Below are 241,246 nucleotides of genomic sequence, written 5' to 3' on the forward strand. Positions count from 1 at the left end.
CACCTATCTTCTTTACTCTCCATCTTCGGTCCGCCTCCCCCTCTCTCCCTATTTATTCCAGTTCCCTCTCCCCATCCCCCTCTCTGATGAAACGTCAGCTTTTGTGCTCCTGAGATGCTGCTTGGCCTGCTGTGTTCATCCAGCCTCACATTTTATTATCTTGACATTGGGCCTTGTTTGTTTTATATGTATGCTGCTGCCACCTGTCCTACATTATTTCACTGTTTACTAATGTTATACAGGAAAAAGGCATTCAACACTTTCATTGGACATGTCTCACAATGGGCAGTATTATCAACAAGAGGTGACTTTGTATTTTTGGTAGTATTAGTTAAGTGAAGAATGTTGGCCAGAGTAACAGCAGAACACCAAGCTCTTCTTCCAATGATGTCAATCATCATTAACCTTTATCTGAATGAACCAATAGGAGCTGAGATCCTGACAAGGAAGGATGTGGCCTTCTGTCTATGTTTTTTTCCCGCTGTGATGTCCTGAAATTAACTACATGACCTTCATGATACAATGGTTGCTAGGTACTTTCATACAGTATATATATAAAATTGTAGTAGGGTTTCCCAGACCCCATGGCTCCTGGCAATTTACTACAGCAAAGCCTTGGAGCAATTTATTTGCCCATCCCCTTGGACACAGGGATGTTTCTAAGTTGACTCTGAAATCACTCGTAATTCTGCCAATATTTCAATTACTATTATTATCACGTAAGGAACCAATACATTAAAATACTTACCAGCAAAATAATTTAGTAAGAAATTCTTGAAAACACAGATTTTTATTTTGTGAAAAGACTTGTATGAGATGTCTAGTATAGAAGCAGACCATTCATCATTGCTGGTCCTTGCTGCTATTTTCTTTCCTCTGGAGCTTCCTTTCACCTCTCCTCATCTATACAAAACTGCAGTACTTTATATTCCTTTCTGCCTCATAAGTTTATAGAGCATACTCTTTAACGTTTCTGCGCTATCTGCTTCAGTTATTTTTTGTGGGGTAGCAAGCTCCACATTTACTAGATAAAGGAATTTCTCCTGAATATCAATTTTATTTATGAGTGAGTATCTCATATCTATGATCTTTTGTTTTGTCCTCAGCCAAACACAGGTTCATGCCTTCTATATTACACACTTGAATGCTTTCACCTCAATTCTAGAGACTGGGGGTACAGGTAATAAATATAAATTTTCAATTCTCGTATAATCTATCTTTTTAAATATTTGTTCCATTGTCTGTTTATGCTTTATCAATACGAAGACAGGGAATGGAAACAGAGATGTTAGTTTTGTCAAAGTCAGATCTAATTTCTCTGTTTAATATTTCTCTCCATGGAGAAACTAACTTTCATGTTGCATTTTCTTTTTTGACCCTGTTAATCCTTCTAGTGATCTGTGTTTCTGTATCGCTAGATTCCTTAGTTCCTCAACTCTCTTTTGACTTGAGCATTGAGGAGTATAAGGACTCCTTATTCTTCCTAGTGAAATACATCACGTGACTTCTATCTAAATTGAGGTTCCTTTTGTCAATTTTACATCCATTCTTCAAATTTTGGCACAATAAGCACGAGTACCTTACTCATAATAATGGTTTGATATTTGAATTGTTTTCCCTTGAAGTTGTTCTTCTGGTTGTTACTTTTTTGCTGCTGCATATCTGACCTATAACAAGTCAATACGTAATATTTGAAATTACCTAACAAACATATCCATTTGTGGCCAGCCACAGGTGCTGCCACTCTTGATGACTGGAAGCAGTTACATTCACTGCTATGAGAGCCCTATTGTACTCTAAAGCACCTGAACTTTCACTCTCTGAGCTCCTTAGCTATAATATCCGAGCACTGCTACACAGAGTGCTGTGGTTTATGCAGGGTGTCCCACTTTTTTGGGCATCTTACTGTTCAGGTTATCACCGTGGTGACACAAACACATTCTCTCTGCGTTACCACATGCTTCCTTTATAGAGAGGGCAGCCATCTGAAAAGGAGCCTGGAGACAGCCTTGATTAATTTCACACTCTATCATCAGTACAATACTGCTGAGAAAAAAATTACAGTTCTGAATACACAAGCGGAAAACTTTCATCCTCTGTTATTTTTGACTGTGGAAAATGAAAACATAAAGGCGTACCACAGTTTAATTCTCATTCATTGACAGGACACGCAGTGAATCAGAGCTTCCTGGCACTGCCTTAGCTCTCAGCGGCTCTGTGGCTTTCATGTGCGGCCCATTTGAGTTCACTGGGTATTTTATTGAGGGCCTTGTTACAAGAAGTCATATAGGACAATTTATACGACCTGCAAATCAAATTGTATATTGTACAGCTAGTAATTTCATTAAATACTTGTAACTTTGCAAACCTCATCCTGTGTTATTTACAGAGAGTGGTTACATACACATGAAACAGAATGTCTGTCAGTTTAAACTGAATCAATATCAGAAGTTTATTAATTCCATGGCAAACTGGTAGTTAACAGTCATTATTTGCTTAGAATACACTCTGTCAACCTCCAGGCCAAAATCATCCAGTCGGCCTACTTTTGACTGCTTGGTTCCAGTTCCTATTTGTCACTACGAATCTGATGGTGTACATTGGTAAAACTGATTGATAGATTGGGCATTGGGATAGATTGCTCCAAATGTACTCAGAATACTAATGCATTCTGTGTCATAATAATAGTATGAAAGATGCATATTTGATTATTACAAAGTTTAAAGAATTGCTATTCAACCAATTCTTACGTAGATCTAGAAATATGATCATGCCCAAAATTAGGCCCTGAGGGGCCAGGTTACATGCTGCAAAGGGCTATTCACATGGTCACAGGCCGTGCGTTAAATTCACCCTGGAGCCTCATTAAAGTTATTCAGGCTTGCAGCCAGTGGTATCATTGGCCACAGGCCAGCTTTAGGGAGACTGAAAATCATAAAGAATATCTTAAAAGTGCCATACATTCTGGCTTCAGACAAAGGGGAAAACTTCTGAGAAAGAAATGCCTCCTCACTCTGGCTGAACTAGACAATCAGACAAGGGAAGGTGATGGCCTAGTAGTATTATCACTAGGCAATTAATCTAAGGATCTGGGTAGTGTTTCGGGGACCAGTGTTCAAATCCTACCATTACAGATGGTGCCATTCAATTTCAACTAAAATCTGGAATTAAGAGCCCAATGATGGACTCATTGATGACCCTGAATCCATTGTCAATTATTTGGAGAAAAGCCCATCTGGTGCGCTAATGTCCTTTAGGGACAGAAATTGCCATCTTTACCTGGTCTGGCCTACATGTGACTCCAGATCCACAGCAATGCGATTGACCCTTAACAGCTATCTGGGCATTGAGGAGTGGGCAATAAATGCTAGCCTTGTCCCATGAATGAATAAAAAAAACCTGCAAACTTGACATCTTACTTGTCCCTGAACTAAGCTTCCAATCTCATATTTTCTTAAACAAATGATTCTTTACTTTCCACTTCATAACATTAGTCATCTCAGCTGATGTTTTAGCCTATCTGGTGCCAAATTCCAAATAGGTGGCTTTTAAAAGAGCCACTATAATCACTACCAAAAGGGTAGGTTTATTAAAAAAATACCTACCTGAACTGGAAGACAGGAAGAGCATTCGCATTGGGCTGATAGCAATTACCACTGCACATCCTCTGATCTTGACCTCAACTCCTATTCTAATATTATCTCTACACTCCGACACAAACATCATTATCTTTTCTCCTGACCATTAATGCAATTCTCCCAATGGATATTCCACTCAGACTCCCTTTCCTAGCTGACAACTCACGACTGTCTCCTTCAAATGATCCAGATTTTGTGGCCTCTTTATCAGTTACTTAGGAACATAGGAATTAGGAGCAGGCATTGGCTATTCAGGCCTTCGAACCAGCTCCGCTATTTAACATGATCACAACTGATCTCATTCTGGTCTCAACTTTACTGCCTCTACCCCATAACTCTTTGTCCCACTTTCATCAAAAATATATCTATTTCTTTCTTGAATCAGTTGATCATTTCTGCTTCCACTGCACTCTGAGGCAGTGAGTTCCACAGATTCACAACCCTCTGAGAGAAGTAGTTTCTTCTCATTTCAGCTCCGAACCTACCTCCTCTCCCTCTATATGTATGATCTCTTCTTCGAGTCTATCCCACAAGGGGAGCATCTGCTCAAAGTCCACTTTATCAATCCCCATTAGCATTTTATATACCTCAATTAGATTCCCCCTCATTCTTCTTCCTGCCAGTGAGTACAAGTGCAAAACTATCTTGAAGCTCATTAGCTGCTTGGGGGCAAAAAGAAGGTATCTGCTCTCACTACCCTCATTTAATGAGGCTCAAAGTCCACTCAGGGTGTACCTACTTATTCAGGTACAGGGATTGTTAATGAGCTCAGTTGCCCTTTTCGTAAAAAACAGCAGGCAGACTTTCAGTTTGGTGCCTGCCCACATTCAGCTTTATTGGAAATGGGGTGGGGGTAGGCTAATCAAATATATTTCATGTGGCCTGCCTGCCAAAAATACATCCAGTGAGGGGCAGAGGGATGTTGTGGTGTAACTAGCCTTTGGAATGCTTGCTGTACTGCAAAAAGCACAGGAGAAAACTTTAGAAAGAATTTATAAGGGCAATGCAAACTCGGAGGGAACAGCTAGCTTGGCAGTTGAGTAGCTGGGTTCTTTTTGCTTGAAAAGAGAAGACAAAGAAGATACCTGATAAAGTTCTTTAAAATTTTGAAGGAGTTTGATGTGGTGGGCATGAATACAAGGGGGTAAACTGTTTCCACTTTTGAATGAGGCCAGAACAAAGGGCCAGAAACAATGTTCCCTCCAAATGCATGGCTGTGCAGCTGCGCAGCAAGCTGTAACTTGCCTTGCAGGGCACAAACAGGTCATCCACAGCCAATGTTCCCTTTAAGTTGCGTGCATGTGTGGCCTTGCAGCAATCCTACATGCAAAGAGCAAGCAAGCAAACAAACAAACAAACAAACAATCTATCAATACAGCAAGCAGACTGCCTACAGTAAAGAAAAATTAAAAGGATCATTGGTTGAAAAAAAGCATTTGGGCAGAATTTCTACACAGAGAGTATTGAGAATGTGGAGGTCATTTGTAGCTGAAACAAATGCCTTTGATGCATTTAAGAGGGGACTTAATGCATACATGAGAAGAAAGGTAACATAAGGATATCAAGGCAGGGAGTTTGTGCAGACCATATAAACCAGTATAAATCACTGGGGCATGATGGCCTGTTTATTTGGGTGTTGATTATTGAGAATACCTGATGAGGGCTGAGGAGGGATAGAAGAAACTGCATAATGATGTAATTAGAACTGGACTGAGTGAAAGACTAGAGCGATTTGGACGGGCAGAAGGAAGTAAGTGCTGAGTTAATGGGTAGTCTCAAAAATTCCTAAAGCTTCTCAAACTTGGTATTGAAACTGGTGATGGAGGGGTTGATGAGAGGACAAAGAAGCTACTTTCTGGCCAGAAGTATCTTAACACCCCCCAGCCCTATTTTTTTTTTGAGTGCATGGCCTGCGTGACCTGCCCAGAAACTGATCCACTTCAATCGTACTGGAGCTGTTGAATATTGAAAGGCCACTCAAGGGCCACCAGAATGATTGTTTATGGACTATATTGTTAGAACTAGTGCTATTTGACCTAAGGTTCCGTTCTGTCACAAGTAATGGGAACAAGGCAAGCACAAAGAAACTATGGAATGGTTACTGTGGAAGACAGAACTCAGTTTTCACAGTAGGAATGAACTTGCATTTCATTCTGAGAAGCTGCTAAATTCTTGAATTATTTATCAAAACAAACTAACTTGAAAAAAAAGACTGACTATTAATTTTCCCCACTGAGACAGCTTTGAGAAATTAGAATTCACTTGCATTATGTGACTTTTGAAAATTAAAACTTTATTTGAAAGAGTTTTCTTTCGTGAATTTTATGGTTTGCTTTAAAGTCTTTTCATTTAACTCCAATCAGAATGTTATCTTTCAAAGGTCTCATTCTTAAATTGTTCATTCCAGTCATTGTCACTGACTCCCCATGCACTAACACACTGAATTCAGAACCCTACCCCTCATTTCAGATGACAAGGTGTAGATCTGGACGAACACAGCAGGCCAGGCAGCATCAGAGGAGCAGGAAAGCTGATGTTTCAGGTCTGAATCCTTCTTCAGAAATGGGGGAGGGAAAGGGGACTCTGAAATAAATAGGGAGGGGGCAGGTGATGATGGATGATGGATAGAGGAGCAGATAAGTGGAGAGAAGACACACAGGTCAAGGAGGCTGGGATAGGGCTAATATGTAGGAAGTCGTGGTGGGGCTTGGTCAGTGAAGTGGGGTCAATGTGCACTTCACAAGCTCCAAAATCTCCCCACCCTCTATCTCATCCAAAGACCAGCCCAGCTCGTCCCCGCCTCCTTGACCTGTCTATCTTTTCTCCCACCTATCCATTCCTCCTAACTCACTGACCAAACTCCGCCCCCACTTCCTACCTACTAGCCTCAACCCTGCCTCCTTGACCTGTCCATTTTCCCTCCCACCTACCTGCCCCTCCCTCCCCACTGACTAACCCCATCCCAACTTCCTATCTACACTCGCCTTTACTGGCTTTAGCCCTGCCTCCTTGACCTGTGTGTCCCCTCCACCATTTTTGAAGAAGGGCCCAGACCCAAAATGTCAGCTTTCCTGTTCCTCTGATGCTGCCTGGCCTGCTGTGTTAATTTAGCTCTACATCTTGTTATCTCAGACTCTAGCGTTGGCAGTCCCTACTGTCTCCTCATTTCAAAATCTTTCAGTATCACCAATCCTACCTCCCCTAGCTCCGGGTTTTAGCCCACACCCTCCAGTTCTGTCCCTTTGGGTATCACCCCCTTCCTCTTTCCCACCACCAGTGGCAAGGTCTTTCACCATTTTACCCTTATGCTGTAGAAACACTTCCCTCAATGCCCCCTTTATGCTTCCTGTAATCCAAGATCGTCTTTACATTTAAAATATAACATTAGCTTATTGAATGGAAGGTTTAATTGAAACAAGAATGTTTCAATAGCTGGGCAAGGGGCCACTTGAAGCTTAGATGGATCATTCATGAATGTCATTAGCCAATATGATTTATACTTATATTTTCTGAAACTGGAGAAACTTACAAGTGTGTCAATGAGTTTGTAATTAATATCACACAATATGATTTCGTCTCAGCTTTGGAACAGAATGGTCTTGTTCATTATCAGTCTAACTATAGTGCACTCGGGTACAGCAGTATCTGAAACTTTTAATTGTCTCAATCAGGCAATTTACCCTAAACTATCAAATCAATTGCCAAGGCACTGAATATTTACGAGGCTACTCCTTTCAAAACCATTGGCTTTTTAAGGATTGCAAATTGCCCACATGCTTCTCCATATAGAAGAATCAATCATGGGTGAGTCACCTGATGATGCTTATATTTCCTGGCACAGAGTGGGCGCATTATGAACAGATGAACTGTATTCTTATTTGTTGCTCATATCTTTAAACACTAATGATAATTTGCAAATAAATCATTAACTTGGTTCTGTCAACAATTTTACCAACTTCCAAAACTATCAAGTGCAGTATTGGCATCAGGGAATTCCTTCAGCAAAGATTGCTCGTTATATGGAATGGACTTCCAGGCAGGCAGTGGAGGGAAAACTCTGGAACTACTTGAGAAATAGATTCTGTGACAGGAGAATCATTAGAAACTAGGAGCAGGAGTAGGTCATCCAGCCCCCCAGGCCTGCTCTGCCATTCAACAAGATCATGGTTAATCTTCTCTATCTCCATGCCATATCCCCACATCACTTGATGCCTTTAAAATCTAAATAAATCCTAACTCATCTCGGTCCAAATAGCCCAACCCATATCCTGTGATTGTGTCCCCTTGTCCCAAACTCCCAAACCAAAGAAAACATCCTCCCTCCATCTAGTCTGTCCAGCCAAGTAGAATTTCATTCACTTAATCAGATCCCCTCTCATTCTTCTAAAGTCTAGTGAATAGGGACACAGGCAAACCTTCCTCTCATCACAGGAAAATCCTGCCAGCCCAAATGTCAGCCTAGTGAACCTCTGCTGCAATCCTTCTTTGGGAACTGCGAATGCTTTCAGAGATTGGTTCTGTATCTTTTGCTCTGACTCTTCCTACTAGATGGGCTTTTATTGGTATTCCAGCCTTAGGAGCCTGTCCTCCGTGCCTAAGTGGATGCAGAGTGCTCACACTGACCGCTCAATGACTAGCTTAACAATGATTCATCTTAGATATCAAGTACTGACATGGGTTTGAGACCTGGAAATTCACTTGACATAGGGCCCCCTGTCAGCCCTTAGAACTGAGTAAGCTTTTACATTTGACACAATATTATATTACTGTAATGAAGGATGTTACTTGATGTTTGACACCATGATAGTTAGTCTGCTACTTAAACACCTTCAAATACATGTACTGTCAACATTTAGGATTCAAGAGAAGAACCATCGCTCTTTTTGCACTCTCTAGCTTTAGTTTTATTTATCATTAATAACCTGATAACTAATAAATTTACCTATCATTGTAAATGGCTTACAAGGTCCCTTTAAACTGCAAACAAATAGGTTGAAACTGATTCTTGTAGCTATCCCAAAACACATTAAGTGCTTCACACTCTGTAAAAGGCTACAGTGCATCAAAACACTCACATGGTTTGCTCAATGTTTTTCCACCTCCACATAAAAGTGATTGTGAGTCTTTAAAACTGCAGAAACAAGAATTGAATAAACAATATGGCATTGGCCCTAAGCTATGAGATAATTCCATCTGGTTCGCATGAGTGGTATGATTGTCACCTTAATATTTTCTACTTCATTTCTAATGTGAGAGTTTATAAATAAATTGCAAAATTGGCTGAGCTATAGGAAACAGGGAGTAATTGTCAATGGATAATGAGTCGGAAGAAGGTTTGAAGTGGAGATCTGCAGGGGTCAGTATTGAGTCCCTGATGTTTATTTAAGATCTAGATCTTGGAGTATAGGGGTTAGTTTCAAAGACTGAGAATGGTAGAAAAATTGGAGACATTGTAAACAGTGAGGAGGACAATGTAGAACTTCAAGAGGGCATAGAAAATTTAGCGAAGTGTGTGGATAAATGTCAGATGAAGTTCAATGCAGAGAAGTGTGAGGTGGTTTATTTTAGTAAGAGGAACATAGACTGACAACATAAAAAAGGGGTACAATGCTAAAGAGATGCAGGAGCAGAGAGACCTGTGTATACATATGTGCACAGACCATTGAAGGTGGCAGAGCAGGTGGAAAGAGCGACTAATATAGGATACAATACCCTAGGTTTTATCAATTGAATCTTGGAGTACAGAACAAAGTGGCCATGCTGCACTTGTAGTCTACAGATGGAGCTTTGTGTACGATTCGGAGTGTCGCACCAGAAGAATTATGAACACATTGGAGATAGTGAAGAAGAGGTTTCCACGCATAGCTGCAGGGATGGGAAACTCCAGTTATTAGGATAGAAATGCATATAAACAATGGGAACAGGAGTAGGCCATTCACCCCTTTGAGCCTGCACTGTCATTCATTATGATCATCGCTGTTCATCTATCTCAGTACCTTGTTCCCACTTTCTCCCCATACATTTTAAGCCCTTTAGCCCTAAGAAGTAGATATAACTCTTCCTTGAAAATATTCAATAATTTTGCCTTAACTGCTCTCAGAGACAGAGAATTCTGCAGGCGGACCATTCTCTGGGTAAAGAAATTCCTCATCTCAGACCTACCCTGGATTCTGGACTCCTGGTCCTCCTCATCTCAGACCCACCCTGGGTTTTAGACTCCTGTGTTTATTGTGTACATTTCTGTTTTGATTATGAAGGTTTCATTCTTCTAAACTCTAGTGAATATTATCTTAATAGATCAAGTTTCTCTTTTTAGACATCAGTTCTGCCATCCCAAGATTGGTGGAGAGGTTGGGGCTGTCCTTCTTGGAAGAAAAAAGGCTAAGAGGAAATCTGAAGTTTTCAAAGCCATGAGGGGTCAGGATAGAGTAGATGGGGAGAAACTGTTTCCACTGGCAGAATGATCAAGAAGAAAAGGACACAAATTTGAAATGAATTGTACATGTCATGTCAGCAACTCTTCTTCACAGAGTGGTTTAGGTCTAAAAATCAGTGCCTGAAAATGTGATGGGGCAGGTTCAACTAAGGCGTTCAAGAGGGCTTTGGATGATTGTTTCTATTTAAATAATGTGCAGGGTTATAAGGAAAAGGCAGGAGAATGGTACTAAATCATGATGACTGCTTGGAGAATTGGCGAAGACACAATGGGCCGAATGTCGTCCTTCTGCACCGGCAACAATTCTCTAATTTTGTGAAAACATAATGAATACAAATAAACATGGATTTTTTTAAAAATGTAAAGCTCTGGCAAAAAATTCTGTTTCTTTAATCATAGCTTTCCAGCATTTGCAATATTTTCAATTTGTGTTAAAGAAGCAAGTGAACATTTACGTAAATTTACTTGTGCAGTATTAATGGCAATTTTGTTAACACAGCATTGTGCACTATTGTTTCAATACACCTAATTCAAACAGATAAAAGCAGAGAGATCATAAGTGTGCAGGGAGTGGGACCTACCAATAAAAATACATCCCAGCATCCTGTACCTTCAGGAAAGCACAGACACAGAGGGGTGAAATAAAGTCATTTCTCTGCATTTTTGATCATAAAGTATGGAGATATATTAAAAGTAAATTATAAATAACAGAAGAATGCTTAATTGTGCAAATGTATTTGAGAACATTGCAACATATGTTACAAAAGGTCATTGAGCTCCATTTTGATCATTTGATGTGAATATGTTTTGTTGCTTTATTTGGTGATAATACATGCCACCAAATGAGCACCTATGTTGTGAAAAATAAGGAGATGATTCAGGCTATTTACAGATCCTAGTGGTTAGGACATAGAACATAGAACAGTGCAGCACAGCACAGGCCTGTCGTCCCACGATGTTGTGCCGAACTTTTACCCTAATCCTAAAGTCTATCTAACCTCCAGCCCTACCTTACACTATCGTCCATATGCCTATCTAATAGCCATTTATATGCTCCTAATGAGGCCAACTCCACTACCGTCTACGACAATGCATTCCACACCCCAACTACTCTCTGAGTAAGGAACTTACCTCTGACCTCTCCCCTACATCTACCTCCATTCACTTTAAAACTATGCCCCCTTGTAATAGCTACCTCCACCCTAGGAAAAAGTCTCTGTCTGTCTACTCTATTTGTACCTCTGATCAGACCAGTTAAAGTTTTGAGTGAGTCACTCACAACATGTTCTTGTGCCCAGCAAATACAGACAGTTTGGTAAAGTGCACTGAGTGAATGAAGAAGCCCTAAAACACAGCACAGAGGAGAAGAATAGTTCCAATCATGCGCCTGTGATTCAAACACAGAGATTTGGAGAAGAAGCAATTATGACCCATCACGGATTAAAAGAATACATGCAAATAAAAGGCTGCGTACATTGGTACGGAATATATTGGATAAATAAAAGAACAGACGCGCCACTGGATATTAAGTGACATTAAAGGTAATGCTTAATACTGCCTCTGAAGTGAAACAGAATTAAGATACCTTCTTCAAAGTAGATGAGGAATCTGCAATCTGTCAAAGCATTTACCTATAGCTGCTTTAACTTATATGAAACAATAAATTTCCATCAACTACATACAAGCTCAGTTATTAGGCAATGTAGGATTCACATTGTGGAATAGCAATAGCATTATTTTGGGTGCATTTCTTCTGAAAGTTTTTTTCACAAAGCCACCTGGTGAACTTCAGTTGGATTTAATCTCGCAAATCCTCAAAGCTTTATTCGGACAAACATTCAGCACTTTCATTGCTGTAGTTATGCACTGAATCAGGCTGATTGTTATTCAGGTGGGATGGCCTGGGCATGAACTGCACTAATCAAAAAACAAACTGCAATGAAACACTGTGTCACAGACATTTGCAGAGGCCTTCTTCTGACCTTTGTTAACTAGCAGGGTATAATGGCCCAGTTGCAGGTTCATCTTCTGGATTTCTGCACCTTCCACAGTTACCAGACATCTGTGTAAAACCCCCGTGTTGGACACAAGGGTCAACAGTGTGCATCAATTCAACGTGGGAAGTCCTGCTGAGGAAGTACCAAGCCATAAATTTCACCCAACAAGAGCAAGCTATCAAACAGAGGCAGCTCCCAAGTTATTAATCACAATGCTGAGTTCACATACTGTTCCTTAGAACTTCTAGCTTGCTGAGGGAGAAACCTACCCATCCTATATAATCAGGCTTTTTCCCATTTTCAAATAAATGTCCACAATTTAACAATTTACTTAAATATTACTGTGATGTATGAAACTTACAGAATAATTCAAATGGACTTGGCATAAATCAGTCGTGAATAATATGGAACGAAGAAGGCAAGAAAAGAAATTGAAGAAAAATCAATCAAGAAAATACAGAAAAAAAGCAACATACTAGACATATTTACATGTGAGCTGTTTATTTCCATGCATGCACAAGAAAATAATTGGTTTACTTTTCTCCAATAGGATGTAGGCATTGCTACCAAGGCCAGTATTTGCCACCTATCTCTCATAGCCCTTGACGTGAATGGCTTAGTGGGCCATTTCAGTTAGGAATCAACCACATCATTACATCACACGTAGGCCAGAAAACCTCCTTCTCTAAAGAATCATTGCCAAATCCAGCTTTATAATTGTAGATCCATTAATTATGTTTCAATCTCACCAACTGATATGGTCGAATTTGAACTCATGCCACCCAGCCAATTTGCCTGAGCTACTAGATTAGAGTTTTAGTGGCATTACCACCATGGTACAAGGAGCCATTTGATTGGGGGGTGGGGGGCAGGAATGGTTTGGTGGTAGAAAGGAACAGTATATTTTCTATAGTTAGGATAGAGAATCCTGAAGATGGTGTTGTCTGGGTTCGGGATAACTCATCTGGGCCGCAGAGGAACTCTTGGTGTGAGTGGGGAAAAATCCAGTTGTCATGGTTCACAGAGGTACAAACAATGTAGTTAGAAAGAGCAAAGAGGTTCTACAGAGGCAATAGGAACAGCAAAGAACTAAATGAAAAAGTAGGCTGAAAAATATATTAATCTCCAGATTAGTACATTAGCCATGACCAAATTGGCATAGGGTCAACAGAATTAAAAAAAGTAAATGCATGGCTCAAAGATTGGTGTGGGAGCAACAGGTTCGAATTCATTGGACATTGGCAACAGTACTGAAGAAGGAGGGAGCTGTTCCAAAGATATGGGCTATACCCGAACCACGTTGCGATCAGAGTCCTGGAAGATCGCACAACTAGGCCTGGAAAATAAATAGTGGAGACATGGATTCAGTTGCATGGAAAATTCTGGAAAAGGGGGAGGAGTGCTCAGGAAAGTTATTGAAGTTTCTAGAACAAGTAATAGGACAGAGAGTTTGGAAAAGATCAGGAATCAAACTTCAGGCTCAGCAAATAAGGGGTAACTATGAAAAGCGGGGGCAGGCAGTCAATGCAGGACCATAGGTTTTGCACTTAAATACACATGGCATTTGAAACAAGGCAAGTGAGCTTGTAGCACAGATTGGAATTGGCAGATACAATGCTGTGGATGCAAGCAGATCAGGGCTGGGAACTAAATAGCCAAAGATACCAGTCCTATCAAAAAGACAGGTGAATGGGCAGTGAGGGCGGTGTTGCCTTGCTAACAAGAAATGAAATTAAATCAATAGCAAGAAGTGATGTAAAGTCAGAAAGCATAGAAATTGTGGGTAGAGTTGAGGAACTGCAAAGGAAGAAAAAACCCTGATGAGAGTTGTGCACAGGGCTGTGAGTAGAAGTCAGGATGTAGGGAAGAAAATAAATCAGGAGATAGGAAAGATATGTAAGATTGACGCTATTACAAAAATCACAGGCGAACTGGTAAAAATCATAGAATCCCTACAGTGTAGAAACACGTCCTTTGGCCTAACAAGTTCACACTAACCCTCAGAGCATCCCACCCAGATCCATCCCCCTATAACCCACCTAATCGACACATTCCTGAACTCTATGGGCAATTTAGCATGACCAATCCATCTAGCCTTCACATCTTTGGACAGTGGGAAGAAACCAGAGGAAACACACACAGATTCATGGAGAATGCGCAAACTTCACACAGACAGTCACCTGCGGGTGGAATCTGGAATTAAGCCTCTTTGTAGTCATTCATCTTACTATGTACTGTTCCTTCATGGGGTAGAGGGAAGGAGTATTCCACACAACTCCAGCAACTTTGATTTCCATCAGAACACATGTAATAAAATGATGGGACTCTTATAGTTTGTAGTATTACTTTGCAGAAAACCCAGTGGAACTGGAAGCAACATTTACACATTTCAAAAGGCATTTGTTTGCAGAGTTGGACATTATAAGCATATTCCTTCTCACCCCAGAAACCACAATTTCAATCTGCCCTTATTTGTAAGGGCACAAGGAAATCTCAAATCAATATCCATTACCTGTATGCAATTAACTACAGTTAACATGCATTTCACAATTTGATGTTTTGAAGCCAGTAATGAGCAACTTAATTAGTAGAATCTTCAAAATGCTCAAATGTTTAGATGTGAATCATGCAGTTGGTGTTTAAGAATTGATGAATATGTAAATAAGAACATTATTAAGGTAATATAGATAATTGATGTTAATGTAAAATTAGCAAATTGACTCAGCCACACTTTACATACCTTTATAATTCATATATTCCTTGATGTCAATGTAGCACGGGTGACCCTCAGCCAGTTCTCAAAAGCACAATAATGGAACGTCTTGGCAGGCAGAGAAGGAACTGTGAATAAGTGATGCGCACAAATTCATCTGTCTTTGTACTAAAAGGATCTAACATTAGAAGAGTCTGGACTGGGTCAAAGATTTAAAATTTTTGGTGAACCTTTAAATATAGATAAACATACAGTAAAGGAAACAGATTAGAAAGATGGCTCCAGAAATAGGGTTGAGGCAGTGGACAGACATACTTTCAAAAAAGGACTGATTGGATAGAGGAAAAAGTAATGCAATTTGGGGTTAGTTCACTCAGTTGACTAGTTTGTGAATCAGGCTACCACCAATAACACAGGGCTCAGTGTTAGCACTGCCACAGTACCAGGGACCTGAGTTTGATCCCACCATTTGGTGACAGTCTGTGTGGAGTTTGCATATTCTCCCTGTGTCTGCTTGGATTTCCTCCAGGTGCTCCAATTTCCTCCCACAGCCCAAAGACATGCAGGTGAGATGGATCAACCATGCTAATTACCTGTAGTATCCAGGAATGTACAGGTTACCTATTATGAGTCATTTATTGTCACATTTATTTAGAAAGTTGCAATGAAAAATGCCTGATCACCACATCTGGCTCAATTTTGAGTTATGAAAAGAATAAAAAGAAATTAAATAAATAGAGTTCTTCTTCTGTATAACGGATCTCCAAAGACAGCTCCAGGACTTCTGCAAGGTGCGGCAGGCATTAAGGAATCCCTGTGCCTCAGACCCACCACAGCCAGGAGTCCTTACTCTGGACACTGACTCCATCACAGCGACCTGCTGCTGCTGCTGCCAAGTGTCCCTGCACCGAACATCGCCACCACCACAGCTGATGACTTGCCATGCGTCGTCAAGTCCATGCTTCAGGCCTACTACAGCCAGAAGATGTAGATTAGTCATGATAAATGTGGGGTTACAGGGATAGGGCCGGTGACTGGGTCTGGAATGGGATGCTCTTTGGAGGATAGAATGGCCTCTTTCCACACTGCAGGGATTCTATGACAACAGCACAGGTTCAATTCATGTATCAGCTCAGGCCCTGCCTCCTCTAACTCACCTGAGGTGATCTTTAGTCAGAACTCACCACTAGTCGCCTCTGACTAATGAGAGAGCAGTCTATGGCTCTCTGTGACAATGGTGACTTTCAGTTTCACACAGGAAGTGAAAATGAAGAATTGAAAAGTACATTTGTGACATAAAGCTGGAGGAGACAGAGGGACCTGAAGCCTTTGAGATGCATATCAATCAGGACAAGGGAACTAGGTGGTATTTTTTGGAGATGGTAGGAGTGTCACATTAGGACTGAAGACTGGTAAGAGCTTTGTATTGCCTCTTCCAGAAGAAGCCCAATGCAACAAGTTCCAATTACTAGCCAAGGGCAGACCTACCCTGTGATCAAGGAATGCGTGGTCAGGAATCCTGCTGCCAAGAATTGAATCAACACCGGTTGGTGATAATTTATGTTGGTACGATATCCATGGAGACCTAGGATTGTTGCTGAATCCCAGATCATGATGAAGGGAGGCAGATAGGACCAACCTTCTTCATAGTGCTAGTTCCTCAATCAAGCACTATGAATGTGAGATCTCCCCTGGTAAACTACCCCACATGTGTTTGCTTGCCATGTTCCCTACCTGTTTGATGGAATAATACCATTGGCAGAGGATGAGCCCATTAAGTGGATTTTAATTGTTTTAACTGGTGGTGCACTAAGAAGGTTGTTCAGGAGATTTAGTCTTATAGAATTTAACAGGGTGCTGTCAAGAAAGCTGTGGGACCTCCACCATCATCCTTCTGCCTACCTCAGTGCCCCCTAGTACTAAACCCTCCAAATTCTGTCCATTAATTCAGTGCTTTGTGAATGAAAGATCGGTAGAAAAACAACAATGGTTGAATGGAGCTTCATGAGAGACACCATGAAGCAGCTGGAGTTTTCAATGAGGTATATTTGGTATGAGCTAGGAACTGAATAACAGATAACAGAATAACCAACTGATTTGGTTTTACCAGTAGTCAGTGGGTGAAAGTTTTAGCATCTTCATGATTTTGTGCAAGATAGTGAGTGGTGGAGTTGAGATTTTGTTGTCAAATTGTGCACAAAAATTCCGTGAATATCATAATACAAAGAAATAGAAATGGTCAAGAATGGAACCTTGAGTATTCATACAATTATACAAGTGACCATAGAAGCCAGCACATAAAAAAAAGATACAATGATTGACCATTTTGAAACTAATTGGCATGGCGAGGCAACTTACAAGGTGTAAATGCAGAAGGTATAATTTGAAATGTTGTTATTACATCTCTGGGTGGGCCAAGAACAGGTTTAAAGTATTTGGAGAGAGTATTGGGAAAGGTGACTATGAAACTGCCTGATTATGTATGAGGACCACAGGTAAACTAAGTACAATTGAGCAATCTCATTAGTAGAGATTTTGAAAGAGGTGGCAAAGCAATGACATAGGATTGATTCCAAGCTAAACAGTGTAAACAACATGTAATAGACAGAACTGAGCCATCTCACAACCAATGGATCAGGGCTAAGTTCTGCAGTCCTGTAGCATCCAGGAGTGAATGGTGGTGAACAATCCAACAACACGTTGGTGAAGAAGGCTCCAGGAACATCCCTATTCTCAATTATGGTGGAGTTTAGATCATTAGTGCAAAAGATAAATCTGATGTAACTACAACATTCAGTCAGAAGTGCTGAGTGGCAAATACTCTCAGCCTTGTCCTGAGGTCACCATCATTATAAATGCCAGTATTCAGCCAATTTTACTTGCTCCATATCATACCAAAAAACAGCTGAAGGGATTGGATATCGCAAAGGCTGTGGGCCCTAACAATATTCAAGAAAATGTACAGAAGACTTGTGTCCCTGGTCAAGCAGTTCCAGTACAGCTACAACACTGACATAGATGGAATATATTATGGCTAATTGTAAAGTTATCCACTTTGGTAACAAAAACAGATTGGCAGATTATCATCTGAATGACAATAGATTGGGTAAGGGGCAAGTGCAATGGGAACTGAGTATCATCTCACTGAGAATCATAAGCAGGTTCAGCAACAAGTAAAGAAGGCATGTGGTATGTTGGTTTTCATAACAAGAGGATTCAAGTATAAGAGCAAGGATGTCTTCCTGCAATTGTACAGGGCCTTGGTGAGCCCACACCTGGAGTATTGTAAGCAGTTTTTGTCTCCTTATCCGAACAAGAACTTTCTGGCTATGGAGGCAGTGCAATGAAGATTTATAAAACTGATTCCTGGGATGATAGGACTGATGTATGAAGAGAAACTAGATTTGTCAGGGCTATTAGGACAACTTTCAGGCAAAGCTGCTAAGTGTTAAGTAATATTTGCATCATTCAAGTGCCAGGCAATGACCACGAGAGAATCCTACCATCACCACTTGACGTTCAATGGTGTGACCATTGCCTCAGTATCAACATCCTGGGGTTACCATTTCCCAGAAACTGAACTGATCCAGTCACTGATTGATAGTTTGAATGATGTATTGTCACGTGTACCCGGGAACAGTGAAAATCTTTGCTTACAAGCAGTACAGGAAGATCATAGTAGGGAAAGATGTACAGATCAGAGGTTGTAAAAGACTTAGACTGAGGCATACAGGTTACAGGGCATTTAAAATTTTGGACAAAGCTGTTTTTTTAAATGTACTCATTATTACTTAACCAATAATATTTTCTTAGCTTGTTATGTCCTCTCAGTTTGAAATAAATTGCTGCCTTGTCCTCCCTTGGTCTCTCTTGCCACACACAACAGCCTGGCTGAAAAGAATCCCCAGATCATGATGAAGGGAGGCAGATAGGACCAACGAAGGTAGGCAAAGAATCCCCTGTCAGTTATGAGGTAATGTCAGGAGTAAAAACAGAAATTGCTGGAAAAGCTCGGCAAGCCTGGCAGCATCAGTGAAGAAAAAGTCAGAGTTAACATTTCGGGTCCGGTGAGCCTTCCTCAAGACTGAGGAACCAGTTCTGGGCACCGGACCTGAAACATTAACTCTGATATTTTCTTCACAGATGCTGCATGAGCTGCTGAGCTTTACGGCAACTATTGTTTTGGTTCGTGAGTTACAGCATCCGCAGTTCTTTCGACTTTTATTGAGATAATGTCAGCCAGTGACAATATGTTGACATCCAGCATGTGCATGAATTGCCCTTGCTCCCTTTCTGGAACCTTCCCTGAGATAACTTTACTGATTGATGTTTTTGACAAAAGTGTCTGTTTTTTTTGTACAATGAAATGTCTACTGATTATTGAGTGACAGGTTGGTGATATAGTGAGTGAGAACTTTACTTCACACTTTTCTACCCATGGTGTCAATGTCTGGTCATATTTCATAGAATGGATAACCACAGATTTGATTCACTTCATCAGTCCCCTGCCCGACTGCTAACTGCAGCATCCTACCTGAGGGCACAAAGTGACACCTCATCCATCTTACACTTTAGCGCGGTATCTCCTGTTGGTTAAGCAGGAGGTGGGCAACAAGGAGAATACAAGCCTTGGTTATGGAAGAATTCCCACTGCCTGACACCCCACCTTCCTAACCTTTGTCTACTTCCCTGAGCTGTTATGGAAAAGGAGTCACACTAGGGACAGAAAGCATTTTTCTCTTTTGAAAGTTGGGCAGGAAAGAGCACTTTTAAGGCTAGGTGCCACTGTGTACGAGAAAACATGACTTACACAATATTGCATCAAACTAAACTCTTGGATGTGTATGGTGGAATTTAATACGATGGTGATTTCCTGTTTCTCCATGAATGGTGCTAGATTTTTGGTTAATGCAGCGTGGCTCTTCTCCCCATGGTTTTGTTTTTGTCAAACTGGCAGAAGCTGACACTTTTTCTTCGCTTAATTAAGTTGTGCAGAGCAGGGCTGGTTAAACAATTGCATCTACATGGGGAGTCTTAAACGGAGGAGAATAAAGTGGGTGTTGGCGACATAAAAAAGGGAGATTCTGCTATTGTCTGGGTGTAGACGGGTCATTTTTTTCAAAGTTAATGCTGCCTGAGTGACCACAGCTTGCTGCAAGTGCTGAAGGAAAGCTACTCACACTTGGAGACAGTGGGGTCAAAATCTTTGGGTAAGCATAATAGGACATGCCATTTTTTTTAGCTGATGAATGTTACGTTGCACTATGCTGATGTATGGTTGAAAACAGTACCATTAGTTTTAGAACAAAATATTGTATGCCATTGACAGAAGAATATAAGAATATAACTGAGACCAGGTAGCTGCAATGGTAATTTGCCAGTGTCTTATTTGCATGGCTTCAGTTGTGGTACGGCTACACAGATTCATAATGGGAATATCATGTAGTATGCAATTCCTTGAAATTGGAATATGCTGATTTTCAAATGTTAATATGCTAACCCTTCCTTGGTTGTTTTCTGATTTTTGCTTCAATGCAATTGCCTTAATGCAAGCATAGGAAATGAAACATGTCTTGAGCATCAATGCTATCCCATAATCTGGTACTCTCCTAAGTAAAGGACACTAAATTCCACACAGCTAGTTTAATAAAGTTTACATATTCACTACAGCACCTGCCTCAGATCCGCATTGTGATTTATCTCTTTACGGACATTAGTTTTATAAATTATTTCATGATAAGGTTCAGTGATGCAGCATAGCTAAAAAAGGCTGAATAATTAAACTGCACATACTAATCTGGAACAAGTTAACCACTTCCAAATACATTGAATACATGATTAAATATGTATGTTAAAAATGCAGTGTTATTTAAGTTGCTTTAAGTTGATGTTGTGCGAATAAGGAGAGTACTCATTAAATCAAGATAACCTTAACCTATACGGACAGTTTCACAAAGAATTACTGAATTGATAAGATGCAACCTTCTGAATTTTCTTTAAAGATTGTGATTTTAAATTCAGAAATCGTCAAGGATGAATTTGTTTTGACCAAAACATTTTTTAGCAAATCAACAAGTATTCAGAAATAGATTACAAATCACTACTAGAGTAGACAATATGTTATTCACAATGTTGTTGTAAGTAAGTTTCTGTCTATCCTGACAGATTCAAAATCTCACTTCTACAGTGACTGTTTTAAAAGGTTTGGAATGTTGGAGATATTATCAAATGTTTAAAAATAACTTACAAAAGATATAAATAAAGTTGATGGGTAAATATTTTACAGTTAGTGCAGATGGGCATGAGGTAGCACATTAGTGACTAATTTGTAATTATTATTTTCCTGAACTTACATGTGTTGAATGGCACTGCAAAAGGAGCAGCACGGACATTCCATCTGCAAATTCCAGATTAAATCTGTATGCTCTTACACATATATATATGTTGATACTAATACTCTCACAGCTTTGGTTTGTGATAAGAAAGCTTACATTCAGAATCAGAGTGCTTTTGTGGAGTCTGGACTAAAAATTATGGTGTCAGAGACCCGAATCCTGAACTCTTGAACCTTCACTGTGTGTCATTAGGGTGAACAACAGGCAGATTTCAGGAATGGTTGGACTATTTCTTTTCAGTGATGATACAGGAGGAAGTGTAATTAAATGACCCATCAACTTTCTCTAAACTGAGAAAGGCCAAGTACTTTTACTGGTCAGGCCAGGTTCAGAGTAATGGGTCATAGCTGAGCTTGGATTATCACTGAGCTGTTTCCTGCTCCAGATTTTATTATTCCAGTTTTAGTAACCTTTAGCAATGTTGATAGCTCACTTGTACCAGTAAGTGCCATATCAACATTGCAATTATTGATAAGTTTCCAATTCAAAATGTTTATGGAGCAATTAATGTAATTGATAATATCAATAAAAGAGTACGAATGCCACAATTATTTTAATAACTAATAATAGAGTTAAAATATTAACCAAAAATATTTATTTTCTTTGATTGTATTACCTAAGTTACATCATTTTATAGCCCATCAAAAATATTTGTAGCTCATTTGATTGGTGGTTAGTGAATTCAATTGTTCTTTTCCCTTTACCTTCTAAAAGAAGCAAAAATGATCAGCGTGTGATAAAATTGTGATCAGGTGTAGCAAATATACATTTCTCTATTTTATTAGAGATGTTTACCACTGTTCTTTAATGGGTGATCTTTATTTTTATATCACTTCGTAAAAACATTTAGATATTGGGAGGCATATTTTCTCTTGCATTGTTCTGCCATGGCAGATGGTAGAATTTGAATTCATTTAAAAAATAATGATGAGCATAAAACCATTGCTGATTGTGGGGAAAACCCATTTGGACCACTAATGTCCATTAGGGAAGTGTAGTAATTGTAATGAGGTCAACCAGTGGACCTCAAGGGGTATAAGTTTCCTGATTGGGGCAGTTTACCTGGTCCAATCAGGGAGCCCTGGTTGACAGATACAAACAGGGGTGTCAAAGGTCTGCTCACTCTGAAGAAACTGGACTAGTTTCAAGTACTAATCATGTGTAAACAAAGGGTAATTTGGAGATGAGATGTTGGCCTCTGGAGTAATTTCAGAAAGGAAGCTGCATCCTTAGCTAGTTTGGATTATATGTGACTCCAGACCCACGGCAACGTTGTTGAATGCTAACTGCCCTGTGGGTTGGCCAGTGATGGCCCCACCCCATGAGTAAATTTTTTTAAAAACACAAAATTATTGGAAAAGAATCATGTGCTATATTATCATTTGAAATTTGTTAACTAAACTTATTCATATTATTCATTTTTAAATAGAGTAGCACAGTGGCTCTGTGGTTAGCACTGCTGCCTCACAGCACCAGGGACCCAGGATCAGTTCCACCCTTGGGTGACTGTCTGTGCGGAGTTTGCACATACTCCCTCTGTCTGCGTGAGTTTGCTCCAGTTTCCTTCCACTGTCCAAAGATGTGCAGGCTAGGTGGATTGGCCATGCTAAATCACCCATAGTGTCCAGTGGTGTGCAGACTAGGTGGGTTATTAGGGGGATGGGGTTGAGTGGGACGCTCAGAGGGTCAGTGTGGTCTTGTTGGGCCAAAGGGCATGATTCCACACTGTAGAGATTCTTTTCTGTAATATTACCTAAGGATTTCATAGAATGCAGAGCTGGCAGATGGAGTTTAACCCTGAAAAGTGTGAGGTGATTCATTTTGGAAGGACAAACTTGAAAGCAGAATACAGGGTTAAAAGAAAGATTCTTGGCAGTGTGGAGGAGCAGACGGATCTTGGGGTTTCCACAGTTCCTGGAAAGCTGCCACTAGTGAGTAGAGTTGTTAAGAAGGTGTATAGTATGTTAGCTTTCATTAATAGAGGAATTGAGTTCAAGAGCTGTGAAATTACGCTCCAGCTATACAAAAGCCTGGCCCGGCCACATCTCGAGTATTGGGTCCCGTTCTGGTTGCCTCATTACTGGAAAGATGTGCAGTACTTTGTGTTGCTCTTATATCTTCAAATAAGGCTGTTAATCCTGCTAGCCCTCTCAGAAGAAACATGCCATAGTGCAATTTGAAGATGAGCAGTGGGGCTTCCCTGGTTACCTGACCAACATTATCCCTTAATCAAAAAAAATGTTAGCTTCAAAGCACTGCTGCTGCTGGAAATTTAAAACTAAAACAAAACAGAAAACACTGAAAGTGCTGAACAGGTTAAATAATATAAAATAATAATAAAATAAGTATACTTGTGAAAGGAGGATCAAGGATAAACATTTCAGGACATTAACCTTTCATCAAAATCTGTACAAAGAAAAACACGAAGATACTTCAAATAGAGGAAAATGAGTCACATTGTATCAAGGTAGTAATTGTATCAGCAGACAATTTGATCTCCTTGTTAAGTGTTTTGGTTTGTGATTAGAATTACTTATGCTGCAGCCTGACTAAAAACCAATACTTTATTTGTTTAAAATGTCAGAGTTTGAGCTAGAAGATGCTGATGAAAAGGATAACGTCACAGGATTCCGTGGTTTTGAACAAACCGAATATACTTTATTGTATAAAGTTAGCACAGGAAAACAATCTACTCTATGTATGTGTGTTCATAGTCCAAAGATGTGGAGGTGGATTGGCCATGTTGAATTGCCCATAGTGTCCAGGGATGTGCAGGCAAGGTGGGTTAGCCATGGGAAATGCAATGTTACAGGGATAGGGTCGGGGGAGTGGATTGCATGGGTCGCTCTTTGGACAGTCGGTGTTGACTCGATGGATTGAATGGCCTGCTTCCACACAGTAGGGAGTCTTTTCTCTCTCTCTCTCTTGCTTTCTCTAATAAACTACAATAAGATTTCTATTGAGAAGAAGAGCTTCATACCAACAGAAGGGCAGTTTTATTTGTATCAGTTCTGGCTGTTAGAGTTGGAAAATGCCTTCAGATTGTTTTAGTGGTTTAAATAGACAAGGGTTTTTTTAAAACATTCAGTTTGTAAAACTAGGTGAATTACCTGATGTCTATATATCTCAGGGTTAGAGAGAACCATATCTGGTGAATGTACAGAAAGTCACTGAAATGAAATGCTCGCAACCTCAACAGTTTTGATAATTGGCAGCCTCATGTGAATATTTTTAGTGACCAACCACTGCAATAACCAAAATACAAATATAAACCTTATGATTTATCAAGTCAGAATTCCCTCTGAGATCAGACTTTTCCATAACTGGCAGACAGTATGCATTCAAAACAGATCCCACCCAGATGCTCATGGCCCTGTGCATTACGAAATCTCATTGACGTTATGTTGTCTTTGCAAGAAATCCGAAATCTTCATTTTCAAAGATCTAGCTTCTGTCTTCCATAAAACACCACTTCAGCTAGAGCTACCTCCAAAGGTTGCCCACCTCCTGGTGGTTTGATTTCTTTTTCTTTGACTGCACTCCCCTGAGTTCAAAGGCTGTACTCCAGCACCTACTCACACACCAATTCCGGCCCTTTTGGCAGCTAGCCTCACTAAGCTGACACTACACCAGCTTTCTTTGAAATTTAGTCTTTTTCAGCTGTACCAATCAAACAATGTTTTTGGTCTTCCTTCATTGGTACTGCACAATTCTTGGAATTTCAATGATCCTTTGGTGTCTCAGAGCCAATCACAATAACTTTAGCTGCATGGATGCACCTATGAATTTTCCTTGCTGTCAAAGTAATCAGTTATTTTTCCTCTTAGCTTTCAAGGACTTCTCACAATCCCTGATTGCGTGGAACTGGCTAACTATAACATATCAATTGTCTAGAGACACATGTTTGATTCAGTACATTCTCAGCTTCAAACTGTAACAACACAATCTCTTCTGGAATATACATAGAAAAACAGAGGCCAGAAAAACTTAAAAGTCCACCTAACTTCATGAAAATGTAGCCTGTTCTGAATTAATATGTCCAGTCTTTCAGAATACATTGAATACATTTGAACTAATTTAGCTCTAACTCCCAAAATATATAGTCTTCTTTTCTGGTACTATTTAGCAAACATAAATAACCTCTCAACAAAAATTACATCAATCATTTAAATACACTAGACTTCCCATTTGCCAAGTTAAACTTTAATTCCCAAACCAAAATTTTATTTTCTAACTAGAATACATGAGCTAGATCACCAGGTTGGGTAGAGTGGGCCTGTACTTGTTGGAACGTACTTGATTGAGAGGCGACCTAATTGAAACATAACAAGATTCTCTAGGTACTTGACAAGATAGATGCAGAAAGGTTGTTTCCCCTTGTAGAAGAGTCTAAAATCAGAAATCATGATTTAGGATCGAGATAAGGTAGAATTTCTTCTCTTGTAAGATAGTAAATCTTTAGAATTCTTTATCATAGAGCGCTGTTAAGATCACATCATTAAGTGTATTCAAGGCTGAATTAGACAGATTTTTAATCTGCAAGGGAATCAGAGGGAAAAGACAGCAAAGTTGAGTTGGTTGTTAAATCAGCCATGATCTTATTGAAAGGCACAACAGACCTGATGGGCTAAATGGCCTAGTTGTGCTCCTATGTCTCATGTTTGTAACATAAGTAAATAGTGCATTCAGCATAATGCACAGAATAAATTAAATGTTTCAAGAAAAGCATAAATGCAAGAGTAATGTTAATACATTAGAGCAGCAAGTGTAGGTATACAGATGAATCAAAATAAGATGGAGAAATAAATTTGAGGAGATGGGCAGATTTTTAATAAGAATGTGTTATGGGGAATGGGCAGGAAAGTGGAGTTGATGCTGAGATGAGATCAGCCATGATTGTATTAAATGATGAAGCAGGCTCGAGAGGCTGAGTTGCGTACCCCTGCTCCTATGACACATGTTCTTTTGTTAATGTTGCCAACATTGCAGCAAATAAGGTAATATGCAAAGGAAGACATAGTTACCTGAGTTATATCCAAGACATTTTGGCAATAGGGAAACTGAAAAAGTATTTTCCATTGGCTAAATCAATGACATTCATCCATGCTACTTTATATTTCATGACAAAAATGGCATCTAACTCCAAGGCACAGTATGGAGCAAATGGTGAACTCAGTTAATGCAAATGGCATACCACATGGTAATAGTATAGATTTATTCATGAAATAAACTTTTCAAAATGTTAATCTCTTGGAAGTTGGATGGTTGTGTAGACTAACTGATTTGTAGCATTTTAGTCATAGCAGTCTGGGTTTGCCACATACTTAAACTCAAGAAAAGCATACATAAAGAATGTATACAAAAACACAGCAGTGCCAGTTAACAAAGTGTGGAGCTGGATGAACACAGCAGACCAAGCAGCATCTCAGGAGCACAAAAGCTGACGTTTCAGGCCTGGACCCACCTCTCTGATGAAGGGTCCAGGCCCAAAACGTCAGTTTTTGTGCTCCTAAGATGCTGCTTGGTCTGCTGTGTTCATCCAGCTCCACACTTTATTATCTTGGATTCTCCAGCATCTGTAGCTCCCATTATCGCAGTGCCAGTTATATCATGCAAGAACTGAAGGGAAACATATGTTTATGAGTTCATGTTTCCGCATCTGGATTGTTTAAAGGACAAGGAAGCAAGTTTGATCAAAATGTCCATCCAAAGACGACCACAACACTAATTATTATAACCATAAATGAAGCAGTAATCAGCACTCCTAAGCTGAGAAGTGATCTTACTGAAGATGACAAGGATGAATGTTCTGAATTCAATTTTGACATAAGTGCCTTCTTGAGCTCAATGATGTCAATCAAACAAATTAGGAGCAGAAGTAGACCATTTAGCACCTCGAGCCTTCACCACCATTCAATAAGAACATGATTGTAACCTTAAAACCACTTTCCCATCTACCTCTGATAACCTTTCAACCCATTACTTAACAAAAGTCTATTTCCCTCTGTCTTAAAATTATTCAAGCACTCTGCTTCCATCACTTTTTCAAGGAGAGTTCCAAACGTTCACAATCATCTGAAAGAAATTATCCTGCCTAATCTTTGTTTTAAATGGACGATGTAAATCTTTTCTGCTGCCTCTCCAATTTAATAATATCCTTGCTGTAGGAGTACGACCAGAACTGCAGACAGTGTCCTCAATGCGGCCTCACCAACATCCTGTATAACTGCAACACGACATCCCAACTCCTATCCTCAATGGTCTGAGCAATGAAGGCCAGTGTGCCAAATGCCTTCTTTACCACTCTGCCTATCTGTGACACCACTTCAATAAACTATGTACCCGAATCCCTAAGTCTCTCTATTCTACTTCCCATGGTCACCATTAATGGTATAAGTCCTGCCCTTGTTCATCTTACCAAAATGCAACACTTCACATTTATTCAAATTAAACTCCATCTGCCACTCCTCGGCTCATTGGCTCAGTTCATCAAGATCTCTTTGTAATCTTAGACAACCTTCCTCACTATCTACTATGCCACCAGTTTTGATGTCATCTGAAAACATACTAACCTTGCTATGTATATTCTCATCCAAATCATTTATGTAAATTACAGGCAATACAGAACATCGCTGGCCACAGGCTTCCAGTCTGAAAACTAAATGTCCACCATTACTTTCTGTCTCCTACAGTCAAGCTAATTTTGTATCCAATTGACGCACTCAACCTGAATCCCATGTGATTTAATTTTATTAATCAATCTACCATGCAAAACTTTGTCAAAAGCCTTATTAGAACCCAAAGTCTACCACTCAGCCTTCATCCAGCTTTTTGATCACATCCTCAAGAAGTCCAATCAAGTTTGTGAGACATTATTTCCCATGCACAAAGCCATTGCTGACTAATTCTAATCAGGCCTTACCTCTCCAAATGCATGTAAATCCTGTCTCTCAGAATCCCCTCCAACAAGTTATCTACCATTGACATCAGACTCAATGGTCAATAATTCTCAGGCTTCTTGCAGCTTTTCTTAAATAGTGGCACAGCATTAGCCACCCTCCAGACTTCCAGTACCTCAGCTGTGGCTGTAGATGATACAAGTGTTTTTGATAGGGGCCCTGCAATTTCTTCCATAGCTTCCTACAATGTCCCAGGATAAACTTGATCAGGCCCTGGAGATTTAGTTATCTTTATGCTTTTTAAGACCTCCATCAGCGATGCTGCTACATTGAAACTGTGCATGAGTAGAAGAGAATTTTTTCATTACTTTGTTAAGTATTGTAATAGTTAAAATTGTGCCAAATTCACTTTTAGTGTGTTTTAATTGTGGTGTAAGAGTAAAATGTGGTTTGCTTAAAGTCTAGTAGTGTGACAAATTGAATTACTGCTGGAACACATCACCTTACACTTGCCTTTAAATAAGATGAAGGTTAGGGTCTAGGTTATCTCCTTGATATGTTTTGCGTGGGTTTGGTCTGGTCCATAACATAAAATAGACAATTTCACATTTTCCTGCTTTATGCTCTATTTACCACAACTTTGGTCAAGCATTTAACCTAGCAATATCCTTTTGTAACCTCTTTGCGCTCTCTTCACAGCTTATTTTCCGATCCAGCTTTGTATCTGCTATTTAAGTAGCCCATGTATCCTTCTTTTGTAAGATTAATGTGCTGGTGAAAGGTCATTGAACTAAAGCATCAACTCTGTTTCTGTCTCTACGGATGCTGTTTGACCTGTTGAGTATTTCCAGTAAATTCTGTTTTTATTTCAGATTTTCTAGTCATTCATTACATTTCTATTTATCTGAGCTACAGCCAAATTGACTTCATTGTTTACTGAAATTAAAACAGTAATCACAACTGCATTTCAAGAACAGTGAACCACTTTGATACATCCTGAGGATTTGAAAGTTATTTATGTTTCAAAGTTGACAGTACTGTAAGGGCAGTATATAAAGGATGAACTATTATGTCCATAGACATTCAATATGAGCCATTCCGAACCCATTTGCAAATCACATTCACCATTTACCCTGGCATCTGAGCCCAGTAATTGAGTAGAAGATGACTGTTTACTGAAAACAACTAAAATCTCCACCATGGTCCACTTTTGAATTGAATCATTTGAATTGAATCATTTATTGTCACGTGTATTCAATGTAAAAATCCAGTGAAAAGTGTGTACCTTCAATGTACTTGTCTGTCTCTTATAATCATCTTCCTCTAATGAGACAGCAGTACTATCGGGGGCTGGCTAGCTCAGTTGGCTTGGACAGCTGATTTGTGATGAAGGACTCTCCTCCTCAACCTGTCCCCGTACCTGAGCCGTGGTGACTCTCAGGTTAAACCAAAACCAGGATGGCTCTCTGTCTAATGAGAAAGTAGTGTTACGGCCTAATGAGACTACAGCAATTTTACTTTTACACTTAAAATTAAATGCTGTATTATGGCATCCTGAAGAAAAGCCAGCTTATCTGTCACTCTGAAATGAGCCTGTGCCCTCTTGACATAAATATCTAGTCTTACCACATTGCTGATTGAAGGGATTTGCTTTGGTCATTTTGGTTGGCCCTCAAATTACACCACCAAATCAAAACTAGTGAACTGGAGCTGTAAAGATTTGATAGTATGAAAGACGTTATATAATTTTGCTTCCTTCTTTCATATCAACTCTTTATTTCCCTTTAATTCTGAGGTGATATTTTTCAAATATAGTGTACTTACATTCATCTTTATATCAGTGATTGCTGGCGAACTGTAAAAGTTAGGTGGAACTGATATTCAACAAAATGAACTGTTGTGTCCTTATCTAATACAAATACTTAGCAATTCACTTCTAATCTTTGTATGTGTCATCCTACAACCATATTGCATACTTATAAAGAATATAATTAAATATCCCACTGATTGAGCAGAATGTTCTATAACTAATTAAACAAATTTGCTGTTTACATGGAACTCAGTTCCAAAAATGAGCATTATTTTGTGCCAATGAAGGAGTTAAATCTTTCCCTTTGATGTGACTCTGACTTACTGGCCATTCAGACTGCTCAGAGACGGGCACCTGGAGTTGCTGGTATAACAGTGCAGGCCTCAGGGTTACATTGGGTGGCACTGGCTTAGCAGAAAGGGTTGCATGCCAAGCAGAGGCCCAGACAGTGTGAAGGATTCACAAGGGCTGGAAAAGAGCCATCTCACTTTGCTGGCACCTATAGCTCCACATGGTGCTCTGCGGCTCACCAGGACAAAGAGACTGCTTTTTTTTCTGGGAATTAACATTATGCTGACGAATGAATAATAAAACTGACGCACAGAACTTCAGCAGCATTTTAAACCGATAACATAGAGATACAGTTATAATCGGGGATGGTCACTTTCTGCAGGTGCTCATCAGTGTCCTGTATTTGCATATATTTGCATACTGTCAAACAGTTGGCTGACAGAATTTTCAGAAAAGGTCTGGACAGATCCCAAACCTGTCAGCAGCTTTCTCCTTGCCAGTCAAGGTTGGATTTAGTCACAGTGTTAAAAAAAAGTCCTTTAATGCTTTAGTACAGGAGCCAAAGAAAACTATCTGGTGTAAAATGTGAGGGACATCACAGTGTGATGGGAAATGCACAATAAATACTGTTTATTCGTTTACAATAAAGATACTGTTTGGATCCTGGGTTGCAAATGGCTGGGCCATCTGGCTAATATCTTCACAGTAAAACATTGTCTGTGACAAAATAAATTACCATGATTACATCTACAGAACCAATTAAACTGGCTTCTGTATAAAGCATCCTTCTCAAGTTATGAAATCATGGAACATAGATGCTACCCGCACAATTGAATCTGACCACCAAGAGCACTAAGAGACAAGATTATTTAAATCTGAATTAATAAGACATTTATGTCCTTTTCTTCAATCGAAAGTGAATCTATCAATTCTAACTGAAACACTGGACTCTTTATAATGAGTATTATTTTATTCCTCTGTAAATTTCTCCTTCACTTTTCCTGAAGCCACTAACTCAACTGGTTCGATTCCACAGGTTCAGGCCCCAGCCCAGTACCACCACCCAAATTCTCAACATACGAGACAAGAAGGGTGTCAATTCAACCCGATTATTTTGCCACTTTTGGAAGATGCCAACTGAAGATGTAAGAGGCAAAATAATCGGGTTGAATTGACACCCTTCTTGTCTCGTATGTTGAGAATTTGGGTGGTGGTACTGGGCTGGGGCCTGAACCTGTGGAATCGAACCAGTTGAGTTAGAGGCTTCAAAAGAGGATTGGTTGGTTGATTTACCCCTCCCAGCTGAGGAGTCCAACTGTAGCACCATGTCTAAGTCCTAAACTGAGACCAGCCAACAAAGCACAATGAGGGAATATAGTCTGAACTCTTTTCTCATTTTTACTATTTCTTTCACATAGTGCTGCTCACATCCCAAAGAGTTGTATCACGAAATCAAGATTGCTTTATTTCGTTTTGAATTGGAATGTGGGTATTGCTGGCAAGACAGAATTTGTCATTGATTCTAAATATTTTTTGGGAAACTTTTGAAGTGTAGTCACTCATATGATATACGATATACGATATGTGATGGACAATTTGTGGACAACAAACTCCGGAAACGTCAATGAATAATGACTAGATCCTCAATTTCTTTGATGATTTTTGAGGTCCTCATATATATTGGCCAGGACACTAGGCCAGCACCCTTAGTTTTCTTTGAAATAGTGGAAGCTTTTATGTTGATAACTTGATATTAATAATCCTCAAATATTTCCCTACTAGATTTTTCCCCTCTCCTTGATTCTCACGGGGATACAGCTGTCATTCACTATTTGGTAACTCTTCAAATTTACCATTACTCCTGATTAAACCTTAGTGGTCAATGTTATTAGACTATTCAATTACTTTCAACAGGGACCACTGACTATTAATTGAACACAAGGACGATGGTTCAGCTTTGCCACACCTAATCCAAAATTTGCAGGCACCTTGCCTATTGAGATAAACTAGGTCAGATCAGTTCAGGAATCAAATGTGGCTCTGGATGGTTTAGGTACTCACATTATAAACTAACAGATTTATTGGAACACCTCAGATAAATTATCCCTCAAGAAGAGAAAAATGTGTGATCCAAGAAGTAATCACTTCAACATTAAGATTGTTCTTCCCATGAATCATTTACAATCAGCTCTACTTTGGATATTATGTTGTCATTTAATTTCCTTCAGAAATAATTCATTTGTCTGTACCATGTCCTCAAAAGTAAATTAAGTAGAAAACTTACCTAAACTATTAACTATACCTAAATTATAACCTATCTTATTCACCCTGTAATCATGCAATCTAGAGTCTTAGTTCCGAAGGAGCATTTAATAATTTCTTTCTATGCTTACAACTGGGAACCTCTCTGCGATTCTTAGTTGCATTTGCAACTTGTACAAGAATTTGATATGGCTTTTGTCGTAACTGTGAGTTATTCAAAGCTGGTCAGAGTAGTTGATATGTTGACTGAGGTATCAGTAGTAATTGTAAGGAGGTCAGCTAGGTGGGCCTCGTGGAATATAAATTCCTTGATTGAGGCTGTTAATCTGGTCCAATCAGGGAGCCTTGGCTGACAGTATCAGAGATTCTGCTCACTGTGACAGCTGGCTCTGGTGGAGCTGGATCAGTGTCAAATACAATGCATATGTAAATGAATGGTGACTTGGTGATGGGATACTGGCCTTTGTGAAATTATTTCAGTATCATTTTATTTTCAGGTCTTACAGCATAAGGATATAATTTCCAGTGTAACACGCCAAATCTCTCTCTATAATTTTGACTTGATTAATCAAATTTTCTACCAAGTTTCCAGGAAGAAATTGATAAGAACACCAATACAAATTTAAACAAAGAATATCAGGGAAAATCTGCTGATTGACCTTATTTTGATTGACCTGAACTATAATTTTTTCTTCACGATTGGTGTATATTTTATAACATGTAGTGTTATTGTACAAACAAGTCAAAATTCGCTTGAAAGGTTGTTTTTATTTTAATCAGGCTATTACCTATGATAAAAATGTATACGGGAGAATGCAATATTGCAACTTCTGTACTTGACCTGTCAGAGTCTACTCACCAATAGATTAGAATTCTATTCTCATGTAGCTTAAATTAATGTTCCCTTTGAAATTTGTTATTCTTGCATCTGATCTGATGAATGCAAGATGAAAATCCCCAATGGCAAGCCTTTTGTTTCAACATTACAAAATAAGGTGTTAATATGAGAGCCATCTCATTTGGGAAATATGTTTGGCCCATACCCTCTCCAGGACATATTTGGCTACATCAAACATATTTATATGTTTCTATGTCCAACTTGTGTAAAATTATTACATAGTTCTGTTTAGAATTTGAAAAGATAGCCTCTTAAGTTGCAAAATTAACTCATACAAATATTGTAAAGTGTTTCATTTCAGTTTTTGAAGCTCTAGGATATGATTGGATGCAAAACCAAAGTCTGAGATTGAATATACTTCAAATTGTATGAAAACATTTCCAAACTTCAATTGTATTAATAATTAGCATGGGCAACTCAGAAAAAGAAACTGATTCTAATGAGTCCCACTGTATTGTAGTGTGAGTGGAGAATAGTCTCAGAATGTGCAAATTCTCTGCAGGTAATCCAGACACACATGTAGAACCACAAAATCAGTCCTTATTAGTTTGTTTCAGCTAAAGTCAAAACCTTTTAGCAGTAAATTTTTACAAGGATGCCTTTATCAATATCTGGTGCTTACAATAAGAGAGAAATACAGAGAACAAATGAGAGAAGAACAGAAACACAATGAAAATTTGGATTGACAGTCACCAGTGCAAGGTTCTGAGGAAAGGTCACTGGACCTAAAAAGTTAACTGATTTGTCACCGCAGATGCTGCCAGACCTGCAGAGGTTTTCCAGCAATTTCTGATTTTGTCACCAGTGTGAGACCGGGGCAAAGAAAGATAGACAAGAATTACTACCTGAATGGAAATGCTATCCAAGTATAGAGGAACACCTTCCACCCCAACCTCAAGTTCACCTGGGCCATCTCCAACACATCCCTCACCTTCCTGGGCCTCTCAGTCTCCATCTCAGGTAACCAGCTAGAAACTGATGTCCATTTCAAGCCCACTGACTCCCACAGTTACCTAGAATACACCTCCTCCCACCCACCCTCCTGCAAAAATTCCATCCCCTATTCCCAATTCCTCCACCTCCGCCGCATCTGCTCCCAGGATGAGGCATTCCACTCCCACACATCCCAGATGTCCACGTTCTTCAAGGACCGCAACTTTTCCCCCGCAGTGGTCGAGAACGCCCTTGACCGCGTCTCCCGCATTTCCCGCAACACATCCCTCACACCCCGCTCCCGCCACAATCGCCCCCAGAGGATCCCCCTCGTTCTCACACACCACCCCACCAACCTCCAGATACAACGTATCATCCTCCGACACTTCCACCATCTACAATCCGACCCCACCACCCAAGGCATTTTTCCATCCCCACCCTTGTCTGCTTTCCGGAGAGACCACTCTCTCCGCGGCTCCCTTGTTCGCTCCACACTCCCCTCCAACCCCACCACACCTGGCACCTTCCCCTGCAACCGCAGGAAGTGCTACACTTGCCCCCACACCTCCTCCCTCCCCCCCATCCCAGGCCCCAAGATGACCTTCCGCATTAAGCAGATGTTCACCTGCACATCTGCCAATGTGGTATACTGTATCCATTGTACCCGGTGTGGCTTCCTCTACATTGGGGAAACCAAGCGGAGGCTTGGGGACCGCTTTGCAAAACACCTCCACTCGGTTCACGATAAACAACTGCACCTCCCAGTCGCAAACCATTTCAACTCTCCCTCCCATTCCTCCGACGACATGTCCATCATGGGCCTCCTGCAGTGCCACAATGATGCCACCCGACATTGCAGGAACAGCAACTCATTTTCCGCTTGGGAACCCTACAGCCCAATGGCATCAATGTGGACTTCACAAGCTTCAAAATCTCCCCTTCCCCCACTGCATCCCAAAACCAGCCCAGTTCATCCCCTCCTCCCCCCACTGCATCACAAAACCAGCCCAGCCTGTCTCTGTTTCCCTAACCTGTTCTTCCTCTCACCCATCCCCTCCTCCCACCTCAAGCCACACCTCCATTTCCTACCTACTAACCTCATCCCGCCTCCTTGACCTGTCTGTCCTCCCTGGAAGAATCTATCCCCTCCCTAGCTCCCCACCCATACTCTCCTCTCCACCTATCTTCTTTACTCTCCATCTTCGGGCTGCCTTCCCCTCTCTTCCTATTTATTTCAGAACCCTCTCCCCATTCCCCTCTCTGATGAAGGGCCCAGGTCTGAAACATCAGCCTTTATGCTCCTGAGATGCTGCTTGGCCTGCAATGTTCATCCAGCTTCACACTTTGTTATCTTATAGAGAAATAGGACTTTGACAATCTGACTCCAGTGAATTTTCTCGTTTAAGCAATATTAATGTTATTTTGTGAGCTACTAGCAATACTTCTACCTCTGTCAGGCTGTGTTCAGAAACAGAAAACCAATTATTTTCTGAAGAAGGGTAAGACCCGAAACATCAGCCTTCCTGCTCTTCTGATGCTGCTTGGCCTGCTGTCTTCATCCAGCTCTACACCTTGTTATCTCAGAAAACCAATGACAGTCCTTTAATGGAGTTGCAAATAAATTTTTGCCTTTAGACAAGACAAACTCATAAGGACTCACTAATAGCTCAATTTAAGTGGGTTGGTTGCCACCCAGACAGACACAAGTGTGAATCCACTTTATTTTCCAATAAAATCTGATCATCTGAATCACTCTGATGACCCATTTGAATTGAAGCCACCTCTTAGCAAGGCTGGCATTACCAATATTCAGTGTTTGGAAAATTGTAGTAATGAGAAGTGTCACTTATTAATTGCCAATTTAATTGAAGACACTGTCTCTACTTTGGGAGCATATTTCTGGTTTTGATAGAACAATCAGCACAGGCGTAATAATGGATGAAGATAATAAAGTGTGAGGCTGGATGAACACAGCAGGCCCAGCAGCATCTCAGGAGCACAAAAGCTGACGTTTCGGGCCTAGACCCGAACACTGGTTGTTTCCCCTCATTTTTTGTCCCCACCCAGACATACAATTGAAAACTACCGTGCTGAAACAGTGTGTCATTCAGATATGTACAGATTGAATGAATGAGTGAAAAAGAAGGCGAGTGAGGGAGAAAGTAAGAGACTGGGTGAGAAAGAAAGTCCTACGATTAAAACAAAATTTGCATTTTATAGCACTTTTCACAACTTAAAGACATCCCACAACAATTCACAGCTAATTAAGTACTTTACAGGTGTGAATGAGTGACATAATGTACAAAACACAACAGCCAGATTGCACATAGCCACCTCCCACAAATAGCAATGTGATAATGATCAGATAATCTCTTATTGAATTGATTATGATGGTTAAGGCACCAGGGAGTAATCCCCGATTTTTTGTAACAGAGCCATAGGAACTGTTACTTTGAGCTGAAAGGGCAGACATGCCCCTGGTTTTATATGTCTCTTGAATGACAGCAGCTCCAAACATTCGGCATCTTATCAGGACTGCCTTGAAGTCCTAGATAATAAAATGTGAGGCTGGATGAACACAGCAGGCCAAGCAGCATCTCAGGAGCACAAAAGCTGACGTTTCGGGCCTAGACCCTGCTCCTGAGATGCCGCTTGGCCTGCTGTGTTCATCCAGCCTCACATTTTATTATCTTGGAATCTCCAGCATCTGCAGTTCCCATTATCTCTGCCTTGAAGTCCTAGCCTAGATTTCTTCTTGTCAAGAATCTGGAGTGAGACATGAGCCTACAACCTCTGACTCCTAGGAAAGAGCACTTCTCACCAGGCCACGTCTGTTTCAACAGAGGGTGAAAAACTTTGTGAGAAGGCTACAGCATACCAAGCATAATGAAGGAATCAGGGATACTCATGCACAGAGAAGAGAAGCTATATGAGGTAGATATATAAGATGAACAGAGAAAGTATGTGAGCTACATAAAAAAAGGATATAAAAGCAAGGAGGTTTATACAAAGAGTGAAGGAATTGTGAGACAAATATAATTTTAATCAATAATATATTTCAAAATGCCCATCTTCCCTCAGCCTGCCTAGCACTAAAGAAAATTTCCAGCTGGTTGTTTTAATGGAATCAGCAAGCACTTAGCACACTGGCACTGCTGACAATTAGAGCTTGGATTAATTGCTGGTAAACAGAACATATGCCAATTTTATGAGCAGCTATTGCGATAACTTGGTCTCTCCAACCTTGATTAGGATTGGTGCAAGCTCTGCACCCACTACACTATTCAAGAGACCTGCACACTTGGCAGGAATTGGCATAACTCAGCCTGGTCTCAATCCCCAGACAAACAGCGTAAACGTGATTTTCCCTTTTTTTTACCAAATTTACAGCAGACAATGAGGAAAACAGCCTCAGGCACCCCATAATTTTCTGCAAGCCTGAGTATAAGACAACAAAGTAATTTTTAAAACGGCCATTAGAATTTGTTATGTCATAAATTGGATCATAAAATGTTAGAACAAAGTCGTAATGATGATACCATATAAAAAAGGATCAAGAGCATAAGAGCATAAGAAACAGTAGTAGGAATTGGTAGTCCAGCCCCTCAAGCTTGCTTCATCAGGCCTTATAGGGCCATGGTTGATCTCATCTCAGCCTCAACTCCACTTCCGTGCCTGCCCTCCGAAATTCTTTAGCCTATTACTAATTAAAAATTTGACCATCTCCTTCCTTAAGCTGTTGTAAGTTTTCGGCAGTCGGTTTTGAGCGTCCTATTTAGAAATAATAACAAGGCTGCCGAAAGGGAGATATATTACTACAAATATGAGGAGAAACATGAGGAGAAAAATTTTCCATTAAGCCAAAGGATATTTAAGAAAGTCTTTTTAAAAAAAATTTTGCAAAGATTTGGTAGAATAATTGAGGAAAGACTATTACCTCTGATGACAGGACCAGAGGAAATAGGGACATGAGTAAGCCCCTCAAGCCTGCTTCACTATTTAATAGGACTATGGCCAGGATAGGATTAACATTCCTCACGTCCATTTTCCAGAATTTTCTTCCTAATTTTTGATTCTCCTACTGATTAAGAACCAAAAGAACCAACATTCCATTAGACTTCCTGATTCCCTTATCCACCTGTGTGCCAGCTCTCTGTGTTTTGTGTACAACTATCCACAAGTCCTTTTGTTTTGTCGCTTTCTGCAGGTTTTTTTTCCATTTAAATAATACTCTGTTCTTTTGTTCTCCCTTACAAAATGAACAACTTCACATTTTCCTTCTGGTTGGGGAATTTAGTGAGGAGTTTTCATCAATCGAAAATTGTTATGAAACTAAAATCTTAAGGAATACATTGTACAGAGGGTTGTTGATACCGAGAATGCTTTCCAGGGGCAATGGTTCACACAGAACTGAAGAAAATACAACATTCTGGTGAGAGAGCTAGTAGTGGAAGACGAGTCTGTTTTCTGCTGTGAACCCATATTGCCAGAGTAGCACATTGAATTGCTTCACCTTGACTTTAAGAGCACGGTGCAGAAATCATACAGTTCCAACACCCTGCTGTGTCTTATTAGTGACTGAACAATCTGATGCTTGGTGGCACTTTTGTGGTGCAGTTCTACCTCTGAGCTAAGAGTTCTGGGTTCAACACCCACTGGCTCCAGAGGCGTGTCATAATTTCTCTGAATTTGATAATGAGGAAAAAAATCTCCAAAGGTTTGTGAGTTCTGTTTCACAAAGAGCGATATCAACATGGAAGCTTGACCAACGCAAGCTTGTGGTAACCTTTCTGACAGCTCCTGTTTAAAACCCAATCATTCAGAAGCATTGTGAGATACAATTTTGTGATGTGTATCCACACCACAAGTCAAGATCAAGCAAACTTTGATCCTTCTGCTCCACAGGAAGCTTCTGTCTTCCTGAGCTCATCTTAGGTTACTTGTACTGTAGTTTCACAAATGTACTGCCCTAGTTAAATTTCTCACCTACCAGTGTCCTCAGATCGTTTCACACCCAGACACTTCTGACCAGAAGCAAAAGCTCCTCGGCGGCTTGCTTTCTTGTCTCGCTGGATTAAATGAGAGAGGAGTAAGGGGTGATAGTAGCAAGGTATTAATGTCAATGCCTTGGAAATGCAGAGGTTCAGGCAAATGCTTTGGGGACATGTGTTTAAATCACATTGTGGAACTTGTAGAATTTAAATTCAATTAATAAATCTGCTCTCAGTAATCATGACCATGGAACAGTCATTGATTGTTGTCTAATTCGCTAATGACTTTTAAGCATGGAAATCTGCCACGCTTACATGGTCCGGCCGACATGTTGCTCCATATCCTCTAAGTCTTTTTGACATCCTTTGCTTGCTGTGATCTTCCTGCACCGCTTGTAAACACTATCCTTTGGTACACATGACAATAAATCTATCAGTAAATCAATATCCAGAGAAATGTGATTGGCCCTTGACTGTTTTTTCCCTTCATTCATTCAAGGGATGGGAACATTGCTGGCTAGGCAGCATTTATTACCCATCCCTAATTGCCCAGAGGGAAGTTAGGAGCCAACCGTATTGCTGTGGGTCTGGAGTTACACGTAGGCCAGACCAGGTAAGGATGGCAGTTTCCTTCCCTAAAGATCATTAGGGGATCAGATAGACTTTTCCCTCCAACAATCAACAATGTATTCACAGTCATCATTAGATTCTTACTTCCAGATATTTTATTGAATTCAAATTCCACCATCTGCCATTGTGGGGTTCGAACCTGGGTCCCCAGAACATTATCTAGTCCTCTGGATTAACAAATCAGCAATAATACCATTAGGCCATCACTTCCTGTACTGGAATTAAATTTTGATGTAACACCATAATCTACTTGCTTAACAAGAACGTATCTATCTCTGTCTTCGATATACTTAATGACTTGGCCTCCACAGCCTTCTGCGGTAATGAGTTCTGCAAATTAACCAGCTTTGGCTGAAGAAGTTCCTCCTTGTCTTATTTCTAAAGGATCGTCCCTTCACTCTGAGGCTGTGCTCATGGTTTCTGGTCTCTCCTACTAGTGGAAACGTCTTCTCTATGTCCATTTTATCCAGATCTCTTAGTATCCCATAAGTCTGAGTGAGATCCCTGCTCATCCTTCTAAACTCTATCAAGTACAGACCCACAGTCCTCAACCACTCCTTATATGACAAGCCCTTCACAGAGTCATAGAATCATACAGCTCAGAAACAGATCCTTCAGTCCAAGAGATCATAGGAACTGCAGATGCTGGAGAATCTGAGATAACAAGATGTAGAGCTGGATGAACACAGTAGGCCATGCAGCATCAGAGGAGCAGGAAAGCTGATGTTTCGGGCCTAGATCCTTCAATCCAACTTGTCCATGCCAAACATAATTCTGAGGTAAACTGGTCCCATCTGCTAGTCCTGGCCCATATGCCTCCAGGCTTTTTCTATTCATGTACTTATCCAAATGCCTTTTTAAACATAGTAATTGTACCTGTATCCACCACTTCCTCTGGAAGTTTATTCCACATGCAAACCACTCTGTAGAATATTTGCTCCTCATGACTTTTTTGTATCTTTCTCCTCTCACCTTAAAAATGTGGCCCCTAATCTTGAAATCCCACATCTTAGGGAAAAGACAATAACCATTTACTCTATCTATACCCCATTTTATCTTACAAACTTCTATAAGGTCGCCTCTCAACCTCTTACGCTCCAGTGAAATAAGCCCAGCCTATCCAGCCTTCCTTTATAACTCAAATCTCTCATACCTGGCAACATCCTGTAAATGTTTTCTGAATCCTCTCCAGCTTAATAATATCCTTGATATAACCAGGCCACCAGAACTGGATAGAGTATTCACCAAAGTCCTGCAAACATGAACATAACTTCCCAACTCCAAGGACTGAGCAACAAAGACAAGTCTGCCAAATACCCTTTTAACCACTCTGTGATGCAAACTTCAAAGAATTATGTACCCGCACCCTAGACCTTTCTGTTCTACAGCACTACCCAAGGTCCTACCAATAATTGTATAATTCCTACCCTTGTTTGTTGTAAAAAAAAATGCAGTCCATCGCATTTATCCAAGTTGAACTCCATCTGCCATTTTTTCAGCCCATTGACCCATTTGATCAAGATCTCTTTGTAATCTTAGAAAACTTTCTTCACAATCTACTGTACCACCAATTTTGGTGCCATCCACAAATTTAAAACCATGCATTCTATATTCTCATCCAAATCATCTATACAAATGACAAATCACAGAGGACACAGAACCAATCCTTGTGGAATACTACTAGTCACAGGCCTCCAGTCTGAAAAGCAACCCTCCATCACTATTCTGTCTCCAGTCAGTAAGCCAAATATGTATCCATTTGGCAAGCTCACCCTGAATCCATGTGACCTGACTTTATTGGTCTACCATGCAGAGCCTTCTTAAAGTCTTCACTAACGTCCAAGTAAACAATGCCTACTGCTCTGCCCTCATCAATCTTTTTGAAGATTTTCTCAAAAAACTCAACCAAGTTTGTGAAGCATGATTTTCCTCCAATAAAACCATACTGAATATCCCGAATCAATTTTTGCCTCCCTAAATGTCCATAAGTTCTATCTTTTAAGATCACCTCCATCAATCTACTGATAACCTACAAACTGCCTTGGACCTCGCAAGTGGATGCAATGGTCAAGAATGATCAACAACACTTCTTCCTTCTTGGATGGCTCAGGAAATTTGGCATATCCACAAGGTCCCTCACCAACTTTTCCTAATGTACCATTGAAAGTATACTGTTCAGGTGCCTGGTATGGCAATTTCTCTGTCCAGCACCAAACAAAACTACAGAAGGTGGCGTGCACAGCCCAAACCATCACGGAAGCCAACCTTCCATCCGCGGACTTCATTTACATGGCTTGCTGCCGTGGAAAGGTTGCCAACATCATCAAAGGCTCATTGCACCCTGGTAAAGCTCTGCTACAAACTCTTCCATCAGGCAGGAGATACAGAAGCTCGAACACATGCAATAGCAGGTACAAGAACAGCATCTTCCCTGCTGTTATTGGACCAACGAATGGGCTCTCTAACTTCAAATAATGCTGATCTTGCTAATGTTAAGCTTGCCTAGTTCATGCTCTTTGTGATGTACTTGTATGCCTCTCTAGATTTTTTTTCTTTCACCCTATGATCTCTATGTCCTTGCTTACTATGATCTGCCTGTGCCGCTTGTAAACAAATAAATCATTCAAATCAAATCAAACAGCCGAAGTCTGACTCAGAGGTCTATCTTTCCCCGGTTTCTCCTTACAACATTTTTTAAACAAAATTACATTGTAAGCCACCTCCGCCCAGCCCCCCCCCCCGCCCCCAGTCATCAGGCACCCCACCTGCAGTTATAGACGCTACAAATATTTCTGCAAGGGATCTCGCAACTTCTTCCCTTACTTCCCACAATATTCTGGGATATATCAGATCAGGTCTCAGAGGTATATCCACCTTTATACTTTCTAAGACCTCCTGAACTTCCTCTTCTGTAATGTTAACTATTTTTAAAACATCAAAATGTATTTCTCTGCAATCTCTGGACTCCATTTCTTTCTCCACAGTAAAAACTAAAGCAAAATATTCATTTAGTATCTCCACTGTCTTGGGGGTTCAACACAAAATCAACCTCCTCGATCTTTAAGAGGCCTTACCCCCTCTCTGGTTATCTTCTTGCTCTTAATGTATTTGTAGAATCTCTTTGAATTATCCTTAACCTTATCTACTCATGCTAACTCACATTGTCTCTATGCCTTCCTGATTTCTTTCTTATGAATTCCCCTACTCTCTTTATACTGATTAAGAAATTCAATTGAACGAAGTTGTCTATATCTAAAATACGATTCTTTTTTATTCTTGACTAGAACTTCAATATCATTATTCATCCATTGTTCCTTAATCTTACCAGCCTTATCCTTCACTCTAACAGGAACACAATGCCCCTGAACTCTCGTCAAACACTCTTGAAAGCCTGCCATGTGTTAGTTATTCCTTTACCTGTCAACAGTCCATTCCAGTCAACTTTTGAAAGTTCTTCTCTCATACCATTAAAATTTGCCTTACTCCAATTAAAAACTTTAACCGTTATGGAAGGCTTATTGTTTTCATTACTATTTTGAAACGAGTAGAATTATGATCGCTAGAGCCAAGGTGTGCCCCTACTTTTATTTCAGTCACCTACCCTGCCCTATTGCCCAAAAGAAAGTCTGTTTTTTCTCCTTCTCTAATAGGAGCATCGATGTATTGAAAAAGAAAATTTTCTTGAACACATTTAACAAATTCTTCACCGTTCAAACTTTTAACACTGTGGTAGCCCAAGTCAATGTTTGGAAAATTAAAATCTCCCATTATTTCAACCTTACCACGCTTACATATATCTGAGAAATCCCTACATATCTGTTTCTCAGTTTCCCTCTTACTATGAGGGGGCTATAGCCCAATCGCATCAAGGTGATCTTTCCTTTCTAATTTCTAATTTCTACCCATATATTTTCTCTGGCTGATTTTTCAGGAATATCTTTTCTAGTTACAGCAGTAATGTATTCCTTAATCAAAAATGCCATCTCCCCCCACTTTCTTGCCTCTTTTTCTATCCTTCCTATAACATCTAAAACCTGGAACATTGAACTGCCACTCTTGCCTATCTCTCAGCCAAGTTTCTGTAACAGGCATGATGTCCCAATCCCATGTAGATCAGCCCCACATGTAAGACCTTTTGTATTGAAATAAATGTAGTTTAGTTCTTCAGTTTTTATATACTTTGACTCTGCCTTGTCTTTCTTTTCTAATTGACATGCTCTCTTCATATTTGGAATTTTCCCCACCAATTTTGCTATTTACACTGTTACTTAGAATTCCTCCACTCCCCCTCTTTAGCAATATAAACCTTAATGGAATGAGCAAATCTCCCTGCTGAGATATTGGCCCCTTTCCAGTGCAGGCTAGACCTATCTTATTTGAACAGGTCTTTTCTATCATAAAAGTAATTCCAATTGTCCAAAAACCTGAATCTTTGAACAATACACTAGCTCTTCAGCCATTGATTTGTCTCCTTTATCCTTTCGATCCTTCCCTTGTTTGAGTTTGACATTGGGTTATTACATTTAGGGCTCCATTTTTTAATCTTCTACCTAACCTCTTAAATTCACCCTGTACTGCATTAATCTGTTCCCTAAGAATGTAATTCCTACATTATATACAATACTATCCAACATCTCAATATCCAAAGGCTTAGAGACACCCTTAACTGTAGCACCAAGAAAGCAACAAACCATTCCAAATTTATACTTATTGCCACAAAATCTCCTGTTTTTACCCCAGACAGGGGAGTCCTCTGGGGCCATTCCTGTAAACCTCCTCTGTACCCTCCAAGGCTCGCACATCCTTCCTTACATATGGGTTCAAAGAATGCTCATTATATTCCAAATGCAGTCTGACAAGATCATTATGCAGCTTCAGAAATGCAACTCTGCTCTTATATTCTGATACTCTTGATTTGAATACTTCATTTGCATTTGCCTTCGTAAACTGTTAACATTAAGAGAATCTTGACTAGAACTTCCAAGTCCCTTTGTGCTTCACGTATCCGAAGCTTTTCCGCATTCAGATCATAGACAATGTCTCTGTTCTTCCTACAAAAGTATGTAACTTTACACTTTCCATCTCATTTTACTCCACCTGTTACTTCTTTGCCCACTATCTTAGCCTGTCCAAGTCCTTCTGCAGCCTCCCTGCTTAGTCAACATTAGTTATTCCTCTCTCCACATGTACATATATGATCTGGGGCAATGAACTGTGGTCATAATACAGTGTTTGAGGCAGTATGAAGGAATCAATGTTTTATTGTACAAGGTCTATGCTTTTGCTGCCCTCTGTTCTTCTTTCTTCTTTGCCAGATACCATTTTCGAATTTACTCCTCAACTAATGCAAAATTCTACGTTATGACCCTCCCAACCACTTGTTGGAAACATCCACCTTAAAAAGGAAGACATACAGATTAGGTGGCAATATATGTATGGAACCATCTTAACTGAGTGAGTGAAAGCTGGAGGGAGAAAAGGAGAATCAGATGAGGTTCCAGAGAATAGATCCCATTTATTTGAAAACACCACTGTCGGCAATGGGGTAAAGGGAAGGATATACATAAGACCAGAGGAGGAGCATAGCAATTACTCCCCCATGTTTCGTGTGCACCTTTTGACAGAAAACAAGCCAATGAATATCCACTGTACGCAAAATAGTTGAACCTAGAAATGTGGATGGATTCAGGTAGTTTCTGATATCCTGCTCCACATCATTCATAGTTGGATAAAGGCACAAATTAAAATTAACCTTAATTTGTTTCTTGAATATTGGTTATGTAAAGATGCTTTATCAAACTCAAAACTCTGATGGAAAATGAATGCTGAGTTTTCATTTTTCGATCATAAACCTACTTTGCTGTTGCAGTCTGCAAAATTAACAATAGCTCCCCCTTGTGATTTCATCTATCATAGATTTTAAAAACTTACAACCCCAAACGTCACCCTGCAAAATGCAGAAAAGTAGCTAATTACACCAACCACTCAAACTTGCTTGATTATTAAGAACTTAATGTGAAAACATTTTATTTCCTTTATTCTTTCAGTGAATGTGGGTATTGTTGACAATACCGGCATTTGGTCCTTGTTCTTCATTGCCTTTGAATTGAATGACTTTTAAACTTGTTTCAGAATGTAGTTAAAAGTCAAACATATTGCTGTGGGCATGCAATTACATGTTGCCAGACCAGGTAAGGATAGTGGATTTCCTTCCATAAAGTGTATTCATGGACCAGATGGGTTTTACAACGATCAATGGTAGCTTTGTGGTCAGAATTGCTGAGACCAGCTTTCAATTCAAACTCATCAGTTTAATTCAAATACCAACAGCTGCATGTTGCAGGATTTGAATCCATATCCTCACAGTTTTAGCCTGGACCTCTGAAATACTAATCTAGTGGCATTCTTACTAATCACCATCTCCTCAATCTGCCATAATCTTTTCTGTGGTTGTGTTGTAATAATGAGAAGTAGCCGTTTTCTGATTCATTTTCCATTTTCTTCTCTCCTCTGGTTTTGAATTTAGTTCATATGCAGATTTCTTCTCTTCCTTCTAATTAAGTTGGGCCACATAATCTTCCACAGCTAGCAGTATAAACTTTGAACAATGCAGACAGGAGTCTAAAGCAAGCATTAACTAGTGTGCTAATGGTAGCATTAAAAGTAGGGACATTGGATTGATCTACGCTACAGCGTTAAAGCAATAAAAAATAAATTACAGTGACTCTCCAATTTTTATTTTCACTGACTGCAGCCCTACCTCCCTCTCAAACAGACATTAAATATTTAATTGCATTATTTAAAAATGAGTAGAGCAGTCTGCCTCATGTCCTGGCCCCCAATCATCCTCTAAAACAGTGTCACCAAACAGATTACCTAATCTAAACCGAAAGAACTAAAGATGCTGTAAATAAGCATCTGTGAAGAAAATTCAGAGTTAAAAATGGTGGTTAGTGAGAATGCTACTGCATTAGTAATTCAGAGGTCCTGTCTAAAACTGTGGGATTAAGGGTTCAAACCCTACGATGTGCAGTTGTTGAAATCTGAATTAAGCTAATGAGTTTGAATTGATTACCTAATCATTTTATTTATCTCATTGCTAATTGTAGAAAAAGTGATTGCTACATTTGTCTCCATTGCAACTGTGTCAGTTCTTACAAAGTAATTCTCGAGCTGTTGAGTGCCTGAGGACAAGAAAGACATCCGAGATGGTGAAAGGCGCTACTACACACCAATGCAAACATGGTGGGTGTACCCCCTTGTGGTGCAGTGATAGTGCCTCTACTCTGGACCAGGAAGCCTGGGTTCAAGTCCCATCTGTTCCATCAGTGTGTAATAATGTCTCTAATCAGGTTAATTAGAAAAATAGATTAGTTTTAAAAAATCAGGACAAAACTTTCTTTCTGCAATTTTCAGATCTATTTGAATGGCTTTTCAGTTTGAACAGGATGGCTATTCCATTTGAGAAAGTAGAAAAATCACGAAAAAACATTTAAAATTATTTTAACTGCTCATCAGAATGCTGAAAAGTATTTCTTTATGTTAGTTTCAGTACAAAGCCATAATAATAATAATAATTATTATTATTAATAAAACACTTCCTGGGTCATTATTGCTTAAGTGTTTCGTGGCATAGACATAAATTCAACTGCTTCAGTGAAAGACTCCATCACTTTTCACTTAAATTTCACGTAACATTTTTAAGTTTGTTTGCTATAATGTTAAAATTCATTTGTGAGTTGTTGGGTCAAAAGTTTTTGTAACAAAAATCATTGAATTGTTTACTTTAAACAAAATAGAAATAGTGCAGAGAGGAATTTATTCACTATGGCTCATCAACATTATTTGACACTTTACTAAACAGTTATATGGAAACAATTCCTATGTACTTGACTGATGAGCACATCTTTTATATCAATCTCAAAACATGGCCTCCGTGTAATCATTCAGAAAGGAATCATTGTCCTGCAAGTACAGCTGAAATCAGAATGTGTCGTGTGCTGTAATGTGCTTAATTATCCAGAAATATCAATAACCAATGAATTTATCCATCGAATTAGCTTCAACAAATGTGATTAACTGTAAAGTTCTGTGAATGATCACACCCTAGACAGCCAAAGTAGTTGTATCACTCTGATTTCTAGTGTCAGTTCAAAAATGTAAATATCATAGAGAATTTATCAAAGATTAAACTTGTTCAGTGCCTGGAAAAGTAATAATGAAAATGGTCATTTAATCTCAATGCGAGGCTTCATTTAAGTCCTGGTGGTAGCTAATATTCCAATGCAATCAAGTGCCCACAGTTTTTCAGCACTTAACTATCTGGGACTATTCAGGCAGTTTTTTAAATGACAAGCAGGTTGTGAACATGTCATTGGTTATAAAGGAAAATTACTCTGCATTAAGCTATGAGGTGGAATATCTTAGTTGGGTTGTAAGTTGGGATATCTGAGGTAGCCTTGAGATTCATAACTTTGCTCCAAATCCATTATTTTATCTTTACTTTTCACACTGGCTGAATTCTCCAGATGGTCAAAGGTGGGATGTGCCCCCAAGATATGCGTTATGACCTGATGGAGATCCTGATATAATGGCTCCATGGGAATCATAATGGATCCAGGAAGTTTAAACTTCTGATGGGCAATTTCCCCACTCCCTAGGACCCTCTGATTTAGAGTTCATGACTTTGGAGACTTTCAACTTCCTCACCTTAATAGTTATGCCAGAAATATTAGGCAGGCTGGCCTGGCTTTAATACTTTCTGAAATCAGGGGACCATGTTTTAATGAAGGAAGAGTTGGAGTAATATAATTTACTGTACTCAACTGTAACTGTTTTCAGGAATAAAAGTGATGAACTTAGAGCATGGATCAGTACCTGGTGCTATGATGTTGTGGCCATAACAGAGACATGGGTTTCTCAGGGGCAGGAATGGTTGCTGGATGTTCCAGGGTTTAGAGCATTTAAAAAGAATAGGGAGGGGGGAAAAAGAGGAGGGAGTGTAGCACTACTAATCAGAGAGGGTATCTCAGCTACAGAAGCTTCCATTGTCGCGGAAGATCTGCCTACTGAGTCAGTGTGGGTGGAAATTAGGAACAGCAAGGGAGTAGTCACCTCGTTAGGGGTTTACTACAGGCCCCCCAATAGCAGCAGGGAGACTGAAGAAAGCATAGGTTGGCAGATTTTGGAAAAGTGCGGACGTAATAGGGTTATTGTAATGGGTGACTTTAACTTTCCTAATATTGATTGGAACCTCCTTCAAGCAGAAGATTTGAATGGAGCTGTTTTTGTAAGGTGTGTTCAGGAGGGTTTCCTAACTCAGCACGTTGACAGGCTGATGAGGGGAGAGGCCATTCTAGACTTGATGCTCGGAAACGAGCCGGGGCAGGTATCAGATCTCGTGGTGGGAGAGCATTTTGGTGATAGTGACCATAACTGCCTCACATTCTACATAGCTATGGAGAAGGAGAGGATTAGGCAAAATGGGAGGATATTTAATTGGGGAAGAGGAAACTATGATGCGATTAGACATGAGTTAGGAAGTATGGACTGGGAGCAATTGTTCCACGGTAAAGGCACTATAGACATGTGGAGACTGTTTAAGGAACAGTTGTTGCAAGTAATGAATAAATATGTCCCTCTGAGACAGGCAAAAAGGGGTAAGATAAAGGAACCTTGGATGATGAGAGCGGTGGAGCTTCTGTTCAAAAGGAAGAAGGTAGCTTACATAAGGTGGAGGAAGCTAGGGTCAAGCTCAGCTCTACAGGATTATAGGCAGGCAAGGAAGGAGCTCAAAAATGGTCTGAGGAGAGCCAGGAGGGGCCACGAGAAAGGCTTGGCAGAACGGATTAGCGAGAACACAAAAGCATTTTACACTTATGTGAGGAATAAGAGAATGGTCAAAGAAAGAGTAGGGCCGATCAGGGATAGTATAGGGAACTTGTGTGTGGAGTCTGAGGAGGTGGGGAAGCCCTAAATGAGTTTTTTGCTTCTGTCTTTACGAAAGAAACAAACTTTATTGTGAATGAAACCTTTGAAGAGCAGGTGTGCATGCTGGAATGGATAGAGATAGAGGAAGCTGATGTGCTGAAAATCTTGTCAAACATTAAGATTGACAAGTCGCCAGACCCGGACCAGATTTGTCCTCGGCTGCTTTGGGAAACGAGAAATGCAATTGCTTTGCCACTTGCGAAGATCTTTGCATCCTTGCTGTCCACTGGAGTCGTACCTGAGGACTGGAGAGAGGCAAATGTAATTCCTCTCTTCAAGAAAGGAAATAGGGAAATCCCCGGCAATTACAGACCAGTAAGTCTCACGTCTGTCATCTGCAAGGTGTTAGAAAGGATTCTGAGGGATAGGATTTATGACCATCTGGAAGAGCATGGCTTGATCAAATACAGTCAACACGACTTTGTGAGGGGTAGGTCATGCCTCACAAACCTTATCGAGTTCTTTGAGGATGTGACTAGAAAAGTTGATGAGGGTCGAGCTGTGGATGTGGTGTATATGGACTTCAGTAAGGCATTTGATAAGGTTCCCCATGGTAGGCTCATTCAGAAGGTCAGGAGGAATGGGATACAGGGGAACTTAGCTGCTTGGATACAGAATTGGCTGGCCAACAGAAGACAGCGAGTGGTAGTAGAAGGAAAATATTCTGCCTGGAAGTCAGTGGTGAGTGGGGTTCCACAGGGCTCTGTCCTTGGGCCTCTACTGTTTGTAATTTTTATTAATGACTTGGATGAGGGGATTGAAGGATGGGTCAGCAAGTTTGCAGACGACACAAAGGTCGGAGGTGTCGTTGACAGTGTAGAGGACTGTTGTAGGCTGCAGCGGGACATTGACAGGATGCAGAGATGGGCTGAGAGGTGGCAGATGGAGTTCAACCTGAATAAATGCGAGGTGATGCATTTTGGAAGGTCGAATTTGAAAGCTGAGTACAGGATTAAGGATAGGATTCTTGGCAGCGTGGAGGAACAGAGGGATCTTGGTGTGCAGATACATAGATCCCTTAAAATGGCCACCCAAGTGGACAGGGTTGTTAAGAAAGCATATGGTGTTTTGGCTTTCATTAACAGGGGGATTGAGTTTAAGAGTCGTGAGATCTTGTTGCAGCTCTATAAAACTTTGGTTAGACCGCACTTGGAATACTGCGTCCAGTTCTGGGCGCCCTATTATAGGAAAGATGTGGATGCTTTGGAGAGGGTTCAGAGGAGGTTTACCAGGATGCTGCCTGGACTGGAGGGCTTATCTTATGAAGAGAGGTTGACTGAGCTCGGTCTCTTTTCATTGGAGAAAAGGAGGAGGAGAGGGGACCTAATTGAGGTATACAAGATAATGAGAGGCATAGATAGAGTTGATAGCCAGAGACTATTTCCCAGGGCAGAAATGGCTAGCACGAGGGGTCATAGTTTTAAGCTGGTTGGAGGAAAGTATAGAGGGGATGTCAGAGGCAGGTTCTTTACACAGAGAGTTGTGAGAGCATGGAATGCGTTGCCAGCAGCAGTTGTGGAAGCAAGGTCATTGGGGACATTTAAGAGACTGCTGGACATGCATATGGTCACAGAAATTTGAGGGTGGATACATGAGGATCAATGGTCGGCGCAACATCGTGGGCTGAAGGGCCTGTTCTGTGCTGTACTGTTCTATGTTCTATGTTCTAATGTAAACAGAGTCAGAGGAAGATTCCTGAATACAAATCTTTACCCAATAACTTGATACTAAATATGTATGGAGTCTCATTAGATTATTTCTCATGGCTTGTAAAACATAAAATTTGAATAAAACTGTACAAATAAAATTCAGAAATACGACTTTAAATTCAAATACTGATATTGATCAAACACTTAAAAACACATTTATAAAAGTAACATAGATTGGATGAAGCAGAATGAAGTCGTTTGGTCCATTAAGTTTAAGTTAGCTCTTTCAACTAGGGACCAGCTAAGTTGCTCTTGCAGAGACACGATGGGCACAGCTAGCTTAGACACAATAGACTGAATGGCCTCCATCTGCACTGATTCTATATAATTGGATCCTGCAGGTCTCAGCCTGGTCTCTTGGCAGCTCATGGGGGGTCCCGACCTTGTCTCTCGGCGGTATGTCGGCTGATCTTATGGCAGCTCATGGTGGTGTCTCAGCTCGGTATGCTAATGGATCCTGCTCAAGCATGTTTCCGAGACATCAGGGGAGATTGGAAAGTAAGCAGTTTCAGCATCAGTGGTGGCTTTGAGAACAGACAGCAGAGCGAGATAAGGGAGGACTCATCAAAGACCATAAGACATAGGAGCAGAAATTAGGCCATTTAACCCAGCGAGTCTGCTCTGCCAAACAATCATGGCTGATAAGTTTCTCAATCCCATTTTCTCGCTTTCTCCCTGTAATCCTTGATCCCCTTGACAATCAAGAACCTATTTATCTCAGTCTTAAATATACTCAATGAACAGCCTCCACAGGCTTCTGTGGCAGTGAATTCCGTAGATTCAACACTCTCTGGCTGAAGAAGTTTCTCCTTATCTCTGTTCTAAAAAGGTCTTCCCTTTACTCTCTGCAGTGCCCTCAGGTCCTAGTCTCTCCTACCAATGGAAACATCTTCCCAACATCCACTCTGTCCAGGCCATTCAGTATTCTATAAGTTTCAAGTAGATCGCCCCTCATCCTTCTCAACTCCAATGAGTCCCAGAGTCCTCAAATACTCCTCATAGGTTAAGCTGTTCATTCCTGGGACCATTCTTGTGGACCTCCTCTGAACCCACTCCAGGACCACTACATCCTTCCTAAGATGTGGGGCTCAAAACTGTGCACAATACTCCAAATGTGGTCTGACTGGAGCCTTATAAAGCTTCAGGAGTACATTCCTGCTTTCATATTCAAGTCCTCTCAAAATAAATGCCAAAGTTTGCCTTCCTAACTGCTGACTCAACCTGTAAGTTTATCTGAAGAGAATCCTGGACTAGAACTCTCAAGTCTCTTTACACTTCAGGCTTCTGAATTTTCTCCCCATTTAAAGAATAGCCCACGCTTTTATTCTTATTACCAAAGGGCATGACCTCACACTTTCCGATGTTGTACTCCATCTGCCACTTCTTTGACCACTCTGCTAACCTTCCAAATCCTTCTGCAGCCTCCCCACCTCCTCAATACTGCCTGTCCCTCTACCCATCTTTGTATCAGCTGCAAAATTGTTCAGAATGCCCTCAGTTCTAGATCATTAATATGTAAAGTGAAAAGTTGTGGTCACTGTTGAACTCTTGATTTATTCCTTTATTTTCTTAGTTTAACCTATGAAAGGCTTCAGTGTAAACTATTAACTGTTTCTTTATTTTTCTGCTATTCTAAGAAGCAACATTTAACTTCTTAATTCTCGTTTCTCCTACTACTTTGTACCTAGTACCTTGTTACCTAAATGGTGCCATGTGTGGCAACATTATACACTTTTCACTGTACTCCCGTACTTCTGTACTTGAGTACACATGACAATAAAATCTAAAATCTTAATCTAAAAATCTAAACCTAAGAACTTTCTTCTTTTCCCTTTTTTTTCACAAATTTTAGATAAGATGGATGATGGATATATTTTGTGTGTTTTTTTTCAGTGATTATACAGCTTCAAAGCCATGCCCTGAAATTTAAAAAAAAACTTACATTTTAAAAGCTCTGTGATGAAGGGTCTCGGCCCGAAACGTCAGCTTTTGTGCTGCTGCTTGGCCTGGTGTGTTCATCCAGCTTCACACTTTGTTATCTTAAATTTTAAAAGACCTATTTTTCCAATAATGTATCTGCTTCTCCAAATGTAGTAATTATGCAATGCTTTGAAAATTATTTTGCAAATGGGAAACATGCATGCCCAGGTCTTCAATTTTTTTTTGAAGGAGTGGCAAAGAAGGGACAGTGGTTTGGGTAGGCGGAGATAAAATAGAAGGCAACAGTAATTGTTCACCACAACTCCAGCCATAAATGGTGAGTCAGAATGTCTATATTCTCAGCATAAAGGTGCCATCTTACTATTCTGACATGTGCATTCATTTTTACTACGCTTTCAAAAATATTCTTTCATTTAGCGCGTCTTTCTTATTTTCCATGGAGTGAAGGCTAAATAATTTTCTTGCCATTTTCAATTGTTTACAGCTCAGAAAATTACCCACAATGCAGAAGTTTAAAAATGAGCCATTCAGGAATTGGACTGGAAAATCAGTTTTATTCGTGTATTTTTCTTTCTTTTTTTCCCCATCAGGTTTCTCCCATCTGTTTTGTTTGCATTATAGCCCATGTGCATGAGCATGTCTTTGAATTGGAGAGTTGGCCACATGCAATTTCTGTTGTTCCCTATTCCCCTGTTTATCTTGGTTGATAATGGGACTGGCCTACATTTCCCTCCCAAAAATCATGGAAACATTGAACCAGAGTGTCTCTTTTCACCTGCCATTTTTTTCTCCAGTATTTGTAGCTTTTTGGTATTTTGCAAAACAAACATCAGAATTAAAAACAGAGGGGGGCAATTATGTTGAGGGAGCATTTTGAACATTCTAAATTTACAAAAATTTAAATAAAAGTCATTAAAAATGATGCAGTTAATGTAACTTTTTTGCTAGTCAAGATGCCAAACTGTTATCTGAGTTTTTAATGCAACAATTCTTGGTTGTTCTAACGTTAGTACAGATGTTTTATTAGAACTACATTTCAATTTATATAGAGCTTTGAATACAGAAGAATTTCCCAAGGGGTTTCACAGAAACAATATCAAACAAAATTTGATACTGACCCAAGGAATAAATATTCGGCAAGTTGAATTCCAAAGGTGGGTCTTAAAGAGCATCTTAAAAATGGATGCCAGTTAGCAAGACTCAATGATTTAAGAAGGGAATTCCAAAGCCTAAATAGTTGAAAACATCTCTTAAAAGATCTAAACTCCTTTTTATGTACTTGTTAATTCTATGCCAATTATTAATATGTTGATTCAATGAGTAATCTTCAAACAAAAATCACTCAAGTACAGTGAAATCAAAACATAAAAAGCAAAATAGTCTGGTAGAAATGAAGACAGCAATTTAAATTGAATAAAGTGATTTTCAGGATTCCTTTTAATGAAGACAACCATTGTAAATCCACATTTTAAAAAAACTCAAGGATTGATGTCCTGATTATTGAATACAATATGTCATCTGAATCTAATTCAAAAGTGACCACTGATTAGCGTTGACTACCTGTTACTATTTTTCCTTCCTCGGTTTAATATCAGCAGTGGCCCAGTCTCATTAGGAAGGATTTTCTGCCTGTTAGTTAATTGAGTCTCATTCTCAGCACCTGCCACTTATCAGGCTCATCTGCACACTAACAGCTCTTAATTGTCATCATACGGACAGCTCACTGCAACAACTTGAGAACATACCAGCAGCAGTGTGTGCAGCACAGGGTAACAGTTGTTCCACAGAGGTATTGGAAGGTGATAAATGGTAACAGTAACTGTTTATCAGGGGACCGGCTGTTTTGCCTGGAATGGAACCTTTCGTAACATCAGGTGATGAATTTTTCTCTTGTTGCCCTACCAGGCTTTGGCTTACTTGCATTTGTTCTTACACACACTGCTTAACAACTGTACAGGGACTACACTAACGTGACAATTAAGGACAGATTTTGATTTTGATTTTGATTTATTTGTTGTCACATGTATCTCATTACAAAATACAATGAAAAGTGTTGCATAGTGTTGCCGCTGTCCGGCACCATCTTAAAACACAGAAAAATAAACCAAAGCACAGAATACAAAGACTGAAAAATGAAAAAAATAAAGGAAGTATCCAACTTTACAGTCCTTCCTGTTAAATGCTGCATCATAGGCCATGGGCCTGGTGGCCAGGCACGAGTTCCCTTGATCATACCACTGCAGTTAGAACAAAAGTTGCCACTCTTCAGCGCCATCTTGCTTCCATTGATGCCCCTGCCACTAAGAGTCCTTGCCAATGCAAAAACCAACAATGCTGCTGGGTACCACGCTGGCCCAAACGTGACTCCACTGCTACTATGAGTCCATTTTGGTCCGTTGCAGCCGCTGCTGATGCCACTGGGTCTCATACTAGGCCTAAGCTCCTGCCTTCATGAATCTGTGTTGGATGCTGACACTGTCAGAAACCCAAACTCACCTCTAAGGGTGCCGCCTTAGTCCACACTGCTGGGCCACTCACCACTGATGTCATCGCCGCAGCTGAGCTTTTTATCCAGAGATAAGTAAAATAAAATAGAAGAGAAAAACAGGAAAAGAGAGAAGAAAAGAGAAACAAAAAGAAAAGTGAATGGAGCAGACAAGTCCTGGGCTCAAAACCTTTACTCCACTACAAGAAGCTCTGTGGGGATGATGTATTATGGTGGTATTGCAATGAGCCATGTCATAATAGTCATTCATAAATATCTTTAAACACTGAATTACCTAAGTTAGAGATGTTAGCAACAGTAATCCATCAATTTAAATCAGATTTAATGTCTTGTTATCACTGTGGATTGGAGTTAATTTAGCTCCCTAGGAACAAATTAATTGATGACACTTCTGATCCCCAAAGAATTCTCTGCAACAAACTGTTTTCGATTGAGGAAACTGATCTAAACTCTCATTCTGCAGTAACAAGAACAGGGCTGGATTGGAGTGAGCCTTTATGCTTACTCATTCGATCAAATGATGGCTTTAGGAATTTTAGCAGTTGACAGATGTTATTCATTTGAACTTATGTTAGAGATTGACAACCTGTTTGGACCTGGTGCCGAGCTCATCAGAGAGGAGTTAGGACATTGCAGCATATCACCTTGGGAAAATAGAGACGACAAATGGCATAGGGTAGAAATTTAAATGATCTTTATAAAGATTGAATGGAATGTGCAAATTTTAAAAATCTTTACGAAGACTGCATAGCAAGAAAACAGTAATCAAAAAGCAGTAATCAATAAAATAATGCAGGGGAAGCAAATGTACTCAATCATTAGTGATAAAGATAAGCAGCATATCTGCTTTGGTGGAGAGTGAGATAGACATGTTGTTTCAGGAGATGTTTACTGAATTCTGGCAGAAGGTGGTGGTCAAGCTCCAAACTACAAGAGCTAGAAGTAGCTGTTAAAATAATTAACAAACTGTGAGAATGAGAAAGCTGGCAATGTACGTCTTCTGAAAGGTGCCATTTATTCTGTTGATGTCCCAATCATGATACATTGTTCATTTAGTGCTCACCGCTCCTTCAATTTTTTTCAATACAGAAATCTGTTGCCATTGAGCAAACACATCATTGAATTGCCAATTTGTCAGTGGCTCCTACTCTCCTCAACATTTCAAGAAGGTTATGTTTTTTGCTTGGGACAGATATCATTTCATACAGAATGTTAGTGAGTATACAGTTAATAGATATGTGGTCAATGTGACAGTTTGGGCTGGTTTTGATAGCCTAATGAGGGTAAGGGTGAAGTCAGACAGAAATTTTCCATAACTGTTTAATTTATTGGCCTGTGTTTTTTTTGTTTTATCCGAGTCCCATGAGGTTCCAAGAAAACCGATGATAAGAAAGTGCAGATCATGATTCTTCAGGAATGTGGGATAGACATGATGGATAGGCTGCCTGTTACATGCATTCATCTTCAAATGTTTCTATATTGACTGTGTACTAACTGTAATTTCTGTTTTTTTTCCTGATGTCCAACTTATCTGCGTTGTTTGTATCTTTAACTTAGTTGACTGTTTGCTTTCTAAAACTAGATTGAGTAAAAGTTACAATCGCATATTAAGGCAATGGCCTGGAGTCTACAATTATAATGTATATGAAAATGTTGGCATTCAGCATCATTACAACTCTGAAGTCAACAGAAACATTAGATGTTTGCTCTTGTGCAGTTATACATGAAAGTCTAGAATTTGCTGTCAATTATGTTCTACTCCTCTACAGGATGCACTTGTGAAGTTATGCAGGTTTAAACCTTTAGAAATCCCTGAATTGCTGTAACCTTTCACTTTCACATGCTGTTTAATATGTGAAAGTTCAAAATATTATAAAATGTTGATTTTTTTTAGTAGACACTGATTCAGAATTATTGACGAAAAGTCTATGTGGCTCTGACAAGCTATTTCCATACTTGCCGGATGTAAAGTTTGTCCATAATTAAAAATAAAAATTCATAGGCTTTTGATATATAAATTTTAGAAAAGTGGTTATGTTTCATGATCTGTCTGAATCTTATTTTCACTCTCTATAAAATAATTAAACATGAAGGATAATCCATGCATTTTACTTTCTCATTTGCTATCTGTAGGAATTCTTTAACGTCTTTAATTGGTTAACAATATAATTGTTGCTAGGCACCATATATCACCTATCGTTGTTGTGGGAATCAAATTACATTGAGAAAGGTGCAATCCATGCCACAGACATCTTTAGCCCTTTCTGGGCAGCTTTCGGTGAGGCAAGTGGTGAGTGGCGTCACTTTGCCATTGATTGCATAATGCAGGCCAATAACTCCCTGAGGCCCTAACTGCTTTTGTACTCCACAAGATCAATGCTAACAGTACCAGTTCCTGATGCTTGAGACAACATTATTCCTGATTAACACGCCTTGCTCAATCAGCTGCAAACAAAGACATGCCTTTTGGAATTTGTTATGTTGATTCATAACAGGTCCTTCTGGCAAACTGGCAGATTTGCCTTCAGGTTGCAGCCAGTTTCAAGATGCCCTTATGTCAGGAACCAAAGATGCTTGCATGGTCTCACATAACATAAACACTTCTAAGGCACTTGTCACACTGTGACACAGAATGCACAGAACTCACTCCTGCATTAACACAATGAGTTATGCTGCTAATCATCTGTGAACCCAACCTATATTGCACCCTTTGGCCATTTTGTGGAATATATTGCACTTGATCTATCACAGTTTACGTATATACACATTGCCCCATTGGGCAATGGTTCCTCACAAGTTTCAAACCTTTCTGTAAGTTGAAGTAATGATTAAAAGCAGAGATCTTCCTTCCACATAAGGAGAGAAGGAAAATTCAGGATGTCAGTGATTTGCAATTCCCTTGTTCACCTCTCCCAGCAACCAGCTCAAATATGCCATTGGCAGAGACCTTAGAGGAGATTAGTTGTCTGCCTTCTAAGATGCAGAATGGTGCATTATGCAAGCCTTGTAAAAGGAACTTGTAAAGGAATGAATAACAAAAAAATGGGAGGGGAGAAATTCCAATGAATCTTATAAAACTTTATCTGTAGGGCTTGAGAAGATTGTTTGAAAAGTCCAGAATGTTATAGTGTCCCATAAAAAGACAGTTTCCTTTTGGAGTGTTGGTGATAAATTCATATAATGGCAATGAACAGCACAGCTAATGCTGGCATTGGTACTGACTTGAAGTTGTATTGCCGTACTCAGTTACTTGTATCTACTACTAAAAACAGACTGTCACTTTGCTGCCATTTAAGTTCCAAAAGTTAAAATATCCTCTGTACGAATTGAAAGAAGGCAGGTGAAAATGAGCGAGATTATTTAATTCCAACAGATGAAAAGCCTACCATTTTTGATCATCCATATTAGCTCCACTGGTTTCAGCTTACTGTAGTTATGCAAGCACTAATTATTTGGGATAAAATAATTTAGAAATAAAATAAATAGTTCCACATATTAATGGATTTGGACATTCACTCCTACTAAATGGGATCAGTGGTATATTTATCAGCATGGTATTTGGATCTGTCAGACTGCTTTGTCAGATGACTGGCAGTTTGACACCGTTTTGTCACTGTTAATTTGGGCGCTTCATGCGACACATTGGCTAGGCTGCTGCTGATCTGTACCTAATAACAGCTGAAGCTGCATCTGCCATGCTTCATGGGTCTGCCAGTCCATGCTGGGTGACCAGATGCTTCTGTTTATATTTGGCTCATTGTTGCCTTCTGGCCAGATTACAGCAAGCAGTAGTCTAATAGTTCAACACTGGTTTACACATTGCTTCATGAGAATGCATCTATCTTGTCACAGTTCCGTGCGACTTTTAGGGATTTAATTCTGTTCCGTAATGCAGCAGTGGAGCAAAAAAACAAATGTCAATAAATTAATATGATTTTGCTTTTCTGCTTTTTGAAGCACTTTCTGTAACAGAAAAGCACTCAATAATATTAAGAGGTTGCCCTTCCAAACCGTGAAACCTCGATTTTAACCTGATTTGCCATTTCGCCATGGGGTGGCCAATAAGCAACAGGCTTGCAGGACCCCAATCCTCATTTTAATCTGACTGACAGGTATCGCAACGATGGCTTCAGGAGTCAAAAGCCAGCCTCATGCAGTTACTTTCAAACTTAAGTGAGGCTACTTAAAGTCAGAAGTTGCCTCGTCAAGCCAGGCAAAGGTCATTTGTATTTTTGCTTGTCAAGTTCTTAAGAATTAGGCCTAAGACACTTAGGTCTGCTCCTTGCTTTTCAGAGGTCTCCCCAGAAGAACTGATAGACATCTGGAAATTCTTCTCCATGCAAACAGCAAGAACAGCCCTAGGTCCATAGTTGTGCTGATGTGATAAGAGTTAGCTGTTAGAGTCAGTGATAGAGTCACAAGCAGAGCCCCTAAGATTTGGATTTTATGAAAATAAGTGCACTTTATGAACTTGAGTGGGTGATAAGAGTTATATTTTCTTACCTTTGGCCTTTAAATATTGTGGATTGCCAAGAGTAAAATAAACTGTTTATTACAGAAAACTGGGATTTACCAGAATGGCTACACAATTTCACAGCAAATAATTTGATGCCTGTTGTGAACTCTATTTTGTAGCTACGTATTCCTGCAATATGCAGACGATCAGGAGCCAAGGAGTTGTTGACAAGTGAAGCTGATTGGTTCTCAGCTAAATGAGCAGCTTGGGACTGGAAACGAGCTACAGAGACATAAACACAGAGAACACAAAAGAAACAGAAGTGTGCTGATGTTCAGCCTAACAGAAGCTGCCTGTTTTCTGCAGTAAAAGTTTAAATTCGAACACAAAAACAGTCACTCTTCTACTGTGGTCACTGTGAGTTGAGTTGCGAGTTTTGATTTAATAAATCAGACACAGTTTCCAAATGAATCAGTTGTTCTGCACTTCGTACAAACCCTGAAGCTTTCAGAGAAAGACAACTGAATGCCAATGACCCTGGCCAGCTGAAGTAAGGTCATATTAATCTTGGAACTGGGAAACAAAGACCACTAAATTGCCTTTCCAAAATTGCTCTACTTCTGCCAAAAATTAATTTCCTTGTTTATTTGTGTGTTGGTGCATGTGTATGTGTTTAAGGGGAGTTTGTAAGGGAATTAGAATTTTTGTTAATAGTGTTATATGCTAATGGTTTTTACCTGTTTATGTGTAGCTATAAGAACTTAAGTACATAAAACCTAACAGCAGGAGTAGGCAATTCAGCCCCTCGAGCCTGATCCACCATTTGATATGATCATGGCTGATCTCATCTTGGCCTCAACGCCCATTCTCCATACCTCTTCAACTCATTATTAATTAAAAATCTGTCTGCCTCCCCCTTAAAATTACTCTATGTCTCAGCGTGCACCGCATCCTGGTGTAGTGAATTCCACAGATCCCTGATCCTTTGAGAGAGCCTAATTTACGCAGATATTTCTGCTACAGCATGTGTTCCATTAATGTGAATTAGCTGTAACACGATTGATGAGTAGTGGATGCCATTTGGATAATGCGAACTTTCTACGGTACAGTATAGCAATTTCCCTTTAATGTGATTTCCTATAGCATGATTTCCTATAGCACAAGGTCGCACAAGAACACACCTACCATGTTATAGGCAAACTACAGTTCAATTAATTCTTGTAAATAATAATTCTTACATCGTATAAAAACTTGGTTGTGTTTTCTATCAACCTTGTCAGGTAAACTGGGGGATTATGCATACCTCAAAAAATATTTACATTTGATCTGACTCGGAGAATAGCAGGGCTTAATTTTTGGTTCAATTTCCCAACAGGTTATAACACAACGCATTGCCAGGAGATCAAATTTTATTATCACATGTGCAAAGGGGAATCACTCCTGAAAGAACATGAGTTTTCAATCATTTGGGGTCCTTGAGTGGGGGTTGTTAAAGATCACTCAACAGGTTACAAATGAGGTGCTTTTGTTGACAAGAATTTTGTAGAAGCATTGTCATGTGTTACTGCAGCAGTTTGTAGTTTTCTGCTGACTACAAGAGAGAGGGAAGAGCAAGGCTTCCCCAAGGCATATTTGTTACATTTGGTATTGGGATACCAACTTTTGAAAGCACGCCGTTGCTGCCATGAATTGAGTTTTAATGAGAAGAGACACATCTTTAAAATGATGTAATTCATTGAATGATAGTGACCTGATATCACTTATGATTAAGATAGGCATTAGGCTGAAGCTTAGTTCCAATCACAGTGAGTTTTTGTGATTATTCCTATCACAAGATAAAGAAAGTTTTATTTTTTGTATTTTACCAAGATCCCTGCATTAAATGCCAACCCCACTCCTGTGGCATTCCTTATGTTCGATTCTGACTCCACTTCCCAATATGCTACTCCCAAAACAACTTGCCACTCATCAGATATTCGACCTTGCTCCCATATAGACACTGTCAGCCCAGAGCTACCCTGTTTGCTTCCTGATATTTGCCCATGACATGGCAGATGGTGGGGAATTCTCAGTGCCCCACTTTGAAGGCAGGAACCTAGTAGTGCTGCTGCAGGTGGAGGGGGTTCAGAGATGTGATTTCCTCTTAGAATCATAAAATCCCTACAGTGTGGTAGCAGGTTATTTGACCCATTGAGCCCATCCTGGCCTTCTAAAGAGCATCCCACCCAGACCCATCCCCCACTTTTCCCACAGCTAACCCACTTAGCCTGCACATCTCTGGGCACTATGGGCAATTTAGCATGGCCAATCCACCTAACCTGCAAATCTTTGGACTGTGGGAGGAAACTGGAACACCTGGAAGAAACCCACGCAGATACGGGGACAATGTGCAAACTCCAGACAGACTGTTGCCCAAGGCTGGAATCGAACCTAGGTCCCTGGTGCTGTGAGGTAGCAGTGCTAATCACTGAGCCACTGTGCTGCATTCTTCCCCTAGGACCAGCAGTGGAAATCATAATGCCAGACAATGCCCGCCTGGTCTGAGGCTACCACCTGCGTCAGAGCTATCTTAGTGGTTGGGAGGAACCTTCTCCACTCCACCAGCATAAGTGCTGCCATCTCATCTCTGATACCTCACACTCAATCTATCATTGCTCCTGTTATTAGCAGGAGGTGGTGGCACTCTGATAATGTCATGGGCTAACAATCCAGAACTTTGGGCCAATATTCTGGGGACATGGTGTTGAATCCTGAAATAGGATGGTGTAATGGCAATATAATGCACCCACTATCAATTGTCATAAAAATCTATCTTGTTCACTCATTACTTTTAGGGAAGTTAATACTTTGGTCTATGTGTGACCCCAGACCTGCAGAAATGTGGTTGCTTGTGAACTGCCTTCTGGGCAATAAATGCTGACCTAGCCAGCAAAATCTACATGTCATGATCAAATTTTTAAAAATACCTACTGGTCACCAACGTTCAGTCTCTACCACTCACTAATGCCTGCAACATTTTTCCTTGCTCGCTCTCAAGCCCAAGCCTTGACAACGCTTAACTCTAAATACCCTCTCTGCTACATCCTCAGTCCGTTTTCTCACTTGCTCCAGACAGCTTCCCACTTGCACCAAAAATAACAAGTACTTTACACAAATATCATCCACTTTCAGCTTCCATAACACCTGCCTTTTTCTCAATTCAGGAGGAAAACAGCCCACAGTAGGGTGGAAGAAGTCAGGACCTATGATGGGCTGCCAACATTCAAATCTTTTCCTCTGACATGGAGTAGACCTTGTCTCTGACCATCCTCAAGTGGATGAGTGTCTGTTTCCAAGCCCCTACATTAATATTGAAATCTGCCCTTGACTAACGGTGCCTGGACCCTCTGACTGAAGGCTACCCCCCTTGAATTGACTGAGTCATGCTGACAACAATGACAGGTTTTCTGTCTTTGTGTCTGTGCTAAATGGTCAGGCAAAACAGAAGTAATCTGAGACTTGTAATTTTGGCTGAGGGGCAAAGTAAAAAAAAGGCAAGGTAAAGCAATATAAAGCAGAGATATTGCGAGCATCCAAGTTAACTCGGATTGAGTGTGCCCTCATAAAGCAAGCGAACATATAAAAGATGTCACCTGGTCCAGTCTGTGAGCTGGGTGCGTTTTCCTGAGTGCGCAGTGTCCTTGCTGCTGCATTACATTGGGGAGACAAATACTTAGAGGTATTATTGCTGGACTGTTAATTCACAGACCCAGATAACATTCTGGGGACCTGGGTGTAAATCCCACCGCCAGATGGGAGAATTTGAATTCAATAAAATATCTGGAATTAAGAATCTAATGGTGACTGTGAATCACAATTGCAATTGTCAGAAAAACCCATCTGGTTCACTAATGCCCTTAAGGGAAGGAAAATGGTATCCTTACCTGGTCTGGCCTACATGTTTCACCCGATCCACAGCAATGTGGTTGACTCCGAACTGGCCTCTGGGCAACTTGGGATGGGCAATAAATGGTGCCTAGCCAGTGACATCCTCATCCAGTTAACGAATTAGAACAAACAATGGTAGATATTGATGCAGCCTGAGGTGCAGCGTTGAAATCAAGAAACAGTGTGTAAGGGAATCAGAGATGTGCCATGAGGCTAATATTTGTCAGATGCCAATGTTTGTGGAAATGGTGTTTGATTGGCTGGTGTCCAGGGAGGATGCCTTGAGATGTTAGGCCCAACATCAAGATTATTTGCAGTGATTGGCGAGCTGAATTCACAGGTGTTTGTTCCAGTTTCTATGATGAGTTTCCTCAATGTCTAGTTTGTTTGTGTAAATAGAAAGCTGACTATGAAAGAGATGAGTTGGGCTATCAATGAGATGCTTAACAAACTTTATCCACCAACAATTAGCAACTTGCTTCTGGCTCATGAGAATTTCGCCAACCTCTTTGTGCAAAGTATATAAGACGGTGTGGGATACTCCTGAAATAAAGGTAGACCTTGCCGGACCCCTCACCCTTGCCTGAACCCGCATCACTCAAACTCCTCTGAATTCTGCCCATTATAACTAAGATGGTTGAGAAACTAAGAATATAGTTTCTTCAAGAATGAAGACATAGTTGTTTTGTCTTATCAACACCCAAGTCATTTTGGCACCATCTGACTGTAGCTTAATGCTTTCTCCGCTATTAACTCATTCAGAACCAAACTTTCCAAACAATAGAGGCAGCTGTTGCAATAGCACGTACTCTAAACATGAGCAGACCATGGAGTGAAGAAGGCAGTAATAGGAAGCTTCATGACAAGGTAGAAAGAGTTGTCTCTTTAGAAGGCCCTCTCCATAAAAGCTTTCTTCAGGGCAACCACTTTGACTTAGCCATGAGTCAGGAACATTACCTGTGCAGGCTAGGGTCACCTCAGAGTTATTTCACCTGCATCACATTGACCTAATGCCTTAAAATAACATGCAAATTACACTCCCAGTGGCCTTGAAAGTACGCCATTGAATGCTGCTAGGTAGAAACATGTGACATCAGCAACATACCAAAATTCACTGTGTATCAATGGACCTAGGAGGTGAGAGGGCCACTGTATGCAAAGAGAGGGGACTTTATCCTTTTATTCCTGAGCAAGGGATGCCAGGAGGAAAGAACATGTGAGCTATCCAAAGTTGCAGGTACCGCTGAACATATGTCACAGTAATGGCTACCATTCTCTGGTTATACCACCCCCAGACCAAGGCTGTAATTGTCTGTCAAGCTGGTAGCACCAATAATCCTTCTATCCCGCACATTCTTTCAAAAGATTATCAATAAAGTCTTACATTTTACGTCATTTAATACGATAAAGATAAGAGACCAGTGCCGGGGCCATAACATATATAAACAACTTGGATGGGGGAGCTGAAAGTACTGTCACCAGTTTTAGGGAAATCATAAAAGTAGGGCAAGTTGGGCAGATTACACAATGAGACTGTTAACCATGAAAAATTTACTTTTGGTTTTATGGCAGTTGAAACATGTGCTACATCTTTTTTGCTTAAAGTAAATGATTAAATTCTTCCGTTTTCACACGCTATAGAGTAGATTTCAAGCAAATTGCATTCCTAAAGGCAATGTGCATCTATTACCATCACAAAGAGAAACAGAAATTGATGGAAAAGCTCAGCAGATTTGGCAGCATTTGTGGAGAGAAATCAGAGTTAACATTTCTCAAAACTGAAAATCGTCATGAACTTTCACCTTTCATTATAATTTACTTCCCATAAGTAGAACCCACGGTGTTGGAGGTAGTATTTTAACAAGACTAAAGGGTTTCTAGCCGATAGAAGTAGGAGAGATGGGATAAGGGTGACATTTTCAGGGAGGCATATGTTAACTAATGGAGTGCCTCAGTGATCAGTGCTGGAGCCACATTTACAAATATATTTAAAGACTTAGATGAGGAAACTGATTGCACTAGAGTCAAGTTTGTGGATAATATAAAAACATGTAGGAAGGGAAATGGTGAGGACGACACAAAGAATCTGCAGAGGGACAAAGACATGTTAAGCAAGTGGGTGAAAACTTGACAGATGGAGTATAATGTGAGGAAATGTGATGTTGCCAGGTAGAATAGAGGAGCTGAATATTATTTAAACCGAGAAAGACTGCAGAAAGCTATAGATGGAGGGATTTGAAAGGCCTTATCCATGAATCACGAAAAGCTAGTTTCCAAGTTCAGCAAATAATATGGAAGGCAAGTGTAATACTGGCCTTTATTTCAAAGAGAATGGAATATAAAAGTCTACACAAGGCACTAACCAAAGCATTGCTGGAATATGGTTAACAACTTTGGGCTTCCATTTCTTAACAGAGATATTTTGGCACTGGAGACAGTCCAGAGAAGCTTCAGTAAGCTATACCAGTTATGGGGGATCTGTCTTATGAAGAGGGATTTAATAGGTGGGCCTGTACATATTGGAATTTAGAAGAATGAGATATGACCTTATTGAAACATTCTTAGGGAACTTGACAAGGGAGAAGCAAAAAGGCTGTTTCCCCTTGAGGGAGAGTCTAAGACCAGCAGGCATAATCTCAAAATAAGGGATTCCACATTTAAAGCAGAGATGAGGAATGATTTGTTTGTTCAGAGAGCAGTGACTCTGTGGAAGTCTATATCATAGAGGGCTGTACGGGTTGAGTCATTAGGTATATTCAGGGCAGAGATAGACAGAGTTTTAATCAACAAGGAAATCAAACAATATAAGGAAAAACTAGGAAAATGGAGTTAAGGATTGTCAGATGAATAGCCTACTTCTGCTCCTTCTGCTTCCGGTCTTCTGGTCTTTGGATATCCAAATTCTTCAAATTTAAACCTTACCTTCAAGTTTAAGATGCTTCATGATAATCCTCTGAGAATGACTATGGATGACATGGTGGCTCAGTTGTCAGTACATTTGCCTGTCAGCACCAGGGACTTGGATTCAACTCCAGTCTTGGGTGACCGTTGCATGGAGTTTGCATGTTCTTCCCATGTCTTTGTGGGTTTCCTCCTACAATCCAAGCATGTCCAGGTTAGGTGGATTGGCCATGCTAAGTTGCCCCATGATGTTCAGGGATGTGCAGCTAGATGGAGAGTGCCATGGTAAATACAGAGTTACTGCAATAGGGTGGGAGCGCTGTGTCTGGGTGGGATACTGTTTGGAAGGTCATTGCAGACTCGATGGGCTGAATGGCCTCTTTCCATACTGTAGGGATTCTATGAATTCTGCCTTCCTATTTCTTGGTCTTGTGTTCAAACGTTGGGCATTGTGGCCTTAACGACCTGTGTTTTAGCTCTGGCATTCTCTCCCTAAACCACTTTACCTGACCACTTCTAGCTCTTTTTTTTCAACCCTTCTCAAAACTAGTCATTGACCACATTTTTATACACTCCTTTATCTCTAACTTCAAAGTTTGTCTTTTGTATAATGTCTGTCTATGAAGCATTTGTACTCATTTGTCTACAATAAAGGCATGATATAAAAAAAGTTCTCTCAGTTGTTATGGGTAACGTTACATTTATTTGCCATCTATTGTTGTCCTGAGGAGGCGTTCGAAATGGGCCTTATTGGCTGAACGTCTTAATAGGCCACCTCAGCTGCTTACAGAATCAAGCGCAATGGATAAAATATTCCCAGCAACGTGGGCTATGCCAGGAAATCTGGGAGAATTGCATGAGAAGTTGAGTGAGGCCTTTCTTGACATCAGGAGCAACAAGTTGCATTTTCCAACTAAGTTCTGAATGTCATGATGAGATTCTCACTGGCGAGGGGTTATCAGGCTTTATCCGTTCATTGTCACCCTCAATACTATCTAACCTTGACTTATTAATGTGCAACTTTCGTCATCCATATAGAAACTAGACACAGAGAATTCCTAGCATGCAGGTCAGAATGCCAGCACCAAAATCTCAAGGCATATTCCATGGGCAGTGGCCACATACACCTAATGCCCACAGACACTGGTATTCAATAAGTCTCCTTACAGTCATGAGAGGGAAAGATAAAACAGAACACTTATACCTAAGGCTTACAAGGAATAGAGTGCTCACAAGAACTTTTCAGCTTTGCTGTGTGGTTATCTGTGTAAAAATGTTGCCCTTCGAAGGAAATCACATCCATCAAACTTGAAGCCCTCTACCTCATGGAATGAAGTCCTTTTCCCACTGACTCTGCACGTGATTACAGCAATTTTAAACTCTATGGTAAATTTGTTATTTACAGTGTGAAAGAGGATCACAGTGGTCACTCCTCAGACTCTGAGTTCCAAACTCTGCCTCTCCGCCTTGCTGAAATCCTTTTCTGGTAGCCTTCTCCATCAATCTTCCAGTCCCTCCCATGCCCTATTGTCTCCACCTCATATATTGAGTTTCTCCCCTTCTGCATTGTCATTTCCATTGCACCCCAGCATGATTCTCACAGTTAAATTTCAAAAACCCCCCTCTGACATACAGTGCATAGGCCAGTTGCACATGGTCTGGGGTGAGATTGGCACAGCATGATGCCATGCAGTAATATTTTTACTCACTTGACCAGTCATTGCTGACAAAGAATGCAAGCTGTCTGAACTTACATGTGTGACACCACAAGGCAACGTCGTATTACTGTGAAATTTTAAGCATTGGTTTAAGGGGCAAAATGCCAAACAGTAAGGCAAAGTAAAGTAGGAATGCTGTGAGCACCTACATAGGTGCTAAGTGAGTAAAATTTGGTGGCTCCAATCTGTGAGCTAGGTGCTGTCCCTGTGCACAGTGCCCTTCCAGTATCACTCTAAAGATAGCTGCTGATCCACCCATAATTTCAGCATAGCAGTGCAGAACCATGCGATTAGTGTGTCAGAGATGGGCCATGAGAATGTGGCAAGGCTGGCACATGCACATGGAGTGCCTTTGGTTATGGCCCATGAAGCATACCCTGAGATGTCATAATGTAGGAATTAGAAACACAAAGTTCTGGAGAAATTCAGGAGATCTGATGGTTCTGTGGAGGATAAAGAGAGCTAATGTTTCAAGTCCAATATGACTCTGGCTCAGAGCCTTGCTAGAGAACTGAAGAAACGTAGAGAACGAATAGAGTTTTTAGAACAATGTGGCAGCTCTCGTGGAAATGCACTTTCCTTGCTCTGATCAACAGAAGGCTAAATTCAGTTTGACCACTTGCAGTTTCTTCATCTAGTCATCCTTAATACTTAGCACAACTTAATACTACCCCACTTCAACTAAATAAAGAAGCTCAATAAACGGATTTTTTGAGATTTCTGCTATGTCCAAGTATCCTAGACATATTCACAGACTGATCCTAATCAGTAATTCTTGATGGTAATTTGAGCAACACTAACGTTTAAGCTGACACCAATGAGGATTTAAATTCATAATTTGTGCATCTCCTGTGATCTTAGATAAAGCTGGAGATCTGTGTAAGAATCATATACCTGATTACATTTTTTGACACACTAGTTTAAATTGCAATGCCAATATGGAATAAATTTATCAAACAATAAATGTTCCATCTGTTTCGAAGCTGTAGCAACAGTTCTTGCCATTCAGTGAGCGGGTACAAATGCCAATGGATTGCTTATCCATCTGCACAGAATGAGAGCACTTTCATATTTGTGTGTGACCGTACATGTTTTAATTTCAGGTCATGCTAAGTAAAACAGTGCAATTTACTGTGAGCAGATGGTCACAAATGCGGACTGCCTTAATTAACCAACTGTACAACGCAGGGACTGCAAGCTGAAGCATATTGCAAATACCCTGCTGTAACCCACTGCATAATGTGCGTAACTGAAATACACAAGGAAAAGTCCCATATCATGGTGGTTGGACCTGTGGGGGGTCATCATGCAGTGTCTTCTTTTTGTAAAGTACAAGTCCATTTCTTTGGCTGGACTCAACTGCCAGCATCTGTAGAAATGGTGGCTGTCAAACCAAATTAGTTTCCACGGTTCATCAGTGCAACAATTCAGAGCTGGCATGCCCAAGGAAATGTTCCAAGCAGTGAACTGGGATCAAACTGTGGCTTCCAAAGAAAACAACGGGCTGATGGCTCGGTATGGTGCCTCAGATCTTTTAACCTCCACAGTTTCACATTAACTTATTAACACAAACTGATCAAAAGGCAACTTTTAAAATCTATGCAAGATGCAAGCAGCATGAATTCTTTAAACTAAAGAGCTTATGATTTCTTCGGCAGCGAAGGCATTTTTACAGTCAGCTTTAGCCAAAATTAACACAACTCTGAATTTAGACTTCAGTCAAATCATAACCAATGTTCTTAATTAATAATTTATACATTGGAAATTGCATGGTATTTTTATTGACCATGACTGAGCTCTCATTCAACTACCCAGACGACAAATTTCAATTCAGAAATAAAAGAAATATTGTCATACACCATTCAGGACCAAGATGATTCACACTGCTTCAGCCAATGCAATATTTCGACAAGTATAGCACAAGTTGTGATGTAAGAAACACCACATCCAACTTGTGCACAGTAAGCTCCCCAAAACAGCGAAGAAATAATGACAAAATAGCTTATTTTTATAATGGTGAATGAGGGATAAAACATCATGACACTGGACACAGTTCTCCTACCTTGTTTTGAAATAGTGCTAGGGAGTTTTTAAGTCAATTGATGGGGCAGGTGGATCCTCAGTATATCCAACCCACCAAAACAAAATGCAGCTCTGGCTGTGCAGCACTCCCTCAGCCTTTTTTTTATAGTTAAGTTCAGTGTTACCATCATCCATCATTTTCTAATACAGTGATTACATCTTCAGAGGGTTATCCTACATCTTCAACAGAAGACGTCGGACTGTTGCTATCCAGATATATCACAGTCCCATGGGCTGATGTAATTCCCTTTATCCTAATTTGGACTTACAACAAATTTACACATCACACAAAGGTCAAATGCTCATCTGCAATACATCATTAATGCTATTTAAAGAGACTGGTATTCTGCTTGATGATGAATTTGAGAACTTCAGTTGCAATGTGTTTGAAAGTACTGTAGTGTAATTTGGGAGGTGTGGTGAGTTCAGAATTTGGCCAGAAATGTTGCTGCATCCTTGCACAAACTGCAGAGAGGGGCCTGACTATTTCACACAAAGATTGCAACAGGCTTGGGAGATGCAATGCTGGTAAGGAAATGGTGCAGAGGCTTCAGAGGGCAAGCTCTGCTAGATGCCTTCGGCCACTTGTTGCAGGATGCAGCCTGGCAGGCGAGTTGATGCAATAGTGTCTAAATTTGAATGCTCAACAGGTGATCCACATATGCTGCTTCATTGAGATCCTCATCTGAATGGACCTGTCAGAGAACAGACCAGTGGCCTGGCCCTGTGGTCACATGAATCACCCTTCACATCCATCAGTTCTGAGCAAGGGTAACCTTAACTCTGATTTTTTTCTTCACAGATGCTGCCAGACCTGCTGAGTTTGACCAGCAACTTCTGCTTTTGATCCTTCACATTGACCAGGCTGTGCCCTACTTGAGACCAGTAAGTCCCCATGTGCATGTCCCAAATCTATATTTGTTTGCTAGGTAAATGTAATAATCTGTGCAGGTAACTGCGAGCATCAGGCCAATTGATAGAGTCACTTCATTAGATCTCTGCTGTTTTCCTCTGTTTCCCTCCTGTGTCTGGGAAGATGGAAGTCTGAAAGCAGATAGTTGGAATGGGGAGGTTGGGGTAACAGCTGGTGAGGGTGGGCAACAACCGGTTACAACATCAGAGGCCTTGATCATCATGCCGAATAGCAGGCTGAGCTAAGAACCAAGAAGAGACTTAACACGGGAACATATGCCGTCATCCTCAATGTGCTCAGCAATTCCTGACATCGAGTGTCATAGCTGGCCCCTTCATGAAAATCCTTCTGTTCCTTGGTAGTTGTCATTGACACTCACACATTGTAAACAACATCTTTCTACATGTGTCACCTGATGCTAGAAATAGTGGATGTGTTGCTGGCCATTGTCCAAGATTCTTTAGACTCTGGAACATGTCCTATAGGCTGGAGGGTGGCTCATGTGAGCCCACTATTTAAAAATGGTGGTAGAGGTACAGAGTAAACAGGGAATTACAGGCCAGCGATCTTGACTTCATTAGTGGGAAAGATACTAAAGCCCATTATAAAGGACTTGTTAGAAGAGCACTGAGAAAACAGTAGCAGAATCAGATACAATCAACATGGAATTTATAGCACTGTCTTTAGATTATATCTTTGCCATAGCTGAATAAGTGCAAGAGTGTGGAAGCATTGAGAGGTATGTATGAGGCTGGCAGCATTGGTGGTAGGTATAAAAGTGTAGTGTGGTACTTGAGTGTTTGTGAATCATGAGAGCCAAGAAGCTCTGCTGTGTAAGTGACAGGGTGTGGTGTTTTGAACAGCCTGAGAAGTTGGTGATGCAGTGGGTAGATGCCATGACTACTCACAATTGGTAGACTTCTTGTGTCACTGCTGTCAGGTCCTTTGGGCCAGATATTCTGAATAGTTCTTCCTTGCCATTTACTCTCACTCCATTACGACCATGCTTCTTGGCACTTTCTGGCCCCTGCTGGAACCATGGCATTTCTCTCTCTGTCCTCTTAGAGCACTAAGGCTTTTAGCATTGCATCCATGGCCCTGGGGCTTTTTGTCTGCCCTGGTTTTCCAATTTCCTTGTTTTGGATTTCAGATATACTATTGAACAGCAGCCTTTCAGGATAACTTCTCTTTAAGAGGATTGGACTGCCTTCGAGAACAGAGGCTGGCTTCCCCATGTGACTAGCAGTATGCTCTGTGACAGACACATACACAGCCAGCAGTATAGGAACATTTTGGCCCAAAGCTTACCGTAAGATGGTAGTATTAGAGATAGCAACATCAAATCAATGCTTTGTTCATTGAACCCATGTGGTTAGGCTGTGAATTGTATCTTTTAGTCCAAAATACAGGATAAATCAATTGTCACATTCTGCTTTATTTGCCCTCAGGAGTGCATAAGAAATTGTTTGGTACATTCTTCTTTGCTGTTAATATGAATTAATTGATTATCAGTTATTGAAAACAGTAATAATTGAAGAAAGCCAATGAAGAAATTAGAATTGTACAGTTATATGCATTTGGTATATTGTTTGCAGTGGAACTCTTCCCTTAAAACAGATTAACCCTGTTTAAATGCAATTCCTGATATATGTACACGTACCAGAGCATAGTGTTCACGGGCACATTAACGAGGAAAGTCTATCATTTCTATTTCCAAATTCAACGATTCTATTGTTGGAGTTATCTTCTCACAGCCCAACTCCTTAAATAGTACAGATGACAGTGACAACCGTATGGAATTCAAAAGGGCCACAATTAAGGAAACATGATGTTTGGCAAAAATCAACATGTCCCACAAATGCTGATTGCTTTTCTTTTGTGTTTCAAACATAGCATAAGCTTCGTGTGCATATATGTCATTCAGAGAAGGAAAGCAAAGGGAGGCAATTCAGTCAAATTAAACCAACAGAAAACATGTTTGTTGTTCCTGAAACAACAAGGTGTAGAGCCAGATGAACACAGCAGACGAAGCAGCATCAGAGGAGCAGGAAAGCTGATGTTTTGGGACTAGACCCTTCTTCAGAAAATGTTACTTTTCAGAATGAGGAGGCACTTGTTCATTTGATCACTCAACAATTATTTCCATGCTGGAATCCTGTCAGTTTTGTCTTGTACATTATCTTTGTGCTTTTGATTAGAAGATGTATTACGCATGTAGGTGTCTGTGGGAGGCTAAACAAACCCAGTTTCTGTTAATCCTTCACTGATGTTAATGCTTATCGTTGCATAATAGACAGATGAGACCGGGTTTTTGGCAGCTTCGCATCCCCTAATTAACACCAGGTTGTACTTTATTGGAAATACCGTTTAAATAGCTAGGGTTTGCCTTCAACATCAGGAAATGAGGTTTCATTTGTTCAATTGTTTCCCAGGTTGAAGTACTTTTGAATTTACTGATGAAGGGGAAGTTATAACAGCAGTTTAAACAACAAAAATACCAATGTTCAAAAGCATATCCACAAATCTTAATTGGAAAAAAAGTATGATATAGTTTATCTTTTAATTGTCAAAATCCAGGTGTGAGAAGTAAACTGATATTTTCCCCATGTCCTACTCCTCTACTGATAACACCAAAGTTTGAATTTTAAAAGGGAGGTGATATTGCTATCTCAATGTCTGTGCGTGTGCGCGTTTGTGTGTGCATGCGTGCGTGCGTGTTGGTCAGTACACAGTTCAGGATCAGAAACAAACAAGCCAAGTTGTTCCTTTTGTCAACAAACAAATGCTTAGTTTATTGCTGACAAGACGGCCGTCGGTCTGGGGACCAGTGCAGGCAGTCAGCGGTTTGCAAGCTCGGTCAGAGAAGGTTTAGAAGCCCGCTGCCCTGATTTACTGAAATGTAATGTTTACCTGTAATCTGTTTATCTGACTATTATGTTTATCCTTTTACTTTATGTCTCAGTTTATAATTTATATTATGAATCACCGCGAGGTAATGTAACTTTCTTTTCTTTAATTTCTCTATTTTGTATCTAAGTTTTCTACCTAGGTACTTTGTATCTAAGATGGTGCCATGTGCCATTGTAAACTTTTTATTGTACTTTTGTTCTGGATTACGTGCGACAATAAACCTAATTCTATCTCTATTCTCAGGGGGCTTGAAAGGTTGGATACGAAGAAACATATATTTTAATATGGTCTCCTCTCACTGTTCTAAACTCCAATGAATACAAACCCAACCTACTAAACCTCTCCCCATAAGAAAATCCCTCTGTACCTGGAATCAACCTAGTGAAACTTCTCTGAAATGCCTCCGATATCAATTGACTTTCCTTTGATCAGGGAACTTTCCTTGTATAGTTCGAGCAACACTTTATTTTAATACTCCATTCAGGGGAGGCAATGGTCTAGTGGTATTATTGCTGGATTGTTTATCTAGAAACTCAGCGAATGTGCCAGGGATCTGGGTTCAAATCCTGCCACGGCAGGTTATGGAATTTGAATTCAATAAACATCTGGAATTAAGCATCTAATGAAGACCATGAACGATTGTCAATGGTCAGAAATATCTACCTGGTTCACTAATGTCCTTGAAGAAAGGAAACCTGTCATCCTTCCCTGGTCTGACTTGTGTGTGACTCCAGATCAACAGTAACATGGTTGACTCTTAACTGCCCTCTGGGCAATTAGGAATGGGAAATTAAATCCTGGTCTAGCCAGTGATATCCATATCCCATGAATGACTAACAAAGAAAAAAAAATTCTCTTTGAAATAAAGGCCAACATTCCAATTGCCCTCTCCAATAGCTACAGGACTTGTGAGCTGGCTTTTTGAGATATCCAAATCCCTCTTTACTGCAACTTGCTGGAGTTGACCTCAATTTAAATAATATTCAGCTCTTCAATTCTTTCTGCCAATATGCATAAGCTCACATTTTCTGATATAGTATTGTATCTGCCAAGTTTTACCCACTCACTTATACTGCCTTTACACTTTTGCAACTTGTGTCATCCTTGGCACTCACCTTCTTATGTATTTTTGTTCCACCCACAAACTTGGCAATTGTGCGTTTACTTCCCTCAGCAAAGTTATTAATATATTCTATGAATACTTGTTACCCAGCACTGATCCCTATGGTATTATACTAGTTAAGGCTGTCATTCTGAAAATGCCCTGTTTAGCCTAACTATTTTTCTTCTACTTGTTAGCCAATTCTCTGTCCATGCTAACATACTACCCATAATACTAACATAGTAAGTACCCTCATGTGCATTACCTTATCAAATGCCTTCTCAAAATCTAAATGCATTGCATCTGTTGGTTCTCCTTTATCCATCCTTCTTGCTATCTCCTCAAATAATTCTAATAACTTTGTCAGGCATGATTTCCTCTGTGTTGAATTTGCTAAATTAGATATTTCTAAATTCTCTGCTATTATGCTTATTTATGCTATTTCCTTTATGATAGGCACTAACATTTCCCCACAGATGATAAGCTAACTAGCCTATAATTCCTACTGTCTCTGTAACAATTTTAACTAAAAAGCCTCATCTCCAGCATTGGCAGTTCCTACCATCTCCCTAACCTATAATTACCCATGTTTTGTCCCCCTTTCTTTTTGAATAAGGATGTTACTTTGCAATTTTCTAATCATCAGGGACTTTTCCTGTATTTAGGTATTTTTGGAAGATTACTATCTGTGCATCCACTAACCCTGTAGCTAGTTCCTTTAACACTCAAACATGTAACCCATGAAGTCCAAAGGGCATCGAAAGAATAGATGGTGGGTAGAAAGAGCACAGGAGACTCAGCAACTCACAGATAACCGTGACATGCACAGTTTCTTCAATAATAATTAGGCCACTTATCATGAAATTCTGTTAATAAATAAAAATCAGAGGAAATGCATATTGAACATCTGAATTGATATTGCCTATTTTACAATATTGCATAAAATAAATTTTACTTCCAACCAGTGTTACAATATTATTCTCACAATTATCAGTCAAGTGGATAAGTATAATGTTTCTCAGCAAAATGTGGAAGCACAAGCCCATAACATGTGAAAAGCATGAAATGATATTGCCACACAAATATTTTCATTCACAGCATAATTTTAACCGAGTTAGTAATGTGTAGTTTTTGTGACTTTTCTTACAAGCTTCTTCATAAAAGTTCTCCATGACAGTATTAAAATACATTCAAATTTATATATAACAAAGAAATTCAGAAAAGAAAATCTCCTTATGAAAGCATGACTTTATTTCAGTTAAAAAGTTAATTGTATTCATGATACTTGTGAGTTTTGCAGTCACCAATGTATTGATAGCTTGCAATTACACTGGTGAGATCTGTGCATATACAGCTTCTTGAAGATGTGAATTCACCATGAACACCTTATTGACCTGTCAGATTAAAATCTCAAATGTTGGACCTAACAAATATGTCATACTGTAAGTTGTTATTTTAATGCATCCAAATGTTAACAACAAGCGAAAACCTCATGTCAGGAAGATTCTTTTGTCTCCTGCATTGAGTATTGAGTTATTATGTAGCTAATTTTCTAAAGGACAACTCAGAAAAATATTAACACATGACAATAGGTTCTCTGTCTCCTTTTTTAATTAAACAGTAGTGTCAGAGGAAAAGCACAGCACGAAGGTAAAAACACACAGAGGAAAGATAATAAAGTGTGGAGCTGGATGAACACAGCAGGCCAAGCAGCATCTCAGGAGCACATCTCAGGAGCTTTGTTATCTTGGATTCTCCAGCATCTGCAGTTCCCATTATCATTAATACACAGAGGAAAGTGGGTTTAAATGGATATTAAAATATTTCCACAACAAAACAGCTTTCCTAAGGGAAAAAAAAACTTCTAGATATGTGACCTATGGATATTGATTAGAAATGTAACTGAACTAGCCATATAAATACAATGATTACAAGAGCAGGTCTGAAGCTAGGAATACTGCAGCGAGTAACTTGCCTCCTGACTGCTGTCTGTCATCTACAAGGCATTAGTCAGATGCATGATTGAATGTTCCCTATTTGCCTGAATGACTGCAGCTCCAACAACAATTAAGAAGTTTGCCAAAATCATAGACAGCCCACATGACTGGCACCACATCAACAAGCATCCACTCTCTCTATCACCGATGCTCAGTAATAGCAGTGTTCCTATCTACAAGATGCGCTGCAGAAATTCACCAAAGATCATTAGGCAGCAGATTCTACTAGCACCCAGAAGGACAAAGACAGCAGATACATTTGAACACCAACATGTGCATGGTCTCGTCCAAGCCACTCACCATCCTGTCTTGGAAATATGTCAGTGTTCCTTTGGTATTACTGAGTCAAAATCCTGGAATTACTGCCCTTTCTTTCATACTGTTCTTATTTCATTTTCTGCTTAAGCCTCACAGCGCATGCAGCCAATCTGTTCAAATTTTGTGACTGTTAACATATCAAACTTCCTGGTAGTATGTCATTGTGAATTGCTGTAGTTCAAAAAGGCAGCTCACCACCACCCTCTCAAGAGCAACTAGATATGGACAATAAATGCTGGGCCAGCCAGTGATGTCCACATCCCATGAGTCAATATCAAAATTCATAAGTAATGTTTGTAAACCCTTTCCACAGTGAAAACACTTCAAAGGAGCATTAATTAAACTTCCTTAAATTGAGATTCAAAGCACATGTTATATTACCAGGTTGCTTGCATCCTGTACAATATTTCAGGGATCTTGCTGCAAAGTAACCTTACTTAACATTAAGAAGACCTGGAATATGAATCACAATACAGATGGAGTGAGCTCACACTGTAGACACGTGCACTTCCCTTGACAGTGCAGCCTTTTTAATCTATCCAAACTGGGTTATTAACTTATTTTAAGAATTAACCACAGCTATAGAATAATTAATACCATTAAAATTAAACTTGTTAGAGAAATACAAATTGCCCACACTAATTAAATAGCCTAACCTGTGCTTGCATCTTATTCTCAATAAATCTATCCTTTACTTGGAAAGTGTACAGTGCCATAAATAATGAGAAAGTAAACAAGATTGCCATCAGTTCATTACAGATCCAACATTTATCATCTCAAACTACCCTTAACTCTTTTTTTATTCATCTGTGATACCAAATAACAATAATTCCTGTATTATAACTACTTTACTCAATTTATAACTGACCATTAAACTTTTATATTCTTAAACATTACTAGTTACTACTAAAACATTCTGAAGCAGCTCAATGGCATAGATGCTGATGGGCAGCAGTGAGTGAATGCCCACCCCCTCCTGGCTTAGAGTGACCTTTCTCCAGTGATCATCTGCTTTTCACAACATCATAATCAAAGACACCTCCCACACCGGTTACAATCTCTTCCAACCTCTTTTGCTGGGCAGATGATACAAAAGCTTAAATACTTGCACCAACAGGTTCAAGAACAGCTTCTTCTTTGTTGTCATCAGCCTTCTGAGTGGGCCTTTCACATTTTAAATTTAATGTTAAGCTCTCTCTATGTGCACCTTCTTTGCAGCTGTGACATTGTATTCCTTGGTCTATTCTTATACCCTAATGTATTTTATGTGATATGATCTGAACTGCGTGTAAAACAAAACTTTTCACTGTACTTAGGTACATGTGCTCATAATAAATCAAATCAAATCAAGCCAAGCAAGATGTTGGGTGTTTCTTTGGCAGTCTTGTGGCGAGAGAGATCCGAGTTCTTGTCACTGAAAGAGCCTTCCAGCTACCCTCTTACTTAAACCAGAGCTACCCACCATATAAGATGCTGCAATCTCGTCCTACTGGATCCTAACCATCAAAGCAATGGCTCTAAAAGAAGGGAAGCTCACTCCCCAGCATGTAAACGGAGGCATGGAGGTATGGATGAGGGACAGGATGCGAGGTCAGTCCTCTTCCCAGTAGGCTACCACAGGCAACTACTGCAACTGATACAGCCAGCTTGTGTATACACGGTCTCTCTCAAGAAGAACACCAAGCAGTGTCACAAGGAGGCCAACAATCTTCCACGCTTCACAATGTGAAGTGTCAACATGTTATTTCTCACATTCAAAGGACCAGCGCTCACTCAAATTCTGCCAGTGCACATACTCAACTTGCCAAGGTTCGGAGTTGCATGTATCACTCACTCACCGGTGAGGGACACCTCACCTCCTCTCCTGCCTATGCATGACCATCCATTTCTATCATACTCAATGCTTCCCTTTACTTCTCTGTAACAACAGCTGACATACACCCCACACTGATGGCCCACAACATCCCAATCGATCTACCAGTAATCGTCAGAACTGCCTGCATTTGATCCACAGGACTGACCATGGCAAACCGGCTAGACTACAATAGGATTTACCCTTTAACAGACTGTGACTTGACTGACTTTGATGCCCGTTCACCCCCTAAGCACTCCTCCCCTTTGACTTTCACATATTGCCATTTATTTGAAGCACATGTGGCATGTTTGCTGCATAAGCTGCTGACATTTGCTGCAGTTCTAACATCATTATAGCATTGTGTGGTACAGCAGTGTATTCGCCCTCAGTCTGACTAATGAATTTATAGTTGAGTGCTCCCCAACGTCTCTGTCTATGCTAAAAACCACCTAAATTGCAGAGACTGGGAGGCTGTAGTTCAATGTTTAAGGCATTGTGTATTAAGAAAACAATGACACCTACAGAAGCCTTAAAGTAAGTACTAAAACCATGAAGTGCTAGGTAAACCAGGTAAGAACCAGAAAATACATGTGTCCACTTTGGGGCAAAAGCATCTTGTGTAGATTTGTGAATATGTGGTTGTCCCTGCACTCAAAGCAACCTAGCAGAAGCATGCAAGTTGTAGATAAGAGATAATAGGAACTGCAGATTCTGGAGAATCTGAGATATCATCCAGCTTTACACTTTATTATCTCAAGTTGTAGATAACCCTGATTTCCAAAGTACAGCGTGGAAGGCCTAAAGTGGTTTCTGAGCTTGTCTGACAGCAGGAGAGATGATGCGATGATGCTTCTGGTTTGCTGATGCAGAGTTACATGAATGAAGGTTCGAGGAGGATGGTGATTATGGAGTACATGGGGACATTATTCGGAAGACACAGTTGCATCATGTCTGGGACAAGTATTCAGTGAACCATATCTGCCAGGTCCCTGCTTTCTTTTACCCGTTGGGTTTTTGTATCTTCCAGCTAGTCATTAGATGAGGAAAATTGAAATGGTAACATAAATAGGGTGAATAAATATAATAACGACATGTTAGTGCACAGAAATAAGCGACTTGACACTCAAACATGAGAGATTCTGAAGTTGCCATTTATGGCTTAAAGGAAAAACATGCAAGTTTTTTCTGATCATTCAGAATTTTTTTTGTTCTTGCCCTATTCAGTCACCACCCTCACCACCACTCCCAGGAGGAGAAATTTCCGTCCAATATGTCAAGTTGAATATGATTCTCAAGAGAAGATGAACTAGAAATGTCTGAATATCCAAATTGAAGCACTCCCTCTCTTCACTGATGCTGCCAAACCTGTTGAATATTTCCAACAGTTGTTATTTTCATTTCAGTTTTTCAGCATCCAAAGTATCTAGCTATTATTTCTTTTTCTTCTTCCATGGGATGTGGGTATCAATGTCAAGGCCAGTATTAGTTAGCTTTCCTCGTTGCTCTTGAATTGAATGGCTTTCTAGGCCATTTCAGTCATGCTGTTTGTTGCTCACCCTTGTTCTGGTCCATCATTAGATGTACAGTCCATTGACATTTTCCCTTTGTGCGTTTCTTGGTGGCATGGTGCTTCATCACTGAATAGATTCTGGATTCAATCATCCCATTGCAGTTCAATTATATCCAAGTGCTCTTTTCACCGTACTCATTGAGTATATGTGAAGATGAAGGTTAATTCTAATTCTAATTCTAATTGAAATGCTAATTCTACTTCTAATGTTAAATTTAACGATCAATTTTAAGGAAAGAGAAGAAAAATACTAGAGAACTAAGCACAATCTGAAGACCTTAGTTTTACTTCAAAGAATATTTTTGATACCAGTTCTACTCACCAATCAATTGTTTTTCTTGTATTCATGTCATGTTGTGGCTCATGATTTCTGCTCCTGAGCTCATTGCAGGGTGGCATCTCGATCTACGCCTTTTAGCCTCCCCCACTCACCTTTTACGTTGGAAAATTTACCGCTCAATCAACCTTAGTTGAAGCACCTATATTCCCCTCACTTTACTGAATTCACACTTTGGACCAAATTCCCAGCTGTATATTACCCCTTGTCTCATTCAGCTGAAATCTTCACTCACATTGACCATGTTCATTACTGGGTGAGTTACAACTGTATTTTAAAATGTAAGTTTTTTTTACTTTATGTCTTTTTTTTCTTGATTTCTTCACATTTTATATAATTCCCAGGAGAATGAATGGGCATGCAAACTATTCCTTGGTTTCAGTTAGGCTGTGTAAATTGGGCACTGGGACATAATTGAACCACTCAGTGTGGATTGGAGGCTAGGTGCCAGCATGGTCTGGGTTAGAAGACCATTGTTCTGAACATTATATTTCTGCAATGCTCGACATTCTATTTCTCTGTTTACTAAGGTCTTGTAACTAAAGAGGCTGTGCCTAGGAACCTTTGTATCCAAGTGCTGACAAAAGTGGCAACGTGTAAACTTTTCATAGAATGATAGGACCCCTGCAGTGTGGAAAAGGGCCCTTCACCCAACAAGTCCACACCAACCCTCCGAGCATCTCACCCAGACCCATCCCCCTATAACCCACCTAGCCTGCACATCTTTGGACTGTGGGAGGAAAGCAGAGCACTGGGCCCTGGCTCCAGATTGTGCCAGGCTTCACCACGAGGGCCATAAGGCCTTGAGAGGCCGCTACAATAGGCCAGGCCGTTAGATCACCACAGCACCCTGGTAGACCTCTACAGGAGGCCTCTGCGCCAGGCTACAAGGCCACCTGTCGTCCAAGGCCAGGAATTGTGTCAGCCGGAGGCTGGGAATTGTTGCAGACGCCAGCATTCATTGAAGGCTGGGAGAGAAGAAGAACAGAAGAAAAACACTTAGAAGGAAAAAAAATGAGAAAAAAAAACAGTTGGAATGGATGAGCTCCAGCTGGAGCATCCTACTCTGTCGCCATCTTGGATTTGAAAGTTTATTTAAAGTTCTTGTAAATGGTATGGCTAAAAGTCGGGCCTGCAGGGACAGTGATTGAACGGACCATGGCACCATAGTATTGGGAGTCATTCAAGTGTGGAGAAAAAATATAGCAACATTGTCATCATAGGGACTATATAATTCAGGAAACAAACATTATTCTCTGCAATGATGAGTGCAAGTGCAAAAGGCTGTGTTTGAGTTCAATACTTTCAGGGCCTAAAGTCTCCCATGGCCCAGCACCCTATCCCACACACCAGGCCTTGTTATCGCATAGCCTGCCATCACATACCACCTGTTTTAGTCACTAATAGTCCCCATTAACAACTATTCACCCTCCCAGCCTGATCGTTAGCAACTCCTTTATCTGTCCAACTGTTCTTCTCTCTCTTTAGGCTTGAACCCAACTTTTACTCCCTACCACATCCCCCTCTCTATTTTCTGCAAACAACTGATGTTTTCCCAGCCACCGTCAGTTCTGAGGAAGGGTCACTGGACCCAAAACGTTAACTCTGTTTTCTCCTTCACAGAAGCTGCCAGACCTGCTGAACGTTTCCAGCAACCTCTGTCTTTGTTTCTGACTTACAGCATCCGCAGTTCTTCCAGTTTTTATTTAGGCTGTGTTTCCTACTCAGTGCCAATTATAACTAGTACACTTTTTAAAATAATTGCAAGAAAATTGAAACAGCAATGAATCTAGAATAATTAATTAATTAATTAACATATGACTGCAGTGGCAAGATGGATGATGTGTTGTGTTGCTGTTGCAGCATGTGGGAGCTGTTGGTCCCCAGTGTGATCTAACTGAAAACATGGAGAGTAAATGCTTTCAGCCAGGGCAGCACGGTGGCTCTGTGGTTAGCACTGCCCCCTCACACTGCCAGGGACCCAGGTCCAATCCCAGCCCCAGGTGACTATCTGTGCGGAGTTTGCATGTTCTCCCTGTGCCAGCATGGGTTTCCTCCGGTTTCCTCCTGCAGTCCAAAGATGTGCAGGCTAGGTCGATCGGCCATGCTAAATTGCCCGTAGTGTTCAGGGGTGTGTGGGTTATAGGGGGATGAGTCTGGGTGGGATGCTCCAAGGGGCAGTGTGGGCTTGTTGGGCCAAAGGTCCTGTTTCCACACTGTAGGGAATCAAATCTCGAGGAATTTCAATCTGAGTTGCAGAGCTGGAGTCTGAACAGCGGGCATTGTGCCACATCAGCATGGGGAAGGATACCTAGACACTTTACTCCAGGAAGGAGTGATGTCCCTCAGAGTAGGGCAATTAAATTTGGCCTGTGATCAGGGCAATGGCTGTAGGTAAAGCAGGCAAGGAGACCAGGTTTAAGGCACTTTAGCACCTGCCATTGTACAACAATCATGAAGTTCTTGTAAATGGTATGAGATCACAACTGACTACTAAAATGTCGGTCTTAATTTTTCCATGAATTTGTCGTAAAGAGTCCGCAGTTCCCATGTCTGTGTCCTCTGGAATACACACTGTATCCAATTTCAGTTTTGTGTCGGGGTGGACACTAGGAAGTTGTTTCCGTTAGGCGGGGAGACTAGGACCCGTGGGCACAGCCTTAAAACTAGAGGGGGTAAATTTAAAACTGAAATGAGAAGACATTTCTTCAGCCAGAGAGTGGTGGGCTTGTGGAATTCATTGCCACGGAGTGCAGTGGAGGCTGGGACGTTGGATGCATTCAAGGCAGAGATCGACAAGTTCTTGATCTCAGAAGGAATCAAGGGCTATGGGGAGAGTGCAGGGAAGTGGTGTTGAAATTCCCATCAGCCATGATTTAAAAGGTGGAGTGGACTTGATGGGCCGACTGGCCTTACTTCCACTCCTATGTCTTACGGTCTTATGGTATGGATGAGAGTGGGGCCTGCAAGGACAACGACTGAACTGATCACAGCTCTGTGATATAAGGAGTCATTCAAGCGTGGAGGAAAAATTAGGAACATAGTAGACAGTATAATTTAGGGAATAGGCCGCATTCTCTGCAACTGTGCGTGCAAGTCCAGGAGGCTGTTACCTCCTCAGGGCCAAAGTTAAGGACATTTCCTTGGGGCTGGAGACGCTCTTGGAATGGGAGGTGAAGGCTTCAACTGTCATCACCCAGGTTGTTACCAACAAAAGACATACTGCTGAAAGAATTTGAAGAGTCAGGAGCTAAATTAAAAAGGATAACATCCAACCTAATAATTTCTGGATTACTACCTCTGCTACACATTGATCACAAAATCCCTACAGTGTGGGGCCCATTGAATCCACACCAACCCTCCAATGGCCATCCCCCTCAGACCCACCCTATTCATGCAACCCTGCAATTCCCTTGACTTATTCACACATCCCTGGATTGGTGGGCAATTTAGCACAGCCAATCCGTCTAGTCTGCATATCTTTGTATTGTGGGTAGAAACCAGAGCACCCAGAGAAAACCCACACAGAGACAGGGAGGTTGTGCAAACTACACACAGATAGTCACGAAGGCTGGAATTGAACCCAGGTACCTGGTGCTGTGAGGCAGCAGTACTAACCACTGAGCCACCCACAAACTGGCATTGACTAAACAATGTCAAGGAGTTAAATGCCTTGGTCCAAAATTGGTGCAGGTGGACTGGGTTTCAGTTTGTGGGGCAGTGGCCCCAGGCTGGAGTAGGAGCAAACTGTCCCAGTGGGAAGGGCTTCACTTCATCAATGTCCTGGTGAATCAAGTAACTATGATGTAGAGACAGCTTTAAACGCATTAAAGGGGGGGGGTTCAGGAAAGGAGGCATATTCAGACTTACAAAGTAAAAGGATATGGTGGCATTGCAGGGAAAATATTTTGATAATGAAACCCAGGAGTTGGGAAACCCAGAGTGGAACAGGAAGGGACAGAAGATACAAGCTGAAGAACACAACGGCAAATTGGGTCAAAGAGGAAGAAGTGGCAAAATTGACACAATTAATTGTTCCCTTGTCCCCGCCTCTCTAACCTGTTCTTCCTCTCACCTATCCCCTCCTCCCACCCCAAGCCAGACCTCCATCTCCTACCTACTAACCTCATCCCACCTCCTCGACCTGTCCATCCCCCCAGACTGACCTATCCCCTCCCTACCTCCCCACCTATACTCTCCTCTCCATCTATCTTCTTTTCTCTCCATCTTCGGTCCGCCTCCCCCTCTCTCCCTATTTATTCCAGAACCCTCACCCCATCCCCCTCTCTGATGAAGGGTCTAGGCCTGAAACGTCAGCTTTTGTGCTCCTGGGATGCTGCTGGGCCTGCTGTGTTCACCCAGCTCCACACTTTGTTATCTCAGATTCTCCAGCATCTGCAGTTCCCATCATCTCTGATCACAGTTGATGGCTCGTTGCTTAAATAAGCATACAATATTCAGAACAAAATAACTGAATTAATGACAGAATTAGAGGTTAATGGGTGTGATCTTATAGCATTATGGAGATATGGTTACAAGATGATCAAAGCTGGAAACTAAATTTTCAGAGAAACGTGACATTTCAAAAGGGCAGGGAGGAAGGATAGAGTGCAGGGGTAACTTTGTAAATATAAGATGGAATAAATACAATAAGAAGCAATGACCTTAGATCAGAAGATGTAGAAGACGTAAGAAATAACAAAGGGAAGAAGACATTGGTAGGGGTAATCTATGAGCTCCTGGCATTAGCTATAGCTTTAGACAGAGAATAATTCAGGAGATAATGGGGGCATGTTGAAAGGCTGTGGATATATCAGGGATGATTGTTTAATCTTCATTAAGATTGGGAAAATCAAATTAGCAAACGGAGCTATGAGGGGGAACACAGACAATTTCCTGGATCAAGCAGTGTTTGAACTATTTTGGATCAGGTGGGGGTAATATGGGAAGTTTAAACAATGATCACAGAATAAAGTATCACATAGAAAACAATGACCATAACGTAGTGGAATTTAGCATTCAGTTTGAGAGTATAAAACCTGGATCAGAAATAAACATGCTAAACTTAAATAAGGGTAATTACAAAGGCCCTTAAGAAACGGGTATGTTTTATTAAGGTCACCTCTCAATCATTTAATATAATTTATTTTTATTCATTTAATGAGTACAACACTCAGAACTCTATGGACAGTTGTGGGTTCCTTATCTAAGGAAGAATATATTGGCGAAATTTCTGAAGAAGGGTCCCAACCCAAAACGTTAGCTTTCCTGCTCTTCTGATGCTGCTTTGCCTGCTGTGTTCCTTCAGCTCCACACTGTGCTAATTCTGATTCCAACATCGGAAGTTCCTACCATCTCTGAGTATAGAAAGACTTTCTCCAGAAGAGTGGTTGAGTAGGTTGGACTTGTACTCATTGGAGCTGGGATGAATGAGAGACGGACTTTATTGAAACATTATTAGATTCTTATAGGACTTGACAGGGTAGTTATGAAGAGGTTATTTCCCCTTAAGGGAGATTCTATGACCTGAGGATGTAATTTCAATGTAAGGAGTGACTCAGTTAGGACAGAGATAAGGTGGATTTTTTTCTCTCTGAGGATAATGAATCTGTTGGAATTCTTTACTGCAGAAGATTGAAGAGGATAAATCATTAATCATATTTAAGGCTGAGATACGCAGCTTTTTAATCAATAAGTGAATCAAAAATATGGAGATGAGGCGGGAAAGTGGAGGTGAGGATAATTAGATCAGCCATGATCTCATTGAATGGCACAGCAGACTTAATGGGCCAAATGGCCTACTTCTGCTCCTACCCCTGATGGTCTTATGGTCACCCTACATTTTGGCTCATTTGACACTCAGAAAGACTTTTTTTTATCACCTTACAATTTCTATTATCTGCCTTTCTGAGTTGTGAGGTGGCTAAACTTATGGTCTTGTATTGATTGTCGAGAGTTATGTTTGAACCTGAAATTAAAATAATTGCTAAAAGCAACATTTTTCAGGTGAATGCAAGAACAAACTGTTCTTCCCTTAGAACCAGCCCCTCTAGTGTAGCACACACACAGTATTATGATTGAATGCAATGTAATGTTAGAAGGTTTAAACCAAATAACAAAACAGTAACTTACTCAACATATTGCTGTTGTTTGAGAGAAGTCTTCAGGGCTTAAGGAGAGTAATACCTGAAATGTTGACTGCTCCTTTCCTCCAGATGCTGCCTGGCCTGCTGTATTCTTCCAGCCTGCTGTTTGTCTATCTGGATTCCAGCATCTGTAGTTCTTTTTTTTCTCTAATATTGCTATTGTGTATTGAATGACATAATAAAACACTCTTTGACTATTCAATCACCTAGAAAACTATATTTAACTAACACAAATGTATTTGTACTTCACTCAAATGGCAATCCTTCAAGAGTCTGCTGGTTATTTACCAATGGAAGTGCAGTAACGCCAAATTTAATGCAGTGGTCACCCAGAATCCATATTCTGCATTGACAGCATAGATTACTAAGTAGATAAAAAATAACAGGAACCCTGAATGGTCCTGTTCACAGACTGGAAGTCCTGAAACATGTATCACCCAAGAACATTAGGACTCATTAACTCAGCATTGATGTGGAATCAAAACAGGGACTTTATGGTCCTTAATGTGCAGCTACCAGTTAGTGAATCCATTGGGTGCAGCTCCTAGCAATGTAGGTTTATGTTGGCATCCTTTGCCTCACCATCATATGTCTTAATCACTCCAAATTACAAACTGTTATCATTAAACATCTTTAATTGATTAGAATATTTATGATTTGCAATTCACGTAAATAATGTACATTATATGAAACTTAATTGAATTTATTTATTTACTTCAAATAAAACGTTTAAATGGCACAATTCAGCGGCACGTTGTCCAAAAATTTGTTCTTTCACTGAGCATGGATAAAAATAATGTGCAAGTGTATGGCAAGAAAGTAGGAAGAACTCTGCTCATTTGAAATGCTGGTAATGACACGAAGTGCTGAACATCCTCCTTCTGCACCGTAACAACTATGTGATTCCGTGATTTTTCGAGCAATTATCTGTAAGAAGTTCAAGTTTTATGTCAGTGTTTGACAAATGTTTGAAACAAAGAGAAGTACGAGCAGTCTCTCCAATTTATTGGCTATTTTTGCAAGCTTTCTCGGTGAAGTTCGGTTCTCTTCAAAACTGTATTGTTTGAGGTTCAGTGAAACGAGGTGAATAAGCACAGAAAGTGTGGGCATTGCACTCAGACTCTACTGCTTATTTCTGTTGCTCACACGTGAACTCTTATTGGCCCATAAATCACCACCACCCCCCCCCACCACCACCTTCTGCTGGAGTAATCAAGATTTTTGCAGACTAAAGCAGACAATAACTGCTGCCAAGACAAATATGCGAAGATTAAACTATTATGCCCATTGCTGAGTACTCAGTAGAAGCAAGAGATGGAACCTGGAATAATAAAACGACACCTGTTACTTTGGCTTCAAGTAGGACATGAGGGAATTAATTTACTTGACTGCTTGTGATTACTGCATTTGCCTCTTAATTCAACACTCTTTCCAATGACCACCTCCTTCCCACTCCAAATACACATTGGGTTTGGAATCAGATGGGGAATAATTTGAAGCCAGCAGTGATAGGTCCCCATAGAAGCAATTTGTAAGTTAAAGTCAGTAGACTCCCATGTCACTCAAGCTTGCTATTTTTACACCTTTTTGAGGTGATGACGTTCCATGTTTTACAGGGGAATTATATCTCCTTCCATCTGGTGAACCGGGAGTTAAAATTATTTTTACACTCATTCCTCCCTGTGCAGCCAATTTAGCCACTGTTTTCTTAGATGGTGAAAGTCTTGCAAAAGGGAACTCTATTACTTAGACAGGAGCCAGTGCCTGTCACAAAACACAGCTCAGTAAAACATGCCAGGCATCCCGTGGTGGTCCTTAAGTGCAAATCTTTACATTGCGTGCTCCTCTGTTAACCCTAAGGAGGTTGGGCTGCTGTGACCATGACCTTCCCTAACTACCTCCTAACTGCAAAATTCTCTCAAACCTTCCCTCACAAAATACCTGACTGCTGTCCTGTAGCCACCACAGTTATTGTTAATGATATCATTTGAGGTGTTCAAAAAGGCATTTTGATGATTACTTAAATAGAGACAAAGCACAAGGGATTGTGGAGCAGGCAGGAGAATGGCACTAAGTCATGATGCTCATTTGAAGAGACTGCACAGACACGATGGACCAAATGGCCTCCTTGAGCACTGTAACAATTCTACGATTCTGTGTACATTTACAAGCAACATGAAAAATTAGCGTGGAATTAGCAAAGCAAATGGTATGTTTGTAAGAGGCTTGGAGCACAAAAAAAAGGCTTTCCTCATCTAAAAAAAGGGGCATATTGGACTTACAATGTCAACTTTGTTTTTCACAGGAGCTACTAGACCTCCTGAGTTTCTTCAGCAATTTCTTTTTGTATTTTTGTAGACCTTCAGCACCTGCAGTACTTTTCACTTAATAATGATGCCTTGGCGCATTCCCTCCCTAAAGGCATTGTGGGTTTATCTACAGCACAGGGACTGCAGTGGTTGAAGAAGGCAGCTCAAGACCACCTTCTCAAGGGCAATTAGGGACAGGCAATAAATGCTGGCCAGCCAGTGATGCCCATGTCCCACAAGTGAGTAAAGAAAAACACTTGCACCGAGCTGTAATAAATCCACCTTGAGGTATATATTTTCCGTGAGTATACATATTTAAGGAAAGATAACGTTTGCATTGGAATTGAAGTACAATGAAGGTTCACTAGATTGGTTCCTGGGATAAAATGGTGAATAAATTGAGTCTGTATTCTATGCATTTAGAAAGATGAGAGGTGATCTCAATGAAACATACAAGATTCTGAAGGAACTTAAATAGTGCAGAGGTAACTCCTTTGGGTTGGTTTCTAACACACAAGGACATAGTCCTATTCATTTATGGGATGACGCATCACTGGCTAGGCAGTATTCTTTGCCCATCCTTAATTGCCCAAAGGGCAGTTCAGAGTCAGCCACATTGCTATAAGTCTGGAGTCACATGTAGGCCAGTCCAGATAAGGATGGTAGTTTCCTTCCCTAAAGGGCATTAATGAACCTGATGGGTATTTCTCCTGACAATCAACAAACAAGGGATTCATGGTCATCATTAGATTCTTAATTCCAGGTTTTTGTTATTGAATTCAAATTCCACCATCTGCAGTGGCAGGATTCAAACCCAGGTCCCCAGAATGGTATCTGGGCCTCTGGATTAACAGTCCAGCGATAACACCAATAAGCCATTGTGTGCCTATCAGTTTAAGTCTGACGGCAAGGGGTGTAGGAGCAAGATGAGGATAAAATTCTTCAAAGTTTGTGCATCCTTGGAAATGTAAGATCGGCCTCAATCAAATTGTCTGGTCAAGCAGACTGAAGGGGCCTACATCAACTCTTATCCCTGTGTTTTTATGCTGCCTAGATTAGGGAACCTACACTGGCCATTTTTAAAGCTCCAACTCGATGGAATCCCTGGTCACTTATTTCAGATGAGCATCCAGCCAGTGGGATATTAATGTGGGATAACAAGGTGTAGAGCTGGATGAACACAGCAGGCCAACCAGTATCAGAGGAGCAGGGAAGCTGACATTTTGGGTTTAGACCCTTCTCCAGAAATGGAGTAGGCCCAAAACGTCAGATTTCCTGCTCCTCTGATGCTGCTTGGCCTGCTGTGTTCATCCAGCTCTACACCTTGTTATCTCAGATTCTCCAGCATCAGCAGTTCCTACTACCTCAGGATATTGACGTGGACCTGGCCTCCCACACAGGTGTATGGATCCCTGCCAGCTGGAAGTTTAAACTCCCGCTTAAATTTTAGAATGATCAATTTAGGCAAAATACTAAATTTTATTGCATTGGAAGTTTAAGTTTAGGTTAAATAATGGGCAGACATGGTTCTGGAAGGAGCCCTGTTCAGGCATGTTGCTTTTCGTTTGTGATGCAACAGTGTTGCATGTCATGTGACTGCTTCGTCTGGGCAGGACAAGGGTGGAACAAGGTTGCCATCTGCCTGATGGAAGTGGTCAAATGCCTGAAACATTATCCAGTTTGGTACGGAGATAATGGGAACTGCAGATGCTGGAGAATCCGAGATAACAAAGTGTCAAGCTGAATGAACACAGCAGGCCAAGCTGCACCTTCGGAGCACAAAAGCTGACTTTTCGGGCCTAGATGCTTCATCAGAGAGGGGGATGGGGAGATCGTTCTGAAATAAATAGGTAGGTGGGGGGGCAGACTGAAGATAGATAGAGGAGAAGATAGGTGGAGAGGGGAGTATAGGTGGGGAGGTAGGGAGGGGATAGGTCAGTCCGGGGAGGACGGACCGGTTAAGGGGGTGGGATGAGGTTAGTAGGTAGGAAATGAAGGTGCAGCTTGAGGTGGAAAGAGGGGATAGATGAGAGGAAGAAAAGGTTAGGGAGGCGAGGACGAGCTGGGCTGGTTTAGGGATGCAGTGGGGGAGGGGGAGATTTTGAAGCTTGTGAAATCCACATTGATATCATTGGGCTGTAGGGTTCCTAAGCAGAATATGAGTTGCTGTTCTTGCAACCTTCGGGTGGCATCATTATGGCACTGCAGGAGGCCCAGGACACTCCCCTCCAACCCCACCACACCCGGCACTTTCCCCTGCAACCGCAGGAAGTGCTACACTTGCCCCCACACCTCCCCTCTCACCCGCATCCCAGACCCCAAGATGACTTTCCATGTCAAGCAGCTGTTCACCTGCACATCTGCCAATGTGGTATACTGCATCCACTGTACATGGTGTGGCTTCCTCTACATTAGGGAAACCAAGTGGAGACTTGGGGACCGCTTTGCAGAACACCTCCGCTCGGTTCGCAATAAACAACTGCACCTCCCAGTCGCGAACCACTTCAACTCCCCCTCCCATTCCTCAGACGACATGTCCATCATGGGCCTCCTGCAGTGCCACAATGATACCAGCCGTAGGTTGCAGGAACAGCAACTCATATTCCGCTTGGGAAACCTACAGCCCAATGGTATCGATGTGCATTTCACAAGCTTCAAAATCTCCCCTCCCTCCACTGCATCTCTAAACCAGCCCAGCTCGTCCCCACCTCCCTAACCTGTTATTCCTCTCACCTATCCCCACCTCCCACCTCAAGCTGCACCTCCATTTCCTACCTACTAACCTCATCCCGCCCCCTTGACCTATCCGTCCTCCCCGGACTGACCTATACTCTCCTCTCCACCTATCTTCTCCTCTATCCATCTTCAGTCTGCCTCCCCCTCTTTGCCTATTTATTCCAGAACCCTCACCCCATCCCCCTTTTCTGATGAAGGGTCTAGGCCTGAAACGTCAGCTTTTGTGCTCCTGAGATGCTGCTGGGCCTGCTGTGTTCATCCAGCTTCACACTTTGTTATCCCAGTTTGGTACCAGTTAGGTCTCATTTAAGTGTAATTACTGAGGTGCAAGTACTAAATGAGTGCTGATATGTGCCTTCCTTATTCAAGGGGTTAGGAAACCAAGAACATGACTGCTTTGTTTGGGTTGAGAGAAGAAATGGGTCAGTTTCTGAGTGGCAGGATGTGACTGGTGTGATTGCACAAGGATCAGTGCAATGGCCCCAGTCATTCACATTTATATATGAAGTACCTGGATGAGAGAACCACATGCAAGTTTGCTGATGAGACAAAACTGAGTAGGTTTGTGAGCTGTGAGAAGGATATAAAGAAGCTTCAAGGTGATTTACACAAGTGGAATGAGTGGGGAAACACCAGGCAGATCTGGTATGAAAAGTTATATATCTCAGTGTGAAAAACAGAAAAAAAGAGTTTTATTTAAATGGTGATTGTCTTGAGAAGTGTGGATATGCAAAAGGACCTAGGTATCCTGGCCTCCCCACCTATACTCTCTCCACCTATCTTCTTTTCTCTCCATCTTCGGTCCGCCTCCCCCTCTCTCCCTATTTATTCCAGAACCCTCACCCCATCCCCCTCTCTGATGAAGGGTCTAGGCCCGAAACGTCAGCTTTTGTGCTCCTGAGATGCTGCTGGGCCTGCTGTGTTCATCCAGCCTCACATTTTATTATCTTAGGTATCCTGGTCCACCAGTTAGTGAAAGTAGGTAGGTCCAGCAGGAAATTAGAAAGATAAATGGTACATTGGCTTTCAACCAAGCAAGTCTGTGCTTAGGAGGAGGGATGTCTCACTGCAGTTACACCATGTCTGGGTGAGATTGTACCTGAAGTATTGAAATGTTAATTTTGCTTTCTCTCCTCAGATACGTTCCAGACCTGCTGAGTTTCCTCCAGGAATTTCTGGCTTATGATGAGACATAATTCCCTCTCATTGTCAAAGAATCCCTATAATGCTTTTTGTCCCATGGAGTCTGTACCATCCCTCCAAAGGGCACCCCAGTCCCAACCTGTATCCTGTAACCTGACATTTATCACAGCTAACCTTTGTAGCCTGTGTGTGTTTTTTTTGACTGTGGAAGGAAACTGAAATACCTACAGTCTACCCATGCAGACACAGGGAAGAACATACAAGCTCCACACAGATGCCTGAGGCTGTAATTGAACCTGGATCCTTAGCAGATTGAAGCAGTAGTGCTAACCACTAAGCTATTGGGCTGCTCCAAATGCTCTGCTCTTCTTTGAAATAATGCCATTGAATTATTTGCATGTCTCTGAATGGGTAAATGGGAACCCACAGTTTAATGTCCCTTCAGAAGCAAGGCAAACAAGATGTAGTTATATTCTACCTTGCCGTAAAAGTTTAAAAACATAAGAAACAGGGAAGACCAAAGGATTGCAAATGCTGGATAATCAGTTTCTGATAGAGCTCTACTGCCACTAAGTGGAATGTTTAGGAAATACATTTCTCACAGTCTACAATCCTGACACATAGAACAATGCACAAAGGATATACAGTTCTAGGTATTTGCTACATACATAATAACACTGTGCAAAGTATGAGTCACAATTATGGCTCTATTGAGCCATTCTGTTTTGAGCCATGAATTTCTGTTCCAGTTGAAAGATGTGCAAACTCTATCCGGGTCTGACTTCACAATTTATTCTTTATCCTGTGATTAAGTCAGGTAGATTTGGGGCTATTCAGCATGGCACCCCTTCTTTATTCACCCAACCCCTCACCTGGAATTACCTCCCTAAAAGCATTGTGGGTCAACCCACAGCACGAGGAATGCAGCGGTTCAAAAAGGCAGCTCACCACCTTCTGTGATAATGGGAACTGCAGAAACTGGAGAATCCAAGATAACAAAGTGTGAAGCTGGATGAACACAGCAGGCCAAGCAGCATCTCAGGAGCACAAAAGCTTACGTTTCAGGCCTGGATGAAGGGTCTAGGCCTGAAACGTCAGCTTTTGTGCCCCTGAGATGCTGCTTGGCCTGCTGTGTTCATCCAGCTTCACACTTTGTTATCACCACCACCTTCTCAAGGGCAACTCGGGATGGGCAAGAAATGCTGGCCAGCCAGTGACGCTCACCTCCCACAAATGAATAAAAAATAACTGGTAACAAAGACGATAAGGCCATAAGAAATAGAAACAAGAGTAATCCGTTTGGCCCCTTAAGCCCAATCTGCCACTAATTAGAATTGTGGCTGATCCAACATTCCTCATGTTCACTTTCCTATCCTTTCCCTGTAACTGTTGATACCCCTACTGATCAAGAATCTATCTATCTCAGCCTTAAATATACACACGGGTTCTGCCCCCACAGCTCTCTGTGGCAAGGAGTTCCAAAGACTTACAACTATTTGAGAGAAGAAATTCCTCCTCATCTCAGTCTTAAATTGGTGCCTCTTTATGCTGAGACTATGCCCTCTGGTCCTAGACTGTCCCAGGATGGGAAACACCCTCTCAGCATTTGCCCTGTCAAGCCCCTCGAGAATCCTACATGCTTCAATGAGATCACCTGTCATTTTTCTCAACTCCAATGAGAAGAGTCCCAGCCTGTTTAATCTTTGTTCATAAGTCAATCCCTCAAGACCAAGGATCATCCCGATGAACATTCTCTGAACTGTTTCTGATCAAATATCTTTTCTTGAAGAAGGGGACCAAAACTGTTCACAGAATTCCAGACATGATCTCACCAGAATGTTGTAAAGTTGCAGTAAGGTTTCCCTACTTTATACTCCAGATCCCCATGAAATAAGGGCCCACATTCCATTTGCCTTCCAGATCACCTGCTGCACTTGTGTGCTGGGTTTCTGTGTTTCGTACACAAGTACCCCCCAAAGTCCCTTTACATTGCAGATCTCTGAAACTTTTCTCCATTTAAAAAATATTCAGTCCTTTTGTTCTCCCTTGCAAAATGACCAACTTCACTCTTTCCTATACTCTACTCCATTTGCCAATTTTGCTCCCTTACTTAACCTAACAATATCTCTCTGTAAACTGTTTGTATCCCTTATACAGCCTGTTTTTCCACATACTTTTTATGTCATTTGCAAATTTGACTTCAGTACATTTGCTTCCTTCCTTCAAGTCAGCAATGTACATTGTAAACAGTTGCAGTCTGAGCTCTGATCCCTGTGGAACCCCAGTGGTCATAGGTCATCAATCTGAAAAAGAACACTTTATCCTCGCTTACTGTTTCCCGGCCATGAGCCAATTCTGTATCCATGCCAATATGCTAGCTCCAATACCTTACCTTAAGATTTAACCTTCTGTGAAGTAGCTTGTTGAAATCCTTCTTGAAGACCAAATACAACACATCCATTGATTCCCCTCAATCCACTCTGATTGAGACTTCCCGGAAAAACTCTAATAAATTAATCAGGCATGATTTCCCTTTTACAAAACCCCAATGACTCTGCTTGATTAGATTATGATTTTCAAAATGTGCTGCTATCACATCCTTAACAATTGATTCCAACATTTTTGCAGCAATAGCTATCAGGCTAATCAGCCTATAGATACCTGCTTTTTGCCTTCTTCCCTTTTTGAATAGGGATGTCACGTTGTCAGGGCTCCAGTCCTCCAAAGAGGACCCAATTTAACCAGGCTTTCTTGAGTTAATAGAAGAGTGAGTTTATTAGTTATTAAACTTCAGAAGCAATAATAATGCATCACATGTATACCATGATTAGGAATGAGAAGTGAGTCCAAAAATGAAGATAGAAGTTCAAAAAAGTTATACAAATCAGACTCTAAGTTGTTTGTGAGGATTAGATAGTAGAGTATGGTGACCATTATAGTTGATCTTACCTATAGTATTGACACTTGTAGCTAAATAGTCAATTTCAAGGTCCTTGGCTTTACAGTTTCACTCAAATTCTTTTGTCCTGATTCTTTTCAATGTTGGCTGCCTGTCAGCACTCACAGTGAAAGGGAATTTTGTCATTGGAGTATTTAATGGCAGTTCTGAAAGCTAGGAACTTCATAGAACTCTAATCCCCATATTAGAACCTCAGGCCATTATACACAACGGCTGGGGCTAAACCCTGTTTAAACCCTGTTTTTACAGGGTAAAGCACAAACATGTCTGCCAATGATGGCTCCCTGCTGGAAGAGGTTTGGGTAGTCATGCTGTCATTGTCTCTTCCTGTTTAGTCTCTCTGTGAGAAAGGTTAAAATTTAAGCCCTCTCCAGATAGCACTGCATTGACATCCACAGTCACCTTTTGGCTGTATCTCCTGTTTTGTTGTGGAAATGGAGAATTGTGATACGTCCACCTTTGCAGCCTTGTGTAGTACTTGTGCCCAGATAGGTCACATTGACTTTTGCAAAAGGCTCCCAGTTGTTCTAAGTTCATTCCCTAGCTGTTGCTGTACATAAGGATGTCATCTAGGTACAACACAATTAAATAAGGCAACCATTATCTGGTTCATCAGCTTTGAAACATGGCTGAGGAATTTCAGAGTCCAAACAACTCAACTCAAATCTGGTAAACCTCGTACAGTGTTACAACGGGGAAAATCTCCAGTGTGTGGGCAATCAAGGGAACCTGCCAGTGCCCCTCAAGTAAATCTACCTTGGTAATGATAATGTTTTGGGAACCCTGTTTGATTCATTCCACAGAAGATGCTGGAATTTGAATTCAACGAAAAAAATGGCTGGAATTAAAAGTCTAATGATGGCCATAAATTCATCGTCCTATTTTGGAAAATCCCATCTATTCCCTAATGCCCTTCAGGGAGGGAAAATGCCATCCTTAGCTGGTCAGGCTGACGTGTGACTCCAATCCTACAGTGATATGGTTAATGCTTAACTGCCCTCTGGATAATTGGGAGGGGCAATAAATGTTGGCATAGCCAGCGATGCCCTCATCTCATCAATGATTAAAAATAAAGGTACATTTTTTAAAAATGTAGACTGCTTTCCCTACACTAGGCATGTAATCTCCCTGCAAGGATATTGGATAGGATTTGGCTCTGATCACGCATTAACCTTTCGGTAGCTAATGTGGAGTCTTGTAGGAACTGTTCTGCTTAGGCATGAACACAATTAGGGAGTGTCAGCTACTGCTTCTAGACTCCAGTGGTTTGTGTCCCTTCAAGTAGTTAATCTCCACGCAAACCTAAGCCAGCCCTTCTGGGCCTAGCAGATAGAGATGTTGCCTTATGGGAGATACCTCTCCTGCATCATATAGATCTATGGTGGTACAGCCTGGCTTGCCTTGGCAGGAGCCCTTTGATGGAGTGACCTGCCTTGTAAAGTCTGCTCACTGACCTTCACAGAGGTGGGTGAATAAAAAAATCTAAATTTGCTCATATTTCCATATTGGTTGGTTGGGAAATAATGGGTTCAAAGTGGGACCCACACATTTCCCTTTCCAATTGATTCCCACTGCTACTCAGGTCCTTTAGGTCAGTGAAAATGGGACAGGCCAGTACCTACTTGTGCCCTCATCATGGCTGGTATTGCTTTACTATATTGCTGGTATTGCTTTAATATATTAACTTGACACAGCCTCTGTTTTTGTTCTCAATTAAAGGTTTCAATCAGATCATTCACATCTCCAAACCTCTTGCCTAATCAACGTGGGCAGTGCACTGGGCATTTAAGTGTTTACCTGGTATTGGTAGGAGTGTTAACATGTTGTCTTCTAGCATGTAAATCTGCCTGTTCTCTCATCACTCACTGGGTGAATTTCATGTGTTCCCAGGCCACATCACAAGCTTGTGTATTGCTCTCAGATACATGGCTACATAGTCTAACATGCAGACTTCCTCCTTTGGTTCTTTACTTTTTCATCAACCTGTTCATAGGTGTTATGACATACCTGTGGAGCAGGTGGAACACTACCATTGAACCGCGAGGGCCCATGCTCCTTCTGTTCTGAGAACCTCTCCTTGATTAGTTTCCAAGACCCTCACATCTGGTGTCTGTAAATGAATTCAAACCTGGTAAACTCATTGGGTGTATCTTTGGCAGCGAACCATGGAGAAAATCTAGTCTTTTATCTCAAAGTTGTATACCTCAGAATCATTACAGGTTCGCTTGCCCCACTCAGGGGAAATGTGGCCATTATTCTTTCAAAGTCAAAATGTCCCTGATTCGCAGAAATTTCTTTAACCTCTCCCACATCCACAGCTACATTCAGAGCAATAGCCTGGTCTGTGATTCTTTCTGAATGACTCCCATTCCTTGTGGATTTTGTGTATAGTTCACCCAGTCACTCTCCGTTCCATGAGACGTATTCTTATTAGGAAGGGGATGGAAATTCTAAATTCAACAAGAATTATTTCGCCCTGTTATTTATAAGTGGCTTCTATTTTAAGTACCAGTACTGGTCAAAAACAAGCTGCTTTAGCCTTTCAAATTCCAGGTATATCCGATCTGGACGTTTCCTGAGGGTACAAAATATATGATGTTTCCCATCTGGAACAAAGTCACGTTTTTGCTGTTTCATAATCAGAGGCACTTATCTCAAAAAGAGCGAGTATACATCATGACCCACTCCTGAAAGCTTACCCGGCAGTAATAAAGAAAATGTTGGACTAACTACATTAAGCTACACTGCCTGCTCAAAAGAAATAAAGAAGGCACACAATTCTGCCTCCTCAGACTTAGAAATTAACTGGCTACAGCAAAACAAAAACAGAAAGTACTGGAGAAACTCAAATGACGCAGCAGTTTCCAGAGGGAAAAAAAAGCAGAACTAATGCTGAGATAATGGGGACTGCAGATGCTGGAGAATCCAAGATAATAAAATGTGAGGCTGGATGAACACAGCAGGCCAAGCAGCATCTCAGGAGCACAAAAGCTGACGTTTCGGGCCTAGACCCTTCATCAGAGAGCGGGATGGGGTGAGGGTTCTGGAATAAATAGGGAGAGAGGGGGAGGCGGACCGAAGTTGGAGAGTAAAGAAGATAGGTGGAGAGAGTATAGGTGGGGAGGTAGGGAGGGGATAGGTCAGTCCAGGGAAGACGGACAGGTCAAGGAGGTGGGATGAGGTTAGTAGGTAGATGGGGGTGCGGCTTGGGGTGGGAGGAAAGGATGGGTGAGAGGAAGAACCGGTTAGGGAGGCAGAGACAGGCTGGGCTGGTTTTGGGATGCAGTGGGTGGGGGGGAAGAGCTGGGCTGGTTGTGTGGTGCAGTGGGGGGAGGGGACGAACTGGGCTGGTTTAGGGATGCAGTGGGGGAAGGGGAGATTTTGAAACTGGTGAAGTCCACATTGATACCATATGGCTGCAGGGTTCCCAGGCGGAATATGAGTTGCTGTTCCTGCAACCTTTGGGTGGCATCATTGTGGCACTGCAGGAGGCCCATGACGGACATGACATCTAGAGAATGGGAGGGGGAGTGGAAATGGTTTGCGACTGGGAGGTGCAGTTGTTTGTTGCGAACTGAGCGGAGGTGTTCTGCAAAGCGAGGTTAGTAGATAGATGGGGGTGCGGCTTGGGGTGGGAGGAAAGGATGGGTGAGAGGAAGAACCGGTTAGGGAGGCAGAGACAGGCTGGGCTGGTTTTGGGATGCAGTGGGTGGGGGGGAAGAGCTGGGCTGGTTGTGTGGTGCAGTGGGGGGAGGGGACGAACTGGGCTGGTTTAGGGATGCAGTGGGGGAAGGGGAGATTTTGAAACTGGTGAAGTCCACATTGATACCATATGGCTGCAGGGTTCCCAGGCGGAATATGAGTTGCTGTTCCTGCAACCTTTGGGTGGCATCATTGTGGCACTGCAGGAGGCCCATGACGGACATGACATCTAGAGAATGGGAGGGGGAGTGGAAATGGTTTGCGACTGGGAGGTGCAGTTGTTTGTTGTGAACTGAGCGGAGGTGTTCTGCAAAGCGGTCCCCAAGCCTCCGCTTGGTTTCCCCAATGTAGAGGAAGCCGCACCGGGTACAGTGGATGCAGTATACCACATTGGCAGATGTGCAGGTGAACCTCTGCTTAATGTGGAATGTCATCTTGGGGCCTGCGATAGGGGTGAGGGAGGAGGTGTGGGGACAAGTGTAGCATTTCCTGCGGTTGCAGGGGAAGGTGCCGGGTGTGGTGGGGTTGGAGGGCAGTGTGGAGCGAGCAAGGGAGTCACGGAGAGAGTGGTCTCTCCGGAAAGCAGACAGGGGTGGGGATGGAAAAATGTCTTGGGTGGTGGGGTCGGATTGTAAATGGCGGAAGTGTTGGAGGATGATGCGTTGTATCCGGAGGTTGTTAGGGTGGTGTGTGAGAACGAGGGGGATCCTTTTAGGGCGGTTGTGGCGGGGGCGGGGTGTGAGGGATGTGTTGCGGGAAATACGGGAGACGCGGTCAAGGGTGTTCTCGATCACTGTGGGGGTAAAGTTGCGGTCCTTAAAGAACTTGGACATCTGTGATGTGCGGGAGTGGAATGTCTTATCGTGGGAGCAGATGCGGCGGAGGCGGAGGAATTGGGAATAGGGGATGGAATTTTTGCAGGAGGGTGGGTGGGAGGAGGTGTATTCTAGGTAGCTGTGGGAGTCGGTGGGCTTAAAATGGACATCAGTTACAAGCTGGTTGCCTGCGATGGAGACTGAGAGGTCCAGGAAGGTGAGGGATGTGCTGGAGATGGCCCAGGTGAACTGAAGGTTGGGGTGGAAGGTGTTGGTGAAGTGGATGAACTGTTCGAGCTCCTCTGGGGAGCAAGAGGCGGCGCCGATACAGTCATCAATGTACCGGAGGAAGAGGTGGGGTTTGGGGCCTGTGTAGGTGCGGAAGAGGGACTGTTCCACGTAACCTACAAAGAGGCAGGCATAGTTGGGGCCCATGCGGGTGCCCATGGCCACCCCCTTGGTCTGTAGGAAGTGGGAGGAGTCAAAAGAGAAGTTGTTGAGTGTGAGGACGAGTTCAGCTAGGCGGATGAGAGTGTCGGTGGAGGGGGACTGGTCGGGCCTGCGGGACAGGAAGAAGCAGAGGGCCTTGAGGCCATCTCCATGCGGAATGCAGGTGTACAGGGACTGGATGTCCATGGTGAATATGAGGTGTTGGGGGCCAGGGAATTGGAAGTCCTGGAGGAGGTGGAGGGCGTGGGTGGTGTCACGGACGTAGGTGGGGAGTTCCTGGACCAAAGGGGAGAAAATGGAGTCCAGATAGGTGGAGATGAGTTCAGTGGGGCAGGAGCAGGCTGAGACGATGGGTCGACCAGGGCAGGCAGGTTTGTGGATTTTGGGAAGGAGATAGAAACGGGCCGTGCGGGGTTGGGGAACAATGAGGTCCCCTGAGGTGATGAGGTCGTGAATGGTGTTGGAGATGATGGTTTGGTGCTCGGGTGTGGGGTCATGATCGAGGAGGCGGTAGGAGGTGGTGTCGGAGAATTGGCGTCTGGCCCCAGCGATGTAGAGGTCAGTGCGCCATACTACCACTGTGCCACCCTTGTATGTGGGTGCTAACGGGAACTAATGCTGAGTCCAGTGATCAAACCAAATTGCCTCCACCCTGAAATCTGAGCCAGTGACTTTGTCATGGGACAAAACAAGATTCCTGCCTCTTAACTACAGCTGACTTAGTTCAAACTCACTTTCCAGCCATTTTCCCCTTAATTCTCACTGTTCTTTCCTGGCATTTTCCCATTTCTCTTTTTTCCTTGCTATTCTTTATTACCTTTCCTGCTCTTTTCCTGAAATTCTAATTTCCTCTGCATGAACTTTAATGTCTCTACTAGTATTCCTTCATCATCCCCAGATTCTAACTGAAAACCATTGGCTGCCACTTTTAGGATTTTGTTTTTCTGGGTTTTCAGGCAAAATTATAACCCTTAGTTCCTCATCAAATCTTTTAACTGTTTGAGGGACAGAACTGTCAAATCAGCAGAAGTAACCTTCCCTCATTCTTGCAGTTATTTTTTTGAAAACAGAATTGGTTTCAAAATGACAATTTGTCAACTCTAATTCTTTTGCTTCATCAGTGGGTTTAAGTCATGGACACACGCCCCCAATTTGTTTCGAGCAGAAGCAAGTTGAGGTTCCCCAATACGTTTCACTTTGAGATGGGATGCCCAAAATTGTTAAGTTCCTGGGTGAGAAGGGATGAACTTGTTCACCTGCTGTATTCAGCCATCCCCTTGGTCAGTCACACCAAAGTCAATAAAGAAGTATCCCTTTCATTGTGGTACCTTGCCCCAGATCCATGCGAATTTGTGTTTTAAAAGCAACCAATTTACCCAGGTATTTTTGAGTTAACAATTTAGTTTATTCATTATTAAACACCAAAAAGGAACACAAATACAGTCAGCTTACAAATAAGAAAGATACATGGATCAGTTTCTGAGTCATTCCTGATGAGTAGATAGTTAAATGTTACATTGAACATTATCGGCAAAGTTGCTGTTCTTCATGGAGCAGTTGACTTTGAGATTCTTGGTTGGATGGTTGATTTCAATGTGTTTGTCCTGGAATCTTTCGGTAGTGGCTGCCTGGCAGCATCCAGATTGAGGAATCGCCACTTTCCTTTCTGCAGTACAGAGGTGTTCAATAGCTGTTTTCAAGCCTTTACAACACCACACTAATGCACAGACAAGGACATCAGTCTACTAACACACACAAACAAGGACTGAAGTCAGTTTTAAACCATGTATGTCCCTAAAATGGTAAAACATAAACAAGGAGATGGCCCCCTTTTAAGGATTAAGATTTTTGGGCAGGGGGACAGAGGGGGTTGGGGAGTCAGATTCTTATAATCTTGTCCTGTTTAATCTTTCTGTTTGATGTTTCCTCAAATTGGCGTTCCCTTAATCCTCCCCAGACAACCACGGAATTTACATTTACAGTCAGATTTGGCTATATCTCTTTTGTTAAAAAATTCATGCCACAATAAAATGTTCAGTGTGTCCAACAGATGTATGTGGTTAGGATTCACTGTTATGACACAAATGGTGACTCAGGGAGCGGGGGCCACACAATGACAGTGCTGATTGGGACCACTGTAACAGGCAGGGACACTGGGAAGGGAGGCACTCTGATGGACTGTGGTGGGGTAGGGGTTTGGTTGCTGTGATGGACTGCTAAGTCACTGGGGAGGGGACATAGTGATGACAGTGACTCTGGGGTAACTGAGGATTGTGGTGACTTGTGATGTGCTAGGTGGGTGCTGACTTTGGAATGCACATTATGGGTGTTGCTACTGGGTGAGGGGGCTCAGTAGTTCATTTCAGTGAGGCCTCCAATGGGTGGTGCTTTGTAGGTGCGCTGCATGTGGGAATGCTGTGATGGGCAGTGACTCTGGAGGGTGCTGTGACGAGCAGACAGTCGGAATGCACTATGACTCTGTGGGTCACTGTGGTGGTGGGCAGTGGAGACACGCTGTTACTCTCCAAGGCACTGTGACATGGAGGCAGTGAAGATGCGTTGTGATTCTGAACGGGGGTGCTGTATGGGCGGGCAGTCAAGACATTGAAACATAGAAGATAGGAGCAGGAGGAAGCCATTCAGTCATAGAACATAGAACATTAAAGCACAGTACAGGCCCTTCGGCCCTCGATGTTGTGCCAACCTGTCATACCGATCTCAAGCCCATCTAACCTACACTATTCCATGTACGTCCATATGCTTGTCCAATGACGACTTAAATGTACCTAAAGTTGGCAAATCTACGACCGTTGCAGGCAAAGCGTTCCATTCCCTTACTACTCTCTGAGTAAAGAAACTACCTCTGACATCTGTCCTATATCTTTCACCCCTCAATTTAAAGCTATGCCCCCTCGTGCTCGCCATCACCATCCTAGGAAAAATGCTCTCCCTATCCACCCTATCTAACCCTCTGATTATTTTATATCTTTCAATTAAGTCACCTCTCAACCTTCTTCTCTCTAGTGAAAACAGCCTCAAGTCCCTCAGCCTTTTCTCGTAAGACCTTCCCTCCATACCAGGCAACATCCTAGTAAATCTCCACTGCACCCTTTCCAAAGCTTCCACATTCTTCTTATAATGTGGTGACCAGAACTGTACACAATACTCCAAGTGCAGCTGCACGAGAGTTTTGTACAGCTTCGCCATAACCTCTTGGTTCCTTCAAGCCTGTTTCACCATTCTTCACGATCACGGCTGTTCGTCCCACTCAATAGGCTCATCCTGCATTCTCATCATAACCTTTGATTCCATTCACTCCCAAGTGCTATATCTAGTCATCTCTTTAATACATTCAACGTTTTGGCATCAACGACTTCCGGTGGTAATGAATTCCACAGGCTCCCCGCTCTTTGGGTGAAGAAATATCTCCTCATCTCCGTCCTAAATGGTCTACCCTGAATCCTCAGACTGTCACCCCTGGCTCTGGACACAACCACCGTCAGGATCAGAGATAATGGGAACTGCAGATGCTGGAGAATCCAAGATAATAAAATGTGAGGCTGGATGAACACAGCAGGCCCAGCAGCATCTCAGGAGCACAAAAGCTGACGTTTCGGGCCTAGACCCTTCATCAGAGAGCCCTGCATTATCCTGCCAAGACACTGGGGGGCGCTACGACGGGCGGGCGGTCGGGTTTCGCCGTGACACTGGGGGGCGCTGCGACGGGCGGGCGGTCGGTACTCGCCGCTCGAGCTCTGCGAGTCCTGCCGTGTCGGTTCGAAGGCGCCGACTTTCTTCCGAAATAAACCCTGCCCGCCACCAACCCCTTTCACCCACGAACGATCATGTTTAAGAAATCGCGGAGGAATTTCAGGCGGCGGAACGATTCGGAGGAGGAGGAGCGGGAGGACGGAGTGGGTCTGGAGAGTATACAAACAGGCCCGGCGGCCGAGGCCCCGCTCACCAACAACAGCCACGAGAAAGTCGCTGAGCCGCCGCCACCGCCGCCGATTCCTGCTCCACCTCCTCAGATCGGCGGCAGCTGTGAGGCGGGGGCTGTCCCCGTGCTGCTGGCGAGGCCGGGGATCGGGCTGCCGGGCCCCCTGGGGCCTGTCACTACCCTACCCGCCGCCCCGGCCCCGGCCCCGGCCCCGGCCCCGGCCCCTCTCAAAGCAGGGCCCTCCCTCGCTCCTCCCAAAGCCGCCTCAGGCCTTGGATTTGGTAAAGCCGGGCCATGCATGGCTACCGCCAAACTCGCCCCCAAAGACAAAAAGCGGAGCCGCGAGAAGGAAGCGCCCAAGGCCGCGCTGCTCAGCTTCCAGGATGAGGAGGAAGGTAAGGAGAGGACCCCCCGTCCGCTCCGCCCTGGCAACAAGAAGCAGAGACAGGGAAAGCCCGGCGGGGGGGGGGTGAGAGGTGAAACAGCTTAGGGAAACTGTCATAGTTACCGAAATTGTAAACTACTGCAGCCACTTACAGTAGTTAATGACTAACCTCAAACACGAACATTGCTGCGCAACCAATATTTACCTAATAAACAATTCCACTCCTTTTCCATTTCATTCCCTACCTCTTGAGATTTCGTGGGGATGCGATCCACATTTATGCTCCTCTTTTCCTCAGCCAACGCTAAAATCATTTTGTAATGTGCGCCCATTGTGTAAGAAGTTTCGAGAAACACAGCCATCTATGTGAGATAAGCCCGCACTGTCGAAGGTGCAAGTTGGAGTGGTTATCACAATTTTTTTTAGAACTCTTAAGACAACTTTCAAGCAGCTGAATGTACATTTGTTTTGTAGGATGAGTCGGGGGAAAGAAAGCTTTCAATTCATACATAACGTAAACAAAGGGTAAATCATTATTTAATTGAGCTGTAGTTTAATGCCTTCCGCACTTACGTATAAATTTGATCTTGAATATGGGTTCCAATTAATTGGAAATGTGTCAATTCATCTGACGCAGATAACGCTCGTTTGCGAAGGACTCTCGTCTTTGACAAATACGTTTTTAGTGTTGACTGCTTGGGAAGGAGATGCATGAGCAGTATAATAGGCTGATATTAAAAATTCAAATGTTTAGTTGAGAGGAAATGCAGCTATATGGATAGAAAAGCAAATGCCCCAGTTACTTAGCATTTCAGTTCAATGACCTTGTGTTAGAACTGATAGATCATGGATAGAATGTTGGGTATTAGACAGAACAATTAGGGGGAATGTGTAATGTTATGGCAACAGGTCATCACAACCCAAAAATGAATTTTATTTCACTCTGTAGATGCTAACTGACAGGCTGTGTATTTCCTATGTTTTCTGCTTTTGTTTCAGATTTCCACCGTCTGTAGTCTGTTGATTTTGTTTTGGGGTGAATACGTGTTGTGTGAATTCGGGAATTTCAACCTTCAATTTTTCTAATGACACAATGACTTACCACTGAAGTGATGTAATACATTTTTGGGAAAAATCAAAGATGGAAAATATTCATGAAATGCACGAAATGAAGGAAAAGAGGCCGAGAGTTAGTGGTTAAATATAAAGTTCACTGAAAACATGGGTGGAGGTGGATCAAGCCATAAAAACATAAAGTTGTATTCTGGTTCGAGAAATATTGGATGCATTCCCCTTAGAGTGTAATAACATATAGAGTTGAATTCCCCGAGTAACCAAGAAAAATTAATGTTATACGTCTTTTATACTGTTACAAACTGAAATCAAAAAGATGAAACATTTCTTAACAGGCAGGTAATACGCCAAACTAAAGAAATAGCTTTTCTGCATTAACTTTTGAACATTAAACAAACTCTTAATGTCATCTTGCTTCTTCACTACAACTGTTGCTCACTTTCAGAAAGTAATTGTCCCCCTTTCTGAGTTGCTAAATTAAGAAGTAAAAGCTGCAGCTTGGTTTTGATAAATTTATGTTTGCATTTCACTCTCATGAGAACCAGACTACAGATGAGCTGGCATAGTTTCAGAATTCACATTTTTACCTTGAGATAAAGGAGACTATTTAAAATATAAAATTTAGCATTCATTAAAATATTAGCAAAGAACACGAGTTAAAAAGTAATTAAATTATACAATGAAATTATACAATGCATTGGTTAGGCTGAAGTTATTGTCTGCAAGTAGGGATACTCAATTATAAAAAAGATGTGAAAACTATTATATAACCTTGGTGCGTTTATAGATGCTACAATAAGTTGCCAAAGCTGAAACTGTCCATGTGAATGCCTTGCATATATTGTAGTCTTTTAATACACTTGCATGCATTTTCCACGCAAGTAGGATAAGCATATTTTGTTTTGCACACACAGTCTCATTACCTCCTGAAGAATATACACAAATATAACATGTACAGTAGCTGAGTTTTGCGATCATATTTTAGTTTAAAACAATGCATGTGTATTTAAATCTTGCCTCCCTCATGGATGTTCAATGGTTTAGAAATGTATTTGCCACACGTATTCTATGTTATGAGATTGTTACCTGTTTTTAAACAAAAAGATTTCAAGTTTGCAACTTGCATGAAGTAATGCTAAAGATCAACATGTAGACATTAAAATATGCTACACGAACGACTGAAGCAATTTCAAATTTAACCTGTAAACTTTCTAATTTGACCTTTACATTTTAGTGTTCTTAGTTTCCAGGGTTGGAAAATAATTGCCAAGCCTATATTTTGCATTTAAAGATTGAACTTAATTCGACCATTTTTTTTAATTTTAAGTTTTGCTTGCTGCCAAATAATCCTCCTTACAAATGATTGTTGGTAGGAATATTTATGTTCTGATTTCTTGGAAAAAGTGTGCACTGTTTGGTTATTTGTACACACTTTAGTGCTGTTACAATGTTCTGAGAACATTTGACATCCAAAGATAGATTAGAGCAAAAAAAATTCATGACTATTTCAGAATAATTGCAAATTAAAGACCACCAGAAAACAAATAAAGCTTTAATATGCGAAAGAAAAATACCAGATCTGCTGACAGTCTGCGGAGAGAATTTTCTACCTTTTGAACAGACGGATCATCTTGCCTCTAGACTTTACATTTTAATTCAAGAATACAGGAAAAGTTGGGACTGTGTTTTCATGGTTTTGTTGCATTGTGTAGCTATTCCTCTTGATATTAATGTCATACACTGTTAAACTGACACATGCATCAGTGTAATCATTGCAAAACAGTTTGTTACATGCTTGAGCAGTTTACAAGCTCATAACATTATGGTGAAATGGTTCACAGTCATTAAAATTCAGAATATATTGAACGCATCTTGCATCTTTACAGAACAAGCCCATGTACGTGCTAAATACTCCATAAATTGTGTAATGTGAAGGAGGATAATTTATATCTTCGACAGTGACACTATCTGTCGTCATATTTTAATGCTTCCTAGCTCCTCAATTGAAGATTTGCTGCTTTTTTAATGTTAGCTTATTTAATCAATTTTACACCAAAATCATTGAATCCTTACACTTTACTATAGGCCTAGTTTAAACTTTGTCTTGAAGACTCCACAAATGCTTTAGTAGGTTTCTTTCTAGTTGTTCACTCAATCAGTCCCAAGTATATCTCACTCTGATGCCTTTCAGTACTCATGGTAATGCAATACAAGCTAGGTGGAAGCCCATACATTAGATAATTCTCAGTCTCTTTGCAAATTTTTGAGCACCTTGTGGCATTGCAGTCAATATTTATCAACCTATAAGATGTAGATTTTAGGTTAAATGGAATTGAACTAAAAGCTTGGGAGATTTCTTCTGCAGAGTATAATTAAAGAAGGAATTAGATCACATGTAATTGTACACTTTTAAAAATATTGGAAAGAAGGGAATGTGACTGAAATGTTGAGAATTGTCTATGTAAAAGTAGCATTGTCTCGGAATTGTAGGCATAAAGTGCATTTACTACCTCCAGCTACGTATTATTAGGCTGTCAACTGCATTGCAAACTTTGAGCTCAAGTCTTTAAGAAATTATTAAAGGGCTCAAGAACTTACAAATTATCGATATGCTATGAGATGCATATTTTTGTTTGCAAACCTTAATTTCAAATGCAGAAATATTAATTTATTGAGAAAAATGACAGTAAAAGTACTTGGTTAATGAGAACTGCAGACATGGAGGAACGCAGCAGGCCAAGCAGCATCAGAAGAACAGGAAAACTGATGTTTTGGGTTGGGACCCTTCTGCTAAAATGAAAAGGCAGCTTTCCTGTTCCTCTGATGCTGCTTGGCCTGTTGTGTTCCTCCAGCTCCACACTTTGTCATCTAGTTTTCATGGTCTCATTTCGTTTCTGCTTATTTTAAGCAGTGAAGGATTTTAGTTCATAGTTTCTGAATTATTGCTTTTGTGTTTGAACAAACAAAATTTAAATAAGTCTGTGGTTAGAATTTTTGATATAAAATAGATAGAAGTACAAGCAACAAACCAGATGCTAATACTTTATTATAATTACATAAGTGGTCAGATGAAGAACATCAAGACCAGTGTGCTGCATTCCCCACGACTTGGCAAATTGTCCGTGATGTAGCCATAATTGACTACTCGGTACTTGACTGGTGACCAATATCACAAAAGAGCAGCTTTCATGAATAAGTGAGTGGCTGTCAGTAGAAGAAAAAAGGTGATTTTGAAAGTAATTAGTGATTAGAGAATCTTTTCAAGTTTTTTTTTGTTTTATTCATTAGATTGTTAAAATTTCTTTTAAGACTTTGAAAGACTTTCAAACTTTCAAATAAATTGTTTATCAAAGGTAGAATTCCTTAGTGGAAGTTCTGTATGCCCGCCGTTTAAGTATCCATATTTATATATTTTTTTCCCTTCTACAGAAGAAGAGGTTTTTAAAGTGAAGAAATCAAATTACAGTAAAAAGATTGTAAATAAACTCAAGAAAGAGTACAAGGAGGATCTTGAAAAATCCTTGGCGAAAAGTGACCTGAACACTCAGGTTTCAAGTAAGTTACGAGCATTGCAAAGATGAACAGTTCATTTTTTTTCTTCATTCCTGCCGTAATTGGGTTGCCTTGGCACCAGCCAATTCACTTCGTATTCCACAAATACTCCTTTCGTATCTGCTGTAGACCTTGAATTGTGGAATTTTACTTCCAGGGATCTGAGTTGTCAGTAAAACAAAAAGTTCTGGGCTAAGTATGTTTGTGTATTTTCAAGCCATAGTTTCTAATAATTGTTTCTTAACCTGCACCCCAGTCTTTTATTCTTCATTAATTTCAGATCCAAAGAAATGCTGCCTATATCCTAACTCAATTCTCACAAACTATTTGCCTACCACTGCTGAGCTCACCTATGTTCCAGGAACTTCTCAAATTTAAAATTCTCATCCCTGCACTCAAATTGCTTTTTGACTTGGACTGTCTCTCATAGCATCTACTTCAGTTTTCTAATCTAAAGTAAGAGAAGAACTAATAACTGCTAACACTATTAACTTGATGTTATTGACCATAGTTGTTAAATATTCAGAATATTTTCAGAGATTTTGGATGAGATATACCTTATTTTTTTGATCAGCAGACAATCTGAAGGTAGCATGTAAGCTGAACAAGACCAGTGATCTTTGATAATACATGTGTATGTGATGGAATGCAGAATTTTGCAGATGAATTTAACATTGATATTTGTTTTTGCACCATTTCCAGAGGGATAATGTAGTTTGTAAATTAATATAAGTATGCTGCTTATACTGCATGTTGGTAATTTACCTGTTTAATGTAATGTAGGTGTGTTTGTTTAGTATGCCCTTAAAATATATATTTATCATTCACAAAATTGAGAAAATCATAATTTAGCACATGATATAGCCAGAGAGATCAAAATATAGTAGCAAACATTCTATTCATTAATTGCATTTGCAAGTCAGGGGAATAAGGTTCACTCTAGAATTGTTCACTAGTGCAGAATGCATCTTCACTTAATAACCACCATAACACTTTAATTTTAATAACAGTAATAACAAGAAATTGCTACAATATCACCTCTTTTACTGTGAAGAATAATCTACCTTTTTGATAGTTTTTGTATCTATTTGTTGTGAAAACTGAATGCATGCAGATACATAGAATAAATGTAAAGGATTGTCTCAGATAAAAGATGACATACATGAGTTAGTAGCTTCGTTTGTATGTTGTTTGTAGGAAATACCCACCGGATTAGCTACGTTTATCATGACAGTGTTGTAGCACTGATCAAAATTATTTTCTAATTGTATTTAAAAACCTTTTTAAAAACCTTTTTAAAATTGCTGATTACAACAACTAAGTCAAACTCAAATGAACTAACTCATCCTGACCAGGAGTTGCAGCGAAAACAATCATTCAGCTTGTTAAAATAAATATAAATTTGATAATTGTGACTTGTAACATCCTAGAAATTTGGTATAGCATTTTTTTTTTCATTTCACCTTGTGTATTATAAGCAGGAGAAATCCTGTTTGCCATGTCATAATATGCTAAATGTTACAGCTTGACTTCAGTTAATTTCCTGTTTGTCAAAATATAGATTTCATGTTGAATTGACAAGTATCCAATGCCCTTCAGTTTGTTTTTTCCAATTATGAACATATCTGCAGTAGCATTTTCTTTCTCAGCAGATGTCGCAGTAGATAAACCTGCTTTGGTGAAGGAACCTGTTCAAGATGATGGCCAGAGTGAGAAAGGAGAGGAGGAAATGGAGGTAGACAGTGATGAGCAGGATGAAGAAGGCAAAGCTAAAGCTGTGGGAGCATTTACCAATACTCTGTCTACACTGAATGCACTTCGACCAGGTATGAAATTTGTAAAAGATGAAAAGCTTAAATAATTTTATTTTCACCTCTAAATAACCATTTTGCAAGTTTCTGAACATAATACTATACTGGAATTTACCATAAAATATCCTAGCAGCAGTCAAAAATAAATTCCCAAAGGAACTGAGCAATAATAATTTGCTCCAATTTACTGCAAATCACTTTTCAATGCAGTGTAATAGAGCAGTTTTATTTCAAGTGTTTGAACATGGTCTAGCTATAGAAAATCTGATCAGTTTTTCTTAATTCACCAAATCAAATAGCAATTTATGTGCTGGAATGATGAAATTACCATTATGTACTCATTTACTTCTGTGACTTTTTACCATATATTAAATGCTTTAAAATTATTGGGAACTAATTAGTTGTCTGTACATATGCATTGCAAAACTTTCAGGGTATGAATAAAAATGATAATGTATATGATAACTTAAAGGGAACAATGCAGTTTCAAACATGTATTAATGCAGCTAACGCTTTCAGGAGAAATTCCAGATGCTGCTTTTATCCATGCTGCTCGCAAAAGGAGGCAGATGGCTCGCGAGCTTGGGGATTGTCCAGCTGTAGAAATTGAGACAAGTACAAACCGACTTGTACGTGAAGATGAGAATGACGCTAGTGATGATGATGATGAGAAACGCAGGATTGTGTTTTCGGTGAAAGAGAAAACGCAAAGGCAAAAGATTGCAGAAGAAATAGGTCAGTGCTTGTTCAGGACAATTATAGTATGTGGAGCATCATTTAATGTCATAGATCTTGCCCTCTATGATTAACAAACTGCTACTGATCTGTAATACACACTTGCTCATAACGTTGATCTTTCGCGCTGGAATTTGTAATAATTGGAAATTGATTTCTGTGTGCGCCAATCCATGGAGCCAGGAACCTGTGTTGAAAGGGGAAATGACTGGTTCAGGATGCAATCATATTGAAGAATTCTTGCTGGGTCGTGGAATGAGCAAACCCTAATGTTTTCTGGCAAGTTCACTGACAGTTATAGAATCATAGAGCCGTACAGCATGGAAACAGACCCTTTAGTCCAACTCTTCCGTGCCAACCTGATTTCCTAAACAAAACTCGTCCCATTTGCCTGAATTTGGCCCATATGCCACTAAACGTTTCCTATTCCATGTACCTATCCAAATGTCTTTTAAATATTATAATTGTACATACATCTACCACTTCCCCTGGCAGTTTATTTCGCAGATTAACCATACTCCTTGTAGAAAAGTTGTTTCTCCAGTCTCTCTCAAATCTTTCTCCTCTCAGCTTAAAAATTACGCCCTTTTGTTTTTAACTTGAGGGAAAAGATCTTTGCTCTTGACCTTATTATGCACCTCATGATTTTATAAACCTCTATCAGGTCACCTCTCAAACTTCTATGCTCCAGTGGAAAAAGTCTTTACCACTCAAATCCTCCAGTCCTGGTAGTATCGTTGTAAATCTTTTCTGTACCCTTTCCAATATAATAATAGTCTTCCTACAACAGGGTGACCAAAACTGTACAGTGTACTCCAGAAGTGGGCTCACCAATGTCCTTTACAATCGCAATGTGACTCGCCAATTCCAGTACTCAATGATCTGAGCAATGAAGGCAAATGTGCTAAACACCACCTTAACTACTCTGTTTACCTGTGGCGCAACTTTGTAGAAATTATACACCTGAACCCCTAGGTCTCTGTTCAACAACATTCCCCAGGGCCCTACCATTAATTGTGTAAGTTTTTAGTGATTAGAACATCAAGCAGAGCAGGAAAGGCCTCAAGTAAGAGTTTCATGATTGGGTTAACTTGACATTACTTCAATCTGACAGTGTGTGCTCTACTGATTGCCTTCTTCATTTATTTCTTTGTGAACAGGGATTGAAGGAAGTGATGATGAAGCACTGGATACAACAGAGCAGGATGAAGAATTAAAGATGTGGGAACAGGAGCAGATCAGAAAAGGAATTAGTGTCCCTCAGGTAACAATTTTCTTCCTTTTAATCTGTTAATTTATGTTGGCTAGTGGGCTGTCACTAACTTGGACATAAAATTTTGGTTTACTTCTCCACTTTTTAAAAAATTCAGTGAAATCTTTATAGAATTAAGTGTTCTGAACATGAACATCAAATTATTTCACAGACAGTTTTAATATCCTTGCATTTAAATGTTCATTCTTTATTTCATTTTGATGCCAGCTAATTCAAGCAGCAAGCATATTTACTACTTAGAAAACAATCACTGAGCAGGGAGCAATTAGTGTAATTTTGCTTTAATTTTTGTTTGAAATTTTAGTTGTTTCCCGAATTATGATGTGTTTTAAAACACATCTCACAAATTAGTATTTTATTCAAAACAAATGCAGAATACTTGGAAAGGGAATTATTCAATTTTTAAAAATGTGCATATGTGTGAAGCACAGTAAAGAGATGGAAGTTACAATAGCTAATTTCCTTTTGCTGTTTTGTTGCTGTCTGAAAACCTTGGCGTAAAGGTATTGATATTGGGACCGGTATTGTATGTATTCAGTTGTATTGTGTGAGACAGAGAGAGAGAGATATATGAAAGTTATGTTGCGATGCTACTGATTTTTATTGTATTTAGTATATTTAGTCGTACTGTATTTTTTTAATACAGGTGCAAAGCAGCCATCCAACTGATTCGGCTAATGTTTACTACCAGAACAGTTACCAGGCTATGCCATATGGTTCTTCCTACAACCTTCCTTACACGTTTAGCACCTATGGAACAACAGAATCTAAACCAATCAAGACAGATAATGCTATTGCTTTCAAACCTTCCATTAATGAGATGCCTCCTGTTACTATTGATTTGGTAAAGAAACGCCTTAAAGACAGGTAGGGCAGACCAGCTCTCTCAAACAGGCTTCTGAGACCTGTGCTGTAGCTTTCTATCCTTCAGGCACAAAATAGCCTGCTGAAGAAGTGACAGAATTATGTCGTGGGACATTCACTAAGCAGCACATATTCTACATAAGAAGACATCAGCCAGTATTCGATGTTGTCTTGGAACACGACATCAGTTATGACTGTGTGACTGCAGTCTTTTATATTTTAAGAATGCAATATCATATTTGCACTTCTGAAACTGTTCCCAGTAACTTAAAGAATTGGATCTTAGAGAGTCTTGTGCAAGTTTGACATAAGGCAAGATTTAAGAAAATATATTAAATGTTTCTGCTGTAAAGTGAAAGTTTATTTGATCAACTGTTGAATCAATCGCAACATTTTAGCATAGTAAGAACAAGTTTATTTCAAAGACACTTACTTTGCTCAGTTAACTTGAATTATAAAGTCCATTCACATCTATCCATGAAGTCTAAGGAAGGGAAAATCTAAGCATTTACAATAGAGGTAATTTGTACATAAATATTTTGGTTCTTTGGAGCTGCAAGTCTTACAATATATTTCTGGGTGTGAGAATGGAGGATATTTGCATTGGCAGTAATGAAGAATGTCTTAAGCTGCAATCAGTGACAGTTTGGCTACACACAATTGTTGTTAAATGTTTTGGCTTGCTATTTTGACCTACTTGAGGTTTTCCAACCTTAACTTTATTTCAAAGCTCTCAATTTTATGTTAAATGAGCAAAGGAAAGTATATTCTTGAGAAAGTAAAGGATCATCTAGTTTCTGAGGTAATCTTAAAACCAATCTGGTCATTTATTAGGTAGTTACTTTCTCCATTGATGTTAGTTAAACACATGAATACTGGAGTATCCAAGATAGCAAAGTGTGGGGCTGGATGAACACAGCACGCCAAGCAGCATCTTAGGAGCACAAAAGCTGACGTTTTGGGCCTAGACCCTTCATCAGAAAAGGGGGATGGGGAGAGGATTCTGAAATAAATAGGGACAGAGGGGGAGGCGATACTGGAGTAGTTGTTTTTCTCTTCAGTCTATCAGGCTGTATTCCATTCAATGATCAATTCAGTTTTTACTGTAATTTGCTCAAAACTACTATTTCTGGCATTTTTCCCCCTTGCGGTCAGTCGATCTAGGAATAATTTGAGTCTATTTCTACCACTGAATCAAAAAGTATAGTACAATATAGAAAGCCAAGAGAGAAGCAAATTGTACTTGTAAAAGGATTAAACTTATAATTAGTTTTGTTCAAAACAAAAATCAAAAGGCCGAGTATGATGGAATGCAAGGTCAGTTATTCTGTTATTTCTCATTGCTGTAGAGTGGTTTCTGTCTCTTGTTCTCCTCTGACTTGACACTGCAATAGTGTTGGATCAAATTTTAATGTCTCTGATGCATTAGATTTTGTGAGCTCTTTATAAATTAAACCAGACGTTTATTTCCATTTTATTTCAGGGTAGAAAATATTTGGCTTTCAAAGTCAAACATTCAAAATTTACCAACAGAACTCTCCTTCTGTAAGCGTGTATGCTGCGCTAGAGACATCTTGCAATGAGGTTGCTGACTTGCTCGCCGAGCTGATTTGTTTTCGTTCAGACGTCTTGTCACCATGCTAGATAACATCACTAGTGTGGCCTCCGATGAAGCAATGTTATTCTACTCTGCTTGGAATATATACTTTCTGGTTCTGTGTGGGTTTGTATATGGGGTCCAATTCTCTATGTTTGCTGATTGCATTATGGGTCGAGAACCATGTCTCTTGGAATTCCCATGCATGCATAAGCTTGGCTTGGGCTACTATGGTTATGTTATCCCAGATAAACTGATGGCCTTGACAATGAAGACCATCGGTTTAACTGGGACAATGTAACCATAGTAGCCCAAGCCAAACGTAGACATGCATGGGAATTTCTAGAGACGTGGCTCTCAACCTGTGATGCAATCGGCAAACATGTAGAATTGGACACCATATCCAGCTCATATAGAACAAAACCAGGAAGTATAAATTCCAAGCGGAGTAGAACAACATCACTTCATTGGAGGCCTCACCGACGACATTACCTAGCACGGTGTTGAAATGTCTGAACGGAAACAAACCAGCTCAGCGAACAATTCAGCAACCTCACCCACAACCCGAGCTACAAATCTTTGCGAAAACCTTAAGCATCTTGCAATAATGCTCTTGTTTGCTGGCTACAAATTGACTTTCAGGTAATAGTCTGAACCCAGTGGTGCAGTAATACTGTAGCTTTAGAGTTCAGTTTATTAATTGTACATCGTTTGTTGTACTACAGAAACTTCTTTGCTCCTGTAGAATTTTTTGATGGTGAGAATATATTTAACCCTAATGAGACCAAGTTCAACAGTATGCAGATGCTTAGGATGGATCCTTAGCGGGACTATTAGATTATTCGCATTGCTGTAACACCTAATGTCTGTCATATGACTTGGATAAGGAATAGATTTAATGCTTCAATTTTGATTGGTAACTGTAATATTCCTATTTAGCCCTTTAGATCAATGGTCAAAATAATTTTCATGGATTGCTGTTGTTGTTAGGTTGGATTCAATGAAAGATGTGCACAAAACAAATCAACAACGGCTTGATAAACTTAACGAAGATCTGGAAAACTCATCTAAGACGATAGAACGACTTGAAGGCATCACAGATGATAGCGGACGGTATAGATTTTTTCAAGAAATGCGAGGGTATGTCCGAGACTTGCTTGAGTGTTTCAATGAAAAGGTAAGTTGAAGTAATTGTTTATGGATTTCCTGCTTGTAAGTAAACCAAAAATTTCATTCCATGTATTAAGGGTCCTCACCACAAATGCCACTACATCAATGAAGTAAATTGACCATAATCCATGCATGCAACCTCTTGTACCAGGTACTTTACATTCCAGCTACCCTCTACCAGATTCCTTTCAAATATTGTGAATACTGCGCCTTAAAATATAAATGGTAGAGAAAGTTAAGTGGGCAACTGATGGCTGTAGTTAAATTATTTAAAGCAAGAGGCGAAATTAATGGAACAATAAAAATAATTCTCTATATTAGAAAATAAGTTTGTAATCTCCACTTAGTACATCACCATGTTTTGTGGAAGTGCCCAGCTGCCATCGGTTCATAACTAATTCGGGAAGAGCAAATGTTTTGCATTTGCTAAAGCCTAATTAGCTATCCAGGTAACAACTAAATATAGCTGTTTATGTTTATTTGGGATTTTTAATATTATTCTCTATTTCTTAAGAGAACAGTTACTGAACGGTATTTCAGTAGACTTCCACTCAAGATATTCCATATATTTGGTGAAGTGAAGTGGCGCAGTTCAACGTATCGGGAAGGAAGTTTGTTTAACATAGGTACAACCTGGTGTGGTATATTTGAATTGGTTGTTCCAAGTTAATGGTTTGTTCAAAACACCAAAGAGACACATTTCCCAAAAGAAAATGACTACCCTCAGGTTTGATAGACTTGGACTTGTGTCTGCAATCCCTTAGGTATTCTTATTGTGGTGAATGCTTCCCAAGTAGCACAATCACTTTCAAAAACAAAAATAATTTTGCCATTAGGCTCCACTCGTGGTTCCCAGTAAATTTAGTGCAGACAGAAGAGAGTTGAAAATAAAAATAGAAAATAGCCACCCTCGCGAAATAAAAGAACACTGACAAATTTGGAAATAGACTCATTATGTTAGACAGCAAACTCATTCCTGAGCAACAAAGTAAGTATACTCAGTTATGCTTTTACCTTTACGAGATCTTCAGCCAATTCCTTGGGAAAATATGATATTAAAGAAGGAAACATGATAAATGCTTAATATGCTAACATTTTTTTTCTAACCAGGAACTTTCCAGCATTAATAATTTTTATAGAACTGCAGGCCATTTTGTATTTTAATAACCATTCACTAGCTGTTGCAGTGGATGTCGCAAAATTGTTTGATTCTGAACATCCTGTGCTGTTGAGATGAGTTTACAGTACTCCATCGCACATTGAAGGGAATCTGGATAAGTTAAACTGAAATTAACTCTGCTCTTAAAGTGTCAGTTGTACTGTGAGTTTGAGGATATTTTGGGTTAGAATGGGACTAGTTTAGTTTGACAACTGTAGGCGTGGATAGTTGGACCGACGATTCTGTTTCATGCTGTATGACTATAAATCATTTGCACAGCTTTTATATAGGGACTTTTCTCATTTCCAGGATCCTGTTTATTTGTGAATACATTGACAATTTGCCTGAAACCAAAACTTGTGTGAATTTTATGTGGCTGTTTTTTATTTTTGTATTTTTTTTTTGAATTTTCATCACTTAAAAGCTCATGAGGTAACAAATTTCCTTCTGGCATTGAAAACTTGTCACCTGTCAGATAAACGAATACAGAATACTTTTTGTAGTACGTAGTGGTGAGAACTCTCAATACATTTGTTGAAGGAAATGAATTGTGAAATGTGATGTAAATGGAATAGCAATAAAGCAGCCAAAATGTAACACTCCTCTTCCTGCTCATCCAGAAATGTTTCATTTGTACCTGGCTCTGCTGAGCTTCAAAAGCTTGAATGCAAAGTGGCAGCTTAAGCTTTGTTAGAACTTTACCCTCCTCTTTGCAACTTCCTTGGTTTGAGTTTTGTTTGCAACTTTCTAGATGATTAGTCAAGAATATGTGTTGAAGGTGTCCCTTGAAATAAAGGAACTTCTGTCTTTGGTGGCATGACAGGTTCCAAATCTGAAATCTGGTAACTAGCTCCAGTATAAAATCATTTTGAATTTAAGTACAGTAGGTTAACCCTTCATTATATGGAGTTAATGACAGCTGTTTGGTCTAATCAAGCTTGTTGTTTGAACCAACCCTCCTTCCTGCCCTGTTTCTCAGCATATTTCTGCTTTTGATCTCCAGGAATATCTTGTCTTTTTTATCCTAGGCTGTTCCTCTCTTTATTTTTCCCCCCACAATTGATACTCAATTCAGACAGGTGTTCAACTTCTCTTGACACATTCTCACACTCCATTCCAATCTCAAACCTTAGGTCATCTTTCTGTGAAAAAACACAATCCCAATTTTCTTCAATAATTGACTAAGAAAATAAAAAATACATTGTAGTTCCCTTTAATTTATGTGTAAACATTGTGAAGCAAAACTGCCTAATTGTGATTAGGTAGAAGCCAACCATTGGAGAATAAGCTCCTAACTCAATGTGCTGATTTCTTGGCATGCTTTAAGATTATTAGAACTTGCATAGTATTCCTGATGCAGTATTAAGAATTAAACCCAAAGCACATTAAGGAAACTTTAGTCTGGTTAAGCACTTCCCTTGGTGAATTCCACATACAAAGTCTTGAACGCACATCTAGGCTGATGCTTTAATGTGGTCATCTTCCATCTTGTTACACAGCGATTTGCACTGTGGTGGTTAACGCTGCATTAAGTAGTGCCTGGTGTGGCTCAGGAGCTGCATTCTGGCATGGCAGTCTGATACACTTGCGAAGAGAGAGACGGTAGGCTGTGAAGATGCACAGTTTGTGGCCTGTTTTGTCTTGGTTATTTTTCCATCCAGCTGAACTTTTAGTTTTTGCTTGCATTTCCTAATGGCCTTTCAAACAGCCATAATGTTTGTTTGCCTGATGCACTGCATTCCATTGATTTGTTGAGCAAAAATTCTAAGCTCCAAGCACCCACTGAAGCAAATAGTCGTAGTGGGTTTGCAATTTAGTATTTGGGGACTGCCCAACATGAGGTGAGGAGAAGCTGATCAGCGGGGCTTGGTTTCTCCAAACATGAAAGACAGCCTGTAGCACCATTCTCTACTCCAATCGAATTTGAGTGACACTCAACAGCTATCTCTGTTTTATATACCTCTCTCTATCTTGAGTGTCTCTCCAGGTGCATAGTTTATGTTAAGAAAAATTTATGGGTTACTTAAATGCCTCTCTCTCAATGGATTATTATAATGTAAAACTGTTGACCTACATTTGTAAAATCTTAAGATGATGAAGTTGTTGACTTGCTTGTCGAGCTGGCGTGAACTTGTTCAGATGTTTTGTTCCTAACTGACATCATCTGTGGAGCCTCCGATGAAACGTTTAGTTTATGGGCCCAATTCTGTGCGTTCGTTGATTGCATCATGGGCGGAGAATCATGTCTCTAGGAATTCCCGTGCATGTCTGTGTTTGGCTTGGGCTACTATGGTTAGCTTGTCCCAGTTGAACTGATGGCGTTATTGAGTGTTCCGACATTATGGAGAGTTCATCGTGCCATTTTGCTGCTAGTTGATGTACGTGTATTCTAGTTTCCTTCTTGTCTGTCTGATGTGGTGTTTGTGGCAAATGTTGCAATGTATTTTGTAAACCACATTGCTTCTACATATTGTGGGAATGAGGTCTTTAATCCTTGTAAGTGTTTGTCGTAGAGCGGCTGTGGGCTTGTAAGCCACCATGATTCCTAGTGGCCTCAGGAGTCTTGTCAGTTCCGATATGTTCTTGATGTATGGAAGTGTGGCCAGTGTGTTGGGGAACACTGTGTCCTCCTGTTGTTGTCTGTTTAGTAGGCATCTGCGGATGAAATTGCAGGGATACCTGTTCATAGCAAGAATTTTATATATGTGCTCTTCCTCTTTCCTGTGTATTCCTGGGGTGTTGCAGTGTGTCCTAGCCCATTTAAATAGTGCCCTAATGCGGCTTTGTTTGTGGACATTGGGGTGGTTGCTGTGGAAGTTGAGGATTTTATCAGTGAGCATTGCTTTTCTGTATACTGAGGTTTTGAACTCCCTGTTGGTCATGCGCTCAACTTTAATGTCCAGAAATGGGAGTTGATTGTTGTTTTCTTCTTCCCTTGTGAATTTAATCCCTCCAATAATGCTCTTGATGAGGTGGTGGATCGTTTTTAATTTGTTGCGTTCAATATTGACAAATGTGTTTTCTATGTACTGGATCCACAGTTTAGGTTGATGGCGGGGGAGGGTTGTGTATTCTGGATCAAAACTGGAAAAGATAGCACTTACCATAACGGACCAAACAGTATAAATTCCAAGCGGAGTAGAATGATGCCACTTCTTAGAAGGTTCCACTGATAATGTCACCTGGCATGGTTACGAAATGTCTGGATGAGAACAAGCCAGCTTGGCGTGCAAGTCAACAATCTCACCCACAACTTGAGCTACAGATCTTTGCCAAACTTTGACAACATAAGGTGGTATCTTGAAGCTCCGCAAGGTAGTCCTGCAATCTTGCCTTAGCGTTTTCGCTGCCACCACCACGTGTGCACCCCCCCCCCCCGAAGCAAAGGAATACCAATGCATATTTGGAGAACCCAGGATATTAAGAAGATAACACATTCAATTGATTGTGCACACCTATTCTGAGGTCTGATTTATTTATCACTGGATAAGAATGTACTATTAATCTTGAAAAATGAGTTACTAAAAATGCAGCACTATCTTTGGAAGAAAAATAACAAGCTATTAATTAGAGGCTTAAGTGTCCACGATGTAGAATATAAACTAATGATCAAACTGTGATAACTGAACTAGATTTCTATGTTTTAGAAAATGACTTCCCCTAATCTTCATTTATAGCAGGAAGAAACAAAACTTGGTAAACTTAAACAGACGGGTGACATGAATGGCAATTTGTTTGGCTAAGGATGCAAAATAATTAATAGGATTCTGAATGGCTGCCCTTCACTTCATTAAAACAAGAAGAACTGCCATGTCCTCGTGATTCTGATTTTTGCCATAAAAGTTTGGACTTTCCTCCATTGTGGCCATTTTTATGTATCACTAAAGTAATAAATGTTACATAAAACAATAATAATAGCATCAATTGACTATGCATTTACTGAAGATAACATTTCTTAAAGTGGTGTTTATGTTCATATCATAAATTAAAGCTGTGGATTGAAATATAAAGATCACCCTGATGTAAGTGGTGATGTGGAGATGCCGGTGTTCAACTAAGGTCAGAAGTCGCATGATACCTGAAATCACCACGCTTTTGGAGTGCTGATCCTTCATCAGGTGAACTTCACCTGACGAAGGAGCAGTGCCTTGAAAGCATGTGATTTCTAATGAATCTGTTTGACTATAGCCTGGTGTCATTTGACTTCTGACCCTGACAGAAGTGAGCATGCTTCAAAGCAATTCATTGCCTAAGGGTGTTAGGTAAGTTTTTTTTGTTTTCATGGTCTATTCAGATTACAAGTAGTGGCAATCACAAAAATTAAAGCTAATTAATACTGTTGAGAGATTCTATAACTAGAGATGTATTGAAAAACATAATTTGATAGATAACATTTCTCCCTATTTATTCAATAGCATTGGCAAATATAAGTTACTATTGACCTATCAAGAAGTTTAAAGGAGGGTGAGAAAGAAGAAATTAAAGTTGATTTGAGGGATTTTTGCAAGTTCATTCTTTCTTTCTGAAGTTCAGTACAGTTTATTATTTGGGCATCACAGTTTTGTTCCTGTTCCTGCCCCATGCTTTCTTGTGTGAAACAAAATTTAAATTCTTCCCCTGTTCGTGTTTAAAAAGCTTGCAAGGATAATTGTAGTATGCACCCATTGACCAGAAAGAATCTATGCTACCCACAATAAAGTAGCCTGGAAACATGTATTCTCGTTTTTCATGAGAGCAAAAAAATGGTGACATCACTTTCTATCTTTTGCCTTCAACAAAATTTGGTTTGGCTGAGGACCGGGTGAAGTTGTAGTTTAACCTAAGTATATTTAATTTTGAGGGAGCCCTGAGGGCCTCGGCTTCAATACCGCCTTGGCTCAAAAGGTACTTGAAGCTGAAGCCATGAGGGTTCCCCCAAAATTGACTCCAGGGGTACATTTTGATAGTTTACCTGCGCCTTTACTTTGATAAAAAAATACTTTTTATGAAGAAAAGGAATTTTAAACTTTTTTTTGTAAAATACAATGCATCATTTTTTTGGATGTTATTCTTCCTCCCTTTGAGGTCATTACTTGTTATGCTGTCACATTCTGTAAATCTCCGTCATGCTGCTGTGTACTTTATTTCATTGCCAATATTTTGCTTTGTCAAAAACTAAACCGATGATCTAGTAAACTTGGCAGTATTGAATGGTGTTAGTTTTAAAAGCTGTCCTGTGGCGAGAAAAATTACTTTTTCTTTCCAGAATTTCTCAAGCAATGCAATAGTATTTTTCTGTAATCTAAAGATTGTTTACATTTAGTTCATATCTTTGCTAAGACACGGGGAGCTATATTTCAAAGCGCTGTCCAAAACTGGAGCACTCAGATGAATGTATTTCATGTCCTTTGTTATTTTTAAGGTCATATACTATAGGATGAGTTGCATGCATCACTCAAAACATGTTGCATAATTGACTGAATTTGGACGAGTGTACAATGTTGTAATGAAGTTTCACGAAATGATGCTTCATTTGAAGTGCATGAGCATCTTTCCTGTATGCTGTATTTGGATATGAAATATTTAGGCCCTAACATTAAAATTCATGTCTAAATCAAATGTTTTAAAAGACTGCATTTTTTAATAATATCAAATAAATGTAATATTGAATTATCAAAACCTTCTTGGGTGAGTGAAATTACACATTTTGTTGCAAAGTATAGGCAGTAATCACAGAAGGGGACATCAAGCCATGAATTGAACAGTTGAAAGCTTAACCGCATTGTTGTTTTACGCTCTACCAAGCAGTCTATCTGCTGTTAGTAATCTGTATTAATTTGTTCATTTTGGCCAAATCAGCTGGTAGTGCAGTCAGGATAATTAGGAAATTCGTGAAGATATTTGTTTTAAATGACAATATAAATAGGAGCTGTAAGGTTTAAGAAACCTTTAATAGCTGTAGGACATTTATATATTTGATTGGAATATATTTTGTTGTGATAAGTGAGTGGGATAAATTCATGGCAGGTTTCAAATTTTTAGTTACTAATCTTTGTCTTGTGAGATTTTACTCCGTTTAAAACATATAAGTTTATAAAGAATATTAAATAGTGCAAAACATCTGAAATACTGGAAATACTGAGGAAGCCTATCAGCATTTGAACAGTGGAGAAAGTGGATTAGTGCTTTAGATTAGCACTTTATTGATCAGTACAATTGTAAACATAAACTTAGTGCTACAGTAACCATTTGGTAGGCCATAGTTTAAGACAAGGTTTGTGAAATTTCCCCATACAGACAGTATTCATAGGAAAAAACTTTATTTTTGATTCAAAATGGTGAAAAGTGCAGAATTCTACTGAATAAACTGAGTTACTATGAAATAATTGTCGATTAACATGTTTTCTGTGTTTGTACTGCTCAGAGGACCTGCATCGGAAGCACTTGTTTCTTTGAAAAAGGACTAATCAACACTGCATCTATAAAATACAGAACTATGAAAGCTTATTTGTTTCTTTTGTCACCAGCTATTATGGCTGTGGAGTTTGCAAGTCTTATTTTCAAATAACCAGAAACAAGCATTGATTTTTAAAATAAGTTGAACTTAATGTTGAAGTTCTGCGTAACCCACTTAGGCTAACTTATTCTATCGTCTGTTTCATAAACTCTCTGATTTTCCAAATGATCAGTGTTAACCTAAAACATTAGAGTTCTGTGCAACAGCCTAACTTGGAAGACTTCCTAAATTGCTTTCCATTTAAGGAAGTTTCTGTTACAATACTTGTTTTTACTTTGCAAATTATTTTATACGTTACAACAATACAGAAAATACGCTTGGTTTAAACGATAGAATCAGGGATATGACTGGTATTGTGAATAGGTTTGAGTTTCGTGATTGACAGACAACATCAAGAAGAGAAGGTTGGCTTTATTTTGTACAGTTTTTTGTTTTGACTTGCATTCATTTTCTGCTTTTATCCACTGGCTTTTTTGTATGTGTGAAAGTTATTGGTGAAAAAATTTGAATAACCATTTTTGCCTATTTACTGTGGTTTCCAGTTACACAATAAGTATATCGCTCTGCCATTAAGTTCCCAGACGCATTCGGCAAAATGTGGAGCTCTCAATTTTTTTTTCATAATGACAGCAGATTCTTATCACTTTGGCCGCTTTAATTGAAGATTTGCAAAGTCTAGCTTGAGTTTAAAATTGTTCCCGTGGTATAACTAGCACACACCAGGGTCTAGGTATTACGTAGTATGTTATATTTTTCAGGTACCCTTGGTTAATGAGCTTGAATCTGCCATGCACCAGCTGCTGAAACAGCGGGCTGCCCGGTTTGTCCAGAGACGGCAAGATGATATTAAAGATGAATCATCGGAATATTCAAGCCATTCAAGTCAGTCCATCTTGAAGGTTTTTATTTTTCATTGAACAGCCTCGTTTGTTGTAATACGTTAGATAAATAAAAAAAAGCTTATTAATCCAGCAGACAAGAGTAGATTAAGATTACAGAGGGATAGTTTGATACTTTTTTTTAAGAAAATGTATTTAGCATAGATAGAATAGATGCAGCAAAATACCTTATTTTCAGGATGTAACAATTTCAAATTATATGGGGAATTGTTGATTGGATACTTGTACTATAACATTATAGGTAACTTTGACCCCTGCTTTTGGATTAGAAGCATAAATTTAAAAGCAGTTTATTTAGCTAAGAGAGGATTAAATTAATTAAACTTTGTTGCTTAATTTTTTTTGCAATGAAGGTTCATTTCATCCATCAATTCCCTGTTTTATCAGGTTATGATTTGAATATAAAGAAATTAAAGGAGTGTAATGGCTTTCTAAGACTTGCATGAACAGCTAATTTACTGGCGGATTTCTTTTGGCACTGACACATCACAATACAGAAAATCCTTCTCCTTGCTTATTTAATACAATTTTTGTTTACACTTCAGTGTGAATGTTTAAATCTGTTGATTGGCAGTTCAGCTGAGAGGAATAGATTGTTCTATGTTCCAAGTTTTTCAAGTGTTGTGAAGCTATTCTCTCAACAATGCTTTCTTATAAGAGCTCCTTGCTTATTTCATAGCCCTTTCTAATTTGAACTCGAAAGATACATACATTAAGTGGTAATGTTGCACCATTGCCTGTGAGATTGTGCGTTTCCGTGAATTAAATTGTTTTAATTTAACCACAAATGCACATTTTAAAAATATGAAGCTTTACTCTTTCTTCCTCCTTCTTACCTGTAACTAATTAAGCTTCAATGGTAATTGTATTAGTTCTTACTCAACCTGAATCCATTTACAAACACCTAATGGTATGGGTTTCACTTGGCTTAAGTTTTATGTTCACTGAAGATTGAGCTTAATGCTACTTGAAACGGTTTTAAGAAAGCTGTTAGTAATTTTGTCCACTTTATGTTTGCAGGCAAAACCGTTGTGACACCAAGTCTGGATTCATTTGGTCGCGATCGTGCTCTGTATCAAGAAAATGCCAAACAGCGAAGGATTGCAGAGAGAGAGGCTCGTCGGTATGATTGCACATTTAAAGTTAACCATTCTGCAATTTTGAAACTGAGCTTGTTTGATATCCAGTGTGGGAGGAGCTAAAATTCCACCAACTAAACATTTGTAAAATCAGTGCATGTGTGTTGGACGTTCAGCTAGTGACAGTTCATGTTAAGGACTTAGATGAAGACACTGACTGTCGGTACATTTTGCTGCTGATGTCGGGATGAGTAGGGAAGCAAGTTGAGTAGAATAGGAGTAAAGTGGAGAGGCAGCAGCCTCACTTGTGTTCAAATCCTGCCACGGCAGATGGTGGAATTTGAATTCAATACATATCTGCAATTAAGAGTCTAATGATAACCATGAATCCATTGCTGGTTGTTTTGGAAAACCAGTATTGTTCACTAATGTCCTTTAGGGAAGGAAACTGCCATCCTTACCCAGTCTGGCTTATGTATGACTCCAGATCTACAGCAATGTGGTTGATTCATAACTGCGCTCTGGACAATAATGGTTGGGCAATAAATGCTGGTCTAGCCAGCGATGCCCTCGTCCCCTGAATGAATTAAAAATACTCTCCAGAGTGAGCAAAAAGTTGACAGATAGAAATGATGTGCAAAAATGTAAGGTTGCCCACTTTGATGGGAAGAACAACAGAATATTATTTAAATGAGAGAATTCTGCAGTACAGTGGGTCTAAAGTGTCATGGTTTTCATAAAATCAACAGGTTGTAGTTGTAAATAAGACAACTAAAGTGCTAACCTTAATCGCAAGGGAAGTGATGTATATAAATGGGGAAAGTCTGCTACAGCTATGCAGGGAATTGATGTGTTGGTCGACTAACATGGACAATTTTGATCACCTTCCTGAAGAAGGAATATTATTGCATTGGAAATAGTTCAGAAAAGGACACTACGCTTATTTCTGAAATGAAGAAGGTCTCTTAAGAGGAAGTGTTGAGCAGTTTGGGCATGTACTCAACAGATTTTAGAAGAATAAGGGGCAGTCTCATTGAAACACAAGATTCTGAGGGTAAATGCTGAGTATGTTTTTCTTCAGGAGGAATCTAGAACTTAAGAGAACGTCTTTCAAATAAGTGATTTCCCAATTAACACAGAAATGAGAAGGAATTCCTTCTGTTTAGTATTTGTAATTCTCATTTCCATTGAGCAGTGGCGGCAGAGCCACTGATTATATTCAAGGTGGAGTTAGGCACATGTTTGACAAAGGAGTTCAAGGTTATAGAGTGCATGTGGAAAAGTGGAGTTAAGGCCACAATCAGATCAGCCACGATTTTAGAACATAGAACAGTACAGCACAGTACAGGCCCTTCGGCCCACGATGTTATGCCGAACTTTTACCCTAAACCAAAGGGCTATCAAACCTCCACCCCTACTTTGTACTATCATCCATATGCCTATCTAATGGCCGCTTAAAAGCCCCTAATGAGGCCAACTCCACTACCCTCTCCTGCAATGCATTCCACGCCCCTACCACTCTGAGTAAAGAGCCTACCTCTGACTTCTCCCCTATATCTACCCCCACTCACCTTCCTCGCAATAGCTACCTCCATCCTAGGGAAACGTCTCTGGCTGTCCACTCTATTTATACCTCTGATCATTTTGTACACTTTATTGAATGATGTAGCAGGTTCAAGAGACCAAGTACTCCTGCCCCTGTTTTCCATCTCCTTATAAAAGCATAATCTTCGGTCCTTGGCACAAGCTCCACTCCCTAGCTGCTGACTTCATCTTGCCAACAATCGAACGCTGATTCATATTTGACCATGAGACCTTCTGGCCATACTTTTGTGCCATCATATAAGATCAACTCTTCCCACTTCCTTTAGATCACCTGATTGTGCTGATGCCAATGTTCATCCGTGCTTTTGTTACCTCTAGACTTAACCATTTTCAAAGCAAAAACAGAGTTAACGTTTTGGGTCCGGTGACCCTTCCTCAGAACAGAACCCGAAACATTAACTCTGTTTTTTCCTTCACAGATGCTACCAGACCTGCTTAACTTTTCCAGCAACTTTGTTTTTGTTCCTGATTTACAGCATCCGCAGTTCTTTCAGTTTGTAATCATTTTCAACATGCTCTGAATTGCCTTCTCACATTTTACCCTCCTTAACCTTGAGGTAATGCAAAACTCTGCTGCCACATTCCTAACTCTCATCAAGTCCTGTTTGAACATCAGCCTTGTACTGACACAACCTATGTTGGTTCTCAGCTGACACTTGTAACTTAATCTGGAATGTGGTAGTGGAGGCAGATCCTTTAGAGACTTTTAAGCGACTCTTGGATAGGCACATGGAGATGGTAAAATGTAGGGTATGCAGGGTAGATTGATCTTAGTAGGATAACAAGTCGGCATAACATTGTGGGCCGAAGGGCCTGTACTGTTCTATGCTCTGTTTCCACTATGTTAAAGGTGTGTATAAATGCAAGTTATTACGGTCCTCAGCTGGTACTGAGGCAGCTACATTTATTTCTACATCCTGCCAGGTATTTTGTACTGTGTCTACACCATGCTTATACACCATTTCAGTTGGAACTTCAATTAAATTGGAACACTCGCAATCCTGTTTAGTGTTTGTGAGCAGAAACTGCAAAAGGGCATTTTGTAAGTGTATAAAGAGTAGCTAATGACTAAGACTCAATCTTACATTGTCATTGAGAATGCAAAGAAAAATTGAAAATTCAAAAATTAAATGAATAAAGTTAGGGGTGGCACGGTGGCTCAGTGGTTAGCACTGCAGCCTCACAGCGCCAGGGACCCAGGTTCAATTCCCACCTCGGGCGACTGTCTGTGTGGAGTTTGCATGTTCTCCCCGTGTCTGTGTGGGTGTCCTCCGGTTGCTCTGGTTTCCTCCCACAGTCCAAAGATGTGCAGGTTAGGTGGATTGAGCATGCTAAATTGCCCGTAGTGTTCAGGGGTGTGTGGGTTATAGGGGGATGGGTCTGGGTGGGATGCTTCAAGGGGCGGTGTGGACTTGTTGGGCCGAAGGGCCTGTTTCCACATTGTAGGGAATCTAATCTTTATATATTTTTGAGACATTCTATAGTTCTGAGTTCTTAGAAGAACAGAAATGAATGTTTAAGCAAACGGTCCTGATGGAAATGTGACGCATTACTTCTGAATTCTTATTAATTAGAGCACGTCGAAGACTGGCTAGAGAACAAGCAGGAAAGATGGCAGAACATCATGAAGGTCTATCAAGTGATGATGAAGAAACTTCCACAGATATCAACAGTTTTAATATGGAAAACGGTACGCCTATTGCAAAATGTTCTGAAATTGCACTCCATTACAAAATCAAGGAAGGAAATGCTTTGAAAACTGTATACTTTAGAATATTGTTGATAAAGCATGTTATATAGAAAAAGTCACCCTGTCACATTAGGAACTGTAATCCATTGCAAGGGTTGAATTTATTTGCATTAATTTACTGTTTGTCTGTTTTCATAATTTTGTGGAACAGTTTATCCCAGGGCTGCTTCATTTTGTGTGTGTGTGTGTGTGTGTGTGTGTGTGTGTGTGTGTGTGTGTGTGTGTAAGTGTTAAAATATACACGTAACATCCATTTTTTTCAATGAACATTTCAAAATGCTAACATCTTTTGTAGATCGAATTGTTAATGAATCAAGAAAAGTGTTTGAAGACGTCCTAGATGATTTCTGTACACTTGACTGCATTAAGACACGATTTGAAGTCTGGCGAAAAATGTATTATGTTCATTATAAAGATGCATATATTGGTCTCTGCCTTCCAAAACTACTTAATCCACTTATTCGGTTGCAACTCATCCAATGGAATCCTTTTGAGGTGAGACCTGAAAGTTGCTTGGGTTAAAAAAAAGTTGTGGCTCTGAAGTGTTCTGAATTTACTAAAAGCTTGTATAGTGGAGAATTGTTTTTGCTTTGGGAATGTAATCTTTCCCAGTTTCCCACCAGGAGAGATAAAAACTTGCTTGGTGAATCATCTGGGGTGTCCTTCAGCATTTTGATGTGGATTGTGAGAGATTAGCACTGGTAGAACAGAGCCTGCAAGGATTTAAGGAATAGTGTGCAGCTGACAAGGAATGGAGTGAAAAGGACATGAATAAAATTATCTGTGTAATTTATCCATAAATAGGCCTATATGTTTGTTTGAATAAATGTACTGTTGACTGAAGAAGACAGTAAAATGAAGAGTAGTCACTTCTAGTATTGGTAATGGGATTGAATTTAGGCCACAGAAATTTGGCAACTTTTCTTTCATATTTGTGTAACTACAGATCATGTGTCACCTGCTGTGAAATGGTGACTGATTCTATCTCAGCAAAGTCATACTGATTGTCTTGTTCACATGGTTTGTGAAGGGAGTGAAGATCCAAAATAAGAGGGGGTTTTCTCTGTGAGCTGACACTTCAACTGAATATTTTCTGCAAGTGATTTCAAACACTTTTTACCTGCCTCGAGTAGTGTACCCTGTCTTTATGATTAATATATTTTGTCTGTCAGGTGAATGTAGTTTTACCCATCTCTCTAGACTAATCTGAATGCCTCCTTTCAATGCCCTAGCACATGACATTTCAACCTGATTTGATGGGTCTGAATTCTTTTCTGAAACCACCTAATGAAGTCTGGTTTGCATATCAATTTTCATTGAAAAAGTCTCATAACCATCCTGAAAATTCATGTAACATTTTCTGCTTTATTATTCATTTGTTATGTGGGTATCCCTCATTAGGCCAGCATTTGTTTTCCAACCCTAATTGCCTTTGAGAAGGTTGCAGTAAGGTAAACTATCTTCTTGAATTGCTGCCTTTACTGCAAGGAGGAATTTGGTAAAATCTGTTTACTTCAAACTGCAAAGTGTGCATTTTTCAGATAAGTAAATGGCACTTGATAATTGTTTCAAAGCTTTATTTGTGTTGTATCAAGTAGATAAACACGCATTGCATAATCACTGTTTTTCTAATAGCCAAATTGTCGTGACTTTGAAAGTATGCTGTGGTTCGAATCTTTGCTGTTTTATGGATGTGAAGAGGGACAGGATCCACAGATGGACGATGTTGACACGTACCTGTTGCCTGCGATTGTAGAAAAAGTGGTTTTACCAAAACTAACAGGTAATTAAAGCTTTAATAATAGGAATTACCTTAACAAATGGTTTATCTGAATGACATGTCCTCTAAATTGCCCAACATTTCGTCGGTTCAGCATTGTTATCTATTTTTTCCCAATTGGGTATTAAAGTAGTTGCTATGATAAATTGCAAGTATCTTTACAAATTTAATTTCACATTGTCGTTATGCAACGCGTTCCAATAAAGCATAAGACAAAAAATGCAATCTCTTGTGGAAGGCAGTGATACAATTGTCTTCTTTAAAATCAAGAAATAGTGAGATAAAGTATAGAAAAGTTGATCTTCATTTTAACTGGTTGCTTTTAAAGAGGTAATGATTGCATGACCTCCCCAATGTGCAAGATTTGGCTTTATTACAAACTGCCATCCAATGTTGCATTTCAGAAGTACAGAATGATTTGGATGAAAATATAGAAGATATGGTTAGTAAGTTTGTAGATGACACTAAAATTGGCATAGTAGACATTTAAGAAGGCCAGGAATACAAAGGGATCTTGATGAAATGGGTCAGTGGTATGAAAAATGGCAGATGGAGTTCAATCTGAATAAATGCAAGGTATTGCGTTTTCGAACAGCAAACAAGGGGATAGAGCTTATACAATTAATGGTAGGGCCTTGGATAGTGGTGTAGAACAGAGAGACCTAGGGAGAGTAAGGACTGCCGATACTGGAGTCCGAGATAACACAGTGTGGAGCTGGAGGAACACAGCAGGCCAGGCAGCGTCAGAGGAGCAGGAAAGCTGATGTTTCAGGTCAGGACCCTTCTTCAGCTTTCTTGCTGCTCTGATGCTGGCTAGCCTGCTGTGTTCCTCCAGTTCCACTCTGTGTTATCTAAGAGGGTGCAGATACATAATCCTTTGAAGTTTGTGTCACATATAGACAGGGTGGTTAAAAAGGTTTGGCACGCTCACCTTTTTGCTCAGTCCTTTGAGTATAGGAGATGGGAAGTCATGCTTAGGTTGTACAGGACATTGGTGAGGCCTATCTGGAATACTGTGTCCGGTTCTGGTTGGCCTATTAGAGGAAGAATATTTTTAAGCTAGAGATGGCTCAGTAGGGATTTAGCAGGATATTGCCAGGTATGGAAGGTTTGATTTATATATAAATACTGGCTAGGCCGGAATATTTTTCACTGGAGTGTATGAGCTTGAGAGCTGACCTGATAGAAGTTTCTAAAATAAAATGAGAGGCATATATAGAGTTAATGGTAGTTGTCTTTTCCCTAGGATGGGAGATTTCAAGACTGGGCACACATTTTTAAGGTGAGAGGGGATTTTAAAAGACATGATGGGAAAATTTTTTACACAGAGGATGGTTTGCGTGTGGAATGAACTTCCTGCGGAGGTAGTGGATGTGGGTACAATTAGAACGTTTAAAAGACATTTGGATAGGTACATGAATAGGAAAAGCTTGGAAGGATATGAACCAGGAGCAGGCAGCTGAGACTCGTTTAATTTGGGATTATGTTCAGTCTGGATTGGTTGGACCGAAGGATCTGTTTCCGTATGACTCTGATCCTAATTACTGCAAAAGTAATGGGTTGTTGTGTTAAAGGAAAAGTAAAATTGTTCCTCAGTAACTCGTTAATTCTGATACTTAAAAATGTGGTGATCCTGATTTTTTCTGACTGAGTAATGTTATATTTGCATGAGAAGTATAACGTTGATATTAACATTGCACTTGGTTTCAGTCCTTATCCATAATCAAAATTAATTGTGCGCCTTTCAAGCAATTTTTATTGAGTCTAAATAGTAGAATACCAGAAAATCTCAAGCAGGAAAAAAATGTTTTTTTTAATCCTCATCCTAGGTCTAGCAGAAAATGTTTGGGATCCTCTGTCATCGTCTCAGACATCCAGACTAGTCAAATTAATACTGAAGTTAGTTGAAGGATACCCTTCAGTAGTAAATGGAGAAAATAAATACACGCAGGTATGTTTTGTTGTCTTTTCTGTTCATCCTCTTCTGCTCTGATTATAGCAGAGGTAGTTAAGAGGAGATTTTAGAGAAGTGTTGTGTAAATGAAGAGAGTTTGTTTCTGGTGGCAGATGGATGGATCGACAGGGATGTATATTTTAGGTGGTTGATAGAAGAACCGTAGGTGGCATAAACATATTTTTCCCCAGAAAGTTGTTACCTTGAAAGGCTGACAGGAACAACTTTAAGAATAACTTTCAAAAGAGAACTAGATTAAGAAAAATGGATAAAAGATAGAAGAGTAATGAACAGAGGAATGGGATGTTTGGCTAGCTGATCGCAAAAATGGCATAATGGCCAAATTGCACCTATCTGCATAATCTGAGATAGATAGAACATAGACATAGAACATTACAGCACAGGCCCTTCGGCCCTCGATGTTGTGCCGACCTGTCATACCGATCTCAAGCCCTACACTCAACCTACACTATTCCGTGTACGTCCATATGCTTGTCCAATGACAACTTAAATGTACCTAAAGTTGGCGAATCTACTACCTTTGCAGGCAAAGCATTCCATTCCCTTACTACTCTCTGAGTAAAGAAACTACCTCTGACATCTGTCCTATATCTTTCACCCCTCAATTTAAAGCTATGCCCCCTCATGCTCGCCGTCACCATCCGAGGAAAAAGGCTCTCCCTATCCACCCTATCTAACCCTCTGATTATTTTATGTGTTTCAATTAAGTCACCTCTCAACCTTCTTCTCTCTAACGAAAACAGCCTCAAGTCCTTCAGCCTTTCCTCGTAAGACCTTCCCTCCATACCAGGCAACATCCTAGTAAATCTCCTCTGCACCCTTTCCAAAGCTTCCACATCCTTTTTATAATGCGGTGACCAGAACTGTACACAATACTCCAAGTGCGGCCGCACCAGAGTTTTGTACAGCTTCACCATAACCTCGTGGTTCTGGAAGTCGATCCCTCTATTAATAAAAGCTAAAACACTGTCTGCCTTCTTAACGGCCCTGTCAAGCTGGGTGGCAACTTTCAAGGATCTGTGTACATGGCCACTGAGATCTCTCTGCTCATCTACACTACTAAGAATCTTACCATTAGCCCAGTACTTTGTCTTCTGGTTACTCCTACCAAAGTGCATCACCTCACACTTGTCTGCATTAAACTCCATTGTTATCACTGACTGGTAGTTTTAATACATATTTGACACATATCAAAACTTGTATGTTATTTTAATGTGTTTCACTTTAATTGTGTTAGCATTAATTGTGTAGGATACTGGCATGTACAAAAGTATCACTGGTTGTTTTAATTCGTGGAATGAATAAACCGCATAAAATTTTCTCAGACTTTACTAAAGACCATCATCTTGAGAATCAGGAAAGCTGTGGATGAAGATGTTTTTGTACCACTTTATCCAAAGAGGTATGTTTTGCTTTCTTCAAATGCGATTTTTCGATTACAATTTCTTGGATTTCAAAATATCAAATTTTAGTGTTCCTGCTGTATTTTATGCTTAGTTCACATAAGATTCTACTATTGCTTATTTTAAGCAATATATGGGATACTGAATTTTATGATATGCCCTTTGCATTAAGGTCGGTCAGTTTTTGGGCATGAAGTTATTTCCTGAATTTATGTTCAGTTGAGTAAACTACCAGAATTGGCTACAAAAATAATTGGAAAAATCTACTGAATTGTACAACATACAGCTGCTTGTCTTCATGATGCTATAATGTGCTGGCCAGCTATTTCATTCAGGCAGGAATGTAGCAAGATTTCTCATAGAACTGACAGTATATTAATTTGAATATGCACTTCTGATTGTGAAATTTTCCTGCTTACAATGCTTTATTCCACTAAGTTTGAATTCTGTAAGATACTGCAAACCAGGTACACAGTACTGTGGTTTTGATGCCAAATTGTTCCCCCAAACTTGCATTAAATCATAGAAGTGCGCAACTTCTGGTTGATATAGTTAGATGATAACTAAATTATCTAGCAGCTTAACAAGGAAATTACATGCCTGTTGATCGCTACTTCAGTGAGTAATCCAACTGCTTCACGTTTATTTCTATGACCATCACCTTACTTATTAATAAATTGAGGTCCATAATTGTCTTCAGTGATGATCCTTTTATATTTCTCCTCCAATTCAAGAGAGCATTGTATTCGGGCTCAAAAACAAAGTTGCTGAAGAAGCTCAGCAGGCCTGGCAGCATATGTGAAGGGAAAAACAGAGTTAACTTTACGGATCCGATGACCCTTCCTCAGATGTTATCTGAGATAATGTTTCAGGTCCGGTGATCCTTCCTCAGCCTGTTGTTCTGAGGAAGGGTCACAGGACCTGAAACATTTCCTTGTGGAGTTCAGGTGCTTGCTAATATGAAACCAGTTCATTGTGTGTGTAAGGTGGTTGATCTAATTTAATGGGGCAAGTATATTTTTGTGGTTAGGGTTATAATCCTTGAGAACTGGAATGAAATGTGTGAAATAGCGTGCCTTTAGATTAATTGTTCTCCAGTCACATTCTGCATGTGGATTTTTTCCCACAACTTTTTTCTGTCTGTGTTGCAAGGTGTTATGCTTTGTATCTAAGAAAGTAGTAATATGCTTTGTATACAGGTAAAATATGGTATTCAAATTTTTGATGTAATTTGAACTCCCTCATAAACACTATCTTTATAAAGTCTGATCCTTGGGTAGAAATTTACTTGTCCCATGCTGTCATGCTTGAAGTCGGCGGGGGTTGTCAGTAAAATTGTGAAGAACTGATTTCCCCAACAGCTTCCTGCAGCTGGCCGGGCTTCTTAGGGCAGTGAGGTGGTTTTAGGATCAAGCAGGCCGGTGACCCATATTTATGTGATCCTGTTAAGCAGTCAATTGACCTCGCTTTTATACAGTTTTAGTATTTTCCCCAGGACACAGATTCCATGGAGGGTCCACAGTTTGACTATTCAAAGGAGCCACGAGTTGAGCAGCAGTTACCTATAACCTTCAGTCATTGCATACTGCAGGCAGGAAGTTTCAGGTGAAGCATCTGAAGGCTTTGAACCTTTTAGAGGGCTCACTGAGTGTGGAGGACTGAAATTGAATGGTTATCTCCTTAGTCCCCTGTCGCATATACAGGCCATGATATCTGATGAGAACAGTTGCACCATGAGGACTTCAAAGAAAGATGGCTGCTCAGGACTTCTGAGTTTGGCTGTTCCGGTCTGATGGAAAGTGGGTGAGAATGAGAGACTACATCAACCACATGAGGCCCAGCAACTGGCAATGATGGATCAACAACACATGATGCATACATGGAGGTTGCATAGTGGTAGTAAGGCAATTGAATGTTCAAAGAAGACAGTACCCAGCTCAAAAGGAGTACAGAGGCTAAGCTACACAGAAGTATTGAAACACAAGTGTCTCAAAAGATGGCATTTGTCAAGTTCAGAGGGGTTGTTAACATGCACCATGCTGCAGAAGAATTGAGGCTATGGAATTGTAATGGACAGCCATTGTCTGTCTCAATGAAGTGATTGTGGTGCTTGATACTGTACAGAGTCTTTCGGTCTAGGCCCGAAATGTCAGCTTTTGTGCTCCTGAGATGCTGCTTGGCCTGCTGTGTTCATCCAGCTCCACACTTGGTTATCTCAGAGCCTTTCAAAGTGTTGTCTTGGGCTGCTGACTGACTTCACACAAATATCCCATTGTTGCATTAAGCAACTAACAAGTGCTTTGTTTGTGAGGGCAGGGGAATGCGTAAGGTTTTTCACAGATTAGGCAAGTCAGTCTGGGAAGATACTTGGATTTGATTGCATGACAGGATTCCCTCTGGTTTGGAATTGGGGAACTAACAGACTGCTTGTGTGTGGTCATGACACTTCCCCCACAGCAGCTAGGCACTTCTGTGAACAGGTAGGTCTTTCACTCCATCACTGTTTAAAATGTCTGTGACTGCTGCAGAAGGATCCCTCAGATATATACACAAGGTTCCCAAAAACTTGAATTACTTAAAAAAGACAAAGTACAGCAAATGCTAGACAGTGTTCCGAAAAAGGCATCGTAGACTTGAAATATTAACTTTGGCTTTCCACGGATGCTGCTAGACTTGCTGAATTTCTTCAGCACCTTTATTTTTCAACTGCAATGATTTGCTTCTGCGAGACATTCCTGCTGCCTGTATTTTTCGCACTACCAGACTGTGTTTGTGATTAGATCATGGGCAATGGCTTCTCTACCAAATAAGTGTCAGCTGATGTCAGTGCTAAATCCCAAAACCAAAGCAGAGGACTACATACACCTGCAGACAAGAGTGAGCATTAAGTAGATAGTTGGCCTTCTAAAGTAATGGTCTGGCACTTCGATTATTCTGGAGATCCCTTCAATGTGGCCCTTCAATGGTCTCCCATATTGTGATTGTGTGTGCAATGTGCTGCAGCAGAGAGAAGATGAACTGGCAATGAACCATAGTGGTAGACATGCTGCTACCTTCAAGGAAGAGGATGAGTGAGAAATACACCTGGACCTAATATCCAGTGGCCATGCAAATACAAAAATGATGGCCTTGACCATTAATCTACTGCAAAGGATACATTTGACTCCCTCATTCTCAGAAATATACACAATTTCCCTGTCACACACATGTCATGAAATACACATCTCCAAGTAGAGATGGTGGCTTTTAATGAAGTTTATCCCTGTTAGAAGCCCTCCGATGATCTTTCTTCATAAGACAAGTTTTTCGTCCCTGGACTAGGCATGGGGATCTTTCTCTGAACTGTATCCAATACTAGGAGGAAAAAAAATACACATTACCCTGCTATGGTGCTGCCAGACCTGAGTTTTTCCAGTAATTTCTGGTTTTATTTCTGAATTCTAGCATCTGCAGATTTTGTTTTTTTTTTGGTTTAATAATTCAGAACATCAGGCGAAAGTTCTGGACAACATGAGTTTGAGTCCCCCTATGGTAGATGGTGAAGATTGCAATCAATAAAAATCTGAAATAAAACGTAGCCTAGTGATAAAAATGTAACTACTGTTGATTGTTGTAAAACTCCTGTCAGCAAATAAATGACAGCCTAGCCAGGTCATTATTACATGTTAAGGAGCATTAAAAGAACTTGAGGGAAAACTTGTTGACAGATAAAGGCAGATTGGTGGGTCTAAAATGTAGAATATTTTCTGAGTAACCCATGCTTACAATTTAAATTTCAGTGTTTTCCAAAACATGGGCCCTTTTTGTTTTCTGCATTTGCCCTTTCACACTCCCAGTTTTCCATGTAACATTAGTGCTCTGTTACCTGGGTGGGTTACCTGTTTTAACCAGATTAATTTTACATTTGAGATGTTTTTAAGATATTTTAGCTTTCCTTTGGAAACTAAGCAAAATATTGCAGTGAAAATGGTTTATATGTCAGTGTTGCTGTTCTCTAGGTAAAGACATTGTATATTTTCAAAGCAAATTGTATTGAAACAACTTTTGCAAAGAAAAGGCATATTTACTGTGAATGTTACCACTAGAAAGGGCAATGAGCACGCACGTGTAGAAACATAGTATTGCAGCCAGCTGACATCACCAGCTGTACTTCCATATGCAAATGCAGTGTATTGGCCATTTTAGCATCCAGATGAGAAGATTGATTTTTCCTTATCCATCCAGAAGGGCCCTAACTAGTATGGTGGCTATTTGACAGCCACAGCACAGGAATGGCAATTGAGGGGATCAACCTTGGAGAAGTCTCTGAATGGGAAAGCTTCTTTTACCTTGCTCTTGTTAGTGACGTCACCATACAGACACTTCCTGCAATCTGTCACGACCATTTGACATCAAGGGCCGTGTCTGCATGAATGGGGGCTCTTTTGGTATTATGGATAACCACAGCATTGAAAAAAATACCGTGAATTTAAACAGTCTGACTTGTACTGCTGAAATATATAAGGAGGATGTAAATGGAGAGGATCATTAGCCACCATTGCCGCTAACTCCAATGAGATGCCACCACCAGATAGATATTCCCCTCCCCTTGTCTACCTTCTGCAGAGACCATTCCCTCTGGGACACCCTGGTCCAGCACCACCCCACCACAGCCTCACGGCACCTTGTGTTGCATTCGCAGAAGGTGTAATGCCTGTCTCTTTACCTCCGCCCTCTTTAGTATCCAGTGGCATATACACACCTTCCAGGTGAAGCAGCGCTTTACCTGCACTTCACCCAGTCTAGTTTACTGCGTTCACTGCTCACGGTATGGTCTCCTCTATGTTGGGGAAACAAAGTGTAGATTGGGTGACCGCTTTGCAAAACATTTGTATTCTGTTTACGAAAAAAACCTTGAATTTCCAGTGCCTGCCTTTTCAAAACGCCACCCTGTTCCCTGGCCAACATCTCTGGTCTCTGGCTTGCTGCAATGTTCCATTGAAGCTCAGCGCAAGCTGGAAAAATAGCACCTCATTTTCTGCCTGGGGACCCTGCAGCCTTGCGAACTCAATATCGAGTTCAATAACTTTAGGGCTTGTGCTTTCCCATGTCCTTAACTCAACCCACATGACCAAACCTTGTTATCAGATTGTCTCCTGTTACGCACCACCCACTGTTAGTCACTAACAGTCCCCATGAACAGCTGTTTACCCTCCTAGCCAGATCGATATCCACTCCTCTGTCTGTCTGACTGTTCTTACTCCTTTTCCCCCTTGCCTTAACCCTACCTTCTGCATATAAACTGATATTTTCCTAGCTATCATCAGTTCTCAAGAAGGGTCACTCAACCCAAAATGTTAATTCTGATTTCTTTCCGCAGATGCTTTCACACCTGCTCAGCTTTTCCAGCTATTTCTATTTTTGTATTTGATCAACTTGCACGCCCCTGGTCCCATAGGTGCTGGTTAATAAAGCTTTGCCATGTTGATGTAACCATTTTATCTTTTTTTTAAATGTGCCTAATTTGCTTGAACTAATATCCCTCACTTTAATCAGCATTGATTTTACCTTCGTGTTCTACTGCCTTCACTCTGCTTCCAATCAAACTTTGGTTAAATCTGTAACAAATTGCATGTTTTATCTCATATTTTGTTTTAATATTGAAGTAATTTATTGATGTATTATTGTAGTGTGCTGGAAAACAAGAACTCAGGACCCTACCTATTTTTTCAGCGACAGTTTTGGTCAGCACTTAAGGTGAGAGATTAAAAATTGATTATTTTAATGTTACTGTTCTGCCATTTTTATAGAACCATAACTTTGGGGCTATTCAATTTGGGAAGTAAAGTAAAAGCATTGTTGAATTCAAAGGTATACAGCATTAGTCCATTAATCTAAATTTAGTGGCAATCTTACTCTGTTATTTAAGAAGGGTAAAAGAGATAAACTAGGCAGTTAAAGATCTGTTAGTTTAATATCAGCCATGGGCAGGTTACTAGAATCTTTAGCTGGGGATGGGGTGATTGAACATTTGCATAAATGTAAGCAGACCTTGGAGAGCCAGCATATGTTGCTAAAGAGTAAAGCATATCTAATTAACCCAGTGGATTTTTTTTCAAGAAGCAACCAATATGGCTAAGGAAATGCATTTGAATGCTATTTATATGAACTACCAAGTATCAAATAATATTCTGTGTAATCTTGGCAAAAATAAGCGTGTGGAATTGGAGCCAAGATTCTTTGGATTTTCTTGAAATTGGAGCCCCAGGTAGGCAAGATAGTGAAGAAAGCATTTGGTATGCATGCCTTTATCAGTCAGTGCATTAAGTATAGGAGTTGGGAGGTCATGTTGTGGCTGTACAGGACATTGGTTAGGCCACTTTTGGAATACTGCATTCAGTTCTGTTCTCCCTGTAGAGGAAGGATGTTATGAAACTTGAAAGAGTTCAGAAAAGATTCACAAGATGTTGCTAAGATTGGAAGGTTTGAGCTATAGGGAGAGACTGAATAGGCTGAGGCTATTTGGAGCATTGGAGGCTGAGGGGTGACCTTATTGAGGTTTATAAAATAGTGAGGGGCACGGATAGGTTGAATACTCAATGTCTTTTCCCTAAGGTAGAGGAATCCAAAACTAAGGTGAGGGGAAAGATTTAAAAGGGACCTTTTTTATCACAGAGTGGTGCATGTTTGGCTGTCAGACAAATTGGTAGCCGGTACGATTACAACATTTAAAAGGCATCTAAAAAATTATATAAATAGGAAGTGTTTAGAGGGATATGGGCTAAATGCTGGCAGATAGGTCTAGATTACGTTAGGTTATCTGGTCAATGTGGACGAGGTGAATGTTTCTGTGCTGTACAGCCCCATGACACTGACTGATTGCTGAAGATCCAATTGAAATGTTTTATTTCTGTTGGTTGGAATGTGAGTGTATGTAACATTCTTTAGGTAAGAAACTGAAGTAATGCAGCTAGAAATTATTTGTATCAAATGAAGTCCAACATGACCATCTGAAATTCAAAGTGTAGTGTATTATTTCTGCAACTGTTGCGATCCTGCAGGAAATTTGCTGAGATTTTAGACAAGTAACTTGCTGTGCAGATTTCTTGAACAATTTCTGTAATATGCTTCATTCACATAATACTGCACAGATTTTCTTTTGCTTCAAGGGACAATTTTAGGATAAACTAAGCAGTAGATTAATATGATCTGATTAATACGAATCTGGATTTGTGCCAGTGACAAGTATTAGTTCGCTCTTTCTCAATAGTTCTTAAATAATCTTATTGCATAACAAAATATGACAAACAGATTGCATCAGCTGCAAGAAAAAGTATTTAATGTCTTAGGGCATAGAATCCCTACAGTGTGGAAACAGGCCCTTTGGCCCAACAAGTGCACACTAATCCTTGGTGCATCCCACCCAGACCCATCCCCACTATAACCCATCTGAGCTACACATCCCTGGGCAATTTAGCATGGCCAATCCACCTAACCTGCACATCTTTGAACTGTGGGAGGAAACCGGAGAACCCAGAGGTAACCCACACAGACACTGTGAGAATGTGTAAACTCTACACAGACAGTCGCCCAAGGGTGGAATCGAACCCAAGTCCCTGGTGATGTGAGGCAGCAGTGCTAACCACTGAGCCAGCATGCTGCCCATTAATCTTGCCTATTACACTGGTATAGAAAATATTTCCCCATAGTAGGCTTCAGTACGGTTGGCTGCTTCATTTTATTTATGCAAACAATAGCTTTCAACTGAATTTATTATATGTTACTACTTTTTCAGTTTTTGGATAACATCTTGCAGTGGACTGGCATAATCTCACATCGAACATTGCAAGAGCTAACTGTGGACAGCCTTTTAAATCGCTACATTCTTCTCGCTCTTCAGAACTCAGATCCTGGAGATGACAGCTTGAAGAAATGCCAGAGTGTAAGTAAACTGAAGTACACGCTGAAAAGTTTTAAGGATCCCCAGGAAGTTTCTTTGCTATTATTTTAGTTTTCGTCAGCTTGATATCAATACTTGTAAACTGTATGACAACATAGAGTTGAACATTTGATTCCATGTTTCACCTTTGTACCTGTTTTGAATTTCCCATGCAATATTTAAAATTACATTACAATTGCATTACAATTTATGTTACAAAATAAAGAGTTTGCATTAGGTAATACATTCAGAATTTGCCAACCCACTTTTACAGCTACTCCAATGATGTGTTTTAAATGTAACAACGGAAAGCACCACAAACATTTAGGACATAGAAGTATCCCATAGATGAGGTCTACTTCTGGTATTTTGGTTGAAGGATAAATTTGGTCAGAACACAGGTAAAATTCGTCTACTGCTCTTGAAATAGTGATCGGATCTTGAAAGGATAGATGGGACCTGGATTTACTGTCTCTTCCAAAAACTGGTGCCGAATAGTATAATGCTCCGGTGGTAGTGCACTGTAGTGTCAAGCTGGATTTTGTCCTTTTGTCTACAGAATGGGTCTTGAATCCAAAGCCTGCTGATTGTGATGATAGAGTGCTACCACTGAGTAACAGCTGATATTGTTGCTCACTGATGGGTACCAGATGTTGAACAGATCATACTGCCACATCTCTTATGCCTTCATTGCTTTATTTTAATTGTTACATTTGCTCAAATGTGACTCTCAGACATACTTATTCATGGAATTACAAACATAACAAGAGACATAGCTATACTTTTAATATTAGAGGCTGTTATAAGATTTTTGTTTTAAAAGCTGTGGGTTACTTGAGTTTATGAATAGAAGGATAGAATGTAAAAGCAGTGTGTTCAGAATAGAACTCTTAAATCACAGTTGTCCCTCAGCTAGGGTATTGTGGGTGATTATTTTGGGTACCACAAACTGCAGGATGATATAAAAGCGTTAGATGTGGGTACAAAACAGGTTTACTAATGTTGAACATTTATGAACAATGGTTTGAAAAGCTTTGCTGTTAGTACAGAGATGGTGAAGAGCACAACTCAACAAGATTTTCAAAATGGGTTGGATGGAGTAGATAGAAAAAAATTATTCTCTCTGATGAGAGCATGAATTACCAGATGTATTCAAAGTCGTTGACGTAGCATCCAATGGAATAAGGTTTCTTTTCTTCATTTGTATTGCCAGGATTTAGAATTTTCTGCTGAAAATGTGATGGAAACATTTCATTAATAATTTTCAAAGGGGTTTGGAATGTTACTTGATGGGGGTCATGCAGGGTAGAAAGTGAGGGAGTAAGCGTAAGTGCTGTTTCAAAGCCAGCAGAGGCAGCGTGGACACCTCCTGTGCTGTACATTTCTATGTTTCTCCTTGTATCGTGAGCTAATATAGTGTAAAGTATACATTATACTTCGTTGTTTTAGAGTCATACTGTTTTTAAAAAAAAACTTTTCGTTTCAAGTAAAATGATGGTTAGATATCACAATGCTTCTTTTATCTCTTAGCTCATCACCTGTTTACCAAAACAATGGTTTGTCAACCTAAAAGGAGACAAGAGTATCCCACAGCTGGAAAATTTCTGCTGTTACCTTGTTCATTTGGCCGATACCATATACAGGCTAAGCCTTGGCTGTTCTGATGTAGAAAAACGTACAGCAAGGTAAATATAGGCACTTGTTTCAATTCACCATCCACAATAATGTCTGAATCCAAATTGGTTACTGGGATAAGGTTTGTATGTGCTACACGTAGACGTGGTATCAGTTTGTAATTTGACAACTTGCCTGACTTGTGTGGATGTACCTATAACAAAAACTGCAGCTGTTAAAGTACACTGCTCACCAACATCTTCTCAAAGGCAATGGGTTGGACATTAAATTTTGGTCTGGCTGATGAAACTGACATCGCATGAACAAATAAAAAAATAAATAATGCCATAAAGTAGCACCCCTTCCCTTAGGGCTGTTGTAATGTGCACTGTGCTTTCAGTAAAACCCACTTCACCTTAATGTGACAGGGGACAAATTTGTATTTTTAGGTCATTTTTTTTCCTTCTCACCAGTCCCATTTTGAATATTCTGGTACTTTCGTGTGCACTGTCCATTGCTAATGATGGATAACCTACTCCAAGAGCTCTGATGAAGGTAGTTGTCCCCACTCACTGATCCCTTTTTTTGGTAAATATGAGGATGGATCTAATACTGAACACCTGGGGTTTACCTTCCTTCACGCTCTGGCACCTGACTTTATAGCCTCACCTTACAGGGCACCCTTGTTCTTTCAAATCTGATTTGAGCACATTGCTTTAAAACTTGGAAAGTATTTCTTAAGTATCTGAAATGGATAAGAGGAAATTCATTTTGGAATTTGCTAAAAACTGTTTCCTGGATGAATGCTGTGAGTTTTGTTTAAACTCTGAAGTTGCATCTACCATCAGTGGTCCAGGTTGAATTGTGGATGTGCTGAAGTACAAAATATTAGAAAATCTGAAGAATTAATTTGCCTACTTCAAAAACATAATGGCAGTAATCTCTGCTATCTATTTTGGTCCAGACTTTGTACACAACAGAAAAAAAGTTAATATTGTGTAAATATGAATGACTGTTCTGAAGATGATGTGTAATTGTGTGCAAGTTTATTTTTACTTTGTAAATGTAACTTGCCATCTTCAAATTAACTTACTCTAGGGAGAATATCAAACAAGTGATCAAAATTCTGGCCATCATCCATGCTTTGGACCATGCAACAGCTGTAGCAAATGAATATGGAGTGAAAGACATCAAGGCATTACTTGATGGGAAATGAGACTGTGAGACAGAACATGAACATTCCTGCCATTTGTATGATTTTGTACATATGTACAGATGTTTCGTAAAAAAAAATTGATGGCGTTGTTAATAACGTTTGTTATTTAATATTTTCCATCCCTTGTGCTCAAAGGTACAACCAAACTGAAAAACACTCTCTTTCAGCCAGCATCCTTTACGCAACAAACTGGGAATGTAATTTTTTAAATCCAACTGGGGTTTCTACCTTTTGAATATCCACTGACTTCTCTTTATCAGAAGCAACTGAATTTGCAAGATTTTAGTTGTTGTTGTCCAAATAACTATGGACTATAACCAGAGAAGATTACATCAATATACTGGGAACAAACTGTGAAAATACAAGTCCAACCTGCAGATAAAGTTTCAATTCATTGGGTTGCATTTGTTTAATTTAGCAAAAGATGAATGACATTTGTTTTATCGTTTTAAGAACATAATAAAATAAACTGACTGTTCAGTGTGTGGACATTGTGATGATTTGTCTGCTAATATAGATTTAACCCAAATTGACATGATAGATTTATTGAGGGAATACTTTTCCCAGGACCAGTCCCAATTAAAAAGAACAGACAATGCTTGCTAGGAACAGCAACTTACTTCCATGCGTGCTGAGAAAATACATGAAAATCCACCAATACCATTATTAGAACAGTTTCATGTGTGAACATAGAACATAGACCATTACAGCACAGTACAGGCCCTTCGGCCCTCGATGTTGTGCCAACCTGTCGTAGCAATCTGAAGCCCATCTAACCTACACTATTCCATGTACGTCCATATGCTTGTCCATAAATGTGACAAATCTTTACAACCAGGACTAATATGCAACTAACACTGTTTGTAGTGATTAAAAGTTATAACTCTTTGTATCATTAGGCTCCCTTCAGAGTTGAGCAATGGAAAAAGTGGTAAAATGATCTAATTTCAGTCCTAATAGTCTCCCTCATATCTGAGACTGTAACCCCTTGTTCTAGACTCCTCTCTGCTCAGCCAAGGGGCGATAATCCCTATATCCAGTTTGTCCAGCCCAGACAGAATTTTATACATTTCAATGAATTCCCTTTGTTCTTCTTAGCTGTAATGAATACAGGCTTAGTTGACTCAATTTCTCCTTGTATGACAAACTTGTCATCTTGGAATTAGCCTGGTGAAATAGCAAACTATGTAAAACACATTTGTTATCACTGACTTTAAAATCATTTACCAGTAACAAAATAAAGATTGAGACATGCACATGGATTATAGTAATGAAATATCAAGCTTAAAAGCACTAGTTTATCAAAACAGTGGAATATGACAAATATTCAAGATCCTGAGAATTCTTGTGCCCTTAAAAACACAGCTACAGTTCACTTAGGATTTCTTTCAAGTTACTTGCAGCTAGTTTATTAACATAAAAGTGGAAGCTCTCACAATTCTTGATTTCTAAAAATTTCTATCTACTGGAACTTCAACGTTGCCACTCTGTGGAGGAACAGAAGAACACGGAAAATTCATAAAAGCAACAAGTGGAGTAAAGAAATGAGAAGCATTGATGTGAAATAGGCACAAATCAATGTTCTTCCTGGCTGATGAGAAGGTGGTTTCAGTTTACAAGTCTAAAAGCTGTAGGTTTTCATTTTAATTTCCATTCAGTTTATTGTAAATTACCAATCTACAGAAACAATTATGCTTAATTATGTCTTTGTAACAGTGTGCTAAGAAGAATACAATTTTACTTTGTTCCAAGGTAAACCATCTGTAACAAAGTCAATGACACAGTAGAGATAATGGGAACTGCAGATGCTGGAGAATCCAAGATAAAAAAGTGTGAAGCTGGATGAACACAGCAGGCCAAGCAGCATCTCAGGAGCACAACAGCTGACGTTTCAGAGATGAAGGGTCTAGGCCGGAAACATCAGCTTTTGTGCTCCTGAGATGCTGCTTGGCCTGCTGTGTTCATCCAGCTTCACACTATTATTAATGACACAGTAGTATTGTTGCAGGACTAGTACTCTGGGAACTTGAGTTCGAATCCCAATATTGGAATATTCCTGTTGTTGAATTTGGAAACAAACAACCTGAAATTAAAAGTTTAATGATAATCATGAACCAGTTGTCAAACCCACCTGATTCTCAAAGTCTGCTGTCCTTTGCAGTGGTGTTCAACACAGCAATGTAGTTGACTCAACCATCCTCTGAAAGAGAGTAAAAACCACAAACTGCTGGAAATGTAAAATCTGGATGACTCACCTGGCACCAATCTAGGTGCTGGAAATGACAAGGGCAAAATCAGCCCTGTTGACAGTATAGCCCTCTTCAATTATGATATGCAGTCTAGGAGGAGTTGCTCTGGGAATCTCAACATTGGACCCCGTCAAGTCTTGTGGCATCAGATTGATCGTGGCCAAGAAAACTTGCTGTTGATTACCACCTAAACCCCTCCTCCCCCCACCATCCAATGAATCAGAATCCCTCCATGTTCAACATCTTTTGGAGGAAGCATGAGTTGGCATGTTGGCAAGGACGTAATGCATTCTGAATGGGAAATTTCAATGCCAATTGTCAAAAGTGACTCAGTAGCATCTCTACTGCTGAAGTCCTCAAGAACAGAACAATTGGACTGTGTTTGCAACAGGTGGTCAAGGAAACAATGAAGAGGAAAGCTTGACTTCATCCTAACCAAACTACCTGCTGCAGATATAACTGTCTGTGACGGTATCAACAATAGTGACTTGTCAAGACCAAGTCCTGAGTTCACATTGAGGATCCTCACTATTGTGCTATGTTATAATAACATACTAAATGGGATATATTTCAAACATATGACAGCTCAAAACTGAGCACTTGTGAGGTGAGGTGGGCCATCATGCATAAAAGTAAGGTTTCTACTTAGTGCTACAAAACAGGTCTGCATGCCAAATATCAAAAGCAGCAAGTGGTATACCAGGCTGATGTTTCCACAACTAATGGATCATATCTGAGCACTGCAGTCCACAATCATGAATGGTGGTTGACAATTAAACAATTCACTGATGGAGGACGCAGTACAAATATATTCATCCTGAATGATGGAAAACCCAACACATCGGTGCAGAAGGAAAGGCTCAAGATTTTGCAACAATCTTCAGTCAGAAAGGCCAAGTAAGATGATGGCTCTCAGCCTCCCCCAAAAGTCCTGACCGTCACAGATACCAGGCTTTAGCCAATTTGAATCACCTTGTGCAAGGCAGCTCCCCATCATCTTCCCAAGTGCAACTAGGAATGGACAATAAATGCCCAGCCACCTATGCCCTCCTGATCCTCTGATGCTGCTTGGCCTGCTGTGTTCATCCAGCTTCACACCGTGTTATCCCATATGTTAGGTTCATTTTTCAGAGACCCTCACGGACTTGGTGCAAGAGCAAGACACTGACCTGGTTACAAAGACAATCCTTTATTATTAAACAAGTACAAGCTGCGGGAGATCACTGTACACAACCCAGCACAGAGTGCTGAGTATTGTGAGTGATTGTCCCTGAACAGAGGACAGTACCCGCTTTTATACCCTTGGAATTGGCAGATACATAAAACAATTACTACATCTGAGAACAGGATACAGCTTTGATCGTCACAAAGTGTATGGTAACGACAGGATGCGATTTCATGTGGTGACAACTGCCTGGCTTGATCAAAGGTCACTGACCTGGCCATTTCAGCAGAAACAGGGGTAGACGGCAGTCTGGGGGTAGAGCCATAAAGATTACACAGCTTAATGCTTTTCATGTTTACAGATGTTTCACACCAAATCCTATTTGAGCAGGAAGTTGAGACAGTGTTCACATACCCCTGTATGAACACAGAACATAGAAAAGTATAGCACAGTACAGGCCCTTCGGCCCACGATGTTGTGCCGTGGAATAATCCCAATCCAAAAATAACCGAACCTAACCTACATTCCCCTCAATTCACTGCTGTCCATGTGCATGTCCAGCAGTCGCTTAAATATCACTAATGGCTCTGCTTCCACGACTACCACTGGCAAACTATTCCATGCACTCACAACTCTCTGGGTGAAGAACCTCCCTCTGATATCTCCTCTATACCTTCCTCCTGACACCTTAAAACTATGCCTCGTGGCAGTCAATCCTGCTTTGGGGAAAGGTCTCTGCCTAACGACTCTACCCATGCCTCTCATTATCTTGTACACCTCGATCAGGTCACCTCTCTTCCTCCTTCTCTCCAGAGAGAAAAGTCCGAGCTCAGTCAAGCTCCTCAACCTGGTAAACCTCCAAGAGAGAAGGAGTATAAAAATTAACCCATTAACATATTCCCACCTTTTATCATTCCATGATAACCTATATCGGGGCCAAGAGGGGAGCTACTAGTCTGTCGGTAAAAATTCTGCAACAAGAGTTCAGGCATACCAGGAACACGCAGCAAACAATTACAACAATCAAGAAGGCAACCAACCCATACAGTAGGTACAAGCCCCAAGAACCACCCAGAAGCCATCCCAACCATCCTTCCCCAGGTCGGGGTCCTTCTCTGCACTGGTCCAACTGACCCTGCATGGCCTAGATAGCTTCAGTAACGTTATAGGATTCATCAGTAACATGGGTAATGCATTTATCCCCTATGATCGTACATACTCCTCCTTGTTGAGCCAGCTGATAGTCCACGCACACCGGGTTTGCTGAGCATAGAGGTGAAGTTCGGCTAATTCTCAGTTTACTGTTTCCAATGCCAACATCGTGCTATTTCCTAGGACGGTGAGTCCACATATAAGGTAGTTTCAGCTTTTAGCGGACATTGTCCCTGAGGAGACTCCCAAAGTGACAGTTCCCAGGAAGCCATATTCCAAGGGAGAGCCCAGGGTGACTGGCAGTGCAAAACTTCTTGCTTATGGAGCGTGTGACATCAAGTATGTGCTCATTGGGGACAAGGGATCGTGAGAAGCCCAATGGTCCCAACAGCAAACAGCACTGGCAATGTTGGAGTAGCAGTAGAAAAGGTCCCATTGAGAAGGAAATCGAATCCCTTCTTTGCACGGTAGCAGGTAATGGACTCGCGTACTACCTTGTAACCATTCCAGGAAGGTTGACCCTTAAATGGTTGGAAGTCTGAGGAATGAAACAGAAATATCCCATACCTGTTTTTACATGGGTGCTATTACAGCTCCCACAAGTCCACTGTATGCCTGAAGTCACATTTACCGGGCTTTATTCCAAAAGGGCAGTTCAATAGCTCTCCTTTATACAAGTTTGTTGTACACACTGACGGGCCAGGAAGCATCATGGGGACGGTTGGTGACGTTTACTAAGGCATATACACAACAACGTCCAGTGCCATTAAAACAAAGTGGATAGCTGTTAGGATCCGCACAGTTGGCCCCTTCCTTACCAGGCTTAGGTTTAGTACCTGTACAATTGGAGGGCCATTAACTGTCAATTCCACACATCGACGTTGCACACCCCTCCTCCAAGTTCCTCCCTCCTCTTAGCAAGGCTCACCAGAATAATCTATTTCATAGAGTTAGTGAAGGTTTCATCCTGGGGTTGCTACAAATAACGGCTCTACAGACTGTGCTACGGGATAACACACTGTTCAATTACCATGCAGTTGGATACGTGTCTTATAAAACAAATTGTCCTCCAACCCATGCTGCGATCGGAACAATACGTAGTCCGATGATTAATTTCAACATGGCGAGGGAACCCATCGTTTACAGTCACTTAGGTGGATCCAGCGATTCGGCACTTTGACTTTAAGTGCTGTCGGAGTCTGGAGAAGCTTATGAAATGGCCCTTTCCATCTTGGTCCAAGCTTGGGACGGTCCCAATCTCGAATGAGCGCAAAATCTCCTATCTCCTATCTGCGGCCTCAATTCTGATCCTCAAGGGCCTGGTCTGATATCTGCGAAGGTGATCCAAAGGCACACTTTACCTGTGAATGGAGAAACTTTAGAGACAACGTTAGCTGCTGCAAGTACTTTTGCATTTCCTCACCCATAACATTCAAGTCTATTTGGGTGGGTGGCCTGGTATTGGCATCCCAGGGTGTCCTACTGGGTCGGCTATAGACTATCTCTGCTGCCGAGAGTCCAGTAGTCAAGTGTGGGATAATCCTCATATGATACAGGGATAAAGGCAAGACCTTCAACCAGTTCAGGCCTGTTTCAGACATTAACTTAGTTATTCCAGTTTTAAGAGTACCGTTCGCCCTTTCCACTATTCCTGCCACCTGAGGTTGGTAAGCACAATGGACTTGCTGCTGGGTATGCAGCAGCTCACATAGTTCTTTGTATTTCCCTACAAAGTGGGGGCCATTGTCTGAACCAATCTGTCAAGGCACTCCAAGTCTCGGTGTGATCTCTGTCAGTAGTAATTTTACCACCGTTGAGGTTTTATTATTAGTGGTTGGAAAGGCTTCAATTCATCTGCTAAATACATCAACAATCACAAGACAATACTTACAGCAATGTACACACGGTAATTCAATAAAATCTAGCTGACTACATTCAAATGGTCCACCTGGCAAGGGTGTTCTTCCTGGTGAGCATCTCACCCCATGACCAACATCATTTTGCTGGCATGTCAAACATGATACTACACGAGACTGGGTAGCCTCAGCCAGATGGGGGTGTGCCACCAGGTATGCTCCATGATACCACTCATTCTCTCCTTGCCGAGGTGGGTATCAGAATGAAGACAATCAATGAGCAAAGCATCAGGTGTACAGACTTGGCTGATCGGAGTAACCCAAAGGCCTGACGACACAGAATGTGAACATCAGTGCATCTTCCAAATGTGCTTTTCGGAGGCAGGGCGACCCCTGCCAGTGCTGAACAGTGACAATATCTGGCATGCCCGTCGTGTTCGAAGCAGGCGAGCGATTTATCGCCTGCTTGTTCATAGAGGGCACAATAAAAGTGTGATCTGCAGCAGAGATAATGGGAACTGCAGATGCTGGAGATTCCAAGATAATAAAATGTGAGGCTGGACGAACACAGCAGGCCAAGCAGCATCTCAGGAGCACAGAAGCTGACGTTTCGGGCCTAGACCCTTCATCAGAGAGGGGGATGGGGGGAGGGAACTGGAATAAATAGGGAGAGAGGGGGAGGCGGACCGAAGATGGAGAGTGAAGAAGATAGGTGGAGAGAGTGTAGGTGGGGAGGTAGGGAGGAGATAGGTCAGTCCAGGGAAGACGGACAGGTCAAGGAGGTGGGATGAGGTTAGTAGGTAGCGGGGGGTGCGGCTTGGGGTGGGAGGAAGGGATGGGTGAGAGGAAGAACCGGTAAGGGAGGCAGAGACAGGTTGGACTGGTTTTGGGATGCAGTGGGTGGGGGGGAAGAGCTGGGCTGGTTGTGTGGTGCAGTGGGGGGAGGGGACGAACTGGGCTGGTTGAGGGATGCAGTAGGGGAAGGGGAGATTTTGAAACTGGTGAAGTCCACATTGATACCATAGGGCTGCAGGGTTCCCAGGCGGAATATGAGTTGCTGTTCCTGCAACCTTCGGGTGGCATCATTGTGGCAGTGCAGGAGGCCCATGATGGACATGTCATCAAGAGAATGGGAGGGGGAGTGGAAATGGTTGGCGACTGGGAGGTGCAGTTGTTTTTTGCGAACTGAGCGGAGGTGTTCTGCAAAGCGGTCCCCAAGCCTCCGCTTGGTTTCCCCAATGTAGAGGAAGCCGCACCGGGTACAGTGGATGCAGTATACCACATTGGCAGATGTGCAGGTGAACCTCTGCTTGATGTGGAATGTCATCTTGGGGCCTGGGATGGGGGTGAGGGAGGAGGTGTGGGGACATTTTATGATCTGCAGCAGCCTGTTTGGCTGCCCGATCAGCCTGAGCGTTGCCCTGAGTAGCCATAGGATCATCGGAGGCATGGGCAGCGCATTTGATAATAGCCAATTGTTTAGGGAGAAGGATTGCCTGGAGAAGGTTTTGGACATACAAAGAATTTTGGATGGCCGTGCCCGAGGATGTTAAAAACCCACGCTGAGACCATAGCTGGTCAAAGTTGTGGGACACGCCAAAGGCAGACAGAGAAGCAGTGTAGACATTCGCTGATTTCCCTGAGGCTAGAACACAAGCATGGGATGAGGGCAAAAAGTTTTGCTTTCTGAGCAGACACTAGGGGGGGGGGGGGGGCAAACGCCACTGATTCTAATGTGGAGGCAGCATTGACAATCATGTATTCAGAGAGGGGAGTACCCAAGAGGGGCATGGAGGAACTGCTGTCAATAAACAAGATAAGGTCTGGAGAAGGGAGAGGGACGTCAGTAAGGTCTGGGCAGGGAGATGTTAGAAATTGGTTGGTCAAAGACGGGTAGAGTTGTGGAGGGGGTAGTGGTCCTGGTGGGGCAGGGGGGTGCTTTCTCCAGTCCTCCTCGTCTCGCTCGTCTGTGTCATTACTTTGGAACACAATCAACAAGCCAGATATGTCAGGAGGTACCTCCGATTTTATTCCTACATGATAAACTGGCTTGGCTCTTCAACCCTGATTCCTTATTTCGCCTCCTTTCTCGATTTTTTTCTGTTCTGCTTTACTCATATCATAATTCTCACACCGCCGCTTCAACACCTCCCATGACTTAGGGTTTCCCTCATGACCACATAGTCTAATCCCTCTCTGATGTGCATTATTCTTCCAGCTGGCGGATTTAGATTTATTCATTATTTCCTCAGCAGTCTTTCTCCACGTAAATATTAAAGTTATCCGTTTTGTCCCCGTATTACGTTTCCAAATTGCCTCTTCTGCTTTTATGCATTTATCTACATCCCAAGTTCCCCCTATTGGCCAAATTTCATTTCCCAATTTCTTATTTAGGTATGCCGACAGACATCTGAACCATTCTTCGTTTTTGGGCTCATCCTGACATAACCGATGCAAAGGGGTTCCGGACACACCTTATCCAACGTCTGTCCTATTTTAACGCTTCAACTTCTTACCTATCTCTATATACTAGTCTAGTGTCCTTGGTCTCCACACCCACTTCAGGGTCCTGACCTTCGTGTGGGGGATTTCCCCTCTGAACTACCAGTCTAAGGCAGGGTGGTTGAGACAGACACTGTAGTTATCCTTTACCTTAGGTACTACATTCCAGGGACTCAAACCCCGGTACTGGAGGACTCTAACCTCCGAATTCCAGGGGAGCTCTAACCTCCCGGAATTAGTTTGTCAATCTATACTGACCTGGGGACTCAAACCCCAGTCACCGGGGCGTCTAACCTCCCGGAATTAGTTTATCATAGCCCTGGGGACTGTAACCTCTAAGCACAGGATTAATCAGTGTACAAGATTGTGAGTTGTCTCAGGGTTCCGTCAGTACAGAGCCACGTAAGGATGAGGAGCCGCATGAGTGGTAGGTTAGTGAGAGAGACAAAGGTGAATCATACCTTGTGGGCCCGTTTGACTCATGTCACTGACACTCGAACAATCACTTATTCAATCCTCCACGTAAGACCTCGGTACATGTTGGAACCCTGCTCGCAGCGCCAAATGTTAGGTTCATTTTTCAGAGACCCTCATGGACTGATGTAAGTCCTTGCATCAAAAAAAAACACAATCCTTTATCATTAAGCAAGCACAAGCCTCAGAGGATCGCTGTACACGACCTGGCACAGAGTGCTGAGTATTGTGAGCGATTCTCCCTGAACAGGGGACAGTTCCCATTTTTATACCCTTGGAATTGGCAGATATATTAAACAATTACTACATCTGAGACCAGGATACAGCTTTGATCGTCACGAAGTGTATGATAAAGACAGGATGCGATTTCATGTGGTGACAACTGCCTGGCTTGATCAAAGGTCACTGACCTGGCCATTTCAGCAGATACAGGGGTAGACGGCAGTCTGGGGGTAGAGCCATAAAGATTACACAGCTTAATGCTTTTCATGCTTACAGATGTTTCACACCAAATCCTATTTGAGCAGGAAGTTGAGACAGTGTTCACATACCCCTGTATGATGAGAGAAGGAGTATAAAAATTCATGGGCTGTTAACCCATTAACAGCTCACATAAGTGAATTTAAAAAAATACAAGAAATGGTTGTAATGCATCATTTTACAAGCCCCTGAAATTACTACCATAACAGCCACCATACTACCATGATTGTGATTTTAAAAAAAACTAATGGATTGAGAAGAATAAACCTATTGACCAATTTGTCAGATTGCTATTTGAAGTGCTTCAAGTGTTTTATTAAGATTTTCCCTCCAAGTTCCCTTTTTATCAGCAGTGACTGCAGATCCATCAGCCCCTGCAATGACACTCAAGGTGTGAGAGGGGAGCAACTTAATGCAAGATGGAAAAGGAAGAATGAACGTGGATACAGTGATGTTGAAGAAGAACAAAAGATACCAGGGCAGTGAATGGAAACCATGAAGCCAAAAAAAGTGAATGTGGATTTGGAGTATGTGAGAAATACAAGAAGTTATTTTTACTTGAACACAACTTCATGCAACCTTCCATCCACTGACACCATCAATAGTGCATTCTTGAGGGATTCTTGCTGCCTCAGCAAGGCAGACATCCATAATCAAATATCGCTCCCACCCCAGGTATAATTTTTTTTCCAGCCTTTCCGACAGGCAGAAGATACAAAAGCTTAAACACATGGGCTAACAGATTCAAGAACAGCTCCTTCCCCACTGTTGTGAGATTTCTGAATGGACCTTTAAAGTTTCAAATTTAATGTTGACCTCACACTTTGTGTACCTTCTCTGCAATGTAACATTGGTATTGTTCAGAGATAACGGGAACTGCAGATGCTAGAGAATTCCAAGATAATAAAATGTGAGGCTGGATGAGCACAGCAGGCCAAGCAGCATCTCAGGAGCACAAAAGCTGATGTTTTGGGCCTAGACCCTTCATCAGAGAGATGATGATGAAGTCTCTGATGAAGGGTCTAGGCCCAAAACATCAGCTTTTGTGCTCCTGAGATGCTGCTTGGCCTGCTGTGTTCATCCAGCTCCACACTTTGTTACATTGGTATTGTTCGCCCTGTTCTATCGCCCTTAATGCACATTGTATGGTATGACCTACCTGCACTGCACGCAAAACAAAGCTTTTCATTGCGCCTAGGTATATGTGACAACAATAAATCAAATCAAACCAGATCACTTGTTGATAAATTCTGTTTAAGAACCTGGCCTGGAGCTATATTCAGATTAAGACCAAGTAATTTGAAAGTGTTCTCATCCCCATGATGGTAAACAACTTAGAACTATTTATTTCCAGCTGCAGCAAAATATTTTCATTCCCTCCATCTGCTTCATTTCCCGTTTGTTGGTGGTGGTACCTGTGCTTCTTATACGTAGCATCGAACAACATTTCCCGAATTACGAATATTGCTTGTTTGCAATTTAAAACAGCCAGCCCTTAATATTAGAGACATCTGAAGAAGGGTCCCGAACCGAAACGCTAACTTTCTTGCTCCTCTGAAGCTGCCTGGCCTGCTGTGTCCATCCAGCTTCACACTGTGTTATCTCTGACTCCAGCATCGATAGTTCTTGCTGTCTCTCAGTTCCCAATATTAGTTGTTTGGAGACCTGTCGAAGTTTTTTTTCTTTCTCCGCCTTGTATCTTTCCACGAATTAGTATGCAATTTATGCTTGGCGTGTCATACTTGTCATGTTGAGTCCAGAACTTGAAATTCAAAGCGTTTGCCAACTTCGGTCATCATTCTCCCAGCTTGAACGTGGCAAGCGATTCGAATTGACGTCCAGCAGGGGGTGGTAGAGGTCCCAGTGTTTTGAGAAGTAGCATTGGCTTTGGGGAAACAAAACTTATTCGGAGGGAATGACGTGACGTTGGGTGAGCCAACGAATATTGATGTTCGGAGCAAGTGGTTCTGCAACCTTTAAAGATCAGAGTTTCAAGTGTGTTTCCTGGGGTACGTGGAGAGAATGTCCACCAAGGTAGGAGACCCTCGGACAAGCATCCCCATTTAGATACAACTCAGTGCAGTTTGGGATGTCTAATTTCTATTTCCCTCACTGCAAATGTTGGTGTAGGGAAATATGTTCCTTGGCTATGCCCTTAAACATATTCTGGACAAAATGCCCTGGACAAAAAGAGGATTTTACTATTTAACAAAATAGTACTGCTGTCTTATAAGATTAACTTTCTTCTGCTTAATATACAAAGCTGTAGTATTTTCAAACGAGGTTTATTTGGCATAAATACGCTAGTTTAATTGGCCTTGAGGAACGTTTGCTGGTGTTATTTCTGTCCTGGGTTGTGATTTTTAGTGCGCTGAATTAGAGGATCGAATGGTAGCCACTAATTATTATCGTTAAGAGCAATATATTTTACAATTTGATGAGAAAGTGACTGGGCGAAGCCAAGGTGCTTGGCGATTGATTTAATTTATTCAAGTTCGGGATATTACACCTCTCAGTGACGGTGTATGGATTTCGGAAACGAACGAGCTGTAATGTCAATGAGAGTGGCAGTTCTGAGAATTGGTCGCCGGACCTGAAACCTTAATTTTGGTCTTTCTTCACTGATGCTGCCAGACATGCTGAGCTGTTCTAGCAACTTCTGTTTTTGTTCTGGATTTACAGCATCCGCAGTTCTATCAGTTTTTATTTAGTAGGAGTAATTGGGTCATTGGCTGACACTTAGAAAGTCACTAGTGAGGTACCACGAGGATCAGTACTTAGACCCCAACTAGTCACAATAAATATTCATGTTATAGTTAAGGGAACGAAATGTAATGTCTCCAAGTGTACAGATGCCACAAAGCTCGGTGTGAGGGTGAACTGCAAAGAGCATGAAGAGAAGCTTCAGTGTGATTTGGACAAGTCGAGTGAGCAGGCAAATGCATGGCTGGTGAAGTATTTTGTGGATAACTGTGAGGTTTTCGAAAACAGGCAGGTGATTATTTATCATCTGAATGGCTTAGATTGGAAAAGGGGGAGCTGCAATGAGACTGTGGTGTCCGCATACACCATTCGCTGAAAGTAAATGTGCAGGTGCGGCTGGCGCTGAAGAGGACGAGTGATACATTGGCCTCCATAGTGAGAGGATTTGAGGACGGGTGCTCCATCTATTGAGGGACTCCAAAGAACATTTACCAGACTGACTCCTGGGATGGTAGGACAGATGTATGAAGAGAAATTAGATCAGTTGAGACTACATTCAGTGGAATTTAAAAGAATGAGGTCAATGAGGGTGGTGTTCCCATAGAAACCTAAAAAATTCTAACAGGACCAGACTGAGTAAACATAAAAAGGATGTTCCTGTTGTGTGGAGAGGCCAGAATCAGAGGTCATTGAATAAGGATGCAGAGTAGGCCTTTTAGCACAAGAGATGTGGAGAACTGGGAGAGTGGGGGCTTGTGGAATTCACTGCCAAAAAATATGATTATAGCCAAAACACTGAATATTTTCAAGAAGGAGTTAGATATAGTTCTTATGGCTAAAGGGATCAAAAGATGTGGGGCAAAAGTGGTAAAAGTTAGACGATCAGCATGATTGTACTGAATGTCACTTATTGATGTTCTTACCAGAGTTCCCTCTAGTTTGCTCAGCGGCTGCGTGGGCCTCTGAGATCAATACACAGCAGTGACCTTAGGACCCAGACGTCATTGCTATAGTGGATGTGCTGATGTTGATGGCTGTGCATGGAATGTTGGAGCTAGTGTCTGAATAGGCAGCTACACAGCTTGGAGGGAACATTAGCTTGTAGTCACCTTTTTACTGATGGCAGTCAACAAAGGTGATATAAGAGGTAAGCTGGCATTCTGAAGAAGGAAATGGTCAGACTTTGTGTTCATGTTAGAACTTTTGAAATTTTTAGTAGATCCACAGAACCAGTAAGATCCTATTGGATATTAGCTCCTAGTACATGGACAAACCTTTACAAACACACTCTCACTTCCTTAAATAAGCCAGAGGTAATTTTGGTGAAACTGAGCTCAAAGCAACAGAAGCCTGCCCGATGTGGACAAGTCCATGAATAAAGGGAAAAGAATAAGCCAGAAAGTATAAGATGAAGATGTACTTAATGCTGATGAAATAATTTCACCAAGAGACAAGATCCTGTTTGCAAATATTGCAAGCAACTTTTCATTTTTGGTCAATTTGGATGCTTCTGAAAACAGTGTGAAGGTGTAAAGCTTCTGAATACAGAATTTCCTGGTGATGTTGACAAAGTCATAGGGCTGTACAACACAGAAACTAACCCTTCAGTCCAACTCATCCATTCCAACCAGATATCCTAAATTAATCTAGTCCCGTTGTCAGCATTTGTTAGAAATCCCTCTAAACCCTTCCTATGTATATATCCATCCAGATGTCTTTTAAATGTTATTATTGTACCAGCCTCCACCACTTCCTCTGGCAGCTCTTACCAGAGTTCTGTCTAGTTTTCTCAGCGGCTGCGTGGGCTTCTGGGATCAAGGCACAGCAGTGACTTCAGGACCATACACACCCCACCCTCTGCATGAAAAGGTTGACCCTTAGATCCTTTTAAATCTTTGTCCCCTCGCCTTAAAACTATGCCCTCTAGTTTTGGACTTTCTACCCTGAAGTAAAGACCTTGATTATTGTCACTATCTATGCCCCTCATGATTTTATAAACCTCTTTAAAGTCACCCCTCAGCCTCCAACATTCCAGGGAAAATAGCCCCAGCCTATTCAGCCTCTCCCTATAGGTCAGACCCTCTAGACCTGGCAACATCCTTGCAAATCTTTTCTGAAACTTATCAAGTTTCGGAACAACTTTCCTATTGCAGGGAAACCAGATTGAATGCTATATTCCAAAAGCGGCCTAACCAATGTTCTGTACAGCTGCAGCACGACTTCCCAATTCCTCTACTCAATGGCCTGACCAATAAAGAAAGCATACCAAATGCCTTCTTCACTATCTTCTCTACCTGTGTCTCCATTTTCAAGGAACCATGAACCTGCACTCCAAGGTTTCTTTGTTTGGCACACTCTAGGATCTTACCATTAAGTGTGTAAGTCCTGCCCTGATAAAATGTAGCATTTCACATTTAGCTAGATTAAACCCCATCTGCCACTCTTCAGCCCATCCGATCTGTTGTACTCTGAGGTGACCTTCTTTGCTGGCCACTACACTGTGACTTTTGGTGTCACCTACACACTCACCAATCACACCTCCTGTGTTCACATCTAAATCATTTATATAAATGACAAAAAGCAGTGCACAAAACCGATCTTTGTGAGACACACCGCTGGTCACAGACCTCCAGTCTGAAAAGCAACCCTCAACCACCACACTGTCTCCTACTTTCAAGCCAATTTTGTATCCAATTGGCTAGTTCTGCCTGTATGCTTTGTGATTTAACATTGTTAACCTGGCTACCATGCAAAACCTTGTCAAAAGCCTTGCTGCAGTTCATAAGGACAACGTCCACCGCTTTGCCCTTATTAATCCTCTTTGTCACTTCTTCAAAAAACTCAATCAAGTTGGTGAGACATGATTTGCCATGCATGAAGTCATGTTGACTATCCAAAATCTGTCCTTGCCTTTCCAAATACATGTAAATGCTGTCCCTCAGAAATCCTGCAATGTTGACCTCCTTAGAGAAACCAAGCATTTGCAAACTTACATCAAAAAAAATTATTCAGGTAATAGACATCTATGCCTACGCGGGCCTGCATCAAGTCATCATCCAAGCTAAGATTGAGTTATTTTTGTTTCTAATTTTGAAGCAATATTGCAGCTTTTTTTGAATGTAATGGTAGCAAAACTGCTTAGGAGAATGATATTTTCACCACTGACAAACATTACAGATGAATTATGTAGAAAAATGCTGCATGGAAAGCTGTTTGCGCTGAATTTGACGTACATAGATAGTGATAAACACGGTGGCTAATGTGAGAATATTATTACTGACTTTGCTGTCCAAAAGCACAAAATGAAATATGTTAAATTTATGCAGTTTGCATTACAGCTTCCATTATAGTAAGTGCTGATCTGTGTAATTTCTGTTGTGTTGCTGTAGGTCAAAAAATTTCATCCATGCTAAATTGGAAATAAAAAAGAATCTTCATTTGAAATTATTTACAAGACAATTAGTTTTTTTATTGTGCCTTCGTCAATGTATATATGAAACTATAAAGCTTTAATATTTCTTTTCTTTTCCTTGTCCTTTCTGTTTGAAAAATGCTGTAGGGTCTTTTAAGCCTTGTCAAATATTTGGGCCTCGGCATGTCTAATCCAGCCCTGCCACCATTAGATACCTAACTTGCTAGTGAAAGCAAGACAAGTCCACGCTAATGGGTGGAGCTGAAACAAACTCTGGGAAATAGACCAACAAGTGCTTCATACTCGCAACTGCTTTCTTACTTGCTTGTAGAAATGGGTTTGCTTACAGTGTGCTGAGCATTTATTTTACCCATTTGGAGTTTTTCTTCAGCGCTTTGGAGAGGCCACCTACCATTTGGCGGTCTGACAGTCCTTTGGGGGTCATATCTATCACATCAGGAACAATGCTACTTCATCACCTTAGGGTGGATCTCTGATAAGGACCAAGTTGGCATGCACCCTGCTATTTCCAAACCTGTAGATCCACGACAGATGGAAAAGCAGTTCACAAGAGGTCATAACTACAACATTGGGTCTACATGAACGGATGCACTCCCTCAACATGCTTGAACATTGATGCCTTCAGAGCTGTAGGGTGTCAAGTCAACTGGTGGCAAAATGTTTGCAGCTTGCTCCTGTCAAGAATTGAGGCAAATCATGCACCTTTCATCATGCTGCGCAGCTGCAAAAAGATCTTTCCTTGGGTGTGTGCAATATTCCTGAGCAGCTGCCACTATACTTTGGTCTCGTGGCAGCCCACCTTCCCAAGCCTTTTCACAACTGGAGGCAAAGTTTGGCTGTTTGGAGACCGGTGAAGTCCTTTTAAAATTATGGTTGAGAAACCTAAGAAATGAAGCTTTAGTCAGTGAACCATTGACAAGTTGAAAATACACTTATAGAGCTATTTTTCAGTACACAAAAGCATGTCAAGACCAGATGTGGTGTACAGCAGTCTGTGCAGCAGCAAAGACCTTAGCAGGTCCAAGGCACCGAGTGTTGCCATTGAAGGATGAAGACATGGAGGAAGATTTGGTGTTAGGAGATATAGGCACCGCACCATCTGCGTACAATTGATGCCTGCGATGCTGTCATTGTGTTGAGCCTCCACCAGGGAATCTATCTCGTGACCTCTATGCAAAAGCCGCTTTCAGCTTTCTCACCCTCCCTCCAGACTTGCAGTGCTCCCAAAATAAAGCAATCCTGCAAATAGCCAAGCATCCCCTGAGCATTCTGCCACTTGTTGCTGTCAGTTCCAATTTTTCCCCAATATCATCAAACAACTGACCCAACCAGCAAGATTGAGAAGCCCACTGCTGTATTATTGAGATGTTGTGTCAGGCCGTTGTGATGCTGTCATCCTCCATGGATAGTGTTGTATTACTTTGTAGTTAGATGATTGAGAGATGAGTTGATTAAGGATTTTATGACAATACAGAAAACACATAGAGTAGAAAATGAGGCACTGGGACAGAAATTTTCAGGTAGCAGAGTTTCCCATAGCTAACACTCCTGTCAGTCATGCAGCCCCCACAGTCATTTAACATTCTGTGGAGAATTATTTGGCTGGATACAGGACTGCTGCCTCTCACACAGAAAGTAGTCCCTGGCTCGGAGAACCTGAATTTCATTGACCAGCAACTCCTTTGTAGTCACAGCAGTGCCAATCACAACAGTGGCCCAAATGCAGTCCCTGTATTCTGAGCCAGGTAAGTGCAGGAGCGTCTCAATATGGGAAAGAGTGGTGTGGAGAGTAGTCTCAGTACCTTGATGGACAGATCCTGGGGAGAGTGAGCATCCACACGGGTAGTTCCTGTGGAAGTGCCCTCCTTCATACCCAAGCCCTGCCAAGCTCAAAGTAGAGGCTAGGTGGGAAGTGGCCCTGAAGCAGTCAGTAATCATCCAAAATTGGTTTGACCATGGTCACCTAAACCTCACTCACCCAGCATAAAGTTGCAGAAAGTCAGAGGTGGGAAGGCTAAAGAAAAGGGAGCAGGAAGGCCACAGGATGATTTTCTGGGCCCCTACAGCATTGGCAGGACTCCTGGTGGGGTACTTGTAGAATTCTGTCCATTATTTCCACTGGTTTAATGAATCTAGAACAAAGGGTTTATGATCAAAAGAAAGAATGAAATCTTTCAGGAATGAAATTAGGAAAGCTTGATGCATTCTTCCACAAATAGGCATTGGCATTCAGTCAGTTGTTGATTAATTGTAAGTCTGAGAGTGATAGATTTGAAGGTTATGTGGCTTAAGTGGCAAAGACTGTTATATGTGCAGCTATGTTGCAGATTAGTCATGATCTTATTGAATGGCAGAAAAGACGTGAGAGTGATGTTTCAATGTTTTAATATTCTTAACTCAATTCCGAAAGTAATGCAACGTTATATTGCACATGGAACTTAAAGCAAATAGAATAAATATATTACCATCTTGTATCTTAATGCTGAACCATGGTGTGAGTGGGCAGGATGTAGGATCTGGCCTTGATTTGATTTATTTTCTTTACTTAGGCGATAGTTCGATGTATCTTTAAACGTCGCAGGGAGGGTGAACTGACTCTAATACCTGGAGAGGTTATTACTATTAACAAGCAGGTAAAGAATTTTCATCAGAATATAAACTAAAGCGTAAGATGACTTTATAATGAAATGGCAACACTTTTTCATGTACCATGAGCATCACCCATTTCACGTATTTTCTAAGTTTCCTTGTTAAACAAAACGGTTTGTACAAGAAAATATTATGTCATTTGGAGCAAACAGCAGTAACAACCCTTCATATCCTACCATCATCACTGGATGATGTCTGTGCAATTGAGGTAAAGATATGGTGAAACTGCTTCTGGGGTACTGTGTATGATCTTGGTAGTATTATTTGAAAAGCATATAATTGCATTAGAAGCACTCCAAAGAAGATTCGCTCAACTTGAAGATACAGGTCGTGTCTAATGAAGAAAGGTTGAACTGATTGCACATCTACCCTTTGGAAGAACAATGGGTCAAATGAGTCAATGGGCTGAAAAATGGCAGATAGGCTTCAATCTGATTAAATGTGAAGCATTTTGGTACAACAAACAAGGGTAGGACTTATACAGTTAATGGTAGTGTTGTAGAACAAACTGACCTAGGGGTTCAAGTATGTAATTCTTTGACGTTTGCATCAGATATGGACAGGATGGTGAAAAAGGCATTTAACACACTTGCCTTCATTGCTCAATCCATCAAATATAGGAGTTAGGAAATCATGCTGATGTCGTCCAGGACAGTGGCAAGACATCCTCTGGAATAATATGTCCGGTTCTGGTTGCCCTGAAGGATTTTATTAAGCTGGAGAGCGTTCAGAAGAGATTTAAACAGGATGTTGCCAGGTATGGAAGGTTAGAGTTATAAAGAAAGGCTGGACTTTTTTCACCGGAGCATGGGAAGTTGAGAGGTTACTGTATAGAAGTTGATAAAATAATGTGAGGTGTTAATAGAGTTAATGGTGGTTGTTTTTTTCTCTAGGATGGGAGATTTCAAGACTTGGGGCCACAATTTTAAGGTGAGAGGAGAAAGATTCAAAAAAGACATGAGAGGGGTTTGTGTGCGGAATAAACTTCCTGAGGAAGTGGTGGGTGTGGGTACAATTACAGTGTTTAAAAGACATTTAGATAAGGTCATGAATAGGAAAGGTTTGGAAGGATATGGCCCAGAAGCAGGCAGATAGGACTAGTTTAGTGTGGGATGATGCTCGGAATGGCCTGCATAGACCAAAGGGTAAGTTTCTTTGCTGTACGACTCTATGTTATTGTAACATAATGGCCCAGATATTCCAATCAAGTCCAGAAACCCAATTTTCAATTCTGAATCCATTAAAAATTAATTTTGGTGCCTTCTGTGCTAGATATTCTTGGATAGGGGCCTCCTGTTAGAAATCTATCCAGTAACCCACAAATACAGCAGCAGAGAAAATCTTTTTGCAACAGCAGCACCCATACTTTAAGACTAAAATGTCCAACAACCTACATTCCCATTAGTATTTCCAGCTGCTGTTGAGACTTCCAAGGTCTCTATGAGGCATTGACTTCTGGAATTGGAAGTTATTGTGGCTCCAAGTTGATTAGCATGTGCAGGCCCTCCAAATCACTGCACAGATGCATGGCCACACAACTCAGAGAGAACACTGTCAACAGCACAGCTAGGCACATTGACTACTGCTGTGAAATGTAGGTGTGGATAGTGTACCAGGTAGGTAACGGAGATTTAGTATGCCAGGAGGGTAAAAAGTAGTAGGATGCCAGATGGCTAAGGTCGGTGTGTGAAGTGTCAGGTAAGTAAATGCGAGTTTGGGGTAAGATGTGTTTCATTTGGGAATGTAGGATGTTCTACCCTAGTGAGGGACGGCCTGGGGCTGATCATGGCCATGGGTGCAGAGGATTGGATTAGGACCAGCATGTGTCAGTCCAGTTTAGATTGCGGGATGGTTGTATCAGGTTCAGCAGGAGGAGGAGTTGTCAGGTTCAGGGTCCTTAAGATTAGCAGGAGTGAGGCAGGCAGAGTGAGTGCTGGTTTGGGTCAGGATTTGTTAGGGCTGTCTGAGGCAGAGACCGGGAGGAATGTCAGCCAGTCTGGCTGAGAGATATTGGGTTCATTGGCTGCCATGTCCTACATTTGGTATCCAAGCAACAGAAACTGACCAGTTGCCTTGGGAACGAGGCACAGGTTGCTGGTTCTTGCTGCCTACTGACAATCTGCATGGTTCTTCCCTTCATGTATTAGCGTGTACTTGCCTCAAAGCTCTTGGATCATGGAAAGACAATCTTATTGAATTTCTCTGCAGATTGGAGCATTTGTCCTTAGGAGTGATTCCACATTCCATGAAAGGCTGTGCCACAAGCCCAGCTGTTTCAGTACACCTGTGGCCTCCAATGGGTATCGATGTCAGAGACTCAGCCATTGACCACCTGCATTTCCTTACTGTGGCATCTCTTGTAGTTTCTCTCATCACTCGCCTTATTCACTCATCAGTGCATGCCTGTCATTATATATGGCATCCAGTTGTGAAAGCCATGTCATCAGATACATTAGGGACATTTAAGCATTTCTCAGATAGGCACATGGATGATAGTAAAATGTAGGGGATGCAGGATAGTTTAATCATACACCTCCTCCCACCCACCCTCCTGCAAAAATTCCATCCCCTATTCCCAATTCCTCCGCCTCCGCCGCATCTGCTCCCACGATAAGACATTCCGCTCCCGCACATCCCAGATGTCCAAGTTCTTCAAGGACCGCAACGTTGCCCCCACAGTGGTCGAGAACGCCCTTGACCGCATCTCCCGCAACACATCCCTCACATCCCGCCCCCGGCACAACCGCCCAAAGAGGATCCACCTTGTTCTCACACACCACCCCACCAACCTTCGGATACAACGCATCATCCTCTGACACTTCCGCCATCTAAAATCCGACCCCACCACCCAAGCCATTTTTCCATCCCCACCCTTGTCTGCTTTCCGGAGAGACCACTCTCTCCGTGACTCCCTTGATCGCTCCCCACTGCCCACCAACCCCACCACACCTGGCACCTTCCTCTGCAACCGCAGGAAGTGCTACACTTACCCCCACACCTCCTCCCTCACCCCTACCCCAGGCCCCAAGATGACATTCCACATTAAGCAGAGGTTCACCTGCACATCTGCCAATGTGGTATACTATATCCATTGTACCCGGTGTGGCTTCCTCTACATTGGGGAAACCAAGCGGAGGCTTGGGGACTGCTTTGCAGAACACCTCCGCTCGGTTCGCAATAAACAACTGCACCTCCCAGTCGCGAACCATTTCAACTCCCCCTCCCATTCTTTAGATGACTTGTCCATCATGGGCCTCCTGCAGTGCCACAATGATGCCACCCGAAGGTTGCAGGAACAGCAACTCATATTCCGCTTAGGAACCCTGCAGCCCAATGGTATCAATGTGGACTTCACCAGCTTCAAAATCTCCCCTTCCCCCACCGCATCCCAAAATCAGACCAGTTCGTCCCCTCCCCCACTGCACCACACAACCAGCCCAGCTCTTCCCCTCCACCCACTGCATCCCAAAACCAGTCCAACCTGTCTCTGCCTCCCTAACCTGTTCTTCCTCTCACCCATCCCTTCCTCCCACCCCAAGCCGCACCTCCATCTCCTACCTACTAATCTCATCCCACCTCCTTGACCTGTCCGTCTTCCCTGGACTGACCTATCCCCTCCCTACCTCCCCACCTATACTCTCCTCTCCACCTATCTTCTTTTCTCTCCATCTTCGGTCCGCGTCCCCCTCTCTCCCTATTTATTCCAGAACCCTCACCCCATCCCCCTCTCTGATGAAGGGTCTAGGCCCGAAACGTCAGCTTTTGTGCTCCTGAGATGCTCTTGGCCTGCTGTGTTCATCCAGCTTCACACTTTATTATCTTGGATTCTCCAGCATCTGCAGTTCCCATTATCACTACTAGTTTAATCATAGAGTAGGATAACAGATCAGCACAACATCGTGGGCTGAAGGTCCTGTATTGTCCTGTACTGTTGTATGTTTTTTCCAGTAGAAAAATAGTGCATGCTCTTATCTGGCTTTGACAACTTGTTGCATTGTGTTTCGGTTTGGTCCAGATGGTCTATAATTACAAGGTAAAGTGTTGTGGCAATGCAAACAAACGAATAAGAAATATACAAGAAATTTACATGTGAAGCCACTATATGAGGCTACTTGGCCCATCATATTCATGTGGACTCCCTGCAAGAAATTCTTAGCTAGTGCCTGTCATCTGTAAACGTACCCTACATTTACTTTTCTTTAACCACTGTCTAATAGGTATGCACAGTGTGAAGAAATATTTATAGGGAGTTCTGCAATGTCCCTCATCCTGTATCGGAGCAATGCAAGCTGACTGGAGACCCTGGTAACAAATCACAAGCACAGATGGAACCTCCAGTATCTCCCCATTTGAAAGCAGCTAGCAAAATTTAGATATTCCTGAGGCACGGATCCAGAAGCCAATTGGCAGCGTGAATAGCAGCACAGAAACACAATGCATGGCACGGTGAAGGTGTAACAATGAATGTCAGCCTGGAGCATACAAAAACAAATGAAAAATGTCCAACTTCTAACTGGAATAGGAAAGATCATTTCTGTTTTCGACTGTAAAGGCATATTTGATAAAAGTGTTCACTTTATATGTCACCATATAAGTAAAAATGGGAATTTGGAATGTTGCCAAACAACAATGCACAGTAAGTTCAAAGATAACTTTCCCTTGAACAAGATGCAGTGAACAAAGAAAGTTGAGAAGCTGAAAGCCATCTTGAAAATTCAAGTCATTCTCTTTTCTGACCTAGCAACTAAAGGGAAAAGGCCCATTCTGAAGCAGCATTTTGTGTTTACCATCTTCTGACAAGACAGAAATTATCCACAGATTATAAAGTAATTAAAGAAGCAATAACTTGCTGCAAACTTTGAATGAGGAAGAAATAATAATAGCAATCAACGGTATATCACTCAGCAGCTCCTCAGTAGCAAGCCAAGTGGAATCTCTGTGCAAAGATGTCCTTTCTGAAACTACAACAGGATCTGAATACTTCTCACTGCTGCTGATTAAATTCATCAACATGACTGTGACAGACCAGCTGATTAGTTTTGTGCACTTGATTTTTGAGGATATAACAACTAAAGTGGATCTTCTCATCTGCACCAGCTTTCCTGGGACTTCATTGCATTTTGGAGAAAATTTGCTGATTTTGCTTTTTTATTAACCAATTAATACTGTATAATCCACTAACAAACATTGGTGAGTAAAGTTATGGACTTCTGTCACTTATTTACATTTTTTGCAAAAGTTGTAAATTCAATTTGAGCAAGAGCCATTCTGCATAGCTTGTGTAAATTCTCACTTGATGCTGCCTGTGTTGAACTAATCCTTCATACTGATCAGGCGTGGTTAAGTGGAGAGAAGATCCTGTAAAGACTTTTAGATTTGAAGTTGTCACTTCTTGTGAAATCAAGGAATAAAGCGTGCACTGAGCTGTCAGAGAATGAGTGGCCGTTTGATGTCAGGGTCCTTACAGATGTAATATCAAACTAAATGAGCTGAACAATGAACTGCAGGCAAAGGATAGAGACTTAGCACATAGCAACAGTGCTGACAATGTATTCAAATTTAAAATGAGTCTGAAACAAACCTTAGAGCACAGAGTTTTGTGTCACAGAGCTGCTCTGCGAACTTCAGCAAAACCACTGCATCTTTCTCCAGACTTCATTTGCAAAGGCACATTTCAGAAGGTGCTGTGTAACAGTCTCTTCAGCACAACTGCTTCGTGGGCAGTGTGCAGTGGCATACCGTCCAGGCGTACATGAAGGATATCTCACCATCAGTCAGTGATGTCTTGGTGCTTGTGGGAAAGCTCTAGTGATGAGGTATTCTGCAAAATGAATGACAGTCAGCTCAGGGAACCATGTGGTAGTATCCATCCTTCTTTTCCTGCAGAGTCTCAAGCATGCTAAATGTTGACCAGTGCCTAATGGACTTGTAGTTGAAAGAGTGTAACTTTGCAATTTTCTCCATGAAGGACAGTTGATACAGAACTGCCCAACGACTTGAAGAATTCTGCGGCAACAAGTTCGGACTCATCCTTCACAACACCGGGGCCGAAGGGCCTGTTCTGCGCTGTATTGTTCTACACCGGGGAAAGGTAGAACCTGAGTGTGTAATTACATTTGATGTTTGTCAACCAAGGGTCTATGCAGAGCTTGATGCAGCCACATTCAAAGGTGGCCATTGGGTTGAGGATGGCATTGGGTATGTCTTTCGCCCTTTAAGCAAGCTTTGTACACGGCATTCCTATGGACACAGTCCATCTTTGACCTCCAGATGAAGCGGAAGATGCCTTGGACACTATGAAGTGGAGTGGTGAGCCCTGAGATGCAGGCTGGTCTGGACCATACGCTAGGAGTGTGTCCCTGGGAGCATAGTATCTTTTGCAGCAGCGTTACATTGATAGTGAGCAATGCAGTACCCTGCAGATCAACTTGGGTGGATAATCACCCTCATTCTGTGTGCTTCCAAGTTGTACTTCGGCCAGCTGTAGTCTCTCTAACTCATTTTTACTATGCAAATAAGGACCCCAATGTTACCACATTTTTTCAGTAAGCTAAATGTTCTCTTTTAAGATTCTTTTGATTGGGAATAGATGTGAATTTTTTAATTTTGAAAACTGGCTTTTCACCTCTCTTAATGAGCTGTTTTCTCTTCCCTGCCCTAATGGTATTGCTTGACTACTTCTGGGATTATTTTGTTGGCATTTGAAACAATGTAAATGAGCAATTTGCCATGTCTTTTGTTTTAATGCCTTATATCATGGTTTGCATTTTAATATTGACAAAAGTGCATCTGCCACTAGCATTCAGCACTACTCAACGTCTTTCAAGAAGTTTGGAATAAAAACTTCCTTTGATCCCTAATGTAAAACTCTTCATTGGTACATTTTGGCTATTGCAGCTCTTTAAATCCTGTAGTACCACATGAATTTCCATTCTCCAACATGCAAAGTCCCAAGAGAAAGAGAGATCCAACCCAACATATTGCAATGAGGCTGTTCCCAAAAAAGCACACAACATTAAAACGGTACAGGTAAAATGGATGTAATTGTCATATTGGGGATCTTCTTCCTGAATTTAGGATGAATTTTAAGATGTAGCCTCCTAGATAGGTAAGCTAATCGCAGAAAACTGCAACAGAAACAGGGTTATAGATGTACGGGACTTCAACTGATGTACGGGCAGCACGGTGGCTCAGTGGTTAGCACTGCAGCCTCACAGTACCAGGGACCTGGGTTCGATTCCATCCTCGGGCGACTGTTTGTCTGGAGTTTACACATTCTCCCCCTGTCTGCATGGGTGTCCTCCAGATGCTCTGGTTTCCTCCCACAGTCCAAAGATGTGCAGGCTAAGTGGATCGACCATGCTAAATTGTCCATAGTTTTCAGGGGTCTGTGGGTTATAGGGGGGATGGGTCTGGGTGGGGTGCTCCAAGGGGTGATGTGGACTTGTTGGACCGAAAGGCCTGTTTCCACACTGGAGCGAATCTAATTGAGTACTGACCACTACATTGGCCTATGTATTTTTTAAGTACATTTTACTCAATGAAGCATAGTGACAGCTTTCACATGGCAAATAAAATCAAAAGATCATGTAGCCTTCTGAGGAATGTAATGCATTGTTTAGAGCATCTGTCATTTGTCTGGTGGATAGGACATTGACTAAAGTTACTGATGCCAACCTGTTGTAAGTTTGAATGAGTGTGGGGTGCAGAAGTTGAAGACTTTTCAGGAGAGCGTGCCCGAATATTTGTTTCCCAATTCTTCCTGGACCAGATCAGTTTCTGCCAACCCAATGAATCACAGTCTCCATGTAAAATACTCCTCTGGTATATTCAGATCTTACATTTTGCACTGGCAGAGTTGCCTCCTGTGCCCTGTGATGGGGTTAGTTCTATTCTTTGTGTAGTAGCTGTGATGGCTATTCCAGCAACATATGAACAGGAAGTAAAAGTAAGACACTCAGCCCTTCGAGCCTACTTTGCCATTCAACAAGATCACAGCTGACCTGATTTCTAACTTCACTGCTACATTCTTGCATAATCCCAATAATCTTTCATGCCCATGGTAATCAATAATTCATTTTTTCCCTCTGGCTAATGGAGTAGTACAGAGCATCTGTCTCCAACAGTTCTGTGGTATCAAAAAACAATTCCCAATTCCAACCAGAAGACCTAATATTTGCTTTTCAAATCCTCAGCCGAAATTGACAGTCCAGAGACTTGCTTTTAATGGATGTAAAGAAAGCCTGATGTTGCAGCCAGTTTTCTGAATGTTTGTGCTGTATTTTCTGGGCAAGCTTAATAATAAAGAAATCAAACTGTTGCTGGCTCCAATATCACCAAAAGGTCCTAAAAGAAACACAGTATCCCTACTTAATACTGTAGTATGCTCAATATTCAATTCAGGCAGCTGCTAGAGTTGAGTAGAGAGGCTGTTGGCCAATGTGGCAAACGCTGCATTTCAGCTATACCTCCAGTGGGGTGTTCCATTGGGATATTGGTGCTTTGAATGATTGCATTCTAGTGGCCAATGAATGAGTGAAACACAGTTGAATTTCTATTCTAGCATCGTTATTCCAGAAAACCGATATGGGAAACATTTTTAAAATCAATTTCTATATTAATGCATTTCAGAAGGTGGTGTTTCTTCAAATCTGTATTCTTAATTGTGGAGAATATTTCAAAATTTTGACACATGCCTAAATATCTGATGTTATTCCTACTTTAGGATATTTACAGTGGTTGGTATGAAGGTGTGAATTCTAATGGAGAGCGTGGACTGTTCCCAGGCCAAAATGTTCAGGTAAGAAGAAATAACAAAATGTCATGTCAATTATTATAAATTGTAACTAAACATAAAATACACGTAAACCCCAACTCCTTTAATGCTTCTAATTTTCTTTACTGCCTTTCTGATCTGAGTTTTGAACTTTCCTTAATGAATCATTATTTTGCAATATTTTGAATATCTCACTATCCGTGTATTGTTCCACATCTTAGAACAATAGCAGATATTGAAAGTAAGATTATTTGAACACATTAACCCAGAGGGAAATTGATTGTTTCAGTATTAGGCAGTTTCTTTCAAACACAAAACAGGAATTGCAACAGATTTTTTTTAGCAGAAACCAGCTACAATTGAGAAATAAACTGTTGGTGGTGTGCAAATTCGTTGACACACTTTCCCATAGTTATTAATTAGATTATAGTAAAAGTGATGGAACTTGTGGAATCATGGGACCATTTTTCAAAGTTTGACCTGAAATGAAGTTGAAAATGGGAAATGAATTTCCAATTGCTACTTGGCAATCCAGTTTAAAACCAGTATTTTTTCTCTTTTTATTCATCTCTCTCTCTTTCTTAAAGAACATTGTTTTATTCAATGTAAAGTTCTTGTGTCAGTATGTATGTTTACTTTCAGTGGTCTTCTCACTCTTGATGCCTCTCTGTCTTGCCTGTATTACTGTACTCTTTCTTCACTGTTAATCCTCATCTCTATTTGTCTGTCACCAGCAGACTTTCCTTCGTTGGTTTATTCAAGTTGTTTCTTTTGCCTTTTTAACACCCAGATACAAGCTAGTTGCTGCCTAACATCTGAATTTTATCTATATTCCCCCAACGTTCTTTTGATTTTGGAACCAATACTTTATATTGGGAAAATTGTGTGCTCTGCTATTTAAAAAACAATGTGAGAGAGTAAAGGGACCAAAATAAATTGGGGGTCCAGATACAGAGACTATTAAAATGTCATGAACGGCTGCAGCTGATAGTCACATTACTGATTAAATACTGATCTTTGTACGATGTTCCCAGCTAATGGTAATAATGGCCAAGCCTGATCTCAGAGTGAAACCTGGATTGATAGATCAAATGTACAATTTTTGTAGTTGTTTACTTGATAGTTAATCACTGATACCTATTCACATGAGGCTGCAGATGTTCTTTAACAACAAAACGCAGGGTTTATTTCACAAAATAAAACAAATCAAGCTTGCTTTATATTTATATGAGATAGTTAGAAGGATCTTTACACAAACAGCAAACCCAAGTTTCAACCTGTTTCACAACACTATCCTTTTTACAGATACTCATTTCCAGAGAAATTTCACTCCAACATCACTTTTTTAAGACTTTACCAACATCTCCCTTTTTTTATGGAAGGTGGGGAATATTTAATGATTTCTTTCCAGGTTTGCTAGCACAAGCCTTCACAGTTCTGATGTACTAAACATTTTCAAATCAAACAACTTGATGATTTCTATCTAAACTCTTCTGGTTTGGAATCTCCATAACCTAAAACACTTCAACTATGGTGACTGGTTTCAGAAACAAAATGTTTGATTCTCCTGCTAGAAGAAACTAATCTCCCTTCTGAACTGAACTTCCGATTCTTCTGAGCTGAACTTAAAAGCTAAAATTAATAACTTTCTGGTCTGATATAAACTCAGCAATATAAACATTCCATCCATGAACACTGCAGGGGTTCTGCCAGGTACTTAACTGCAGACACATGCTTTGTTGGAATTGATACACTTAGATGACAATTCCAAATGATTTTTTCATCATTTGTTAGTAAAAAACAGAACTGACACACATATAAATGCTTCTGTTTTAAAATCCAGTTTCCAAAATATAATGGATGTGATACACTTTGTCACAATAACCACAGCAATGGTTGAAAGGGAGTGAAGGTCATGCTTCATCTAAAACAAAGTCCATGGAGTTAAGCTACATGTGCAGTATTGAAAACATTTTGTACACCACACCTTAAGGAAAAGACATTTGTCTATCATAGGATGTGGTAATTGCTGGCAAAACCAGCATTTTTATCCATCCCTAAATACCCTTGAACTGAATGGCTTGCTAAGACATTTCCAAGAACATTTAAAAGTCGGTATCATTATTGCAGCTCAGTGAATCCCAGACTGGGTCTAGATAAGTCTTTATATCCAATTATGGCAGTTGTCATACAGAATTTTTGTATTTGAATTAGAATTACATTTATTGTCATGTGTACTCAAGTACAGAAATACAGGCGTATGGAAAAAAGTATTTGCCAATACTGTATTTAATTTGTTATTCTGTTCATTTGTGAGATTGATACAAATTTTCACCAGAATTTCAGTAATCGCACTTTACAGTACAGAAGGAGACTGGTCTTCCCTCGAAATATCAATGAATTTTTCACAAACCACTTTGTCACACTCCTGATGATGTTTACAATTGTCAACTTTTCTGTTAGAAAACACCATTTTCTAAATATATTAATCTGAAGGTCTTGTTCTTGTAGTGGCTTGTTCAATACCTAATATGAATAACATCTAAATGTTATTTTTAAAACAATTTTATAGTTGTTGATGGACAGTGAAACAGCTGTGAATATAGAAGAATCATATGCTGCTGACTCACATTATGAAGAAATAAATGTGGTTGAGGTATGTTTGGATGCAAAAATTAATTAATGAAATGCTACATAATTTTCAGTTTTGATTTGATACATATTAAATATGCCTGCTTGTTGCAGTACCATGAAATTTGTGGGATTTGTGTACAGCATACCTCAATATAGTCCTATGTGCTTATTATCTTTTATTCCATGTAACAAGAGAATGCATATGTCTTCCATGTCAGCTTAATAGTAGCAATGCAGAATAATGCTCCTTATACGACATTTTTCTGCATATAATCAAACCCTTTTTTCTATTAATTCATTTTAAAATGACCAGTAGCAAAATGTTATGAACAAATGTGGTAATCAATGATTTTAATTAAAGCAAATGAGCTATCACAGCCTTGAATTCATTTTAAATCAACCCAGTTGCATTAAGAAGACAGATTTATTCTCAAATTAAAACTCTAAGCCTTACAGTATTAAAGACTGCTGTGATGTCACAAACATTTTGTCAGTGAATAGGCTGAAACATCAACATAAGACACTGAAAAAATATATTTCTGTGTCTACATCAATTGTTTCTTTCCACTTTTCACTTTTGTTCATATTATCAACTGATGTTTCTATTTGTGTTTATTTCTCCAAATAATTCAGGGCCATTACATTAGATACAGATCCTTTTTCTTAAACAGTACCCTTGAACTCTGATCACATACAGGATGTAAAGTATGGGCCTGGAATTTGCAATTTTTATGATGGCTAAACTGTCAGCATTTGCTGATATTATAAAACACTGACAACAACTTCTGACATCTTCAGATATGCAGTTAAAGCCAAAATCTGGAATGTTGCTGATACCTTATTGCTACATAGGATATGTTGTTGCAGTCCTTGTAGATGCAAACAGCAGACAGTAGATTGACATACGTATCAACTTTTTAATGCATGATTCTGAATGTACAAGCTGCTCACTAAGTCATATTGAATGAGATCTAACTGAGTTCCTACTGGTCAGAGTTACTTACAAACATCCTCTCTGGCCCTGAAAAGCTATTTATCTATGTTTGGAGTATCATTCCTTTGGAATAACATCAATAAATGTTATTATTTTTAAGATAATGTTTATGATATTTCAGTTTCTGTCTCAGGCTCATGTGTATATCACAATCATTATTTCACTTCATGTGAAATGATTAAAATGGATTACAATCTCTGCTCTTTGCTCCCTAGTTTGACACCTGGGAGAATTTTTTTTTATTTGTTTGATTGATCAGCCTGCCTCATAGTGTCCATGTTAGTAGATGCCACAGACCCACTATATATGTCACCAAATTTAAAGCCATATTGGAGGAGATGAAACTGATGCTAAGCAGCCCACCAAACCTTTAAGAGTAATGTTGCTGAAGGTCACCCTTCTGTGCTGGTCACCACATCTGCGCTTTGGGATTTTCTCTCACTGTTTGAGTCCTCCCCTTCCAAGGATTACCCTTCAATTTCCAACTGAAACTGGAAACTCAGATATAAAACTTCACACCATTTGTTTCATTTGCCCTGTCCCCAAGTTATGCCTTTATAATGTGTTCATTGCTGCAAAACTCTTTTTATATTGCAAGTTAAAGAAACTAAAATGAAACCCTGTCTCTCCCAAATGAGGAATGTTATTTATTCCTGGAATTCTTAATGTTTACACCTAAACATACGTAGGCATGGTCTTTCCAAGTAGTGAATTTCTTTACCCCAACAACTTAGTAACTTACCCTGCAATAAAACAGAGAACTGCGGGTGTGGGAAATCTGAAACAAAAGCAGAAATTGCCAGAGAAACTTTCTTTTAGAACAGTTACTAGATTCAAAACATTAACTCTGCTTTTTTTTCCCATAGACACTGCCAGACCTGCTGAGTTTTTCGAGTAATTTCTGTTTTTGTTTCAGATTTTTCACTGTATGTTGCTTTCACTTGTTAAGTCAGTACTTGTTTTTGTCTCTTACAATGTTTCCTCTTCCAACAGCTCAAGTCAAAGAACTCTGATGGCCATTCAGACACTTCCGGTGGTATGTGTCACACATTCCATCTTTTTAGAGTTAACTTTCATGTCAGTTTGGTTTTTCTTATGTTGCAATTATTTGTCGCTTAGTCTATGCCCCTAGCCACAAAATTGGTGAGACAAGGTGTCTTCCAGCCTCTGTGCTAAGGCTTTGGAAAGTTGATGCATGTAATTTTGGGTGACTTGTAGCAGGTTACATTGCGACAGCACTCTTCATATACTGAAATACACCTTGGAAGAGTTTCTGGGGTGGAGTGGGCAGAGTGGTGTAGACAATTTGTTAACACTTAATCAAAGAGAAGCCAAAGTATCTTAGAATAGAAAAATACTGCAGATGGTGGAAACAAGGACAAAAAGATGTTCAAATCTCAGCAGGTCAGGCAGCATCTTTGGAGAGACAAATAGAACTAATGGCCTGGATATTGCAAACCCTCAGTGGGTGTGTCCTGGCATGGCTGACACATAAAATAGGGTGAGTACCTTACCCACCAACATCCCACTTGCTGAAGAGCTGAACCCCATAATACAAAGGGGGGGTATGTGCTGAAATTGGCAGTTCACCTGCCACATGTATCAATAATTAAGGGGCAATTGAGTTTGTTAAAAGTTGTTGGCTATACCACAGATTATGGCTGTGGGCCAGGTTTCTTTCCGCTCAGTCTGTTCACCCTAAAAATTTTCATCATACCATTTTCAGGTCAATGACCTTACATGAGACCTAACGACAAGTAGACATGTAAGAATTTTTAAACCACTGGATTTTGGGGGTGGATGGAAAAAACAGACAAGAGATTGATATGTGTGTCTGTGATTGGGTGGAGGCCCAGAGAGATTATTTAACAGAGGACTTAATGTAACCAATAAGAGTGATGGTGTATAATGCAAAGCAAGGCTTCCCAAAGTGGGGTTGTGAGCTGGGATCAAGAGTTCTGAGGCAGCAGTGTGGCTGTGGAGTTCTGACCAAGTTAACAGGTTCCTTTCAAAGTCCATCTACAGCTCACACTCATGGAGGGGATCACAAAAACTCTCAAACCTTAGAATGGGGGCAACACTGGACATAGGTTTGGGAAGGACTGTTGTAAAGAAACAAAGTTTGTGTCCTTTGAGTCTCAGTTTTTTTTTGCGAATGGAAGCAGTTTCTATCCATCTATCCATCCAGACCCTTCATGATTGATAAAAAGCTTCATTAAACCACTGCTTTAATGAGCTGAATCATCAGAGGATTGAATGCTGCTTTTATGTTTGTTGTGAAGTTACTTTGCAGGAACAAAAATTATGCCTACTTTGTGAAACTGTAGTTGATTTGAAATCAAAGTTTTCATGTATGATTGCCACACTTTAGATGTTGTATATTGCCTATGCAAATTTTTGAATCCCAGTTTATTAAAAATAAATCCAACCATTTCCAATCAACAAAACAAGAGAGAATATCCTTGAATGATCTCAGGATGCCACTAAAAGTAATATTCTCCAATTTATCACAGGATGTTACAGCAATGAACCTTGTAGCTTTAAAAGAACATGTTGTTTTATGCACAATCATCCCTTGGCAGAAGAATAGAATTAGAATTAGATTTCATCGTCATTTGTACTCGCATTTAGGGATACAAGTGTACAGTGAAGATTATACAATGTTGCTATTACTGGCGCCACCTTAGGTACAGAGGTACATAGGTGCAAAATCTTAAATACAAAGTAAACATAGAAACAAAGTTAAAAGTTCAAACAAGTTAAAAGTCCAAAAAACACAAGTTGACCCAGAGCCGTAGAAGTATGTTGTAACCACGGAAGTGGTGTTCCACAGAGATTGGTACTGAATCCACTTTTGTTTGTCATTTATATAAATGATTTGGATGAGAATATAGCAGGCATGGTTAGGAAGAGACCAAAAATTGATGGTATAGTGGAGAGTAAAGGAGATTATCTACGCTTACAGGGGGATCTTGATCAGTTGGATCAATGGGCTGAGCAGTGATAGATGGAGTTTAATTTGGATAAATGCAGTTTTGCATTTTAATAAAACAAACAAAGGTAGGACTTATACAGTCAATGGTAGGTCCTTAGGATGTGTTGTAGAACAGAGAGACTTAGGGATCCAAACACATAATTCTTTGAAATTAGCATCACAGGTAGACATGGTGCTTAAGAAAGCGCTTAGCATGCTTGTCTTCATTACTCAAAGGTCTGAGTATGGGAGTTGGGAATCATGTTGAAATTGTACAGGACATTGACGAGGTCTCTTCTGGAGCACTATGTCTGGTCACCCTGTTATTGTTAAATAACAGGATATTATTAAATCGGGAGGGTTCAGAAAAGATTTACCAGGATGTTGTTGGGAATGGAGGGTTTGACAGGCTGGATAGGCTGGGACTTTTGTCACTGGAGCATAGGAGGCTGAAGAGTTATCTTATTGAGATTTATAAAGTCTTGAGGGGCATTGATAAGGTGAAGAATGAGGCCTTTTCCCTAAGGTGGGGTTGTTCAAAACTAGTGGGCATATTTTTAAGGTGAGAGGAGAGAGATTTAAAAAGACCATGAGGAACTTTTCTTTTGCACAGAGTGGTTAGTGTGTGGAACGAACTGCCAGGGGAAGTGGTTGATGCAGCTACAGTTACAGTGTTTAGTAGACATTTGGATAAGTACATGAATAGGAATGGTTTGGAGGGATATGGACCAAGTGCAGGCAGGTGGTTAGTTTAGGTTGGCAACTAGTTTAGTTTGGGAACATGGTTGGCATGGACTAGTTTGACTGAAGGGTCTGTTTCCGTGCTATATGACTCTATGACTGCCTCTAGAAGTAACCTCCAGTGCCTCCAAACATGAAAGCAGCCAACAACATTTGGGATGTTCCAAAGGCACAGATCCAGATGCCAATCAGCAGTATGAATAGCAGTGCAGCAACATCACAAACAATAAGGTGAAGCAGAAATGAGTGATGAACCTGAAAGAAATTTCAAATGTTCAAATTCCACTCAGAATGGAAAATGAATTTCTGCTCACATATGTAAAAGATCAGATCATTTGCTTCGTATGTCAATAAAATATATCATTAAGTAAAAATTGAAATTTGGAATAACACAGTGCAACAATGCCCAGTAAATCCAATGAGAGGAAACCAGTTTCTTGAAAGGCGCATGCTTGCCAATTTTTCTCATGTAATTGAAGCTGTTAAGATTCTTAACTGGACGCAAGCAGGAGTTATAGGCCAGTGAGCCTGACTTCAGTGGTAGGCAAGGTATTGGGGAGGATACTGACAGACAGGATCTACAACATTTGGATAATCAAGGTTTGATTAGGGACAGTAGGCATGGATTTTTGCACGGGAAGTCATGCATGACAAATCTTTTAGAGTTTTTTTTCGAAGAGGTAACCAAGAGGACAGATGGGGGTAGGGCAGTAGATGTTCTCTAAATGGACTTTAGTAAAACCTTTGACAAGGTCCCACACGGTAGGCTAATAATGAAGGTTAGGTCGCATGGGATCGAGGGAGATCTAGCTAATTGAATTCAAAACTGGCTCAATGGTAGGAAGCAGAGGGTAATGGTTGAAGGTTGTTTCTTCAACTGGAGGCCAGTGAGCAGTGGTATACCACAGGGGTCAGTGCTGGGACCTTTGTTATTTTTGATTTACATAGATGATCTGGATGTAAATGTAGAAGGAATGATTAGTAAGTTTGGGGATGATACAAAATCAGGAGTATCGCTGATAGCGAGGAAGGTTATCAAAATTTACAGAGGGATCTTGGTCAGATGGGGAAGTGAGCTGAGGACTGGCAAATGCAATTCAATACAGATAATTGTGAGGTGTTGATCAAACCGAAGTAGGACTGATATAGTAAATGGTAAAGTCCTGATGAGTGTTGTGGAACAGAGGGACTTGGGAATACAAGTACATAATTCATTGAAAGCAGCATCACAAGTAGACAGGGTGGTGAAGAAGGCATTCAGCATGCTGGCCTTCATCAGTCAAGGCAGTGAACAAAGAACAAAGAACAAAGAAAATTACAGCACATGAACAGGCCCTTCGGCCCTCCAAGCATGCGCCGATCGAGATCCTCTGTCTAACCTGTCATCTGTTTTCTAAGGGTCTGTGTCCATTTGCTCCCCACCGATCCATGTACCTGTCCAAATATATCTTAAAAGATGCTAACATGTCTGCGTCTACCACCTCCGCTGGCAACGCATTCCAGGCACCCACCACCCTCTGCGTAAAGAACTTTCCAAGCATACCTCCCTTAAACTTTCCTCCTCTCACTTTGAACTCATGACCCCTAGTAATTGAGTCCCCCACTCTGGGAAAAAGCTTCTTGCTATCCACCCTGTCTGTACCCCTCATGACTTTGTAGACCTCAATCAGGTCCCCCTCAATCTCTGTCTTTCTAATGAAAATAATCCTAATCTACTCAAACTCTCTTCATAGCTAGCACCCTCCATGCTAGGCAACATCCTGGTGAACCTCCACTGCACCCACTCCAAAGCATCCACATCCTTTTGGTAACATGGCAACCAGAACTGCACACAGTACTCTAAATGTCGCCGAACCAAAATCCTATACAACTGCAACATGACCTGCCAACTCTTGTACTCAATACCCCGTCTGATGAAGGAAAGCATGCCGTATGCCTTCTTGACCACCCTACTGACCTGCGTTGCCACCTTCAGGGAACAATTTTCCTGAACACCCAGATCTCTCTGTTCATCAATTTTCCCTAGGACTTTTCCATTCACTTTATAGTTCGCCCTTGAATTAGATCTTCCAAAATGCATCACCTCGCATTTGCCCAGATTGAACTCCATCTGCCATTTATCTGCCCAACTTTCCAGTCTATCTGTATTCTTCTGTAGTCTCTAACAAACCCATTCACTGTCTGCTACTCCACCAATCTTAGTGTCATCTGCAAACTTGCTGATCAGACCACCTACACCTTCCTCCAGATCATTTACATATATCACAAACAACAGTGGTCTCAGCACAGATCCCTGTGGAACACCACTGGTTACAGGTCTCCAATTTGAGAAACTCCCTTCTACTACTACTCTCTGTCTTCTGTTGCCCAGCCAATTTTTTATCCATCTAGCTAGCATACCCTGGGCCCCTTGTATAGAGGAGTTGGGACATTATGTTACAGTTGTACAAGTCATTGTTGAGGTCACACTTGGAGTATTGTCCACAGTTTTGATCAGCCCGTTTTAGGAAAGACATAGTTAAACTGGAAAGTGTGCAAAGAACATTTATGAGGATGTTGCCTGACTGGTAGGCCTGTTATAGGGAGAGGTTGGCCCTTGGAATATAGGGGAGTAAGAGGTGGCCTTATTGAGGTGTATAAAATCACGAGGGGCCAAGATAGTATGAATGCACATATTCTTTTTCCTAAGGATGGGGAATTGAAAACCAGAGGGCATAGGTTTAAGGTGAGAGGGGAATATTTATGAAGCACCTGAGGGGCAACTTCTTCACGCAGAGAGTGGTGTGTATGTGGAATGAGCTGCAAGAGAAAATAGTTGAGGCAGGTACAACATTTAAAATAAAACACTTGGATAAGTACATGGGGGAGAAGGGATTAGAGGGATATGGACCAAATGTGGGCGGTTGGAACTAGCTGAATGGGCACCATGGTCAGCATGAACCAGTTTGGGCCAAACAGCCTGTTTCTATGCTGTATTACTTTATGACTCTAAGAACTGTTCAAGACAGCTTGTTTTCATCCATACTCAATGAAGTCATTGCTGCCTGTGTTGAACTAATCCTCCATGCTAGTGGGAGGTGATTAAGTGGAGGGAAAATCCTGCAAAGATTTTTAGATCTGGAGCCTGAAGTTGCCACTGCTTGTAAAATCAAGTAATTGAGCGCATTTTCAGACAATGGGTGGTTGTTTGACTTTAGATTCCTTACAGACATAATATCAAAAGTAAATGAGCAGAACTGTGAACTACAGGAAAGGATAGAGACATGGCATCATTGCTGTGAACGCATTCAAATTGAAACTGAGTCTGTGTTTCTTTCAATTTAAAATAAAACACGACAACACTTCCTGAGCCTGGAGTAAATCTGAGAAAAAGATCAGAGACAAAGAAAATGGCTTCACTCAGAAAACCTCTGTGCCCACCTGAGGAAGCTAGCAGAAGAATTCAACCGGTGATTTCAAGAACTAGACGTGATGTAACAAATGATCATGTTTGTCTCAAATCCATTCCTTCATGCACACATTGGTAGGTTCCCTATTAAATTTCATCAGATGTTCAATTTACAAAGCAGTGGAATCAATAAAAAGATCATTATTCTACAAAATGATATTGAGCTGAAAGTCCATTTAAGGGAGAGCAATTCTTGGGAATTCTCAAACAGGGAAATAAACCCATTTCTATCACCTTGTACTTTTAAAGTGAAAGCTTATTTTGATAACATGTACCTCTGAGGCAGTATTCTCCAAAATGAAGGCCATAAAGTGCAAGTATCAAATCCACCTCCCAGATACCCATTTGATGGACTTTTTATGACTAGCCGTCTCTTGCAACAACCCAGAATTCTAGATTCCGGCAGAAAATGTGCAGTCACAGTAATCACACTAAAACTCATTGAGTAGCCAAAGAAAAGAATAATTATGCAGAAAATAGTTTTTAGATTTTAGCTCAAAATGTTTGGCTTTGGGTCAGCATGGTGGGTAGTACTGCTGCCTCACAGTGACAAGGACCCAAGTTCAATTCCACCTCGGGTGACTGTCTGTGTGGAGTTTGCACATTCTCCCTGTGTCTGCGTGGGATTCCTCCGGGTGCTTCCGTTTCTCCCCACAGCCCAAAGATGCAAGGGCTAGGTGGATCAGCCATGCTAAATTGCCCATAGTGTTCAGGCATTTGTACATTGGGTGGGTTATAGGGTGATGGGTCTGAGTGGGATGCTCTAAGGGTCTGTGCAGACTTGTTGGGCCGAAGGGCCTGTTTTCAAACAGTAGGAATTCTACAAATATTTAAGTGTTTACTCTATTCGTCTTAGTTAATCTTCAAACAATTCGATGCCCTTCACAAGATATCCAGAAACTGCTGAAAGCACTGGATACTGCAAAGGCTATAAAAATATTCAAGCAATAATACTGAAGACTTATACTCCCGCTCTTGCTGCACCCCTAGCCAAGCTTTTCTGGTTAGCTATGACACTGGCATCTGACCACCAACATGGAAAATTGCCCAGGTCATCCTGTACACAAAGTTGCCCCAGCCTCTTAACAGTCCCATCAGTCTCATCTCGATCTTAAGTAAAGTGGTCGAAAGGATCGTAAACGGTGCCATCAAACCGCATTTGCTTTGCCATAACCTGCTCACTCACTCTCAATTTGGATTCCACCAGGACTACTCAGCTCCTTACCTCATGACAGCCTTGGTTCAAACATGGACTAAAAAAACTGAATTGTACAGGTGATGTGGAAGTGTTCAGTCCTCCATCTTGTAGAAGAGAGCTGTCAATGCCAATGTCAGTGCAGAGTGAGAACCAATCCTTTGGTAACATGAAGAGTGGGAGTCTGAAAACATCAGCTTCACTGGGCGAACAATCAGAGAGAGTGATGGAAGACATCCAACCCAATCAAGATATTGAGGAAGATAAACCGTGTACAGTTCCATGTAGCCCCAATGCCTATGGATGTAGAACATAGCTCAGAAGGAAAAGTTTCCTGATCTGAGTATGTAGAGCTGTGTGAAAGGAACCACCCCTTTCAAAGATAATTCAAACAACGAAAACATGAACAGAAGTTTATTCATGCAGCTAGTGATTAGGATGAGGAAGGCACTGACAAAGTGTGGTGGAGGTTGGTTCACTTGGGACATTGAAGATGGAATTGGGTTATTATCTGAAAGAGAAGAATGTACAGGGAGGAGGCATCAGGTGCAATGCTCATTCTCAGTGTTAGTGCAGATATGATGGGCTGAATAACCTCTTTTTCTGATGTACCAACTCTGTGATTTGATAGGGTTCTGTGAGAAATCCAAATGATGTTAGATAAATCTGTTCAAATTTTTGAGATTCTAACTGTAAAAAAACATAAAGGGAATCAATGAATGTGGTATATTCGGATTTTCAAACAGCATTCAATAAGATGCCATGTGAGAGTTTGTTACACAAACTTAAGGTTCATAAGATTCAGGATAATTTATTTGCATGGATCATGGTTTGGTTATTAAAGGAGAATTTGAATAAACAGGTCATTTTTGGGTTGGAAGACTAAATAGTGAGATACTTCAAGGATCAGTTCTTGAAACTCAGTTAGTTGCAATCAATATCATTAACATAGATAAATTACACTTTGTCTCCTCATCTAAGTATGTCGATGCTACAAAATTATTTAGGAAAGTAAGCAGTGAGAATGATTGAAAAAGACTACCTCAGCTACAGATAGGCTCAGTGAGTGGACAAGAATACAGCAGATCGAATCTAATTAGGGGGAGTGTGAAGATATCTACTTTGGAGAGAAAAATAGTAAACCTAACTATTTTATAAATTGTAAAACTTGGAAATGTTAGTATTCAAAGGAATCTGGATCTTTCTGTACATGAGCCACTGGAAATTTTGACATGCAGGTGCAGCAAGCAGTTGGAAAAGCACATTATATTCATCTTCATTACAAGGGAATTGATGTATACGAGTTAATAAGGCTTACTGTAATTGCATATGGTCTCAATGGGACACATCTGGAGTATTGCATACAGTTTGGGTCTTCTCATCAAGGAAAGATACTTGAGTCTTGAAGGGAATGAAGGTTGGAGGTTAGTCATCTCGGCTCCAGGAAATCTCTGCAAGGAGTTCTTCAGACTAGTGTGCTGGACCCATCTATCTTCAACTGCTTTACCAATAACCTTTCCCCCAACATAAAGTCAGAACTGGGGATGCTCACCAAAGACTGCATAATTTGCAGTACCATTCCTGACTCTTCAGATATTGAAATAGTCTATGTTCAAATGCACCGAGACCCAGACAATATCCAGGCTTGATTTGAAAAGTGGCAAGTAACATTTATGCCACCAAAATGCCTGGCAATGATTATCTTCAATAAGAGACAATCTAATCACTGTACCTTGACATCCAATGGCATCACCATCACTGAATCCACCATAATCAACATCCTATGGGTTACCATTGATCAGAAACTCAACTGGACTCACCACATAAATACTTTTGCTACAGGAGCAGGTCACAGGCTAGGAATACTGCAGCGAGTAACTTACCTTCTGACTCCCCAAAGTCTGTGCATCTGTAAGACACAAGTCAGGAATGTGACGGAATACTCCCCACTTACCTGGATGAGTGCAGCTTCAACAACACTCAAGAAACTTGACCTCATCCAGGGCAAAGCAGCTGCTTGATTGCCACAATATCCACAAGCATCCACTCCATTTACCAACACTGCTCAGTAGTAGCAGTGTGTACTATCTACAAGATGCACTGCAGAAATTCACCAAAGATCCTTAGGCAGCAGACACAAACCCCCAACCACTTCTATCTAGAAAGACAAGGTCAACATGTACAAGCTCTCCTCCAAGCCACTCGCCATCCAGATTTAGAAATATGTCATTGTTTTTTCAGTCTTGCTTGGTGAAAATCCTGGAAATCCCTCCCTAACAGTATTGTGGATCTACCTACAGGATGCAGGGGCTCAAGAACGCAGGCCACCGTCTTACCAAGGGAAACTAGGGTAGGGCAATAACTGTTGGCCATCCAGTCACATCCATGTCACATAAGTGAATTAAAAAAAAGTTTCAATATTCGGATTCTGCAATGCAGGGATTGTCCCATGAGGAGCAATTCAGTGAAGTGAGTCCATATTTCCTGGCATTTAGAAGAATGAGAGGTGACCTCATTGAAACACTTCTAATTCTTGAAAGAGACTCTGAAGTATGCTTTCAACCAACTGTGAAATCTAAGAGTTCAGGCGACAATTTCAGATTAAAACTGAAATTAGAAGACTTTCTTAACTCAAGGTTATGAATCTTTTGAGAGCTTTGATGCTTAGCTGTTGTTCATGTCTACGCCAGGGCCTTTGGCTACCATTGGAATTAAGTGATATGACGATTATGCAAAAACGTGTAATTGTTTGAGTTGGAAGATCAACATTGATGCTATTGAATGGCAGAGTCAGGGTATGAAGTCCCAGTTTGCCTTTTCCTGCCCAACTCCTTATATTTCTATAACTATGTTTGGTACACAGATGATGGTTTCCTTTTATATGCTCCCACCTGGAAACATTTTCACAGTAAAAGCACAAATTGCATTTCTCTTTTTACTTTGTATGCTTACCTCATTTTTGAATAACATTTGTAACTTGCATCAGCAATTTATAAAAATGGTCTTTGACATATATCCTACATAACTTTTAGATTCAAACTGCAGAATATACAACATCTAAATTTATTTGTCACAATATTAGTTTTAACTACCTAAACTCATGAGTCATTGTGTCTCAGAAGAGTTGTTTGAAATGAACTAGATAACGTTGAGTCAGATATAGGTATTTGTAGTTATCAGTATATGCCTGAAAGTATTTGTCATTTCCAAACAGAATTAGTTGACGAGGATTATGAAGTAATAATCCCTGAAGCAGAGGATAAGCGAAGCAGTATTGAATCAACTCCTAAAAGGATATCCAGGTAAAAGATACAAAAGCGAACACTAGCTGTGGATTCTGAAAATCTGAAACAAAACCAGCAGGTTTGACAGGTGGAGAGAGGAACAGATTAAAGTTTAACATCAATTACATGTTATTCTGTTCTAATTAACTGGGAATTCATTTGTACTTCAGTACGTTTAGTTGTTTTTGAAAGTTTATCCTTCTAATGTGTGTGTCCCCGTAAATAGAAAGCTTTGCGTGTATAAGACCAGACTTTAGGGTCCCAATTTTTCTTTATCATTCCCAGATTGGTTGCATTGAGGTGTTAGAATTCCTGGCTCTAAGAAGCTGATCTTTTAAAATAGCCACCTACACTTACAATTTTCGATCGGGGACCGGGGAAGTGGGCTGGATTGGGAGTCAGACTAGGTAACTCTGGGAGAGCTAAGGAGATGGCTTTGCCAAAGTGGACTGTGTGGGAAGCCTGCCTCTGGGCTCCAACTCTGTGTCCATAAACAAAATAAAGGGATATAATATTAAGCATTTCTCCAGTGTGCACCACACTCACCCCATAATTCCCCCTCACCCTCATCGTACACTTGCCATGGCCTCTACACCATGTCCTCCCATGGCACTTCCTCAGTCAATGTACCCTCTAACCATCCCCAATTGGCCTACCATTTCTGCTAAGCCACTCTATTGCACTCTACCCATCCTAATGGCCCTCAAACTCCAATCATCACTTGTGCCTATTTTCACCTATCACCTTCCCCATTACCTCCAATTCCAATTCACTCGCATCCACAAGAAACCAATGGACACAGAAGAAAATGCATAAGTTCCATTACTTAAAGCTCCATCTTGCAGGATCTGCTGTATTGAGAAAAGCACTCATTCATAAGAACACATTATGTTAGGTGTTGTGATTTCTTGTCAAGCTGATGATATTTGACAAGGGAGGACTCTTGTGGTATAGCAGTAGTGGTGTCACCACCATTGAGCCAGAAGGTCTGGATTCCAGTCCCACATGCTTCAGAATTATGTAATAACATCTCTGAGCACATTTATTAGGAACTGACTACTTGTTGACAGGTATCCACTCTCCGAATACATTGGACAGTTGCAAGAGATTTATGACCACCTTCCCATAATTAACAATTTCAAAGGGCACCTGACCCCACCCCGCAAAAGGATCCCTGACCCTTATCTCTAAGGTGACATGAGACCACATCCATAGGGGTACCTCAGCTTCCCAAAGGGCTATATCAAAGCACAGAGAAAAAATTTGCTCTAGTCTCTACACTCTAGATTCCAGGCAATGGACAATCTAATGTCTAATTTCAATGGAGGCTGCCAGTCAGTGAAATCACCTGCTGCCTCCACAAAATATTCATATATGAACTGCAGACGTCCCCAGTCCTACCCCAACAAAAATGAGAAATCTTGGGTAAGGGGGTAGAGCTTAGGAATTTTGACGTCTCCGATTTCCACCCACAGTGGAACACAGTTTTCCATTGCTCTGTTGAGCTTATAATGTAACTTTCACTCCTGGCTATCTGGAATTGAACAGTTGGTCTCTTCCAGCAGATCCTAAGGGCCATGCAAATCAATTGCTCAAATTGTCTTAACTTCACAACTACTGCTCCATTAATTTGTGATTATTTTACACGGGAGGGATTTTGAAAGTAGTGAAAAAGAAATTCTTTTAGTATGTTATGCTATCTTATGTTTCTGAAGAAAGGCATCATAACACAAAATAAGAAGACCAACAAATTTGAGCAATTCAAGTAACTGAAATATTTTAAGATTAAGCGATAGTCACGAAATACCCTGACATCTAGTACCGATTAATTTCTATTTAATTTATTGAAGGGGAAACTGACATTTACAATTACTGTTACCCCATATCAATTGCTAGGGAAGAGAATTGTGTAATGTTCAAACAGCAAAAAATAGGAAGTGATAATGCTAGAAGAATGTGCATGATGCACTTTTATTGGAATACTGTTATTGCAAAATGACAGCTTAAGTTTGTTACTTACTAGTTGTTACGATTATATGAAAGTTATCACAAGGAGATTTTCATTTTTCCATATCCACACACTTTTTAAATCTTCACTATTTTTCCCCCATTATCTCAATATTGGCAATATATGTTTGTCATTGTAATTCAGAATTCCTCATAATATATTGTGATAAGTACCTCACCACTGTTTGCATCAAGGATTTTTAAACTTTAGTTGTGGGAAATTCCACCAGATTTGAAAATGGATAACCATAACCACATTGGTTAACCAGGTAAGGATTTCATTAAACAGAAGTAAAAGGAAAATTTGCCTATCATAATTTACTGTGAGGCAAACTGCATGCTGCCCCGTAACACAATGCACAAGTCTTTATCACTGGATGAAATCTAATGACCTCTCCTGCACAAGTTTTGAGGCAGGAGCAATTAATCTCAGGAGGGAGAGGACCCTGCCAAATTCCTGCATTTGCCTATTTAAGTCTCTGGTGAGAAGGTACTTAAATAGCATTTCCTCTCAGACACTAACTGAGGCCCTCGATTAGGCAATTAATATATAACCTTTTTCTAAGATCTCCTGAAATAGCTTAGACATGAAAATTATTATCATTTTAACAGTCACCTTCATTATTTCTGCACAGTGTCTACGCCTTGATTTAAAACAAAAGTTGGAAACAATTTATGTAACATTGTCTTATATTGGTATGCCCTTGAAAATTTTATACGTTATAACAGGACTTAGCTGTGCAGCGGGTTACAGTTTAGTTCTGACTGAAAAAAAAATCAAGCATTTCTTCCAATATTTGTAGACTATACCATTTTACAAAAACTGATGCAGAACCCTTCATAGAAGGAAAAACTGTGAAGACAGCCACAAGAATTCAACTGACAGTGAGTAAAATGTTGTTATATTTGTACTTTTTAATTAGATACTACTTCAAGGTGTATGATTTGTGTTACGACTCATTTCCTCTGAGCAGCCAGGAACTTTTCGGGGACAGTGAGGACTGACATGAATTCAAAGGAGAAGTGAAGTTTCTCAGTTCCTCAACATACCAGCATTCACTAAGTTATGACAGAGAGGGCATTGTGGGCTGTAACAATAAGTATAATTATAATCAAGCATTATGGGCTAGCATCAATGAGGTCACATCTGTGAAAACCTGTTACTATATACCATAAAATATTTTTGCTTTCTTGAGTTGACATTTACACATTCAATGACTTTTGACTTTAGTTTGTAATCACCACTGCTCAGCTTGTAGAAATGTTGGTTAATCACATCAAAGAAATGAACCTGCAGATTGAACTTTCAGCTTCATGTTCCTACCCAAACTGGTTCATATCCTTTGACTGGATAAACAATCTGCTGACTCCAATTAATTTTGCACCAAATTTGAAATCCCTCAGTCCTGTCATCTGCACTCCTTGCCATGAACTCCAAACTACTTAGGCTAAGCCCGTGTAAAATCACTTCCGCATGCTCAGGTTTAGTTTGGCTCTTCTAAACCATGGTATCTTGTTTGACTCCAGTATTACCTTCGAACACTCGAGTCTCATCCAACATCAAGAATGCTTTCTCCCCCTTCCACTGCCAGGACTTTATCCATGCTTGTGTCATCACTGTATCTAATTTCTTCAAATGCTCCTTTCAAGCCTGCTATTTACCACAATCCGCCTTCCATAAACTCCAGCTTGTTCAAAACCCACACTTGTATCCTGATTCACACAAAATACTCCTCACTCAGAACTTCAATTCTCATCAACCTGTACTGATACCTCGCTCCAAAACATTGCATTTAAAAAAGAACTTCTCAGATCTTCCATACTCTTTTCCCAACCCTTTTCAGCCTAACATCAATCCCTGTGCCCTCTGACTACAATCTTCAGTGCATCTCTCCCTAACTGAAGATTGATAGGAGATCTTTCAGCTGTTACACTGCAACTTTTGTTATTCATCCCTAATTTGGTCCACTTTTAAAATCCTAATCGAAAGCAGGATCTGGTGATATGGGAACTGCATGCAAAAATGACACATGGCAACTTGCTGCCCTAGGCATAAGGTAAATGTCGGATGACAATGTAAACTTGATTGCACGTCCTTGTACACATACAGCAACACTGACCAATGGATTGGTTCTGTAAGTGCCATCTCCTAAATGGTGCGTTATTTCTTCATTTACCTGCAGACTATGCCTACACTGACAAGTCCTTTCATCTAGGCCCGAGACGTCAGCTTTCCTGCTCCTTTAATGCTGGTTGGCCTGATGTGTTCATCCAGCTCTACACCTTGTTATCACAGATCCTCGAGCATCTGCAGTCCTTACTATCTCTTACCACTATCCTGTATCCCTTCAACTATGCTAACTGATTCTCGGTACGCTGTGCATTTTAAGGATTGCAAGAACTTAAATTTTTATCTCCCCCTCCCTCCCAAGCCCCAACCTAAAACTCCTTGCCACTTTTAAGGTGTGCCACTTTAAATATCATCATTCCTTTTAAACTTGAGTGCAATTTTCTGCTTCTACAATACAACCCATTAGAGTTAATGGCTGAGGGACTGAATAATTATGCAAATTATATTAGACCATAAATAGACATATAATAGTGACATTCACGTCCTCTGCATGTTTAGAAATGTTCTATAGCTAGTTAACTTCTTTTGCAATGCAGTCAGTGTCATTTTGTGGCCAGAAGTAGTGGCAAGGACCACTCATAGCAATAAGCTGAATCAGCAGTTGATTTGTTTTGATCATGTTGGTTGAGAGTTCACTGTTGACCGGATTTGGGAGGAATCTGCTCACACTTCAGAAGAAAAAAGTGCTGCTGCAATCATATTTGAAATTGACTCCATTTGGAGTCAAAATTACTCTTTGCTGAAATTGTGATATTGATCTTTGTGAATCTGAAGCCAATTTTCCACACCGCCTGCATTTCCCTTTGTATCTTTCGTGAAGATCAGCTTCATCACTGGCTGATTCAGCGGTTCCAATCAAGCTTCTAACCTAAAAAAGTGCTATATCGTGCCTCAAGTTCCTTCATATTAGAGATGAGGGACTGGCTACATAATTTGAAGAATGTTGTTTTAATTTACAGAAGCCAATTGTTTTAAAACAAATGGTCTGAATTTTACCAAAAATTGCTGAATCAATTTCAGGGAATTTCATAGAGGGTTTCCCTCCATGAGCTCTGAAGAGTTTTCTCACACAATTCTTCTCAGCTTGTCTTATTAGCTATGCACCACATCTCGAAGGTCTCACTCGCTCACTGTCTTCAGCTCAGCAGCCCCAAGGATCTTGCAGGATTCCTGCCACCAGCACCATATTGTAACCTGGCCATGGACCAGATCAATTATTGCCAACTGAGAACCGCTCTTCATAGTCTTGGACAACTTGCCTCAGAGGTGGCCAACAGCTACAAGTTTGCACCTCAGTTTCTTGAAGGCACATAGAGGTCCTGCTGGACAGGGTGGTGGGCAGGAGAGCTATTCTCTAACATCAGCACTACCAAATCAAACTTGGCACGAGACTCTGCCAGCCTGTCCTGAAATTGCCATTGGGTCAGTGCATTACCTGTGGCCCCAAGAAATATTCAGCAGTGCAAGAGGAAGATTAAAGTTCTCTGTGTTCTATTCCATCTTCACCCTGCTACGGAATGCTCACTGTAGATCCGCTGCTGTGTCCACCTCTCCCAAGGTTCAGTCACAATGCAGATTTTTCCCTGACTTGCTATCACCCATGCTAACCACCAGGCTACTAAACCTGCATGCCCTCCGCACTGCTTACTTCTTCATTCAGGGCGTCTCACTACTGCCCCGCAATCCCCCACCCAACCCCACCACCACCACCACCCTGCGCAACCCTAACAGATATGCTATTCACTTCCATCTTATTCAAACACCCCCTTTGTCTCATTCCATTAAAAACAGCCCAAAATACAGCAGAGAGAGCCGAGTCGGGTAGTGTGGTTCCTGGTCTTTGGCTCCTCACCCGCCCCTATCATTAAAGAATCAGGGATTGGCCCTGTTCTCTGCTGCAAAGGGCCTGAGTCTAGGCAACTGTGTTGTGTCCCCAGTGCTAGGATTCAGGACATCAGCTGTGGACTGGACGAGTGATATTTAGTTGTCATGGCTCATGTAGGCAGCTATGACAGGTAAAACTGGGAAAGAGATTCTGTATAATTAGTGTGAGGGGCTAGGCATCAAATTAAGAAGCAGAATCATTTGACTGTTACTTGAGCCACATACAAATTTGCAGATAAACACGTTAAAGTGACGGATGCATGGCTAAAAGGCTGTTGTGGGAAGAGTGGGTTCCAATTCTTCGGGCATTGGCGCCAACTCTGGGGAAAGTGGTATCGGCATCATTGGGATAGTCTCTACCTGTACAGCACTGGACCTGTTGTTCTTGTGAACAGCATAATGAGGGAAGTGGAGATGTTTTAACCTCAATAGTGGGGTCAAGGGAACAAATATGGGAAGTTGTGGTGAATCAGACAGGGGAAATCTAACAAAGGAAGTGAAATAACTCTGCAGAGCCCATCTGTACTCGCTGATTCCCATCACCAAATCACCCTCGATATATTTATGTACATAGCACCTGACACAGGTTTGGCATCCTCAGAGCCAGTTCTCAGAGTAAACGGAAGCTCTGACTGTCCTGTTTATATCTGTCAGCCAGGGCTCCCTGATTGGATTAGATTAACAGCCCCAATCAGGGAACTCATTTTTATGAGGTCCACCTCACTGACCTCATTACAATCACAACAGGATGGAATTAATGTGGGAAATGATAAGTAGGAAAGGACAGAGAATGCAGATCTGACAGGAACCAAGGGATCGGTTAAAGTGTGTTTGCTTTAATGCAAGGAGTATCAGGAATAAAAGTGATGAACTTAGAGCATGGATCAGTACCTGGTGCTATGATGTTGTGGCCATAACAGAGACATGGGTTTCTCAGGGGCAGGAATGGTTGCTGGATGTTCCAGGGTTTAGAACATTTAAAAAGAATAGGGAGGGGGGGAAAAGAGGAGGCGGTGTAGCATTACTAATCAGAGAGGGTATCACAGCTACAGAAGCTTCCTTTGTCGAGGAAGATCTGCCTACTGAGTCAGTATGGGTGGAAATTAGGAACAGCAAGGGAGTAGTCACCTCATTAGGGGTTTACTACAGGCCCCCCAATAGCAGCAGGGAGATTGAAGAAAGCATAGGTCGACAGATTTTGGAAAAGTGTGCACGCAGTAGGGTTGTTGTAATGGGTGACTTTAACTTTCCTAATATTGATTGGAACCTGCTTCGAGCAGAAGATTTGAATGGAGCTGTTTTGGTAAGGTGTGTTCAGGAGGGTTTCCTAACGCAGTATGTTGACAGGCCGACGAGGGGAGAGGCCATTCTAGACTTGGTGCTCGGAAACGAGCCGGGGCAGGTATCAGATCTTGTGGTGGGAGAGCATTTTGGTGATAGTGACCATAACTGCCTCACATTCTACATAGCTATGGAGAAGGAGAGGATTAGGCAAAATGGGAGGATATTTAATTGGGGAAGAGGAAACTATGATGCGATTAGACACGAGTTAGGAAGCATGGACTGGGAGCAATTGTTCCATGGTAAGGGAACTATAGACATGTGGAGACTGTTTAAGGAACAGTTGTTGCGAGTGATGAGTAAATATGTCCCTCTGAGACAGGCAAGAAGGGGTAAGATAAAGGAACCTTGGATGACGAGAGCGGTGGAGCTTCTTGTGAAAAGGAAGAAGGTAGCTTACATAAGGTGGAGGAAGCTAGGGTCAAGTTCAGCTAGAGAGGATTACTCGCAGGCAAGGAAGGAGCTCAAAAATGGTCTGAGGAGAGCCAGGAGGGGGCACGAGAAAAGCTTGGCAGAAGGAATCAGGGAAAACACAAAGGCATTTTTCACTTATGTGAGGAATAAGAGAATGGTCAAAGAAAGAGTAGGGCCGATCAGGGATAGCATAGGGAACTTGTGTGTGGAGTCTGAGGAGGTAGGGGAAGCCCTTAATGAGTTTTTTGCTTCTGTCTTTATGAAAGAAACAAACTTTATAGTGAATGAAACCTTTGAAGAGCAGGTGTGCATGCTGGAATGGATAGAGATAGAGGAAGCTATGTGCTGAAAATTTTGTCAAACATTAAGATTGACAAGTCGCCAGGCCCGGACCAGATTTCTCCTCGGCTGCTTTGGGAAGCGAGAAATGAAATTGCTTCGCCACTTGCGAAGATCTTTGCATCCTCGCTCTCCACTGGAGTCGTACCTGAGGACTGGAGACAGGCAAATGTAATTCCTCTCTTCAAGAAAGGAAATAGGGAAATCCCTGGCAATTACAGACCAGTAAGTCTCACGTCTGTTGTCTGCAAGGTGTTAGAAAGGATTCTGAGGGATAGGATTTATGACCATCTGGAAGAGCATGGCTTGATCAAATACAGTCAACACGGCTTTGTGAGGGGTAGGTCATGCCTCACAAACCTTATCGAGTTTTTTGAGGATGTGACTAGAAAAGTTGATGAGGGTTGAGCTGTGGATGTGGTGTATGTGGACTTCAGTAAGGCATTTGATAAGGTTCCCCATGGTAGGCTCATTCAGAAGGTCAGGAGGAATGGGATACAGGGGAACTTAGCTGCTTGGATACAGAATTGGCTGGCCAACAGAAGACAGTGAGTGGTAGTAGAAGGAAAATATTCTGCCTGGAAGTCAGTGGTGAGTGGGGTTCCACAGGGCTCTGTCCTTGGGCCTCTACTGTTTGTAATTTTTATTAATGACTTGGATGAGGGGATTGAAGGATGGGTCAGCAAGTTTGCAGACGACACAAAGGTCGGAGGTGTCGTTGACAGTATAGAGGGCTGTTGTAGGCTGCAGCGGGACATTGACAGGATGCAGAGATGGGCTGAGAGGTGGCAGATGGAGTTCAACCTGGATAAATGCGAGGTGATGCATTTTGGAAGGTCGAATTTGAAAGCTGAGTACAGGATTAAGGATAGGATTCTTGGCAGTGTGGAGGAACAGAGGGATCTTGGTGTACAGATACATAGATCCCTTAAAATGGCCACCCAAGTGGACAGGGTTGTTAAGAAAGCATATGGTGTTTTGGCTTTCATTAACAGGGGGATTGAGTTTAAGAGTCGTGAGATCTTGTTGCAGCTCTATAAAACTTTGGTTAGACCGCACTTGGAATACTGCGTCCAGTTCTGGTCGCCGTATTATAGGAAAGATGTGGATGCTTTGGAGAGGGTTCAGAGGAGGTTTACCAGGATGCTGCCTGGACTGGAGGGCTTATCTTATGAAGAGAGGTTGACTGAGCTTGGTGTCTTTTCATTGGAGAAAAGGAGGAGGAGAGGGGACCTAATTGAGGTATACAAGATAATGAGAGGCATAGATAGAGTTGATAGCCAGAGACTATTTCCCAGGGCAGAAATGGCTAACATGAGGGGTCATAGTTTTAAGCTGGTTGGTGGAAAGTATAGAGGGGATGTCAGAGGCAGGTTCTTCACACAGAGAGTTGTGAGAGCATGGAATGCGTTGCCAGCAGCAGTTGTGGAAGCAAGGTCATTGGGGTCATTTAAGAGACTGCTGGACATGCATATGGTCTCAGAAATTTGAGGGTGCATACATGGATCAATGGTTGGCGCAACATTGTGGGCTGAAGGGCCTGTTTTGTGCTGTACTGTTCTATGTTCTATGTTCTCTATGTCTCAATCAGCAGGTACAACTAGATGTTACCAAAGTAATAACAGGATAAATCTAAGGCATTGCATTTGAATGCATGTCACATTTGAACCAAAACAGATGAACTAGTACTCCAATTGAAATAAGTACGTACAACTTAGTGACCAGAACTCAGACATCTGCTTTGGGATTGAATATCGAAGAGCCTATGACATTTAGTCTGGACAGGAAGCTAGGAATAAGTAGAGGAGTGGCTTTGTTTATTAAAAATGATGCTAGCAAAACAGAAAGGGATTGCTTTAATCAGAAAACCAGGACAAAAAAGCACTCTGGTCATATGAGGAGTGATAAAGGCAAGAGGTCACTTGTGAGAGTTACATACAGGCCCCCTAACAGTAAGCATATGGTAGAGCAAGGTGTCAAAGGAAGAAATAATGGGAGCTTGGGAATAGCAATTATCATCGGGGTTTTTAATGTGTACAAGGACTGAAAAATTCAGACAGAGAAAAGGTAGTTTAGACAAGGAACTCATTAAATGTTTTCAGGACAGTTCTCAAGCTAGAATAATAAGGCACCAACCAGACAGCAGGTTGTACTTGAGCTAACAAGGTGTCGAGCTGGACAAACACAGCAGGCCAGCCTTCCTGCTCCTCTTATGTTGTTTGGCCTGCTGTGTTCATTCAGCTGTACGCCTTGTTATCTCAGATTCTCCAGCATCTGCAGTTCCTACTATCTTTGAAGCAGGTTGTACTTGATAACAAAGTGTAGAGCTGGATGAACACAGCAGGCCAAGCAGCATCTCAGGGGCACAAAAGATGACGTTTCGGGTTTTGGAAAAAATAGGGAGATGGGGAAGGCGGACCGAAGATGGAGAGAACAGGTTAGGGAGGCAGGGACAAGCTGGGCTGGTTTTGGGATGCGGTGGGGGAAGGGGAGATTTTGAAGCTTGTGAAGTCAACATTGATACCATTGGGCTGCAGGGTTCCCAAGCAGAATATGAGTTGCTGTTCTTGCAACCTTCGGGTGGCATCATTGTGGCACTGCATCCCAAAACCAACCCAGCTCGCTCCCGCCTCCCTAATCTGTTCTTCCTCACACCTATCCCTTCCTCCCACCTCAAGCCTTTAACATTATTTTGGAGCACAATGTGCAAGCTCCCTCAAATCCTCTTCAACCATCACATTGCCTCACTGTGTCTTCCAGCTATCCAAGGATTAACCAGGGGGATTGTTTGCACAGTACCGGTACAAACCCTTGATATAACCTCCCTGGAATCTGATATAGGTGGCCCATCTTATAGCCCCTGTTAATCTGAGTAAGGATTTTAATTTGCTAATGCACTGGCTATGATGAACTGGTGTTCTAACCTCCACTTCTTGGCAGAGTATAATGCCTCTGTCCCTCTCTCATCTGCATGGCACTCCATGGGAGACAATGACTATGGATCTCCTGTACCTTTGTTGCATCATATGGGAACCTATGGCTGGTAACTCCACAGTGGTGAATGTCTGGAAGTTGATGCTGCTCCTTGGCTTCCAAACACAAATGCTCTTCGTCGATTTGTGTAGCAGCCAAAGCATTCCTCAGTGACATGTTCACTCAGCGGTAACTACACCCATAAATAACATTTGAAATGTCCTCCAAACAATGGGACACAGAGGAGTCCAAAAAGGGGGCCAGTGGGAAACCTCTACATGGATCTGGCAAATCGGTGCCCTGATTCAAAGGTCTACTGCTCAGTCCTTGTTATGCACCTGTTGGAGGAGATTGCATGTGGGCAGCAATAACAAAAACCTCTCCCCTCTCACCCAAACACTTAACATAATAGTAAAATTCTTCCAATTCAAATAAAAGCCCCCACTATCATCCCAAGGACTGTCTTTCTCATACTGTTTTGTTTTATACATTCATTGCTCCAGAAATACCAACAAGTCAATCATTAAGCTGTCTCATGTGTACAGCTATAGGCCCACATGTCATGAGTTCAGAATCCAGCTCTCAGATACATGCTATTATTATACATGTATTACATCACATTGCACTCCAAAGTGCATCACTGGAGTGGAGAATTTTACTCTCAGTGAGTCATCAATGATAATGTAGTGAGTTTGGGACATATCAGATTGCAACCTCCATGGATGGGGATCCAGGAGGCCACTGCTAATGGACCATGCTCTGAGCTGTTGGTAGCTGCTGGTTAAGATAGAGGTCCTGAGTAGTAAGTGGTGAGCTAGAACTACCACCTTTGATTTTGACTTTCATGTCAGAAATTGTTGGCATCTTTGGCACCTAAGAGAATAGCAAACTGAATATAAATGAGATAACAAAGTGTGGGGGGTTGGATGAACACAGCAGGCCAAGCAGCATCTTAGGAGCACCGAAGCTGCTTGGCCTCCTGTGTTCATCCAGCCCCACACTTTGCTATCTTGGATTCTCCAACATCTGCAGTTTCCACTATCTCTGGATATAAATGAAACAGGAATAAGTAATTATAAGATGTTAATACATGCACATAGGCCACTTGCTGCTCAATAGTGAGATTCTTACCTCACTGTTCAAATCATGGATGTGTTGTGGGTGAACTTGCCACAAGTTACCATCAATTCATCTAATTATAGGAATCTCACAGGAAAACAAGTACTGAAACAGTGATTTAAACTTAGTTGCATGTACCAACCAAAATAAGACCCCTCAAGTAAGCAAGTTAATGGCTATTATCCGATTAACGATGGAATCTGGCCAGGATCTCATCAACAGTGGTCTGTTTCTGGAAGTGTCCAGGGTTCAATCCGTGTGCAGTGATGTGCTTTGAAGGTCTGCTGTTGACTTGGTCTGGTGTTGGAATCTTGTACAATTTTCTCTCTTTCAAGTGTGTGGTGTGACATTATTGATGGTTCAAAAGTTCTTTCATCCCTAACATTGATTATTGTCCTGAAGACCTTAAGTCTATACCTTGCCACCTTATCAGAAGTAGCTCTCCTGTTTGTTATTATGTTTCGGGTTAGCTGCCTGTTTAAAACACGGCTTTTTCTGCAATTAATCCCTTTATTTCAGAACATTGCTTCTTCAAACAGAGTTAATTACCCATTTGTCATGAGGCAGCAAGCAGTTGTTGTCTCCTGTCTCCCAGGAAACAATTTGTTTATTTTGTTTCTTCCCAGGGATGGTTAATTCACATGTTGCTTTCAGTTCCTTTATAAGTGTCTCCTTGTCGCTTTCATTTCAAGAAAGTGTTATTGCTCCTGCTTTTTTAATGTAATATTTTATCTTTTGTTGATTCCTTCAATCTATGAAGTTATTAAAATTGTGAAATTTACATTGTCACAGGTCAAAAGTCTTAGTTTATCTTCTTTACATTGAGTACCTCAAATTTTGTGATCACCCCATCTTTTTCCCATTAATTCATTATTGTCCACATTAGTCAGGGACTGGAATAATTTAGTTTATGATTTTGAATTTGTCAAGTGTGAAATCAAGGTGTCTTCAGTATCAAATCATTCATGGTGAAACATTCATTTAAATTGAAAGCATTTTCAACATATTTATTTTAACTAATTCTCATCATGCTCAAAAATTATTTGCAGTAAATAGTGTTGCTATGTAATAACATGAATGCTGATAATTTGTAATATTTTTGTCTTCGGTCATATATGCTGACTGTGTGGTTACTTCCTATCCGAAATGAGTTATATTAACACTGTTTTCTTTTTATCTTAGTTCAATGAAAGCGGTGCATCCTGGGTGTATCCAATAGTACCACTGGAATGCACAGTTACCAATCCTCAGATAGAAACCAAATATTCAGGGATGAAAAAATACATTTCTTACCAAATCACACCCAATGTAAGTACCAGTGATGTTCCATATACATGGGTGTGTGATGGGGCTAGTAATTACTATCGGAATCACCCAATCTACAAATACTGTCAGCAACAATAGATGATTAATGTTTAGCATATTTATTTTAAATGCTAATACCGTCCTAGCAGAAGAATAATAAAGTATCATGTAAATATCTTTTACAGTTCAACTATTAATATGAACATATGTAATTCTTATTCTATCATCTCAAACGAATCTGAAATGTATTTTCCTTCAACACTGCACAATTCTCTTTAACAACTGTGCTTTGCAGCAGTGGAAAATGCTACTAAATTCTTAACTATGTTTTTACATAATGCTGACTAGGTCAGATTTTTTAAAAATAAATCTCCTGAAAGTGCCATAGCAAGGGAAGTAAACAGAGAATATCTGTTAAATTGTCAATATGTTACAGCAGATCAGTAGCTACGATTCCTTCAATGTTGCTTCACCTTTAGATGAGGTGAAGGGACTAAGTGCATCTTCTATTATGTTTGCAGAAGGTTGTAAGCAAACAATTTCATGATCTCAGCAAAGATGTGGTATGTGGCCCTGGAAAAAGTATTATGGCAGTGTGTCAAAATAGAATCATTGCTCAGAGCTAGAATCATTGTCCAGACAAACTTTGTCCATATTTGTGCAATTGAGTGAATGAGAGCTACAGTCAATCCCTTTCATTTTACCTGGGCAGGTAATTATACAAGTTTCTTCCTCATAAAATGGAAAAATGCGTGTTTGGAAACTTGCATCCCCAGCACAACTTTAACAGCTGGAAGTCAAAGTTGCAATAGTCTTACCCAACCGTAGGGCTGTTGTCTCATTCAGGAGAGATGACGAGCAATGGTTTAACTTGAGGGTCACCTCACTTAGGGTGAGGAGAGAGGTTGAGAAACCAGGACCTTCTTAGTAACTTCAGCCATCTGGGAATTGAACACACACCATTGGCAGTACGTAGCATCTCAAAGCAGCCAAACTGAGGTAACTGACCAATCCCTGCCCTCATTTCATTTTCCAGGCTGATAGAGGAAACCTCTTTAATGTGTAACCACACAAGTTCTGCTTTAGCACTGCTAACTGTTTTATTAGGTGATCAGACAGTGTTTTGGTGGACTTTTTTGGAATTGCACATAACTGATGCCAACTATTTTGTCAATTTAAAAGATATTGATTTGATATTCACATTTATTTCATAATTTCTCAGCATGTTTTGCCATCCAGATGTTTACAAAGTTCATTTGTCAACACTTCTAGGACACAAATATCTCTGTTTACCATCGATACAAACATTTTGATTGGCTGTACTGTCGGCTAATAGAGAAGTTTGGATCTATTATCCCAATCCCACTACTTCCTGAAAAAGATATTCCATGTAAGTATTGAATGACCAATGTTATGAATGAATTCATGGTGTTTAAGGCTTTCCAGTACAGTCAATGTTCACTCAGAAAAGAACTGGAAAGTATGGCAGAAATAGCAAATTAAGCAGAAAAAGTTGCAGATTTTCAGTTGCCAGGACTCAAGGGTATGTTTACACTATGTAGATGATGGTTGTTATTCTAATTGACCTAATTTATTCAACTCTAATTGGGTAAAGAATTATTTAGCAGCTATTAAAATTTATGATCCTGAAGGAACACAGACTTACTTTTGCAACAGACTGACTTTTTAAATTTATTCATCCTATTTTCTCTCACTCCCTTTTCAATCTTCCTTCCCTTCCTTTACTCTTTCCTTTACTTTTCTTTCCTTTTCCTTTGCTTTCTTCCCTCATTCCCTCCCTCCCTATTTCCTTTCTTTCCTTCTCTCCTTTCCTTCCTGCCCGCCATTCCTTCCTTCCCTCTCTCATATCTTTCCTTTCTTTTCTCCCTGCCCTCCTTCCTTCCTAGCCTCCTCACTCTCTCCCTTTCCTTCCTTCCCTCTATCCTTCCTTTCCTTCTTTCCCTTTTTCTTTCCTTACCTTTCCATCTGTTCCTCCCTCCCTCCTTTCTATCCCTCGCACCGTCCGTCTTCCCTCCTTTCTTGCTCCGTCTCTCTTTAGAAGAAATAGTTGGTGTTCCTGTTTAAATAAAGCTGCATTACCTTGCTGAGACCTGGTTACAGTTATAGTCATAGAACGAAACAGGCCCTTCAGCCCAAACTGGTCCATGCTGACCATGGTACCAAGTTCAGCTAGTTCCAATTGCTTGTTTTTGGTCCATATACCTCTAATCCTTTCCCATCCACGTACCTATCCAATTTGTTTTTTACGTCACTATTATACCTGCCTCAACCACTTTCTTGGGCAGCCCATTCCGTTTATGTGCCATTCTCGTGAAGAAGTCGCCGCTTCTGGTCCTTCTTAAATCTTTCCCCTTTCACCTTAAACCTATATCCTCCAGTTTTCAACTCCCCATCACAGGAAAACAAACAAACAATCTATATGCATTCATCCTATCTGAACTCCTCATGATTTTATACAACTCAGTAAGGTCATCCCTCATTCTCCTACGTTCCAAGGAATAAAGTCCTATCCTGGCGAATCTCTCCCTATAACTCAGGCCTACCAGTCATGGCAACATGCTCATAAATCTTCTTTGCACACTTTCCAGTTTAACTATGTCTTACCAATAATGGGGTTTTCAGAACTGTACACAATACTCCAAGTGCAGCCTCACCAATGACTTAAACTACTGTAACATAACATCCCAACTCCTATACTCATGCTAAATGCCTTCTTCACCATGCTGTCTACCTGTGACTACTGCCAATGAACTATGTCCTTGTACTCCTAGGTCCCTCTGTCCCCCACCACTCCTCAGGACCTTACCATTTACTGTGTAAGCCCTACTTTGGTTTGACTTTCCAAAGTGTAACACCTCACACTTATCTGTATGGAATTGCATTTGCCAATCCTCAGCCCACTTCCCCACCTGGTCAAGATCCCTCTGTAATTTTTGATAACCTTCCTCACTATCAACAGTACTTCCTAATTTTGAATCAATTTTGTTGGCAGTAATCTTGTATGAATAACTACAGAAGCTTTTGTGGTAACTTTGAAGTGTTCACAGATGTTGCTTTATTTGATCTCAGTCATGCATGCTTTCCTGACCAACTGTGGCACAGAACATCAATATCAAAAACAATCAAACATAAATTTGCTGGACTGGAAAAATGCATGTTTCCATTAACTAATCAAGGACTTGGTCTAATTTTAACAGGTAGATAGATCAAATCATCACATTTAAACAGAGGAGAATTAAATATCTTCCTCTAAGGCAAATAGACATTGCATTAAATGATGGAGTTCATGAGAAGAGAGAAATATTAAAAATTGAATTGAATTAGCTTTATTGCCACATACTCAAATTAGCTCGGTGAAAAGTTTATAAATCACCACTTACATCACAGTCTTAGGTACAAAGGTACCTAAATGCAATCTTTAGTTACGTAATAGAAAAACAAAGAAGTTATATTACAGCTATACAAAGTATAACCTTAGGTCGGAAAAGAAACACAGTTAAAACGACAAACATCACATTCTCTCTCCAAAGTCAACTGAAATTTAAAAGAAGATGTGATTAAAAATAAGAGCACCAAATAAAACAATAAAGAATATAGGAAGTATTTTGTAAGCAGTACTGTGAATGTTATGATAGAAAAGGAATCTTCAAAATAAAACTACCATGGTGAATACGAGGTTTGCAGAATTATTATATAGGCAGTCAAGGATAAATCTATTGCAGTCAAATTCCTCGTAATGCCCTAACTCCCTGTCAAAATGTTGACTGAGACATGCAAATTTCATGTCAGCTGCCCTGCAACAATGAGACAATGAGGACAGCTTTAATAAGACAAAAGTGGAACTTCCATCCTTCAGGGCCCAATCCCACTGACCAGCAACTCTCTAGTCCCAGTGGCACCAGAAACAAGTTGTGGCCACTGATGGGACTGCGTGCAGTCCCTAGGAAGGAAGAATGTGCATATTTCACTTTAAGATAAAGTCTTAGTGTCTCAGTTGGCAAAGGAAGGGGCCAGAGACTCTAGCCAGGGGAACAGGAGTGAGGTTATGTTTTAGAAACTGGGAGAGGAGACAAAAATGTGGCTTCCATCTTGGGGTGGGGTGCTGGGGATGTCCAAAAGGTGGTAATCCCCCATCCCCAAGCCACAGACCCCCTTTTCCTCCTTTCCTGCACCCATGCAGCAAGACTTGTCGGGCAAGCTGTTTTCCCTTTGCCCTTCCAGGTTGTACATATTGTTGCAGTGCAGGCCGGGCTCTTTAAGGGGCTCCAAAGGTCTAAGGAAGATGAGCCTTACTGATACCTTACTCTCACAATTCCCCATGCCAAACCTAATAGAAACATGGGGAAAAAGTTCAGGCCTGTTGAGAAAGCACTGGCTTACTGAAGTAGCAAACAGCAAGTTATCTAAAAGCGAAGTACTAAAGTTGCCGGAGCAACTCAGCAGGTCTGGCGGTGGAGAGGAACCCCTGTTAATGTTTCAAGTCCAATGACCATTCTGAAAAAAGATCACTGGCCTCAAAATATTACCACTATATTCCCTCCACTGCCAGACCTGATGAGATTTCTGTTCGTTTGTTGTTAGATTGTTTGTTATTTTTTTGTCAGCTCTTTGTTTTTATAATAGCAAATTATCTAAGTAGGTCTTCTATACACACACTACCACGTGTCCTGGAATGGACTATAGCCTTCACACTTTTAAAGTTCCTGAGGACAAATTCCAAAGAAACACAATTTCAGAATATTCATTGATACTCTGTCTTCTTCATCAGCTGTTGACCTATTACACAGCTCAGACTCCTGTGCTCACAACTTCAGCAATTTGGGAATCCTTGTTCTGTACAGCATTTATCATTTCAACCCACCTCTATAATAATTTACCATTACATATTTTACCTTGCTTTAAGTGCTTTTCCACTTAACCACTAACTAGGGAATAATCAACTTTGAGATCTAATAACATGGCACTGTAATGAAGTTTTCTGAAACTCACCATAGATCATTATATTTCATCTCTGTGATGATTATTTGTTATTACTGTGTGAAGCCAGTATTAGAATGTTCTGCTTAGTAGTGAATAGCGGCATTCTTCCATTTGTAAAATATCTCCCAAACATTCCCTGAATACTTGAATAAATTACATTAATAATGCAGTAAACAGTGAGGAGGAGTAGAAACTTGAAGAAGAAATAGATTGGACAATTTGGAGATTTGGCATTGTTGCTGATTCGTAAACAAGAGACCCAGATAATATTCTGGGTTTACATTCCACCATGGCAGATAGTGGAATTTGAATTCAGTGAAATCTGCAAATAAAAGTCTAATAATGACGGTGAAACCATCATCAATCACTGTAAAAGCTCATCTGGTTTACTATGTCCTTTAGGGAACAAAAACTGACATGTTTGCTTAGCCTTGCCTATATGTGACTCCTGACTTGCAGCACCTGGTGACTCTTAACTGCCCTCTGAAATGGGCTAGCAAACATCTCAGTTGTATCAACCATGAAAAAGGGTCAAAGACAAATGAAATCATATGGACCATTCAGTATCAACTTAGCACTGGAAACAATAATGGCAAACTCAGGCCTGTCAAACCTACAGTTTCCTCCCTAACATTTGGGTACTAGTGGAAGAGTTGTCACACAGATTAATCAAGCATCAGCTTGACTTTGTCGTACTCTCAAAATCAGATGTTACAAATGCCCCAGACACCACAACCACTGTCCTACCCGCAGGACAGACCCAGCAGAAGCAGTGGCACGGTGGTGGCCAGGAGACAGTTGCCCTCGGATTGCTCAACATTGACTTTAAGCTTCATGTCTAAATGTCAACAGATTAAAAGTGGGCAAGAAAACCTCATGTTGATTACCTGAGCATCACTCTCCTTCACCTGATGAATCAGTACTCCTCCATGTGGAAGACCACTTGGGGGAAGCATTAATGGTGGCAAAGAGACAGAATATGAGTGACTTCAATGTCCATCACCAAAAGTGCTCTGCAGCCACAATAGTGATTGAATTGGTTGAGTCCTAAATGACTTTGCCTTTGCACTAGTTCTGCAGCAGTAGTGAGGAGTAAAAACATTCTTGACCTCATCCTCATCGATCTGCTGCTATAAATGCACTGTGGATGATAGTATTAGTAGTTGTGACTACTATACAGTCTTTGTGGAGGTACAGTCCTGATGTCACATTGAGGATTCCCTCCATTATCACCACACTAAACGGGATAGTCTTCAAGCAACTATTGCATCTCAAACTAGATATCCTGTACTGTGAGCTGTCAATAGCATCAGAATTGTAATCCAACACAATCTGCAACCTCATGGCCTAGCGTATTCCTCACAGTACCATTACCATCAAGCCAGGAGATCACCCCTTTCAATGGAGAACGCAGGAGAGCATGCCAACGGTAGCAACAGGCATACCTAAAATGAGCTGTCAACCCGGTGAAGCTATAAAATAGGACTACCTGCATGCCAAACAACATAAGCAATAAGGGGCAAGTGTAGCAGAGTGATCCCACTACCAGTGGATCAGATCTGTAGTCCTGCTACATCCAGCCATGAATGGTGGTGGACAATTAAACAACTGGCTGCCAGACAAGGCTCCACAAATATCTCCATCCTCAATGATGGAAGAGATCAGTATGTCAGTGCAAAATGTAAGGATGGCACATTCACAACAATCTTCAGTCAGAAATGTCACGTGGATGATCCATCTCAGCCTGCTCTGGAGTCCCTAGCATCATAGATGCCAGTCTTCAGTAAACTTGATTCACTCCTTTATACTGCAAAGGCTATGGGCTCTGGCAACTTTCCGGCAATAGTACTGAAGACTTGTGCTGAAGAACTTGCGCTGCCCTAGCCAAGCAGTTCCAGTATAATTACAACACTAGCATCGACCCAACAGTATGGAAAATTGCCCAGGTATGTCTTGTAAACAAAAACAGGACAAATCTAACACAGCCACTTACCCCCGCCCCCCCATCAGTCTACTCTCGGTCAACAGTAAAGTGTCGCCAACAGCGCTCTCAAGCAGCAGCTGCTGAGCAATAACCTGCTGAGTGACGCTCAGCTTGGGTTCTGCCAGGGCCATTCAGCTCCTGACATCATTACAGCCTGGGTTCAAACATGTACAAATGAGATGAATTCCAGAGATGAGGTGAGAGTGGCAGCCCGAGATATCAGGAAACATATTTGACTGAATATGATATCGAGGAATGCCATATCTGTAAGGCCACTGGTAGCTGGACTAGCACTGGTCAGTCGGGAGATATCCTACACAGTTCCTGACATTTGCCCCAGAAATGGTAGACAGGAAAAAAAACTGGGCCCTGGTTTTCAGGCAGGGAACTTGTGAACCTGCTGGACAGAGCGATGCAGCACAGGTGGGACCTACTCTCCACCCAACTCCAGATCTACAAAAGGTGGCTGCGATACCAGATTATGTTAACCTGGTTGCCACAAAGATCAGAGCAGTATCAGCCACTGTAGGGAGAAGATCAATGTCCTTCACCATTCCTAAGTGGCACCATTTCTCTCTGCTCCTCACATTCACTCCGCTATTACACCCACTTTTCTCCAAGGCTCACACTATACCATTGTCACTATTCCCTGTGACATTCTCCCCATGCAACCTCACCCATCCCATCCCCCATCACCACCATCCTCTGTGCTGCCTATTCGCTGTCTGGAGAAACCTTCTCATTTGAACCAGCAGTGATAGCTGTGCAATTCACTTTCACCTTCCGTACTACCTGTCTTTCTCTCATTCCATAAGCAAAACAGCCCATAGTAGGGCAGTGTAAGTCAAGGCATGTGGTGTGCTGCCCATTATTCAGCTCCTCAGTCCTGATAAGCAGAGGTTCCTGACTCTGACTGGTTTGAGCAGGTCCTTAACTACTATAAGAGGCTGCCTTTGCTGGGATCTGTGAGTTCCTATGCATGATAACGTAGGGCAGAAATCGGATAAGATTTGTACCGAGAGAGCTGTACAGTAATTGGTAAAATATGATGAGAAAACTCACTGGGCCTTGCAACAAAATTCATTCAACCAAAAAAATGGTAAGATTCCACCCCATAGTAAAATTCAAAGGCGAGTTGGATAAGTACTGGAAAAGGAAAACGGCTACAGAGATATGGTACAGAACACTAACAGAAGTTATTAATTGGTTGGAAAACTCTTCCAAAAAGGCATTAAAACCATAATTATCAAAAGGGCCTCATTCTATGCTATGTGATTCTCTGATTTTATAAATAACTAATTGCCCATCCATGGACTTGTTGAACTGTTGCTGTATGCTGTACCTTTGAATGGATTTCTTTTTATTGTTCCCCATCTGCAGGGAGGTACAGTGATGACTTTGTGCAGGCTCGTATGGGTGGCTTGCAGGCCTGGATTAACCGCATATCGCGTCATCCTATTATCTCCCAGAGTGAAATCTTTCAACACTTTATCAGAAAAAGAGATGAAAAGGCAAGTATTTAAACCAATATTTTAAGGAAAGTAAACTGACATTATGTATAGAAAGCCATTATGAAGTAATGTATGCAACCGTGACTATTTATTTTGACATTCATTTGCTTCACAGGATTTACCACTTCTTCATTGAGCCTTGTTAGGCTCTTGTGATAGTCTGAACAGGAATAGCTAATGATCACCCAAACTCAAGTTGCATTAACTACATATAAATAGTGCAGATATAAAATTAATGTTTGCATTGCTAGAACTTTTAATTAGAAGGTGAGCAAAATAATCATGGCTGAGTCCAATTGGATACTGATACTTACTGCTGTAGAGCTAGGTCCCTGGAGGTTTGAATCCCACTCTATTCCTTCCTATTCAAAGCTGTTTATGAAGTGATAAGTGAAATGTGTAAATCATATTTATGAGTTCCAGATATTTTTTCACTCCCACTACCTAGATTAAAATGTGCTTGTGAGAGAGATCAGAAGATTTACCCTGCATTTCCCCTGTGCTATTTTTGGTTGCGTGTAATTGAAAATGACATTGAGTACTAAGAGTAGGAAATTATTCCTCCACTTCCGTAAGCATGACAATCGATAAGAAACTTGGAAATTTCATGAAAACAATACTGTTGAAAAGATTGTAGCTGCACGCTTTTCAACATCAAACCCTAAAATGTCTTGTGGCCACTTGTTCAGGCTATTGCACATTATGACATATTGTTGAATGAATAAAGTTAATCTTTCCTAGGAATGGAAAGCTGGTAAGAGAAATGCAGAGAAAGATGAAGCTGTTGGAGGAATGATATTCTCTGAAATAATGCCATCGTCAGAGTTTAGGTTGCTGAATGTGTAAGTCTTTTTTTTTCTGTGTGTATGGTTACTGGTTATGACAGCAATCAGTCCTAAAACTGCTATAAGGGTTTGCTAAGGAAAACCAAACAAAGAGATATTTTTAAATGAAAATACATCCAAATTCATATATTTTAAAAGAGAGTGGTATGAAAAATTTGATTTTTGGCCACCTTGGATTCATAAACTTAGGCTTCTCTGTCTGATTGTCTGACAAATTGATGGCATATTGTTATGGACCAGCCCAAAACCCCTCAAAATATATTAAGAAGATGACTGAGACCCTAACATTTTCTTATGTTAAAGGTAAGCGCCAGGCATTGTGCTCCGTATCAATTCAGTTGGTCAAACTACCAGTCTTGAAGCAAAACACATTTTATTCATACACTATTGTCAAAATCCAACAAAAAAGTAGTAATTTGAATACATTAACTCTATTGGAAAACTTTACAGAATAATAGATTATTTAACTAATAAAACAGCAGCTGTTTCAATATAATAATGTCCCATAAACACACCCTTGGCAAAGGCAAATTCAGTAAGTTAGATTGTCTCACTTGCAATTCTCCAGTCCAGGAAGAAAAACGTGAAGATAAAACTCAGACAGAAAGAGAGTAGCAACGAGAGATTAAGCTTATGGGCCTGAAGCAGACTGCTCGGCACCTCTGTCTCAACCTTCCTTCATTTAAAAAAAACAAGGATCAAATACACCTCTTAAAGACATATATTGTCACAAGCCACAAGTTTCTGGTTTGGTATCTGTCATGCTGTAATGGGATGGTTTAAAATGGACATTATTAATATAGTAGAACAAAAGTAAGATGAGGTAAGAAAGTAGAACTGCTAATTAAAGTTTAGGCATTGAATTTAATATTTCTCTAGCTGTCAAAATTTTAAACATTGTTAGTCTTATTTATTGACCTTTTTTTCTTTCAATTGGCAGAGAAGAAACAGAAAACCATTTGACCTTTGCCAAATGTATGGGAGAAAGTGTTAGAAATCTTATAACAGTGACAGAGGAACACATGGCACGGTGCACTGGATGTACGTGTAAAAATGCTTGGTAAAAAAATAAAAATGTCATCTTCAATGCCAACACCATTACAATAATTCAAGTATTTCCCATCGGTGGTATTGGGAGAACTAATGTGTATGGATCTGAAATTTAACAATAATGATTGTTCTGTTCCCAAAGCCAAAAGCTATAACCAACTATTGAGTGAAAGTAACTTTACACTATTTATAGTAAGTTTCTTAAGTATGGGACAAGAATATTGGCAATTAAAATTAGTCTGTTCTCTTGCCAATACCTAATTAGATAAAAGTCCAGATTTAAATGAAATCACAACATTGTAACATTAGTACAAATCTCTAAACGGTATCCTATATCTATTCTCTAACCCGACAGAAGTTGTGCTCATCCATTGCGAATCTATTATATATCAAATGCAATGTTTCATCTATTATTTTATTGAAAATTTCATTTGACCCTATAAAATCTATATTGCCAGTTACTCTTCTACATGGTAATAAAATGTGAGGCTGGATGAACACAGCAGGCCAAGCAGCATCTCAGGAGCACAAAAGCTGACGTTTCGGGCCTAGACCCTTCATCAGAGAGGGGGATGGGGGGAGGGAACTGGAATAAATAGGGAGAGAGGGGGAGGCGGACCGAAGATGGAGAGTAAAGAAGATAGGTGGAGAGGGTGTAGGTGGGGAGGTAGGGAGGGGATAGGTCAGTCCAGGGAAGACGGACAGGTCAAGGAGGTGGGATGAGGTTAGTAGGTAGCTGGGGGTGCGGCTTGGGGTGGGAGGAAGGGATGGGTGAGAGGAAGAACCGGTTAGGGAGGCAGAGACAGGTTGGACTGGTTTTGGGATGCAGTGGGTGGGGGGGAAGAGCTGGGCTGGTTGTGTGGTGCAGTGGGGGGAGGGGATGAACTGGGCTGGTTTAGGGATGCAGTGGGGGAAGGGGAGATTTTGAAACTGGTGAAGTCCACATTGATACCATATGGCTGCAGGGTTCCCAGGCGGAATATGAGTTGCTGTTCCTGCAACCTTCGGGTGGCATCATTGTGGCACTGCAGGAGGCCCATGATGGACATGTCATCAAGAGAATGGGAGGGGGAGTGGAAATGGTTTGCGACTGGGAGGTGCAGTTGTTTGTTGCGAACTGAGCGGAGGTGTTCTGCAGCATCTGCAGTTCCCATTATCTCTGATACTCTTCTACATGGTACTATTTTAGCATTCAATGTTAGTGGCATCTCTCAGACCCATGTATGCCTGGTACACAAATTGTAAGTGATAGATTGTATTTCATGAGTAAGTTTTTACTTTGATTTCTCCCAAACGTCTCTTAGATGGTATTAAAATTCTTTTAGAAATATTTTCATTGATGTCTCTATTTTACATCCTGTTTCTTGTCACTTGTCCACTTTCCATCATCATCATCATCATTCTGGCCACCCTTTCTGCTTTTTTTTGGAAAAATAAAAGTTCCTTTGGTAGTTAAGAGCACATTTTTTAGTTTTCTCTCACAATTAAAGATGAAGATATTTCTGTCTCTGTACATCCAAGTCAAAGTTTCTTTGTCCATTTGCTTATTTGCACCCTTCACTGCCTGCAGCCACTGTTAGCATTCCTCTGTTGTTCAAACTCTACTTTCATTTGCATTTTGCTAGCCTTTGATTTAACCACATGCCTAGGGAGGGTTCGCAGCATAATTCCTTTGAAAACTCTGGATGTAACGGTGCAGATGTAGAAAGAAAAGCCCTTGGTGGAGATGCTATGAACACAATTGTATAAGCAAGAGGGTAACCAGGGTAGTACAGTGTCATGGAGTTGGGCAACTGATGACAAGGATTAGAAGACCATGTCAGGGTCAGATTGACCATGTCAAAAGCTGTACAGAAGTTGAGAAAAATAGCAATTTTGAAGAATGTCTTCTGTGACTTTAAGTAGTGCTGCTCAGTACTGTGGCGGGGATAGGAAATTTATTGGAGTGATTTAAGCACAACCAATTGAACATTTAATTTTCTAAATCACAGACATCACTTCAAAGGTATTTTATTGGTTGTAAAATGTTCTGGGAATGGGTCATATCTAGGTCATGTTAGGCCCTATATAATTGCAAATCTTTCATTTGTGTCACCATAATAAATAATAACCCTACAGATGAAGATGATAGAGCTTTGATTTATATTGTATTGTTCTTGCATTTTTATCAGTTACTATGTTTAGAATGATAGCATTTCATAGGATTTACTTGGATTCCAATCAAAAAGTGTTGCTATTCTATATGTATTTACTTATTAAATGTTGGGAATCCCAATTTTGAAAATCTGAATTGTAATATTATCTAAAACATTGTTTGAATATATTTTAATATGCAATAGTTGTCACAGCATAGCAAAAGATTTCTTCATCTAATAACTTTACAACAAATCCATAGAACTCAGCCAGTACTTATGGTTATGGTTCCAAGTGGATTTGTTCTTTGGATATTGTCATGTCTTGTAATATTATCTACAATCACTATTCAGGGAAGGCAGCACTGTTGCAGGCTTACTGTTTCTGACCTTAAAACTGGAACAAATTTGATTTCAGGACTCCCAGTCTGATTAAATGGTGTACCAGATTTCTTAACATTAATACCATTCATAAGCTGATAATGTGAGTATTACATAATGTCCTTCAATGATAGAAAAAAGGTACATTTGTATTTGTCTGCCTAGCATCTTGTTTGCATTGTGAAAAGCGGCCGGAGGCAGATGTAAAAAAAAATCTCTATTATTTGCTACCCAACTTCACATTTTCAAGCAGGATGTGAATTTCCTCGAAATAGGCAAAAGCTTTGTTAAAGTATTGAAGTGAGTGTTGTGCAGCCATTTCTAGGGGCCTCACACAGTGTTGGGCTGCATAGCATTTGGCTGCAGGCACAATTTTCTTCCGTTCATGGGATGACGGCGTCAGGGTCTGGGCCAGCATTTTTTGGCCATCCCTTGTTCCCCTTCAAACAGTGGTGGTGAACTGCCTTCTGGAATCACTAAGATCCATCTGCTGTAGATACACCCACAATGCCATGAAGGAAGGAGTTCGATAATTTTGATCCAGCAACACTGAATGAATAATGATATATTTCCAACTCTGGATGATGCATGAGTTGGAAGAGAACTTACAGATGGTAGTTTTACAATGCATCTGCTCTCCTTGTCCTTCTAGATGGTAGTGGTCGTGGATTTGGAAGGTGATGTCTAAGGAGCCTTGGAGAGTTTCTGCAGTACATCTTGTATATGATGCACATTGCTGTTACTGAGCTCTGGTTATGGAGGGACTTGGGGTTTGTGAATGTGGTGCTCGTGAGGAGGTTGCTTTGTCTGGGATGGTATCAAGCTTCCTGTGTGTTGTTGGAGCTGCACTCATCCAGGCAAGTGAGGAGTATTCTATCACACTCTTGTGCTATGTGTATTGTGGACAAGCTTTGTAGAGTCAGGGTGTGAGTTACTCACTTCAAGATTGCTAGTCCCTGAACTGTTCTTGTACTCACAGTCCATTTTGACTAGTCCAGTTCAGTTTCCAGACCTCAGGTGATTCTAGAAGGCAGTTCACTACCACTGTTTGATGGGAACCCTCCAGGATGTCGATAGTTGGGGATTCAGTGGCAGTTTAGCAATTGAATGTTAAGGGATAACGTTAGATTCTTTCTTGTTAGAGATGGTCACTGTCTGGTATTTGTGGAGTGCAAATCTTACTTGCCACTTGTCAGCCCAAACCTGGATATTGTCATGTCCTTCCTGCATTTAGACACAAACTGCTTCAGTATCTGAGGAGCTGCAAATGGCACTGACCAATGTGCAATCACAATTCAGCAAGTATTCCCCCTCTGACTTTATAATGGAGAGAAGCCCATTGATGAAGCAGCTGAAAGTAGTTTGGCCAAGGATACCACCCTGAAGAAATTATGTAGAGATATCATGGAGCTGAGATAATTGACCTCCAACAACTATAATGCTCTTCCTTTGTGTCAGATATGACTCAAATCTGTAGAGACAGTTTTATCTCAATTCTCATTGACTCCAGTTTTGCAAGGGTTCCTTTATGCCGCATTTGGTCAGAAATGGCCTTGATGTCAAATGCAGGCTCACTCGCCTTACTTCTGGAATTCAGCTGTTTTGTCCATGTTTGAACCAAGACTGTGACGATGTTGGGGGCTTAGTGGGTCTGGCAGAATCCAAACCGGGCTGCACTCTGTAGGTTATCGCTAAGAAAGTGCTGTTTGATGGCACGTTCCATCACTTTAAGACCATAAGGAGTTGAAGTAAGGCCATTCGGCCCATCAAGTCCACTCTGCCATTTAAATCATGGCTGATGGGCATTTCAACTCCACTTCCCTGCACTCTTCCCGTAGCCCTTGATTCCTTCTGAGATCAAGAATTTGTCAATCTCTGCCTTGAAGGCATCCAACGTCCCAGCCTCCACTGCACTCCGTGGCAATGAATTCCACAAGCCCACCACTCTCTGGCTGAAGAAATGTTGTCTCATTTCTGTTTTAAATTTACCCCCTCTAATTTTAAGGCTGTGCCACGGGTCCTAGTCTCCCCACCTAACGGAAACAACTTCCCAGCGTCCACCTCTTCTAAACCATACATTATCTTGTAAGTTTTTATTAGATCTCCCCTCAACATTCTAAACTCTAATGAGTACAATCCCAGGATCCTTAGCCGTTCATCATATGTTAAACCTACCATTCCAGGGATCATCCGTGAGAATCTCCACTGGACACGCTCCAGGGCTAGTACGTCCTTCCTGTGGTGTGGGGCCCAAAATTGGACACAGTATTCTAAATGGGGCCTAACTAGAGCTTGTTAAAGCCTCAGAAGCACATTGCTGCTTTTATATTCCAACCCTCTTGAGATAAACTATAATATTACATTCGCTTTCTTAATTACGGACTCTACCTGCAAGTTAGCCTTTAGAGAATCCTGGACCAACACTCCCAGATCCCTTTGTACTTCTGCTTTGCGAATTATCTCACCATTTAGAAAATAGTCCATGCCTGTATTCTTTTTTCCAAAGTGCAAAACCTCACATTTACTCATATTGAATTTCATCAGCCATTTCCCGGACCACTCTCCTAAACTGTCTAAATCTTTCTGCAGCTTCCCCACCTCATCGGTACTACCTGCCTATCCACCTATCTTTGTATCATCGGCAAACTTCGCCAGAATGCCCCTAGTCCCTTCATCCAGATCATTAATGTATAAGGTGAACAGCTGCGGCCCCAACACTGAACCCGGCAGGACACCACTCGTCACCAGTTGCCATTCTGAAAAAGAGCCTTTTATCCCAACTCTCTGCCTTCTGTCAGACAGCCAATCTTCAATCCAAACCGGTAGCTCACTTCGAACACTATGGGCCCTCACCTTGCTCAGCAGCCTCCCGTGAGGCACCCTATCAAAGGCCTTTACTGATTGTTAAAAGTAGAGTGATGAGGTGGTAATTGGTCAGGGTGAGTTTGCCCCCCTTTTTTTGTGTGGGGGGAATATCTAGGCAATTTTCTACTTTGTCAATTAGATGCCAAAGTTGTAGCTTTACTGGAACAGCATAACAAAGGGCTGTGACTCGATCTGGAACACAGGTCTTCCATACTGTTGCAGGAATGTTGTCAGGGCCCATGGTCTTTGCTGTGTGCAGTGTCTCTGAATTGTTTCTTTCTATCGCATGAAATGAATCGAATTGTCTGAAGAATGGCAACTGTGATGTTGGTGATATCTGGAGGAGATTGTGATGGCTTATCCATTCAGTAGTTCTGGCTAAAAACTGTTGCAGACACTTCACCCAGAGCTCCCTTCCTCCAGTAAGTTGTTTTATTCTCCCATCGTTCATGACTATATGTGGCAGGACTGTAGAGCTTAGATCTGATCCATTTAGGTCTGTCTATTGTTTGCTGCTTATGCTGTTTGGCACATAGGTAGTCCTGTTAGGCAGCTCACCAGGTTAACACCACCCTTTTAGGTAGGCCTCATGCTGCTTCTGGCATCCCATCCTGATCTCTTCATTGAAATTGTGTTGATCCTTGCATTCATGCTTCTCCTGGTCCCACAAAGAATCTGGCCACCTATTCTCATCGCTCAGGTGGCTCCTAAAATGATCACCTTCCCCCTCTACTCCCGTTAATGGCTCTGTCCAGGCTTAGTGGTAAAGCAGCCAGTTGCTACACACACTAATCGTAGAAAAATAGTTTGTTCTTCTTGCTGGTTCCATAAGCTGACCTCCCAACTGCTCAAAGCCTGTTCATAATTTAACAGGCACAAACCAAGGGTGCTACGGAAATCTCTCCATTTTCTTGGATGGAACAACTCCAGTGTCAGTCAAGAACCTAGATACCATGCAGGACAAAGCAGCCCATTTGATCGGCACCCCATTGTGTCATGTATACAAGATACACTGCAGCAACTTGCCAAGCCTCCTCCTAAAGCACCCTCCAAACTTGTAACCTCTACCACCTAGGAGGGCAGGGCATCAGGTACACAGAAACACTACCCCCTGCAAGCCACAAATTATCTTGAAGTGCAACTATAATTCTGATTCTTCACTGTCACTTGACAAAACCCCGAAACTCCCTCTCTAACAATATTCTAGTTGTCCTCACACTCCAAGAACTGCATGTGGTTTCAGAAGCCAGGCTCACCACCGGAACAATGACAGAAGGCAATAAATATTGGCCTGGCCTGGTACACACACATTGCAATGAAAGAATAAATTGTTTAAAAAAAACAGTACAGTGAGTACACGTTGCATTTGCTACTAAGCCATTGGGAATAATCAAAAAGTATTTCCAAATGTATTGATTGTTAAGATCACAGTCGAGGTAACCATGGGTTGTTATAATTTCATATGACTATCAATACATTTAATTTGATTTGAGGTATCAATTGCATATTTTATAATTTATGCCAAATTGGTAGCATGGCAATATTGCCTCTGTGTTGCTGTGGCATTTTTTTGAATTGTGTTAAAATGTATTTAATTACATCACTTTTAAATCTCTTGTTCCAGCAGTAAAGTCAGAGTATGTCAAAATAGGGAAGGCCTTCTCGGACACCTCAGCATCATTTGCGAAAAGCACCTGTCATGGTAAAGTGCATTGTCGTATTTTGCTTCTGCTTTATAATACTAATAAATATAAGGCTGGTTTCAGCAATTTCAAAACATTACTTAGAAACATAAGATTTAACCTCTATTATATCATATATTAATGCAGTATACCATATATTCACAATAAAAATGCAGGTGATACATCCATTTACTTGCATCTGGGGGCAACGTTTTGAATGAACCTGGGAAGCCTTGAGTTTGATTTTCATTGTCTTTTCAGCTGCTGCCAGGAGTCTACAAGACACTAAACTCTGTATATTTTCTATAACAGAGTGCACTAGTTAGATTGCATCCTGTGCCCTGTTCTCTGATTTGTAAGTGACTAAAATATGTTCTGCTTACATCTGCAGTGCAAACATTAGACTTCTATCAGGGGCTGAGTTTTAGGAGGCACTTGATTCCATGCTTTCATCCCACATTCCCCCACCCCCACCACCTCCACTGGCTAACATGTCAAATTAGGATAGCGCCTTAAAGGGAAATGTGGGGAGAGTCCTGCAGCCATTAATGAGCTGATTAACCACTAATAGAACATAGATGATGTTTCTGCTTCAAAGAGCTGCTGGCCATTCAAAGGCAACAATCAGTATGTGAGTTAAAAAGCATATGCATAGCCAGAATAGGTTGATTTTCTGTTTATGGGCATTTGTGATGTGGTACTGTCACACAGCAACACCATAATTGTAATTAATTATTTACACGTTCTGAATGAATGATTTATTATTGAGTGTATTTCATTGTAAAATACAATAGAATACAGAAAAGTTTTCGTTTGTCACCATAATCCAGCACTATTTTAATAGCTTAAGAATAAGAAAAAATGAAAATGCATAGCTTAAAAGGGAAGTCCATCTACGTTCAAGTTCTGAGCCAGCTGAGAACCACCACTGCCCAGCCAGACCCAATTAAAATCAAAGTCTGACGTTTCGGGTCAAGACCCTTCTTCAGAAATTGGGGACAGCAAAGGGATTCTGAAATAAATAGGGAAACAGGGGGAGGCAGATAGAAGATGGATGAAGGAGAAAATAGGGTGAGAGGAGACAGACAGGTCAAAGAGGCGGGGTTAGAGCCAGTGAAGGTGAATGTAGGTGGGGAGTTAGGAGAGGGATAGGTCAGTCCAGGGAGGACTGACAGGTCACGGGGGGTGTGCGGGATGAGGTTAGTGGGTAGGGGATGGGGGTGGGGCTTGAGGTGGGAGAAGTGGTTAGGGAGGCGGGGACTAGCTGGGCTGGTTTTGGCATGTGGTCGGGGGAGGGGAGATTTTGAAGCTTGTGAAGTCCACTGATACCCTTGGGGTGCAGGGTTCCCAAGCGAAATATGAGATGCTGCTCCTGCATCTTTCAGGTGGCATCATTGTGGCAATGCAGGAGGCCCAGGGTGGACATGTTGTCCGAGGAGTCAGGGTTGGGGGGAATTTGAAATGGTTCGCGACTGGGATGTGTAGTTGCGAACCGAACATAGGTGTTCCGCAAAGCGGTCCCAAGCCACCGTTTGGTTTCCCCGATGTAGAGGAGGCCACAACTGGAACAGCAGATGCAGTATGTAACATTGACAGATGTGCAGGTGAATATCTGTTTGATGTGAAAAGTCTTCCTAGGGCCTGGGATCGGGGTGAGGAGGGAGGTATAGGGGCAGGTGTAGCACTTGCTTCGGTTGCAGGGAAAAGTGCCGGGGGTGGTGATGACTGTTTCGGCGCCGCCTCGTGTTCCCACTAGGAGCTTGAACAGTTCATCCACTTCACTGACACCTTCCACCCCAACCTTAAGTTTACCTGGACCATCTCTGACACCTCTTTCTCTTTCCTGGACCGCTCTGTCTCCATCTCTGGTATCCACCTGGAAACCAGTATCCATTTTAAACCTACCGACTCCCACAACACCCTTGTGGAACACCTACGCTGTGTTTGCAACAAACAACTACACCTCCCAGTCGCGAACCATTTCAATTCCCATTCCGCACTCCTCGGACGAAATGTCTGTCCTGGGCCTCCTGCATTGCCACAATGATGCCACCCGAAAGATGCAGGAACAGCATCTTATATTTCGCTCAGGAATTCTGCAGCCCAAGGGTATCATTGTGGATTTCACATGCTTCAAAATCTCTCCTCCCTCGACCACATGCCAAAACCAGCCCAGCTAGTCCCTGCCTCCCTAACCATTCCTCCCAACTCAAGCCCCACACCCATGCCCTCTCCACTAACCTCAATCCCACCCCCCCCCCGACCTGTCAGTCCTCCGTGGACTGACCTATCCCCTCCTAACTCCCCACCTACATTCACCTTCACTGGCTCTAACCCCGTGTCTTTGACCTGTCTGTCTCCTCTCATCCTAACTTCTCCTTTATCCATCTTCTATCCGCCTCCCCCATTTCCCTATTTATTTCAGAATCCTCTTGCCCTCCCCCATTTCTGAAGAAGGGTCCCAACCTGAAACATCAAACTTTCCTGCTCCTCTGATGCTGCTTGGCCTGCTGTGTTCATTCAGCTCCACACCGTGTTATCTCGGATTCTCCAGCATCTGCAGTTCCTACTATCTCTCTAAAATCAAATTCTGATGGTCAACAAGCTGTTTCCAGTTTGAATGCCATCATATAATTGTAAAAAAGTTGGCCCCGGGTAGATTTTGGAGGGCAATCTGAACAAAAGAACAACACAAATAAATGAAGCAATCTTAAAACTTTTTTATCACCCTGTTCAGCTCACACGTCGGCTGGCAGTAGAGCCCCAGCATTTAGTTATGGTGCAACTTTGTTCCTGCAAAGCAAATGAATATAAATTCAGAGCTGGAGACCAAGACCGGGTGATCTCACAGCACCTGAGATTGAACACATGCAGAATGCAACTTGAAAAGCATATTGAACAACATTTATGAAATATTCGGAAGTCTCAGACTGCTGTGTACATTTTGTGCCAAGCTAAAATTCATGTAATACTAACAGAATGCAATCACAGTTACCAGTGCTTCCTCAGCAACTGCATTTCTAGGCATATCATTTATACATGTATAGAGCTAGCCCATAGGTGGATATTGAACTTCAAGCCAAGTAAGTAATATTCCGTTTGATCAGAGCCGCTAATACAACTACAAAAAAGACAAAAATGCAGCAAAGAACAGTGCTTCTAAATGCTACATTGCACATGTCATTATTACATCTGCATAATGTGCATTAAACTTTTAAAAATTGTTTTTCAAAAAGGGAAAGAATCCATTGCAAGTGCGTTAGCATTTGTGGGAAAAACGTACGATGATATTGGGAATGTTTATTTTCACCAGGTAAATTCAGATAATAAAGTGCAAGCATTTGAAAATGTTTATTTGTTCTTTATTAATTTATACTAAACTTTACTCTTTTGCAAAACATGCATTTTCATAAATATTTCTTTGCAATGTAATAAATATCTACTATGTTTCCTCTTTCTCATGTAGCCAAAGCAGGCTGTTCACTGCTTGTTGGAGATCAGTAAAGAGTACAAAGGATTGCTGGCCTCTTTCCCTGATATTATAAACATCCTCAAGGTTAGGTACATGTTGAATTTTCTTTGAATTATAAAATTAGAACACTTACAGAGGACAATGATGATCAGGAATAATTTATATAGTTCCGAAGGTATGCATTAAATCATGGCACAAGTTAAGGAGGCGACCATTTTCTGTCCCCAAAAATCTTGTTTTTGCAAATACTCTACACAATGTGTACATCAATTTACTTTTCAACTAACATACGATACTTGCATTAGTAATCATCAATTTTTCACCCACAAATGCATGGTTTCTTACCGATTATTTTTGTAATTAGGTAATTTGATAGTTGAAAAGTGGATCACTTACACATCTTGCATTTTTTTATAACTGGACATGAGATCAAGCGGACAATATGGATTGCATTGTGAAGATTGTGCGTTTTTAAGACATGCCCACTCTTTGTTTTCGATGCCAGTAATATTTCAAAATGATGGCCAACGTTAATGGTTCACTTCAATATGTGGCATGTTTTTATTGGACTTTGAGGTGTCAAACGATCAACTCATATGCCTATATCTGTGATAAATGCACATCGCTATGCAACCACTGGTTTCAGGAACGCTCACAAGTCAGAGGTTCATGAGGTCGTATGAATTCTTTAAATTTTATTTAGAAATGAATGGGAAGTTTGATGAAGCTATTTGAAAAAAAACTGAGGCAACCTGTCCATTGTGACTCATTATTCGCAAGATCTTCAGTAATCTTCAGTAATAACTATCAGTATTTGTAAGGGATAGATTCAGATTTTCTACTATTGGCATTTTGAAAGCATGGCAGTTGGCATTGAGTGCAGTCTACTCAGTGTCATAAGCAATGGGCTAATCTATGAAATGTACTTATAAATGTCAATACATGTCATACTGTGGATTTGCAAACCATGACAGAATGTCACAAGATACTGATGGGAAGATACAAGAGAAATTGCTAATGGCACTAATTGACAAGTGTCAGTAAATACAATCATGGTAAGGTTTGAAGGACACTTTGGTTTCTCTTGTCTTTCCTCACTGGCAATAATTTCACATTGAACTTTATGATATTATGGTTGTTATTCATAAAGTTCCTTCCCACAAGTACTCAATTATGTTGACGCTTCAGGCCTAGACCCTTCATCAGAAAAGGGGGATGGGGAAGAGGATTCTGAAGTAAATAGGGAGAGAGGGGGAGGCAGACCGAAGATGGACAGCGGAGAAGATAAGTGGAGAGAAGAGTATAGGTAGGGAGGTAGGGAGGGATAGGTCAGTCCGACAAGGACGGACAGGTCAAGGGGGTGGGATGAGGTTAGTAGGTAGGAAATGGAGGTGTGGTTTGAGGTGGGAAGAGGGGATAGGTGAGAGGAAGAACAGGTTAGGGAGGCAGGGACGAGCTGGGCTGGTTTTGGGATGCAGCGGTGGGGAGCGGAGATTTTGAAGCTGGTGAAATCCACATTGATACCATTGGGCTGCAGGGTTCCCAAGCAGAATATGAGTTGGCTCCTGTAACCTACAGGTGGCATCATTATGGCACTGCAGGAGGCCCAGGATGGACATGTCGTCTAAGGAATGGGAGGGGGAGTTAAAGTGGTTTGTGACTGGGAGGTGCAGTTATTTATTGCAAACCGAGTATAGGTGTTCTGCAAAACGGTCCCCAAGCCTCTGCTTGGTTTCCCCAATGTAGAGGAAGCCACAACGGGTACAGCGGATGCACTATACCACATTGGCAGATGTGCAGGTGAACATTTGCTGGATGTGGAAAGTCATCTTGGGGCCTGGGATAGGGGTGAGGGAGGAGGTGTGGGGCCAAGTGTAACACTTCCTGCTGTTGCAGGGAAAAGTGCCGGGTGTGGTGGGGTTGGAGGGGAGTGTGGAGTGGACAAGGGAGACGCGGAGAGAGTGGTCTCTCCGGAAAGCAGACAGGGGTGGGGATGGAAAAGTTTCTTTAGTGGTGGGGTCGGATTGTAGCTGGCGGAAGTGTCGGAGGATGATGCGTTGTATCCGGAGGTTGGTGGGGTGGTATGTGAGGGCTAGCTGGATTCTCTTTTGGTAGTTATTGTGGGGGCGGGATGTGAGGGATGAGTTGCGGGAAATGCGGGAGACAGTCGAGGGCATTCTTGACCACCGCGGGGGGCGGCGGGGGGGTGGATTTTGCGGTCCTTGAAGAACGAGGATATCTGGGATGTGCGGGAGTGGAATGCCTCATCCTGGGAGCAGATGCGGCAGAGGCAAAGGAATTGGGAATAGGGGATGCAATTTTTGCAGGAAGGTGGGTGGGAGGAGGTGTGTCCATCCTGGGCCTCCTGCAGTGCCATAATGATGCCACCGTAGGTTGCAGGAACAGCAACTCATATTCCGCTTGGGAACCCTGCACCCAATGCTATCAATGTGGATTTCACCAGCTTCAAAATCTCCACTCCCCCCACTGCATCCCAAAGCCAGCCCAGCTCATCCCCACCTGCCTAACCTGTTCTTCCTCTCACCTTTCCCCTCCTCCCACCTCAAGCCGCACCTCCATTTCCTTCCTACTCACCTCATCCCACCCCCTTGTCTTGTCCGTCCTCCCTGGATTGACCTATCCCCTCCCTACTTCCCCACCTAAACTCTCCTCTCCACCTATCTTCTCCTCTATTCCACATCGGCCTGCCTCCCCTTGTCTCCCTATTTATTTCCAGAATCCTCTCCCCATCCCCGTTTTATGATGAAGGGTTGAGGCCTGAAACGTCAGCTTTTGTGCTCCTAAGCTGCTGCTTGGCCTGTTGTGTTCATCCAGCTCCACACTTCGTTATCTCAGATTCTCCAGCATCTGCAGTTCCCATTAACTCTACTCAATTACGTTGTTTGTCACACTTCATCACTGAAAAACTGAATTTTAAAAAATACTTCTTTCCTGAACATATAAAATAGCCATAAACAAGCAAATATTGAGAAAATTTCCAAAAAGGCAAGGATTGGCATATTCCTAAATACTCTAAAACTTATGCACTATGAAGTCCTGCAAAATACTTTTGGTCTCTTTAAAAAATATTCACTTGATAAAATTATGAAAATCTTATCTTAGCAAACCACTGAGAAAATTCACCCCAACTTCCAGTTACAGGAAAATAGGAACAAAATTGTGGTGGATATCATATAGCACAGGGTTGTGGCAGAAAGTCCTCTTCTCATTCTCTTTTACATTCTTCCTGAAGTTAGGTGAACTTCACTTCGGTTTGACAGGCAAGAATGTAACAGCAAAGGTTGTCATTCTGACTGAAATTTTATGTTGGATGAAGCTATTGAAATACAACAAGTTGGGTTTTGCAAATAAAAATAAAAATTTTATTTTTAAATTTACATTTGATTTGCATCACATAGCTGTATTTACTTAATAGCTTCTCTCAAATAACCTGCTTTTGAAAGTAACTCTCCTGGTGATGTCCATTTTCACTCTTTTCTTTGTGGTTCAAATTGTGCTAAATTGTGTGATATTAATAATGAACACACTAATAAATTTGGAACAAAAACAAGATTGCTGGAGAGGCTCAGCAGGTCTGGCAGCGTATGTGGAGGAGAAAACAGAGTTAATGGTTCGGGTCCGGTGACCCTTCCTCAAAACTGATGGTGGCTGGGAAAACACGTTTATAGGCAGAAAATAGAGAGGTGGGTGAGCTAGGGAGTAAACGAAGTAACCTCTTTGTCTGACAAATGGCTTTCTCTCTCTTTGGGCTTTACCCAATCGTTTACTCCCTAGCCCACCCACCTCCCTATTTTCTGCCTATAAACTGACGATTTCCCAGCCACCATCAGTTCTGAGGAAGGGTCACCGGACCCGAAACATTAAACCTGTTTTCTCCTTCACAGATGTTGCCAGACCTGCTGAACCTCTCCAGCAATTTTGTTTTTGTTCATGATTTACAGCATCCACAGTTCTTTTGGTTTCTATATTAATAAATTTGTTAGTAATTTCGTACAGGATAATATTAACCTATTATCTCTAGATTTTTCCATTCTAATATGAATTGTTACCAGTTTAGTAGAACCGTATTCCTTCACTTTAAACTGTAAGCTCTATAATACATCCGTGAGATAGGATGTACAAATCAAGGTATTTATATTTACTCACCAAGAATTCATTAGAATGAAGTGTATTACACTGCTTCAGTTTGGATATTATTAATCTCGTTGCTTTTATGGAAATTAAGTATGGATATTGAATCATAAATGAGTAGAAGGATATTAATACTTGATAGTACTGTGAAGGTAACTCTTCCAGCACAAAAATTATAAAAGGAAGGCATGCACAGTTTATCGTTTTCTTTTGATACACAAAGTTTTACATATACCTCATTAGTGCATGGTGACAAAATATACTCAGGACACAGTAACAGAGTTTGACCATAAACAAAGATCAGTACTACATTGGCGCAAATGATTCCTAATCCGATCTTTAGTTTGGATACTTCAGAAGGAATCATAAATGTAGCAGCTTTGAGTACAGAAAGAATGTGAGCTATCAGGTAAAAGAATATCATTGAACACTTTCCCTTTTCTTCAGAATCCCAAAGCAGCAACAGCACAATGAAAGAAAGTGTTAATTTCAATCCATATATGGAGTTTGGTGTAATCACAATCATGCCTCGTTGCCGAATCCAACATCTGTGATGATAATGGTCCTTCCAGTACAGTAAAGAAACAAAACACATGCCTGCAGATGAAACTATTACAAAGTGAAGGTCAGACAGCCAAGTTGGACCAAGTTGAAACTGGTACTGGCCAGGTTGCAGCAGCATACCCATCTCAATAGCACTGATAAGTTGAACAACAGCTTCTGTAGTGAACACCACAGCAAGACTAAAAATGCCCACTTCTGTGAAATGTGACAGATGACGACATTGATCCTTACTAGCACCAGTCTCCAGGAAGAGAATAGTACAGTTCATTGTAATGCACAATACAGCACAGAAAAGACAGAGTGCTCTCCATTCAAAATCCACTGGACCGTTCAGCGTAATGAGGAAAATGCAGGCAAATCTGAACAGTAGTTCCAACCAGCGCAGACCAGGAATCTTCATCCTTGTATTGTCCATTTTGAAGTCAGATTTATTTTGTTTAAAAAGTCTGTTTTTAAGATTAAATTTAAAGTAACTTTAAGCTCATTCAGTTGTTTCACTTTAAAGCTTGCACTTTAATCCTCCTTCCCACGCACAACTGGAATCTATCCTCCGCCTCCTCGTGTTGACTGCGCGCACGCTGAATAAATGCAAACCTGGCACCAAGTGATACTTCTTTCATTGGCTTACTTGATAATATTCTTTCATTCAAAATAGCTGCATTCAAATATCCTACAAATGAAAGTAGGATAATTATATTACATTATCAGTTTTTTCTACCGACTAAATTCCATTCATCTTTGAAAAGTAATTGATACAATCTCCAAACCAAAGTCACAAAATGTAACAAATGTATCACCATTTTGTTTGAAAAATTAGCATGTTTTATTTTAATTATAATGCCTAAAACTATGACATGTGCAAATATTGAGATCCTTTGACAAAACAAAGCGCTAATTCGGTAGATTTCCTTTACTCTTGTGGAATTTTGAGGATATAGTGGCTGAGAAATTTGAGAAAACCACTTTAGTGCAAACAGGGCTCATTAAAAAGTCGATCCTGCAAATTGGGAATGACCGTGCTGAAAATGTTGCCTACGATCTTTTCTTATTCCAAATCATTCATAAAACTTGGAGTCATTGGAGTAACTAAACAAGTTCAACTTTTGGATTGGCCAATGTTCAAAAAGGTTTCAAAATAAAAATAGAAGTTCAAACTTAACTGGTCACAACAGCCGTGAGCTACAGTAAAGGCAGAAACAACAAAAAGCAACAATTCGGCCAGAGCTGCATTTCACAACAATAAAACAGTGCAGATTAACCCTGTGGAGAACTGAATGTCCTTTGGAATTTGCACACTGGAACTAAAATATGATTTTTTAACATGATGGCGAGGCTTCAGATTTCTTCAATATTGGGGTACATTTGCTTTGACCATCTGAAGATTCGGCTACTGCTGTCATCCAAGTAACTGATAGAAGGTGACTAAGAAGAGAGGCAAGACAATAAAATGTGAGGCTGGATGAACACAGCAGGCCAAGCAGCATCTCAGGAGCACAAAAGCTGACGTTTCGGGCCTAGACCCTTCATCAGAGAGGGGGATGGGGAGAGGGTTCTGGAATAAATAGGGAGAGAGGGGAAGGCGGACCGAAGATGGAGAGTAAAGAAGATAGGTGGGGAGAGTGTAGGTGGGGAGGTAGGGAGGGGATAGGTCAGTCCAGGGAAGACGGACAGGTCAAGGAGGTGGGATGAGGTTAGTAGGTAGCTGGGGGTGCGGCTTGGGGTGGGAGGAAGGGATGGGTGAGAGGAAGAGCCGGTTAGGGAGGCAGAGACAGGTTGGACTGGTTTTGGGATGCAGTGGGTGGGGGGGAAGAGCTGGGCTGGTTGTGTGGTGCAGTGGGGGGAGGGGATGAACTGGGCTGGTTTAGGGATGCAGTGGGAGAAGGGGAGATTTTGAAACTGGTGAAGTCCACATTGATACCATATGGCTGCAGGGTTCCCAGGCGGAATATGAGTTGCTGTTCCTGCAACCTTCGGGTGGCATCATTGTGGCACTGCAGGAGGCCCATGATGGACATGTCATCAAGAGAATGGGAGGGGGAGTGGAAATGGTTTGCGACTGGGAGGTGCAGTTGTTTGTTGCGAACTGAGCGGAGGTGTTCTGCAAAGCGGTCCCCAAGCCTCCGCTTGGTTTCCCCAATGTAGAGGAAGCCGCACCGGGTACAGTGGATGCAGTATACCACATTGGCAGATGTGCAGGTGAACCTCTGCTTAATGTGGAATGTCATCTTGGGGCCTGGGATGGGGGTGAGGGAGGAGGTGTGGGGACAAGTGTAGCATTTCCTGCGGTTGCAGGGGAAGGTGCCGGGTGTGGTGGGGTTGGAGGGCAGTGTGGAGCGAACAAGGGAGTCACGGAGAGAGTGGTCTCTCCGGAAAGCAGACAGGGGAGGGGATGGAAAAATGTCTTGGGTGGTGGGGTCGGATTGTAAATGGCGGAAGTGTCGGAGGATAATGCGTTGTATCCGGAGGTTGGTAGGGTGGTGTGTGAGAACGAGGGGGATCCTCTTGGGGCGGTTGTGGCGGGGGCGGGGTGTGAGGGATGTGTTGCGGGAAATGCGGGAGACGCGGTCAAGGGCGTTCTCGATCACCGTGGGGGGAAAGTTGCGGTCCTTAAAGAACTTGGACATCTGGGATGTGCGGGAGTGGAATGTCTTATCGTGGGAGCAGATGCGGTGGAGGCGGAGGAATTGGGAATAGGGGATGGAATTTTTGCAGGAGGGTGGGTGGGAGGAGGTGTATTCTAGGTAGCTGTGGGAGTCGGTGGGCTTGAAATGGACATCAGTTACAAGCTGGTTGCCTGAGATGGAGACTGAGAGGTCCAGGAAGGTGAGGGATGTGCTGGAGATGGCCCAGGTGAACTGAAGGTTGGGGTGGAAGGTGTTGGTGAAGTGGATGAACTGTTCAAGCTCCTCTGGGGAGCAAGAGGCGGCGCCGATACAGTCATCAATGTACCGGAGGAAGAGGTGGGGTTTGGGGCCTGTGTAGCCCCAAACCCCACCTCTTCCTCCGGTACATTGATGACTGTATCGGCCTGTCCCTAAACCAGCCCAGTTCATCCCCTCCCCCCACTGCACCACACAACCAGCCCAGCTCTTCCCCCCCACCCACTGCATCCCAAAACCAGTCCAACCTGTCTCTGCCTCCCTAACCGGTTCTTCCTCTCACCCATCCCTTCCTCCCACCCCAAGCCGCACCCCCAGCTACCTACTAACCTCATCCCACCTCCTTGACCTGTCCGTCTTCCCTGGACTGACCTATCCCATCCCTACCTCCCCACCTACACCCTCTCCACCTATCTTCTTTACTCTCCATCTTCGGTCCGCCTCCCCCTCTCTCCCTATTTATTCCAGTTCCCTCCCCCCATCCCCTGATGGAGGGTCTAGGCCCGAAACGTCAGCTTTTGTGCTCCTGAGATGCTGCTTGGCCTGCTGTGTTCATCCAGCCTCACATTTTATTATCTTGGAATCTCCAGCATCTGCAGTTCCCATTATCTCTAAGAAGAGAGGCAGACAGGTTGGGAGACAGCAGGGGAAGTAGTGACTTGAGGGTCATGGCAATGAGTATCTAAAGCCAGAAAGGACAGTAAGAGGAGTTGGTGACGATTTGTGAATGCAAATGGCAATATTTGCAAAGGACCCAAGCTCTTTGGATGTGAGATCCAGACTCCATATTCAGCTTTTTATTTGGAGTAGACTGACAGACTGCCTGTTAAGTAAACTAGTTGTATGTGTTTTTTTTAAAATATTCGTTCTTGGGTTGTGGGTGTCACTGGTTGGATCAGCATTTATTGCCCATTCCTATTTGCCCAGAGGTCCGTCATGAGTCAACCATATTTTTGTTAGTTTTGATCAAGTGAAGGTTGGACCAGCTAAGAACAGCAGAATTTTTTCCCTGAAGGACATCACTGAACCTGACAATCGACTACGGTTTCATATACATTTTAATTCTTATTTCCATATCTTTATCAAATTCAAATTCTACCAAATGCTATGCTGAGTTTTGAACCCAGTTCCCCAGAACTTTATGTGAGTCTCTGAATTTATTGGCCTACGATAATACCACAAGGTTATTGCCTCCAATTGTGGTTTAAACATGGTTGGAACTGTCAGCATTTCTCACAGGGCAAACCAATGTTGTGATCTGGTCATCAAATTAGTGTTAAGCATTTATTTGTATTTTCAACAGGACTGTAAATGCCAACTGGATTTTTGGCATTTAGCATTTTGGTGATTTTGTGCCTTTTAATTTTGTGACCCTTTATCAATTTTATCAGTGGCTTTGCGCAAGCATGTAAAAAATGGATGAAACACAATCCAATTTCTCTAGGCCACTCAGGCTTCACTATTGATCTTACATTCTGTCCTTTTATAGACGTTACACTTCACAATGGATTGTACTTTTAGTAGCTCTATAAAACTTTTCTACCATTTCTTCTACTAATTATATAGAGTAAAACTCCATTATGCTATCCTTGAGGCAAAAAAACACAAACTGATGGTTTTTTTTGCCAAATGACAAGCTAGGTTTATTTCTGTAACATAAACATAAACTTACAGCCAGATCATTGTTCTGCCCCTTGTTAAATTGTGTTCCTTATACTTGCAATGCCAGGTGTTCTCATATTAGGTTGAGAGAGTCTCAAACAGGCCAGGGTTAACAACCTGGGTCTCAGTGGGTAGGAACACTACCTATCCCTTCTCTGGCAGTGAAATCAGCCTCAAAGGAAACACCAGTGATGATTTTATTTGGTGAGCAGTTCCAAAGTGTGAAAAGTAAGTCATTCCAAAAACTAAATTCCCTGCCACTAAAACGAGGGCTTCTGCAAATTCCCACGATTTACTATCCTCTCTCACATGTCATCTTCAGCCTTAATGCTACCTGACTTTGATGCATACAATTATTGTTTTCTATTTGAAAGTGCTGCAATTTACAATTAATGAGTGTTTTTAATAAAATACCTAAACAGATTTTACTGCATTGAAGTACATCTATAGTACAGCAATCGAAAAATAATATTTTGCATTGTTATCTTCTTAGGGAGCAATAGAAAAGGCTCATGAGTATGAAAAACTTGCTCAAGTCAACAAAGTCACCATGAAAGAAAAGGAAGCCATAGTTTTCAAAGCTGGAATCGTGTCTTCAGCTATACAGGGTACGAGCCTTTTCACGTTTGTCTAGGTTTTCTTGACAACTGACTCTTAGGAGTCAGTCTAAACTACTCCTCAACCTGGCAGGAATTGAGTGGGCGAACAGATTAAAATGGTGTTGCCACACCCCAAATCCCAATATTCCCATTCCCCACTATTTTTACTTCGCAAATATCAAAGCCATAATTCAAATGACAGAGTTGCTTTGGATGTATTCAAGACTCACAAACCAGGCCCAGTGGTGACAAACCTTTAACAATGGACGCCCTGTCATTGGAAAAGTCACAGAAGAGAATGATATATTTTCTTACCTGCTTCTTTTGGACTAGAAAAAAAAATACATTTCTTCTCTTCACTCTGCAAGGGAACTTTGGGCCTCTCCTTTTGCTGCAACCTCCTCAAATCTTTACTAACTGTGCCCTGGGTCCCCAGCAGCAGTCTAACTATTCATTAATTTTGACTCCCATCTGCTGGTGGTAAAGCCAGTCTTGCTGGCTTCTGGCAGAATATGGTATTGGGTTAGATCTGTGGTGATAGGTGGGAAAGATAGTTCACCACCTTCTTCAGCCTCCCCACAGCCCTATTTCTTGTCCAGGGTTTTCATTGGTCATATATAAACAATAGCTAAAGAACAAAGGACACTACAACAGAGTTCCAGTTCACCTCAATTAGTAATGTACTTCCATCAGATCCCTCTGACAGTTCCAGTTTTGTTTAATTTCCTTCCAAAATTCACTCTTCCTTGCTTTTATTTTTATAATTTTAAATTGTAAAAATGTGCTTTGCTGTGGAGCCCTGCCCCAATTTTTCTGTGCAATATTGGAGATTTCTCTGTTTTACTTTTAAGTAGGTCATAAAGATCTAAATGAAGTTATTGAGCTCAACATCATATTATGCAGTTGAACAAACACTTATTGGTACAATTATAAACTTAACATACCCTAATTAGTCCGAATTTCCACTGCTGAATGACTTTCTTGACAAAATCAACAGTTATCACTATTGGAACACAAAGAAGCCAGAACAAACATGCGTATTTTGCATGTAAATATAGTAATCAATAATCTCTTTTAAGGATATAGCCTTTTACATTAATGTCAGTATAAAAGAATCATTGGTTGCTTTATTTCTTTGTGAATAATGAACTGCTAGAAAGAAGAGATCGTTGCTATGAACACTTGCATTCTCCAAATGCTGAATTCCTGACAGACTTGCCTTTAGAAATGAGAAATTCTTACTAAATAGCCGGGCTTAAGAACTTTCAATTCAGTAACTGTATGTTTATTTATTTTTGCAGCTGAAATCAATCACTTTAACCATGAACTTTCTAATGACTACAAAGAAACAATTCAACATTTTCTGTATGAACAGGTTCAGATGTACAACAAGGTAAATGTTTCACAGTCCATCATCTGCAATACAGTCCGATTGAACATTGAATCTTTTTCTCAATTTCAATTTATTGAAATATATTCCCATCTTCCAAAAGGGTCAATTGTATTAGAACTATACCACATTGCTATGGATCTGGAGTACCATACAGGTGAGGATGTCAGTTTCCTTCCCTAAAGGACATTAGTGAAGCAAATGGGCCCTTCCGTCAATTGGCAATAATTTCAAGGTCATCCAAGATTTTTAGATCAAGTTCCACCATCTGCCACCGTGGAAGTCAAGCCTGTGTCTCCAGAACATTACCCGGGTCTTGGGTTTATAAATCCAGCAATTAAAGCATTGGCTCCCCGATGCTCGTTATTTATCCCAAGGTAAGTTCTAGATAAATCTCACATCTTTATTGTCAAATTCACATTTCAATGAAATCAATCATATTATGACAGTGACCTTTACAATCACAGCAGAAAGAAATAATACCGCATTTTGAAGCCAGAATTGTTTGAATATATTTTATCTTTGGACCTGGAATAGGAACAATGACGGGAACCTTTAACCAAAAAACAATGTTCTATTTATATTTAGAGGTGAACAAGAAAATTTACATAAATGTCAATAGGCAATGGCCAAGCATGTTTATTATCAAAAGTTAATAGAGGTTTCATTGAAATGTAAATTTGACAATAAAGATGTGAGATTTATCTAGAACTTACCTTGGGATAAATAACGAGCATCGGGGAGCCAATACTTTAATTGCTGGATTTATAAACCCAAGACCCGGGTAATATTCTGGAGACACAGGTTTGACTTCCACTGTGGCAGATGTTGGAGCTTGATACAAAAATCATGGATGACCTTGAAATTATTGCCAATTGCCAGAAAGGCCCATTTGCTTCACTAATGTACTTTAGGGAAGGAAACTGACATCCTCACCTGTATGGTACTCCAGATCCAAGGCAATGTGGTTTACTTTTAACTGCTGTGTAGGCATTAGGAATGCCCCTATCCCATGAATGTGTTTAAAATACAATCAGATATGCTTTTCGTGAAGACAGGGATAAATACTGTAGCCACTATTAAATCTGTGCACAGATCAAATATTTAGAGAATTAGGTACACTTCCAATGGTAAAATTGGAGAAATTCTTTTACAAAGCTTCCAAGTTTGATATCATCTCCACCTTTGTAATGACACCTTCACCAAGATTTATATCATTAACATAAATCAGAAATCCCACTCCACTCATGGGAACTCCAATTCCCCTCTTCACCTTCCTGCTGTCCAAAAGATATCCATTGACCATTACTGTGTTTTTATTACTGGACCTCTTGTATAGCCACATTTGGACTATCCTTTTTTATTGCATGAACTAAAATATTTTTCACAGTCTAATGCACGATATTGAACACGTTGTGAGACTTCATGTACAACTCGCCAACAGCCTTACACTTAGTGACTCTTTCTCTCACTTCTTCAAAAAAAGCTCCAGCAAGTTAATTTAGCTTGTTGTGCCCTTTAGAAATCCATCCTCGATCTTCTGAAACAATCTCTCGAACTTCTTCATTTCTGACAAAAACCCAAATGCCTAAAATTTAACTCTATTTCTCTCTTCACAGATGCTGGGCTCAGATGAGCTGAGCTTTTCCAGTATTTTTTAATTACACGCTAGATAGTGGGGGCATTGGTCACAAAGAATGAGAGACAAAAACAAAATGAAGAAAATAGTGTAAGACTTAAACCACAGTGGGAGGAAGATAATTTTATTTTCAATATTTAACTTTTGACAATACAACAGGAAGTTCAATAGTAATTAATACATTTCTAATCTGAATTTACATTTATTTTTCAGATAACTGATAAGCTGAGAGAAGCATATGCTCGCTTTGAATTCTAATGGTCCCCACAGGACCCTTAGACTTGTTCAAAAAGTTACAATTTTGTAATTTGACATATGAATTTTTTGCAAAGTCCCAAATGCATTAATTTATATTTTCAATTTTACTACTTGTGTTTATTTCAGTATTTTGACACCACCTCCTGTAACTACTTCTCTATCTGCTTTCCTTTAGTACTGATTACACTTTTGCAGCTTTGACAAAACATTTCCAGACAAGTAAATCCAGCTACTCCGAGGCTTTTTGCTGGAACTGTAACAGCAACAGCAGCAGCACTCTGTGCAATGCAGAATCTTCACAAATGCTCCAAAACCTATTTCTGATGTGTTTGTTACCTGCAGTAAGCCCACATTCTACAACATCCTTATTTGCTAAGTACTCATTTAATAAAAAAACTAAATTTGGAATTTCCTGAAGAATTGCAATCTCTACATTGTCCTCAAGGGACCAAATTGTAATCAAGTGTAACTTGCACCTTTTCTAGAGGTGCCTAGTAGCATCCCTGGTGATATTTTATTGTGAATGATCGATTGCATGCTCAGGTAAAATACTGGGTACTAAGGGGAGTGATTTTTAAGTCACCTATGGATATCTGATGTTTCTGTCAGAAAGGGAAGGGTGCAAAATAATGGCAAGTACTCCAGGTGGTAACATAAAACTCTCAGCAGTCAGTTACATATCAGCTCAGAGCCCTAACTGTACATTCACAATAATATGAAATCTATATAAAGTGACTTGCTACAGCAACAGGGCCCTAAGTGAGAACAAGGAAAAGTACAGCAAGAGGAGATAGGAGTCTCATTCTACTTATGAGTCACTTTGGGGCTTGATAATCTGTTTACATTACACAAGTTTAGCAATAGTGGTAATTAAAAAAAAACTTCCCTTTTTGGGGAACTGGGAAATGTGGGAAACTGAATAGATGAGAAAAACAGTCTACTGAAAATGTTCGCATGTTTGGGGAATAGTCATTTTAAAGAAAATAGTACTAACTTAGAACTCTTGTAAAAAAAAGTATGTGACTTTGACTACTTGCTACTTGTTCTTCACTGTAAATATTTCAAAGTGTATTAACATATTTAATAGTTTGTGTTTTTATGTTTGCAATATTTTCTGTTGGATTTGGTTATATTTTGAGCCTAGAAGAATAAAAATATAACTACTTGTAATTTGTTTGGAGTATCATTAATAAAGTTTTTATATTTTTCCTACACGCTATAGTTGTTTTGTTATAGCTTTACACATCTGCCATCCTCACCTGGTCTGGCCTACATGTGACTCTAGACACACAGCAACATGGTTGTCTCTTAACTGCCCTCTGGGCAATTAGGGATGGGCAATAAATACTGCCTGGCCAGTGATGCCCTCATCACATGAATGAATAAAGAAAAAAAAGAAAAAGAACTCTTACTTCTCAGCATCATTTTTAGTTTGCAGTAGATCTCATCTGAAGTTTCCATCCCCTAGTTTACCAGAGGGATTTTTCTATAACTTTCTGACAGTTTCATGGTCACTGTTCCAGATTTGATAAATTAAAAGAAATTATATTTCTTACATGCCATGGTAGGTACTGAACTGAACTAGGGGGCATATTTTTAAGGTGAGAGGAGAAAGATTTAAAAAAGGATATGAGGGGCAACTTCTTAACACAGTGGTTCATGTGTGGAATGAACTGCCAAAGAAAGTGGTGGATGCAGATACAGTTACAATGTTTAAAAGTCACTTGAATTAATTCATGAGTAGGAAATGTTTGGAGGGATATGGGCCAAGCATAGACAGATGGGACTAGTTTAATTTGGGAATTTGGTTGACGTGTACTGTTTGGGCTAGAAGGTCTGTTTCCATTCTATGTGACACTATGATAAGTTGGATTGGAGGAATGCCTTCAGAGGCATGTAGCTATTAAACTACTAATTAAGAGCACTATGCACATAAAAGTTCAAATTCAGTGAGATCTGAACAATATCCTGCTTTGGGCTGACAATTGGCAAGTAACATTTTTCTACACAAGTGCCAGGCAAAACTCATCTAAACATTATCACTTGACATTCAATGGCATAACCATTGCTCAGTCTCCACTATCAACATCCTGGGGGTTATCAATGACTAAAGACTGAGCTGGAGCTGCGTAAAAATGCTGTGGCAGATCAGGAATCCTACAATGATTAATTCACTTCCTGACTCCTCAGTTCAAGGCGCCAGCTGCAAGGCAAAAGCATGGAGTGCAATGAAACATACTTTCTGCCTGGATGAGTGCAGCCCCAACAATGCTCAAGAAGCTTGACACCATCCAGGATAAAGAAGGTTGATAGACACCACGTCCACAAACATTCACTCCCTCCACCACCAATGCTGATAAGCAGCAATATGTACCACCTAAAGACGCACTGCAGATATTTACCAAGGCAACTTCCAAAATTATAACCACTTTCCTCCAGAATGGGAAGGACAACAGATGCAGGGGAACACCACCACCTGCAAGTTCACTTCCAAGCTACTCACCATCCTGACATGGAAATATATCACCTTCCTCCAGTGTCACTGGAGCAAACTTCCACAGTTCACAAAGGAAGCTCACCACCACCTTCTTGAGGGCAACTAGGAATGAGCAGTAAATGCTGGCCAGCCTATGAATCGCTCTCTCTACCTACCTACTTCTTTCTGTAACTTATTTCTAGTTCCGAGCTGCGCAGCCACTCGAGGAGCAATCATAGTTATTTTCAAGTAAAAGATTGCTGTCAATTGACAACTATCACAGGTCAATCAGCTTCTTGTAACTAACAAAAGCTATACCAAAAAATATCTTTGGCTCCACATCATTTGCAACCTGAACTTCAATAGTACTTATTTGAACAACACATGTACCTACCCAAAAATGTGGATATTTACCCAAGTATGTCCTGTACATGAAAAGCAGGACAAATCCAACCCGCCAATTACTGCCCCGTCAGTCTACTCTCAATCTCAGTAACATGATGGAAGGTGTCATCAACAGTGCTATCAAGCAGCTCAGTTTGGGTTCCACCAGGGCCACTCAGCTCCTGATCTCATTACAGCCTTGGTTTAAACATGGACAAAAGAGCTGAATTCCAGAGGTGAGGTGAGTGACAATCCTTGATATCAAGGCTGCATTCAACCGAGTGTGGCATCAATGAACCCTGGCAAACCTGGAATCAATTAGTATCAGGGTCCAAATACTCCGATGGTTGGTGTCATATCTGGCACATAGGAAGAGGGTCATAGTGGTTGGCGATCAATCATCTCAGCTCCAGGACAT

At 40.9% G+C, this 241,246-nt stretch overlaps 2 protein-coding genes across 5 annotated transcripts; both read left to right on the top strand.

The window, feature by feature from the left end:
* Positions 1 to 106,118: 106,118 nt before the first annotated feature.
* paxbp1 (PAX3 and PAX7 binding protein 1) lies at positions 106,119 to 148,158 on the top strand. 2 transcript variants are annotated; one of them, XM_048540252.2, is made up of 18 exons: positions 106,119 to 106,720; positions 111,214 to 111,339; positions 112,986 to 113,162; positions 113,667 to 113,882; positions 115,043 to 115,146; positions 115,802 to 116,022; positions 118,607 to 118,793; positions 127,200 to 127,323; positions 128,361 to 128,463; positions 131,599 to 131,714; positions 132,070 to 132,269; positions 133,410 to 133,557; positions 135,384 to 135,505; positions 136,855 to 136,931; positions 142,602 to 142,668; positions 144,707 to 144,853; positions 146,381 to 146,535; positions 147,563 to 148,158. In XM_048540252.2, the coding sequence occupies exons 1-18, from the start codon at positions 106,231 to 106,233 to the stop codon at positions 147,678 to 147,680; spliced, it is 2,898 nt and encodes a 965-aa protein (XP_048396209.2). In that variant the 5' UTR covers positions 106,119 to 106,230; the 3' UTR covers positions 147,681 to 148,158. The 2 variants fall into 2 exon arrangements, with proteins under 2 accessions (XP_048396209.2, XP_048396211.2); XM_048540254.2 differs by having other exon boundaries at positions 112,989 to 113,162.
* An 11,325-nt stretch (positions 148,159 to 159,483) lies between these two features.
* On the top strand, positions 159,484 to 238,928 carry LOC125457161 (sorting nexin-9-like). 3 transcript variants are annotated; one of them, XM_048541009.2, is made up of 18 exons: positions 159,484 to 159,592; positions 166,244 to 166,327; positions 175,069 to 175,143; positions 177,692 to 177,775; positions 179,741 to 179,783; positions 190,320 to 190,407; positions 193,200 to 193,281; positions 203,780 to 203,905; positions 205,175 to 205,292; positions 212,268 to 212,398; positions 213,140 to 213,240; positions 214,184 to 214,284; positions 221,296 to 221,373; positions 224,590 to 224,666; positions 224,820 to 224,909; positions 234,576 to 234,690; positions 235,983 to 236,074; positions 237,924 to 238,928. In XM_048541009.2, exons 1-18 carry the CDS (start codon positions 159,581 to 159,583, stop codon positions 237,966 to 237,968), a joined length of 1,542 nt encoding a protein of 513 aa, XP_048396966.2. In that variant the 5' UTR covers positions 159,484 to 159,580; the 3' UTR covers positions 237,969 to 238,928. The 3 variants fall into 3 exon arrangements, with proteins under 3 accessions (XP_048396966.2, XP_059506008.1, XP_048396968.2); XM_059650025.1 differs by having other exon boundaries at positions 238,144 to 238,928; XM_048541011.2 differs by lacking the exons at positions 235,983 to 236,074; positions 237,924 to 238,928 and having other exon boundaries at positions 224,820 to 224,914; positions 234,576 to 234,649.
* The last annotated feature ends 2,318 nt before the right edge of the window (positions 238,929 to 241,246 follow it).

This window comes from Stegostoma tigrinum, chromosome 12 (assembly GCF_030684315.1).
Source record: "Stegostoma tigrinum isolate sSteTig4 chromosome 12, sSteTig4.hap1, whole genome shotgun sequence".
Taxonomy (NCBI): domain Eukaryota; kingdom Metazoa; phylum Chordata; class Chondrichthyes; order Orectolobiformes; family Stegostomatidae; genus Stegostoma; species Stegostoma tigrinum.

Excerpts from the sequence above, each read along its gene's own strand:
- paxbp1 (XM_048540252.2), top strand. The coding sequence starts at position 106,231 with ATGTTTAAGAAATCGCGGAGGAATTTCAGGCGGCGGAACGATTCGGAG. Across the intron at positions 111,340-112,985 it reads CCTGAACACTCAGGTTTCAA|CAGATGTCGCAGTAGATAAA; the intron begins GTAAGTTACGAG and ends TTTCTTTCTCAG. Across the intron at positions 146,536-147,562 it reads GTAGAAAAACGTACAGCAAG|GGAGAATATCAAACAAGTGA; the intron begins GTAAATATAGGC and ends AACTTACTCTAG.
- LOC125457161 (XM_048541009.2), top strand. Across the intron at positions 166,328-175,068 it reads TTATTACTATTAACAAGCAG|GATATTTACAGTGGTTGGTA; the intron begins GTAAAGAATTTT and ends TTCCTACTTTAG. Across the intron at positions 224,667-224,819 it reads GGAATGTTTATTTTCACCAG|CCAAAGCAGGCTGTTCACTG; the intron begins GTAAATTCAGAT and ends TTTCTCATGTAG.